Source organism: Scatophagus argus, chromosome 10, assembly GCF_020382885.2.
Source record: "Scatophagus argus isolate fScaArg1 chromosome 10, fScaArg1.pri, whole genome shotgun sequence".
Classification (NCBI taxonomy): Eukaryota; Metazoa; Chordata; class Actinopteri; family Scatophagidae; genus Scatophagus; species Scatophagus argus.
The window spans coordinates 5,181,521-5,429,651 of NC_058502.1; the positions used below are offsets into that span (position 1 = coordinate 5,181,521).

Here is a 248,131-nt window from a genome sequence, read left to right on the forward strand (position 1 = left end):
GTCCATCCACACTGAACTTGAGCCCAGAGCCCTAATCAATCAGGACAACTGAAAACAGGTGTGCAGGGCTCTTTGTGATCATTTCACTGTTTCCCAACATACTAAAGAAACGGGAGAGTTTGTAAGCAAATTCAAAATACACTGTGGCTCTGACAGGGAACAAAACACTCCCCTGTATTTGACAAATACGAAAAATGAAAAAAAAAATGAACTGTGAATATGAAAATGTATTAAACACAATTTTAATCTCACTAAATAACAAAACTTTCCTCAGTTGACTTCAAAAATTGAGATATTCAGAAGCATGGCTCTAGTTCAGTGTCGGTCTGTCATTCAGTCTGTCCACCAATAAAATATGCAGGCTGAAATACTTGAAAAACTACCAGATGATGTATTACGCAATCATATGAATTTTAATAACTCTATCAATGGGATAATGACTATGGTGATCCAGTGACAGAATGCTAGGTGTTTGCGATTTGGAGTCAGATATCTCAAAAACAAGCCCACCTCATGAACTGCCATGAAATTTAGTTCAGACATTCAGTTCCGCCTCAGGATGAACTGTAAAATCTTTGGTTTATGTCCATGTACCTGCAAAATTAATGACATTCCCATCAGCCTCAACTCTTCGGTGCTCATTAGCAAAGCATTAGCATGACTTTTAAGTCCAGGATCCCAACTGTCCGACGTAAGTCCTGCAACTTTACATTTCTGTGTAAAACATTATCCCGTATGGCCTGTGACAGCCCACTCAGTTCAGAAGCCAAACTGCATTTACAACATCTTGTCAAACTTCTTCTTCTTTGACTTGAGTAGCACTGAACTCCAGCAGCACCACTGTGTGCACCTCAAAAAAGTATATATATTTTCCCACTCTTCACTCCTCCGCTTGCTGCTGTACAAAGCTGAGAAAAGTGAGTCACTGTTTTACATAAAACCCTGTATGAAGCTGTCATTATGGAGCAATTATTTTGGAGAAAAGTTACTGTAGGAAAGACATTGATTCTTTGAGCAGTGACTCCCACCTCCTGCTGTCACGCAGCTGGGCATCTGTTCTTTCTTTCTCCAGGGGGTTTTTGATTGCAGCTCTCCACTGCATTGGGAAAAAGGGCTGTGATATTGAGGAAATTGTCATGAATAAGGTGAAATTGAGGGGCACACGGGTGGATAATCACCAGTCACTCAGGCAATCCCGTCCAAAGGGTTGAGGTGCTGATTGGCGGCCTGCTGCTGAGAGACAGCTGTGTGTTTGTGTGTATGTGGACACACACCAAATACAGTACATGCACAAATAAACATACATGCCAATGACAGGGCAAAATGTCAGGTGTATTAAGTGTTGCCATTCCCCATTTCTCTTTTCAAAGCACAACTTAAACCAGCGATTCTGGGTTCACTTTGCAGGGATTAATTTGTGTTATTTTAATGAAATTACTCTTTTATATAACAGTCTGCATCACTAAAGTAGGCTGCTGAAATGATAGGGACTATAACTCAATGTCTGCATTGTTATCTAACCCTAATCTAATCCGTCTGGCAGAGGAGCCCTGTGTAAAAGCTGAATCTAATCTAAAATGCAACATGCAAGCACTTACTTAAAATGCATGAATACACAGACACCTACATCCACACAAGATGTGCAGTGCTGACATCTTTATCTGCAGTGACAAGTTTTTATGTGTGGGTTCAGTATTTTCCCAAATGTAATTCATACTGTGTGGATGATAGACACATACGCTTCTTCTATCATATTACCATATGTAAATATTATTTAATTCCCCCACCCTCCCCCCCTCACTTTTCCCTCTTATACCTTCTTCCTGCCTCTCCTCCATCTTTTCCCTCATCTACTTCATCTTTCTCCTACGTCTTCTCACCACATTATAATCATCTTGTTTCCTCTCCTCTTGGTGTGATAATTAATATCTGAAGAAAAGGGAAAAACCAAGTCTCAGTGGGCTTTTTATAAATGGAGTCAATCAACAGACAGCCTCCTAGAAAAATCTCCTTAATTTGTTTTTCCTCTGATTTTTCTCCTCTCGGATCTGAGAGCTCACCAGAAAGGCACAAACATATCATTCATGTTGAAATTATTCACAGACCGTTTCTCACACAAATGACGCATCATGCTTATACCAACACAGTTTAAAGAGCAGCAAAGACATTTCAGTTTTGAGAAATTTGCATAGTCATATCTTACCAACGGTATCAACATAAATTGTAGAAACAGAAAATGTTGACGTGTCCAGGTGAGACACTGCAGCAGTGTTTTAGTGAGGAGCAGGAGGTGATGTTCTGTGTCATTTAACAGGAAATAAGAATGAGTAGGAGAAAACTGGTGATCAATGATATTATGATGATATTATATTCACGAAATGCAACTGACGTCACAAATGTTATTTAGTATACTACTACTGCTACTACTAACAATAATAAAAATAATAAGAATAATGATAGTGATAATAAGAATAACAATAAGAATAACTTTTTTGAAGAAAAAAATTCAAACCCCAGGTCCTGAGCGTATCCCTATTTTTGAACCGGCATAAGCCAGACGCCTTGTTGTCGGAGGACCCCTTACAGTTCCAATATGGCGGCAACCATACGGATGTGTTATGCCCTCCGCATCACAATTGGAGGTGAATTATTTTACTTTCTTACCCGCCGCAGTTCAGTTAAAACAGTTCAGTGTACATATCGGTGTATGTTTACTGTATTAATGTTTCAAAGTGTGACTGGTTATGGTTACTTCCGCTTACTGACTCAGGACAAACCTGTCCTTTCTGGAAGGCTGTCAGGAACTTACAGAAAATAACTAACGTTGGTTTCATTGCAGTCAGAGTGTACATTATATTGTATATTTTTAGCATGCAGTTAAAATTAACGCTTAGGTCCCTTAATTTTCCAGGCGTACAATGAAGCTGATTAAACTCGCTGGCATCATGTCTGTTTCACATGCTGAGTGTTCCTCGTGTGTGAGTCGGTTTGCTCTCTCTAATTATTTCAATTGTTGAAGTATTGTGCTTAATCAAGCGCATAATAATCTCTGATGAACGCTTAAGTCTTTTTATGGTACATATAAATCATCCCCAAGTAGGTTTGAAATATTACCTGTCACGGAACTGAATTCAATTTTTTTTGTTTTGTTTTGTTTTTTCAGGGTAGACTTCCCCTGAGAAAACAACTCAAGGATTTTATGCAGTAGTTTAACCCACGCTTTAAATCGGCAAAATTGCAACATTCATATTTAGTTGGAACACCACTTTATTTAAGTGAAATTTAAAATATTATCAGGCTTTGCTGTCCTCAGTTTTTTTCCTCTGGATGTAGAAAATGTGTTTGAACCAATGGAAAAGCCTGGGAGGTGGCTGATGCTGCTTATCTTATTGTTATTTTTCAGTTTTTTTCAAGTACCAGTAAATTAACCTGTCTTGTGAATTGTGCTTGTGTGTGTTCATAATGTGAAACCTGCCTCTTGTTGGTCACATTATGAAGCTTTGATAGATCTCTCTCTTTCCTTTGGTGGATGTTTGGTCTAGACCTACTCTAAATGGAAAGTGTCATGAGACAACTGTTATTGTGATTTGGTGGTGCTATATAAATAAATTGAATTGAATTGAATTGTCTCTCTCCTTCAGGTGCAGTACCACTCCGTGCCACAGGTGGAGCAGTTCACATATCTCAGTTGGCAAATCGTGCCTCAGCTGCTTCTCTCCAAAGAAATCCTGCAACACTTCCACTGTTTCCTACAACAGCATGGCAGCAAACCAGACACAGCAGCTTCTTCAATAAGTGTAAGTGTTTGACAAAGATTATTCTCAACAGCTACACAATTTGTTACAGCCCAACGTGACCCTCTATCCTTTAACCGTTTTATTTTAGAAAACCACCTGTAAGTTTTGTTAAAATGGTAATTGGTCATTTCTCCTTTAAGGTGCTGTTGCTTCAAAGTTGTTTTGAATACACTACGTTTTCTGTCAATGATAAGTACGCTGTGTTGCCAAAAGTATCTGTGACAACTTGTCCCTGTACTGTTGCGTATTTTCAGTCTAGATAATAGGTAATTTCACAGTGTCCACGTTCTTTTGTCCATGCAGTGTATGTTGTCACATCTTGCCATCAGCAGATGCAGGTGCACATCAGCAGAGCTTGTTCGGACAACATGCCAGTTTGATGACAGTCATTAAAATGGACGTTTATATAGAGAAAGCTGTCACACTCAGCGGCTCTCTAACTCCTCTTTTTTGATTTTTATTCATTTACAGTCACTGCCTGACCATTTGTCAGGCAATTTTGTGTCTGTCAGCATATCTGCATTGTGATCACAGTAATACACACACTGTCAGACACTTAAACCAGCGATGTTCCATTGACGCTGTACTGTAACAGTCATTTACAAGGTAGAGGCTGCAGCCAATCTCATGGCATTAGTTTTATTTTAATGATGTACAATTTGCAGGGTTGCAGTTAACGATTAATTTCACAGCTCGTCAGTAAATCGTTTGCTCTTTTAACATCAGAAAACAGTGAAAGATTACAATATCATAGAGAATAAGGTAACGGGATCTTGTTTTATCTGTCGAACAATCTGCAACCCCAAAACTTAAAAATATTAGACCATGAAAGACAGTGAATTCTCACATGGAACTTTTGTGTATGTGTGTGTGTGTTTTCACAGTGACGGCCGATCAGTTGTGGAAAGGTGTGTTGGCAGAGACGGGCCCTGGAGTCAGGAAGGGCAGAGGAAAGAGAATGAAACGCAAACTTAGGAGGGATCTGAACCGAGGACAGAAGATCGGAGAAGGTGAGACATCATCTGTCACTGCCCCTCTGGGGAGAGAAATTACCCGTCATTCGCTCAACCCGTCGTCATGTTTTCACTTTTGTTTTTAGAGGATCTGTCAGTCTTCATTCAGTCTCAGTGTCTGTGGCACAGTCTCATCAGCTTGTATCTTCTCTCCCTTGTTTTCACTTTAACGAAATAACAATACATTATCGCCTGTAGACTCTTCAAATTCAATCTGTGGTAGATTATCCTTCCATCCATGTACTATCTCTGTTTATACATTGTTTGTTACTTTCTGAGATCTCCATACACAAAGAGACAAAGATTGGAAAAATTAGTCATGCTATATATTTTCTTCTCTTGCAAGTCCTTTTCTCTTGTCTTCCCCATTTCCTTGATTGTTTGCTTTTTTTCTCTCTCTGTTGTGTGTTATTAACCCACAGGTCGCGGTGGTTTTCTGTGGCCTGGTCTTAACTCTCCTTTGAGGAAAGATGGAGCTCTGCTGAACATTGGTCAAAGAAGTGAGACTGAGCAGCAGGAGGTGCAGGCTGAACTAGGTACAGAGGCACACACTTCATGCAGTCATAGAAAATGAACATAAGTGATAAATAACATACCAGTGCACTTACTGTTACCCTGTTTTTGCAAATCTCTATCAATGTAGGAACACAGCCAGTCATTTTGTTTTTGCTGCTATCATAAGTGGAATTTGGAGAACAAAGCTGCTCAGTTGCCTTTTAAAACAGGAAGAGACCTTTTGTTTTTTGAGTGTGTCTAGTACTTGTAGATGACTAAAAGACAGATTGGTCAGTGGAAACATTTTTTGCTCTCTGAGCAGTTATTGTACTGAAAAAGAGTCTTTTCAAGAGCCATCAGGAAGCAGTGGGAGAGAGAGATCGTGTTGAGGGCAGTTCCTTTCTCAAAAAGCAATTGCAAAACTGATTTATTTTATTTTTTTTAAATCCAGCATTTTTTATTTTCATGTATACTGGCCTTAAGCCTTCTTCCTTCCTGCCATTACTGGCACATTGCTGCACATCTTGGCCGGTAATGAGCACCGACAAAACTGTGTCTCACTCATGGAAAAACGACTCCAGAGCACGAGGAGAAGTCAAAAACTCCACTGGGAACGTTTAATTTTCAGAAAGAGAAGCCCCATCAGCAGAAGCTGGCAGCTGGCCTCTACTCATTTGTTAACAGTAATGACACAGTTAATTCGACAGTGGCAAATAGCACTTCTTGTTAACCTGAATCAAGCTGTGCTCTTTGAAGGTCGCTGTGGTCTCCGTATGTTCTCCAGGCTGCAGCGCTGAGTTTGTTGGTTGTGTCTTTCTGCAGTGCGTCAGAGGGACGAGTGGGAGAGGAGGAGGAAGATAAAGACGAAGAGGGAAAGAGGATGGACGGGGAGCTCGTGGGGAGGTGTGAGACTCGGCCCCCCTGACCCTGGACCCAACGGAGGTGAACACTCGCACAGTGTAAAAACGTGATCTGTGTGTGTGTGGCTGTATTGATGGAAAACAAAGATATGGATGAAGGAATAAAAGATTAAATCAGGGAATGGGCTGCTCTGAGTGTGTTTGTGGGAGAGAAAGAGAGGCCAGTATGGTGGCCCATGAGGACTGATGAAGATGAGAATGTGACCAATGCGTCAAGTGGGACAGTTTCCTAATTTAGAAAAACATCTCACTTTCTCTCTTTTCTTGATGCATGGCTTTCTTTTTCTTTTCTCTCTCTGTTTCCATCTTGTTCGGCAGTCCCCTGTGTCAAATCTGCCCTCGTCTGTTTTCTCTCTCTGGTCGTTCTTTTCTTTTCCATTCCTTTTTCCATTCTCTCCTACCATCTGTCAACCTCTTTTTCCTCACCTCCACGCCTACTCCATCTCTTTCCATCTCATCTATTTCTCTTACCTCCCAAACGTTCTTGTCTTTTTGTTAGTCTGTACTTAGGAACCTTAATCACTTTACTTTTCCTCTGCCGTATTGTTCAATGCGCCTCTTTGTCTTGTCTTCACTGTAGAACAATAAGTGAGTCTGAAGATATAGTTTTGTGTACTAAGATGGTGTGTGTTGTCAGGAACCAGTCACAGTGACATTCATGGCAATTTTTATTTTCCTTTGTTATCCTGCATTCATCACCTTGCAACCGAGTTAAACTAAGTATTCAGATTAACTTCAGACTGAAGACAGAGACAACAAATCTTTTATTTTGAAGGCCAGAGGTCTGCCCTGACTTTATTATATTTCCCCTGAACAGTTTGTCAGTATATCTGCTTTGTGTTTGTGCTTTGATCTTTGTTTTTAGTTGACTCTCAGATGTATAACAAATTGCACTTTGGGGACAATACAGACATACAGCAATTTAATTCTTTTAGGCTTCAGTGAAGACATACAAATGATCGCCATCTCCTCAGTCTCCTGCAGCAGCAGGCTTTATATCAGAACTTTAGTTTGAAGGTTGAATGTAAGGTTTTCATTACAATCCTTGAGGAGTACAGGTGGGATAAAATCCACCTGACTGGCTGACAGAGCTGCTTTCCTCCTGCTCCCAGCCTTGTTACATGTTAGTGTTGCTTTGGTCTTTGCTGTTGTCTTTGCTGAGTTAAAGACTGACAGTGGACGAGACTCTGTTGTCTCAGAGCACTTTTTTTGTTTGTTTCTTTCGCGTCCTCCTTTCTTATGTTGTGTTCATATTCCCTTTCGTGTCACCAATCTAACAAGCTCCCACCCTGGAAACGCGATCGCGCTTTCTCTCTCCTTCATGTTCAGACACTTTGTTTTACACACAGTCTGTCGCTGTCACACACATACACACTGGGCCCGGTGAATGTGATGTTTAGAGAGCTGTAACTAGGTTGCTTCTCTCTGATCAGGTTTAGTTTCTTGCAGATGGTGAGCTAATGTCCCAGCTGAGAGGTGGTTGTGTGTGTGTGTGTGTGTGTGTTTTGTTTCTCTTCTGAGCCTTTGAGTCAGCGCTCCTTTGTTTGCTGTTAATTGGTTAGAAGTGAACAGGCTGCTGTTGGGAGAGTAACATCCTTCAGAGGTCACTGACAATGAAAAGTGTCAACTCGTTACACGGCTGCAAGGCCTTCTGGGTATTTGTTACGCTAGCAGGAGCCTGGTTTAATCTGTTTACAGTGTCCGGGTGTGTGTGCGCGCATGCCTGTGTTTGTGCGTGAAATCTTTTTTTTTTTTTTTTTTTTAATCTTTCCTTCTTTCCCCGTCTTTCCACAGAAACCTATGAGGACTTTGATTCTCGTGTCATTGAGGTGAGTGTGTCTCTCTCTCTCTGCTGGCTAAATGAACCACACACTGGCACAAACACAGCATCAGGGCCTCGACGGCGGACGGCTAACCATGCTAACAAGAACAATGACTGTTTTAAATATGGAAAAATGGATATGAACAATCAAGACGACATTCAGTGTTGGATTTATGGGTTTATTTTAGAAAAAGACGCTGCGTTCAGGGCTGGATTACAGAAATTCTAAAGCTGAAGCTTGCTTATTAGCGAAAGGCGTTTCATTTGGACCTTGTAGAAACTGACCCACCGTGTTTATTTTAACTTTGATTTCTTGTTATGTGTTCATTCATTCTGTTATACGTTTCCTAATCACTCAAGTTTATTACTTTTCACTGAATGACCTTGAAGACAACACGTAGAACTGGAAGCTACATTGAAAGCAGCTTAAAAATATTAAGAAAAGTTTATTTTTAATTCTGAAATCAAATTCGTTTAGATAAAATTGATTAGTTTTCTTTTGAAAGGCAAAATGAGAATTTTTTTTTTTTCGGGAGGGGGTCATCATCTAATGAAGTCTGTGCAGCCTGGTAGCCAGCACTGTGCAGACCGTTGCCGGGTCGCAGCTGGCCATTCAGAATAACCACTCTGACTAAATCTGACTGTGGAGAATAATGATGCAGAAAGCCTCAAAGGGGGAAACAGTTTTCAGGAAACTCCAAGTGGTGGAAAATGCAGTGTGGCGTGTACACATGGATGGTGTTGGAGGCAAATTTGCTGAGCAAGGGTGGCTAGCGTTTGAGCATTACATTTTGTGTCATTTTACGGCTGCACTGTGGGGAGATAAGATACTTATTAAAATGTTAAGTTGACCTGCATTTTTAGTGCTTCCTGAGGCCAGAGAGAGTAAGTCCCATTGGCATCTGTGTTTGATACATAGCGAGTAAAAATCTTTCATCAGCCATGAAGCAGTGGTGGCAAAAATGAAGTGCCTTCATTTTGGCTAAAATTTAGCTGTGAAATCACATAAATCACATTATTATGTTTACTAAAATATAGACGTTCAACTTATAATGATGTTGCTACAAACTAAAACTCTGTGGCCGAGCAGTTGAACCAGCAACCATCCAGCAAGTTGAGCCCACAGCCACAACACGCTAAAAAAGATTTCTTACAAATCTGCTTTGTGTGTGTGTGTGTGTGTGTTTGAGATAAGATAAGCTGTATGGACAGACTCAGTTCATTTAGATTCTCTTTCTGTCGTACTGCGTTTTACCTTAATGCAATTAGCACTAATGGACCCTACTAAACTAATGGGGGCATTGCAACAAGGTCACACACACACACACACACACACACACACACACACATACACATACACATACACATATACTTACATATACATACACACACGTGCACACACAGGAGTTCAATGCAGGAAGACCCAAATACCCCCTCCTCCCCTCCTCTCCGGAATGTATTCATACACACACATCATCAGATTGTGTGTGTCACATTAATAGTCTTCCCCAGCCCTTCTGCCTGCATAATTAAGAGTGGTGTCACAGACATTAGGCTTCCCCCTGGAAACTGACGGACGCTTTTATGGTGCCATCTCCCTCTATAAATACATTCTGTGTGTTTGTGTGTGTGTGTGTGCCACTATAAATTCAAGCCTAATGAAATGAAAAAGGCTTACTGGAATAAAAGGCTTGTCTCCCAAGGACGATGACGCTGGCATGCCATTAGTGAGCACATCCACCACAGGGAGGGAGGAAGGGAGGGTGACAGACAGACCAGGAAGAGAAAGTGAGAGGAGGAGGGTGAGAAAAAGTTGTTAGAGTGAGTTATGAAGTCAGGAGCTGAAAAAAAAAAATTGGATAAAGGTGAAGAGTTTGAGGAAAAACTGATGCAGTTTGTTACGTCTCATCACCAATAATGACCTTTTAACTGCTTTAATGATATTTATTAAATCATCAAAATATAAGCATATTCAAAATATAAACTATACTAATGAACCCACAGAGAAGCAGCTCCCCTCAGCTCTATAGAGTTTTTTAGCCTCTTGGAGGAAACGGTTTTGGTTGTACAGCCTGATATTTGACAGCTGTGGTTCGGTGTCTCCTCTCTTATCAGAAGTGTTTACAGCAGCAGGCAGCTGTTGTGATAAAGCTCTAACAAACCCAAATGTACAAAGTGTACTTATCCCGATCAGCAGCACACAGCAGGAAAGAAAAAGCTTTTGAACAGAGTGGAGCATTTAGCAACTAAAGAGTTTGATATTTCCCTCAGGAGTTGGTGGAGACCAAAATGGAAAAACAAGCCTTTCCTACAATGTTAGACTTCATAAGGTAAAAATATGCTTTTGTCCCGTTGTGCTGCCCCCAAACAGTAGAAACGATTTGTGCAGATTTAAGGCGAGCTGTGCGAGGACACAAAAGAGTAGAATGCAACCTAAAAAATGTACATCAGGTCGAAATAGGCACATTCTCAGTAATAGCTGCATTTAACTGTACCTTTTAAAGAGATGAAAGAGAGAGCGAGGGATGAACCGAGAGCAGAAGTAACGGAGAAGAAAGAGAATGAGACGGGGAGAATAGTGATGTTCATGGCCTCTCTCCAGGTACAGCAGCCACTTGGACAGGACTCAGTGGTTTCATTAACGGAGATGGGGCGTTGTCAGTGTCAGTTTGCGTGGGTTTTAGCTTCTCTTTTTCTTTTTTTCTTTTTTTTTCCCTCTCGCTGAAGACAACAACCTTGAAAGTTTTGTTGAAGGTAAACAGACAGCAGGCTGGATGAGAGCAGCTTTGCGAGAACTTTCAATTGGATTAAATTTTGTGATTCAACAACAAAGTGCAGCTCACAGAAGCGCATGCAAAAGTTAATTTCTAAAGTGAAGCTTACATTAAAAAACTAAATGACACGCAGATGATACGCACTTTAGTTTACAGTTGAGATGTTTCTAATTAAAGGAGTTGGTTTTAAATGGCTGACAAACGCAGCAGTTTCAAATGAATGTGAGAAATCTAATCTGATTTTGTGTGTGATTAAGACACTTGTAATTCATTTAACTTTTTCCATGTAGATCGTATACCATATGGGAAAAGTTAAATCATAAAGCCCAGCTGAATTTTCTCTTATTTACACACACACACACTTAGCATGATTGGTTTGTGCTTTCCTGAGCCAACTTGATGATTGTTTTTCTGCTCAGTGGTCATAATGGTGCATTGGTACAGAAATGTGTTCTCACTCTCACTCTGATTTAAATACAGTGACAGCAGGTCAGTGAGCAAACTCTGTCTGTAAGGTCCAAAATCCGGATTCTGACTGTTTGACAGCGAACTCAATCTTATAATGAATTTTTAGCCAAAGTCTTGAAATGAGCTAATAAAACGTGATCCAACTCCCATTGCAGGTTTGCAGAAGTTCAATTCTCACTGTTTGCTAACAAATTATTTTCTTCTGCAAATGGGTCTATAGAGTGAACAGCAGTTGCATTTCCATTCCTCGGTTTCTCTGTGCATTTCATTTATTTTGTGGATAAGTTAGTGTGTCAATGAAAGGGTCTGTCTGGGTCTGTAGAAACCTGAGACAAGATTAAATTGATGTAATTTATGTCATCAGATATTAATAGATAATAATTCTACAACAAGGATTTGTCCTCTGTTTGTCCACCATATGGAAAAATGTTTTCCATGAGTAAATATACACTATTAAGCATTAAGAATACTGTAAGGAGACAAGATGTCAATTTAGCATCCAAGTTACAGTCAGAGAAGAGTGTAGCGTCGGCGGAGGTTTGTGTTCTCACAGCGCCTTCTGCTTCCATGTGGTGAAAACTCCTCCCCTGCAATGCAGCGTGGAGACAGATACAGAAAGGGAGACATGCAGCGACAGATTGAGAAACTAAGAGATGAAAAACAGAAGTGAGAGTGAGCTAGAAGCATCCTCCCACCGCCGTGCTGTCGCTCATCCGGCGGAGGAGCAACTCGGCTCGTGTGCTCCGCCTTGCACACCCTGCCAAAAAGTGCTGCATCTTCACCAAAACTGAATGAACATGAAGCAGAAAAGCCAAACGTCACTGGACGGTTTTACACACACGTAGATATTGGCTGGAAGCCGCGCCACGTCGCATTAAAACATGAGAATTATGTTGAGTTTTGATTTACAAAAACAGTGTTTGATATCCCATCTGGTCCAGATCTTTGCAGAGTTTCTTCGTCTCCAACTGCACGAGTGCAAATGTTCACATGTTTTGTTTTTAAAGCTACAAAAGCAGTAATTACTGTATGACTGTATGCAAGGTGAGAAAGGTGAGAAAATGTGTCAAGTATGTGGAAGCTTTTGTGTGTGTGTGTGTGTGTGTGTGTGTGTGTCCCGCAGGCTCATATTTTCAACATTTTGGTGTTTGCTGATGCCCTGACCCCAATCCTTGTGCTGCGGCCCTGCAGTCAAATTATAAATCGTTTACTGAAATGTGTGTTACATAACCAGCAGAGCTGAAGGCAGAACTTGACTTTGAAGTTGCCTCAGCCGAGACTCCACACTCTTCTGTCACTTACGCTCTCTGACGGGCACGAAAGCATCGAGGTGAAGGGTTTTTTTAAGTGCCAGAAAAGGAGGCCGCTGGTGGTCCACACAAAAGCTGCCCAAAGCAAAGCGTGACGCACAGGAAACGCACACACAGCTCACCTGGATTTCAAGGATGTTGGAGGCTCTTGCAGCTCCAGTGTGTTTTATTTACTTACTGACTCACACACTGCTCAGCTTGTTGTCAGTCAGTTCCAGCACTTTGGTTCAGTAAACCGAGAATTCACAAACCATTACAGCCTCAGCTGCTTCATGTCTGCTGGATGTGTGAAGAAACAGTCATTGGTATTGATGTTAGCCATAACATAATAATAATGTGTACATTTTTGGCTTATTCTGCCCCCAAGTGGCCAAAAAGTCGCAACTGTAAATATAAAATGATACAGTAGTTACAATAGTCTTGAATGCTTAAAATAATGATAAAATTAGTTTTACATTATGTATGGCATAAAAATATCTTCTAATCAGTGCTCTAATTATCATAATTAACTCGGCTTAATTAGCTCATTGGTAGAACTGGACGGTTTTATTTATCATAGTGATGTTCAGCAGAACTGCTCGCTCTCGCCGCGTGCGTGTGTGTGTGTGCGTGCACGTGCGCACGCACTTTACTGTTTTTTTTGAGGATCAGCCGTTTGTCCATATGTTATCAACACACTGCATACACACATTTTATTCACACGCTATGTGTTTTTAGAATTTTTTTTCCTGTCTTTGATTATCCCTCCGTTTCTGTTTTCTCTTTGTGTATTCTGCTGCACACCTTCATCATCCTCTTCATCATTTTCTGATCAAAACAATTTAAAGTCTGAAGAGGCAATGAATCCTTTTTTCTTTTCCTTTTCTCTCATTTCTCTTTCCCTCTACCCTTCTTCTCTTGTGCTTTTCCCTCTCCTCCTCCATCTCCACTCCAGTTGTCCACCTTTCTTCTGCCTTCTTTCCTCTCTGCGTCTGTGTTCTCAGCTGCTCTTACATTTGACCTTTTCCCAGTCTGTCTGTCTGTCTGTCTCTCCTCTCCACTCTCACTCTCCTCCTCTTTCCTCCTGTTTTTTCATCTCTTACCTTCTCTCCACTCTGGTCCTCCTTTTCTTTCTCCTGGTTTTGGTGCATCAACGCTGCCCCCTGCTGTCTCTAAAGTCATATTGCAGAGAGTTAGTCAGCTTATATGGTTCCACGAAGAACGATGGCGCAGTGACTAAAGTTTAGTAGAATAAATGACTGTTATGCTCTCTACATTTTGAGCCAACAAATAAGCATTTTTCTGTGTTTACTTCTGTTTTTAGCGAGTTTTTCCTTTGTCAGGTGAAACATTCAAATTGCATCAAATGACAGATGGTCCCTCTGATTGGCTGATAAATTGGTCTGATGAGTTGACCCCTCTGTACAATTGCAAAGGCTCTTAAAGACTATATATTAGTTATAATACCTGACTGTGATTACATTCAGAGCATATGAATTAAAACAGACCCACAGCAGCATATCTCACTCACACGATGGCCTAGCTGAGCCTCCTAACAGTCCTGTTGGGTGATTAGCATCGTTTGGTGTTTGTTTTGCAGGTGAAGAGTGTGTCCCACATGACAGCCAAGGAAGGCAGGTCGAGGACCATCAGCTGCCTTGTCGCCGTGGGAAACGGCAAAGGAACCGCAGGTTCGGCAAAAGTTAAAACAGCTTTAAATTTATACACATTATTCGTATATAAAAATGACTTTTGACAGTTTGGGAATTTTTGCAAAAGCTGAAAAATACCTTCCCAGCTTCTGTAGAGTTTCAGAAATTGCATAAGATGGTTTTGACAGTTTTCAGTGTCTTTAAAAATGAGTCGAAAAAGTGCTGTGGGAAGCTCTTAACAGACTTCTGAGACTCACCTGCCTTCAACCTTTTATTACAGATGCTGCTTTACTTCAGATGCCACCAGTGTTCATGTAGTTTTAAAATCAGAAATATTAATTGAAAATATTTTTAACAATCAAACCTTGGCAGCATCGCCAATAAATAACAGCCTGAAGTTTTCCTAAGCTGTTTTTTTAACTGACACACGGAGCTCAGTGTTCTGCACTGTACACTGTGAGATGTTTCAAAACTGACTCCCCTTCCCTCCACCAGGCTTTGCACTGGGAAAAGCAGCTGACAGAAACATAGCTCTGAGGAAGGTAAGACCTTTCAATCCAAGTAAAATCATCATTAAGTCATTCTGTGTTGATATGTGGAATCTACACCGAAAATATTCACCTGTCTGTGATTTACTTTTCTGTGATTACTTACATAGATCTTCATCGCACAATTAATAAAACTCACTTGATGTAATTGACAGCCAGAGCAAACTTCCCAAACTGAAATGCTTATTGTAATAACAAAATGCCAGCGTTCTGTATGTGTGATTGTGTGTGTTTACATAACTGTGATCTGCAGGCCAAGAACAGAGCCATCCAGTACTTGTTCTACGTAGAACGATACAACGACCACACCAGTAAGTGAGAGAGTGTTGCATCACCTCATCTCCTCATTTCACTCCTACAAAGCAGGAAGGGACACGAGTGTTTTCTGTTAACAATATCCCCAATGTCTCTGGACATGGAATCATGGGACTAATGTTGATAATGTAACAGTCCTATAAGTTTATTTAATAGCAACCAAATTTAATCGCTTCATCTTTGTTTCTGATAAATCACATTTTGTCAGACAGGAAGACATTATGATCCATTTTCTACTCTGTAATCTACCCGTCACAGTTTTGGGCTCAGTGATTGGATGATTTTTGATTGGAACTCATAGTCGACTTCTCTTCTTTCATTTTTATGTACACTCTTTCACCTTTGTTGCAAATTCTCAGATATTTCCTTTTTTTACCTGAAAGAGCTTCTCCCACTTCGCAGCTCTATTACATCCACTCCTCTGGTTTCCCTCTCCTCTTCCTCTCCTTCATCTCTTCAGCTCCTCGTGGCCGTCCTCCACCAATCCCTCAGTCTGCTGTCCTCTCGTATCACCTGCTTGTTCTTTTGCAGGAATCATAATTTTGAGAATGGATTTGTGAAGGAAGATATCAGGGTTAAAATGCACCCTTCCTACTTTCTTATTGTAAAATGCCATTTGGCTGCCTCTGCTGCTGCTGGAGAGCAAAGCCAGGAAGATTAATATGTGTGAGTCATCAGCCGCCAGAGGAGAAAGTTAGCTTCCTGCTTTGGCCCGAGACCAGATGAAAAATGTTTCTCTGTGTGTGTGAGAGGGAGAGAGTTTGAACTCAAAGCTATGGTTTATTTATTTGGTATAAAAATAAATAAATAAATAGTCAAATCCTTCCACTTGCCATCTCTTACCATGCGACCATCTGCAACCTGTCTGGACCGTCATGTGATTGGTTGTTTGTCTGCCTCCAGATCATTTTTGTCATCATGACTCCTCTGTGAACGTTGCTGCTCGCTCACTCACCGACGGCTGCGAACTTGTACGATTTTGAACCCATCTGTTTGTTTGACACTCAATCAGATATCTTGAGTTAAGTTGAAATCCAGAGGCCAGTTTGCCTGCAGGACCGTCATCAGTCAGGCTTTGGTGGCTGCCGAATTCTGGGATTTCCTCCAGGAAGATGCTCATCAGTTTTTCTGTATCATTAGTGAGGCTGCGGGTTTGTAAGATTATTCACAACTGGCAGATGTTTTAACTCCACTGGCCTTCACCAGTATTCCTTCTCTCCCGGGACCAGGATTACTTAGTGAATATTCATGTGGCTCCGGTGTTCATTAGAAATAAATGAACAATACAAAGCCAGAATGAATCTGAATAAATCTGAATGTTCCATTGAGCTCAGTTGGTTCTGTTTCCACCGTTGCTGGAAGTGTTAGAGTTGATTGTGATTTTCTGTGTCAGGGAGGATCTGCTTTGACTTTTTCGCTGTTTGGATCTGTGAGTCACACAAAAGACTCTTCCAAATGAACCTGGACCTCCTGCAGCCACAGCAAATGTTCAGTTCCCTGTGTGTGTGTGTGTGTGTGTGTGTGTGTGTGTGTGTGTGTGTGTTGGACATTTAGTTTTACATTTCAGATAACTCTTCGCAACACGATCTGTTCTTTGAGCACCAAATGTTCTTTTACTGCTTCAGATCCATAACTCTTTTGCTGTGTTGTTGGTGCAGCATCCAAGTACAGAACCCAATTCATTAAGTATATTAAATTCTAACTGGATGTCTCGAGGACGCAGGGACTGCAGCCAGAGGTGTTGTGATACAAGAACGACATTTTAGCCTCAAGCTCTGGACTTGTACAGTTTCCTCAGGCGTCAGTCAGCGGCACACAGCTCCCACTCAGGGACTGAGTGTCTGCATAACTTATTAGCCACAGCTGCTGCGGTGAGCAGGAGACGCTGGCATGTGAAGGGACATCTGGTGGGCAGGCAGAGGGAGGACAGGGGAAAACATGCAAAACAAAACATAAGCACCTTCGCTCGGAAATGGCACAAAATGTGACGATAATGATACTTGTTGGAATAATTTTGTCTGATTAGTTTGCACCAGTCCGGCTGTTCTGTTTGTTCTCTCTTGGTTTACATCCTGTGAGTGTAATTTGGTCCTTTCTTTTTTTCCCGTCCAACAGTTTTTCATGACATTGAGTCCAAGTTCAAGAGAACAACGCTCCACATGAAGAAACAAACCGAAGGTGTGTCTCAGTTTTTTGTAAGCTTTAGTCGGTTAAAAGTTAAGCTTAGTGTTGAGGGAAAACGATTTTTTTCCACATAATTTCCAGAAGCTTCCTGGAAAGAAATTTGGTACAAATTCCGTAGAAAAAGAGGAAGACACAAGGAAAAAACCCTCAGTTAAATACTCTTTCATGATTTTTGTCTCAGTGTATTCTTATTCATTTATATTATGTCTAATATTGAGTTGCATGGTTTCACATTTTGCATGTTGACCTGCAGAGCCTCAACTACCGTAATAAAATCTTCAGGTTACATGTGCTGTTGATAATAATTAATTGGAAAGGAGCTCTCCTTAGGAAACTTTGAAAATTATTTCAAAATTACAGTCAGCTGCAGCTGTTGATAATCTCTGCTTTTGTGTGCAAAGTTTCTAGATAATTTACTAAATCATACTATCTGTGAATAAAAGACTCAGTATCGTCCATCCGCAGTGCTCCATCATGGTGCTTGTATTTGTACTTGATTGTCTCTGTCTGTCTGCAGGTTATGGTCTGCGCTGCCATCGCGCTGTCATCACTCTGTGCAGGCTCATCGGCATAAAGGACATGTACTGCAAAGTGGAAGGATCCATCAATATGCTCAACATCACCAGGGCCTTCTTCAAAGGATTAGCCAATCAGGTGAGGTCATTTCAGCACAGTGGGAGGCGAGAGAACCTGCTTCTGGAAATACACTTCTCTCTCTCTCTCTTTCGCTCTCTCTTCAACACTTTGGAAAAACTCAAAAGTGTTAGAAGAATCCAAAAGTTGTCCTGCTGAGTCTGGAGCCTCAGTAACATCTCTCTTCCTCCTCACCAATTTTCTTCTCCCACCCTGCAGGAAACTCACCAGATGCTGGCCGACAAAAAGCAGCTCCACGTTGTCGAGTTTCGGTCGCAGCAAGGTCCTCTGCCTACAGTGGTGGCGAGTCCTAAAGATGGGGCGCGAACTGACCCGGAGCCCGAAGACGAGATCCCCAACACCCGTCTAAACTGGCGTGAAGTACGTTCTGCCCAGGGACTGAAACGCTCAGCCTGGGCAGACGTCAAACGCACCGTCTGGTAGTGTGGGAACTGTTAGATGACTGGACTGAAAGAGGCCGGGAGTGCTCAGACTTCTGGCTTTGATAAGAGAAGCTGATAATATATGCGAACAATATCATTTGTTTCTCAAACAGAATATTACTTTTTGTTAATAAGGTCCACATCAGTGCATTGTGATTGTTTTTTTTCTTTTTCAGCTGAGGACATTTGAAAAGAAACCTCCAGATATACCCACTAAAGGACGCAAAATTGAAATGTTTAAGTCATAACTTTAGAAAAACAAAAACTATTGTTTGTCCATCCACATGGAAAAGTTTCAAAACTCACAGTATGTAGTCGTGAAATAAAGTACAGATCTGTAAAAACATTCCGTCACTGAACGTGTGTTGCATCTAGAAACTAATAAACTTTATTTCAGTTACACCAAAGTGATCTTCCCCGATCAGATGTCCTTCACGCTGTCCACAGTTTGTCCTCATTTTAGCCCATTAACTAGTTAACAAAATAAATGAATATAAACACGCTTTACATGCAAAGACTTTTGTGTTACCACTTGATTTCTTGGTTTTCACAATTTCTTACTAATCTGTTAACTATGTGTCTGCAGATGGGCTGAAAAGATCAAAATACCCCATATGGACTGTGCTGGGACACCTGACCGTTACACCAACAGGGACTTTAATGACATTGTATTCTAAATACACAGACAGCTTTGCAGTTATAACAGCTGAAAACTGTTCTGTGAAGGCTTTCCACAACGTGTTTCTGTGGGAATTTGTGCCCATTCATGCAGTAGAGCATTTGTGAGGTCACACACTGATGTTGGACCTAAAGGCCTGGCTCACAATCTCCATTCCAGTTCATCCCAAAGGTGTTGGATGGGGTTGAGGTCAGGGCTCTGTGTGGGTCAGTCAAGTTCTTCCACACCAAACTCATCCAACCATGTCTTTATGGAGCTTTGCTTTGTGCACTGGGGCACAGTCATGCTGGAATAGAAAAGGGCCTTCAACAAACTGTTGCCACAAAGTTGGAAGCATAGCATTGTCCAACATGTGTTGGTATGCTCAAGCTTTAAGATTTCCCTTCACTGGAAATAGGGGGCTGAGCCCAACTACTAACATCTCCAATCACACCTGAATTCAGTAATGAAGAGGTGTTCCCAATGCTTCTGTCTGTGAACACGCATGTCTTGCCGTGGTTGTTCGCATGCCACAGTGGTAGCGCTTTGCTTTACCTGCAGAGGTGATATTAATAATGTCCAAGAAGGTACACAAATGCTCCAGGTGAGGCTCGAACTCACAACCTCGGCATTGCTCCACGGTGTACTGCCGTATAAGTACCGCGCGCTAACCGATTGCGCCACTGGAGCTCGTTTAAAGCGTACCTACGTCACTCTTATGAGTACCTGTCGTGGGTGAGTTGACGATTTTGTTATGTTTTCTGTGTATGAGGGGGGAAAAAACAAGCGGGAGGACAAGTGAAGGTAAGAATGTTTCCTACATTATGTTTTCATTAGCAGCTGCAGTCACTTAGTGTTTCCCTTTTCACAAAATAAGTCTCAACCTTCTGCTGTAAACTGTCTCCAACTGCTCTTCCATCACTGATGCCTTACTTAGTCTTCTTGTTTCCCAAAATGTAGCTCTGCTTCTGAACACAGCTTTTGTAATAGTTCCAGGTCTCTGATCCTACTTGTTTACCTGTTACATGTGTGACTAACAGAGACAGTGTATGTAGCAGGTGTTCTTGCAGCAGTACCTCAAGCAATTTTTACAAGTGAACAAAAACTCCATATTTGAATGGCTAGGAAATCTACAAATAAATCAGAGTGAATTTGATCAAGCAAATGAAACAAGGACTCGGTCACGTTTACGTCTAAATCTTGTTTTATTTTTGAGAATACAAAAATGGCAAAACTATACAAATGTAAGCCAGAGGTCTTTTGACTAAAAAATACACTTCATCACCTTTTATGTTCTTAAGAGTTAAGTCTTTTACCGCTTGCAAAAGACGTCTGTCAGTCAGACTGTTGGCAGAACAAAGCTGTTTCCCCTTGTTTCCAGTCTTTGTGCTGAAATAAACTAAACGGGTGGTAGTTTCATATGTAAGGGACAGACATGAGAGAGGTGACAATCTTCTCATCTACTGCATGTAAGAAAATAAACTACAGTAAACTTAGCCCTAAACTCAGAATGTTGAACTAATCCTTTTAATTCATAACGGTGCAAACAACTTATTTTATTTCATGTTCTCCATCCACATGAACCTCCATTCCTCTTTCTGCTTTAATATCATTGTTTCTCTATCAGTGCTTTTCCCTTTGTCTTGTTAAAGATGAATTATACTGATATTATGTGATATTATGTATTTTTAATGGCATCTTGGCCTAAAAGTATGAAACTTTTTCTTATATAATACATGACCAGTGACTAAAAATGATGTGATTAAAAAAAAAACCAAAATGGCAGTTTTCATAAGAACATGATAATTCTAGTGTACGACTCTCTTTTATTTGTCATGCTTTAATTTTATGCTGCCTCTTCATAAATCCTCACCCACCCAACCTTCATTTGACATTGTTAAAAGTCTCAGAAATATGGCTTAAAAACTTGATTGTGAATCTAACCAGACTGATGTCTCTTGTGAATGATTCCTCTGTACAGAAACACACACGCACGGCGGCCATCTGAAAGTTGTAGTACAGGATGCACAGTACTTCACATGGCGTCGCTCTTCAGAAGTTTTTCCACCGGATGGACGAGAGGATGGTGTGGATGAAGTAGAGGAGTGTGGCCAGGTAGGCAAACACCTGAGAAACACACACACACACCTCCCAGGAGTTATTTTTACGATATATTTGATGATTCATTCTTATTTTTGCCTAATCCAGTTTTAATTGAATTTCACACAAAGCCTAATTGCTTTTTTTTTTGCTAATAAACACCACTCAGATGTCTGTATGGGAGGGGATATGAAGCAAGTGGCCAGTTAGCTTAGCTTAGCATGAAGGCTAAAGCCAAAGCTGTTGGTAGGTTTGTTTTCTGATTTTGCTAGCTAGCTAGCTTAAATCTTTTCATGTTGTTTAAACAAACAAAATGACATGTTGAGTGATGAGCTCAAGAGGTGCTGGCTGAGTGGATTTTGTTACCTTTCAACAAAAGCCATGCTAACTGTTTACCTCTGTTTGCAGGGTTTGAGCTAAGTTAAACCAAAGAGCTGCTAGAAATGCATTAGCTTCATATTCAGGCCTCCACACAGCCATCAGTGTGGTATCGATCTTCTCAGCTCACATATTTACCAAAATGTTGAACTCTTAACCCGCAGCAGCTGCTGAGGGCTGCTGGGTAAACTTGTTTTTGCCACATCAGCAGTTGTTCAAAGGAAAAAAAGGCTCTAGAATTGTAAAGCGCATCATCCTGTGGGTCCTATTGTTTGTTATGTTGGTGCTTTTTCAGTAAATACTGTACAACCAGCAGTTTATTCTCACCACAGCAGCGATGTCAATCTGGTAGATTTTGAACGCGGTCGTATCTGTTTTCTTCAAGAAGGTGATGTAAGCCAAATCCACCCCTGCACTGAGGTAGAAGAAGGCAGCCAGGCCGTGGTAAGCAAAGTCCTGGATACAAAGATAGAATAAATAACATTAGAACATGGCCGCAGCTCTCTTCTTCTCAGTTTTATCTCATGTTTCATTCATTCCTTCAATTCGTTCTCTCATTCTGAGCTGTTTCTCTCTTTCTTCTCGAGTCTTACAGCAGCAGCCCAGCCAGAGCTGTTCTTATGGCCTCCCGCAGCAAAGATGATCATCCAGAGAAAGGTCATGACGAAGCAGAAGATCGAGACAAACATCACCCAGCCCAGAGGGTTCGGCGGGTTCACGTGAGTCGACGCCACTAGGATCCACACCAAACCACCAAACACCTGCAAGGAATGGGTGAACATTATACTGACAATAATGGGACATTCAAGTGTTTTAGCACTGTAATACTGAAGTGCATGAATGTCTGAGCCAAAATTTAATGTAATCCATCCGATAGTTGGCGAGACATTTTATTCAACATCACAAATATCACCATTATTATGGTGCTTGATGAAAAGTCAGGGAAACCAAAATCAATAGGATTCATCCGCTTTGAACCATGAACCACACTGCAAGACAAAATCTCACACTCACAAAGATATTTTTCTCTGTCGACTCCCACCCGTCTGGCACAACAAATATACTAACAACAACCACAGTTTGGAAGTATTGGCTCACACATATCTGACTCGTCAGAAATTATTTACTAGTTAATGCTTTTTTCTTTGTAACCTCCATTTGAGTCTGTTTCCTCCCATATTTCTCCATCTTTACAGTAATCTCTCCTTTTTGTTGTGTTTGTTATTTGTTATGGAGTAACTCCCTGAAGATATGAAATCATACCACCAGCAGAAATGTGTTTGTATACTCTTGATTTCTGCTCTTTAGGTGGGCTGCCCCCCCCAAATGACCTATGACTTACATGCATATTTTCTCTCAGTCTAATTGGGCTTAGCTTTGATCCGCTTTATGATTTGTCTGTTACCACCACAGCGCTATGACAGTGTAGAAGTAGGTGGAGGAAATAATGAAAGTTTCCTGTCATGATAACAGGTGGAAAGACTGATCTAAGTGTCGTCTCTTTTCGCTGTTTAGGCATCTTTAACTGCCATTATTTTGACTTGGACAGTGTCTGGAAGGTCAGCTGTGTTATTGATTAAACATCACCTGGATTCACAGACATTTATACAGCTACACATGGACCAAATGCTTTTGGGGGCAAGAAAATCCCCGTATGTCTTAACATTCAGTTTTTTGGTGTAGTTCTGTTTAATTCAAGAGCTCAAATTTATCAACAACGGCAAACTAGAGTTACAAAGAAAAGGCAGTGGTGCATTAAAGAAAAAATCTAAATTAGATGAAAACCACAAAATAAAATACAAGTTACATAAAAACGTTGTCAAAATAACAAATCAGCAGAATCAGCGGCGACATCTCTCTTAGTGTTGACTAAACAAACGGTTCTCTTCACTTTCTATAGGTCTCTGAGCACAGGGTGGGTGATGTTTAATTTGCCAGGTTACTTTAGATAGAGTGTTAACCACATCCATTGTGTCATACCCAACCCAGCTGACGCTATGAGCGTCTAAAAGTGAACACACACAATAATTTGCAACCTATGAAAAGGCTTTGTGTCAATTCAACCGCACAGAATCAACTGCTGTGAACATAATTATTACTGATCCTTACTGGACCCCACTCAGTTTGCCTGATGCTTATTAAAAAGATTTACTGTATGCATTTTGTCTCTAGAAAAACATGGTTAAACTCTTTTCTTTTTTCCAAGTGCAATACACAGCAATATTAAGGACCCACAAGTGTAATATTAAAATGACCAGAATACACAGTAAACACCGACTCACTGATAACTGGTCCTCTTTTCAATGCACAGTTTTAAATGATTGGAAATTCAAGACACTGACTAATGTTCTGGTACACTGAGGTGCTGAGGGGAGTTCCAGAAAGCATGTCTTTTTGATCCACCTCACTACATCAGTTCTGTTAGCTGTGGAAAAACTCTTCATTTAATTGTGATGGGCTGGCATGATAAAGAAAGAGGCATTTGAACATTGAATATTTATTTTAAATAAAGAAGGGCGTGACATTTCAGTCTTGCAGCCTTAATATGTTGTACATCACTAAATAGATCACAAGCAGCAGCGTACACAGCGCAGCACCCATGTCTAGACATGTCAGCCTGTCTAGTCAAAAAAATAATGCTTATTGGAATCTAAAACTGTTATAGATATATAAGCTGGTATTTCCCTTTCATCCTCATGTAAGATAAGAGTACAGGAAGATACTGCAAACCCGACATATTCGACATCAAATCAATAAAGTCTCTGCGTTACGAGGTATTCACTGTCTTAATTTTCTTAAAACAAAATTCTGTCATTAAATTTAAGTTTTAAATCTGGGAAATTTTCACAGAACACAATTGTGAGCCAATGCTTCCAATACTTCTGTCAACTCCAGACGGGTGGGAGTTGACAGAGAAAAATATTTTCAAAGAACTAACTTTAATTATTTTATTTATTTATTTATTTAGTTATTTATTTATTTATTTATTTATTCATTGCATCCCTGTAGTATTTAGATTGCATGCAGACTTGTCACTTGTTTTTACACAACTCAAATTTGAAACATTTGCTACGGTGCTACAGATGAAGCAGAGCATTAGTGCATCCAACTGTTCTCTTGACAAACAACAGCTAAAATAAACCACCTAAAATACATTTGCTTCTCAGACATATAAACTGAAACACCTTCCTCTGGGCAGTTATTGTCCAGTCCATTTTTCCAGCAGTTATACGAGCTGTTTCTGTCTTTTGTCGTCATTCGGGGACAGGAAGAATTGGCCGCATTCTTCCTTAGATTAGTAGCACAGGTACAATATGGGTGAAATGTGAGATGTGAAGGGACACAGATGCTCCTCCCTAAAGGGGAATATATTTCATCCTCTTCCCGTTTCACAAAAATGCACATTTTTGTTCCAAAAAATTTTCAAACTCAAGCTTCAGACGTATGATGTGTTTATAATGTAAAAAGTGTTAATGTTTTGTCTACTAGCTGCCCTTTATCTCTTAAAATGACTACAATTAATGTTATCTTCCGTATGTATTGTTTTCTAAGAGAGTGGCTCACACTGTTAACATTTGTTATTTAAATGAATTTAAAATCAAGTCAGATTAATCAAAATCAGGAAAACCAACTGCTCCCTTTCAAAGATTGACCCAAAATGGAAAGAATCTCTTCATGACTGACTTCAAGGTCAGCTCTGCTCTGTCCTCTGTTACTGTCCACTCACCAGTTCAGGCAGGTAAAATATATCCGGGGCCGTGGTGCATATCCCCAGTCCGCTGGGCAGGCTCCCCATAGCCTGAGCAGTAGTTGCAGCCATCTCTGCCTGTTCCTTCACCCTTTACCAAGTCCACAGCGAGCGACCTGCCCTCTCCTCTGAAATAACAGGGCGGCAGCAGGTGTTTCTGACTCTTAAAGGCAAGCCAAGTTCGCGGACAAACCCGTTCTGCTATTGTGGGTGAGAGATCCCGTCCCACAACAGCTCCTTGCACCACCCTTTGTCTTACAACACCCAAGGCTGTGCCTGGCGTTTAATGTGTGCTAGTGACCTGTGAAGGGATTTTGAAACAACCACAGGAGGAATTTCATGCCCTGTGGCTGTGGTTAAACCCATGCAGGTGAAATGTCTGCATTGTTGCTGCTGAGTAAAGAAAGAGCTCACAGAGTTTTAGATTGTTCCGACTTTATGATCCTTAGCTGAGTGCCTGCGGTGTGTGTTCCTACTGAAAACAGGAGTTTAATTTTGAAATATAGCTGACTGTGATTAACTTTATTGACACAAACAACATTTCTGCCACTTCAACCTCACAGACAGTATTGCAGATCCACACAGCTTGACTTTGAAGCTGCACTAATTAGTATTTTCATGTTAACGACAGATCAAATGACGGGGGTCACTAATGGTCTCAAACTCTCCCCCATCAGCTTTTGGAGTGTTTTAACATTTTTCAGCTGGTTGTTTTATGTTTTACAGCACAACTACACCACTCTCATCAACACATTTTCAACCACAAAATGTCTAAAGAAACTTTGATGGACCCACCAAGCAGGATACATGCAAAGTTACTGACCAGCTGGTCAACATAGTGGAGAAGAAAGAGCCAGATAAGTCTCTTTGGTAGGGAGCAAACCGGAACTAAAAAACAAGGAGGAGCAGGATGGATAGATTTCAAATTAATGCTAATGTTTTGTAAATGAGCAACTGTAAACAAGTAACTGTTTGCTAATGTGTTAAAACATATCAAAATCATTAAGTGATGATAGATCAATGTTGCACTTACAGTTCGCTCTGCTGCAGGTGGACAAAAAAATAATAAAGATCAATAGATGCTGCTTTAAATTCCAGTTGGAGATGATTTTCCAAACATGACTAATCAGGCTAATTTTCACATTTTGTATTGTGATGCACTGACATCACGCAAGTTAAAATTATAGAATTATAAGAAAAAGGAAAAAAAGAAATGAAAAAGATGTTTTCAAACACAACAAACATGCACACTAACATTTGGATTCAGGGATATTTAAAGTACTTTTATTGGGTAATTGTGAAGCCACAATATCACTTTAATTTGTCTCATAAATGCTTCATTCTTGATTGGAAACCTGATAAATTAAGGCAGACTGTCCCGGTGACTCTACTTACCTGTTGCATGTTCCAGTCAGGTGTTTTCTAAACATTCCCCGTCTTTTGGTGAATCAAATATACTGTCTTTGTACTTTTTAAGCGAATATCAAAAAGTGTTAACAATTTATTAATGTGTAAGTATGTGTAGGAGAACATGGCTATAATATATATTTTAAAAGTCAGACTTGTATGTAAGGTTTTTTTTGTCCTTGGAGATGATTTGCACTGTAATATAAATACAATATGATATAAAATCCCATCACATTTTGTGTAAAATAAAAAGCAAAGTCTGAGCAAACAGAAAACCCACAACATTTGAATGTCCAGTTTATTTATTTCATATCACAGATTCCAAAAACACCTGTAAAGTGAAATTATCTAAATATTTACATCTCATTCTCTTTTTAAAGTTTATCATAAAAATGCAAAAAGTAACTCATGTCCTACCATACATCAAGAAGCTGAGCCTGTCACAAAACAGTAAAACCACTGTGTTAAAACTGAATAAAAAGACTGTTGTTGTGTGAAGAGGAACAGTTATATTTACACATTTATCTGTTGTTCCTAGTGAACATAGTAAATGTCTCTTTTTCCCCCCTCTAGTCCAGATTTTTTATTTATTTTTTTGTTGTTGTTGTTGTTGTTGTTGTACAAGCCTTCCTGAGATTAATTAACAATTAAATATTCTATGCTGCTCCGAGCTCCACTGCTGAACATGCTGTTTACTTTTTAGTAAAATCTTTACTAAATGTTTAGTTCTGGCTGGAACAAAACTACTGGCGCATTACTGATGCTTAATTAAGATTGTGAAACATCCTTTGAGAAATACACTGAGTTTTGGGGGGGATCACTGATCATTTTACCTGCACAGTAAAGTCTTTAAACGGTCTCGAGTGTGCTCTCTAGTTTAACAGCAAAGAGGTAATTTTATCATTTTATTTTGCTCCCCGTCAGATGCTAAAGTTGGGAACAAGCTGAAACTGGCTTTTAGATGCTGTCAAGTTGCACTGCCCTTTAATGTGCAGTTAGACAGCTGGTTCAACCAAATTTCTAAAAAACATCCATCCATCCATCCATTTTCTATACCGCTTATCCATCAGGGTCGCAGGCGAGCTGGAGCCTATCCCAGCTGACTATGGGCGAGAGGCGGGGTTCACCCTGGACTGGTCGCCAGTCAGTCGCAGTTATTTCTTACTTTTCCACTGTGGTTTAGAGAGATAGCTGCCCCCCCAGACAAATACTACAGAAGTGAATTCAATTTTTTGGTGCTCTTTGATTGATACTACTTTCTATGTCATAATTTGTCCCAGTGAAAACAACTTCAGCATCTTCTATTGGTAAGCGAGAAAATGAGTGCTCCTAATATTTAATTAGATCCATGGTTTAATTAGTTATCTACACCCATCTATTTCTGACAAACACATTTTAACCTCATTCATGTTCTTTGCATCTATTCTGTCCAAACTGTTGCCTTTCTGATTAAGAAGGAGTAAACTGGGGGGTAAAAATGTACAGGCCTTCCTGTTTTCCACTCATTCGTGTTGTTGAAGTTTGGCACTTTGGTTAAAAGAAAGTTACTCTTCCTGACGTGAAAATAAAAAGAACAAAAAGAAAAACAAAAGGTCGTCCTGCATTCAGTTCAGTGACAGGTCATCTGGTTTTTTTGGTTTCCTCTCTTTTTGGTGTTCTTGTTCTTGGTTTGTGGTTTGATTTGATGTTTTATTAGGACCTCTTCCATCGGATGGCAGAGAAAATGGTGTGCAGGAAGTAGAGAAGAGTGGCCACATAGGACATCACCTGAAAACACACACACACACACACACAGACGGATGAATCATTGTCACCTTGAGGCCCAAAGACGAATGTGTCACAAAAGTGATTTAAGACAAATAGCGATTGAGTTTGATTTGAATATCCACCTAAAACTAGAGGTGCAGGATGAGATTTTGAATGTATCACTTGCCTTCAGCCATCTTAGTCATTACAAATTGATGCTGTTCACACCCTTTATTTTACATTATAACTGAGATCTTACATTTTTCAAAGTTGCCAACTATGTCAGACTGAAAGGTTTAGAAGTATGTATAATATTTGGTACTATGATATACACGATACTGAGAACTACTTAATTAACTTCTGAACTCACCTTGTACAGAAAATATTACTTTAAATGGCTTCAGTTTAAGTTTAAATTAACATTCTGTTTACATGTTATTTAATTGTCTTGAACCACACTGTATCTGAATGTTATAAGTGCAAAAGTATTGGCATCATAATATACTTAAAGTACCAAAAGTAAAAGTTCTCATCATGCAGAATGTCATATTTCAAAATAATGTATACGACATTATTTCATTAGAATTATTGATGCCTTCATGTGTTAATAACTTAACTTAATGCTGATAAAGGTGGCTTAAATACTTCATCTTCATGTGTAGCTTGTGAATTTCCCCTCAGGGATCAGTAAAATTTTATATTGATCGACAATAGTACATCATAATTTATTTGTTGATTTGTATAATCAAAATAAACCTGCAGCGTAACTGTGAAGTTGTCCTGTAAAAAGTACAATATTTGCCTCTGGATTGTAGTGGAGTGAAAGAACAAATTAGCAGAAAATGGAAATTCTCAAGTAAAGTACAAGCACTTCTAAATTGTACTGAAGTACAGTACTCGGGTAATTTCACTTAGTTGCTTTCTGCCACTCGTAGTACTCGTAGTATGTAGATGTAGTGATCTGTATGTGTGTGTGTGTGTGTGTGTGTGTGTGTGTGTGTGTGTGTTTGACGTACCACTGCAGCGATGTCCAGTCGGTAAATTTTGAGACTTTCATCGCTGAGAAGTGTGGTAAGGAAGTTATTGGTCACAAGCGTCACACCCCACCCTTTCAGAATGGTGATGTACGCCAGATCCACCGATGCACTGAGGTAGAAAACCACTGACACAAAATGATAAGCCACGTCCTGCAGGGGGATGGAGGAAGGAAAGAGGAAAAGGAATGAGAGGAAGGTGGAGGACAAGTTGAGAGGTCAGAGAAATAGAGTGAGGAAGAAAGATAGTGATTATAAAAAAGGAAGGAAAGAAAGCGGTGACAGCGATAGAGGAAGGAGGAAATTGGTAAAAGACACGTAAGAGACAAGCAAGAGATGGATGAAAACAGAAGGTAGCAGAGGAAGAAAGGGTTAGGTAAGAAAAACAGGGAACGGACAGGAAGGTGGAGGTCAAAAGTAGAAAAAGATTTAATTAAAAACAAAATGGAGGCAGAAAATACAAGCATGTGGAAGAGGTGAAAGAAGAGAAAAGGGGAGAGCAGGAGGGATAAAATATGAAACAGGAAGTGGGGAACAGACAGAAAACAGAACTGTCAATCAACTGTTTGCTAAGCCCCGCCCACCTTACTGTTACAACACCTGTCGAGCTTTCCATTTTAGCTCTGTGCTGTTTAAAATTATAACACTGGCAGATTTACCAGGCGAAATTCTTAACCCACACACTCTCATACCTGTGCATTAAACACGAGACTACAGTCAGCTGACAGTTAACTTGGTTTAGCACAAGGACTAAGAACAGCAAGAATCCAGCCGCTATAACATCTGCCTTCCTGCACCTTTAAAGCATCACATTTATTGCTCTTGCACAGTCTGTTCCCAGTCTTTGTGCTAAGCTAAACTATGGACAGATATGAGGGTGTGATCATCCCACCTAAGTCTCCTCTCTTGGGGTTGGGATATATCTATACAAGATTAACCATTTATCATTATTATTGTTTGGAAGCGATTGGCGCGTCTCACCAAGGTTGGCCAGATGCTGCTCTGATTGGCTCCACAGAGGAAGATGAAGAACCAGAGTGTCGTCAGTACGAAGCAGAAGACGGACACGAACATCACCCAGCCCAGAGGGTTGTCCGGATAGACACGAGTCGACGCCACCAGGATCCACACCAAACCTCCAAAGACCTGTGGGGTCACGTGGGGGAGGGACAGGAGGGGGAGAGAGAGAGAGAGAGAGAGAGAGAGAGGTGAGATAAAGCAAATAAGTTGTTGGCGTTTGTCGTGTAGTCGTATGGACTCAGTTCCTGCGGTGGCCTACTCTGATGAGTCTCCCCAGCATTTTCTAAATATTTAGACAAAAAAGATCTGATTAAAGCTATATTTGTTACTCTCAGTGTACAACAAGCCAATGACAAAACTATGACAGCAGTGGAAAGTTGTGATTTTACAGCATGAGAGTGAACCAGAACAGGGAAACTTTGGCCAGACAGAAGAACAGCATTCATTATAAAGCTCTGTAAAGCTGAGGGGAGCTGCACATATCACAAGACCCCCCCCCCCGCCATGTTCTTTTTGTTTTCACATTGTCATTTGATATATTGTTACTACAAAAATATTGACTTAAGTCACTCAAGTCATAGATACTGCTGTTTCCACAATGCAACTTGACTTTCCATGATAAATATGCAGCCTCCGAGCCCCCTTAGAAAACTCCTTCGTGCTTTGTGTGTAAAATTGGCGGAGTGCCCCTTAAAAGGCTGAAACCTGCGAACACACACGCACACACAATACTGACTCTCTTAGGTGTATTTTCATAGTGTTTCTCTCTCCTCCTTTGGCAAACACTCTGCTTGAAAGAGTCGTTGGCATTCAGAAAGAACATCCAGCATTTCCTTGATAAGACGCACTTTGAAATACTTGACTGTAGATAACCGTGGATCCTGCGAGGAGGAAAACTGTCTTTGCGCAACAAGACATCACCTCTGTGTTGTAGCCTTTTCTCATGTCGTGTCACAGTACAGAAAGCACAGGTATAAAGACCTAATGAGGGCTGAATTCCATTTAGCTGCCGCAGTCTCCTCGTTCAGCTTACTGTGACACTTGAACAGAACAGAGCCATTGTAATTTTTGTTAGTTCCATCTGTGCTTTTCATACTATAATGAGTGGAAACGTTTGCTGCAAAAAAAGGCACACTGTGACCTGGCTTTGGTTTTCTTCTGTTGGGCAGTTAAGAGCTACACACGGGCCACAACAGCTCAATCAATCAGCATTAAGCCCTCACGTTTCAGGTGTGCACGAGCAGAGCTGGAGCAAACACCTGCAGGGGGCCCATTTGGATTCAAACAAGAAGCTGCTCTTTCTTGAGAGGAAAGTTGACACAGATGCAGCAACAAAGAATAACAAAATGATTCTCAGAAGAGGGATCAACACGTGAGGAAATTAAATTCTTGAGATACATGGAAACTCTGAATGATCTTGCTACTTTTACTCTTTGAAAATCTAAAGTTAACAGGGGGTTGCATTTTCCAACAGATGATTTAATGTTGTATGTGTCAGTAAAAATCATTCAGCCTACTTTGCTGAGGTAAAACTATGATTAGTTTGAGAAACTGACCATCTGTACAACTTTAAAAGTCACTCAGTCACTTTAACTCTCTCTCAACGATATCCAACAATCACTTTTGAAATTCTTTTTTTGTAAATTGTCACAGAGTTGCTGTTAAACAAGGTTTCTATCAGCTGTGTAAACACAGTGAGTTCAATGCCAGGACGGTCTATTCATTAAGCTCAGCCATCAACATTTGGTACATGTTAAGAATGTGCCACACCCTTAATTACACAGTACTCCTGCAGGTACTTCAAATATTTCCCTACGGAGATTAATAAGTTTAACCCCATGTGATTTTAACCTCAAACGTTCCCTCTAAGTAGCTTTGAAATTAGAAAGAAATTTGTTCCTCGCTGTGTGATAATACCACGTCATCGCTTGTTTCAGCACTTCACTGAAGATGAATGATACTGACACTCACACACATCATGATCTCCATGCATCATTTAGACTAAATTTAAACATGGTATGTGTTTTATTTTGGAACCTTTGCAGCTGAGATCAGACTTTTAAATGAAGAATGCGGGTTTAAACAAAGTTTGTCCACAGTCGTCTTACATGTGAATTTTTATTTATATTTTATTCTAATTATTTTATGTCAAAAATAATACAGTTGCAGTTGGGTGAGACTTGGAAATATGTTTTAGCATAACAAAGGTATGACTGTCGAGCTATTTTTGCCAATGCTTGGATATTAAGCTTTTCATAATGTTACGGGAAAATGACTGCTGAAAGCCACATTAGTCAAATATTTAAAGTGTTCAAGTGTAACATGTTAAGAAAGTGAGATGCAGCGGTGAGAAAAACCCTAAAGCAACAGCCCGTTACTGTGAAAAGACTGCATTGCCTCGTGCAAACATTACATTGAGCTTATATAGAGATATCAGCAAATATTGCATAAACCTTTACTGTTACATATCAGACTTATCTATCTCCATACCAGAGGAACATTAACCATTCAGTCTTGGGTCAAAGGGAAGTGACCCGCAGTCCATTAAATTTCCTCTGAAAACCTGTCATTGTATCAAATACTTCCTGCCATGTGCTTCTGACATACTAGCAGAGACAGACAACTTTATTCTGTTTGGATTCTGAGTTCCAGTTGTAATCCAGCAGAAATCTTCTGAAACCACTGTTCAAAGTCCATAAGTTCAAAGCAATCCTTGTATCACCAATATACAGCTACAGTGTTTTGTCCAAACTGTGTTGCCGTACCTCAGCAGAAGCCATTGCTACTATCAATGTCAATCACTGTATTGTCTCTGCGTTGTATTAAAAACTGTAATAAGAGTGTCACATGACCACTGACTGAGCCCTGCTGCTCTACTAAAAATTCATCCCAAGTATTGGTGAATTTTTGAATATTTTAGAATGGCTAAAATGAGTTTTCATTTTTTTATTGATTGCATCAGTTGAACACAACCTACAGTAACATATATGACCTTAGCTTAATTTTAAATGTTTGTTTGAAATGATTGCCAATGTCTATATACACACTGTCTCATTGTTTTCAGTCCAGTTCATTTCATTCATTTGTGTAACATTTTTTTCTGTGTGCAGGGTCACATCAGTAGTAAGTATTGTCTCTAAGTATCGTTTCAGTTGTCTTTGTGTCATCAGAAACCACAAAAAAAAAACATCAAACATTTGAAAACAGTTTTCCATTTTTGGTCTCATCTTAACTGTTGAAGTAGTTTTAACAAAAACGGCAGAGGGTTGGAATATTTCTCTCAATCTCTTCTTGCTGGTTTCACTTTCTGACTTTCTTTAGTTTGAATTTCCTCCATCATTCAGGTTCATTCTGGGAAAACAACCCGATTCATAGTGGTTTACATACATTACCAGTACATTTCCGTACCTAACAGCAGGTATTTTGTTTGAAGGCATAGTGGCCAGCAGCCGGAAAAAAAACACAGAGGCCAGCAAGTAAACCATGTGAGTTGATGGTTGGTTTAGAATTACAGTTCTACCTTCAACTAAGCAGTTTTTCCACCTGTGTCACACAGATTTAATCTTCAGTTCCCTGTACAGGTACAGTCTACAGTTGTTTGTGAATTTAAAAAGGAGCTGCATGTGTTACATTCATTCTATTAAATGTCCAAAGCTCCACAGTGAGGACAAACACACCTCAGGACAAATGTAAGAGATAAGCACGACATGGGAAGTTTCAGTAGTTTCCTCCCTAAAGAAGAAAGTCTGTACCTTCAATTCTCACACCAGAAAATCTGATGAACCAACGTGAAGTCTGGAATATCAGATTCAGGTCAGCCTTCATTTCTCTTTACTGTCCAAATGAAGGCTTGCAATGCTCTCCCCAACAAGTTCAGATTTACGGTGACAAACCGAACTTCTGCTAAGACTGTGAAAATGGTGAAAAGGTCAGTCTTCAACCTTTTCACCATCTCACGGTCTTAGCAGAAGGTCGGTTTGTGCAAATTTATTAACACTTTACAACTGAAACAGAAACTAAAGAATAGTTACCCCTGTGGAAGGCCTTCAGATAGCTACCTGAGGTACACATCTCTTCTAGTGTTGCTCTTTCTCTAACAAACCTTTGTGTGGGTAGAGAAAACATTTAAAATAGTCAGATTTCTTTTTTGGAAAACTTTTTAAATGCTCATTTCTAGTTACTCTTTAGTGTGTATTTGCTGGAATAATTCTGTGCCTTCAATATGACACATGATTACAGTTTTATCGTCCTTTTAACTTGAAGAGAAAAAACCTGTACTGTCTAAATATTGCGTGGATCATGTGATGTTTTGCTTTTTGTTGCTAAAACATGTTGAAGGTGCTGTTTTTTTTCTTGATGTCATGGCAACCTCTGAGACAATTTGCCCTATGGGACAACTGTCAGCAACTGCTAAGCTGAGCGGCAGAACTTAAGACTAACTTTGCCAATAATGATTAGCTGAAAAGCAAATATGAGCTGTTTTAATTGGCTGCGCTTAACCTCCTCATTAACCACTTTCATTGTCTTATCCTTGTTTCCTTGTTGGAGCAAACCAAACATTTGATCTACTGTGCTCTTCATTGTTTTTTTGCTCGTCATCCTGTGTGGGCTCCACTGATCAACTACTGATCCCTGCTGACCAACATAACAATAAAAGAAAGATTCCTATCTGAAACGGAGACTCGCCTCAGTGGATCACTGATCAGGAAGCAGATAGAGAGCTAAACAAGAAAGATTAGAATCTAAATTATGCTGACCCAAGTGAATTAAGGATGAGAATGTGCAAGAAGGAAGAAGATCATAGTCTGTGAAAGAGTAAAAAGCACAGCGTTTCAAACAGGAAAATAGAAGGAGAAAGAGGAACCCCCAGAAATAGAAAAACAAAAAAGATGAGAAACTCACAAACTCAGGGATGAAGAACACATCAGGAATGGAGGTGAAGATCCTGCCGCCTGTGGGCAGAATGTCACCTGAGGTGGTGGAAGCCATAGTCCAAAACACTGCGTTTGAGGGTGTGATTTCCACTAGAATGAGATATGTTTCCTTTTTTAATCTGCTTTTTAAAGCCTGTCTTGTGCTCCTCTTGTCTCTCTCTCTCTCTCTCTCTCTCTCTCTCTCTCTCCTCCTCTCCTCCTGCACCTCCCTCTCTAAGTCTTCTCCACCTACCCACCTATTCTCCTGGTCGAAACTACCAGTTTGACAGGTGCTTTTTGAATTTGTTTGTGTAGCCGGAGGATGCCTCTGGTTGTGTGTGTGTTTGTGTGTGTGTGTGTGTGTGCGCGCCCTCATAAGTTCATAGTGTTTGCGTGTGTCTCCTAACATAGTAATGGCGCGTTTACATACACACAAAAAAGTGATTGTGAGGCAACTAATGCAGCATTCATGTGGGATATAAAAGGAGCTGCGGGTAACCGTCATACGCTGGTTAACAAATAAAAGCACAGGTCCTGTAACTTAATCTCTACTCAAATAAAAGTATTTTCTATGTTCACATGTTAGAATTCTATTTAACTTTTATTCTAGTTTCACAATAGTTTCAATCTTCTTCTTTAACAGCAACCTCATTCATTGCCACTGAGCTCCAAATAATCCCGGCGAAAGCTCAGCTGTTTTCTCTCCACACAAGGGTTTTGGAGTCGTGCAAAAGCAGCAATGGCGTTTTGGAGCTCAGAAAATGAATACGTAACTTTGCTGGTTTCATAAAGGTGTCAAACTGGCTTTTTGCCTTTCAGATGTGAATGGTTCTTATGGCTTTATTCAGGCATGACAGGTCCAGCAAATGGATTGTGTGCATGAGAGGGATTTGTGAATTAAAAAGTAATGATGTGAAGCCATGATAAGATACATTCATCATGTACTAGATGGAGATTGTGCTGAAACATACACTGAGATGTCAAGCTTGGACTATCAGTTAATTCCTCTTTGCTCATCTGCTTTATGTAAAGTGTAATTCATTTATTCTTCCATGCTGGCATGAATGAACGCTGCACAAGGCTTCCCTCACAACATAAGCTCATTCGCAGTCTTTAACAGTTTCATAACACAGTGGTCTAACTTTTTTTTTTTTTTTTTAATTCTTCTGCTGTGTTGAAAATGTTGGAAAGGGGAGGCCCAAACTAGTAAGAATGCTTTCAGGACATTTTTACATAAAATGACAAACAACATGTAAAACTGCCATCACATTTCCATAAGCAGGCACATGACTGAATGAAGGCTTTTACTCCTGTACTGTAGTTTATGTAATACATCCATGATCTACAGGAAGTTATTATCAAGCAGCCCAGATCTATTTTATTTATTCCCGTCTTGTTTCTGTTTATTTAACCCTTGCGTGAACTTGAAAAAAAACCTTTTCTTCAGCATAGTTTAGATTCATTTTCTGTATTTTATGGTATTTAACACACCAAGCTGTATAACAGACCTTTTAACTCCTTATCAGCTAAATAGGAGCCCGAGTTTATGTTCATTTTTGACGCAAGTGTTTACAAGGGAGCCCACTCAGCTGCATTCCTGCCATGCTAACTTCAAGGCTAAAATAAATGGATGGACAGAGGGAGGATCAGTTAACGTAGAGTCCACATGTGGAGAAACAGTGAGCGATCAACAACAGCCAGAGGAGGATGGGGGGGAATAGCAAACATGGACAGGCATGCAGATGAAGTGGTTTGAGGTGAAAAGCAAAAAAGCAAGCAAACAGAGAGAAAGAGAGACTGGGAGTGGCTGGGATTTAAGTTATCACCTGCTATACTAGTTTTCCACCTGACACCAGTTAACAAATAATATTCACATAAGCACATAAACCTTCTACAAATGTTTATACTTTAAAGGCATTAAACTAACAGGAGTTGGTGAGCTTCAATGGTGCTAATTGTATAGTGCTGGCTGTGCTAAACTAAGCTAAGCAGTTGGCTTCATATTAACTAAATGAGGGAATAAAAGCAAATACGTGTGGGTAAATTGATTCCTTTAAGATGAAACTAATATTACATTTTGTTTATTGAATATCTGAGAGGATGTCAAATGTCAATCAGTTGTGAGTCAGACTGTGCTTTTGTCTCAGAGTTTGTCACCCAATCTAACTGTCAAACACAGCGTGATGGTTTCCAGGCTCAGGGATTAAAACTCGGCACAATATACAAAACCTATTTTGTAGGACGACTCCAAGTCTCAATTCAACACCAACCAGTCTGTTGTGTTGTCACAAAATAACAACATGCATGACAACATTTGAATTTTCATCTCTGATGCTAAAGGCTCATCAAAAAGCGTTTCTGCTTGGCAATACACAGAGATCACCTGTCACTGTGTAGGCGGTGCTGTGAAATCTTTTTCTGTTTAAGAGATTTGAGCTTCTGTGGTGCTTATTTATCATGCTAATTACATAACTCGTGCCAGTAGTCTACCAGGGCTGCCATAAACTGAGTGATTCCAACTGGAAATAAAGGTTGTCATGCTCTATACTGAAGCACTGAAGCTTAGCAACAAGAAGAGTTGTGGACATTCTTGCATGAGTGAGAAGTTAAAAGTTCGGGGTTGTTCAACCACACATGGACCATCGTGTTTCATTTAACATTACGTCAGTTTTGTACAATGTGCCCACACAACAATGTCCTTTCAACTTCAAATGTGTGAGTCACAAATTAGAGATGTAGCTTCAGGCTCAAATTTCCCATTATTGTAAAGGTAAAGAATGTCCCATTCATTTCAATATCGGTTCATTTACCAGCTAACTGCACAATGAAAGATGTTTCATAAGAAAACAGCCTTCAAATAAGGGCAGATTCCTAATGAAATGTATCTTGTGATATGTGCTAATGATGTATGGAGCTAACTAGCCGTTTAAAAGGCACCACGTAATTGAAAAATTGTGCAGTGAGTCATTCTGTAAGAGTCGCTTTCATGTTGTCCACATTGGGGTTTGTCTCTTTCACAGAGAGAAACCTGCTTTGTTCTGGAGACGCTGATACACCCTGAGTCAACTTGTTGATTTGTTAGCCCACTGCTATGGTCAGTGAAGTGTGTTTGGAGACCCTCCTCTGCTTCTAGAAAGGTTAGTGACACCGAGAAGTCCAAATGGAAAAGATTTGGAGTTTAAAGGCACAAGAACAGGACAGTGACGTCTTTCTTATTTTTGACTACCAATAACCAGTTAGTTCAAGGTTGAAATTAATTTATTCTAGTTTATTTCAAATGATAATCCAGGAGTCACCATCACGTTCACCATAAACCCCTTGATTTTTCGATAAAGTGTTCATGTGTCTGAGCTGAGTTCTGAAGAAAATAAATACCAAGTAAGTGTCAGCATGCAACCAAATGTGAAGAGATTCAGCGCAGCCAAGCCAAAAATTGCTGGATCGCTCCCTCCGGGTTGGGGGTGCAATGCTGCCCCAAGTGAAGGAGTTTAAGCATCTTGAGGTCTTGTTCAGTATTGATGGGTTTGAGATGGACAGATGATTTGGTGCAGTATCAGCAGCATCAGCATTAGTGCCACGGCAGCAATTGTAGGGAAGATGGAGCTGAGCTACCAGTCAGTCTCATCTCAGATCACATCTGGCTCTGGAACATCTTTGGATCCTCCAGGAGGAGCTGGAAACCACTGCAACAGCGTCGACATCTGGACTACCCTGCTTAGTCTCCTGGCTCTATAGTGTTATAAGAATCACAAAGAAAAAATATGCAGATATGTACTCTGTACATACTCTATATGTGTGATGTTGCTCTAGCTGGTCGTCATAGTAGCAAACCAGCAGACTGATTTAACAACGTGAAGTCAGCAGCTCTTAGTTCAGTTGATGTTTTACAGTTCATGTCATGCCTTCATTTCAGACGAATTCCCCAGCTCACTCCCTGCTCAATTTTCAGGTCACATTCAGTTTACTTTTTTTAAAAGCTTGAAACTTAATCCATGGGATGCTTCGTGGTTTAGTTTATGTTCTCATATAATGAAATGTGAAACTCGTTTAGGCTTGTCTTAACCATCACACACACAGAAAGTTGCACTCAGCAGGCAGTCAACAAATTGTGTTTGGCCAGTGTTAAGAGAGACACACCTTGGACTAGCTCCTTCGTTAAGGATCTGGTTACAGGCTATAACCCTTCACGCATGCACACACACACACACACACACACACACACACACACAAACAATTCCATGGGAACCCCTGCCAGCTCTGTCACAATACAATGGCTATTTGTCAGGTGTAGTTACACACTAACACAGACGCACAATGATAAAGAATGCATTGTGTTTTATATCCTCGCTGATAAAATCACACATTTTTTTTTAATCCATGAAGATATTGTTAAAAAATTAAAATATCTCAGGAATTGATTCCAACACACTGTGACCCAGAGGTGAGCAGGGCGGCCTGATGTTCAGGCAAACTGCACTTCAACTTGAACCAGGGGTCAGACCCTTTTGTCTGTCTGCTCCGCTGCTGCAGGGGATCTGCTCTGTAGCTGAACGTGACCTCTGACCTCCCAGGGAGGTTGGCAAACACAGATGCTTGGCCAATATTAAGCATCCTACATGTCTGAATCAGTCCTCCCTGTTGTTAGCTTGTAATCTTGGAAAGTAGTCTTGTAGTCTTGAGCTACGACGAGTACGGACTGTGCGTTCTGAACAGATAAAGACTCGTACTAAAAATATTATATTATCAGTGATTTAATGGATATATGAAGTAAGATGTTTTTGCTTGTAGTGATGCACCCACAGTGAATTACCTCCAACCCTACAGTTTTACCCTCACCGCCTTCTACAGCCACAAAAATGGAGTAATACAGCATCAAAGATGGAGGTTGGTGTTCTGGAGATTTTTGTCTATAACTGAGGCGAACACGAGTACCGTACTTCATCACAGGAGGAGAAATTCAGTTTATATTTACCTCCTTTTTATTTATTTTTTCTTCCCTAAAGTATCTTGTCAAGGGTGGTTGTTTACTTATTCAAAGAAGAAAGAAAGAAGGAGGAAACCATCCTGGATCATCTTTCCTGCTCCAGCCTGTAACTATTCCCTGGAAACTCCCACTTTTCTTGCTCAACTGGTCCTGATCTGCTCTTGCTGCCCTCCTCCTCTCCTTCCTCCCCAGACACAATGGTCCTCCTGGGGCATAAAGAGAAGTGGGTGAGGAGGTCTCAACGTTTCCAGGTGACAATAGCAGTCATGTTTACAATGAGGCTTTCTGTCTGTGGCTGAGTATCATTCCACTACCCACACCAGTGTTCAGCGCTCAGTCATTTGCAGATGGTTTGCCTTTCAGTTAGCCTTTAAGTTATTGATTGCAACTGGCTTTATGAACTGATGTAACTTATTTAGGACTAACAAGTGCTGGTTGCAAATTCCTTTAGATGGAATTAGATGGATGGATGGATGGATGGATGGATGGATGGTAACTTTGCAAATGAGAGCAAAGGACCAGTGAATCACTGGGCAGTGTGTGTGTGTGTGTGTGTGTGTGTGTGTGTGTGTGTGTGTTTTAATGTTCTCTGCTTGTATTTTTATTGCACACTGTGGGATGTTGGGTTTTTTTTGTTTGTTTTGTTTTTCTTTTTTTACTGCTTATGTGTTCCCACAGTGCAAATAAGTCCTGATTTATTATTGGCATACTTAGTCATTTTAAGTCAAGTACATTAAAGATATTCAATTATTCATTTAGAAAAATACCCAACATCTACTGTTGTTACAGTTTCTTAAACTGAAATCGCCTTTCCTTTGCTTTTTACATGGTTTTAAACAGAGCAGCTTTGGCTTTTTGACTACCGATAAGACAAAATAATCAGTTTTAAAATACTTAAAACTTATTTCTCTGATAACCTGTAACTTATGTTTTAGAGATGTAATGATAAATCAACTAACAAGGCTTGATGATTAATGTGTTAGCTGCAAAAGTAAGTTTAGTAAACTTCAGTAAATTTAAAGGAAGAGTAATTGTCCTCGGTATGAGACCCCGCCAGCATGAGCTGGTCACAGGTCAGACACTCTGTAGTCAATCGATCAATCAGCCGACGCTCTGTACTTGATCTTAGAAGCCAGCATCAGTAGCTGCATCAGTTTTTCTTACGTTTAGTGTCAGGCGCTTTAATTTGCTTCCTTCACAACTTGATGATTTGTGTTGTATTTAATTCCATCCACAAAGTCATTTAAGATCATATTAAAATGTTCGTTAGGGAATCAAGACTTAGCTAAAAGAACCGCAGTGAAATTACTCTTGGCAGTTTCATGAGCAATGCACAGCAGGAGGACAAAGCTTCAGTCGACAGGCAACAAACAAAATCTGTTCAGTGGCTCTGCATCAGCGTCGTGTTTCCATGTGATTAAAGCAACAACAGGAAAGTGATTCACTACATTCAACTTCTCTGAGAGTTTTTCTCTCCATCTGTTTACTGCATGTAGATTTTCCATGATTGTTCCCTGTTTTCTTTTATTCCTCCAACACTAAACCACCCTGCGGTCACCACGGGCAACACACCATGGCAACAGTGCTGGAATGTGGACATACAGGATATTCATTATTCACCGGCTAACACGGCACCAAAGACTGTACACACTTGGGCAAACAACTTAAAATCTGAACATGAGTCCATGAGGTCTATTATTAGTCAGTCCCCTGTTGAGCCACAGGCTATTTCATGGGGAGAATTTGTTAAATTAATTTTAGGGTTTAAAATTTAACTGAAAATGAACACATTTTAAGGGGGGGAAGCTTTGGGTGAGTGTGAGGGGCTGTTGGAGAATCAAAGCAACTCCTGCACAGTTAAAGCTATCTATTGGCATTTTGGGGGATAAACTTTCTTTCCAAGAGTTGGAAGAGAAGATTGAGATGCTTTGTTGGGAATATGAAGCTATGAAGCAGCTAGTTAGCTTAGCTTAACAAACAGACTGCAAACTGCCAGCCAGCACCTCTACTCACTAATTAAAATATTATAACTCTTTTGTTTAAGCAGTATGAATATGATTGAAGTATTAGTCGAATTATTCCTGAACATGACCAAAGATTTGTGAGGGATTAAATGACCTGCATGCCTTTCAAAAGAGTTTGCCTGTTTGATTGTAATTCCCATGAATGTAATATTAAGTTACGATGTGCATGACAAATGCTGTATCATTATGATTCATCCTAATAAGTGCTACTTAAAACGTGAAACCACAGCTGACAGATAACCTGAGCCTGCCTGCGTCCAGACTGATCCAGCCTCTCACTGCTCTTGTTCTTTTATACCAGGCTATAAAAAGACGGCAGCAGCCTAATTATTAACTGTTATGCCCTGTAACTCTACACTACACACCACCAGGACACACACATGGCTAATGTTGAACTAATGGGTGGAGATGAATGGAGTGGCTCAGTGGCCAGTCAGATGACGCGGTTGGTACATGAATGCAAGTCATGATTATAACAGAATGTTTATTAACAAAGAAAAACAGAACATTTTGCAATAAATAACAGGAGCAAAACATGCTAACAATGTCACTACTGGTTCTATTCAGATAAAAAAATATGTTCTGTTATCAGTACAAAGTGTTCATCCATTATTACTGTAACCCGTTTTAGTGTTCACTTTAAGAGGAGCAGGGCAAATGTTTGCTCAGCCTTTTATTTCACAGATATTAACTGCCATTAGTCCGAACCACTGTCTCATGTAATCACAATGCACACAACCCTGTCTTTGTGTGCTCCGATTTTGTATCGTGTTAGCGTTGCGTTGCATTTCTCAGAAATGAGACCTCTTTATTTCCTGTCACAATGCAGAGCAGTCTGTCAGTGTTACAGTTTCCCACATTTTACCAGGAGAAGTCTACATTTATGTTTATTGTCAACAAATCCCAAGACCAAAACCAACAATGAGTTAGTCCCACTAACAAGTGTTGTTCACGCCTGTTTGAATCATGTTCAAATTCCACGGCCAATTTCCCGGGTGTCAGAAGAAAGTCAAGCATTTCTTCAGGGTATTTTTTAAGATTTAGTTCAGTGTGGAATAAAAGCCAGAAACAGGCTGGGAAGATGGAAAGTATTGAGAAATGGAATGAAATTTATTGACAGTAACAAAAATCTAAAATATCACCAAGCTTATCCTTTACGTTTACACATTTAAAAACTGTTCCAAGATAAATCTATGGCATGTTTACAGAAAAGATAATCCCCTTCAATCCCTTGTTCCTTCCCTCTGAGTGATGTGTTGTTAGCGCGACACACAGAGGAGGTCAAAGGTCAACTCCGAGATATCAAAGGCGAGATGCTGATGCATGGCGTCGACAAAGACCTCTGGGCCTCCGGGTTGGCCCGTGGTGTGCTGTGTGTGTTTCAGAGCGTCCAGGGCGGCGTAGATGACTCTGGCTCGCTGCTCTTCTGAGGGCGGGTCAGCCCAGCGATGACTGGGCAGCGAGGGCGTGCGGAGGAGAAAATAGACGGACGACATGTAGACTTTAATGAACTCCTGTTTTAAGTAGGAAAAGTCTCTCTGCAAACACACAGGGGAGGAAAGAACAGTTTATATACACACCTGACAGTAAGAACAGGATGCTTCCTGTTCAGGGACGTGTACACACATTTTAACTTCATGCTAGACAAAAAGCCAGGTTGCTTGTACCGTTAGCATCCTCTACAGGTCTGTACTGGTATTACACACTCAAACTGACCTTCTGCGCTCTGCTCATGTTGACCTCTGCATCCAGCCAGGCACACTGAAACAAAACACCAGTTACACTCATCTAAATTCTGCACAACAACTGAGTCTTAGATGTACAAGAATTTCATCAGGACAAAAAAACTTTCAGCAGGTTGAATTAAAACCAATACTGGTGAAAACGCACTGAATATTATGAGCTGACACAGTCATAAATTATAGAATTATAAAAGCTTCCATTATCTTGCTATTCATCCCATTTAAAAGGCAACTGGGGGTAAGTTTGATATTGATGCTCTCGCTACTGACCCTGAGCGCATCCAGCAAGTCTGGTTGGTCCAAGAGCACAGGGAAGGTAGAAAGTATAGGACTACATATCAAATCTGAAACAGAGAGACATCTTGTTTTAGGTTATTTAAAAGAGACACTTGGATTGGAGGCAGCGACGGCGTGCGTTACCTGCATTCTGCATGGTAGGTCTGTCCATCAGCAGTGCGTCAGCCAGCAGCTGCCTGTGTAGAGCCAGCAGGTGGACGCAGCTCAGACAGTGCAGCAGAGTGTCTGGAAGGAGGCTGAGGAGGGAAACAGACTGGTCACTAACGTGTACACTATAGCATACAAACATGCATGTACCTGAGCTGAACCATGAATGTCTCGAAACACATCGAGTGGTAAGTTATTGTGAATTCGCACAAGCTCTTCAAGCTCTGTGGCAGTTTTTTCCTCGCCGATGCTCCCACCTGAGCTGCGTTCTGGAACGGCTGTTGGCTGATTTCAACTTGATGATCAGTTTGGGCTGCCGCCTGGCATGAAGCATCTGCTGGAAAACACCTGCCGGGGCTGAAAGCACGAGAGAGGCTCTAATTGCTCTTGTTTTATTGAATCCGATTTTAAAATTTAAAAACAACCTGAAAAGGTTTTCATGTATTGAGCAACTTTCAAGTGTGAAGATTATCGCAGTCCAACAAATCCTGAAAAACTAGTTTTTAATTCTTTTTCCATGTCATTTGTCATTTCAAATTAGCCTGTGAAGAAACTTTAAGACTGGACTTGAAGACTGTTAAGCTCTGCTGTGTCTTCTTACATCCTCTAGTGATTGACGCCTCGACAGCAACATCCTTCTCATAGGGAGTTCCACCATTCACCAGCAGCTCGTAGGTCCTACACACACGTCAGATTAGTGTAGATTAGCTTACTCCATCCCTCTGTTAAATACATCAGTGTAACAGTGTGTGCACCATATGAATCCACTTATTTCCATGTGTGTGTGTTATGGTGTGCGTACTTGTTGGGGAGTGGATTGCCAGCCTCATCGGTCAGTTTGAGGAAAGCCCAGCCGCAGCTCAGGTCTCCTCTCTCACCTGTAGACTGAACATAAACAAACACAGAAGATCTGAAACAGCTGCTCCCCGCCTTGGTTCTTGTATGTCCTGTGTGATTCAGTGTGTCTTTTCTACAACGACTTCATCTCATCTTCATCACTATCACGTGTGTTTGTCCTTACATTTCGTATAAAGGTGACTCCCAGTTCAAACAGGATCCCGAGGTCAGGTGACGCAGAGTTGCAGCGTAGGAAACAGTCTCCATCTAGCAGGGTGGGGAGGATACCCGACATCTGAAGAAAACACACACACACACACACAACAACAACTTACAAGATTAAGTTCAATGCTGAGGTTCTGTTTTGAATGTTCCAGTTGCCAGTACTGTCAAATCTTAACATCGTATCTCAAAGTTCACATCGCCTGACCAAACATCAGCAAGCATACCCTTGGAGAGAAGCTCCAGGTTTTGGGGCTCTTGGAGTTATAGGTTGCCCTCACTGTGTGGATGTTACTCAGCACCTGAAACACAAGTACAGCTCGTTTAGAAAAAAAAAAAGTGGAGTGACATACATTTATGCTGTGGCATAAATGAATAGAAAACGTCTGAGATATAGCATGTGACTGCTGAAAGAGCTGCCCATCCGAAAGGGAAATGTTCCCTAACAATGGGGAAAAACTATGCATACGAGAGAAACACTCTCACCTGTGTTCCATCAAAGGCACAGAGGCGAATGTGCCTGCTGAGGACCTGAACTCCGACGCCAGGAGTAGGTATCATCCTGCAGCTCCACAAAGTGAAACAAACACAAGTCCTGACCTGCCGAGCTCGAACCTACGAGGCAGAATGTGCTCATTGGTGACTGGACGCTCTGCAGTGTGTCAAAACTGAAAAACACATCATCATGCCATCGTGATCACCACACAGAGCGGCTGTCTCACCCTGCCAGTGTCTGCGTCCAGGAACAGGTCACTAAAGGAGAGCTGTGATTGGCTGAGCTCAGGCTGAATATGGTGACTCCCTCTGTAAGTTACACCTAGAAAGACACAAACAGTTACTGCATTGCCTGGATTTATAAGTTTAAGATGTACTAACAGAGACTGTGGTATAAATACTGAAGGAATCACCCAAATGGTTTCTGTTTCTGCTGCTCCCCACAGGACTGCTGCTCTTTGACTGATGTTTCATACAAATATACAGTAATATTAAATGCAACACGTGGTGGAGAAAATACCAGAAAAACCTGATAGAATTCAGTCCACAAAGAATTCAATCGACAAAAGCCCTGTTTATTACAAAAGCTGGGATTTTTTGAGTGTGTGTTTGTGCGTGTATGTAATGACCTTCCTCCACCAGCAGTTTACTGAGAGTTGATGGTCTGAATCCTGAAGGTATAGCCCCCATGGCAGAGAGCACATCTGTTGCATCAATCTGTCCCAAACACACGGTGGAAACCCATAAATACAACATATGTACAATTCACACCTGTGGATTAATATCTGTTCATAGTAAAATCATGAGTGGCAGCAGTTTGAGAGTTCCGAGATGTTTACCTCAGTCAAGGCCTTTCTGACAGTGCTCCAGTTGGAATTAGAGGTCCTGCGGATGAAGAAAAGAGGAAATTAATTTGAACTGACTGATAATTAACGTGCGTCAGTCATGCAGATGAAGAGCTGTCTGTCAGTCCACTGACGATGGACCTTTTGACCAAAGCACTCAAACTAGAAGAAGTACAATAAGCAGGTTATGTTGTGGAACCTCTGTTTCTCCCCGCCATCAGTCACTTCTTCACCATCATGCTCTTCCTCCTCGTCTGACTCCTCCTCCTCATTTTCATCATCATCGTCGTCATTTTCATCATCATCATCATCTTCATCACCGGAGCCAATCTGACAGTGAGCAGTTTTACACTGTAGTAAGTTGTTTTTTCATGTCGTCAATCATGTTTTATAATGTAGATGTTTAGTAGGTTTGTGTACCTTCAGGTAGGTTTTTGGAACCACTCCTCTGTTGCCTTTACTGTCCTGAGCCAACCACCATCCATCTGCAGTCATCCTGATAATCCTCAATACATCCCCCCTCTGAAGACAGCACGGAAACAAACAAGTCATGTAGCCTCAAATTATCCATGCATCACTAACAATCACATTTTCCTTAATTAAAATACTATTATACTAATACTGAGTGGGTAATTCACAAGCTTGTTGGCAATATTCGATTTCATACTGTTTCCCTGTGAGCCTGTAACTTTCTTTGTACCTGCAAAGTGCTGTGGACATTTGATTTGGAGGGCAATAGCACCCCCCTCTGGTATCAGATAAAATAAAATGCAGCTTTTGAAATGCAAGAAAAAAGGAAAAACTAAAGGAGTCTTCAGTCCGTTTTTCTATTTAAGTCAAGTTACTTGGCAACACACTTATTCTTTTTCTCCCTGATTATTTCCCTCAGTTTTCAGTAGAGAAGCTTTGAAAATGTGTGGTAGATAACATGAAAAGAGCCCATCTGGGTAGTAGCAGGAAAACAAGGGGAAAGGTCACTCTCAGCTCTGAAAGGTTTAAATTTCCTCCTCATTTAAAGCTCAAAAAACTAGACCTTTTGTCATTCATATTTCACTCTAACTACTGTGAAAAATGAAGAAAGTGACAGTCTGTCTGCATTTAACACCCGTCTCTGAAACAGGAAGCACTTCACCTTCACAGACAGATCTCCCTCCTGCTCTCCTTTGAAATCACTGAGGACTGTGTAGATGCGAGGGCTTGACTGAGAGGGCAGTTTCAAAGCCCGCTTCTCATCTTCATCATCATCAGCATCGTCACTACTGTCTTCATCGTCATCTTCTTCATCATCATCCTCACTCTCTTCCTTTGAAACATTGCTGTGAATCAAAACATGGTGATGTGAAAACCTAATTTAAAATTTTGGGTTAAATGTCAATCTAATGTATAGGTTCAAATGCACTGGATGTGATGACTAAACGTACATTCAGTTGTCTTTAGGGAAACTGAGCCAGTGCAGCCAGAAATGTTATACATGTACAACAAAGACAGAGTGTGTACACAATGAAACAACCATAAATGACCCTTTTCGTGTCTTTGTATCTCTGTGTCTTCAGAGTGAACACACAGGTCACTGACCCTGCAGCAGTACTGGGTCCTGGTGGTGAAAGCTCCAAAGAGAGTGAGTTTAGACACTCTAAGATGTTCTGCAGTCGTCTCTCCTCCTCCTGCTTCCTCTCATCATAGTTCCCCACTGGAGCCAACTCATCAGCCTCAAAAATGAAGCAACAAATTATGATCTCATTTAACTAGTTTAAGAGTTTACAGAACAATCAGAAGGCAGTAAATTCAGCCCCATGTACTGGATATTATTGAGCAATCCAGTATTGATCTATTAGCAATATCTGACTGTCTGTGAACAGGTTACTTTATCTGTGAGTCAATCAATAATGTGCAACACTGCATCAATTAACGGCTCACTTAGCTGCCAGTGATAAAATAATCATTCACAAGTTTAGGGAATGTACAGCACCAACCTTGGTTAGTTTCTTCAGTGTCTTTAGTGACTTTTCTGCCGACGTCTGCAGTGCTTGACATCTGTTTGGAATTGGACATTTAGCTTAAAATCAAAGCTCAAAGAATCTCTTGAAGAAGACAACTAAAATCAACTAGATTAAAAAAAGGGATAGGAATAAAAGCAGGGTAAAGCCATAACCCTTTCAATACTTCAACCGCTAATATGGATAAGGTTCCTAATCTTAACTGGAGTTACAGTAAGAATAGTTTAGGTGTGGCTCCGTCAGAGCTGTTTCACCTCTGAAATGCCTCTTCAGTGGGTCCATCCTGTCTCTGCACATCCTTCACCAGACTGTCAACCTGGATTAGTGAGATAAGTTGACATTGAATACACCGGTGTTGACACCCACCTGCAAGCAAATCTGATTTGCACCTGTACATTTTACAGTGTACACACTTGATGTTTAGTGATATGCTTCTGTTGAACACGCAGCTCAGACTTGTTCTATATTCTGGATGGCAACTAAACTACAACTCTGAATGTGTTGTGTGAAAAAATGTTCAAGCTCGCCGACGCTGCAGGACAACATTCACTGAAATCACACATTAAAATCTGGCCTTTGAATGCGTCTCTCCTTCTTCTTGACTGGGCCTTTCATTAAACAAGTCACAAGACCTTTCACTCGGTGTATTCGGGGAAAGTCTGCATTCACGTAATTGGCTGTTAAACAAAATGCGCTTATTTTTAGGCAATTCTCAACTTTTACTTTTGTTTGCGTTACTTGAGTGAAATACACGTATAAGAGGCTAACCCATCTGTAATTAGCTTTTATATTAAAACTGGACATTGACTCTACATACCAAGTAACTATAGCTCAAGACTTGGATGACTTTACTTGAGAAGTTGTTGGTTAGTGGCACCAGTACAACACCGCTATTCAGTATGTTACTGCATGTCTGACCTCAAAGAGTTTGCTAAACCGCGGTGGAGTTCAAACATCACCGTGAGAAATACAGAAGCACATGTCAATCTGAGACAAACCCGCTTTCCGATTTCATCCACTTCCTTCTGGACAAGTTGTAGAGGCCCCTTTCTTTTTGGTGGCATTTATACGCTGTTTTCTGGAGCATAATCCATGTGTTAGCAGATCTCCTAGCCACTTAGCTGACGCTACACGTCCGCTGGTCACTAGGCAACCGACTCCCTCCTCAGATGTCGACTTGACTGGATTTAATTAATTATCCATAAGAATCTTTTTACTATATATTTGTTATTTGAAAAAAATATATATATATACAAAATATGTGTTAAGTATATGGTTTTATACGTTTATAATTTTGATTATTTTTACATTAATCCATGGACACCCCGCATTCTTTCCAGATTTGTTGGCGGTTGGTAATAAGTTACCGCCACCTACTGGACTGGAGGATTGAGGTGTAAAAGTTGAAGGCTTGGACAAATCTAGTAAAGTGTTTCAACTAAAACTATATTATTTTCTCCTGTCCGCTGGCAGTTTAGCAGCTCTACAGCTCGACATCTGGTCACTGAGCTCTACAAGGTATTGTATAATATTATACACAATCAATTATACTACCAGATGTCCAGGGTTGTGTAAGTGCCGTCGCGATGACCTACAGAGGGCGTACTGTTTGTTGTGAAACATGCTACCTTCACGGTCACCTCGTTAATTTCATATTTTTATTTTATTAAATCGAAATTCTAATTTTATAAGAAGATTTTCACAACTAGTATAGACCAAAGCGATAAACACTGCTCAGATGTCTTCTAAAAGTCACTTGTCCACAAAGTCTATCTCTATATGTCACCAAGCAAGAATGAATTTACGACGATTCGCGTGTGCTTTAAGGCAGCAAACGTCACCTTTCACTCTTCACCTCCAGTGTTATGCCATATGTTAACTGTCATGGCTGCTTCCATCGCATTGATTCAGGGGGCCAGCAGAGGACTGGGACTTGAATTCTGCAAACACATTTTGAAAAACAAAACCCCCGCAGCCGTTATAGCGACATGCCGAAACCCGGACGGAGCGGCCGAGCTGCGAGACCTGGCCGGCCAAAACCCGGGCAGACTGACGGTGCTCAGACTGGACGTGAACCAAGAGGAGGACATTCGTGCAGCTGCGGATCGAGTCAAGGAGAGCTTCGGTCGGCTGGATCTGATCGTCAACTCCTCAGCGATGCTTCACCCCTCCGGAAAAGGAGAGACTAGCCTGAGAGATGTTTCTGCTCAGGTAAAGCATTAGGCCAATATCAGCTACTCTCTCAATAATAAACTGCTGCCATCTAAAGTTTATTACTTTATTTCCGCCTATTATTCCATTTTTGTTCACACTCATGCACCCATTCATTTGTCTCCTGGAACTCCATCAGACACCCTTGTTTGACTTGCTTTGCTTTTCAGGGCATCATCTCCACCTTGATGACCAACACAGTAGGTCCTCTGGTGATGGCCAAGTACTTTGCTCCCCTGCTTCAGAAGGGCGGAGGAGGTTTCGGTCAGCAGCCTGCAGAGAAAGCCAAGCAGCACAGCGGCATCATCGTCAACATCACAGCCAAAGTGGGATCTATTGGAGACAATGGTAGGTGTTGTGTTTTTTGAGAACTGTGCACATGTCATGTGGACTACACCACCGGGGGGGCAAAGCAAGTTGAGGGAATTCATAATGTATGCTAATGCAGATGATTTGTGTGTGTTCCTCCATGCTTTCCTCCCTCCCCTACGCCCCCAACCTCTAAGGTCTTGGTGGTTGGTACAGCTACAGAATGTCAAAAGCAGCTCTCAACATGGCTACAAGGAACCTGTCTATAGAGCTGGGTCGCAGTCGACCGAAGGTAGGCTTGAGTGTCAACATAAAATGCCATAAATATAAATCTTCCACATGCTTACAAAGCCATGGCCGCAGTCTCTACAGAAATTTGATGGACTTGTTGCCGATTTTCCCAGGTGGTGTGTGTGTCCTTACATCCAGGAACAGTCAACACAGACCTCTCTCGACCATATCACAGAAATGTGCCGAAAGACAAGCTGTTCGATACCGAACGCTCTGTGAACTATCTGATGAGCATCGTAGACACACTGAGTATGGAAAAGACTGGCAAGGCGTACAGCTGGGACGGGACTGAACTCCCTTGGTAGAATCGACTAAGAGAGCCATGATTTTGCTGTATGCTGAAATGTCATCAGATAGGAAATGCAGGATGTTCCCGTTGGAGTCACAGGAAAAACTAACCCACTACCTCACAACCAGCCAAAGTGCTTAAATCACACTTACCACTTGATCAGTAATCTAACGGTCAATTGGAGCATACCAAGGGCTCATTTTGGTGGTAGAAATAACGCATTACCATAATGTAGTTACCATACTAATGGGGAGGGTGTTTTGCTATGTCAGTCAACCAAATGGTTTATGAAGAAATAGTTTGACATTTTGGGAAAAAAATTAAATGATTATGCTATGAATGCTACACTCATATTTGTACATTCAATATGAAGCTATAAACAGGAAACAGTAAGCTTCATTTAGGAATAAAGACTGGAAACAGGGGAAAATGCTGGCCTGGTACTAAAATCAAAGGCAAATAAATCTGCCTGCTAGCACCACTTAAGCTCACAAATAAAGCTCATTAACTTAATGTGTACAAAAATCCAAATGTAAAAATGTCAAGTTATAGGGTTTTATGTGCAGGAAGCTGATTCCCCTCATTTCATTTCTCTCAACAAGAAAACAAATAAAAGAATATATCCCAAAATATTGAACTATTCCTTTAAGTGTGATGCCTGAAAACAGAAACTCCTTGATGTTTTTAATAAACTATTGTTGAATGAAAACCAGTTTTTGTCATGACATTCGGCAGATGTATTACATATCACCATATTAAAACATTATGATGTGACTTCACTGAAAGATTATAGACAATCATTAAATCATTTCCCAAGACTAAAACTGACCATATGGGCAACGTATATTCCTGTTTATGCACTTAAAGCATAGTGGACTATGACTAATTGTCTGTTGGGGAATGACTGAGCTCAATCCTGTTAAGGGATTTTTATACAGCATTGACCTAATTCTTACAAAATCTGGGCTACCAGGTTTATTTATTAGACTGTTCTTGCAGCCATAAGATGCAAAAAATTTAAATGATGTTCCTAATTTCATAAATTTGTCCGACTTTAACTCTACTTCAAGAAACCAGAAAATCCTCACATTTTCCTTCAATCGTTCAGTGACCAGAAGTGGCTCTTTGTGCAATACAGTTATTTACTTTTTTAACCAGAAGATGGCAGCATTGTAAGAGTGCAGAATCCTCCAAAGTGTCCACAGTCGCTGTGTTTATGGCTTTAGTGACAACATGGTGTCTGGTTATCTGTTGAGGTATAAGGGTCTTCATTACAGTATGTTTCCAGTAATTAATGGTGTTCAATCCACCAATGATCGTAATACCTTAAAATAGAATAATATTTCCTTACTGGTGGAGATAACATCTATGGTGAGGATGTTCCATAAATAGTTATGGTGAATTAAACACTGTGGTACTTCCTGTAGTGGTATTTCTCAGGGTGTTACTTCACTGTCATATCAAGTACAATTATGTCTGTGGTACTCAGTTATGACCGTTTAACAATCATATGATTATGTTTGATTTTTAAAGGGACACATTACATAACTGCATTACAGTTTGCACATTGACAAGAGTCTTTAAAAGTCCTTCCTTATCTCATTTTTATGAATCAGTTGATAGTAATATGAGTTTAGCTTTTATGCATATAAAGCATCTGGGGCATTAGATACCTATACAGCATTTCAAAACTGTGACTTATATCAGCATTTAATTGCCAAGAAAGACAAAAAGAAATGTCTTGAAGTCTTTTTGGTTCTAGCGATTGCTTTCCTTTATCAATCTCACATTGTTGCTTGGCCTTTGTACCATGACTGAACTGTGCTCACTATCTAATGTTCTGTTTGCTATCAGGTTTTCCTTGAATATCTTGGATCTCTTTTAAAATAAATCTTAATCTTAATGTTACCACACTTGCACAAATAAAGGATTGTTTCTTTACTTTCACCTCATTTCATTTTAATTTCTTTTCACGTTTTTTTGTGGTAAAGACCTCTAAAGGGAGACCTGGTCCCTCTTATACACAAACCAGTTAAAACAATTTAAAATGCTCTGCAGGATAACAAAACCCTTATCACGCAACTCTTACATAGCAGGCTGTGTTTTCGCACGCAACTACTGTGTTAACTACAGTTCATTTGTTTAACTGGCATATTGACTGGCAGCAGCATCACGAGTGGACAGGACTGCGGGGCGTTTGACAGCGACTTTTATAAATAAAGCGCCCACAGCTGTGCGGACTGGTAGGCCTTGTGAGTGTGCGTCTGTTCAGACTTTGTTTAATATTCCACTGAGGAGCAGCCGGCGGTTCATTGTTGTGAGCCACAAAGGGACGCGTCCTTTCTTCAATCTCTCACGTTTAAGTGTTACATTACAGTGTAATTTTACTGCAGAGAGGAGAGAAAACCGGTCGGAGGAGGTGAACGGGTTCGGGCCTCGCCTGGAAGAGCTGGTGTGACGTAGCCGCCCACCAACACACACACACACACACACACACACACACACACCGGCCACCGCTGCTGCTGCGCCTGCCAGAATCTCAATGGGGGGAAATGACCGCGAGTGACCTTAAAGGAAACACTGTGTTTTACAGACTGCTCGTATTTTCATTTTATACGACATTAAAGATTTTTTAACATCAACACTGAGCTTGACATTTTTGGGTAAAATACCTTTAATTACAGAAAAGGATAAAGTCTAACGTTAGCTTTTCGGGCGACTGTCTCACTAGCTAACATTAGCTAGCTGAGCTAAAGTAAGTTAGCCGGGCTTTCTCATTTTTTCTCTCTCCCGTAGATGCTAAGCTAAGCTAGGCTAGGCTAAGCTAGCTGCTGCCATGGATAAAGCCAAGTCGATGATGGACAAGAAGGGAGCGTCGGGACCCTTTCATGTCAACGGGCAGAGCCAGAGGGGATTTCACGGACACGTCCCTGTGGCCGCTAACGGCAGCTGTTGCAGCACCAATGCATTCGGGTCGAGCGCCGGACCAAACAGTAGCACGTTTGAAAACATGCATCATCTGCACCGCGGGGACGATGCAGAGTGCAACGGCTCCCCGGCCAAGAGGTGCAGGCTACGGAGGAGGACGGAGTCGGTGCGGCGGAGCAGACCCCGTAAGTGTCACCCAATTTGGAGGAAACCAAGTTTGATGGGTACTGTCGTTTAACTGTGCATGTGGTTTAAAATAATTTTATTTCGATCGTGGAACTGGTGGGATATTTGTTGTTATTTGAGTGCTACACTCTGTTGTGCTGTGCTGATCAGCCGGGGTTTTGCACAACCACGCCGCGTTGCAGTGAGACAGCAACAACCCCCTGACAACCCGCGTGTATTTCCCTTTCACAGCTTTTTTTTTTTTATTAATTCATCGCCATTTGAGTGTCGTGGTTCATGTGTGTTTCAGATCACAATCTTGTCCCTTCGGTCTCCTGTTGTTGATTAGATTAGGTGGTTGGTGTGTCGAGCAGATCTGTGCGAACTACAAGCCTGCCGTCGTCACGGAGACCCTTCTTGTTTGTATGAACCCTCAGGTTGCATCTGGTGCGCTGTGATTGGTTGGTTGCCGGTGGTGAAAAAGCTCCTGATAAGTGGGCTTGGCTTGCCTCGACCAATCAACGCCCGACTCTTGTCTTCAGGAGGCAGGTTGAATGGGCCGGGACCCTGTCCCCTTATTTACGGAGTATTTCGGATGATGTGAGTAAAGATCATCCAGGAAAACTTGCAGTTTTTAGTGCAGGATGTAGAAGAGTTTCTCTTTCTTCGCCGAAGTGTCTTCAGATATCCAAGACGTACTGCGACCTTCTTAGCTTTCCTCACACGCGCTTCTTGTTGTTTTTTTTATATGCACCTTTGAGCTGATACCCTCGCAATGAAGCTTATCAGTGAAAAGAAACCTGGTAAGTGTGAGTCGGTTTGTGCCTCGTTGTACTGACATGGCCTAAGTATTAACAGAAGAAGAAGTAGACAGAAGTAATTTGAGTGTCCTCACTGTCTCGCTTTATAACTCGGTGTCAGGCTATGACAACACATCATTAAAGGCTCTTATTTTCCAAAGTTTATTACCTTTATGGATTAATGTTTCAGTCAGTTGATCTAGTGAGAATGGTGCACATTTGAAGCATTATTTTAAAAAATAGTGCTAAAAATGTTGTTTAAAGTGAAGCTTTTGCAGGCAGCTCTTTGGCTGTCCATGGCAGTGAATTTCACACCTCATGGCTCCTTTTCAGGGCTGTTTTAGTCAAAGCCGCAGGATTTGTTGTGGCTGAGTGTGGCTAAAGCGTGGTGAAAATTTGTTATCATTCTTGTACATGTTTGCAGAAAGACCAGCTGCAAGTTTCAAGACCTCCAAACTTAGTCATCTAGGTAGCCTTCCTTACATCTATCAGTGCTTGCCATAGCGATAGACAGAGCGAGAGGGGAGGGACATCACCAGAGACAGAAGAGAGAGAGACAGGTAGAGAAAGGGCGGGGACTTCACCTTTGGTTTCTACATTAAGAACATTTACTTTCCTGTGACGTGTGAAAAGGTTACATATTGCAGCATTAATTGCCAGTAGTTCATTCATACATGTTACTGACCTGCCATATGATCTTGTACTCAGTATAATTTCTGCTCCTGTTGCCTTAAATAATCAATCTATACAACTCCGTTTGTATCACTAGGGCTGAGTGTCAATTAAAAAATTGCAATGTATTCATGCACGCTGAACTGCCATCTTTGTGAAATCCTCTGCATATCACATACGTTGTAGGGATTTAGCTGCTGCACTCAAGGGACAATCACACATTGCATTAAAACAAAGAATGCCTGCAATGACAGGCTGTGAACTAAACCATACAAATAGTTAATTTTTAGTTGTTGTTTTTTTTAGATTTGGGTACAAAAAGAATTGAATGCAGATATCATTTCAGAGAAGTTTCGATACAGCTGGTCACTGGGTTGTTTCAGCTGATACCTTAAAGGTGTTGAGTACCGATACTCAACCCTAAGTATCACAGAACAACATTAAAATTTGTTGTTTTTTGCTTTCAGTGATTTGTTCTTTGAAAAAAAAGTCCCACACAAGAAGATAAAAAAACAGAATCATCTTTTGGTAATATGTGAAAAAACATCTTTTGATAGTAAAGATATTGACACTTGATTATAGACATACCCTTATAGATGTACACTATGTACTCCAGTTTCTGTGAGATTCATTTCATTTCATTTGTAAGTTGCACTGAAGTGATGAAAAGCCAAATAAAGTCAGAAAAACAGGACACTCCACCTGTGTGAGTTTTGATGGCCAAATTGATGGAGAAGTGTCACGCTGCTACAAACGGCAGATAATAATGCAGATAATAATGTAATACTTAGTACCCTGTGAAAGCCTACACTAGAACTGGACCACATTACATAATTAAGAGGACATCTCATCGGTAAACTTTGTAAAAGTCTGATCCTTTGCTTTATGGGTGAATTATCCTTGGATGGAGGTCAGCCATCCTGATAAACTCGGATAACCCTCTAAGCTTTTCCCAACCGAGGGCCGACCCTGGAATGTATTCCCTGCGGTGTTGTGATTTTTCACTTTTGTCCTCTTTTTTTTTTCTACTCTGCAGTGGTGTAGGATTGGGGTTACTTTTTGGTAACACTGCCTGCAGTACCCCTTTTTTACACCACAGGAAACTTGGCAGAAAGTTACATTTCCATTGACTGTCTCCTGGATCAGAACCGGCTTTATTTTAACCCACAGGCTTCAGCTGTGTCAGAAGATTCTTTTATACTTTACAATTTTTAAAACTTTTTAAAACCTTTTTTAAACTTGTACAACTAAACTCTCCGTCTAAAAGCCCCTCATGGGATTTTGCCACCTGTAAATACAAATGTTTTAACCAGACAGTAAATGCTTTTCCTTCATCTTTCATGAGAAACCTCAAACTATGTGACTTAAAAATTGAATGAGGTGATTGGAGAAATTATTAGTTTCAGCACAGAGGAGAAAACCATGAAAATAGGAAGAATGAAGACAGGAAGTGTGCCACAGAGGTCATGTACAAGTTAAGTTCTCGGCTTAAAAGCACACCTATAAATAGCAGCAGAAAATTAAAATTGCACACTTAAGAAAAAAATATATAAAACAAATATAAAGTACAAAATACACGTGAGGTAAATAAAGTGCACTTAGTGTCAGTCTATGGTATAATGCATAAACATTCCCTTTTACTCCACCAGCTGCATATACCGTGTGCCTGGTTTTTGTGTCTGAACAGGTGTCACAGCCCGCTGCTTGTGTGTCCATGTGTCAGCGAGACACGTGGCTTTGAAGGAGGACGTGTGTTGCTTCATCACATCTGCTGTGTGGGGTCACCTTAAAATAAAGACAGAAATCCTGGTATTATTTAGACAAAACAAATTTGATGAATATGCGAGCAAAAACACCACAGGAAGACGTACTGTTCAGATTGGATCATAGTGCCACTGCACTGTTTTGCATGCGGTATTAGCAGCAGTATTACCAGTGCTACAAGACCAGTTTGCCAGTTTTTCGAGGAACCCGAATGTGCAGAATAGTCAAATTGATACACAGCCTGCAGTGTTTGGGCTTGTTTGGGCTGAGTTGGGCTTAAACAACTCAGTGTTTTGACTGAACTTCACATTTTATTACAGATAAGTGGGTGTTGTGACATGAAGTAAAACAGGATTTACCTGGAATCTCTGGAGCTTCTTCCAGACATTTCTTGTGTTGAGACTAGGCGTTGGCTGCCGATACAAAGTGGTTTTTGTGGGGTGGGGCTCAAAGGGTGAGTTTGATTGGTGGTGCTCCTAGAAAATGAAAATAATGGTCTAGTGTCTAGCTTAGCTGGTGGAAACCCTGGATGTTGTGTTGAGTTTGTCTGTGTGTAAATGTAGTTCATTCAGAAGAGACCAGTGACTGACGTAAAGATAATTGTTTATTACCGCAGACGACGTGAAAATTAAGTCTCGTCAGAAATTCTCTGACACTTAGATTGTACAGGTAGATTTTGTGATGGCACCTGCCCAAAGCAGCAGGCTCTGCTGCTGAGATGAAGATGGTGAATCTGAGTGGTGATGGGGAGGTGGAGGGGTGCACATAACAGCAGCATGAATGTACTGAGGAGAAAAGTACAATACTTAAAAAGACAGCAGCAAAATGATGGGCTAATAGCTTGTTGTGCTGTAGGATAGATGTGACCAGCTGATGAGACCCCAAACAATGTCAGCAGGAAGTTATGAGTGAACATGACAAGACAAGAAGGGTGACTGACAGAATAGTATGAGACTCAAACTACCGCCCTAGCATGCTAATGAATAGTCTTCTGTGCTGAACTTTGCTAGAGCTTCATTTAAAGAATAACTCTCATAAAAAGATAGAGGTTTGTGAAAAACGTCTGCCACAGGTCAATGTTCTACCACACTCTGCTCCAGATGAACTGCGAACAGGGTGTGCTGTCAAGTATGGGTTCAGTAAGCGTATACACGATTGCTGTAGCAGTGGAGGTAGTGACAGATAATAATACCATGAGTACTAGTTGTATTCACACTCGTAACATTTGTAAATTAAAAGGGGTGCATGGAGAAGTTGACGGACAGTAACACAATTAAACACCAAATCAGTGATAGGAATAACAGAGGACAACGCTTCCTGTGATTTTCTTCTTAGTACTGAGCGTATATTATTGTATTCACTGTATACACACAGCTGCTTGCTTGTGTGTTTTCTTGTCTTATCACACAAGCATGCTGCGCTAGTGTTGTTCTTGTCCTGTGCTCTCTGGCAATGTAGTAACGGCGAAACCTGAGATTAAAGGTTAAGCAATAGGAAATTTAATAGAAACGGTCGCTGCCGATAATCCCCAAGGCCGTGTTAGAAATCTGAACAATAAGTATGGTGGAGGAAAAAAGTACATTAATGAGGCCCTCTGGACTTTGTAATTCAAGTCAGACTGCACACACACATGCACATATATATTGTACTTACCATGTGTGGAGAGCAAGGTAGAGGTGTGTTAGGCCAAAGACCTTTCACCCACATTGACACAAATCATTCCTCACCCCCTCGACCCTCCTCCTTGTCACACTGACCTTTGGCTGGACACCGTGTGTGTGCATGATCTGTGTGTGCCTTTCTGCAATTAAACCCTGGATAAATGGACACTTGTGAGGACTGTAGGACACACACAGGACAAAAAAGAAAACCTTTGATTTTTGTAAAAATCTTCACTTAATTTGTGAGGTTGAAACCTTTTTTCTGCATTGCCCAGTGGTGCTTTAATGGTCTTTAGGCAGCAGCATTTTATGATTGCGAAGTATTTAAATGCCTTGGATGAAGGAAGCATTGACAGGCATTGTTGAAGGAGCACTTCGTTGTGGTTTCCTGGTTTTCGTAGAAGATATATGTTTAAATTTAGCCACAGGCTATTCCTGTGATGTCTTTTCAGTCAGTGCGACCATATTTCTTGACATGACTGACAGCCAGGGTCAGCTGGCATCAATTTTACTGTCAGTATTTATTGTTCTTTCCTCTGAACAAGGTAATAATCATGGAAGGAAAGCAGTCAACAAATGTCAAGTAGGCTAATGACGAAGGCTGACAAGTTACTCCATAGATTCAGAAGATGCCTGTGGCTCAAATGCAAAGCTCAGACATGAGAGAGATTGTTCTTCAACAACACTCAGCTACACAGATTACGCTAAGAAGGCTGCTGTCATTCTTTATAATTCTGTGAAACTTGTTTTCAGAGTTTTACCATTAAGAAAAAACTCATGCTTTAGCCATGATACAGCATATTCCTCAAAGAAAAATACATAATAATTTGAATTTTTGTGCACAGTTTTTCCTTATTTTTAAAAGAATGTGCAGAGAGGAACATCATTCATTCAACTTCATCGTTCATGAAGTGGAAACACAGCACCACAAATGTTGACCTGTCCTGACTCAGGAAGGTTTTAAGCATATTTTTACAGTGGACACTGTTTTTATTTATTTATTTATTTTGGGTCACATCATAAAGAGCCAAAGTAACAGTAAGGTCTGAGTGACAGGAAGAGTTTTTGTCTTCAGGTTCAGTTGAATTTGTATCTGTTGTTGTTCAATGTCCTCACTCTGCATGCTTCATTTACTTCAAACATTTAACACTGTCATGATGTAGCGTGATAAAGTATATTCACACCCACCTTCACACCCCACTGAACAGATTTCTTCCTTATTACCATTACTTTCAGTCTTTAGTGTTTTAGTGTCACATGGCCTATCATCAGTACGGTTTGAGCAATTTCTACTATGACAACAGGAAGGGAAACAGAAAACATGCAGTTTCTTGGCACATACACGTATAAAAAGTTCAGTTTGAGGTCACAGTATTAGCTTTTGTTTTAACAAAATACCGCCTGCCAGCAACTCAAAATATCAGAAATTTAGTTAATTTACGTGGATTGTGTCATGTGCTGTTTGTGACTTTGTTTTTGGCTCAGGCTGTGGAGAAAAGTGTGATTGTCACTTGAGACAGCTACTGTCATGTACCTTCACTGGCCTCTAACGGTATTTCTTTTGCGTGCACTGATACCTTTCCTTGTGTCACAGAAGATGATCATATTTCTGTTTACAGTATTTCACAGCTCTGCCCGAGCTTTAATGTATGCTGTACAAACATAGAGTTTTTCTGGTTTCATGGCTTTCCCTCATTTACGGACATTTTAAAAAGACTGTCAAGCTCTTAGCATGTACAGTTGAGATTAATGAAGTATTTCAGCTGAAATTATTCATAGTATAAAACATGCAGCAAGATTGCGTTGTCATTAAAAGCGACTATTTCCAAAGGTACATTAGCAACAAAAACAATTCAGAGCAGTTTATTTGACCTATTTTGACCTAAGTAAGTTTTTCACAGGGTGCAAAATCTGTACTTCTCAGTTAATGTTTGCAGATATCAGAATAGGTCAGTAGGTAAGAGGGGACAGTGGCAAAAAGTCAACCAAACAATAAAGGAGGTGATAGGTGACTCCTTCTGAAAGTAACCTAACACCAACCACCATATGGGCTGTATCATCAGCAGGTAAGACTAGCAGCAGCAGGGGTGGTGCTAGTGGTCAGATGGTGGGTTTCAGTTACTGAATACTAGAGGTTTCAACAAACAAGTACACAAAGTGTGATGAACACCTGAACTCAGAATACACAGTTTTCGACAACAAATCAGGTGCTTGCAGGGACAAAGTTTTAGGAAATATCATCTTCTCAGGTGTTCTGGAAATTACAGTGTGATCAAAAGAACGGCGAAACCGGTGTCATGGGATTTCTAACTTCAGGACGAGTAGTTTAATAGACAAGATGCTGTCGCGCATTGACTCTTCTTAATCACCACAAGCAGTATTAAATCCCACATTGTTCACAATATATAAAGATTGAGGGTTCAAGTTCAGTCAACCACCTGAAGGTTGTAACTTGCTGCTCATACATGCCACAGCAAAATTGACAGATTTGTAATGCTGCCATATCCTGTTTGGAGAGCAGAGGTGGTTAACTGCACATATTGCTGATATTGCATTCAACCTCACGACATGTTTGAACATTTTCATGTTCAATCTATAATGGAATGGCTTCATTTTGATTAACAGGAAGAAAGAAATGCATCTCAGTGTCTTATTGTCTCATTTAATCAAACTTAGCTGTCTAAGTGAGTTTGACTTCTGACTCTAACTGGCGTCTGACCAGACAACCAGTGAACCAAAGTCCAGTCCAAAGGTCCTGAATTTCGAAGTGTTTCGTCCGTAATAATTACAGACAAACGTATAAAAGGAGACACGGTTTCCAGTCTCTTGGTGGCTCAGTCGGCTGGATTGTAACCATGCACTAAATATTTGGATTCAACATGTTCTTTTGTTGGACTTTGCTGCTTCCCACAACAACAACATGTGTTTTAGTGAACATGTGCTGTCTTGAAAGGTTTCACAGGGTTTTCATTGTTCCAGACAATCGACCGACTGTCAGTTTGTGTCATTCTTTTCTCACCTCTGTGTTGTGCAACAAGCATAAAACACCTAACTTGAAAGACTGGAGGAAAACTTGCTGCTCTCTCTGATTTGACACGCAGTAAACTCTTTCACTGTGACCTTCATAAATAAAGAGCACTTCTTCTTCAAACATTTGTTTCACTTAATGTTCAACCTGATCCTTGGTTTTTGTTGAACTGCCAGTGCAAAGAGAAGGGGATCAATGCAGGTAGCTTCTAAAAATAGCAACATGTGCACAGGCAGAATAGAAGACATCCCTCTGCCAAGATAAAATACATTTGACATTGTTTGGGTTAGAAAAATGAGGATAAAAGTGATTTGATTTGAACAACAGTTCGATTCCATTCATTTTAAAGTAAACTAAACTAACGATTAATTTCTGTAGCGATTATTGTGCCTCATATTCTTGGTTGAGAATTGATAAAAAACCAAGATGACTTTGATGACGTCTGACTTCTTGATCACTTCTTCAAATGACTTTGTTTGTTTTGTCCAACTGTCCAAAACTGAAAGATATTGCATAAATAATGTGATCACATATTACTTAAACACCACAGTGATTTAATTACCTGCCAGTTGATTAATCAGCTAATTGTTTCATTCTTAATTATCACACGCTTAAGCCTCCTGAATTAAATTGGAAAACTAAATGAGACTGATGTACCTCTTTGTCAAATATAGTAATGCGGTGCCTTTAAACTGTCTTGCAGTATCAATTCTCCTCCATCCATGCCAGTAAATCTTACTTGAATTGACTTAAATTGATTAAGAGAGAAGAAGCAAGCAAAAGAGTGGAAGGGGAGCTGCAGGCAAGTGCAGGAGAAAGTGATGCAGGAGGTGGAGATGAAGAGATAAGGAGAAAGAAAGATGTGTGTGTGTTGATGTGAGAGAAAGAGAGAGAACGTGAAAGAGGCTGATGGATGGAGAGAAACAGCTAAGTGAAAGCGAGAAGGAGAAGAAGGTGTGAGAGTTGGAGCGAAGAAGAGATGATGGGGAAGGGTGGGTTTCTCCAGACCAACTTTTCTGTTAATTCTGCTTTCATACAGCCGAAGCACGTAGGACTTCAGGTTGGGCCACTTCATAGGTTGACAGGTTATTTTCCTGGTGATCACAGTTTTCTCATTCTCCTCTGCAGCCTTCCCCTGGTTTGGTATGGACATTGGTGGCACCTTGGTCAAGTTGGTGTACTTTGAGCCAGTCGACATAACTGCAGAGGAAGAACAGGAGGAAGTGGAAAACCTGAAGTCCATCCGCCGCTACCTCACCTCAAACGTGGCCTATGGTATGTCTACCCACACACACACACGTGTCGTCACACCCACATGCTTGCATGTTTATGCATGTGTTTATCTAAGGCAGGGACAGTCAGGTTAAGCACACTTCACAAGAAGATTAGGATACCAGGATGTGTTTTATATTGTGTGCCGCCAATGTATTGCGTTAGATTATCAAAGTGTTTTTAGGGATTTGTTCTTGACTTGAGTTGTTATGGAGAGCACATCACCCACCTCACCACAACACCAAGAAACAACATTTTGGTTTTTTTTTTTAGTCCTCAGAAAAACTTTAGCGTGTTTGCAAGTCCTAAACAGAGTACACGGGGCCAGAATCGTCTGTTGTAAAAAGCCTTCCGTCCTCATTCAGGTAAAACGGGCGTCCGTGACGTCCACCTGGAGCTGAGGAACCTGACCATGTGTGGCAGGACAGGGAACCTGCACTTCATCCGCTTCCCCACACAGGCCATGCCCCGTTTCATCCAGATGGGTCACGACAAGAACTTCTCCAGCCTGCACACGACACTCTGCGCCACCGGCGGCGGCGCATACAAGTTCGAGAATGACTTCAGAACGGTGAGTGTATTAGCTGCCGAAAATGCCTGATCACCGTTAAAATGTCAGATTTACAGTCGTTCTTATGGCAAACATTTGGGCACCGATACGTGATTAGTTAATCTATTTGTATTTATTTGACTATTTGGATTTTTAAAGCAAACTTGTCAAACATTTGGCTGTTCCAGCTTCTTGGACTGTTGGTCCGACAAAATGAGACATTTGATGACTTCGCAAGAGTTGAGCTGAGATATTTTTCACAGCTTTCTATATATCATCAATCATTCATGAAAATTATCTTTAGGTGCTGCTCCAGTTAAAGATCAAACTGTGCCATGTAAACAGCTCTGTGGCATTTGTACAGAATGCTCACTAGTTATTATCTGATTTGAGCAGAGAATTTCTGTTGGTTTTCATGTCTTGGCAGTTGGTTGAGGCTACCTCCTGGTGATTCTTGAACATGACTTGAAGTTGGCGCATTTGATATCTCGGTGCCTGTTTACCTGAGTTCATTGACCCTCTCTGCAGTGCAGTAGGATCAGTGAACTATCCCTAGGCAATGCAGCATGAACCGGGTTGAACCAAGACCTCATGCACATCTGAGTTCTTAAGTGCTTTGAAATCTTTGTAGCTTCACAAATGTGAAAATCAGTGATCCAAAGAGTATGATCATCTTTTAATTTTAATGATCTTGATCAGTTAACATCCCTTTGATGTTGTTTCAAGGATTAAAGGAGGTTTATTTGTCATTATAGCTGTGTATGTGCAGTACATAGGGTGATGAAACAGCGTTCCTCCAGGATGCTACATGGTGCTACACAAAACACTGCACATAAGTAAAATAAAATTAAAAAACAAAAAGTATAAAACTAAAGAATAAAACTAGAAATATAGAATAAAAAATATAAGAAATTAAAAAAATACATGCACAGGTTTCCACAGTATATACACAGTTATGCACGAGACAGATAAGACATTGGGGTAGTGCAGGTAGTGCAGAGGTGTGCCAATTTTGGGTGTGCATGTGTGTTTGTGTGGAGTGTATGTATATGTTTGTGTATGTGTGTGACTGTGTCCTGTCTCTGGGAGTCTGATGGCTTGGGAAGAAAAACCTACTCTCGAGTCTGGTGTCTGGTGGTGGACCAAATGCTCCGGTACCTCCTACCAGACAGCAAGAGTTTGAAGAAGCTTGGTGCCCTTGACAATCTCCACGGCGGATCCGTCAATGGTCAGCGGAGCGTGGTCACCCTGATCCTCCCTGAAGTCAGCAGCCATCTCTTTTATCAGCTGAAATGGTGTGATCTCAGTATTTTCACCCTCTTCTGTTTGTGTTGCAGATGGCCGACCTGGAGCTGCTGAAGCTTGACGAGCTGGACTGCCTGATCCGCGGCCTGCTGTATGTCGACCGGGTGGGCTTCAACGGACACCCAGAGTGCTACTATTTCCAGAACCCGTCAGACACCCAGAGCTGCGTGAAGAAGCCCTGCACCCTGGACAACCCCTTCCCCATGCTGCTGGTCAACATCGGCTCCGGGGTCTCCATCCTGGCCGTGTACTCAGAGAACAACTACAAACGGGTGACTGGGACCAGGTGAGGAGGATCACAAAGCATTTCCATATTCTTATCCTAAACTCTCTAAAACCTCATGAAATACACACAAGGAGTGGAGTTGTTTGTTGCAGTCATGTTGGAGTTTACGAGATCAGTGACTTTTGCAGTGCTACACATGGCAGAGCAAGCAAAATTCATTCAGATGAAGGCATCATGAAGTTGCACAACTGATGTGACTTCAGCTTCAAGTTTTCTCAATCACTGATAAGGCAGCTGATCTACACAAGCCGAACAAAAACATATGTCAGGGTTGACTCCCTTTTAACAGCTCATTTCCTCGTGGAACACCAATACCAATACACTGATCACAAAGGCTTATATTTTGTAATTTATCTTAATTTGATAACCTGATAAATTAAGTCAGATTACTGGAAACATTAGAGTGAAATTACTATTATGGAGAAACATTAATGTTGGAAAACAGGGCGGAGTGAAAAGGGAGAGAAGCTGGTTTTTCAGATATATTGTGCCCAATGTTATCAACAGAAAGACTAAACTCATTTGTTACACTAAATCAGTGACTTGTGAACTTGAACTTGTTTTGCATGGATGAATATGTGCAAAAGGTGAAGGCTGAATACTTTTTATAGTTTCAGTAGATCCACCTGATAGGCCAGAATCAGTTGTTTTAATTCCAGCCATGCTTTATCTATGAGCACCTTGTTTTATTACAGTGCTTGTGTAACAGTCAGGTTAGATTGTGATTGGACAGTGAACTTGTGAAAACAATAAGAAAATTAAAGCAGCTTCTTTCCTTTACATTTACATGCTATATATAATAACTAAACAAGCCTCCTCATGAAAAACTCCCAACTGAAATAGTCAAGCTAACCAGTCAGAGAGCGTGTGTGTGTGTGTGTGTGTGTGTGTGTGTTACTAGACTCACTTAACTACAGTTAATGTGCCTTTCATTCATTCAGTGGTATCCTCTTAGTTAAGTTATATAATCATTTACTTCCAAACTCTTTGTATTTATCACAGGCTAAACTTATGTTATATAAATACTGGGCGAAGTAAGATAACCTTTACAATTTAGAAACAACCGTCCTCTACTTTTGTGTAAGATTCCATCTGTTTTTTTGTATATTTTACAGTCGAAGCCATCGCAGGAAACGTTGATGTGCTGAGCACGTGAAGGAGGAATAAAAACTTGTTCAGAGGTGCTGTCTGCATGTACCTCATATTCTGATGTATCTCTGGCTTTTTCCTCTTCCAGTTTGGGAGGTGGTACATTCCTGGGCCTTTGCTGTCTGCTGACGGGCTGCGAGACGTTTGAGGAGGCGTTGGAAATGGCCAGCAAAGGTGACTCTACCAATGTGGACAAACTGGTGAAAGATATCTATGGAGGAGACTACGAACGCTTTGGCCTACAGGGCTCCGCTGTGGCGTCCAGGTGAGCGTGATGATGACATTGTTGCCCGAAGGTCCACAATGTTGCCATATTTCACTTCAGCTACATCATACATCATACAAAACATGTTTTCTACATTTATTCCTAGTGTGCACGTTGCTGTATTGGTTCTGAATCTCTAAAGCCAATAATTTTGAGAACTCTGCTGACCCGTTTTAGTTTGAAAACGCTAGAGTTCGCTTCCTGATAGGGTCTTCGCAGTCACGGCATGTCCTGTCTTGTGAGTCTTTTCCAGGAAAAAAAACAAACAACACGAGCCTTGCATACCAATAGTAAATACAACATTGATGATAAAGTATAGGCGTCCTTCACCTTCTTTTCCTTGCTGGCTGTTTTGTACTATTTATTTATTTATTTCAATTTTTTGCATTTTATTTCCTTTCTTGGCACCAAATTGCTCACAGAATGTAATGCAGAGAACATTAATTATCCAGAATGACTTAACAGGGTTTAATTTGCGTGTGGACGCAGAGCCATGCCATGCTCTGTATGAATTTATGGCTTTACAAACACACACACAGTCTGCAACAGAAATAAAAAAATGACACCAGCAAATGGTGTGTGAAATTACAGCTGACTGGTAAAATTGTAGGCATAAGGTTCACACAGTCGCGCACACAGTCACACATACGGTCACACACACTGTCACACACACTGTGTACAGTAAACCTGCAGCTCTTTGTTCAAAGGTTGATCCATACAGCTCAGTGAAAAACAGTTTTTTATCACAGATTCTAATCACTGTTTCTTGTTATGGTGTTCCACTCTGTCATTTATTGAAAACACACTCTTACACGCACACACAAAGACAAACATCTCTTGTTTACTGTTTACTGAAGGTTATTGTGACATTAACAGAGGCGCATGCTGCTGCGTCTGCTTGGTCTTCCCCTTTTTTGCTCAATTTGTCAAGAGTTCATCAAACTTGAATATTACTTACAATGAAAGTAAGTCCGTGTGTTTAGGTTCACGTGTACAGTGACATTATTTACATGACGTGTGTCATGTGATCTGTTTTGACAGTTTTGGTCACATGATGAGCAAAGAGAAGCGCGACAGCATCAGTAAGGAGGACCTGGCCAGAGCCACACTGGTCACCATCACTAATAACATAGGATCCATAGCACGGATGTGTGCTGTCAACGAGGTATACACACACACATTCCTACTGGCTATCACCAGACATACTATGTACAACAGGTACCGTATTTTTCGGACTATAAGTCGCTCCGGAGTATAAGTCGCACCAGCCAAAAAATGCATAATGAAGAAGAAAAAAACATATATAAGTCGCACTGGACTATAAGTCGCATTTTTGTGGGGAAATTTATTTTATAAAATCAGAGACCAAGAACAGATATTTCATCTTGAACGGTAAATTATAGTAATAACAATAGGTTAGAGAACAACGGGCTGAATGGGTGTCTGGTATGTTAATGTAACACAATAACAGATATTCAGATAACTATAACATAAACAACATAAGTTTACCAAACCCTGTTCCTCTAGCTGTGGCCACCTAGCTTTTAGCCCGCGATTAGCTTTTTTGGTTTTCTTCATTGCAGTTAGAGTATCCTCCGCTTTTCGCCAGTCCCTCACAAGTTTCTCGCTAACTACAAACTTTCTTTCAGCTGCTCCATTACCGTTTTCGGCTGCATATTTCGCAACTTGCAGCTTGTAATCTGCAGCGTATGATTTTCTTTTTGGGGCATTTGTGTTCAGTCTTTCTCAGTTGTCTTTATAAGTTGTTTAAATTAAAATTTTTCGGTGGTACAGGAGCGTAGCAGATACTGGCACACCAGCCTAGAGCGCCCCCTCGCGACTCTCAGCATGAACATGTGAAATTACCGTATATATTTTATTATATAAGTTGCACCTGAGTATAAGTCGCAGGACCAGCCAAACCATGAAAAAAAGTGCGACTTATAGTCCGAAAAATACGGTATTTGCTTTATGTAATGCTTATCCACAAACGCATGAGAGATTATGGTATAGCTTCACCACTAGCTTGACCTATTGGCACATGTTGGTGTTGAAATACATACAAAGACACACACGTACACACTGAGCGGGATTCAGAGGTTTTCTCGCCACTCAGCATGACTAACAACACAGAGTGAACCAAATTTGCACACTCACAGTTTCTGTCTGTGCTTTACTTTATGTACAGAGTAATCTCAGGACAGGCAAAACGACTACAGTGATAACAACTGTACGGCGTAGTTTTAAGAAACAAACATATTAAGTTTCGTGTTTAAAATATACAATCCCCAAATTTCCTCCCAGCTCACTGTTGTTTTGAAATTCAACAGTGAATGTCCACGAGTTTCAAATAATCGACTGTGAACTTCTGGACAGTTTTGGGATTGTGGGTGCTAATTGGCTCCACAGTAAAATCAACAAGCCGAAAGTAGTTTAATCTTGCAAAATAATAGTTTAATGGCAGTGAAACTAGAGAATTAACAGTTGAATTGAGACAAAAATGGAGCTAAAGCTGGTTTTAAAAGTTTTTCAGTGGCAGCAGCTTAAAAAGTCAGACTTACTGTTTCGTAGAGTGAAACATCAGCCTGGAGTTTTCCTGTGTACTGTGAGCTTCTTTACAGTGTTGCCTTGTGGCATGGCAATCAAGCAGCATTGTACAGGGCTATCACTGCACACAGAGCCGCGGCGAAGACGTGCACACGTGTTCACCGACTGGGGGGTTGAGGGCTGATACTGACATTTTGGGAAGGATTTAACTAATAGGTCCAGTATGGATTTTCAGCAATCTTTAATGCAAGAAAGTGTTTCCCTTATGTGGCTTTAGGGATTAAAATGTAGACACCAAAATTTTCTTCTGAAAGACTTAAAGACCATGTAGTCTGCCTGTTGCTGAATTTAGCAGTTTTAGGATTATTTAAGGCTTCATCACAGTCTATTCAGCATTTTGGCTGGTAGCTGATTTGTTAGCACTACTGAGCTTATCCCTCAAGTAGTCATTATGTCTTTCCTTTGCAGAGCAAAAGATGAATGAAAAGAACTTCTTGTGTCTCTTATTGTTTTATAAAATGTGCTTGAATGCAGCGTATTTGATTAAGTTGATATACAACTCTCCAGCACCACCGTGTGGCTTGGAAGAGATATTGCGTTTCTTTCTTTTAGCAACTTATTGTTTCACATAAATAGATGAATTTAACTATCAGGCACATGTTGATTATGTGTGTATACAAATGTTATTACTTTTATTCGTGCTTCAGGACAGATTTAAACATTCCCAACATTTTTTATAAATAATAATTTCAGTGTTTATCAGGAACATTTATCAGAAACAGGAACAAGAAACAAGAATTTTGTTGGGTCACAAACACAATTTTTACACAGCAGATACAGGAAGTGCCAACATCTGAAGCAAAACGAGATCAGTGTGCTGATTGTGGTGCGACATCTCCTGTTGAATGTAGGCCTGCTTATTGCCGCTGTTTTATAAAATATGAAAGTGTTCCTGGTTGCTGTGATGTTATTAAGCACCACGTTGGTACTGAGTTCTCCACACACGAATCACCTGCTGTTGTGAGAACTTAATCATTCGTGAAAAAACATGAAACTCAAACACGGACTGCAGCACCACAAACCTCTTTCACCGCTTACGCAAGAGCCACCTTTTTTTCTGTTTACTTTCTTTTATATATGAGATTTTGGTCATATTGCACAACTCAAATGTCTGTCTTACACGCTATACTGCCACAAAGTGAACCAGGACTGCTGTTCATGTTTGGCCCTGGACCGCCAGAGCACCCCAGCCTTTCATATTTCAGTTTGTGCTGATGATGTTTCAGTTATTGTCACGCACATAATGGGGTTTCTTATGTGTCTTGTCATATCAGAAAATCGAGCGTGTGGTGTTTGTCGGGAACTTCCTTCGCATCAACACAGTGTCCACAAAGCTGCTAGCCTATGCCATGGACTTCTGGTCTAAAGGACAACTAAGAGCCCTCTTCCTGGAACATGAGGTAAGCACTCATAGGATGAATTTAACCAGGCTGAGTCTTCTAGTCAGACGCTTAGGAAGTCAGGAGGAAAACCCAAACTACATACGACATATGAAAGTAAAAAGTGTGTGTGTTTGCTTGCACCAGGGTTATTTTGGAGCTGTTGGAGCACTGATGGAGCTGCTGAAGCCAACAGAGGACCCGTGAAGTAAAGAGTGTGAATGACATCTTCAACACTGGACAAGACGATGTCATACACCCCCGTACGCTGTGATGTCACCTCCACTCGATGCTGTGACGTCATCGACTTATTTTGACGCTGCTGAAAGGTCTCGTTCACAGAGGCCGCTGAAGGAACACTAATAGACACAGAAACTGAGAAAAGCCATTTTAATAATTTAACTCTTGTAAATAATAATAACCTCTAACACTCACTTCCTGAATTTCCCAAACAGAGTCCCCCTATCAAAGAGGTTTTAATATTGTAATCTTTAATTTATGGTTTCCTGTAATCATCTCTGTTGTTTCCTGTAATTAGTCCTCTGTCAGTAAGCACAGAGACGAGAGTATTTTTCGTGTTTTTTGTTACTACGTGAGATAGTGTGAATAGCTACTGTAGCATTACATCCTGGAGGCTGCGGTGCCCCAGATGACTATTTGTGCAACAGTTCTTCAAAACAGGATTCTTTGCACAGAAATTACTCTTGAATGAGTAATTTTTACCACGAGGGACAAAAGGAAATTCCTTCTCTGCAACCGCAAGAAACATCATTTGACCGCTAATGCCTGCTGCCTTCATCCGTCAGCTGTAGTCGAACGTTTGGGTAATGTTAACTTAAGAATGCAGTTAGTGGTCAGCCGGCTCCTCAGTGCAGCTGGGCAGTGGTTGTGGCGGTAACTAAGGTTCAGGTGGTATTCTGCTGCCTGTCTGTTGCACAAAAAGTTGCCCACCGTGCTCCTTCTGAGGAGTGCACTCAAGCCAAATCCTGTTGAGATTCGTACGACACCTGCCTGCTTCAACTCATATGGGAAACAGAAAAACATCATTTCTGTCGCTCCACTGCATATTGCCTTTGCATTTCGTCTCCCCTCAGTCTGCCTTCTTGTTAACAATATTAACAACCCCATATTACGACATATATAGTGTTCAGTGAGTTTAGTGTTAGATGATGGGACCAAGACGTTGTCTTCCAACGATTAACGCGACAGCTGTGGCTGCACTGTTGATCTCTGGTGACTGGCATGACTACAACTTCAGTTCATGTCTGTTGGGAATGGTTTGTTCTTTTCCTCTCGTCCTTCTCCTGTCTGTCGGTGTCTAATTCGAAGACACTTCAGCAGGGTGAAGTCCTGTTTCTCACCCTCTGACTCCTCTTCGAGCCAGATGCCTTGTTTGGATGTTAAAATTGGGATTTACTGAGGCGTTCGGGCTGAGATTACGTCAGCTACATTTGAATCTCGACATAAAAGAGATGGACCAAGATGCTTTTAGTCAAGAGTTGTCCATTATGTAAAATACATAAATGCAAATTTTCTGGCATCAGAATGAGTTCAACCACTCTAAATTAGATTGTTCTTTAACTGTCTAATGGTGCGGTTATTGTGTGCGGTTAGTATTTGTTGATTTGTTCTCTAAGTACAACCTTTGTACTCACAAACAACAAGAAAATATGTCATCCTACACTTTCAAAAAGCTATCTTACAGTAGTTGGCTATCATTATGCCGCTATAATACTGATGATGACTGTTCATCTTTCTTAGACCATCTCAGATATGCTGTGCTGACTTAGGTCACACACGCACAGTTTGCTTGCCTCAGTCTTTCTTCTAGGATGGAAAACCCTCATACTTGCCTTGATTGCCTGCAGTAGTGCTCTGTCCTTCTGCCACTTTTTAAAGGGATCCTAACTGATCTGCAATAATTTGGGGAAGGTGGAATCGTAAATTAGACGTACCCGTCATCCTATAGGCGAGGTTTGCTTGTATTCATTATGCGAGAGAGGCTTCGTCATCAGTGGTTGGATTATCATAGCCGAGAAACATGGACGACTAAGTTGTAGGTTTCTGTGATGTGGTGACGCCTCCCTCCCTCCAGCCTGGACCTTAACAGCCTTTCTTGTCAAAGCAGCTCAACTACAAAGCTGCAGTCTCCACTCTCCACTGCTTTTATATGTGTTGTACCTCTGTATTACATGCCAATGCTCTCCATCGGAGAAACTGTTCTGTCCCCTTTTTGAAGCCACTCTTCATGTAATTCACCTCAAGCTCTCAGTTTTTATACTCTTGACAATTTGTTGTGATACCTCCAGACCATCCCCGCCAACACTTTCAGGTCCATTAGTTTTCTGTGTTTCTTAGCCTGATGTGCAAGTATTAGTTCATCTCTGGGGATGTTATTGACAGGACTCTGCAGTTTTTTTAATTTATCGTACAGTATAACAAAGGTGAACTCCTTATCAGCTAGTTGAATGTTATGTAAGTATTGTGAACATATTACTGACAAAATCAGTTAATTCGAGTTGGTTATCTCCACTTCACCATCTAATGTACCCATGAGCTATACTTTGACCCTGACAAATAACATGTTTACTGCTATGCAGTTCTTTTTTTTTAGTTAATATGTAAAAAGCCACATAGGACAGTTGTATTATAGACCACATAGTTCTCAGAAAGGTTTTAGTTCAGGCTGATATTTTGTCTACAGGGACTCATAATAGACTAACATCTAAGAGGTTTTGCTGTGAAATTGAATATGCACCACGTGTTTTTAAAGTACAGATTGAATGCAGTCAAAATAGATGAGGATCTGGTGACAGAATAAACACATTTTAGAGAGTAAATGCTCTGTAGTTCATCATAGTAAAATTGGATAAAAATAGTGTTTTTCTTCTGTGGATATATTGAGTGTAGCAGGATTCATTAACCACGGATTGGCTTCAGTAATCTAAATGTCAGCACTTATGCAAATGTTAAAAGTAAGACTGTGATGAAATACTATTTGACTAGTAGTGTTTTGGAGTTTTGCAACCGTTTCCTCTGAAAACACAAAGTGATCTTTGTGTTTGATCCTGCATGTTTTCAGCTGTGACGACACTGCAAATGTTCTTTTCTGGTGCTTTTTTTTCTTTTGTCTGTTCTTTGCCTTGTTTGGATGACACCAGTGGCCTCGACCTGTCAGGTGTTGGTTACCTTGTGCCACCCCTTCTTTCTTATCAGTTGCCTTCACTGTCTGTCAGCCTGGTACCACCATGTCTGTGCCCTTCAGTTTCCCACGTGGTTTAATTTCAATGTAATTTCTGTTTTTTTGTTTGTTTGTTTTTTTTGTTTGCTGTTGTACTTTAAAAAGTTCAGTGCAGTTAAACTTCTTGATATTCACAGCTGACCTACTAGTCCCAAAGTGTGACGTAAGAAAACAACAACAACATTAATTTCCACTTGATTATTTCAAAAGTCACAGCATATTTAGGTATCACAGATTATTAACAATGTGAACTAGAATTTTTTTAAAAACTCTAGTTCCTTAGCATTTCTTTTCATTAGGGTTTTGGGCAGCAGTTTGGTTTGGGAACACTTAGAAATGGTACGTCCTTTTACGTTGTGGCCAGTTATAGTAATGTAAGTTAACGTGTTTTTCAAACGTGATATGAAAATACTATTATACTGAATTTCTCTTCATGGTTTAACTGTTTTGAGTTGGCACAAAAGAACCAGCGTGATTGTCCTTAGAGATGTAACTACCCGCCTTTTCAAACATGTTTATGATTCGCAGCACTTATAAAAGTGTCTCACTGCGAGTTTTACCTTTTTCAACACGTATCATCAGTGTGGAAGCTTTTTATGTCAAAACAGGTGAACACCCAAGTAGAAGGAGAATTTACTGTACATTTTTAACTTTTTGCAGTCTGCTGTGGTGTACAGATGACCTGTTGCTGATTTTAAACTGTACCTGTATGTTTTCAATGTTGATATAACTGTTATAATTTCCACACTCAACTAATCTGAAACTGTTCTAATCCAGAGTTACTGGCCGCCATGTGTTTTTCATGAGGTCAAGTATTTTTGGACCTCACTGTTGTAGTCCAGTTTAAGTGTTTCGGACTCCAAAAACCGAATCAGTAACGCTGGAATTTCAAGTTCACAGAAAGTGTTTGTTTCATGCATCAACACGAATGAGACCCATCACTCAAGGCAGTGTCACATCTTACCGTGCTGACATTTTCGTGAAGTTTGGTCCCTTTTAAAAGTGTTTCACACATTGTGTATGACTACATCGACACAGTATGAAGCAAGAATTCAGTCATTTAAGTAAACTGGATATCAAGTAGTGATTCTCTGCTCTCATGAGTCAGTGTGTGGGTGTTTGTCTGCTTTGATCACAGTCTGAGTTGTGATTTTAAAGTTTGAACCTTTCTAATGCTGCGTTTTGAGTTTATTTCCCACTGGGACCACCTGTGCTCAAATCAGTATATTCTTTCTCTGTATTGTAAGCGTCTTTGGCTTAAATCACCCACCGAATTGCAAATGGTATGTCATCCAAAAGTGAAAACTAACCAACAGGCTATGCAGTAACTCATCCATGGATCTTTTTGTCCCTTTCTCTTATCTCTTCTCTAAAGCTACCAGAGTTGATTTGGCTTGTTTGTAAATGTTTTTAAGTAAAATATGCAATGCTGTTAGTTTTTCCCTGTTAAAAATCCTGTTTGAATACTGACAGAGAGAGTTTTCTCCTCTTGAAGTTTGTCCTGCTGACTCCGTTGTTAACACTATTTAAGGTGGATTCTTGCAACAGGATGCTTTAGGCCTAGTTAAGCACCCGACTGAGCGTACCAAGCTTGCTTTTTCAGTGTGATATTTGTGACCTTATCATGTTAAATATGTCATAAAGTCATTGACACATACAGTAACAAGCTTTAGCATCCCTGAAGTTCTTTTTGAGTGGTTCTCCCATGGCAGGCCCTTATCATATCCAAACTGTGGATGAGATGAGGGCCTTGTTGGCCTTGTTGAATGAATGGTGAGAAGTAATTCAAATAGGCTGAAGATCTGTGACAATGTTCATTTTTATCTTTAACTGTGTTAGTGTAGGGTAGATAGCAAACTGTCAACTCCTTGCTGCTGTCGAACCTCAAGTCGGGTCCTCGTCAAAGTGAGATAATGTTGCTTGTGACCTTGTGACCTTTTGCTTGTGTTTTTCGCCCCACGTTGCTAAGCTTTTTAGGATTTCCTCACAGGTTCTTAATCTGGTCAAACATCTTGTTGCGTGAACTCATTCAACCTTTAAACTGTCTTCTGGAATGCTTGACCGGCAGGACAGACCTTTTCACCCCTGTGGATTTGATTGTACAAAGATTTTGTAAATAATATTAATATGATATATTCTACACCAGCAATCTGTCTGTTGATGAAGTTGTTTCAACTGTTCAGGGTCGGGTTTCCCAAATACAACTTGGCACTTCATTTACAATCCTAACGCAGACAGAAGACACACCGAGGCAAACCACTTTCCTCTGCAGCTCCATCACATTTACCAACAACTTTACCAGAGCTGTGATAAGTAGTATTCAATAAAACCTTCAGCAGTCTGTCCTAATCTCTTTGTGGTGTCCAATTGGTGAGATTTTCTTCATTTCGATTTTTTTTTCACTTATTGTCACTTTAATATCATTAAATTTATTTGTGGGACAGTTTTACTTAGATTGAAAAAAAAAAATTAAAACTGAGTCATACTTACCCTAAATGGTGATGAGAATCAAAGGAGGAAAGTATGTTGTTTAACATCCAGGTGTTGTTCTGTGTTGGCTTTCAGTGCCAGTTGTTCACACTGATTCCTCTATGATCTGGATTTAGTTGTGAAATTTTTGGGAAGCCCAGTGCTGGTTGTTGCATCAGTTCTGCTGCTGCTTTTAACTGGGTTGAAAACCGAAAGGATTAAAAAGGAAAATAAATGACAATTTAAAACAAATGGCTTCCTCCGTTGTGCAATGCGTGTGTACTGAAGTGAAGAGATTTCTTTTTTCTATAAAGGAATTAAACTAAAACTGGATATATGTATCCTGGATGTTTCTTTACTTGCCTATACTTCAAGAAGAAGAAGAAGAAGAATCAACTTTTATTGGCAGTACATATATATATTTTTACATACACACATACTGAATTTTACTACTGCATTTATCCCATCCTTAGTTGAACACACACATGCAACACCTGGCAAATTACATGCAGTGAAACACACACAGGAGCAGTGGGCAGCATCAAGCGCCCGGGGAGCATATTGGGGGGTTAAGTGCCTTGCTCAAGGGCACAACAGCCGGCTAATCAAGGAAGGGGGGGGGGGGCATTTTATCACATTAATCACTCCACCACACCCAAAAATTTTTCTTGCCCGTCCGGTGGGGGAATCGAACCATTGACCCTCCGATCACAAGCCGCTTCTCCAACCTCTAGGCCACGGCTGCCCCCCCAAATAAACAGACTGACATAAATAATGACAGAAAAGAAGACAGCAAACAAGACAGTCTGATAAAGAAAGAAGATAGACAAAGACAGAAATAGCAGAATCAATTGTGTTTTCATTAAAGGATTTAACATCATTAGATTAAGTTTATACATTTGCATTTCTTGAATTTCCCTTGGGATCAATAAAGTATCTATCTATCTATTTGTGGAAGCTTATGTAGCCTGTAACCAGCATTGGTGGCAAATGTTTTCAAATCTTTTACCCAAAAATGAGTAGCACTGTGACTCTGCAACTCTATTGTAAACTCTAGTGTTAAAGATCAGAGTCTCCCAGAGCTGTATGCTCAGCCCCTTCCTGTTCGCACTGTACACCACTGCAATTCCCCTACGTGGAGTATTGAAAGTACGTCAATAGCTTTAGCTAGCTACAGCTGATGTTTATTTGTTAGCATTAGCATAAGGCAACAACAATGCATTATCTACTGCTAAGAGCTTACACAAGGATTTTCTAGTAGTATAGTTAATTAACATTATCTGGTCAGGTGTGGTAAAGTAAAATACAGTTTAAATGTACTTTAATAAACAGATAGCAGGTAAAGGAAAAAAATTAAAGGCTTTTCTCTGTTTTACTAGAGTTTAAATTAAAAAAAATATGAAACTTTTACATTTGTTTTTACACTTCGGTATATCTTTTTAACTTTTACTGCCTTTTGTCAGTTTTGGGGCTTGATACCATTGTTGGTGGAACGTTACTGTATACCATAAGCTTATAAAAATAAAAGTAATATCTCAAAAACAAATTCTACAGGAACACTGAAGTGTTTTAAGAATAGTAGTGGATGAGTGGCATGATCTTTACCACAGGAGAAGAAACAGTTTTAAAAATCTGAATAGGACTGTGCCAGGCCGTGCAGTCTGTTAAGACCTATGAAACTGCCAGATGATTATAAGATATAGGAACAGATTATCATAAAGCAAAATAAAGGGACTAAGTTACTACAAAGACTCACCAATATTTCGGGACTTTTCCTGCTCCTCCTCCTCCATCCCCCCTCCCTTCCCCCCCTCTTATCTTCAGTTTGCGGGCTGAGTCGTGTTGCAGAGCACCCTCAGGGTGTTTGCAGGAGAGTCAGCAGCTGGAAAACTAGTGGCCTTTTTTGATCGCATGTGTGTGTTTCTGTTGAGGAGTTGAGCCATGAGGTGGTGACACACAGGACCAGAAATCAGGAAGCTGCTGTAAGTCATTTCACACTTTATCTTCTTTTCTTTTTCTTTTGTTTTTTATCCTGTTTGCCTTGCACCAATTTTTCAATTTTTATTTGTATTTATTTTTATTGTGTGTCTTTCACTCCAGTCTCAGTCTCAGCCTCTCTAGTTGTCTGCCTTCATCTCTTTATCAACATTTTTTTTTTGTAATAAATGACACTTTACCTTATGAATAACAGTATACTCAATATCCATGCATTTCTTCTTTAAACATTAAGAAGGAAGCATACTGCAGCAAAACACAGATGCTTAAATATGTGGTGGGTTACAAAATGCTATAAATAAATGAAGGAAATGTGCATTCGTTGCAAATTTTGGAGCCAAAATAACTTTATTGTTCAACTTCAAATACAGAATGCAAATTTTTCAAACAATTTCCTGTTTGACTCGCAGCTTTCACAGAATCTGATTGAACTCTGCTGTTGTTTTCATGGCTCAGTGCCAGTTTGCTTACTTTACAAGTTCTCTGTTGGTGACGCACACATGCTGCCAAACAAATGTATACTTTACAACCTGTTAGTTTGTCAAGATAACGTGGGGCTTTTTGTGTGTGTGAGAGAAAGCAAAACAGTTTGCCAGAAACCTTTGGATGGGTTCATGAGTTTCAGCAGCACAGATATGATTGTTCTTCTTTCTTTTTGTGTTTTAAAGGTTGTCAGTTTTCCTTTTATTGTTTTATTTTCTACCTTGGTGTCCTTGATGTCCTGTAAATTACAGTTTCTTCTCACATACAACAAGTTTGTCCACATTACTCAAGTTCTTGCCTGAACGGGATTCTGTAATGTCCCAAACCAGATCAAGTACCTGAAATGCAAAAACAACACAGCTGGTGTGCAGGCCTGAGCTTTTCAAATGGAAACACACACTGCTTCACTACTAGTGGTTTACACCAAACAATGAGTGTAGAGCTTAGCCTCAAGGTGTGATTATCAAATGCAAACAGCCAGGATGTAGCAAGTAACATTTCAGCCCAAAACTCCACCACAGACACAGTGCTCAGAGCTGGAGACTTCTCATCTTCTTTTTAGTCTTTTGTAATCAGATGTTACGTTGTTTTAAGAATATGTGCCGCTTCTGCACTTGAAAGCCAGGCTGAAGGTTTGTAAGTGAATTCCACATAATAAGCAAACAGCTTTTCCTTTTTTCCCTTTATAAAAAAAATATTATTATTGTTGTTATTTTGCCCTTTATTTTGGCAGGTTCAACACTTTAGTTTGATAGTAGTAAGATTATCACACGGCTGTGTCAGAAACAAAGGCTACTTGAATTCACTTTATGCTCACTTTATGTTTGCTTGAAAATTTAAACACTGGCTAACTTGTATATATTCTAGCTTATCCAACAAAGGTGGTCATTACTGTCTCCAAAATGTTTCCAAACCCTAATATGCTAAATGTTTTGGACATTGTTGCTTTTGTTAGCATGTAATGGTAGGCGTCTTTAACAGGTCAGGTGCTGGATGTGCTGACTTAAAACATATGTGGATTTGGTGTTCAGATGGAACTTTGTTACTTAATAAGATTTGATATCTCAACAGCCCTTAAGTGTGCAGATGTTACACTTATTGTCTCTTGTTGTCCTTCAAAAAGATAACCGTGATAAAAGACACTTTTGCTGTTTAGCAAGAAGAGAATTAGCTTCTTGAGATGTAAATAAGTGGGTGAGGTCTAAAGGTGTCAAACAAGTTGTCTGTCATTACTATTGATTGTTTATTGGCTTTGCTGGCTATTATTTAATGTCAGTATGTTTTCTTTCTGTGCTCTAGTGTTATGCAGTAGATGGGCCGGTGTTTTTGCCTGATATTATTCAGCAGCTTATGTCTGACCAGTGCTGCTCTCCACTGTTTCAGGCACAGACAAGAGTGAGGAAAAACAGAAGCAGAGATGTGAGGGCGCATACTATCGCTTGCAGTAAATGACCTGGTTTTATCTTGCAGCAGCTGCAGACAAAATGAGTCTGAAAATGCAAGTCCCCTCTTTACTTTGTATTTGTTTACAGGCCAGGCTTGACCTTTCCAACATAGTGGACATATTGACATATCACAGGAGCTAGCCGAATCTGCCAATGCAGCATCCATGTATATACAATATTTTCACTTTCATCAGCAATGGCCATTATTTGACAGCAAAGACAGCAACTTCCATGATCACAAAATCATACTGCGTACAGCAAAATATTGAAGAGATGAATGGACAGGAACTGTGCTTTATGACATTCATGGTTTAACTTCTGACTGCTGTGTTTTCTGACTCAGTGACTGTGACAGTGAAGAGGAGGAGGAAGAGGGAGCAAATAGAAACCAAAGCAGGTCCTTCAAACACCCTGACGATCTGTGACAAGTCTGACAGAACAAGCCCACCCGATGAAAACGTGCTGTACATCCACAAGCAAAAGAAGAATACTGAGGAGAAGAGTTTTGACTTCCATTGTCCTTTGTAGAGGGGATACTGATGTCAGGCTGCCTTGTGATTGGGTGGAGCGATGACAATCAACAAGCAGGAGAAGCTCAGGGGAGGCAGAAGGGCGTCATCGGGGGTCATGGCCCCACCGGAAGGAGGCTGGGGTTGGATGATTGTCGCTGCCTGTTTCCTCGCTACCATCTGCATCCGGGCAGTGACCAGGTGAGTGTGAGTGTGTGTGTGTGTGTGTGTGTGTGTGAGGTGAGGACCAGCCAAAATGTCCTCACTTTTAAGGTGTAAAAACTGTTGTTATCCTCACGAGTACAAAGAAGAAAAAGATTTGAGCTCTTATTAACCATGAGAACATTGCAAACACCTTTAGTTGTTCTCACAAAGCTTCATGTTCATCGCTTTGATCACTAACTCTATGTTATTACCTGGCAAGACTCCATTTCCACTCAGCTCACATTGTTTAAGTCACTAACCTGATTCGGCGGCAACATTTTCTTTCCTCCACTAAGATGAAATCCTGCTGAGAAGTTTCTGAGATGTCAGCACATTGCCTCCACAGCTCAAGTGTTAGCTGACATTTGATTTCCACTGATGTTTAGTGTACGAAAACACGTAGCAGAATTCAGAAAGATTAAATTCAGATACACCATCAAAGTAACATTTTTTGCATCAGATGTAATGTGATACAATCATGGTACCTTTACTATGGGGAGGAGGAGGGAGCGAAAAGAAACACCTGGCAGTGTTTGTTGCTGGTTTTGCTGCTGAGAGATTATGTCCTTTTCTCCACTCCACTACATTTCAAACTTAGAGAAAAGAATATGAAATAAAACTGCAGGTCTTGGGCTTTAAAGGAAAAAAAAGGCTGAATATTTCAGCAACTTTAATGACCACACTTCAGGGGTCAACAGAGTACATCTGTGGACAGCAAAATATCTGTGGGGAAATACCAAAACTGTATTTAATTGATTTCTTACAAAACAAGTGGGTGCTATCATGAGTAATATTTGATGTGTGTGTTCACTGTATGTTGGCCTTGTCAAGGATTTTTCTGAACTTCCAAATTCCAGTTAGATACAATACTGTTTTTGACCATCCAGTGAATGCCTCACAATCTATCGCTTGTAGTAATCTCTGCTTCTTAATATTTAACGAAATCCTTATTAATAAATGAATAAAATCTTGTAATAACTTGCAGAAAGCATCACACTCAGTTTCTATGACTTAATCCTATTGCTTGTTTTGTTGCTCCCACTTACATTTATATTGCTTTAGAGAAAAAATGAGTATTTCTGTAATTCTGATGATGAAGTGATAATAAGTTAAAAAAAATATATCTGCAGGCAGTCTTACAAGTGAATCTGAGTTGTACAAATTGGATCAGTGTCTTTTTCTTCCACCGGCTTCAAATGTCATAAGATGCCATGAGAGATGGCACGAGGCCTGTGAGTGCTGCCTGAGGTTACATAAGAGACAATGAGAACCATAAAACTGGTTTCATGGAGTACACAGCCCTGAGACTTGCAGTTATGAATGACAGCCATAAATTGATAAACACGCTGAACTGTACTTTATCAGTTGCGAGATGATGCTGGTACCTAGAAAGACCTTGATCCCTCTTCACGTTGAGATCAGATGGGCTCACTGGATTGAGTGCTCTGCAAGACTTAAGTAGATAAAGTTATTTATTGTTGGTCATCTAATAATTATAGCATCAGGCTGCCTTAACATTATTATCATTTTGTGACTGACTGCTTAATTGATAACCTTTCACTGGCACTTTGTCATGTCAGCTCTCACTTTCTGTATGTTTTAACGACTTCCTGGGTTTTAACGTGGCTATAAAGGAGGTCGTGTTAGTGTCACCAGTTTATCACATCATTTAAAGTAGCTTTACCTTGAAGTTTCTCCTAACGTTTTGTCTCAGCTGTTTCTGCTAACTACTCTAACTCTTCCTGTGTTTGTTTCAAACAAACCAGATAATGAATCATGTTTTGTGAGGCAGATTACTTTTCTCCTGAGTAATAGCTTCCAGACAGTGACAGAGAAAAAGATTATATGTGTAAGTCTTGAGCCACATCAGTGAGCCAAAGACAAAAGTAATTAAAAATATTTTGCAGACTGACAAATGTGTAAAAATGTACTAACCATCCAACCGTGTCCTGTGTCTCTGTATCCAGATGTGTTTCCATGTTTTTTGTGGAGTTCCAGCTGCACTTTGAGAAGGATTACTCAACCACCGCCTGGATCCACAGTCTGATTGACTCCACCACCATGTTGTGTGGTAAGACCATCAGTACCAGCATCTGACGGCAGATCAGTGCTGCACTTAAACCAGTTTAACTAACAAAAAGGAAAACTTACGTTTGTAGGGATGTTTATGGCAGGTATAGAAGGTGTTTTGAAAATTTCATACAAGTGGGAGATTTTGTGGGTATGTTGTTAAGTTTCTCATGAACTGCAGCCCTGTCTTTCACTGTTTGTATTTTGATCCAAATCCATGATTACTGTCATGCTTTTCTTTTTGCGAGAAATGTATTTTAAACATTAGCACCAATTAAAACGTTTCAAGCCAAAAGAAATCCAAAATGAGTATTACAAAAACAAAACTTTTTTAAATTATTTTTCATAGATTTGGCAAAATTAAATTCAGAATGATGTATTTATAACAACAACAACAATAATAATAATAATAATAATAAATTTTACCCTATATTTGGATTGCTGTGGTTAAATGTTCTGCATAGGTATCTGCTACATCAGTCAGTGAAATAAGAATAACCCACACAAACTGTGCTTCCAGCTCCTCTGGGTGGCTTCCTCGGGAACCATTTCTCCTGCAGAGCCACGGTGATCCTGGGAGGTCTGCTGTCCTCTGCTGGTCTGGTCCTTAGCTCCTTCGCTTCCAGTCTGGAACATCTATACATCTGCCTTGGTCTCCTTGCAGGTACAACAGCACTTCACCTCCCATTATACAGGTGTTGTAATCAGAATATTTCACATCTAGAGCATGTAATTCTTGTAATTTGCTGTATACAAAACTGTCTTGATAAGTGAATTTAACTTCATAACTGACTCAAGTTCCTTATTTGTCAAATTATATGTTGTATAGCAGGTCAGTGGTGTCAGATCAGTTCAGATTTCACAACACTTGGCAGGTTTTGCCAAACTCCAAACTCCTTTATCCATCCTCTACAGGTCTTGGCTTTGCTCTCAGCTACACACCAGCCATTGCGATGGTTGGGAGGTACTTCAGTGAGAGGAAAGCTCTGGCCTATGGAATCGCCCTGTCTGGTAGTGACATCTTTACTCACCTGTTGCTTTGTTTTTTTCTTGTCTTTCATACCTTACTTTCCCATCCTCTCTTCTACTCCTTTGTTCTTCCTTTTCCCCTTTTTCTTCTTACCCTGTCATTTTAAAGTTCCTCTACCTGTGCTTCTCCTCTATTCTACTTGCCTTATTTCATCCCATCAAATCCAATTTCACCTCATCTTCAGGTAGTGGAATTGGGACCTTCATTCTGGCTCCTGCAGTCCAATTGCTTATTGAACATTACTCATGGAGAGGAGCTCTGGTCATCCTGGGAGGATTTGTTTCCAACCTGTGTGTTTGTGGTGCCCTGATGAGGCCACTGGAACCAAGTGGACGTGAAGAGTAAGTACTCAGCTGTGCTGCTACCTTAATTCTAAATTCTACTCATACTAGAAGATGATTTCATTGAGCAGTCGGAAACCCAAAGATAATTAATTGCAATTAAAAATAGGGAAGGGCAGCACATTGTTAGAATGCGTCTTAAAATATCTGTTGATAGACATAGTCAGTTAATAATTTACAGGTATATTCAAGATTTTGAGGAATATTGTTGTTCAGTTTCTTCATCTCAGCTGTATCTGTGCTTAGCGCTTAGCTTAGCATAAACACAGAGCTCAAAACTACATCCTTCAACACCTCTAAATCCCAGTAATTATGGTCAGGAAGCAAATAAGCATTATTTCCCATTTTTTAAGAACTGAAATATATCTAATGCAATAAATTTCCTCTTTATTCTGATCTACTCCATCTATAGGATATGGAAGAACAACGTGGCAAACCTGGAGAAAGATTGCACTACACCAGTGCTGGATGCCGACACTGAACACAAATCTGCTGATTGCAGCCAAGTGGAGCCAAAGCAGCTGGAAATAAACCACTTAGAAGATACTCAAGGGATCCTCATAGTCAGCGGAAGACTCAAAAACTTTGGAATTAAAAATGACAAACTAAATCAAGGGAATATAGCCTTGCTATCAAGCCCTAGCTTGCCTGACCCAAGTTTAAAGTATCGAAAGATAGCTGAATGTATTTTATTTAGCAACAAGCTAACAGAAACAATGCTAGGGGAGACTGAACTCTCAGGTCCTAAACCAACAAACAGTAGCGAAACTGAGTACCTGAAATTAGTGGAAAGCCTGAAGTTGAACAACAAAGCAGCTGCCATGGATACAAAGATAGAAGACTCAGGACCGGGCAAAGCCAAACCAACAGATGTCTGTCTCTTAGCTAAAACTGTTAGCCCTCTTTCAGGGCCTTTAGTGAACACAAAAGCCTCATCCAGAGGCTGTTTTTCTCTCAGGTCCAGGGAGGAGTTTGGGTTTCTCATCTTACCCGACTTCCTCTTTCTGTCTGTGTCTCTCCTGTTTCTGGCCTATGGTTGCAGTGCTCCCATAGTTTACCTGGTTCCTTATGCCCTCAGTGCAGGGGTGGGGCACCAGCAGGCTGCCTTCCTCATGTCCATATTTGGTGTTAGTGGCATTGTGGGTAACATCACCTTTGGATGGATCATGGACAGGAAGTAAGAGTGTGTTTTAAATGTGCTTTTTGTGTGTGAATGTGTGGATTTAATACTACAATCCTGACGGATTTCTTTCCCTGTAGGTGTCTGAAGAGGTATCGCATGTTGAGCTACATGGTGGCGATATGCATGGAGGGCCTCTGCTGTATGTTCATGCCCTTCCTTCACTCCTTCTCCCTCCTGGTCGCATTTTCCGTACTCTACGGGTACTTTGACGGAGCATATGTTGCGCTCATCCCAGTTGTGACCTCTGATGTTGTGGGCTCCACCTACCTGACCTCCGCTCTGGGTGTGGTCTACTTCCTGCATGCCATTCCCTACCTGGTCAGCCCACCAATTGGAGGTAAGCATTCATAAATCGATGTTATCCCCACTACAGTGTTCAGCGATGAGATTGCTATGGCTATCGTTGTCAGATTAATTTTGAGATACTGACAGAAACAAGTGAGACCAGGGTTGAGGTGATTCTTGGTTTTAATCTCATTTCAGAAGTGACATTAACTCTAATTTCTCAAAATCTTGACTGAATGTACACTGAAAAGAATAAAAATGTTGTTAGTGATAGTTGATAGTGATTACCTTGGTTTACCCTTTATATCATATGCTGTTTCCAGAGAGAGAATAATACTGTCTACATTTCTCCCATCTCTCTGTTTCCAGGTTGGTTAGTAGACAGGACGGGAAACTACGAGGCAACCTTCTTCCTCAGTGGGGCGTCCTTCATGTTCAGCTTTGTGGTCCTGGCTGCTGCCATGTTAGTCAGACAGTACCGGAGACTCAACTCTAACTCAGCTGCTCATTTAAGTCCCACTCACAGTACTGCTGCTGCTGCTGCAGCTCAGCAGGACATCATATGAAAATGCTGCTCATTCACCACTTCACCCATTGCTGGTATGTGGGTTTACAATTATAGTAAAGGTGCTATTTTGATGTGAATCATATGCTGCTGATGTGTTACGGATTCAAGACCTCAAGCCCAGACTCTACAAGAGCCGAACCCAGCATTACCAAAGCTTTATTGAGCTTTCCAGTAATACTGAGATGTACAAATGTTCACTTTAGCATTCATTTCGGTACCACAGACTACACTACCTGTCAATGTAACAACAGGAGTCTGTTTGTTTTGTTTGTTTGTTTGTTTGTTTTGCTTGTACCACTGGAGCTGGTCTCTAAATATCTGGAAAAAGTGACATTCATACAGTGGGTAATGAGACAAGTGATTATCTGAAGGACAATGAAATGATTTTTTTTTTTAAAGTGCACATAACTTTATGAGTTGCTTTTTTACTTTTCAGAATTTAAAACTGATAATCCCACACATTATTTTGACTTCAGTTATGTGATTTAATTTTTATAATTTTGATGTTTAGTATGTTTAATTCATGATTCAACTTGCCTGGACTTCACAATTTGCCTCACAACATTATTTATAAACCATTTTGTGCATTAACACTTACCGTATCTTTCCAGTTAGCGAGAGATGGCTGCAGTTACGCGTCCGGACTGATGCTCATATAGAACCATTTCTGTTTAACTTGTAAGAAGCAGTCAGTGCTTCCTGTTACAGCCCCTGCAAGTTGATGTAAATTTATGTTATAGGCCACAGGATTACAGGGAAAGAATAGTGCCACGAAACTTATGCCAAATAATGAGTCTTTGATTTGACAAGTATGTGGTGTGCATTAACCTCTCTTACTGTGAGAATCACATTAAAATGTCACCATGAAAGCCTGTGGTGGTTGTGTTTGGTGTGTGCACATAAAATCATGACATAAGAACATAAATGTGATGAAAGTGAAAGTGATATTGATTATTTAGCGTTGGTGTTATTGATTTTAAAGTGCGTGCCTTTATTTTGAATTTTATGAGTTTTAGTCTCGAGTACAGTAGTGGATGAGCCATTTAGCCAATAGCAAGGCGGCGTTTGTGTGACGTCGCCGGACACGGACAAACAGTGTGTGGGAATTTTAAATTTAATGCTGTGGGTTCACCCTCGACAAATATTTTACCTCAGACAGTGGACACCTTCAGGATCACCAAACGTCCTGTGAAGATGCCGCCCGCCACTGGAGAAAAGGTAAAAAGATAAATAAAGTTCGGATTTTTCCGGTACGTTTTGAACGGGGATCGCTAACGTCATATGGCCGGAATTTAACGTACAAACGCTGAGGTCATAAATAGGCCATCGGTTTCTCTTGAAGAACGTTAACTGACGAAAAACCAAAACCCAGAAGGTCATTTCCGATGGTCTAAACAAAGGCGACTTGCTGGACAGGAGTTAAAACTTGACTCGAATGTAAGCTTTGCTAACACCTGAGAGGCTGAGGGAACCCCAACCGTAACGACACCCAGTTGTTACCATGAGCCCTCATCACTGTTTAAAGTAACCCCCAGACACCTCTTATGAACAGCTGAGGACCAGCCAAACTGTCCTCTACAGACATGTGCAAATGTAAAACATCAGAAAGGTTAAGTACATCTGCTTCAGTCTTGTACTTCAAGATTCAAGAGTCTTTATTGTCATTATGCAAGCATAACGAAATTTTGTGCAGATTCTCAGCTTCAAAACACACTTATAAATAGAAAAAATAAAAAATTGCACACATTAGAAAAAGATATAAAAATATAAAATACAAAGTACAAAATGCAGAATACAGAGTGAGGTAGATAAAACAAAGTGCACTAGTGCCAGACTATGTGTATGAGTGTTTCACTGTAGGGGGGTTATTGCTTTAACAGCTCTGGGGAAGAAGCTGTCCCTGAGTCTGTTGGTGCTGGTTTTAATGTTCCTGTACCGCTTTCCTGATGGAAGCGGTACAAACAGTTTGTTGCCTTGACTGCAGTTGTGAGCACTTCCATGTTATGCTAGCTCTTTTGGACTTCTGTTCCCTGCTGTTACATATTTAGATAGATGTTTCTGTAAAATTCAGCAGGTGCTTATCGTGTTGCTCAGAAAGGACAAACATCAACCTTCAAATGTCCATCTCTGTCCCTCTGTTTGTTACTAACAATCCCACTGCTGATGTTCTGCAGATAGACAGCAGCAGGGCTGTCACACATCACCATCATCATCATCATCATCATCCTCGTTCAGCTCATCATTCGTCCCTCCATCACAGTGGAGGGATGAAGTCTGTTGCTGTTTAGAGCTAATGTTGCACACTCAGACTTCTGTGCCAGAGAAAGAAATGAATTACCTGCACCTCCACATTTGGCTGTTTGTAAAAATTGAATTTCCCCAAGTTAATAAGTAACACAGTTCTTCTTCTTTTTTCTTTTTGTTCTTCTTTTCGTGTTACAGATCTGGCTGCAGACGCTGTGTGCTGTCCTCTCCCACACCAAAAACACATGTGTCCCTTCCACGCCGTGCTCGTAGTCCTGGCAGCTTCCACACCAGGTTTCACTGCTCAAGCTACAGCCACCCATCAAGGTACAACGGGGTGATGTGGGCGTTTTTAACCACTAGGGGGCAGAAGGCTCATGGGTGCAGCTTCAGGGAGTTGAGTCCATCAGCTACTGTGTTAGTCTGTTGAGTATTTCATACATTTATTCAAAACAAATGGCCTACCACCAGACGGCTACTCTGTGAGGAAGTGAAAATTCTGCTTAATGGAACAAAAACAACAAAACTCGGTTTAGATAAAGTGACACCTAAACTGTGTGTGTTTTGTGTTGCTTGTCTGTCCTGAAGCGTGTGCGTGCCATACATTCAGAGGAGTTTGTTTGTACAACCGTGTGTGTGCTGTTTGTGTGTGTGTGTGTGTGTGTGTGTGTGTTCATCAAAGAGAACATCCCTTTCTGAGTGTATCTGCCCCCACATGGGCAGCCCTGCTTTGTTCCGCTGCTGCAGCCACTGTTGCTGCTTATTTTGTCTCTGCAAGCTCAAACGTGACAACCATTTGCCTCTTCCCGTCACTCCACCCATCAGTATACGTCTGCATGGGTTTGGATTGATTTTAGGAGTGTGCTAATACCTGCTGTTTTGTATATCTGTATCTGTGTATTGACAGCTGCTGATTTGTTTTATTTGTATGAAGTCTCGTCTCAGAAATTACTTTAAAGAATACCAACGTGGCTGTCATTCTGAAACAGTCAATTTCAGTTCCTCAAAATGTGTTTTCTCAATAAAGGGCTTGTTCAGGAAAATAACAATATGAAAAGTTCATATTACATCTGTTTATCTATAGCTTTAGATCAAAATGAAACTAGAAGGTCATCAGTTAACACCCCAGTGTCGGTTTTAAAAAAAAAAAAAAAAGTTGAAGCTGTAATTTTGTATTTTAGTTTTGGTTGTGTGTTCATGTCACAACACAAGATATAACTTCATCCACACGCATGGAATGATTGAGGTTCAGGGCAAATTTAGACAGCGGCCTGCTTATTCAAGACAGCAAAATCTTAAAATCAATCAGAAAACTCAAAGATAACTGCTGAAGGGCAGAAAGCTGGTAATGTAGTTTACTACTGGAATTACGCCCTCTAATTCCTGCATTAGGTGAAGAGATGAAAGCGTCGGTGGCCTTCTGAGGTCTGCCGAGGAAAGGAATAACCTGATCTCGGTCAGATGTCAGCAGCAACACAAACCACAAATCATAACCGTGTTTGTTCAGTTCTGGTGGGACACCTTAGTTGGTGGGTTTTGAGCCATCTTTACCTCTAAGCAAATGACTTCCAATATGGCTGTCAGCAGGTGCTTTACATCACCTGAAAGCCTCCGCAAGCGGCTTGTGTGATCAAACACTGTGTGTGTGTGTGTGTGTGTTTTTCAGAAGTTTCCACTGTGTAGGTGGATGCGTGGGAGGTAGACAGAGGAGGGGTTTCCTCTGAGGTTGGCATCCCCGAACACAGAAGAAACACAGAAAAAAAGGACTTCCCCTGTTTCAGTAATGACGTGCGCACACACACACACACATACACACACACACACATATATGAAAATCTCTGTTTTTCCATCTGAGTGATCTTAAGGTTTGAATTAATTTAATTGATGTGAAACACCAAAGCGCACAGACATGCTCAGTAGAATTTGTCAACACGTGTGTGTAGTCGTGCTGGTCGTAGAAGCCTCTAACCTGAATCTGTTCTATTTGATCAGACTCCACACAGCTGTTAATGAAAACATGATCTGTTCTTCCTCATCATCCTCTTCTTTAATTGGAGCTTCTCGATCTCAATACCACATGGAGCATACATATAATAATGACCATGTGGTGCATGTAATCTCTGCCTGCATAGCAAGCAGGCACACGTCAGCAGCCTGTGAACCCACTGTAGGTTAAAGACTGCTAATCCACATGGGGGAGGCAAAGCCAACGTGATGCTTGAGCAGGGCTTTTATATCTGGCCACCATGTGGAAGCCTGTGCTGTTATAGGTGCTTCAATAGTGCAAAAAAAAAATTTAATTATTTTTCTTCTCTCCAACCTTCAATTTTCATTTGTTCACACAGGAAGTGAGGAAAGGACTGCACATTTTCCTATGCGAGATCAGTATCAGTTTGCCCTTTGCATTGTCACACGTGATGCTTGTGCAGTGTATTGTACATTGTCCCATTAATGTTTATATGACTGGTCGAGCCTGGCAGTAACATCATTCTGGAGAGAAGCACAGATTTCCAAAAGTGTTTCAGGAAGAAAATGATCAAAGTGTAAACATATTCAAATAGTTTTTGTTGAACACAGACAGCATTGAACTGTAGAACTACTGATGTCAGCCAGGAAATGTGGTCTCTCTCTCTCTCTCTCTCTCTGTCACACACACACACACACAAAACACCTGTGTTGTTGGTTTACACTAGATTCACTGGCTGATAAACTTTTGTCATGCTGCAGCCAGGTGCATAATGTCACTGTGTGTGTGTGTGTGTGTGTGTCTTTGTGTGTGTGCTACCACATCACTCATACACACTTCTCTGTGGGAAGACAAACACTGTACAAAATTCAACATACTCCTGAGGAAGCACAGATGAAAAGGACACAAAAGGACACATGTAGACACACACACACACACAGATACTGTATGTTTCCCCGTGAAATCTTCATCCTGCCTGTCTGATAGACTTTGTTCATTACGTGTTTTGTTTTCTTTATCTGACTTGAATCTTTTTGTTGTTTATTTTTCCCTGTATTCACACTGATTTTTATTTCTATAAGAGAGGAGAAGGTTCAAGCTTTTAGAAATGTTAACTTATTTTGTGCTATGGATATCCAGGTCAGTTCACACACATGTGAATGTGAATGAGAATATTTCTCCTGATACTGTCAGCCTGACGATAAGCACCGGGTGGATGTCAGGGCAGTCCAGTAACTTCACGTGGGTGTTGCACTTTAACTTCGCAGCAAATCATTTGATGCAAATGTTCAAGGGAACACGTATCTGTAAAATAAACAACATGGAAGATCCATCATGATAAAAAGATAGTTAGTAGGCCTATTCTACATGGACCGACTGTTTTATTTTTCAAGAGGTGAGAGTTACTATGTGCAAGGGCCACCATGATATGTAAAGGCAGTCAATGCCAAAGACAGCTGATATTAATGTCACCAGTAGGTGGGGCTAGGCAAAGTAGAAGCTCAGTTTGTCCTGAGAGCGACCCCTGGCATTGGACCAAAAAGACAATTTATAATTCACCCATTTCACAAAATCAGATTATTCCCCTTCGTCCACATCGCTACTCCGTGGTCCCACCGTGAAACCGCCCGGCTCCCAGGCTGGCCAATCCTTGGAGCTGACAGCAGCACGCCGGTCAGACGGCAGGAAGTAACTCCAGAGCTGTCAGAGAATCACTAAGCTTGTTTGTTAGACATAAGGGCCATCACATGGTTTTATTTTTGTTGGCCAACTGTTGTATTGATTCTCAAAGTAGCGTTTTGGTTTACTTTCTGAAATCCCAAAGTCGAGACAAGGATGTCCGTCATGTCCGTTTCGTCGTGAGCACTGCCTGCCTCTGAGGGAGCTTTGATCTGGTTAGCCAGTATCTAGTTGTAATTATGGATTTCCCATGGTTGTTCTGTGAATACTCACAAGGGCCAATAAAACTAACATAAACTGTCTAAGAAAGTGAAAATATTAAACAATAATGTGAAGTAGACCAAAATATATAGGTATATAATATTATCTAATATTAGGTAAAATAAATAAATACACAAAAGGAGAAAAGTCATAACTTTGTGAGAAAAAAAACATTATATTCCCTGAGATTGAAGTGCTACTGTTTGGTGTGTATGAGTGAAAATAGTTTCCAGTACACAACAGCACTGGACAGTCATACTGTAGCAATGTCTGTGTTTACATACTTGAAGTTCTTCCTCCTGGGTTTGATGTGATGAATATAAACAGTCTCACCACTACTGGATTACTGAAACCTGTAAACTCTGACTGCAGTTCAAGGATACTTGATAGCCACTGTTGGTGACAGTCATGTGTAGACTTGGTGATGCTTTTATATTTTCTTTCATACTTGCTTTAACAGTAGAGCGAAGGAATGATCCAGTATGACACTTTGGCATGAGTCTCCTTGTTTTGTTTATTTTTTTGTCCCTTGTATAGCTTATGTGTAATTTGTTCCACAGTATAGCACGACTGTGGAGTGGCCAGAGTCGAGTTGGCTTCTCAATGGCAGTGATCTAAAAGTTGTCCCTTGTTTCTCTTCTCTTTGTGATTCCAGTTTCCAGTTCAGAATGCTGGGGAACACCTTTAATAAATGACATTGATTCTTTTATTCCTTTCTCTGTTCAGTCGTTAGTCCCGTCTGAAAGATCAGGACAACTGTGACGATTACAGAGCAGCAGGTTCAACCGAAACCGATAACTCGTGCAGCTACAGGTCTTTGCCATCCAGTAAAAACACACTGACGCACAGTTAAAACACTATCACGCAACTTGACAGGCTCCACAGTTCAAACAAATATATGCTTAGCTGATAATTTCATGCCTTTGTTTCATGCAAGATTTTGAATCCCACTGACAATTGCGGGTTTGCAGGACAAACTGCATCCTTACTGTTATATACTTTATTTTCATCTTTTTCACTCGTCTGATCACCTTACAGAAATGAATGCAGTGCCGCACAGTCTCCATCAGACCCCGAGGCCAAGTGCAGGGTCGTGAGACCAAATCTCATAACCCGTGATTTACATCAGGTCACCGTTCAAGTAGCTTATTTTGTCTTCAAACAATCACTTGGTCAGGATCTGATGTTTTCGAAGCCATACTTTGTCAGATATCCCAGATTTATCAGGTGTCTTCTCTTTACACTGGACTGTAGGTGTCAAGCTTTTGTCTCAGGACAGAAGGTGAACTCATAACTCATCTTGATTGAGTATTCTGGTCCCTCTGAATGTTTTTCTCAAACACCTGACTCCCGCTGTATGCTTCTGTGTACTTTGATATACATACAGTGAATTTGTGTGGCAGACTTAAACGAGCCTTAAAAGTTTCTTAGCCGCATTCTCCATCTCATCCATATCCTAGAATAACCCTAATCTTTAAATGGTTGTTGCCATATGTTGAAGTTGGACTGATAAAAGATAAATAAGCTATCCTGGACTGAACTGCCTGTCCTTCGTTGAAATCAGTCTCGTCCTCACTTCAGGGAGAGTCTCCATACTCCTGAATTGCACTTCTTTACGGTTATCTCATTTATATGATGTGATTCCAAGCTTTTCCAAGACATTTTATCAAAAATCGATTTAATCAGATTTGTGAGGCTCGCTCTTTTGCAGTTGCAGGCTTCAGTTTCAGTGGCAAATTATTCAAATTATGGTATATTTTTGAATCTGCAATCAAGTGTTAGAAGTTAACATTTGTTTACTTTTTGTCACTAAACATAGTATTAAGTTGTTTCCCTGAACATCTGGAATATACGGCACACGTCGTACTGCTGCCAGGATACTCGGGGACTGTCGTGTCTCGTTTCTTTGGGCTGAGGATTAGCTATGATAAGATATGGTTCAGTCTGACTCTTGTTGTCTTTTCTAACCGAAAAACCTCCGTTCAACAGGCTGCCGGTGCTGCTGGTCTCTACTGCTGGGCTCCATGCCTTCAAAGAGGGAGCAGTGGAGGCCTATAATTCTAATCTTTGAGTGAACTCTCTGTCCTCAGCTGTAGCAGAACAGCCTTCGCGTTCAGTCACAAGACTCCTTCACTTCGCTGCACTTGATGTTTGACAGGGATCACTTGCAGATTTTTCTCAGAAGCGGGGGATTCAGTGGGTTTGTGTGGTGGTGGATTGAGATATAATGTTATAATTAGGTTAAAGCCATAATATGCAGTAACTTCATGTAAAAAAAACGCTGTGTATTGACACATCTCTGTCCTCTGTCTGTATTCTCTTATTTTTTCATTATTTTGCTGCATCTGAAACATTTCTGGGCGTCAGTGGTTCTCATTCCCAGAACACTAAGTACTGATGTTTTGGGTTTTTGGTGATATGCCAGAATGGTGTGTTGACAAACCGCAATCAACAAATGCTGCATATTGTGCCTTTAACTAAGTTACTCACTCCATTCCATAAAAACAGTCATATGAGGCACATAAACACATTCTCAGGCCAAGTGAGGGCACCATGTGGATGCACGTTTAGGTTGGAAAGCACCGGATCTCAGTGGGTAGGCTGAAAATAATTCCCATCAAAACAAGGTCAAGGACAAGGAGGTGTGGTGTTTTATCATCTATGAGCTCCTGAATAATCAGAGTTTGACTCTTGGTTAAATAAGGTTGTGGTCCCACACAGGAGGGAATAAAGCCATTAGCACAGATAAATTCTGCCAGATGGTTTGGCACAGTATTCAGCTTAGTGGTTTCCAGAATACTAATCTTCATTAATAGCTAACAAAGAGTCTTGATTGACACAATACAGCATGTACTTAAGTAAATTACACCTACTTTCCTTTGAGGGATGCTGCAGAGTTTATTTGTTGTGCTTTGCTGTAACTTGAAATAATGATGCAACACAAGACCACAATATGTTGTCGCACGAGAAGGGACACCCTGCACAGTATGTGTCACACCCAGCGTCTCAGATACCACATACCTGACTTTAAACCTAGAGAAATAATATGTCTGCATTCTCGTTGAGTTGCACCAACTGAAAGACGCCCCGTTATTAGTATCCACCCACACAAATCTATCAGTGAAGACAGTTGTCTTGTTGACCAGACAGCGCTACAAATGGCCTTCTGTACCCTTTCCGGAGCCAGACCTCTGGAGCTTCAGTTCAATACATGCACGCACACACACGCACACAAAGGATTGTCTGGTGATGCGTGACTGATGCGGCATTAATCTGTAAAAATTGGAGTGTTCTCCAAACAGATCATGTAACCATTTATTTATTAGAAGTGTGTCCATGTGTTTGTAGGTTTCACCAAAAATTCAGCTTCAGGACTTCCTGTTCTTTATGAGGCGCAGAGGTACAGTGTGTGAATAATTGTACCTGTGTGTGTATGTCTGTGTGGGTCGTGTTTGCCTGCATGTAAGTTATGAGTTATGCAATATTATCTCAATTATAAAGGTGTACTTGAAAACAGGGTAACTGTAACCATGGTTTTGTAAACGTGTGCATTGCAATTTGAATCTGTAAGTATATTTTAGTAAGAATAGTTTTGTTGACTTCTGCATTTTGTTTTCTACCAAACTCAAACTCTGTTACAAACTCTGCTTTGCAAGTCATTGCATTCAAACGCAGACTTTCAAGACCCCAATCTGAGCTACAGAAACACTTATGCACACCTGTGTGCATGTTCACAGGCTTTTAATACATGATAATGTTCTGTATACAGGGTGTCACAATAGAAACAAGCTTGTCAAGGGGACAGTGTGAGGGATCTCCACCCTCTGACCAGTCAGTGTCTTCACTATCTGTGCACCAGACAGTCCAGGCCAGACATGTCAGCGCTGCTCTTGATAAAACTTGCTCCTTATACATAAGTGGCCCAGTGAGCTGTGAAATATGGACTCGTCTCCAGTAAACCAACAAAAGACACAAACTTGTGTCTGATGCAACATTAACTTTTTTGGAAAGGTAAAGAAAAATAACAGACCTAAAATCAGGTAGAAACGTTAGCCTGCCAGCTAACTTGACTCCTTAAACCACACTCACATAACAGAAATTCATTACATCGGCCAGATATTAATGGGTTACATTTTTCCATGCATTATGTGACAACTTTTCTACATCCAACTGCGGTGGTATCTCACATAAACCTTGTGTTCATGCTGCAGCTCTCCCTCCTCCCCACCTTCGCTCTGTGTGTTTAAGGCTTGTTAAGGAGTTCTCGGTCCGCTTTTGCTTTTATTATTATTATTGTTATTGAATAATTTTAGCATAAGTCTGCAACTGACAATGTAAATACAACATTGTTCTGTTGGAGATGCAATTAGTTACAGTGCGTTCAGAAAGTGTTCTGAATTATTCACCTTTTCTATATTTTTTTAAGCCGCAGTCTCAAGTTGAACAACTTTTTTTTCTTGCATGTTCTTAAAGCCAGTCAAGGTAAAGAAAACCACACACTGTTTCACACCTTTAAGACCAATACTTTCCAATCTTTTTTTCTCCACCCTCCCACACACACACACACACACACACACACACACACACACACATTTTTTCAAAGATATGCTTCAGAGTAAGAGAGGAAGAGAAAATTGCAATGAAAATTTAGAGAAGAGTTGATATAAAGAAATAAAGAAAGCACACAGAAAGAGGAGAAAAGATGAGCTTGGTTGGGGTCAGGTTCGTGCTTTGAAGCAGCCACAGCGTGAAGGGGTTTGTATTTAAATATTATAACCCCACGGTGTTCAAGAATCAACTCACATGAAAAACAGCTAAAGTTAAAAAAGAAACACAGAATGAAAAGTAAAAGGTGTGCTTCTTTGTTGTGGCACATTTCTTTGCCTAGCCTTTTCACACCTATTGTTTTATGTTAACCACAAAGGATTTTATCATAACTATAAATAAGTGACAAACTGTGCTTTACAGGATGATGGACTTTTGTCTGAATGTTTCCCTTGCATCTTGATATAAATTCTCCATATATGTTCCCTGTCCATATTCATGCCGTTAGTACCCTTGGACTCTTCTTTTGTCGCGTTGTTTTCATTGTTGAAAAATGTTGGGAAATTGTGCTCGCAGTCACTGTGCTGCCTGCGAAAATTTCGCCTAGCAAAAATGGTGCACGTTTAATGAGAAAAAATACATTGTCTTTTTTTCCTCTAAAAACATACTCCTGCTGCACACCTTTTCAATGCAGCTCCGTATTCAGATTTCAGTGTTGTAATGATACGCACTTTAACGCTGCTGTCTTCTACTGTAGCCTTAAATTTATAGCTGAAAGGACCAAAGTCCTGCCTCAGTGATTGGTGAGTTTAGCTGATTAGTTGAACAAATGTTCGTGCTTGTAGGCTTTGACCTCTTGCGTAGATCCTGCTGTTGGTTTAGCCCCCCCTGAGAGTTTCTGCCGAGTTACCTGGGAGCAGGTTGCTTTAGCTGTTGAACGGTGCCAACTGCACAGGCGTGTGGGTGTTATGTTTGTTTGACAACGTACATACAATATGCATGCATGTGTGTTACTGTGTGCTTTGTTGTGTTTATATGAGAGCATGGCTTTTTAGAATATTGTGCTTTCTGCTTGTGTGTGAAACCAGTTTTCCACTTGTCCTCTGTCTCACAGGCTCATAGAGGAAACCCTGAGTTCTCATTTTGAGTCAGCCCACTCTGTGGAAACTTCACACACAAACGCACGCACACACACACACACACACATATGAACAGACATGGTGCAATGACAGAACATAGGGTTTAACATGTGTGCATATACCAGCTTTGTTACAGATTTAACAAAATACAGATCTTAATTACAAAGAAAGATGAGACCCACAATAAAAAAAAAACACGTGTCCATGTTAAGTGGCTCACAGACGTCCTATATCACATAAATAAAACACAATTTCCTCCACTAAATGACTGAAAGCAAAGTAGTTTTAATCAATGCTCAGATATTTTTGAAAGGTGTGATTACAGCATGAGGTTTTTAATTTTTAATCTGGTCTAAACCTGACATTAAAACTTTATTTTGTTGGGTTTATGTCTGTGGTTCCTTTGTGCCTGTCTGCCTTTTTGCAAGTAAAATGAGGCCTGCAGACAGACGTCACATGCCTCACAACAGTTTTGGTAACCTGTAATAAAAACAAATCTGTGTAGCTTTTCGTCAGCCTGAGGGACAGTTGGTCTATTCTTTGCAATGAGCTAATTCTGCTCACCAGTTTGACTGTCACTGTCCACTGGTGTCCGGCTGCTTGATGAGATTCTACACTGATTCTCTACATTGTGCTAAAACTTTAACCATAAAGATTTCTGAAGAGTCACAACACTGTTTCAAAGTGGAGGACGGAAAAGCCATCGATTCCAGAAACTGTACATATGGGAATTACTGTAGTAGTTTTAAAGTTTTAAAAATTGTTCTAACTCTAAAAATAACAACAGCAACAGTGCCTTCCACAATCCATAGAGCTTATAATATTGTTTTTTTTCTAACTGTTGCCGTTTGTTTTATGTAAGCCAATTTATGGCATTGCACAAACGGCTTGTGACCGGAGGGTTGTCAGATCGATTCCCCATCAACGTTCTCCCTCTCCATTAGTAACAGCTGATGTGCCCTTGAGCAAAGCACCTAACCCACCCCCAGCACCCCCTGTGTGATGGGTTAAATTCCAGTGTGTGCAAAAAATATACTGACAGTAAAGTTTGAAGTTTAATACAGCAGAGCCGTTGATACTGTTAGTGACATCTGGGTGTAATTTGGGTGTGGGATCCAATCACAACATGGTGTTGGCATCATTGGAAATACTTCATTATGGAATCAATCAGATCAATCAGAGAGATGTGCAGTCATGATAAAATAGATGCCGTTATACCCAGAAATGTGTGGGTGCTGTGAGTATGGGTGTAACTGTGATGTAGTTAGGGACTTAATGATTGTGCTTCAGAAAAGTCATTGTCAGTTTCATAAAGTTTTCATAATGAAAGTACCCACAGTACTTGCACAAAGGAAAAGCTTTACCAGCCAAATTCAGCACTTGGGACAAACAGATGGACTTAAAATGCGTATAAGTAGATAAACTCATTGAATCCTCTCCAGTTATTGAGTCAGGTGTGATAATGTCGACACAAAGGTGTGCCTGCACCTCTCAGTGTGTTTTTCCACTCTTTGCTTTGACCTCATGTGGCAGTTGAGAGCAGCACACATAAGACCATCTATTAGAACAACCATGTCTATTTTTTCCATTTCCTCTGTTCACACTGAGCCCTTGAAGCAACTCACTAACCACATGCTTTTCTTTTCCAACAACCAAATTGACTCTCAACTCACACAACACAGCTCGACGTGTTTCTTTCTCACACCACTGACAGTGAAGATTTGCATCTGAACTGTCCACTGAACAATTAAAAAATAATTTTTATGCAGCATCTTTTAATGGAGATTTTAAAAAACTGTCTTAAACATAATCATCCTTTTGAGATTAAGAGCTTTTTCACAAGAAACTTTAAAACACAAAAACATATAGATGCACTAGGCAGATAGAGGTCTGGAAACGTCAACAGAGAGAAATCAACATCTCAGAATACACATTGACATTCACATGCCACAACAGTAAGGTTCATGATGCTGGAAACTAGAGTAATTTATAATAATTAAAATAATTTCCAGTCAGTGAAGTAATTATAATGTATGATATTAAGATCTGCTCAAATCCCCACCCCCGGTTAATTGATAGGAAAATATAAATAAAAAACATGGAATGATTTTGGTCCCCACCTCCAAAATTTGGATCCGTGATACATTATACAGACAAAAAGACACACCTCTTTATGGGGCTGTTTTTCAGGGTTTGGGCTCGACCCCTGACTTCCAGTGAAGGGGAATCTTAAAGCTTCAGCATACCAAGACATTTTGGTCAATGCTATGCTTCCAACTTTGTGGCAACAGTTTGTTGAAGGCCCTTTTCTATTCCAGCATGACTGTGCCCCAGTGCACAAAGCAAAGCTCCATAAAGACATGGTTGGATGAGTTTGGTGTGGAAGAACTTGACTGGCCCACACAGAGTCCTGACCTCAACCCCATCCAACACCTTTGGGATGAACTGGAACTGGAGATTGTGAGCCAGGTCCAGCAACGTCCTTGAAATATATTCTTTAACATCAATAAGGTTATTACTCCATAAATTAGGGTGTCAGTGCCATTGCAGTTGCGGCTGGATGCCAGTAGGGGTCAGTTAAGCTAAGAATCTACTTAATGTCTTTTAAAAGTGAAAATGCTGCTTTTTTTGCCTGTGATTGCTTGAGGCTGCCATTGCCTTCGATCTCATCGGCTGCAACATAAGTTCACAGTCATATAATCAATTAGATGAATCGGAAAACTTAATCTGTTAATTTGCAGCCTTTGTGATTAGGCTGCCTGGTTGTTTCAGTGTTGTCAGGATGTGCTAAGCATCTTGGCTAGCTGTCTGTTTGGCTCAGTCAAAGCAAAATTTAGTTGTTTAACAATAGGTGCACAGCCAAAATAGGTTTATAAGGGCCCTGGCACAGCGAGTACACTGTTGACCATCAGGCTGTGTGTAGCCAGCCGTTGACTGTTATCGTAATGATGGGCCACCCCTTATCAGCGTCTGTTTCACCAATTCAGGATGTTGAGTAAGTGCCAGATGCAGTCATTGAGAGCGAGTTGTCTGACTGTGAATCAGCAACTTCACCCAGTTGGCTCTCTGTTGTTCTTTTTCCAAAAGCAAAAGACAACCCTTTTTCAAAAGCAAAATATTGCAGCAGCTTTTCAAACGCTTTCCATTTTTAGGCCTATTCATAAAGGTCTGTTCTGTTCAGGACCTGATGGATAAACAGTCTGTTGAATGGACTCCAGCCCAAACATGAGACAGTATTTAATTAGCACGCTGCATGACACGAGGCATTTGTGTATGTGTACGCACAGCGGTGTGTCTGTCACTACTGTTTGATCACAGCAACGTGAGAACAACTGTACTACCAGACTGCTTGACCTGATCAACAAGCAGAGTATACACAGACAAACACACCCACACACACACACGCAGCAATGTTTTTCAGGCAGTTTGACAGTAGAGTACCACATGGAAATGAATAAATGGATAGTTCCTGGCGGAGTTGTAAGATAAAGATCAAGAGACGAGACAGACGGAGTGATAGGAAAAAAAACGAGACAAAAGAAAAGACAGACAGACAGACAGGCAAACAGGGAGATTAGGTTGGCTTTTAGATTTAGATTTGTTACAATGGACATTTTGCCATGCATTCAAATAAGCCCTGTCTATGTCTGCGCAGCGGCCGCATTGCAAATCAGTAAACAAAGCGATGTAGTGTGTCAGAACTTTTTCAGGCTATTCAAACTCCCAGTGGATTAAAGACCATCATCGTTTTGCAACGGATTGCAACTGTCACAATCTAAGCAAAGCAGAAGATCTTCATCTTCTGCTTTACGTCTGTTGTTGTTGTGACAACTCATTCACAAGTGACAAATCTAAATATGAAAGGCCCTGGGTCTGTTATTCTCTTGTTGTACTGTACAGTAATACAATCTCATGTTATACATCACAAACAAAGACAGCAAATAGGCCTGAGCAGACCACAGCACTTGTATTTTTATGTTTTAGCCCACTTCTGAAGCTTATTTTTGTAGGACTTTACTAATTTTCTCCAAGATAAACATTAACATTTAAAGGATATCCTTCAGTACTCTGTTTATTTAATTTTTTTTATTGTAAACCAATTCCATGAAAAGGCCAAAACCAACACTCAGTTGATCAGTTGATTGAAAATAGTCCAATTTCCAAATCAGTTCATTTGGAGTCAATCTCACATGCACACACACCATCCCAGTGCCATAAAAAATAGTGTATTAATCCTTGGCTGAAAATAGTCCCCATGAAATGCACAATTTTCACTCCTGTTTGAGTGATTTTCTGAAAACAATGATACTCTGCAGGAAATTTTCTGAGGCTTTTTAAAAAAAGTGTTCCATTTGTGACCCATTTTTGCATTCAAGCCTGCATGTGATGTCTTGGCTACAGTCAGTTGCAGCCTTTATGAAAGTCTGCACAAACCAAATAATTGAGGCTTGAGTGTTCATAATCACACACTGATCATTAAAACCATGAAAAATGGAAGCAGTGGGACTACATGTCTAACGTCCGTGCAAAAGGATCCAATTCAGAAAGAAAAATCTGAGTCATGTGAAGAGAAAAATGATCAGCCGCAGCGTGTGCGTGCGTGCGTGTATGCGTGCGTGCGTGTGTGTGTGTGTGCGTGTTTCTGTGTGACACATAGCTGTGACCTCTCACAGCATGGTGTTAGGTCTTCAGAGTCACAGTGCTATTGTGTCCTGACCTCTCATATTACTGCCCGTCAATATTATTCTGGACACACACACACACACAGGTGGTCAGTATTGTCTTGTTGGGGGAGGGGTGTGTGTGTGTGTGTGGGGGGGGTGTCATGGTTCACTGCATGGGAACTGATTGGCTTTCCATTAGTACTCAATGACCAGTAGTCATTAGCTGTTAAACACACACACACACTTTTTTGGACACGAATTCAACAGGAAATTAAATGTCCAGTAAATTAGAAAACATTATCAATATAATTTAATTTTGTTCGTGGATTATGTCTTTTTATTAGGGCTGCAAGTAACGATTTTATTCTTTAATCTACTAATTGTTTTCTCATTTCAGTAACAAGTAATCATGTAAGTCTGTCTTATTCTTCTTTATCAGATCGTGCTGTGCCTCCATTTTAAATTGTTCAACATGAGGTTAGGAGCCTCCTGCCTAAGCAAAATATTAGAAAGGCTGCAGGCCCTGAAAAATCTCAGCTGGACGTCTGGACAAAATGATACACACAGCATCAAAAACAATCACAGGCCAGGAGCTTCCATGCCTTGCTGATTTTTGCACCATTAGACTGAAGAAAAACGGTCACAGTATTCAGTACTTGTCCCACCGTGCTAACCATCATTTTAAACTCCTCTGTGCTTTCAAATGATTGAGAAGTATCAGAACCAGGACCGCTTGGTTCTGCAACAGCACTGACCCAGAGGCTGTTCAGACATTTAAGGTTAAGGGCACAATGAGCTGCTGCTAAGTCCTGTCTGTATACTGTGGTCTACACCACAGCTGGTTGTAGTACTGATAATTTCCTGGTGTTGTTTTTATTTATCATTATTACCTGAAGTATTTTTATGTCACTCTCTGAGCCTGGGGAACTTTGAGGAGGTGAAACCACAGGTTCTCTTTTAATACTTTTTACATTAATATTTGTAGCTTAGATCATGTTTTATTATGAGTCCGTTTAACTTTTACGTTTCTTTTAAAAATGAATTGAATGAAATTGTGTGTTCAGTAGTCTCACGCACACATTTTTAACGCATCAGTGACTTTCACAACTGTGTCATTGTGCTGTAATGAAGCCTCTCCTGAAGCGACGCAAGCATGTCGACAATTTACATCTAGATTTTATTCACAGCTACAACAGTGGAATAATCCTCAGGTTGTTTGTTACTAACATTACCAGAAACTGACTATAGCTGTCCAACATCCCATGATTCCCAATAAGGAACTAATGTTAGTGGGCTGTCACCATGTCTACAGAAAATGATAGATTTTATGGATAAACTAGCAAATACTCATCTATCCTCATCCCAATGTAATCATCAGTTGACTTACTGTATGGCTATCAGTTTGTTAGTTCACACCCACAAAATTCTGGTGATGTCACTACAATCTAATTAACAGCTCTTTATGCTCTATTGCATTTAATGGCCTTTACTCCAGTGACTAATCTGTTATAACCCTGAAATTCCCTCAGGGCTGCTGAATGATGCCATAAAACCCGAAACTTTGGTTTCGATGTTCCTGCAGTGTCAGGCTCCAACGATGATTTGCCTGTTTAAGCAAATTTGCAGAGGAGAGCACAGGCAACCACAAATGTCATAATAAAGCGGGAAATATTTAAATGCACTTGTATTAAATCACCCATGTAGAAACCTCCTCTCGTTCTTATCTTGTCCTCTCTGTAAACTCAGCAGAAGTGGAAGTTGATGGGTGAGATAACGTGACAAAGGCCACGAAGTCAGGATGCATGTGTGTCAGTCGCCTCGATGTGCAAGAGCATACATGTTACATGTCAACATGGCTCGTCAAAAGGCCACAAGACAGCAGACTACAGCCATGTTAGTGGTTTGTGCTTTGGGCTGAAGGCTGACATCTCACAGCTCACAGTGACAACACTAACATGCTGATGACTGTCAAGCATAATGTTTACCACAGTCACCATCTCAGTGTAGCTTCTATAGCATGCTAACGTTTGGTACAAGCGAGGCTGATGGGAATGTCGGTTCTGGAGGTATTTGATCAGGAGCTAAAGAATTAGACCAATTTGAAACTTTAACCTCACAGAATCAAAGTGATTTCAAATCATTCTGCGGGGGCGGGCATGAATGTCTGAATCAGATTTCATGACAATCTGCCCATTAGTGTTCAAGCATCTGAGTTTAAAACCACAAATATCAGCTTCACAGCAAGATGTCGTGTCAGTGTCCACAGTTTAAGAATTTCCAGTTCAAAGAAATCCAACAGATATCCGAGAAATATCCATCCATGTTCTGACAGGTCAGCGTGGCCATCTGCTTAACAACATCTGCATCATCTTCAGTATCACCGCCATCATCGTCACAGCCATTAGAGCCCCAACCTGCCTGATGTACAGTGAAGTGAAAGATCAAAACAGAAAGCAGACATATACAGTCATTCACAAACATTTTCCCACACTCTGAGGAATTGATCAGTATTGATCACATGTAAATGGTATTGATTGTCTCACCCTTTGGTCTGTCTGTATCGATTTGTGTGTGTGTGTGCAAGACACTCTCTCTCTCTCTCTCTCTCTCGCTCGCTCGCCCTGCAGCTGACGGAGTTGTGTAGATGGGCTCTTCCTGCTGCTCCCAGGTGACCATCTCTACCCAGCTCTCCGCCTGACCACCGCACCCACTCGGCCTGGCCTCTGCCTCAGCATCACAGAGCCCAGAATGCAGTTATGGCATCCTGTAAGTGGATTATTGCTATGTTACAGGTAGAACTGTAGAGGTGATTTCTTTTCATGTTGAAGGATATTAATTTACACTAAGTTTTGAGGCCATACCAGCTACTTAAAGGCCTCATCGCCAGCAGTGATGCTAGACGTGACGTGAGAACCAAGCCCACGGCCGTTTAGTGCTCTTCATCAGCTGTGCACCAACTTGTGAGCAGTCGGTGTTCGTTTTGTTTGGGAGCCGTTTGTGTATTTGTTCGTTCACCCAGGCTGAATGCAAAATGTCTGAATGGAGTTTTGCGAGTGTGCGATTCATCCAGTGCCTCAGTGATTTTGTTGTGTTCAAGTTAAAATTACCCAGTCTGAAGTGTCCTTGTGTACGATTTTTAACATACACTCGCCAGCCAATCAGAAATGTAAATAATATTGCATGATGACACGGGTGTACAGTGCCAAAACAAACAGAGCGAGACATTGTACAGTGCATAGTGGAAAAGTGTTGTGCACTGAATTTTTTTTTCCTCCATTTTTCTGAAACACATGTGCACCAGCAAAGCACTGAGGATGATTCATAACTGTGATACTACCTCACACTGGTTCTACTTTCATACCAGCAGTCATAGTACAACTGTAGGTGTCAGTTTCGTCCGGATTGTGAATGTCTCAATATCAAATGCACATACCGCTTTCTTAGATTGTGTGTATTAAAGGAGGCGCTGGTTAAAAAGGGAATTTGTAATATCATGTAATATTTCATTTCAAGAGGGAGTTAGAATTAGTTTGGTTAGAGCCCTGACCTCAACCCCATCCAACACCTTTGGGATGAACTGGACTGTTCCAGATTGTGAGCCAGGCCTTTTGGTGCAACATCAGTGTGTGACCTCACAAATCCTCTACTGCATGAATGGGCACAAATTCCCACAGAAACACTCCAACATGTTGTGGAAAGCCTTCACAGAAGAGTGGAAGCTGTTAGAGCAGCAAAGCTGTCGGTTTATTTAAAATGCGATGCTCATTAAGATCCCTGTTGATCAAATGGTCAAGTGACCCAATACATTTGTCCATATAGTGTACGTTGACTGCAGCGGCACATGGCAACAATACACACAAGAAGCAAAGAAAGGCCAACAATCAGCAGTGACAAGGAATAAGAGCACAGGTCCGTGGATGAACTTAATCCTGATAGCAAAGAGCTAACAAGATCAAGATGTGGTCGGCAGTAAAGGCTCGCGTGAGAGGCAGGGGGAGACAGAGAAAAGAGAAACGAGCTGAGAGAGAAACCCCACCCACAAGTAGGTGGATCGTGGTTTCAGAAGAGCAGCACTCATATCAGGCTGAACATAGAAAGTACACTCTGTATTCTGTGGCTAAAAGAGAGAGAGAAAGACAGAGCGAGACAGAAAGGGCAGACAAAAGCGGTGGCTGGAGTTTGTTTATCTCCTCTCGCGCATGTTCCACTCGGACGAGGCGGATTTTACTCCAGCGGTCCTCCCGGGGAAATTTCAGCAAAACCTCTGGGATTTATTTGACTTTATACTTTTTTTTATTTCAGAAGTGAATGTTTTCCTCACTTTGGACCCGTGGATCATATTTTGACTTGCATTGATATTTTTTAGACATATTTGTATTGCAGCTAACTTGTCGTCGTGCCTTCTTGGAAGCCAGGGGTGATGTCCCGCCACTGACATGAATCCTCCGTCCAGGTGAGCCGAGGGAGCAGAGGTGTCTGCGCGCGCGTGCGCGCGCGCGTGTGGTGTTTTCATTCTGCGTGTGTGTGGTGTTTTATACAAAGGCCACTTTTCCTCTGTGCCAACCGGCGTGTCAGCTGTCACGCTGCAGTTATACCTCCTTACTGTGAAATAGCAGCATTTCATTTTTGAAATACAGGAAATGCATAATGTTCTCTCTTATTGTGAAATGTCACAGTATTGTTGCTGAAGAGCGTGCCATGCGTAAAAAGTGATTTAAAACGAATTTAACTGACTTAACGACGCTTTATTTTCATATAATAACCCTGCAGTCAAAGTTGAATGCGACCCTTTCAGTTCATGGAGGTTTCTTACATTTTATCTCGGGGGCTGCTGGATTGTGTTTGTGTGGTCTGCAGCGATCCTCAGCGACTCTGCCGGCATTTGGCGACGGGGCACACCGGCTTCGGTTCCTTTTTATTAACTCCATAACCAATTTGAAGAGTGCAGACGGCGTTTTGTCCGGGATTATGGTTGTACTGGGTCTGCATTTTCTTTGCTGAATACAGTATGTGCAGCACTGAAGCGGACATTTTGCACTATTTCTAAATGCTGTGAAAACCAACAAGGCGACTTGTTTTTCCTTTTATAGAGGAGCTGATTTTTAGTTGATGGTGAGAGACTGTCTGATGTTGTTGTGATCGAGGTCACAGAGTTTCGCTCCGTGTCAGGTAATGAACTCGCGTGATATTTTTGCGACCCAGTCAGGTTTGTTCACCTTCAGCTTTTCTGGTGTTTGCACTCGTGATAATATACAATTAGTGCGCTGTAAAGGATCACTTTTGCCGATTCGGGACACTGAATGACCTGTGGGAGGCGCACATGCACCACTCGGTTTAGGTTAGGCTTAGAAAGCTACAAATACAGAAAGGATAATCCAAGAGGCACACACCGTCCATGTGACATCTTCTCAAATGTTTGAATATCATTGTCTATAGTAAAAAATAGTAAAGTGAAACCTTATCGTATAATCTGAAATGTCAGTTTTTCTGGTGAGACTCGACCTTTGTGTCGTCGCCCACAGAGACACAGAAACTGCTGCCTACCTCTTCATGTTCATGACGGTGCAGACGTGCTGCTGGAAGGGTTTCGTAAAACATTACCGTGACACCTGATCAAACGTCTTGTCTCCTGTTTTCCGGTATCGGCGTTGCTGGTTTCCTTTTCTTCCGTCAGTCTGCTATTCCCTCTCGACGAGATGGCCGTCGGTACTTTTTGGTGCCATTTGTCTACATGCCGCATGACACGTTTAATATCTCTCCTCGCCGCGCTCAGATCTGCACTGAAGCCCACAGGGAAAGTTTGCATTTTCATGTGGCTGGAGTACAGACGTCGCGTCCAGCTAAAGCGCGCCTGTTGTGGTTGTTTTCTCCGTGCGTAAAAATGCGCAAAACGCATCAGGATGACGATTTACATCAAAGGTGCGTAAAAGTGTGTTTGTCGTTGCATGGAGACTTGGTGCTAAGAGCCACTTGGTTATAATTTTAGGACATTCTGGCACAGAACTTGGTCGTTACGGTTGGGAATTCGTGCGCTTAGGAAGCTGTAGTTTAGAGTCTGGACAAACAGGAAGCGCTGCCAAAAAAAAAAAAAAACATTTTGACGAGTCCCTTTTTCTCTCTCTTTTTTTTTTGAACGTACAATTCAGAGTCTTGGTTTTGGTGTTTAAAATAAAAATAGATTTTTTGTTTGTTCTCAATCTAAGTCTGTTCGTTTTAAATTACAAAAGTAACATCTGCATAATTTTACTTTGACTCAGCAAATTCATCGTCAGCTGTCAATAAGCAGCAATGTCCACTATTGGTTTAGCTTACTTTTCTGAAAATCATGTCTCCACGCTGACTGTGGTCCGCTGAGGCGGATTTCTTACACTTTTGAAATGTGACGCAGTTGAACTTACTCCGGTCGCTCATGCCTGATTATTTTCCCCCCACACAAGACAAACAAGGACCTGCTGCACTCAGCAACTTCTGTTTAACAATGGACACTAACCGGACGCCACGTCTGTGCAGGAAACCTGGTCTACCGCCTGAACAGGAACATATTCAGGGCACCTAAACGGGTCGAACACTCACCATACAACTCACACTTCTGTGGGTGTCAACTGACTTGAGCTAAAATATTTTAACTTTTATTAAAAGGCAAACCTATTGGTCCGTTTATCGTTGCCAAGTCTCCCTTTATTGAAAAAAGTACCGGCTTGTCGGCGCGACGGTCACCGCGATTCCCTGTTAATATCCAAAAGATCCAAATTTACCGAAATCCCGCAGTTTAAAAGAAAAATCTGATTTTACGACGTCCAGTTCTGGCGCAGCAGCGCGCTGCCAGTCGCAGCTCCACATGCAGCAGAGACGTGTAGACTGTTTGTGCAGAGTGATGAAAGCCCAGGCTGACGGTGCCGCTCTGTTCATCCAACAGACCACCAAACCGGTGCGATGCCTCGACCGCAGTAGCAGCAGCGCAGGAGAGCGGAGGAGATCCACCACCCGGCGTTGCCGCTGGAGCGCAAATCTCCCTTTCAGACAACAGCGGCGAGCGGAGCGTTGGCCAACCCAGCTCCACCGGAGCAGGAGAGCCGGACTCGCCGTCCTGGTGCAGAACCAAACCCATCTCCCGTTTCGACAGCCTAGGCGCGTTTCAGATGAGGTCAATATTCCATCTCCCACGCCGCGCCTCCAGCGGATATTTCTCTTATGACAGTGACTCGTTGCCGAGTTCCCCGGTCTCTCCGAGGCCACCGACGGCTGACAGAGCCACGCAGACTCCGAGCCCGACCGGCCAGGTGATAGAACACGCCCTACAGCGCATGGCTGAGGCGCACGGCGGAGGACCGGGGAGGCACCAGCAGCACGGTGAGCACAGGCATTTTGTATGAATAACCGGTCATTAACAGCCAATAGTGAATGCATGTAGGTGGAAGCCGAGTGTATCACTGCAAACTCCTCTGACATGTGCTGCAGTAACACATTTAGCAGCGGATGAACTGACATGCAGGGCATAAGAAAGCAATCATACTGAGACTTGCCATCACTACAGTGTCCACATTTTTGTTTACTCATATGGACGCGTCTTCGTCTTCCTGCTGCTGCTGTAAGTAATAAAATAAGACATTCAGTCAAAGACCGGTTATATCGTCTATAATCAGCTCTAAAAATAAACTAATAATGCTGTTAATAGTGCACGAATTATTTTTTCTGGTACTAATTTTTGCATCCAGGATGAGTTTTAAGTGGGCAGTTTAAGGTACGGGTGCCTGAGTGTTGAAAGGCACGAATGCATACCCTGATACAATATTAAAATAATACAGCACCTCCGGTGTGTTTCCGAACTGAATCATCTGACAATACAAGCCGCTCTGGCTGTTTGCACTGTGAAATTTAGCTGCTGCTGCTGCTGCTGTTGTGTGGGTGTAAAATATGAAAGCAGATATGAGCGCACAGCACAAGCTCTCTGAAGCTTCCTTTATCAAAGATTTGGAGGTTTGGGCATGCGGTCGAGTTGAATGTTAACAAATTACCAGAAAAAGTTGAAACAAAACATGCTCAGGATGGATTTGTACTCCACTTGTCACTACATGTTACTCATGAGAGAAGAGTCCTCCCACTTCCCACCAAGTTATCCTGTTGCAACTCAAATGAGTAAATCAGCCTTGGTTCTCACATTCTGATTTACTGAGCGATACGCTGCATGGTTCCGCTCCATTGGTCCTCAGAGGGAAACCCGACTAATTCAGGGTGAAACATGCAGATCCAGAGCACACTAGCATGACTCCTCAGCGATGCCAAACTCGTTGCTGCTGATTCGCGTGTTTTCATTCCATCGTAGTATTACTCTTATTCCAGTTGCGTAACATCCGCTGAGTGCGTAAAACCCTTCCAAACCCCACAGGACACATTTCCACTCATTTGCACAAAACGGATGTCCAACATATTTATATTTGAGATGAATAAAAAAATGTGGACAACATTTTTTATTTATTTACCGTAACAGTAACCATCCCTAATTACAAACTAACAAGCACGCTAATGGCACTTTGCGATACTTTGAAGACAATTGGATTTCTTGTTTTGTGTTGTTTTTTCCCCCTGTGTTTGGCATCACTGACTTTGTGAATGGATTTGGCTCAGGCATCTCGGTAGGCTTTGTTAGACCTGCAGATGTTGGATTGTTGCCTTGGATCCAATGTTGCCACTGAGTCCCGCTGAGTCAGATTTACAGGAAGGAAGAAGGGTCTTGACTTCTGGCTAAACCAACCACACCCAGTGTGTGTGTGTGTGTGTGTGTGTGTGTCATTGCAGTAGAGGAATTGATGCAGAAACCATTCAGTGAAACAGGAGAGAAAAAAAACCTAATTGCTGCCACACTGAATGGCTAACAGATATGTCATCAAAAACATGAATGAGTCTGTCCTGACAAACTAAGCAGCATTAAGTGGAATAAGTCAAACATATGAATGCTTGCTGCTGAAAGCTCTGAGCTGAAGTTTTTAAAACGTACTTTGGTGGTTTTGAAACCACTGAAGATAATGTGTAAGGTTTGCAGTGAATATCACCACTTTCATAGTGCGTTGCACACAACATTATTGGAGTCACGGAGATTTTTAAAAACTGATGCTGCAGGCGTCCCGGTGGCCTGACTCACTTGACTTACTCAAGCTATCTAAATAAAACAGAAATGCAGAAAAAATGAACTGGTGCAGCAAAATTACACATTTATTCCATACATTTTTTTCCTGGTCAAAACCTGGTACCTGTATTACCCACAATGCAAGCTGACGGTCCCATCAGGATTTGGGTGTGTATGCTAGTAGCGGCTAATGTGTAGCCTTAGGGAGCTAGGCTCAAGCAGAGTAAAGAATGGACTGCAGTAGCCCACTAAACTAGCTTATCGCTAAGCCCACACCCAGCTTTTGTAGTTTTCATCCCTGACAAACCCTGACTCAAGTGGCATCACTGGAGGCAGTGTATTTATCACACTTCCCTCCAGAGCGCCAGAAGACTTCAAAGCTCTTTTTTCTCATGAGACCTGCAAACACACTTTCCTGTGTAAAGTTCCCTACTTCCCCTTTAGGAAACTGACATTGAAGCAAAGAAAGAGCTGGAAGTATCGGATGAAGAGTAAACACTGAAACTAGTTTTCAATTGAATCGTAAGCGATAAAAGCAGTTCATGCCAGTTTGACACGTGGTAGGTGAAAACAAGTCAGTTAAAGCGTAAGCAGCGGAAGTCCACTCAAGCTTACCGGCTTTCTGAGCTTATAAGTTTTCATGACATAAACTGGTCCAAAAGGTCGTGAATGTAATTTCATGCTCAGGTTAAACGCTGTTTTGTGACTGCATCCTCATCTCAAACTGAAAAGTGCAGTGGTCATCATTTCACATAACTCCAGTTTTCTTTGTCCTGAATGAAATGTACAGTCATGTCATGTGGACGTGAGTCTCTGTCGATGGAATGTTTGTTGGACGGTATTCATTTCTCACAGCTTTGATCCTGTTTTTATCGCTGCTGTTTATTTAGATACAGAAACGGAACATGACACGCATGCTATCAGCTATGACGCTGTAGGCTAAAGTTGTCTGCCCTGTTGCTTGGTAACAAACAAAACTGTGGCACTGAGGACGAGATTTGGTGCAAAAAATAAAAAAAATAGATAATAAAAACAGAGTAAAATCCCCTCACGGTGGATGACGACCTCAGCAAATAACCCCCGGCTTATACGACATCAACATTTATCTGGATTGGTTTGTTTTGGGTTTTTTTCTACACAAAGATAATGCTGTGTGGAAGTATGAAAGTCATCTCCGGGGGTCCTGAAATAAAACTTGATGTATCGTACCCTCTGGATGTACGACTTTTGTATAATAGCAATGATTAGCTTCACTGATTGCCTTTTGTCTCTTTTATGCTCTTTCACTGCAGCCAGACAGACAAGATACCAATCGAATCAGAGCAGCACGCGTGTGTGTCATTCATTAAGTTAACCAGGCTTTAGTGTGTGTGTGTGTGTGTGTGTCGGTCAAAATAGGCCTGCAGGCCTTTTGTAAGCTGCAGACAGAAACCCTTTGCTTTTCATTCAGTCTGCTATACGTCCATCAGATAGGACAGATAGGAGATAAACCCACACTCGCACAAAAATATCTTACATTGTTCTCAATGCAAAAGCATCTCAGTTATCGAGACGGCCGGCCTGACGTGCTGTGTGTTAGAGAGTGAGATAGAGCACAGGAGCTTGAGGAGGATCAGTTTATCATCTTTGTTGTTGTCGCTCCCTGACAGTGTAATTACAGCTGTCCTACCACAACACGTCCAGCAGCAGGACGATCACACCTACAGTCACAAGTCCTCAGGATCAGCCAGAGTGGACTTGGATGTAATTTTTGTCTTGATTTATTTTCAGTTTTAGATTTATTTAAGTTGAGTTATAAAACATCCTCAGGGCTGGCTGTACAAAGACAGATTTTGCATTAGGCTTGGGTCTAACAAAGTTCAGACAGAAATCAGAGTAACAGCTCAAAGCTGAGTAACAATTGACCATCTTAAGTAGATTTTAAGCCCTTTTATTCTGGGCTTTTCTGCTTAGCATTAGCAAACCATAAATCAAGAACTATCAGAAACTGCTATTTCTGTGAACATATAGGAATATGAACACGTTCTTTTAGTTATTGTGTTCATTTTCCAAAAAAGAATCTCTTGTTGTAAACATAATCCTAGAAAAGAAACTCTGAGAATATTTATCTTCAAAGCAGTCTGGCTCTCTAGCCGTGTAATAAATGCTAAGCTTTATTTTACAAATTTCAACATCCAAAAATAACAAATTTGACTTAATTTAGAAAGGCCACCCTGACAGCATGATGGGTGTTTCAGTACTAATTTACATTTCAAACTACAGCTGGACCAGCACTCTGGCTGAAATTAGCTTATTGCAAAGGTTGTCAGTGTATACTTTGACCATTAAGTTTCAGTGCAGAAATACCAAACTAGGTTTGAGGTCATTTAGAAAATCTAGAGGATCTATATGAAGATTGTGAGTTTGCTTTATGTGTTTATAGGGATGTCAGTATGGAAAAAAAATCCAGTTTTGACTGGTTTATGTGGGGTCAAAATGATGCAATGGACCAGTTCAGCGTCGCACAGCTGACTCATCTGAACGCTCATACCAGTTGCGGGGTAAATCACTTCAGATCTTGTTATTAGGGAAATGATGACCTGCATCCATATCCGTGAGACATTTTCACTCATCTATGTTCCATTATTTGGTGTGTCCAGTACTGCCTTTGTGTGCTAATATAATTACAATGTCTGTGAGCAAGAAGAATTTCCCCTTGTGGATAAATAAAGGAATTCTGATTCTGATATACAAACAGTAACTGGACAATTAACTTTTGATCTCTGGGAAATTCAGCACATCATAAACACTCGTGGATGTTGTTGGTGTCGTCAGCTGTGTTGGTCTCTTCAGTATTGGAGGATGTGAGAAATATTAAGTCTAGGTTTCATAAGAGCGTTCATGAGTCATAAGTGGAGATCAGTAAGAGGTCAGAGCCTTTCATAGTCATATTGTAGTTAAGGCTGAAAATATAGCAGAAAAACCACTAAAACACATACGCACACGCACAAATGTGTTGGCTCACCCGGTCAGCTGGTGTATGTGTCTACGTCTTTATTGTCATGTCAGCCACACACACACGCACGCACATATCTGTGTCTGTGTCATATGGAAGTTCTTCAGATTTGCTTGTGTCTTTTCATCCGGCTAACCAACAGTTTGTCACAGTAAACATAAAACTATCAGGACGGCCTTGTGTCTTTTGTTAATCCCGCCTGCATGCTCTGGTTTACATCTCCTCTGTGGTTTTTAGCAAAGCAGTGGGAGCATAAAGCTTTTATAACGTCAAACTCAGCTGGGTCAAAACTAAAAAACAACTCTCTGATGGTGCGAATCAGGCCCTCTGAATCACACGCTGCTTGTCTGGTTGTTATTTTGTTTAGTTTGGTCTGTTTCTTGTTTCATTTCCTCTAAGTAATGCTGCCGGTCGGATGTTGCTGGTGATGCGATCATGAATTTTTGTTTCTGTCATGCTATGTTTGAGTGTTAGCAGGAAACCTGGACATGGGCGTCAAGGTCATCAGGTTTAAAACAAAGGATGAGTCAGTAAAGCTCACAGGAAATTACCTGGACTGTAGGTGACTTTGGTGTAGTGGCCAAAGTCTGAACTGCAGGGCTGGTGGTGCCTATAATTTGATGTGTGTGGACAAATTGTTGCCACCTTATAATATTGTATGCTCTTCTGTAAGTACATCCACAGTCTGGTCCATCTCTGGATTCTGTTGAGGTTACCAATCATATCATCATGTTGCCATGCCTGAGCAACCTGCTAGCCATAAAGCTGCCCGACTCCTGTTCGGCTGCATTCTGGGCTTCAAGCAAAACATTATTACCTCAACATCTGAAACCATACCTTTAAATCACTGCAGTTCTTAATGTTTTGTCTTCTCCATGCCTCTCAGGACACTCTCCGGGCCACTCTAGCACACAGCCAGAGATTGCAACAGGCAGCATGCAAGCAGAAGCAATCGGACAAGAACTCCGGCGAATTGGAGATGACTTCAACAGGCTGCTCCTCCTAAGGGTCAGTGATCACAGATGCTGTGTGTGTGCGTGTGTGTGTGCACGTGTGTGTGTGTGGTTGAAGGGATCCATCCATTTATGAAGAGGAAGCCACCAGCAACCACATTTGTGGAGCAAAGTGCTGAACACTGAACAGCTGCAGCAGAGCAGCTGAACAGCTGGAGAGAAAAAGACTGTGATTAACTAACAGATGTTTTATCAAATCCAACATACTTTTATGGTCCATTTCTTTTTTTGCTATTGCTGGTGCAAATGATCTTACTTCTTATTTAGGTTCATCATCTACTTTGTTAAGTCAAATCCGGTGTAGATACGACTGCATGAATGTGGAACAACACTATTTGTTCATTGATTTCTGTCCCCTTCCACCATTGTTCATCATTATGATGTTTGCTACAATAGATTCATCAGCGTTCATCAAATAACAGTAGTCTGCAGTGCATAAATAAAAACAAAACATCCAAATCAAGTCAAACAGCGGCTGTTTAACCATGTGAATGTGTGGCAGAATGCTTGAAAATCAGCAATATGCTCAGCAGGGCATGAATTAAAGGAAGCAGAGAGGGACTCGGGAAAAACATGCCCCTAAATGTCGCTGTGGGTGATCTGAGGGAGCCTGTGACCAGCTGGTTCTTTCCACTGCGCTCGGGGTGAGAAAAGCGAAATGACACTTGATCAGAAAATAACCAAGCAGACAGCCTGCAGCTGCAGAAAAAGTAGATGCCACAGTAACCACCCCAGTTAGAAAACCTCAAAACAAAAAACAAGAAAACAGCCATATGATCCAAAAAAGATGGACTTGTTGAGGGCTGAGGGGGGACAAGCAGCTCCATTTTTGGCTGCAAAGCCTTCAGCCAGTTTCCAGCAGTGAGAAAGAAACAAAAACAAATCTTAATGGTCAAACTGAGGGTGTTTAATTGTGGTGAGACCCAGAGCAACTCATTGACTGCTCACATTATAAAAGCAGAGCCCATTTGCTGAGCCTCAGTAGACGCAGTGTAGCCGATTATTTCTTGGCAGGCTGACTGAGGTACAGAGGGATGCAGAGGTATTTGTGAGTGTTCTTTCTCCTCCGCAGATGAGAGCAGGAAGTTATTTAGCTTGCAAATGTGAGATGTAATTGTGCACAGATAGTATTGCTGTTATGTGGTGTCATTCCCAGAGTCTCTACTTCCAACAATTAAAGATGGAGACACAGTAAAGTGTCTCACAAATGTTTTCAGGAGGGAAATTCATTCGGCACATTTGTAAGAGAAACACTGAACGTAAACATGACTTTTACTCGTTTACAGGAAAACCCCACAGGGCACCTTTAAAAACACAATAGGTAACGTTTCTGCATTAAAATGTTTAAAAACGGCGCAGCCTTTAGCTAAACAATTTGTTAAGCTCTGTACTTAGTTTATTCCAAATGTTTCCAGCAACGTTCAAATCCAGACTAATCTACTATTTTATTCAGAGTAGTGAGTTCATTTGGTGGTCTGTTGCTGTAAATTGTGAGCTGCAAACGTGACATGAGAAAAAACTCTGAGACATCACCTCATCAGGGAACATTTCTGCCTGAGTCACAGTTTCTACGGCAGTGTTGTTTTTTTAAACACTGAAGACAGCTCCCCATGATCACACGTTACGTCGCTACGTCATCAAATTACTTGACGAAGAGGATGCTACTACTACTATTTTTTTTTGCAATGCACAATTTTTAAAATCGAAACACCAACTAAGAGCATGATATCATATCATATATTATGATATCACCTTCAGCCTTGTTTGTCAGTATGCTTTTACATACACAGAAATTCTTCTCTGCATTTAACTCATCACTGGTTAAACACACATGCAGTGAAACACACAGGAGCAGTGGGCTGCCATGTCCAGCGCCTGGGGAGCAGTTGGGGGGGTTAGGTGCCTTGCTCAAGGTGCCACCCAAGCCTTTTCCTGCCCTTCCTGGGGGGTCGAACTGGCAAACCTCTGGTCACAAATCACTTCTCCAGCCTCTAGGCCATGGCTGCATGAAATTGCATGTGAAATGACGTTTGCAGCAGTGTGACTGGCACCTTATTGAAGCGATAATCACATTGTTGCAGGGAATATAATTCCCCTGAATGGTTCAGTCAGACAGACAGCATGTGTTATAAAGTTGCAATCACAGTTCATTTCCTTTTGGCAACATTTCTGCATGTTGCATCACCACAGTTTTATTTAGTCCTTTATCATAGAGCTGAGTGGATCTTTGGCAAGCCGGAGAGAGAAGAACAGAGCTGGTTTTGAATTCACTTTAATCTCATCAGAGAAAGTGACTAAAAAGTGAAAGTCAAGCAAAAGGCATGACGATACTGTTCATCCCGGAGAAGCGCTTAAAATGCTTCCTTGGTGTCAAAAGCTTAACGGCTATAATGGTGCAACACTCCAGCTGAACAGTCTGATTAGTCTGAAATGTTCACCCACTCTGTTCAACCTACTGGATGCTCATGAACATGAGGCAGCGAGACAGTTACCCCTTTCTACCCTCTTGTTTCTTAATTTCCCTCTAAACCCCTTAAGGGATGGTATTTGATTGGACCTGCGGTTCCAGCAGTCATCACATTGCTCTCGAACCCATTATTAATAACCTGGGTTACTCATCTGTCTTTCAGGTTTTGGTTTGGATCAATCACTACATTCATCTGCCTTCTGAGTGATCACACAAACTGTCAACATGCTCCTTGAACATTTCACAGGAGTTAGGCACGGAAGTCTGGGAAAATCAGGGGTTTAGTGTCAAACAGCAGAGCAGGACTGAAATCAGGAAGCTCTGAATTCATTCCATATATATATAAAAAAAAAAAAATCCCACAAGCTGGGATGAGGTGAATGCCAGGAGTCAAGCTGATTTGGGCGTCAGAGCTGTGAGTCAAGCTACAGAGGAAAAGAGAGGGAGGTTGGAGAAATATGAAGCAAAGTAATGACTCAACACTTAGTCACACTACCAGAAGGATGGGAAGAGGAGAAGGGAGGTGTACATGTTTATGTGCACCTCCAAAAGCCTCTGTGCACTCAGGTACAACATCATCCAGAAAGAGTGCAAATGTGTGTTTGTTCATGCTGTAGAACACTGAGGAGGCGGAGGAAAGAGGAACGTGGAGGTTTGTTCCCTGTTCTCTTGCCAGGTGTTGCTGTTACTGTGGACGAGTGTACATGCGTGGTTACACATGATTTCATAACCACAAAAGCATGAGATGTTTTTCAGGTTTTGTTTTTAGATATCAATCGAGTACTTAACCCTAAGTATAAGACGAAAGGTGTTTTCGTTTGTTGCTGAAACAAATATTGTCCAGAACATTCAGTTCACTTGACAGATGATTGGACAATTAGTAACCAAACAGTCTCAAATCATAAATAACCATGACAGCACAAAATGAAGATAAGGCTGAAGAAATAAGGCAAGAACAGAAACCGGTGAGCTTCCTGATGGTCCTTGTTTTTGCGGCGTGTCCCACTCTATTGGCATTAGTCGTCCCTTGCTGGTGGCTTTGCGGCCAACTGAACACGGTGAATCAGATGCAACTTAGAGAAGTCACTCTGATTGGCTGTTCAGCTAACTGAATCAGTGAGGGAAGCAAGCAAACAACTGAAGTCAATGGGGCACACACAAAAGGCTCTTCTTATACTTCATTGATCTTTTCGACACACCAATTCAACAACATCTGGAATGAAGCAAACCGAAGGCCACGTCAAACCGTCTAAGTAGTGAGCATGACGTGAAAATGGAAGGCAAGCTCTGCTTTATCTTTAACCGTGGTTTGTATATCCACAGTCTCAGGTCTTTCGGTTTCCCTTTGTGGATGGTGAATACAGGCTGCCACCATCAGCTGGCATAGAGAATTATTTCCTGTTACACAGGACATATGTGCTAGTTGGCAGTCATATTAACGGTGTATTCAAGTGCAACTTTATGGTCCAGACAGAGGCAACACGAGTTGGTGCAACAGTTGGCCTTCGTTGCCACTAGATCTTTGATGTTTGGTTTTGTGTGTCTGGGGCTTAAGACCACCGCTCCGAGGCCTGACTTCAGGCGCGAGTCATTGTGTTTCTATCCCAGGCAACACCCTGAGCTTCTCTCACCAGCCACTGAAGTTTGCGTGACTCATTGAGTCTGGTCTCTCATCTGAGACCAGTTTGCCTTGAAGAAGGACCCAATCAGAAACCTGGATCAGACCCAGACACACTGGAGGGATCACATCTCCTAATTCCAATTCGAGACCTGGACGATCTAAGAGGAAGTGGTGAAGTTTCCAGACAAAAAGAAATTTTAAGTACAGTTCTCAACAATGCCACGAATTTCACTCTGCCGTCAAACAGGCAAAGCAGGATTGGTGAATCATCATTAATCATATCTGGACTGGCTCATATCCAGCTGGGCTAGACTGACTGAATTTCAGGTGATTCAGGCATCTGGTTCGACTGCTCCCTGAACACCAATGTGTACAAGCAAGATCAGTGGTTCCCAATGTTTTTGACTAGTGACTCCTTAAAATGAAGTAATCTTGCACTTGTAACCCTGTGCTTACATACATCTACCAGTTGTGACCAGTTCAACCAAAGATTCATTTTGTTGTCTGTTTTTGTTTGTTTGTTGTTTGTTGTCTGTTTTTTTGTTTTTTTCAGGTACATTTTAGAGGTAAATTTCACAGCTAAGATTCCATCAGATTTGGGGAAAAAATGTGGTGTTACATTACCCTAAGTTTGGTACAAACGGTCATGGTCCCAGGAGGATGAATCCTGCTGACTTTGGTGATCTCCTGACTTTTCCTTTAGCACCAACATGACGTTGACTTTTTTGGTTTTTGGTGAAATGTCTCAACAGTGAAATTTGGTGCAAATAGTCACGTTCCCCTGAGGATAACTTTGGTCACCTCTTCACTGTCAGTCTAGTGCCACCTTCTGGTCAAAAACTAACTATTGAATGCTTTGGTTTACAAGCAAAACTAATGACATTTGGGGGTCTCACTCTGGCTTGGAGGGGAGAATCTTATGGAAACTTCTCCAGAAAAACAAATGTAAGCGGGTTCTCAATATCGTCATGAACATCCTTTCTTTCTTCACATAAGCCCAGAAGCAGATTTAAAACCAAATTAATAATTACACCTTTTAAATGGCTAAAGAAAAAAGAGAGAAAGAGAAAACCTGAAAGTGTTGATATTGTAGCTTAAGGATTGTTTTAGATTATCTGTGAATTGATCAGCAAGCTTGGGGGCATACTTTAGCAAACTCTGACAAGTTCTCACTTTATCACCAACATTATAATCACATTACTGTTGAATACTGAGCTGCCAGCAGGCTGCCACTGTCGACAAAAGAGCTTTATTCAGCTTCACTGCCTGAAGGCTTCAGGCGAGAGCTCGAGCTGCGTCACTTCAGGCTGTACAGGCTTTCAAATGACTCACATCATCTGAGAACGCACTCACACACAAACACACAGGTGCGTTTTCTCTCCGCTCACTCTTTATTGCCTGAGAAATTTACCAAGTGCTTTTTTAAAACATACTTTTACATACAAACCATATTAAGGTCACTGATTGTTTGCCAGGACAACACAGACGGTGGTGTGTAATCTCCAATATAATGACGAGTAATTATTTGTTTTTCAGTAGTCTTCCTCTCTCTCTCTCTCTCTCTCTCTCTCTCTGTCGCTCTCCTTTGTCCTCATTTAATTCAACCTCTCTCACCCCCAACCCCCCACACACACTCGTCCAGTTAAACATTTACACAATGTGTGCGTGATTATGTGTGCCAGTTAAACATTTACACAATGTGTGCATTTGTTTTCAAACATCTGTAAACGTGCTCAGTATGGTGTGTGTGTATGTGCGCGTGCGTGCGTGCGTGCGTGTGTGTGCGTGTGTGTGTCAGTCTAGTGTCCGTGACAGTGTAGATTCATTATGGCTCAGCCCTGTGGTTAAAAAACTCTCAGGGAGCAAAGCACAAGGTCTAATTATCCTGCCAAAACACACACACACATTTGAACACACTCCAGCAAACTCCAACACACACTCTGTCATCTTTCAGTAAGAGGTAAAACCCTTTGTCCTGAAGACAGAAATAACTCAGAGGAACACTGTGGGCCACTCAGATGTCACTGACTGGCTGCTCGTGTTTTTGTTTATGTGTGCGTGAAAGACAAAGAGCGGGAAAAACTGTATTCTTAACCCTTGTTTATCCATAAGTTAAGAGTGCATCAGTGGACTTTAAATGAGGAGTCATAATGCTATCAAACTCTAAAACATTGGTGATGTGGACAAGAGGAAGAAAAACGCAGTAAACATTTCCGGTTTCTGGTCCGGGCTAAATGAAGACAGTTGAAGTTAGCTGTAATGACGTAAATGCCTCAGACAGAAAAGCTCTTGAACTATACTTTTAGCCTCTGCGTCGTCTGATTGTCGGACTACAACAGGCTCTGGTGTGTTATTTATCTCCCCAGCTGGGGTGGTAGGACTCCCCTTGCTTGGCTGACATTTCAGTGTGAAAACTGAAGGTGTGGTGAATTTGGACATTAAGCAGAGAGAAGTGACAGCCTTTGACAGGGATGGACAAAAAGGACAAAAGAGAAAAGTAATAAAAGATGTGACTTAATGAAGTTCATCAGTTACATTCAGAACTGCGGCATCACTAATGCAGCTTTTGTCTGCGGGTGCTGATGTGCTGTGTGGGTTTGCATGTAGGGGGTAATGTGCAGACAGATGTTTACATGTAAGTGAGACTGCATATTTGTGTGTTTAAACTTGTTATGCACGCTCTAACAAGCAGAAAAAAAAACATTTTAAGAGGTAAAACCTTCAAATTATAGTGTTTGGGGGAGGTTTGCATAATGGCACTTAGAAGCAGAGAGAAGTAAGAGTGAGAAGGAAAGAGAAATATAACAGTTTACAGTGTGTGTGTGTGTGTGTGTGTGTGTGTGTGTGTGTGTGTGTGTGCCTGCCTGTAAGTGTAGCCTTGTTTAGAGAGCTATTTTTGAGAGGCAGCATAGTAAGTTGTGGTGACCGAACAGAATCACATGAGCTTTTTGGAATGGGCTGACTCAATGTTTCCACTGTGAAGAGAAAGAGACAAGAAGATGAAGAGCAAGATGAGATATTTGAAATCCTTCGTTTTTCCCCTAATCTACAGGCAGAATCGATAGTTTCCAAACCCAAAGGGAAAAATATGGTAAATATATGAGATGGAGGAGATTTACTTTTCTGTCCTGAATGCTGAGCAAACTGCGTTGTGCCCATTTCGTGATCACATTTAGCCTTCATTACTGCCATCAGTTTTGCACAACCTTCCTTATGTAGACTTAGACTTAGACTTCCTGCCTTTCACATAACAAATGTTTCCCATTCATTTCAATACAAAATGAACTTGCAGATACTTTAAACCTGAGACGGGTAATTCATCACCGTGAACACCTGAGCTCCTTGTGGGTAATGCTGCTGAAGTCGCAGATTGATCTGAAAAGTCTGGATGGTGCGTTGGATGGATGGAGCTCGCCAAATTTCATGATTTACCACCATAGCACATGAATGAAAGTCTCAGATGTTGGAGCTTCCTGCCAACATTTGAACTCATCACCCAGGCAGACATTTAAAATCTGCACTTTGAGCTGAATTAGAATACAACACTACCATAACTGAAGGTGACATGATGTCCATTGTGATGGATTCCTGCTGTTTAAGTCTCAACTGAACTGAATGGAAACCAATGGCTGCCTGAAATGCACACAATGTGGATAAACGTGCAATCGACACATGCTTTAAGAGCTGCGGTGAGTTGTACGATCTTATTTGACTGGCTGGCTGAATGACAGCGTGGCTGATTCATCTGTGCACCGATTTACCCTCTGACTGCTGGATTTTCTGGTTGATTATCTAGCTATTTGAATGACTGACTGCCAACTTGTTTGTTCTCTTGTGTCATGTGGACGTTCAGCTTTTTTTTTTTTTTGGCATGTTTATCAGTTTTGTATCACATCTCTTTAGCACCGCTGTTATGCACAACTTCAGGTGCTGTACAAGCTGGCGCTTCTTTGTGTGTGTTTGAGTGACAGCTGAACTACTTGTTAGGAGCCCACAGAGTTGTAGTGACAGCAGGAAAACGATTTGTGGCAGCAGGTTGTCTATTCTCAGTTGATGGGATGGGTTATTTGAGGTAAGACTTTAAATGAGGTAACTATTAGAGGATTACCCACATGTGTGTGCCTGTTTCCTTTTTCGTAATCCCGAGCCATAAGTTTGAATATCAACAGTATTGGTTGGTGGAACTGGTTTTGGCTTCATGTCACTCCCAGCCTGCACTTTTCCAGCTTAGGAGCACATCTGCTTCTGATTGCAGTGGAAATCAAACCTCTCATCCTGACTGTGAAGACCAAACCAGCCCTATTGTCTGCATGGGCTTTTTAAGCTTGGGTAATTATTTGTATTCACGGTACACTTGATTCACTGCGACCTTTTTGACATCGCTGTTTGTGTTTGGATTAAGTAAACGAGATGCAACATGTTATTTTGTGAGTTTTGGAGGCGCTGGTGGTTGTACTTTTTGTCTTTGGGGGGAACCAGGGTAGTTATTTTCATACTAAACGTGTAAGACGTGATCGGAGTACTCATCTAACAATCAACAAGAAAACAAATAGGCGTGTTTGCCAAAATGTAAAACTTTTCCTTTGAATCTGTAAAGCAGCTGAAGAAACTCTGAGAACCTCTGTTATCAGACACCTATCTGATAGTGATTAGAAGAAATAAATCCAGGTGTAAATGCACTGAAGAGGAACGATGATCTGATTGCCCACGAGGAGGTTTGAGACTCATTGTTTACAGATGTTGGTCAGTTGTAAATGTGTCAGTTGTGTTTGACCACCATCAAGTCTCATCTCCTCCCAGGTACACTCCATCCTCCTGTTATCTCATCACTGACAGGTTCTCCTGCACTGTCATTCACTGTAGATGTAAAATACACTATATAGACAAAAGTATTGAGACACCTGGCCATTACACCAACAGGGACTTTAATGACATTGCAGTCTAAATACACAGACAGCCTTGCAGCTATAACAGCTTCCACTCTTCTCTGAAGGCTTTCCACAACATGTTGGAGTGTTTCTGTGGGAATTTGTGCCCATTCATGCAGCAGAGCATTTGTGAGGTCACACACTGATGTTGGACCACAAGGCCTGGCTCATGGGCTTCTTCTGGTTTCAGTTCATCCCAAAGGTGTTGGATGGGGTTGAGGTCAGGACGCTGTGAGGGCCAGTCAAGTTCTTCCACACCAAACTCATTCAATCATGTCTTTATGGCAGTGTTTCCCAACCTTTTTTGAGCCGTGGCACACTGTTGACACAAAGTTGGCAGCATAGCATTGTCCAAAATGTCAACCCCCGAAAAACAGCCTCATAAAGAGGTACTCTATAGTGTATAATAAGTGCCTATGATGATAGGCGCTTATGTCCAGAACATCTGATCAATCTGAAGTAAAAACCGATATGTATAAATCTCTCCCTGACGATCCTCTTTCCTCATTACTCAGTCAGGTATCCAAACCTCAGTAGATCAACAAATCAAGATGTGTTATAGTGAAACAAGCTCTCCGTAAGTTTACTTTTTGTCTTGAGACTCATAAATCTGCCAGCATGATCTCTTCCCTCACACAGCAAACTGCAGCCCATCTCAGCAGTTGAATCAACAGTTCGCGAGGTGAGGAAAGAGAACAGAAACTCTGCCAATTCAAACACCGCAAAGCTGGAGTCTGTCTTCCAAAGCTGCTATAAGGAGAGACAAGTGTCTAATGTGCAAAATGATAAGCACTGCTGCAAGCAAATTACCATTAATAACAACTCGTGCAAAGTTTTCACAACATAGTAGTACAATTACACATCTAAAGGCCAGAAGGGCTGTAACCAAAGTTGTTCTTCAGTTAAAAATTCTACCTGAAACAAAAGTGAAGCTCTAAACTGTGATCTCAAACAAACTTCTGAACCGCAAATGAAAAGGGAGTTTGAATTAATGGATGTTCACTTCAACTTTCACACCCACTCGAGCCTTGATTTATGATAATAGCTTCAGTTTAAGTGGTGGCCATGAAACGGGAGCTTCTCCAAAGAAATCAATGTTTGGAGAGAATTGGCTCTTGACTTCACTGCCAAACTCAACACTTCCTTGATGACAGTCAGGGATATGAAGGCTCAAGTTTGAGCTGCAGTGAAATCTGTCTGACAGCTCTGAGTTTCTGCTTCTCTCTTGGCTTCATCCCGCACTGGCATGTCCTCAAATGTTGATTTCAAGTTAGGAAACACATACGATGGTAATTGCTGGGTTAAAAAAAAATCCAGAAAAATCACATATTACGCCAAAACTAGACTTGCTCTAATTGGAAAGTGTCATGAGACAACTTTTTGATCTGAACAAATTCAAGTGTTTGCCTAATGATGGTGCTACTTTTACTTAGTTGAGCTGGAGCAAAAATGAATTGTGCTTCTGCCTCTAGATGATGCATCACATGTAGAAGACACACTGAGTTTTGTGGTCTGTTTTTAAACTATGTTTGATGCCTCCTGGAATCTTGATGAATATTTCATACTTGTCAGACTGGTTCTGTAGAGGAATGTCATGTCTTGTTCAGGTCAGTATTCTGGCAGCTCTTCGGTCACCTTTGAGTCAGAAGCTGAATTAGAAGCAGAGTGATTTCATTACAGGGTTAACTAGTCTTCCCCTCACCTGTTTCCTCCTCTGGCATTATGGGTTTCTGTGGTTTTTGGCTCACTTTTCGAATCAAACCACACGGCTTTGATATTCCCCTCTTGCTCTCGACCATAAAGATCCTGTTTTTCAGAGAACGATCTCACCCCCGGGCAAAATGTTTTTTCTGTGCCGGTCGATGTCTGGATGGGCTGGTATAGTCCATCCGGCTGGGCTGTTTTTAAAGGGCCTTGTGCCAACACGAGACATTTATCTTCCAGCGGAAAACCTGATTCCTACTCTTGTAAATTCCTTAGTTATTCTTGTAAATGCTCCAGTTACAGTCTGAGGTTTCCTCTTTAAACCTTTATTTATTAGAGCAACAGTAACGAACTCTGCTTTACATTCATGCATCTTCAAAGTTCTACACTTCAGAGCTGCATTGTGCATCATTTTGTTCTACTTTCAGCCACTAGTGGCTTTTTTTCTTGCCCCATAAATTGATTCATGTAATAAGGTGAATCCTATGATTTACTCCCAATACTAAGTTGAAGCAACGTGTTCATTGCAGCAATCACCACCAACTTTTCCGCCCGTCCTCAGCAACAGCAGCCTTGTTGTTTCTGGAGATTGTTTTCTTTTGGGCCAAACTTCCTGACGCAAGTCAACGCAGGGGAAATTGTCCTTTCTCTGCTGCTCTTCTGTCCATCCAGCAGATCTCTTATTGTTGAGAGGCTGCTGCTGGAGCACTGGGCCGAGGCCAAGGTGCAGAGCTTTCAGCTTCAGGGATGGAGAGCAAATAAAACAAACAAAAAAGAAAACACCTGCTTTAGTCACCAGTGTGCCAAGTGTGTCAGAATGACTGCAGAGGTATTTAAAATAGTAAAAGACAGGAAAATACTCAACGCCACAGTGGGTGATCTTACTCATTAACTAAATTCTCCACATGAAGAGGATGTAATGTTTACAAGAAATACGTAGTTATGTTTCAAAGCAATGTCAGAATCTGACATTGCTTCAATTTTAGATGTCTCAAACAAGACATTACACAACCTGTTGTGAGACTTTCTGCAAACTCGGGTCTCATTGGCTGTTGGTTGGAGTCTTGATTAGTAAAGGGAAACGCCACAATTTTTTACATATGAAGGTCAGTTTAATCATCATGGAAACAGCTGCATACTGTCTTTTATGCCTTTAGAGGGTGATTTCCAAAATTTGAAGTTACTCTGATGAGATCTTCATGGTTATCATAGGCTTGAGTCTCCACACGTTTGACAGCTGCATTATGGGAAATGCCAGATCTAATGTTTGGAAGTATTGTAAGAGTATGAGTCAGGGTATCTCAGCCTCTGTCGCTTATTTTCCTTGTACATTATGTATAATATTAAATAACTGTTCTCTTTGTTAACTCATGGAATATTGTAGTCTTTAATGTACTGTATACTCAGTGAAAAAATGTACGCTTTCATGTGTGTGTCCTGGTGGTGGTTACAGTGACAACACCAAGATCGGAAGCCTTCAAACACATTCAGACATATAAACACATGTGCACATATGCATTCATACACACACCTGGAAACAGAGAGAGTAAAGAGACTTGTGGCAGGATGTAGAGAACAGCACTTACCTGCTTCCTGTGGATGTAAACATACAATATGTGTGTGTGTGTGTGTGTGTGTGTGTGTGTGTATGCACACGCGTGTCTTTGATTTTAAATCTTCAAGGGGCCGCAGGATGTTTAACTGAACATTTGATGTATATCACAACACACTCAGAATATCTGGTGAAATGAGAGCTCTATGCAAAAGCCAATGCAAATCATTTGGACGTAATAACCTCTGATGATTGAGGTTAGGCACTTTGAACAACTTACGGATAAGTACTTTTCCACCTATTAACCACATAAATCCTTAGGGAAGTGTACATTAATTATCCAAATTAGCATTTTGTTTGCCTAGCACATTGTTCATACAATGCAAACAAAGCAAACAAACATGGTTATTACTATAGCTGTAATACTAGGACTAACTTCACTGCAATACAAGAGCAATGCTGGATTTGTATGTCCTCTTACATGGATCATTAACAAGATTGTGACTGGTTGCTGGGACATGTAGCTTTACCTAATTTCCCTCAGGGGATTAATAAAGGTACCTGTCTATCTTATCTTTTCTTCTGTAGCTCTTAGGGTTTCAAAACAGGGTTTTAATACATGTCAGTTAGTCAGTTTTCTGCCAAGTCATGGAGATAACGTTACCTTATTTAGCTACTCAGCTAGATAAAATGGGCTAGCAACAGTTGCGATTTCAGTGGATTCAGCTGCAGGCAGAAACACAAAGCCTGCTTTTGTTGACCTCTGTCCTGTTTTGTCTATGTGTTATAGTTGAAGATTATTTAACCATCTTCTTCTATCCTTACACTTCTGTGTGATTATTTCTTTGTCAAACCTCCTTTTTCTGGTCATGTGTCCACCTGTTTTTTCTTGCAAAGGAAACAGATTTTTCATGCAGTTTGTTGCCACCATGCTGGTTACCTGTAACATATTTTTCTCTGAAATCTCTTCTTCTCTTTCCTTTCTCTTCCAGAGGGTGGAAGGCAGACCAGTTGTGATCCCTCCAAACCCACTGCCACACATCCACCAGGAGCCCGCCATGCTGCTCTGCGTGGGCCTCCTGCTTCTTCTGATTGGACGGGTAATCTACTTGCAAGGCAGTACGGGCAGCCAGGACCTCTCTCAGGTTTAGCCTTTTGGAAAACCCAGCAGACGTAGCATTTTTCTTTCATAATGTATCTGTGTTGGATCTATCACGTCTTGAATCTCTTTTTTGAGGAACTTTTTGCCGTATTTTCTCTCTTGTCCAGATTGAGAAAGGAGACTTTGGATTGTATTCATTTTGATGATTTGATAACACCTTCAAAGAACTCTAAAGAATTTTGGTTTTTCCGCTTCTGTTCTTCCTTCACGGTCTCTGAGCCCTTGCAATGCTACCAAAGAGCCGGGATTTTGCACTTCTTTCCAGCGCAGAGGCGGTCATATCATCTACATATGCGTCTGTGCAAATTCAGATGTGCCTTGTACAGTTTCCTGTTTACTATTTTTAGCTTTTTTTGGGGGGGTGATACTATTGTACAGAGATTATACGTTCCTTGGGTCAACAACTCTGCAGACCCAGGGTTGTTAAAGAAAATGGGTCCAGTCAACCTTTAGCTTATCCCTGTGAAGGTTTCGGGCAGGGAAAAATGAACTTGCACTCCTGTCAGGTCAGAATCCAGCATACAATAGACCTTGTGAACTGTGTGGGAACAAACTTGGGCCAAAGTTATAATTTTTATCCAACATTTTTATCACACAATTGTTCTAAACTCCCGTGCCATTACATTTTGTTACCATGAATTACATGCCCGCTTATGCCTACACTCTAAGTTAACAAGATGCAACCGTACACCAGCATTGCCATGGACAATGGATTGTGTCCTGATTATTTGAGTGCTGAAAGATACAGATGTTGACTTTAAGAGTGATCAAAGGCCATGTCATGGTGAACACACTGTAATTTGTCGACTTCTACATCTGAAGCCCCACAGGATTACGCAACTTTCCCGAGAAAATCGAATCTTGTCCATATACAGCTTAATACTGTATTTGTAGACATTGATGATAAAGTGTCCACTGTGTTTTCTGTGTCATATTTGGTCATGTTTCAGCTGCAGTAGCTCTCCTGCTACTGTTTGTCAGATATGTAATCTATAATCAGGTAATCTGTTATCAGGATTATTATCCCTTAGAGGTACTTTAAGTAGATGCACCAATTCTGCCGTTTAAAGAAAAATGCGAGTGTATTTCTTTGGATTTCCATTAGTTTTCTATATATCTACATTATAGAAATTTCTAGTCTTGGAAAATTGCAAAAATAATGTTTTATACATGTATTTCATGACTACTTAATGACTTATTAAACAATAACTGGTACACAATAGACATTATGACCTGTTAATGTGTGAATTGAACCTGTTCAGACATATTTTGTAATGTCCCATGAATAACCAGCCTTTGAGTAACTGATACCAGTCTTCCTCTGTATGGAAAAGCCTGCATGTTTCTGTAACTGCTAGAGCCAGGCTCAATGGTGAAAGGGTCTAACTGCGTAATATTAAAGATTTCAGAATCACTTTTATCACCAAATACCCTCTGTGAACACAGACTCCTAAAACATGACAGTAAAACAAAGCATTAAGGGCTTTCATTTTCCCTCTTTGCTCTCATTATCTTCGGCATTACAGCAAAACTAATTTTCCCGCTGATAATCAAAAGCAGAAGCAGGTTATTTATCAATACAGTAGTAAGATTTGGGTATTTGTTACTCAGTTGCCAAGATAGTGGAGTGAAATTCAAGATGATGAACAAAATCAATAATCATGTCAGTCTTTTAAACTGTTTCATTTCTAGTTGCATTTTTTACTCATCTGCTACATGTTGCATTTACGAACCCTATTTTGACATACATAATACTTACAGGATTTTTCTGCAATGACTTTTCTGTCTTCCACTGTTTTGTTTCAGCCTCTGGATTTGCCATTAGCAGCCAGACTGAATGTATTTGGCAGTTGTTGGTTTGTTGACAAGGTCATGTTATCCCTTTATTAGTGCAGTGATTTGGACCCAGCCAAGTTTCCTCACGCTTGCCAGGTCATTAAACACTGACTCGTAAATTCATTCTCCAACCAAACACTGAATCATGCAGAGTCAAAGAGGGTTTTATCATTGACTATTTAGATGTCAGTAGTATGTCAAACCGTGGTGATACAGACTTTAGTTTCATTACATTTGTTGTTATCTTTAAGGTCTCAAAACTTATCACTTTGCGCTGCTCTTCATCAGAGGTGTGGAAGTTAACCAGACCTTCATTTGCCAAACTGACCAGTTAATCCTCATCACTGAAATTTTCTTTTATGTAAAGCCAAAAGAAACCATTTGAAAACACTTCAGACGAAGCATAAATTTAACCTTTGTTTGGCTTTATCAAGTTTTTTTATAGTGTAGAACGGACTCATCACAGAAAAAAACACCCTGTGGTTCTCGCCAACTGGAAATATGGTTCTTTGTGCTTGGCCACAAGGGGCAGTAATGAGCTGACTACAGATTGGCACGCCTTGGCAAAGAATATGAAACTTTCAAAAACTCATGAGTTTATATTTTATTTTATTGGTGATATTTTCAAACAGTATTTTTCAGTATTTTTTCTAAATAAACATGAAGACGAACTGGTTGGATTGGTTAACCATCCCATGTCCTGTGAGGTGCTGCTTCCATGAGCTTTCTTTACAGAAGCATCTATGTAAACATCCAACACTGTGTTTTGAAAGTCCATGGATGTCGACCAAAGAGGTTTGCGTGAAACTATTGTTTTCTGGGTTGTTTTGGATGGTTCAAGTGAAATGTTGCCAAATTGCCGGCCATATTGTATGTTGTTTTGATCGGTACCAATCAATCACAAAAACACATCAGCTATGGTGTGGCTCATTAGTTGTTTCTGTTTGGCGAGACGAGCTAGTGTCAGAAAAGTGCTCTGAAACTGGCTAAAGCTTTACTTTTCTGTGGCAGTTCATCTGTTTCAAACGGAAGTCTCTATCAGAAGCACTGAAGATACGATGGATTTAATCTTCTAAAACAAAATCACCGCTCTCTGTGTAGATATCAAAACGATAACAGCAAATCACAGCAGCAACAGCAGCACAAGTTTGTTGTAACACAATAGATAACCAAATTCATCTCAGTATGTGTTTGAGCCAAGTGTGCATGTTTGCACAGTTGTGTCAACAACACTGCATAGCAAGCTAAATGTGTTTCTGGCTTTCATCATGTCCATAGATTTTAGCTACTCTGTCATCTGGTTAATCTCATGTTTTAATAATGTTAAAGTAGCTGTTCAGCCTCAAAGTTTAATTTTCAAACTTCCTCCAGTGGAATGATGGGTTGCTGTCTATTCAGTAACTACACCTTGTTGAAATTTGTTACATTATTTGACAGAACTCACGAAGTTACAAGTCGTAAACAATGGATTGGACATCCCTGTATTCAAAAGCACCAATAGGGAAAGCCAGGGGCGGGGCCCAAGGGGTCGCACAGGCCCCCAAACCAGGGACTCATCATGAAATGTTATTTTGTTTTGTTTTGTCAATCAACAACTACAAAAAGACAAACTACAAAGAAACTCAAAATTACCACAAAGGGACACAAATAGACCACAAAGGGACACAAATAGACCACAAAGAGATACACAACTACTGCAAAGAGACACAAAACCAGCTTCAAGCAACTCAAAACAACCTCAGATGACTCAAAACAACCACAGAGGGACACACCAACTACAGAGATGCAAAACCACTACAAAGAGATAGAAAAGCCTTAACACATATTTACTCATATTACATTTCCTTTCTTTAATACTGTTACCCCCAATTCAAAAGTTCTTTAAGCCTGCCCCCTGCCCTCTTTCTCTTCCCTTTTATATTCAAGCTAAAAACGAAAAGGTCTTGTGTCAGTTTGTCCACATCTTCCTTGTTTCTTGTCTTCCACCTTTCCTGCTGGAGAAATGTATAAAATAACATGAAACCTTTCAGAGCAGTGACACACAATATCCATTCGGAAAAGTGCACATCTCAGGCTTGTCAAATGTACTCGCTTTGCTCTTCTTCTGCTGTGGCATTAAGAGTGTTGTGACTGCACGTTGATTTCTGATATTATGCCATGTGAAACCTAAGACCTCATTTAGAAGTACTGTATTACAGCTGGAGTGTGAGAGGAGAGCATGGCAGGGAGGAAAGTGAAAGATGAATTACCGTCTTCTGAAACTGATATGGAAACCTGGTAATGTGTTGATTCACATCAGCCTATCATTTGTAGGTGTTGCAGTGCAGAAACAATTGTGTGACATTTAGGGTTTTGCTGACTCAAGTCAACCCTGCTGGAGCAGCTGGATTTGTTTGAGCTTTTAGGATTCGACGAACAGGAGAATCATTCACAGTCTATGATCTAGCAACAGGAAAATAAACATTTATACTAAAAACACATGAGGTGTAGGTGACAGAGAAACTGTGGTGTGTTGTGCTTTGCTCCAAATGCTGTACAGAAATGCATCTGCTGGAGTCTGTTCGTGCAGAAATATAATCTAACTAAAGTGAACGACTCCACATGACCCAGTACAACTGTAGCAACATGATGTCTTTTTGTTTGTTTGTACTGTTATTGTACACTGAAAATGTTGTAATTATGCTGTTGTAATTGCTTCAAACTGCCGTAAATAAAGCTTTTACATCTTTTTACACGGAACTTCATGAGTGCTTCATAAATTGCATGTCTGCTAACAGAAACATAATTGTTTAATTTCCCTGAGGGAGTCATCCCAAAGGCATCAATAAAGTGAAGTCACATCTACAATTTTGATATACTTCCATACTTTGTGCTACTTTGTCCTTCAACTCCACCTTTTCCAAACCAACTATGCTATCAGTTTATAAAATATCAGTTAAAATTCTTTAAGCTTGGCTTCAGCTGCAACAATGCTGTTTAAAAAATCATTCAAATACCTAAAACTCTAAGAAGGGCCACTCTGCTTAATGAGTTTTTTTTTTTTACTTTTTATACTTTTAGTAATTTTGTTCTGAAAATGCAAAACCATTCAGGTTATCCTTAAAACGTTAAAACCTCAGTCATGCTGACAAATTTTACAGCCACCTTTGCATTCCATTTAAATGTTACAGTTTGAGGAGTCAGTTCTTCATTTCACATGGAGACTTTACAGCTGCAGATGCTCCTGTTGGACAACATGCCAATTATACATACATATATACATCAGCCTTCGTCGTGGTTGGCATATACTTCATTAGTATGAAAAGAAACAGTCATGACTGAATTTATCGTGGATTAAAGAGCAAATTTCCATCATTTGGATTTTTTTCAGACTACAAAAAAAAAAAAGAAACGCATCTGCAGAGTTTTCACTCACAATGCATGAACTCTCACCAATACGCTGATGATGTTTCTTAATTTACTTAATTTAATGAGTGAACTCTTCAATGTACTCATTCAAGGGAAAACAATACAAGTCAGACAAACTCATGTTTTTGAGGTGTGAAAATAAAAATAATAGCTTATTATAAAAAAGCTTACTATTAAAAGCTTATATTTATGTTAGGTTGATGAGAAAAGATATGTTAATTACATTAAATCCATGCATGATATTTTACAGGGTTTTTCTGTATTTGCACAAAATTCTGTATGCACAGTCTGTACTTGTGTATTTATGTTGTTGTTACACTTCCTTGATTTTAATGAAAATTAACACAATAAGCAATGTAATATTAAACACAACAAAACATAAGAAATAGTCAGACAAAATAAAATACTGGTTTTGGTTTCTTTATGACATGTATGTATGGTCCACAGTCCCACGGTTCACTTCAGGCCATTGTACTCTGTTGGCAGTAAAGCTGATTTAGGTGAAATGAGGACAAGCTTTTTTTTTCTTTTTTTTTTCTTTTTAGGGTCTGTCTAAAGGAATCTCTCTCTCTGTCTCTCTCTCTGTCTCTCTCTCTCTCTCTCTCTCTCTCTCATTTTTTTCTTCCTCTCCCTTGTCCTCTATTGTGTGTGTGTGTGTGTGTGTGTGCATGTGTGCGTGCATGTGCTCATCTGCAGGACAAGGAAAGTACGGTGCCTTCCACAGCTTGGCACAAACACATGCTCAGATAATTATATGTCTTTGACACACACACACACACACACACACACACACACACACACACACACACAAACGACTCATTAACACACAGGCACAGTCCCACGCATAAATGTCTTCTGCCTGCACACACACACACGCACACACACACACACATTTTCACACACGTGTTTATGAGTCAAAGCAGCCGTCCAGCAGGGTGGATTCCTCCATCTGCAGAGAAAGAGAGAAGTAACCATTTTAACCCTTTGTGGTTTTAAGGTGAAAGGACACAAAAACTCCAAATTTACTTTCATGCAGCAGGTTTGCTTTTCAAGTCAAACCGAAATGAAATTGTTTCATTACTTTGTGCTTCGGCAGGTGAATCTGTTTTGTGAATTTGGTGTGCAGGCTTTAGAGAAGAAAAAACAGCTCTACCAAAAACAGAAACATTTTTATTTTTGTTTATTTTATAAATAGCATATAGCGTATACATTAAATACTTTGTTTTTAAATTTATTAAAACTTGATGGTCACACTGACCAACAAGCAGACTGCAACACGACACAAAGAGCTGACAGCTTTTGAACCACTAGACAAATTAGCTTTATAGCTAACATCTTCTTCAATGAAATCATCCTCTATTTCACAGTTATAAACATATTTAAATCTATAAATATAATTAATGGTTTATAATACACTTTATAACATAGCTAAGGACACAACCCTCAGTTTGAAAGCTAACATGAAACAGGTTGTTGTTTTTTTTTTTGCTGAATGGACTTCAGCCTTATTTATAAAATATATTTAAGATCAATTTTCATCTTAAGTAGAATTTAAACGGAATACCACATAGTATTTATAAAACCTGACTTTGATTTCAAAATGATCTGGTCTGTAAGCAAAGTCAGCCAAAAAAATCAGCCAAGGTTTTGTCTTTCCGCCCCACTTTGTTCAATTCCAACTTTGCATGTTTGGCTTTATTTGTTGACCCACTATTCAGTCTAAATAACACGTGTTGCCAGGCTTCACTCTGCTCTACCATAGCCATGATCTCATCCATGGCTACTCTTGACTAAACCCTCCTTATGCTGGCATTATCAAAGGGGAAATCACTACACAGGTACCCTCAATTTGTGAGCACCAATAGGATTGTAAGCAAGTAGTTCACGTATAAATCTAAGAATATTTTTGTTAATGAGGCCCCTGATCTTCAGTCCTCAGTTCTACTGCTAACACATCGCAACAGCTTCATGTCTGTGTTTACCGTGTAACTCTTGGTTTGTGGTAATTTCAAATCCCCACCCCCACTGTGCCCATCTGTTTCCAGCTCTGATCTGACAGCAGGAAGTCCTGCCTGTGCTGCATCACATATTAACACGGCTGATAGTAAAACTTAAGCACTTTGTGGTTTTCAATAGTTGCCTTCAACACCTGCCTTCTCCAAACTACCACAGCCTACTCTGTGAAACGCAGCAGGAACCGAGTGTGCTCATAATTTCCTTATACATGCAGCAGCTCAGTCTGTTACATGTTCGCTGTGACGGGGCCAAGAGGAGACATATTCAGGATGCTGTGGTCAGAGACCTCCAGTCTATTCTCTTCCTCTATTGACTTGACAGTGTGTGAGTACCGTGAGCCAAGGATAGTAAAGAAAGTATTTAGATTCTTTACTTTGTCTCAGGGGATGTTGTATAATATGCCACATCACAGCATTCGCCAACAGGTGGGATGAAATTTTTATTTATTTATTTATTATTTACAATAATGTCTATTTTATTATCTTACTCTGTTTTCACTTTTTTGCCAATCTTTTCTTCTTTTTCTTTAGTTGTAGCCTATAATGCCTGTAATGATAAAGATTAGGGATTAATAGACAACCATAACCATCATATAATCAAAAGTCTATCCATATCTATCTAGTCCGAATTGTTCTTTTTATTAAATTGGGTAAGTAACAGGAGAGTTAATCCAGTTCTGTTCTCCCTCATTTTCTCCTTTGGTGAAATATAAGTTAAAGTCTGTTACGTCCAAGTCCTTGCCAAACTAGTTGCAGATAAGCTTATCATCACAGACAAATCTCTTTGCATTCAGAGCGTTTAAATCTGTCTCTCTGGTAACTTCATATCCGTCTCTCTGACAATAATTCTCACATTTGCTGACGGTTTTGCTTATGGTTGCCTGTTGCATAGCATTTTTTTTTTATTTATATTTCATATTGATATACTGGAGTGACATTAGGTGTATATTTAATATGCTCCCATCCCAATATATTTTACAATTACTGTGTTGATACTAAGTCCAAATGCTGTGTTTTTTGTTTTGTTTTGTTTCTGATGTTTGTTGATGAAATGCACACTGGAATTCATAATCAACATACACCCCAAACTTTTTATGGACACAAGCTTGTACATTCGACCTTTAATCAAATCTCCACATATCCTCTAACATGTTCTTAATATTTTACAGTGATAATTTAACTGTGAGAGTTTTTAAAAAATCTAATATCTAAACCTCTCCCTTTTATTTATAAATACCATATTCATGCTTTATCAAAGGAATCATCAGATCAGAGGAATCACATCTGCATATCCTCACGCTTGGTCGGCTGCACACATACTCACACAGACATCACGCAATGTTGTCTACCAGATGATTGTCCAGTAAGACCTAATGAGCCGCTGATCACGATAACAGAGTCGCAGACACAGACACTTCCTTATACCTCGTAAGATATAGTCTGCCTAGCACAGCTATCCTGACAAAACAGATAGTATCTTCTACTGGTTATTTGATGTTTTTACATCACGAGGCAGCTGTAAACAAACCTTGTCGGCTCAGGGAGGATTAGGGAACTAACGCTGCTAAAGCTCCACGCGGCTGTAAGCATCACAAAGGTATCAGATCCCACCTGTTTTCTACCTGCTGACAGCAGACACAGCTCAGGTATAAAAGCAGCTGTTGTGAAAGGTTAATGGAAACTCAAAAGATGTGTTTGATTTTGGTTCACGGGCAATCATAAAACTCTTGTTTGCAAGGAAATCTGCGTTTTGGCGTGAATCTATCGACGGGTCAGTATTATGAGCTGATATTAGCTCATCACAGATTGACTGTAGTGATGGAATGTCACTAAGTACATTCAATCAGGAGACACAAGTACATGAAGTAAATTTAATTGTGTATCACAGCACATCATCTAGTCTTGTCAGACAGTCGCTTCTAGGCAGCAGCAAAATAAATTTTCACATGGAGTCTGGATGGTGGGCATAACAGCAACACTGAGGAGGAAAGAGTCTCATTTTTAGAAGGATGGTGTGCCAGTATGCTGTAGGTTAGACGTGACCAGCTGATGTCACAGACGATGGCAGCAGGAAATTATTAGGTGAGCTTGCATGACTGGAGTGAATGACAGGACGGTTTGAGATATAAAGAATATTTTTCTGGCTGTACTTTCCCCAAAGTGTCATTTACTCATGTGTTGTGGGTAAGTACAATTGTGAGTTATGTGTATGTGAGTGTTTCCTTGTTGAGCAGATGTAGTAACAATGGCAGAAAGTTCCATCTAAGAAGATTGTGACTTTGGAAAATACCCACCCGATTTGACTACAAGATGTAGATAGATAAATACAGAAGAACATAGGTCAACCAGTGTTATCATATAAAAGTGACATATGCAAAATATTTAGAGGACCATGCATGTGTTATAGGACACACTATGATTTTTTTTTCTTGTTTCAAGTTCAAAATATTTCTACTGTATTACTGGTAATTTCTTTTTACAGTTACTCTTATCAAGTGTCATCCACTGCTCACAGTTTACTGTCACCTCATAGCATCATGGCATCATATTAACCACCATATTTTACAATAATGTCAATGGATTTCCTCCTCCCAAAAAACAAAACGCCAACTTTATTCTTGTCTGTGACAGCACGTTTATTTGTGTTTATGTCCCACCTCAAACAAAAAACACACATGGAAATCGAAAAGAAAGTAAACAGGTGAGGAAAACGAGCCTAAGTACTATAAGACAATGCAGAACAGAAAATAACCAGAGAGATAAATTTAGCAAGATGACATTAAGGCAACCTGATGTCAGCTGAAAAGCCACGTTAAAATTAATGCAGCAGTGCAAAAACTATTAATAATATGAGTTTTGGGGGTAGTAATGAGTACTGAGGCACACAGTGAGTGTATAGCGCTGTAGTAGTTCTGCTTTCTAGCTGTTTTTTGTGGTAATGAGAGAGATGACACAACAAAGGTCACAAGACAGATTACACATCTTATGTCATTGTTCTATGTGAAAGGACACGCTGACACATGAAATAAACTGTCCACGTTCTGTCTCCTGCTTTGAGTCAAATATGTATGAATACATATATGTTTATGTATAAAATAAATGTTTGAGCATTTAGAAAACAGAAATCAGAGTTTCATATCCAGACAAACGTCCCCCATCTCGACTGTTAGCTCGTGGGTCACATAATAGCTAGCTGATCCATAAAAATGAATGAAAATAAGTAAGTAATAATAAAGCTTTAGCTTTCCAGTCAGTTGGTCTAAAAGAGAAAAACTTTTTATTCCGCGTGCTAATTCTGTCCAGCTGTGTTTAACAGTTCAGTCATTTCTGGTTGTATTCACTTCCCAAATAAAGTTTATTTTCTCTTCCTGGAAAACACTATATTTTGCTTAATATATTTTTCAATGACTCATTTAACTTTAGATTTATCTAATCAGGTGTGATTTGGTTTGCATAAAACCAAATCACAACCAGCAGTTAGCAGATGTGTGCTAATTTACTAATTGCTCCTTTCCATGGAGGCCGACAGTCGTCTCCAACCCCATAACTCACAATTGTAGTGGTTGAGTTGGTTAAGCCACGCCCACCTTAAAAAAAATTCATTTTGCTTTGCATATTGAAGTTAACCAAAGTTGAACTCAACACGAAGGATTTGCGGTCTGAACTTCCCCCCAGCAGCAGATCTGATGATTGCGACAATTCAATTTAAAGCAAACAATTTGTCTTTGAAATGCTGAATTTTGAACACTGACACATCATGACCCTTGAGTTACCTGTGCAGTATGCACAGTGGGGGATAAAGGGAGGCAGGAGAACACACTGGGGACTGCTGGTGGAGAGGAATGCTGGGGTTGGACATGACAGCAAAAAGCCAAGGAGATTAAAAGTACAAGAGGTGCTGTACAATCAGATGTACAGTATGTTCCAACTATGTACCATAATTATGGAAAAAGCACCTATAGCATAGAGCTTCGTCTTACTGTACGTATATCTGTATATCTGGCATCAGAAAGAAAGACAGAGTAAAATTTATTTTATTCACATCTCTTGCCTCCGATATGTGTCGCCTCTTTGATGAGTGCTCTCTCTTCAGATGGCTGTGGCTTTCTGAATCTGTGCATGTATGTGTGTGTGCCCATGCAGAGTATGAGGCTGTTTTGGTATCAAAGCATCTATATGTGAGCAGCACTGCAGCGTCAGGCACAGCGTTGCAGCTCTTTGGCTCAGTATTACATCAGCCTTAATGGAGCAACGCAGCTCTGTAGCAGTTCAGACCGATGTATACCCACCAGAGTCATCGAGGCAAATCAAGCCAGCAGCTCCAGAGTCAACCTAACAAATCCCAGCTAAACAGGGGACAAACCACAACTGAACCAGAGCGAAGGAAATAAAACCAACTTAAACAACCCACAGCAAAGGAAAGCAGTGAAATGTAAGAGAACAGACAGACACAACCAATTTAACTCAAACTAGTCCAAACTAATGTGATGTGCACTGGAGGCTACTCACAACAGTCTCGAGCAAATGCGGCCAGAACAAAACATGTCAGAGTAAGCCAAACCAAACCGCAAAGCACCAGCACACCCTCTGCCGGAGAAGCCAAACAGGAACCAGTTTAAAACAACCAAATCAAATACCCCCAACCCAGCCTGGACAAAATGACCACGGCAAAACAGGCTAACAGTAAGACATCTCTAGGCCAGTTAAAATGAATCACACAAACACAACCCGAATAAACCAGCCAGCAAACATACTAAACCATACAGTAGCTTGCAACAGCCGGATATCTAAACAACACAATTCAAATAATGTGATCAATGCACTGACTCTCCAGTCAGTCAACTGGAAGGAATTTGAAAAATGATCACAATTATTTAATGGCATTAGTTGTTGCTGCACATGAGGTGAAACAAAAGTCCGTTAGCATAGCTGAGCACTAACAGGTGTGTAAACAGGAGGGGCGGAGTAATGCAGAAAGTACCTTGTTAGTCAAAGTTAACTTCTGCTCTGGATGTGCTCGCATTCACAGGCTTGTTGCGTTGAAGTTTCATGCTGATACAAGCCGTAAAAGTGAGTCATGCCTCATTGTTCATCATGGGAAAAATGAAGGGGACTATCCACTTCTCCCAAGAAGCCGACAAACAACAATCAGTTAAACAATTGATCCTGTGTAACGTGGCCACTGTAGCTTTTAGTCAGTCCCAAATATGTAGTAAATCTAAACATAGCTACCTCTGTTTTTTACCTCTGTCTGATTATTTAGTTTAGTTAGTTGTAATTTAATTTAAACAAATAAGGGATGAAAGGTTGGATCTGATCTTTCTGTTTCATGTAAGTTTAGGGAATAACATTAAGTGGACAGTTACCTATTCAAACTGTACATCAATAGCACTATTAGACAAAATGTAAACAATGATTTCCATATTGCCCCAAAATGGTGCCTTTTGTGTTTGAATACTTGCAATTTACTGTAAAAGGCAAGAAACTGACCCGAGTTATTGGAAATGATAAATTGTCTTTGACTGAATGCACTTCCTGTACTGGCTCTGTAGTGCTCAACTTAACTTCCTGTTTACAACTCCAACATCCTACAAACCCCTGCAAGGTCTGCAGCCAGCTAAGTTTATGTAACTTACACAAAATTTATTTTCATGGCATTTCTTCTTTCCTGCAAAACATGTGAGATTAAAGTGTGGATGTTCGCGCTGGAGCTCACTTTAGCTGAAAAAGGCCAACAATGAGTGGACTATCAAGCCCGTAGTTTGATCTGTATGTGTAGTATTTCACTATAAACCTCTATCAACATAGCAACATGTCACGTGACCCCCTCCGTCAAAGTCTGATTTTTGTCATTTTAATTCCCTTGTATAGGATGAGATGTATAATCTGCAGGATAACGAAATCCCCTCCAAACCAACTGGACAAAGATGAAAGTGTATGCAAAACTTTCTGTGTTTTGTATGCGTGTAACAGGCCCTGATGCAAACATTTTTGACTCTTTGATAGGGCTTACACTGTTCAATCCCTTCCTGCCTTCAGTTTGCTGTGACAGGAGGAAGACCACGCTTGAATGATGAAATGGTTGCCCTTTAAGGAAACTGCACTGTAGGAATTTTTCACTTTACAAACGCAAGATCAAAATCACAGACAGGTGCTGCAATGGATTCAAATCACTCGAAGTCCCCCGGGTTATATTTGTCAGTGAGAACAGCTGCAGAAGAGCTGACATTACAAAGATAAGAGAGGCTATAGAGCTGCTTTGTGTTCAAGTCTTAATAGACCTGTTAATATGCTTTGTCTCTATAAATTACATCACCCATTGCTTTAGAAAACGTTCAGCTGGTAACTTTGTTTTGCAGCCTCGACTTTCATATTTTTGTTATTTTGGTATTTTGAAAGTTCTATTTTTACCAGCTCTGTTGGTTCACACAGTCACAAATACATCATGTAATCATCCCGTTCTTTCTACATGTATATTGCACCATGTTTTTTTTGCTCACTAAATGTGACACGAAAGTGTGACAAATGTCAACAGAGTCTGTGTCTGTGAGGGCAAAAGGGCACTAGTGCTTACATAAGGCTCAGGAAGTTAGTCAGTTCACATCCGACAAATACAGAGCTATTGCCTGTAAACTTTGTCATCTCATCTTCTCACCAACACTAAAGAAACAACACAGGCACTAGAATAAATGTATTTTAAAATGTTGATGTCACTGAACCATGTAGAAAATATTGGAAATCCAAATGAACAGTTCTGACTTTGCTCAGGGAAGCTTGGTGCTGCTGCTAACTCTGTGCCCTCTGGGTTAATGACAGGTTTGTCTCACAAAACATATAATCGCTGGCAGTTAGCAGAGCAAACACGTCATTCAGTGACTCACAGTGAGATTCAGTCCAGACAAAAGAGACTGTTTTTACCATTTGGTTTAAGAAAAGTTGAATGATTCTTATTGAAAACTTTTCAGGAGCTGTCACTTTAGTTTGCATGAGGATGAAGATGGTTTGCAGAGACACAAAGTTTGTTCTAAGCTGAACTTAATTGCTTAAATGGAAAGAAGGTCAAGACTAACTAATATCAGATCTGTGACTGTCCGAGCAGCAGGGCACCGAATGCAGTGCACGCTTTATCTAATGTGGTGACAGCTTTTTAAAAACCGTGGTATCGTAGTGGTGTCAGTGCTGCAGCTGCCAGTGAGGACTCAGCGGTCATCCTCTTTGAATTGCTCCTGGGACTTTGGGGGTTTTAGCCACCCAGAGGGATTTTATATTCTACAATTAAAACCTGGACGTGGTGGGTATGTTCAGGTGCAAATTCCAGCCTCAGTAGGTTTTATATTTGACAACTTTTAGGCCAATAAAAATGAGTGAATAAAGAAAGAATTTAGTGTTCCCTGATCCAGCCATTCCTGTCAGTGTGGAGAAAGATTTTAAACAGTGTTTTTCAAGTCAAATATCATACGTATAATTTGCCAGTTAAAGAATTAAATAAGATTTGGACGAGGCTGCATTGATCAGACTTGGACTCATGAATTCAGAAGTGGCTCAGGTAATCGTGAAGCTCTGGACAAATGCTGCTGCTGCTGCCACTGCTGTTACAGCTGCAAAAGAGTGCAGCTGTTTAATAAATTTAAAGGTGACGCTGAAGGAGTGTTTGAGTGTGTGTTTAATGGTGAAAAATCCGACTCCATGTTGATTATTGTGCCAACATGGAATGGCTTCTGTTAGCTCTCCAGCATGCACTTGTTAAATTAAATTCACTATTACACCCACTGAATTTAACTGAGCACTGTGAAGTAATGACGTAAATCACAAGACACATGTTCAGCCAGAAAGACGCTGCAAACTGTTGCAAAACTGCACACACCCTCTGCTGAGTGTAGCCACTGAGTATTCCAGTGATTTTTAAATAAAAGGATGCCAAACAACATTAAGCCGAGCTGTGAAGCATTTGCTAGTTCATCTGAAACTGATTTTGAAATGAAATAACCTTTTTTTTATCACATAAAGTGCAATTTTAACAATGCTTCCATGGTAATGTTAAATATTATTAGGGGGAAGTTTGAATCTTGCAACAAGAAGCTTTACTGGATGAATTAAAATGAAAGGCAACAGGACAGACTGACGTTTCATGTGACTTGCAGACTTCCTCCTCTCCTGCCGTGTGTCCCTGTAATATTTCATCAGCTGTTTGACTCACTGTAAAGCTGTAAAGCAAGCATACAGACAAATAGATATAATCTCTGTGAAGCTGGCGAAAGACCTTTTAAACCCCACTTAAGTTAAAAAATCAGGTGCTGTTGCAGAAACTCCACCGCAGGTTTCAGAATCACAAGGTTTCACGTTTTCAAAAACAAAGATATCAAAGCTGATTGTTTCACCTCAGGCAACTAAACAACTTCACCCTCCCGACATGGATTTTTCTCGCTGAACTCGGGGGAAAAACGATGTGAGACATACCTGACTAAAGTGAAAAGTTGAAAGGCTTGTGCAACATCCTTAATGAGATTTTTCATTTTGCTGCTTTTATTTATTTTAGATACAAGGCATTGCTTTGAGGGTCTGTGTTGCAGGGTGTTGCATTTCGTTGTCCTGTTGCCTTGTTTTTGTGTTTTTCCATCGCATCGGGTTGCTTTGTGTTGCGCTATATTCTCCTTTGATGATGTGATAAAAATGCCAAAATCTGAGTGGTAAATTCACTCATGGAAAATACTTAAAGGGATACTCCACGGACTGGAGGAGCTTTCCTGAAAGACTGGTCATGGAGTTTCATGGTCATCACCAGGCAGGGAGGTTCTGATGAAGCATGCTGTATTATTATTATTATTATTTAAGTTACTTTATTAATCCCAAGCAGGGAAATTACGTCTCTGCATTTAACCCATCACTGATTGAAACACACACACATGCAACATGCAGTGAAACACACAGGAGCAGTGGGCTGCATCAAGCGCCCGGGTTAAGTGTCTTGCTCAAGGGCACATCAGCCGGCTAATGGGGGGTGGGGACATTATCACTCCACCACACTCAAATTTTTCCTGCCCATCCGGTGGGGGAATCGAACCAGCAACCTTCCGATCACAAGCCACTTCTCCAACCACGGCTGCCCCATATATTCTCCCATTATGGGAAATACAGGTTTCAGTATCGTTCTGGGAGGTGTGGCCCATACACGAGATGAAAAATCTGAATATTTTAGGTTCCATTGTTTGAAAAAGAAGCTTTGTAACCTGGTTTTCACAGTGCACTCGACTGGATCGGTGAGTCAGCGTAGGATCGACTTTACAAGGATATGAAACAGGAAACACACTGACTCAGATCAAACAGGCTGCACTTTGCACTAATAAGATTCAAGTCACATATTTGTGAGAAGATGCTCAGAGACAATGAGAGTTTGTTCTGTGTATTTTCAAGTAGCCTCAATCAGACTTTAATTTCACAGTAAGAAAAAGTGTGTAAATGTGCCAGAAAGAAACTTTAATCAGCTTTATTTTCTGTTGACTGCCATTTCCAGCAGGCCCCACTCACTTCCTATGGCAGAGGAAATGGTGTGATGTCGTTATAGAGCCACACAGTCCACAGAGGGAGGAGGCCGTGGTGGTTGGATGGGTCAACAGAATGCCGCACTTTGACACTTGAGGAAACTGTCTTTCTTCCTGTTTTCATAGCAACAATATCGTCTGTGTTGCTTTCTTTTATATTTGAATCAAAGTGAAGAAAGATGAAGTGCAGTCAAATCTGTCAACTTGTCAACTGTGAGTGCTTACAATAGCTCATCATTACGCCTGTGAACCTTCCAATGAAGACAGACAGTAATCAAAAGTCCCAGCCAAAGTTACTTCAACAACTATCCCATCCACCAACCCGCTGAGCCGATCAGTGCTGAAGCAGTGACATTGTGTCATTCAGTGGCCGATCCAGTCATCACAAAGCACACACCCACAGCAGTAAGCAGTGAGCAGTCCTCAAGGGATTTTTATTTTTTTTAGTTGGATATTTTCCATGTCTGGCTACTCTCGCTTCAACTTTACCAACCTCAGTTTCAACCCAAACAACAGTGTCTTCTTAACCAAGTCATTTCAGTGCCCCAGAAAAACTTTAAAGATCCTCTCGAGACTTATATTAAGATGTAGCGAAAAATATTCTCAGCCTTAAAATAAAAATTAGTGTCTGATATAGTTTTTCTTTTTTCTTAAAAAAAGATGCCATTTTCTTGTTAGAAACGCTGACAACAGAACCTCCTTCTCCCTTCATATAAATATTATTGTAATATTGTTCATTTCATAAGTTTAACAAAATGCTTCCCACTTCTCTGAAATGTCTATTCTTAGTGATTGTGCAAGTGAAGGTTTCACATAGTAAGTTGCATATCAGACCATGAAGGGACTCCAAAGTAGTTGAGCTGTCACATTTTTTGCATTCAGATTCCAGGTCATCGTGGCACATTGACACCCCAGTAGTCTGAAAAATGTCCCATTGAACGAAGGCCCACAGTTCCGAAGGCCCGTTGATGGGAAAATAAATACTCTCCCTGGAGTACTTTGACTGTAATATCTGAGTGTATTTGGAAAAGAAGAAAGTTAAGTGACTTCATCAGGCGACCCTTAACGTCATCCTTCATGTCATCACGTGTCATTCTGAAAGGCAGTTAACAGCATCTGTTGTTGTTTGATTTGAATTTTTGTTATGTCACACCTGTAATTTGCAGGGCCACCTAAATTAGATTAGTTTGCTTCAAAAACATGCTGGAACTTTCTTGATAAAAAAGACTTTCAAAGAGAAAAAGGAACTAAACAGGAAAAGTGAGAAAAACCTGTCGCTAATGCTCACTGTGCCCTCTCAGCTACCTTGATTTCCCAGAAATGAAAACCAAGACAGTCCAAATGAGGAAGTGGTGTTTATCACGTTGCGAGCTGTTGTAAGTTCATACAGCAGAATTCAACCCATGACTCACGCTTTACCACACACTGAGGTAACTGCTACTACTAGTGTAAATTACACCGTGTAGCTCTACTGCAGAAGTTGGGGGTCAAAGTGCTTTATAACAGAAAGAGAAAAATCTGAATACCAAGAATGTCTCTTTTTCCCATCATACTCATCAGCTGTTTAACCATCATCGTACTTTCTGACTGGCCACCTTTACAGGGTGCAATTCACTATACTGCAGTTGCAAAGAAGAATGAATTACTGATCATCTAACCTTGAAAATATGTGTTCATTTTGAAATGGAACAAAGTCACTGTCTTTCTCTTGAAATCGCTGTGAAACGGCTTCATTGGAGGCAGCGTGCAGCACTTTATAAAGTTAAGTAATTTTTGCAATTGTTATCTTTCCTGCTTTGTTGGATTACTGGAATATAGTTTTAAATTTGGGCGAGTTTCCCCTGTTTGCCAGCAGGACACTGCTGATAGTATCTGCTACTGTAACTATATAAAACACAGACATCATAAACCTGCCCAGCTGAGACACACTCCTGCTCTATAAATGTCTTCTCAGAAAACAATTAAAGGTGCTGCATGTACTGTTTTATTAGTATTAGCTTGCAACTTTTTCATGAAATTACTTTCATTAGATCAATCCCAGTTTTTGGCTCTGTCTGGGACATTTTTCAGAAATAACCATTCAATTTCTTTGCATTCTTTAGTTATTTCTCTGTGTAATTTCATAATTGTGGTGGAGGCTGACATTTTGATTCAAATTCTATGAATCTACTATGAATCATGAGGGTTTCACAGGAAAGTGTTTACATGTATTTCTGTAACCAACCTCACAGTTTATTTCTCTTCTAATGCCACACAAAAGCCATTAAATCAAAGTTAATGTTTTCTGATGCTGCTTTTTCACATAAGAGTTGAAAACTCGCGAAACATTAAATGGCTTCTGTTGTTAAGTACTTAGTAGTTAGTCAAGTAGAAGCCACAAAACCAAGTGTATTTGTTGTGTGTTTTTCTTCATCAATAAACAGATGAAATGCAAAGATCCACTGGTATTCTTTGACAGCAGACCTGTTTTAAATATTGCAGGGAGTGACAGCACACGAAGGAGCAGATCACCTCCAACTCCTCAGGTACTCAAACCCTTAATGCTGTGGCCTCCTGTTGTCACTGCTTGCATTGTGTGCAGCATGGAATCAGACAACGATGGCTCATGTTTTGATTGGAAAAAGACTGATCACCAACTTCTTCATTAAAACAACATGAGATTGTTTGGCTGCACTGTAAAATAAACTCTCAAAAACATGACTGCATTACAAATTATAATTTTTTTCTTTTGTTTGGAGAGTTTGGCCTCTTGTGATATGTTTTGAAGATGTTCCCATTTAGAGTCTTGAGTTTTATACAAATAGCCACTTCATCTGATTTATCGCAGATGAATCACTGCTGATCATCAGCTGTGTTGGAGCATTTGGGAAAAGGAGTGGCACTGCTTCATCCGAGGCAGCGACATGGAGGAACTGCCCAGTGACGATAAACTCTGTGCCTCATACTTTGATTGTACAGTCAACAAGGACCACAGAAGTAAAACTCTTGTAATTTATACGGCGTTTTTCAACTTGCATAAGCTGCTGTAAGACAATCATCCTGGCCTTCCCTGCTATTTACACCTAAAACAGGCAAAAAACCCAAAAACTGTTCAAGCAAAAGGTGCCATTTGCATCACGTTGTGCTACAATAGCAGTGTCATTGTGAGCTGTTTGGATGTAGACACAGTCTTCTGACACCTAAAAGCCCCCTGGTGGGTCATGGAAAATACATGTCATCAAAACAAACTGAGGCTAACAATGTATGGTTGCATTAATGTGAGGAGAGTCTCTTTGTTTGTGTCTGTCTGCCAGTCTATGTCTTTAAATAAATCTAGGAATTCGTTGCACAGTTTAAAAAAACGTCAGTTTTCATCTCTCCAATTTCCTTCTCTTCAACTTCCTCCTCTACTAAAAAAATAATTTGTGTCATCTCTGAATGAGCATGGCATGGCATACTTGTGACTGAGCTGGTGTGCTTTTCCGACTCATTAAACACACGGTTCACAGTATGTCATGCAACAAGCTCCTCAGTAGCGGCAGATCAGATTATTCCTATAAAATGAAGGAGCTTTAGACACACCTTGGCTTTATCTTGGTAAGTTTTATGCCGAGCAAATTTGTGATGTTCAGATGGAATCTCACAATTTGGTTTCGCTGATCACGGCAGAACAAGCCTGCAGGCACATGATCACACACACACACACACACACACACAAACACACACACACACACACACACACACACAGAGAGTTGAATAAAGTCAACTCTGTTGTAACTCCCAGCCCTCTAAAATCTTCAGGTACTTTCCTTGTGGAGTCCTCCCCATTTACCAGTAATCACGCCATACTGTTAGTCCCGCCTTCACTGTGTCTGTGAACCAATCAGGGAGAGAAAGAGTAAGAGAGAGAGAATTAAGAGTAAAGTTTATCTCCACTGGGAGTGCAAAGTGCTGTCCTTGGTTCTTGATGAAGTTCCTTCTCTGAGTTTCAGAAGTTCTTTGAGGGAGCTTCGTCTCAGAGGCTACCGTACAAAGTACAAAACAAAAAGCACCATCACATTTACAGTAAAGACAAAACTGAAAGAAAAGTTTTCTGTACTCAAGTAGTGGGGTATGTTTTATATTTTTACATTCAAGTAAAAGATTAAAATATTTCTTCTACCACTGCATAAATATGGACGTCTGTTTGAAGGCTACTGGTGAGGAACACTTTCAACTCAAACTCTGCTTTATGTTCCCACTATATTTAAGTTATTTCTTTTGGCAAATCAGCCTAGTAACAAACATGTACAATGTCATATTTATTCTTATTCTGCTTTTATTTCTAAATCCATATAGGCCTACATACCAACCCAAAATCTCAGTTCATGTTGGATATTAAATTATCCATATTTTTAAATCAATATTGTGTATTCTGCAGGCGCAAGTGGTCAAGTGCCCTTGTGATTGTCATTTCCATTTATACTGCACTTCCCTAATTGGATGTCTCATACGCACATGTGGTACTATGACACATTTTTCCGAAGAGTTTGTCTTCCTTCATGTAAATGTTTTTAGTTTCACTTTCTGTAGGCAGTGAACATCACTTTCTGTTAGCAGAGGACTGCTAAGAGCACACCCACAGAGCTCATGATTGCACACCCAGTATGCCGTGTCTTCAAAAAGTGGCTTTTAAATATATATATGTATATATATATATATATATATATATATATATATATATATATATATATATATATATATATATATATATATAATTAATAAATATAATAAATGAGGTGCAGAAATAATAGTCTTCAAATATCCCGTATGAATGAAAGAACTTAAAATGAATGAAAAATTTCACCTTGGGGATAAAAAAAGAAATTCTGATTCTGATTCTGATGAATTACCACTGAGATGACAACAGCATGTGTCAGTTCTGAGTAAGACTGTGGGAAAAGCAGAGAGGGGCGTGAGGGGTTGTGTTTTAGTGCTTTGAATCTAAGAGATTTATGATGGAACAATGGTTAGTCCAGATTCCTCAGACTGTAGCATGTGTGTCTGCTTCCGCTGGGTGGAAAGGCCCCACCTAACATCACAGTTTGGCAAACAAAATGAATATACAACATCTCACTCAGCAGGGGTGATGGCTGACAAGATCTATGACAGGATGCGAGTCAGATAATCGTAATGTATTGTGCATCTTTTTCATCTGAAAGCACCTGGCAGCTCAGCTACCTGTGATGTATAAACATGAGTTCCTTACCTCTGACTCTATCTGCACTGCAATTCCCAGAAATTCACACATTTTCTTTAATCCACAGTAATTTTGCGCACCTGTGTGTGTGTGAGAGAGAGAGTGAGAGAGAGATTTCTCTCAGTGAAATTTTATTCTCAGTAAGTAAGACAGACATGGTGGATATGAATGGACAAATAAAACAAAAGCAAAAGTTTGTTTGTTGAATTACGTCATTTGCTTTTTGAGTGAAGGAGTTAGTTGAGAAGGCTGATACCTCTCTCATATCTGTGCAGTTACAGCAAGAAGACTGCAAAATCCACCTACTAGTCAAGGCCAAGAAACAGTCAGGTCAAAGCACAAAAAGGTGTCCTTTATTTAAGTTACTTCATGTCATATCTTCTGCTTTAGAGAACTTACTAGGGCAGATGACGTGACCGAGGATTTAAATCTCTATACATTCGCCACCCATTTTCACAAAGTGCTCTTACATGTTGCATGCAAAAGCTGGGAACTGGCTTGAATTTGTACTTCTGTTGAGGTTTGAAAAAACTGGTTTGCAGTGGTTTAGACCAGTAGACCAGGTTAGCTTTACCAGGAAGTCTTAATGAAGATAATATGAAAGGACGAGCAATGTGGAGTTTGAATTATTGCTAATGTTGGCAAACTATAGCATAACTAGCTTCCATGTAACATGTAACAGCACATTTTAAATTTGAATTTGTCACATTCTGAATGTTATGAATAATGACTAACAGACTGTTACAAAAGGTTGCTCAGGCTTTAGTGGCGACAAGCAGGTATTCATTTACAAGATTTCATCACTGAATGTTTTGCAGGTATGTTCAGTATCAACATTTTGCATACCTGCTGTTAGAGATTAGTATTCAAATATAATTTCAGGTACACAGGGATGTAGAGCCATGCCGGTTGTCTGATGTCAGTCAGCCACTGGGTGGATAAAAAATGACTCAAACCTGTCTTGAAAAATTAATAAAATATACTGTAACATAGCTGCAATATTAGTTTATATGTTTGTGCATAAAAGAATTTGAAATTTAAAAATGGAGGAAAGTACTTCTTCAATCAGCCGCTTCAACAACTTTGCAACCCACAACCACTGACACATGAATGCATCCCAGGACTGACAGTAAGCAGGTGTTTTGCGTCCTAACTGAGCAAACTATGAAACATGTTCCTACACTCTACTTTCTCTTGGATATTTTTGGTCTGTGAACAGTAGGTTCTTGTATGAAGAGTTCACATTAAACATCGTCCCAGTGCTGCCAGTAACAGCTTGTGGGATTTTCCACTGAAACTGGAGCGAGCATAGTGATGCTATCACTTCCCTGCTGCATTGGGGAGAGACCGAGAGACCGCAGACACAGAAGAACAAAGTCTTGTTGTTCTGCCACAACACAGATCACTTCTCCTGCCCAATAAAAACTCTGTATCACGCAGACTAAGGTCAGACAGCGTCCTTGTTTGGCAGCAGATTTCGTTTGGTGTTGGAGTTTCTCTGGGATGCCCTCAGGCATTTTCCCATACTTACCTCTGTTCAACAGCCCTTCATTACAGAAGTCACACTCAGTGGAGACGTGTCGTTAAGGGAGACAATAAAAATAACCTGATACACTATCTGTTAGTGTGGACACTGTGTGATCACTGGCTCATTAAGATGTCTGGTTAGAAATTGCACAGCATCTCCAGAATTATTTGCACAATTCACTTTTACTTTGTAGTATGTTATAACTTTTTAACATTATCTGTATATTTGAATTTCAACAATATTTATAATAACTTAGAATGTGGGTGTAGGATGAGAATATTTTCACTGCAATCACCTGTTAAAGATAATGAATAGTATCAATCGTTTATGAGTATTTAACCTTTCATTTTTAAAAAAAAGAAAAACCACAAATATCCTTTTGTTCACAGTTGCGAAACATGATTAACTTGCTTTGTTTCAGTTCATTAGGTTTGTTGTGTGTCATGTCTAATACGGCTCTTAAGTCTGACTTTTTTAATTTAAAATGCATTGAGGAAAGTGCCAGTGCGCGTCTTCCATTTATTTTATAGCTTTCATTGTACTATTGCTATTTCTCTTACCACATCTATTGCATCATTCCCAGTCAAGTGTCAGAGGGACCTGTGCGTTGCAGAAAAATTGTAAAAGTTAGGCAAATGTCTGATTTGAGTGAAAATTGTGTAATTTATACTTTTACACACTGAGCTGCATTTAATCTGCAGCTTTTAAAAATGCTACAATGACTTGCTTTCTTGACTAGCATAAGTCTAATTTACTGTATAAGTCAAACATTGTTAGGTTTGAGAAACCCACCACGCTTTCATTTTTACCGCCATTCCAAACCAAACAGAGAGGAGAAAGGGGCTATGGCACTCATTAGCTGCCTATTTAGACGAGAGATCGGTGTGTATTCAAAACCACAAATTGTTCACTGGAAACTTTAGCGCAGGAAAACCTCTGCTGAGACAAAAATGATCCCATCTGGTGTGGAGGGAACGTGGGCAGCATAAAGAAAGTGAAAGCTTTTGTTCACCAGGTGCCTTCATTGTCAAGAGGGCGAAATGAGAGAGTCACCACTCAGATCCTCTCCATGGTCAAATCTATGTTTTTGGGGCAGCGGTAGCCTCGAGGTTGAAGAGGTGGGGTTGTGATTGGCAGGTTGTGGGTTCGCAGTAAATCCTGGTCTAAGTGGGTAAAACCTCAGCTCAGGAAAGTGAATAACTGTTGGTTTTCTGGGAGTAGAAGACCTGCTTAGCCTTTTATGCAATGCGCACTTCATAAAAGTTTTATACTTTGTGATTTTACGGCATGGAAGTTCATTTTTGAGCATGAGGTCAGTACACATGACAAAATAGTCTCAACTCAACATCCACTTATGATCTTTTTTTGAAGGTCTGGCCATGTGAATTAAGCCTTTTATACTTCCTCCCAAAGGCCTTACATTTTTCTCTCCTGTGACCTTTTTGATTTTGTCAAGTTGAGTATAAAGTCATCAAATTTGTGACTCAACCCCAGTCCAAGTCATATGACTCAAGTCCATACCTCTAACCAACCTTCATTTGTATGTTGCCCGAGAAAACCAAGACAGATACAAGACATTTGAAATTACAAGGAAATGGGACAAAAGTCAGACTATTTAAACCTGGAATGTATAGGCTTATTCCAAAAATTCTGTTGAAATTAACAGGGAAAAAAATTAGTAGCTTATTATCAACCGTGGCCTAGAGGTTGGAGAAGCGGCTTGTGATCGGAGGGTCACCGGTTCAATTTCCCCACTGGACGGGCAGGATAAATTTGGGTGTGGTGGAGTGATTAATGTGAAAAATTAGCCGTCTGATGTGCCCTTGAGCAAGGCACTTAACCCCCAATATGCTCCCCGGGTGCTTGATGCTGCCCACTGCTCCTGTGTGTGTTTCACTGCATGTAATTTGCCGTGTGTTGCATGTGTGTGTTCAACTAAGGATGAGTCAAATGCAGAAGATGAATTCAGTGTGTGTATGTAAAAACATATATACTGTCAATAAAAGTGATTCTTCTTCTTCTAAAAAAGAGGCAAATCTAAACTCTTATCTGTTTGTTGCTTTTTCACATCAGTATTTGTACCAACCTGCTTTATAAATTGCCAGTCCACTACTGAATATGAACTAATATTAGCTAAAGTTTGTTCTCCCTTCAAAATCTTTTTTTCCCTCCTAAGCTGATTCTCATTTGGAGTGTCATAGATTCCCTCTTCCCACTGGATACTGTTTCCACCAATGAGGAACTGTTGCCTGGTGACTCAGAACTCTTCCAACCAATTAGAATCCTACCCCTATTTAACCAGCGTGACTCATCTTCCTAACTCTGATCTAAGAGCTGATTGGGTGATGATTCAGTGTACCTGACACTGTGGGCTGTGATTGGCTGGGCTATTCTTAAAGAGATATATAAACACAGCAGAGATTTGGTGGATGTAGTTAGAGTGAGGGAGACACAGAGACAGAGAGGGAGAGGCTAGATAGGTTCATTGTATACACAAGTTGGTTATGGTGAAAAGATTGTAATTACATCTTAAAGGTCAGTCAGATAATGTTCCATGTGAAAATCATCTTTAAATATATGACAAATAATAACATAGGATATGGTACATTTTGTTTAGTTTCTTTTTATGTTGATAGGTGACGCTTCATTTTAAGTCCCCTAAAAATAAAACTTCAGTATTGTACTTGATGATTGCTCTAAGAGTGAGACTATTGCTACAGGTCAGATTTTTAAGTTAGGCCATTATATATCTTTAGTGTGAATACTGCAAGTTTTATAATGAAAAATACTTGATACCCACTTTCCCACATTTAATCTATAAACCAATCCAGACTATGAGGTCACCATTACTGTAGTGGGATCTCATTTGTGAACCAGTGCAATAACACTGTAATTACCTTAAAGGACTTTACTTTTTAATGGCTGTTGTACACCTTTTGCCTAAAATGTATCCAGGGGATGAATGAATGAAATTCAATCTAGTTTGAATAGACAGCTGGACATTTTTTCATCTCTAAGTGATCAAAACTCTACAGACTTTTCTGTCCTGTGCTGTTATCATCTCAGCTCTAACAATACCCTTCAGTTTTGAGGTAAAACTACCAGTTTCATATTACTTTATAAGATTATGACTTCCATATACTTTGATCAACCCAAACATCTGTACTTTTACCTTTGGCAAAAAAGCACTAATTTTGACTGTACTATGGTGCCATTGAAACGTTCATGATAATAGCAAGTGTGTGCACGGCGTCCACTTGCTTCTTGGAAAGCATGAGTTTACCCCAGACCTTCAGTTGGGCCATGTGTGAAATCTGTTCAGTCAAATGGGAAAGGATACCTTTGTATTGCCAATCAGATTTGCTAAGTTTTAGTCAGTTGGTGCCACATGATGCTAGACAAACTCTGATTTAAAATTATATGTATTGATGCTCTTTTTGAGCAGTACGGTCATCCGGCTCTTCTTTCATCTATTGACCATGTTTTGGATCAGGTATATAAAGACTGGGTTTGACTGTCCTCGGGTCCCTTTGTCTGTTTCATGGAAGACCCCCATCCTGTAGCTCAAACACTTTTGTTTTGTTGCCTTGTCATGCTGGTTGTTGTTGTTCTTGACAAGAACTTTTCGAAATATATTTTAGAAAGCCAGACATTTGTCTTTAAATTGAAGACGTTCCTGTTGAGAGGAAGCAAAGCTGGACAAACTGAAAATACAATGTTGTAATATTCTTTTGATAAGGACTATGGAAAGTAACAGACAATGTTCATATTTGGAGCAAGAAATTATCTGTTGCTTTCTCCTCGACAGGTCAGGGTCAGCCTATAATATCTACACCTACAACATATTTCACTCCAGTTCTTGTGAAGGCATTCGAAGTACCAACCACTTCAGCCTAACAGCATCACAAATCACAGCTGCAAACAGAATCCACACTTTTCTGGCAGGCTTTCTGTCAGAGGTATTACGTTGGATATTATTATGTTGTATGATATGGTGACCACCCACTTTGTAATGTGCAGCATCTTTCATAGCTAAAAATTCATATTCAACTGGAGGTTTAGCTTACATTGTCAGCAGCAGCATCTATTTTCACATCTTATTCTTCTGTCTCACCTTCCTGCTTTCAGTACTCTCATGTTTCTGCAGTTTTGTATTCGTATTTCATTCTTGTATTGTTCTGCAGCTGTCTATTCATATTTCTATCTTAGTTTTACCACATGGATCCTTATCTTGTATGAATACATATATATATATGCAGTATGGACATTTGGATTTGACATCAGTAGATTCTCCAAATACCCTAAACTCACTGCTGAATCCTAAAAATGAAGTATATTTATATATATTTATATATTTTCAAAACTTAAAGTACACAAAGTGAGAAGTCATCTGTTGCAATTTGACATTGAGACCAAATTATCTTCTTGTTCTCTTTCGAGAATGTTACATTTTCAGTCATTTATTAAATTATGATCATGATTTATGCAGTTTTTGGTATCTTGACATCATGACAAAATGTAATCAGTAAAAATAAGAAGAAGAAGAGTCAACTTTATTAGCAGTATATATATTTTTACATACACATACTGAATTCGTCTTCTGCATTTATCCCATCCTTAGTTGAACACACACATGCAACACCCGGCAAATTACATGCAGTGAAACACACACAGGAGCAGTGGGCAGCATCAAGCGCCCGAGGGGGGGTTAAGTGCCTTGCTCAATGGCACATCAGCCGACATTTTTTCGCATTAATCACTCCACCACACCCAAATTTTTCCTGCCCGTCCGGTGAGGGAATCGAACCGGTGACCCTCCGATCACTAGCCGCTTCTCCAACCTCTAGGCCACGGCTGGCCCCCGTCTATCTGTAAGCCTTACAGACATATGCCAGTAAGCTAACACAGAAAAAGGAATTTAATTAAGCTTACAACAAAAATGCTCAGAGTTCTTGTGTATGTGTGTAATATTGAATTCACAAGTTTTAACATCACTTCTTGGAGGACCAAGAAAACAATAAAAATGCACAGAGCAATATCACACATTCACATACAATAAATGCAATACTACTTGATGACACTGTAAAAGACTACATAGTAAGTCTGAGTATGACTGTGCAGGACTGTGCACATCTCAACATGTCTGCCTGATGTCGTGTTCATCTGAACAAGGAAGACAGCAGTTTCTAGACTCAACAGCAACCTCATCACTGTAAGTGGGTGAGTGTGTGTTTTGTGTGTGTGCACACCTCCCCTTCTCCACCACAACAACAAGCTTCTCCATTTTCACCAAAGCTTGCTGTTAACCTATCTTATTTTGTTGTAACAAATGACAGTTCAAGGAAAAAATATTTCCTCTGCATACTTTCTATAGAATATAACTATTTCAAACAACAGTACTGCCACAATTTGTGAGTGATGACAGATGATCTTTCAGACCCATTGGTGCACCAAAATGAGGAGACATTTTGAGACAATATCTAAGGAAATGACATTTTTATTTTTATGTTGTGAATTAACATTATTTGTATTCACATTTTGATGAGGCATTTCCCCAAGCAGCTGTCATTTTTATTAAGAATGTTATAGAAGCACTTCTGAATATTTAAGATGTAGTTTTGTGTAAACCACCAAAATACAGTAACAGAAATAGATTTGACATTTGCAGTTACCACACAGTATGTCCCACACCACTAATGCAAATCTTATCTACACAGCTAGTTTCAAAATAGCACATTGTAACATACTTGTGAGTGTGTATCTGGTTTCATACATGTCAGGGCAGGATTTGACTCACTTTCCATTGAAGTAGTAAAACAAATGGACTCTCTACACAGTTCTTATTTTACTTTATGGCCACAACAAATTGACAAGTGGTCACAACTGAAAAAGAAATTCTGCTGCATTATTCTCAAGAAAAAAAAACAGCATTAAAATGAGATTTATGATGTGAATTATGGAATTAGAAGCCTGTGTGGTGAAAAACAGCTTTCTTTTAATGCAGAGTGGCCATGTCATACCTCAATGCTTTAAGTCTTGCTTGTTGTGCCCTGCACGTTTCACCAAACCACTAGTGTCAACACTGAAAAGAAAGGGAACGTTTTTAGAGATAAGGTTTGGTTAGTCTACTCAGACTGATAACAAAAAACTTCAGCAAGATGCCAGGCCTAGAGGTTGGAGAAGCTGCTTGTGATTGGAGGGTCACTGGTTCAATTCTCTCATGACAAATTTGGGTGTGGTCAAGTCAAGTCAAGTCAAGTCAACTTTATTTGTATAGCCCATTTTTACAAGCAGTTTGTCTCAAAGGGCTTAACATAACATCAGCAACATCCTCTGGCCTTCGACCCTCACATCGACTAAGGAAAAACTCCCAGAAAAACCTTTAACAGGAAAAAATGGAAGAAACCTCAGGGTGAGCAACAGAGGAGGGATCCCTCACCCAGGACGGGTGGAGTGTTTAATGAGAAAATGCCCCCCCACCGTTGATGTAATGGTCAGGTGTCCCAATACTTTTGTCTGTACAGTGTATGTCCAGTGTCAACGTTCAATTCCAACGCAGACAGTGATGAGTTCTTCATGCTGACAGGCAGAAAAGAAAGTTGGAGGTCCAACCCTGTTTCTTAAAAATATATCATAACTACAGTTAGGACAAAAAAACTTATTACAGGTTTAATGTGCTAAATGCACCCATCCACTACCACAGCATCGAACCTCGTCTCTTAAAAATTACGTTTATACACTAAACTACTACACTACTTTTGTTTTGTCTTTTAACGTTATGTCTAGTCAGTGAAGTTCGATGTTGTGTTGCATTTGTTGGGCTTAGCAAACATAAATACTTTGGTTAGTGAAAGGCTGACAGTTAAAGACTGTTAATAAATTAAACACCTCATGCTTCAAGACACTGTTGAGGTGTCCAAGCCTAGACATTGACCTGAGTTAAAAAATCACTATTTTTCCCTGAACTGAACTATGTAATTTTATTCGCAAAGAAAAAAAAAAAGTAAAACTGTTGGCAACTGTTGTTTCAAAGGTTTGTCACTGAGCATTGACCTGCAGTTTGCAGAATCAGGCACAGAAAGTACATTATTTGTTGTTACATATTGTGGAAATATCAATGCTAAGCCTTGTGGCTACCAGGCCACAACATGGGAAGTACAACTGGGTGCCAACACCTAAGAATGAATGGGGGCCTTATCCACACCAGCTTGACTCACTTGATGGCAGGAAGTTAGGCCTAATGTCCTTTTGCGTTGCTAACTCGTCTCTGAAGTTTCACAGCTTTGTGTTTGTTTCAGTTCCTTCAGGTTAAAACAAACAGAAATTACGTCAAAATACTTCAGGAATGGGGGATTATCATTCCTAGTCCATCGTGCCTTCAACAAAAGAATTACTCACTGCTGTGAAGCAACTCTCCTGCATTTCCACTTCCCTCTTTCAGTCTGGAACACGCATGAGATTCAGCACAACTTATTTGGAAGATAAAATGAGAGCAAATATTTCTACCCAAACTGTACAAGACTGACTTCCTCATTCAAGCTTGAGCCTTCAGTATTTAATGTAGTTTTTTTAATGTAGCATACGCAGTTTTCATTTCCGGCGTGCACACGTAAACATGTTTTCAGTAAGCTGTTGGTTTGTCTGATCATCTGAACATTAGTTGTTCTTCTCTGTAGCAACATTGCTGTGATTCCTGATTTCAGTCTAGCAAAATCAAACATGAGATAATGTCCCTGAGCACACTGATGTCCAGAGTCCAAACATGCAATCTTAAAGCTACTTCAATAATAAAATACACCTGTTTCCAAACTTTACCTTCAACCTTTCACATCTTTTCAGTTTCAGTTTTTATTCACTGTGAATGTGTTATTCAACTATCATCACAACCCTCCCTCAGCTGACTCACGATAAATTACAACAACAAGAGAATCACCGTCATCCTTGGTCCTTATGAAACACAACCACAAACACAGTGTATCAGAGCTTTTATTACAGCGCACAAAGTGACTGGATACATGTATGAACACAGTCATATGTTACTGTGATTACTAATTCATTTTGTGGTTTGGCACGTTCATTCAGAGACAACTGTGTCAGACAACTGACCGTTTATAGAAAATGTTTGCACAGTCTGATTTGGAAGTAAGCAAATATGTGTACAGGACATTTCCCTTATCCATGTTTCCCTCACTTGCTTCTCAGTCACTAGCAAGGTGAGATGCAACGAGAGGGCTCAGGGAACCACTTTTATACAGAAATAAGACGTCCTTTTGTCTGAGTTGTCATCTCAACTGACGTCTATTTTACATGACAGCACAGCCGAATCAGCTGTCAGTGTGCTTTTTACAGCTCTGTATACCTATTGTGACAACTAGGGTTGCACACCAAAAAACTGCATTATTCTGAATTTATACAATGTACAGTGTGTGACACTGAATGTATGACACAGCAGTGCGTTCTTCTCATTTATCATCTTTTCTTTTCATGTAATATTTATATTATCTGCATTTATGATTGCAATTAATTATTTCAGGAGCATTATTATCTTTTTTAGATATGCTTTAGATATGCTTTGAAGTGCACAAAGCAAACTCCATAAAGACATGGTTGGATGAGTTTGGTGTGGAAGAACTTGACTGGCCCACACAGAGTCCTGACCTCAACCCCATCCAACACCTTTGGGATGAACTGGAACGGAGATTGTGAGCCAGGCCTTTTGGTCCAACATCACTGCTTGACCTCACAAATGCAGTACTGCATGAATGGGAGAAAACTCCACAGAAACACTCAAAGATCTTGTGGAAAGCCTTCACAGAACAGAAGCTGTTATAGCAGCAAAGCTGCCTGTGTGTTTAGAATGTGATGTCATTAAAGTCCCTGTTGGTGTTGTGGTCAGATGCTTTTGTCTATGCAGTGATACATTGACACACTCAGTACACACATGTATTTTTTACATTGTCCCTAAATGAGGCACTGATCAGCTTCCTGCTTCTTGTGTCCAGTCAATCTACAGTAAGTGACTGTAAGAAAGTAAATGGAAATGCAAACATGTTCCACTTTTACCTTGTTTCTCTTTTTCTTCACTTCCTCTTTACATGATCACTTTAGAGTGACATGTGTTGTTGGCAGCTTTGAACTTTGACCATACACAAAGTCTGTAATAGTAATGAGCTATGGGGCAATCTTGGAGAAATCCTGATTTGTTGCCTTCAGCTTGGACAAATAAACCTCCAATAATCTCCCCTTAATTTCAAAGGTCAGGTTCACTGACGCCATGACTGTCAGCATGCCATTTTGCACTTCACTTCAACAACATAAGCACAACACACCACTGCTTTACCTGCTTTTTACCGATTAATGAGGGAAAACAGTGGCACTCCCTCGCTGATTTACCACTGTTACATACTAGATTGATAATACAGATGATCAGTTCCTGTGGTCAGTAGGCAGTTCGTAGCTTTAGAAATTAGATGGAAATCACACATCTACTATCACTCAGCTTCTGTGGCTGGGCTGCCTTACTATCATAACCACACGTTAACCAAATTAGAGTTTGATTGGAAACTCATTTTCAGGTGGTATCAGTTTGATCGCTTAGTCCGCATCATAACCTAATTTTATGCCAACCCAAACAAACTAAATTGACCCAAACAGGCAAATGCACCAGAGTTTGTCTGAACCAAAGCAAACAGGTTAGGTGAACCTTAATGTTATCTTAACATGCAGATGGTTTGGATTTTATTTTCCCAGGTTAAGATATCCATCTGTGAGATTTCTGCCTCCATCCAAATCTTGATTGTGCTGCTCAAAACATTGGAAAATTACACTTCAAAATTATGTCAACAACAACATTTTTTAAGTAGAAAGTAGCTCCAGTGAAAACATTTGGGTGTACCTCCACTGTGGCACAAACCCCCGAGGAGCGTCAGATTGGACAATAACAACACATAAAATCATCATGGGTAGATAAAACTAAGAAAGACTGAGAAAATATGTTTTTTGTCATTTGTGTAAAGCCATCTTTTAAGCTCTGACTGCTTCCTTGCAAGGCGTCACTGAGGTCACTGGTTGTTGATTTTAGCTGAACAGTGAGTCCATGGTGTCAGAGTGAGGCTGAACTCAAGACTGTCTTATCTGGGCTGTAAACCAGCTGAGCAACTGGCTTTAACCACAGAGCATGTCTGTATGTGTGTGTGTGTGTGTGTATCTCAGCAGCATGTAGATTCAAATGTGATTGAGCATATATGTGTGTGTGTGTGTGTGTGTGGGTGTGTGTGTGTGTGTGTGTGTGTGGGGCAAGGTCGCTCCGAGACATGTCTGGGCGTATTCTCAGCCAGTGTTGCACAGAAACCTGAGGCACTGCAATAACTGAGCTGTAGTTTGCTTTGTCATGTAAAGCATAAACCATAAAAACAAACTTATCACAATTTAGTAAAAAGACAAGCCCTGCTGTCACTTAACCCCCCCCAAAAAAAAGATTTTTAAAGAAAAGAAAAATGAAAAAAAAAGCCCATTCAGCCTGTAATTCAAGACTCTATTTACTCTGCAGTGTTTCTTTTGTGATCCTGAGTGCATGTTTAATCACCAGCTGGCTGTCATCACAGCGTTAAAAATCAACTAACAGACTATTTGTCTTCTGTGTTTACGTAACAGTGTCTTTGTGATGAACCCTGTAGTCTGTTCCAGTAATTACAATCTAACACACAAGACAAGATTTTGTAGCTTGACACAGTTACTTAACAATTAGCCAGCCCATCCGCAGATACAAACAAAACTGATTTTAGATTTTAGTCAGCGATAAAGATGCAAATATAAGGAAACTGAAAATGTAATGGTAATTACTCAGTCACATGCATATTAAATACAGAATGGGGAAAGATATGTATGTCGAATGAGTATTATTAAAAATAAACAAGTTTGCTGATGGGGGGGTGTTAGCTACTGAAGAGGAAATGAGAACCATTTTTCCATTTTTATTTGTATCAGCAAAACAAAAACAGCATCAGTATCAGTGGTATCTGTAATTTCAGGATGAACTTGCCCCACCTCTACATTGTAAAAAAAAAAAAGAAAAGAAAAAATGTGGCAATAATGTTCAGAAGTTCCAGAAGATGACACAGCAAGTCCAACAAATCCACCCAGCAAAACACCAGGCAGGGGAGGGTGCAGGTGCATACCAGGTAACAGGTATCATGTTGAAAACCGGCTGTCGGAATATGACACAGCTTGCAAACGTAATTAGATAGAAATAAAGCAGTGATTTCTGGTTGGACTGTTTGATGTGATTACAGCTAACAGTGTAGCACAAGGTCACCATTGAGTCTGTTATTTTTTCAGTCTTTAAAAATGTAATGAATTGTGTGTTACAGGGAAAAGGTGAGAGACAGGGAGGAGTCTACAGTAGTGAGTCAGCACGGTGAAGAAAAACACTCTGGAGTACACGTGAGGAACATCTTGATGAATATGTTTATGTTCCCCTTATCGTCCAATCTCTGCAGCGAAAACAATCCAATGACTCATCACTATCAGGGAATTGTGTTACAGTAGCCTCACCTGGGTCATTCCGAGCTGCTGCCTGCATGCACCTGGACTCAGGTGAAAACACACAAATGAAAATCCAATTACTTTCCCTTATTCAAAGATAAATTTGCAGACAACCTGAGGCTGCACTGGGATAAAAACACTGAGATATCAGGCAGTATCTAAAAGCAGGTCATTTGGGCAGTTGGTATTAGGTCAGCATGGGATTCATATCAGCTGCAAAGCTAAAACCAAAATTCATTATCTCGCCTTTCCAAATGAAAATAATGTTGTGTCCAAAAATCTGTACTACATGTCCCACTGATTCTAAGTGGTGTTTCAGTTTACAGTGTGTTTACACTGGAAAAGTTGCAAAGTAAAGGTGTAGTCAAAGCAGACTGTACTAAATATATTATCGTATGCACTAAAGTATAGATTAAATAAGTATGCTTGTCTCCTTATCTGATTCTCCCACAGTGCATAGCACAAATGAAATGGAGAGGCTGCTCACAGCTGGAAAGGATCTGAATAAAGTCAAACGGCTGCAGAAAGACGAGGGAAAACAAAAATAAGCAATCAACATTAAGACATTTAGTTTTCTATTGATAGTGTTAGCATGTAGTATGTCACTGGGACACAACTAAAGGGTCTGCAGCCATGCTAGCAGCTCTGTGAGGCCTTGTTGGCACAGTGGTGCTTTGAGTTAAATGCTATCATTAGCATACTAACATGTTCTTCAAGTCAATGCCAATATAACCATGTGATGCAGGTATGTTTACCATTTTACTTCAGAATGTTAGCATGCTAACATTTGCAGCAGCAGTAGTATCAAACACTGAGTAGGCCTACTGTACAAGTGACTGTAACATCACCTGGTTGTATTGATGGTGACAAAAACTCAAAAATGTTACAGCATCACCCAAAGTCTCAATGATTTATACTCTTGGAACCACAAATATCTGTACAAAATGTCATGACAATCTATTGAATACTTTGAGGTATTTCAGTCAGGACCAAAGCAGTGGACCAACTGAACGAAAGGCCGACAAAGGATCTGAAAAGGATCTTAGCAGCTGGCATAGCTAAATATACATATATATATATATATATATATATATATATATATATATATATATATATATATATGAATAGGAGAACTGCACATGTAGCTTGTCATCAGCACAAAGCTCTGGGTGTGTTTTGTGTGTTTCTTGACCTACCTCGATCAAAATGTCAAACTCAACCTACTCTTTCCTAGTTTCTACCCCTGTCTGTCACATCTAGCCTCTCTTTAGGCCACCAGATGAAACCAAAGCCACAGACAAACACATTGTTCTAGTCTGCCCAGCAACCCAAACTGTTGACTCACTTTAATGGCATCTGTGGGTATGACTATGTCTAATATCAAACGGTAGGAAAAAAAAAAACAGCTTAGACAATTTTGTTTCTTTGACTCAGTCTAAATGCTTGTTTGTATAATAATAATCACCAAAGGAATTTCTACATTCAAGTTGGATTTGACTTGTTTGAGGTTATGTTTTTATATCATAAAAGAGCAGAGCAGAGCCACAAATCTTTTCCTTTGAGTTTATTAAATACATTGTTAATGACATTGTATCATCAGAATCCACAGAAGAATTTCATTCAAAAGTCGTAATCTTCAGAGTTATTTGTCTGTTTCGTGTGAGAGAAGTGTAGTAATTGCTGAAATTGATGAAGAATATGTTTTAAAAAAGTACCTCAGCTGACCTCTCACCAATGCAGAGCCGACTTTTCCCAACCCTTCTGTGTTTGTTTTGCATTTACTTTATCTAACCTTGTCATAAGGTCATGAACTTCCAGTGTGTGTGATTTTTATCTTTGTTGAGCACCATCCACATACGCCAGTGTCCCACTGGTGAAGTCAGAAAATTTATAATTACTAACTAACTTAATTTTATAAGTTTAGCATTGGAACTGATCGTGCTACCATCTAATAGTCCAAAGGGAAAATATACTTTTGAGTAGATTTAAAGTGCAGGTTACACACTTTACTCCACTGTATGTTCATAGAAAGCATGTCTCAAACTACTTGGACCCCATCTCAAAAACACCCTCAACATTTAATTTAAACATATATATCTATATCTATCACAAGGATGTATGCAATCCTTAAATCCATTGATGAGACCATAAGACGAACATTTACAGGAAGACATACAAATTAGCTAAAATGTCTGTAAAATACATTAAAGGCAAAAGAACTAAACAAAAAAACTACATTTTCACGAGCTTTTCAAAGTCAAAGAGTCTTGCTGTCGGCTGTAGCTTCGTCACTACAGCTCTATCAAATCTCTCATCTGACCCATAGTCAGTGTTGCCTCTGGCTGAGGGTTTGTTGCACCTCTGTGGGGCGACATGTCATCACTTACACCTCCGCATTACTACAGCAGTGTAAGAAGCTAAACAACTGTGGATGGGCCAAAACAAGATTTCCAGCTGGTGAGTTTTTAAGGGTTTTAAATGAGAAGTGAAAAACTAAAGAGAAGACAAGCCAAAAGGAAAATGTATGTTTACTTAACAGTGAAAAACAGAACTGAATGATTGACATTTGATGAAAGGCAGGAAACCTGATCCTAATGATACTATTACTGTTCCTTAGTTAAAAAATAAATAGCTATTTCCTAAAAATACACTGAAATGTGAATGAAGATACTGATGCATTAGAACAGACTGTAGCTAAGAGTCCTCGTGTTAGCAGTAGGACCTTCACTGCCGTTACATTTGTCTATATTCAGCAGAAGTGGTGGTAACAAAGTGCCACATTTTTGTGTGAATCAAATGGGTGATATGAGTTTTGTTCACACATCCTGACTAACGGAAGAAGTGACAGCAGATGAATCGAGCGAATTTGTGTCAACTACTTAGATGACCTAAATATTCAGTTTTAGTATGATTCTCACAAGTAAACCTAACCAAGAGGAAGAGCTACTTGGTTAGACTAAGCCAACCCTCTGGATGAGGCACCGGCTGATATGACTAGCTGTCCGTATTTGAGGCCCTGGAAATGAGACAGATGTCACATGTCCTCAATGTACTTCACAGAAACGTGAGGCGTAGTTTCACTGTTGTCAACAACACAACACAGCCTCTGCGCTTTGACATGTTTTAAATGTGTACTTGCCATCATCTGAGGATTCACTTCAGCTAAACAACACAACAGGCCAAGAATCCAAAATGAGAAGCACTGCTGAGCTTTATAGCGAGACAAATATACTGTCTCCTCCTCTTTCTCTCTCTCCCTGACTCCGTCTTGTTCTCTTTCACACAATCTCTTTCCTGTTTGGTCTTTGTTCCTCTCTTCCTAGTTCACACGCTCTCAAACACACACACGCACACACACAGCAGTCTGCCTTCTTTAAAGCATTTTTTTTTCTTTTCTTTCACTCTTGATCTCTTCTGTGCATTTCTTTTAGGCCATGAGATTTTGTGATAATGTCACAATGTCCAAAAAAAAATTCCAGTTTGATGCGGCTTTATATTTCTACTCCAGATGGACTGATTGTACCTTTTGCTGCATAACATTACCTGGTTGCTAATTAACTTTCATTGTAGATTGGAAATCATTGGCTAAGCTTATAAAATACACATTTTTTTTAAGATTAAACCAACAGTTTCCAACATTTTTGGGTTATGGCAAAAATCACAGAACGTGAATTTATTAAATATCTTCAGACCACGTAGATTTTGTAAGCCTTTGGAGAGCTACGGCTGCTAAGGTAAAATGCTCCTTATACATTGCATCTAATCATATAATGAGATTACTTTGTTGGTAATGCTTTTAAGGATTCTGAATGTACGGCCTGTAATATTTTTGTAGCATTTTTACAATACAGGCACTTTTATTTAATTAGAGTTTCTGAGTACTTCTTCCATCACTGGGATTGGCACACCATGTGCATGGATTTTCAACTTTGTCGAATGTAGCATGACGAGGGTGCTACTTCCTTTGCAGTTGTCAGTACCCAGTTTATTAGTCCTTTCTGTCGATATATTAACTTAACAGAATTCACTATCAATATTTGTTGTTTTTTTTCTACCATATGACTTAGGAGCTCTGTAAAAGTTCAACACATTTTAGTACAAATAATGGAAAATGTGAAATGAATTTGTGAGCAGTAAATCTGTTAATTAATGTTGATGATGTTAACAGACATGTCATGTCTGTTGTTTGCTTTATTGACTCTCCCATACAATTTGGTCCCTTTTCTCCGTCAGTGTTGTATGTCCTCCTGCCTTCCTGCCTTTCTGTCTCAGCCCATCTTCACAATAATGCGGGTTAAGTGTGCTTTCCAAGCACAACAGCTAAATGACTGGACTGCCGGACATGTTTTGTGTCATCTCTTAAATGGATCACCTGATCCTAAAACATTTAATTTAATTTAGAATTCTGACAAGTGCAGGTTTCAGTGCTTGAAAATGACATTTTTTGTGGATTGAAGAAAAAAGGAGAAAAGTTAAGAGTTGTTTACAAATCTGCATTACTGTGCATATGGTCTCAGTGACCAAATGAGGCCAAAATGTGGTGTTTGAAGCCTTTTTTTCTCACTCTGCTGAAAGCATTAGCTGTGCCTGCAGACAGAGCTTTGATACACAAATTTAATTCTTCTACACAAACAACTTTATCTTTCTGATGTGGTCATCACTTAGAGGCTGAAAACTTTTTTTTTTTGCTTGACAGAAATTTTAGTTCATCTCAGGACAAACAGAAAATCACTATTCCTACAAGGGTACAGTGTGTTTGGGAAAATCTTTCAGGGGTAATGCATGTTCTTACTCATAAACACATTTTTAAATTTAACTGTGAGGCTTTACAGCCTGAGGGTCATGAAACGCACTCAACCCACAAATGATGAGCAGTTAATAGTTTTAAAGCACGGCACTCGCACTCAGTCTGGAGGTTAATGATCAACAGTTTATTGATTAGTTATAAAACATCCACAGACTGTTGAATAAAATCAATTAAGTTGTTTTGTTTTCCGTACTTTTATTGTATGAAAGCTTTGGACTGCTGGTCAAACAAGTCGAGACACCTGGCTTTGTGACGGGAAACTTCAATATGTTCTGACAGCGAACTGACCAAATGATTTAATAATCAGAGGATTAATCTATAATAAAAATCATTGTTAGTTGCAGCCATAAATTATGTGGTAATTAAATAAGGAACCAATCACTGATTTGTTCTGTAACAGACACAAAAGGATTTTCAGTCTTACCACAGTCATGTACGTGCTGGGAGCATCACATGATGTTATAAAACTAAAAGGAGTTGGATTCAACTGAACTGCAGTTCTAAGTTGATTTATTTATTATTGGTTTAATTATGAAGTTACAGGCTGTATTATCAACAACAGAGAGAGGAAGAACACATCCATTCAGCCAGAAGATGTTTGTGCAGAAATGTTTATTTGTTTATTATTTATTTCAAGTTTAATGCTGAATTTGAAGGTCAGAAAATGTCAGAAAATGGTCAGAATTTTTTTTTCAGTTTTACTGATAACTGATTTTTTTTTGACAGAACAATAACAACAGCCTTTTAATTGAGCTTAAGCTTCAGGGGGTTCATTTAATGTTTTTTTTTCTCAGATAAAATGTAAAATAAATCCAATACTTTCTGTCTCTGTGCATTCATTTTTAAACTACCCAACAAACATGGCATCCTTTTTTTCAGAAGAAACTCAACTATAAGTCTGTCTAATTATTTTATCAATTAAAACAATTTAAACTGCCAGGAACCCAAGTGACACAAAGCAAAAAATGTGAGAAATTGAACTATAATAGTCTTTAAATAAATTTTAAAAAATTAAAAAATAACATTTACAAAAATTCTGTTACAAAACTGAGTTATGGCCATGAGAGAAAAATGTGAAACATCCGCAGTTCAACTGGTTTTCTAAGCTTTTCTCTAAGAGATATTTAAATAAAGTTGCAATACTGTAAATAAAATATGCTCAGGACTTCAGAGAGTAAGTTCTTTTACTTGTGTGTTCGCCACCAGCTGGGATTTCAACAGCATCAGCATGACTTCACTGGGTGTGGAGATTTTGCAGCACAACAGCCCACAAGCCGGAAAGATGGTTTGGAAAGCCAAAAAAACCTCAGCACCTGGACAATTAACAACACTTTCAACCTCCTGCAGGTGTTTTATGGTCATCTGGTGCAATGTGACAATAAAAATCTTACTTACTGCCTTTTTACCCTCTTGAATTTGTACTTCCTTTCAACATTTGGGCAGATTATTCCCTGAGGCGACTCCACACCACAATATATTGTGGCCAGAACCAGCAGCTGCAAACCACGACACACAGGCACCACCTCCTCTCTGTCGCTGCCTGTGGTCACCACTTGCCAGCCTCCCCATCTCATGATGATGATGTCATGACCCCAAACTGACTCAGCAACATCTCAACTGGAACAGAACAAGAGAAAAACATTGTTAAGATGCAGGAGGAAAGAGCACAGGAAACACAGGGAATGAGGCTGAATGTATGAAAATAACATTAAAACAGTAAAACATAAGGCGGCACATTGGATTAAGTGGTGCTCAGGTACTCGAGAGCATCATTAAGTGCATTATAGGCCTGCTGTGTGCAAATAAAATATAACAGGCTGGAACGGAAAACAATGCAACACAATAAACTATCAGCTTTTATTGGCCACGATTAATAAAGTTGTAGGGAGGGAAACATTTTCATTCCTACACATAAGCTAACAAAAAGCTAACAAGCTTTCTTGGACTGTCCAGTATTGTCCACAGGTATTAGAATCAGATATTATAGTGGCCTTTAATATAAAACAGTGTGTATTTTTAATGACAAGATGCTAAGCAATAACCAGTGATGTGTCTCTGATAGCTGCTGGCGTTTTTTTTTCTCTAAATGGCTGATGTTCTCAAGTGGTGTTTAAGGATAAATGAGCGGTTTAACATTCTGCTGTTTCTATCATACATGTTGTTCTGTCTTCTGTCTTTTTAGCCCACTCTGACAATTTAGTCTAGCATCAAAAAACAAAACAAGAAACAAGCTGTTGAGTCATTACTCTTCCGTAATTTTCTTAATTTGTGATTAGAGTGACAACAGAGTTCAGTTCAGATGAATTACAAGATCATATAGTGTATGAAACTTTAAAAAACTAGTGCACTGACTTTGACACCTGAAGATTCTTTCTTGATCTCCATGACTTACTAAACTGCTCACATAATATCTGGGTTTTTTTTTTACATGAAATCTGAATTGCATTAAATATTCAATAACAGTAGTGCTGCACATCAGGCATCCCCTGCAAAGTCCCCAAGATTTCAGGAAACTTTTAATTTAATCCAAAAACACACTTCCGCGCACATCCATAATTACAGCCTTTACAAGCAGAAATACAAAGTCTAGACAAAGAGCAACTTGGCAGATGTCAATCTGTGATTTTTCCCCAGTACAACACTTGCATTTAATAAACATCTGTGTACAATGTTCCTCAGTCCAGCTTCCTGCTTTAATTCCAGACTTGCTGTCCGGTTTCTGGATCAGACGGCTGAGATGACACAGACGACACACACACACACACACACAGTATAAGACAGCATTGACGAAAACAAAAGCAAATGTCACAGTTGGTTAAAAATACACACTAAGTCACAGTCCAGAGTTGATCTTCCTGGTCTTATGAACCAGAATTTTATTTCTTTTTCCTTCAGCATTTTGGTCACATACTTGGTGCAACAATAACAGAAATTACATTTATATTTAGTTAAAGAAGCAGCTAATCCATTCTTTTTGTTTGCCTAACTATAGTGTGGCATTAATTCACTGGTGAATGTGTGGATGTCTTGTGCTACACATGCCACACATTTCAAATGTGCTGTTTTATTCTATTTTTAAAGAGTCATTTTTAACATCTGGCCTGGAACATCTGATAAAAGATCAGCCTCCTGGGGGAACTCATTTACAGTTCATTTGTCTCTGTGAAATAAGCTTACGGTAAAATGACGTGCAGTTGCATATATTTACATGTATAGAAAGTGTCAGCAGTCTGGAGCCAGAGCTAAGAAAAAACCTGACTGTCGACCTGACTGTGTGTAAATGTGTTTTGGTAACAATTTCTCAACATGGGAACAAATTCATATGATTTGTTTTTTATTATATCAAAAGGGAAAACAGAAGTGAGGTTTTTATGCCATAAAAACAAGGAGCTGCATTTACCCTTTACTCTGCTGTGAGTAAAATCAAAGTAAAAACACCATTAAGCTGGGTTCAGCACGTTTAAGTTAGTAATGTATAAAAAGAACTGTTTGTTGGTATTAAAATCAACACATGCATGACCTTGTATGACCTTCAGAGGTACTGACGTGTGAGTGAGAGCATTTGAGATTTTGCCTCAGTCACGTGCAGAAATGCTGCATTTGTTCTCTGCAGAGGAAATGCACATCAGCACACAGCCTGCACCACACACACACACACACACACACACACACTGCTGTACTCACAGAACAACACAGCAGAGCCAACTTTACATTTTTATTATCATTATCATTCCTCCAGAGCACCTTCTGCTCAGCTCACGCGGTGCTCCTTCTGTTGCCTAATTAGCAACTGCAGGTTACTGTCAAGGATTCATCGTTCACGTGTGTTCACGTTGGACTTAAATGAATTTGTTAATTTAAGCATTTATTTATTTATTTATTGATACATAGAGCAAAGACAAACAAAACCAGGCTCAGTTTAAATGTCTGAAACTGTGGCTTAAATCAACATAATTTACAACATCAGATTCACTTTAAAGACTAATAATTAGGGTCACTTTGATTTGACCACAGTTTGTTTAGTGACGATGGACGCTGTCTTCCCAGTCTAAACCGATTAAAGCAAAGTACTTTACTTTGAAGCTTTGCCTCACTGGTAGAATAAAAGAGCCGCACACTTTTGGCTGTGCAACAGACAACATGATCTCCTCCCTGGAGCTTTGTGCATCAGTGGAAAACATGAGACAGAAAGCTGTTTGCAGACATTTACACGTTTAGACTTTTAGCAGATGATGTTCTGGAAATCTTACACTGACTGCAGCGTAAAGCAACGCGAGTGAGTTGTTTTGCCTGTGGACGACACAAGTTTTTTTTTTGCTTTTTTGCGTAAATCTGGTCACAGAATATCCCCCTCATCACGTGTGTTGTTTATTTTATTTATAAACAGTCTTTCTCAAACAAATAAAGACGCCATATACAAATAAGCACCGGTGAAACACGTGTTCCCCTGCAAAGCCTGCAGCTTTTCAAATGAATATGTCTAGTCGGGGTAACTGATCAGCACATGCTGGTAATTACGACTTGTGATTTCTGCCCTGTTAATGTTTTGTTTGTTTATTTGGGAGAAAACTGGTGATAAAATATAAGATAATTTAGAACAACAGCAATCCACTCATTTCAAAATCAAATGTCATTTCCTGAATCAAGTGATTTGCCTTCTTTAAATACTCCTTCATTTATTTTAAGAAAACAAGGAGTGAATAATAGAAAGAAATTATTAAAATAAGATGAAAATTACACACACACACACACATTTATTTTTTGTTGTAGAGGCAATTTAAATCCATAGATACAGATCCTATGGAAATGCATGTTTTCCATACACAACCATCTTTATTAAAACTGACCTCTTCAGTTTTCTATAGCTGACAGGCTCTTCGTCTGACGATGAATGTCTTCAGTCATCTTAAAGTCCCATAAGTGGACACTGTGATTAAAGACCTTGTAAGAAGTACAAAAAAGATAAATTACAGTCTTCCATTTATAACCCAGCCTCTTTCCTCACATGGCAGCCATTACACTGACTGCAGGACAGACAAATTTCTCAGCTTTGGTGACGCCGTTAATCATTCTGTTAAGAGCCGAGGAGATGAATTAGTTGGATGCCTTTTTTAAGTGGAGGACCACTTAGCTTCTTTCTCAGCGTGTAGCTGTGAAAAGATGTTTATTTTCTCTCAATATCAGAACAAACTGTCCACAATATCAGTGAATCAGAATCTCAGGACATGAAAACACAGCTTTCACAGTGGGGTACAGCTAGTGATTTTTCACAAGAGTTCAAACTGATTAGTGGAGAAAAGCTTGAACCTCGAAAAACTTCTCTTCAAATGTAATCAACCATATGAACATCTTTGTACAGGACAGGGATTAAACATGGCTGCCTATTCACTCCAGCGATCTTTTTCACTCAGGACAAAGACGTATAACTATGATGAATAATTCACTGAGGGGACAGGATTAACCAGTCTGATAGATGACTCAGTGCTTTGTCTTCCCTGCCGGATAAAGTAGATCTGCATTTAGCTCTCTCGGGGCCGCTTTAAATACTGTGAAGTATATTTATTAAAAAGAGAATGACAGAATGCTTTAAAAGCTTGTACCTACTTAGATATTGAACAGCAACAACAGCTCATCTCTGACTGTGCCTGCCTTCACGTGGAAGTGGATTTAATAAGAGAAAATAGTAAAATAAATAAATAAAAAATCAGCTGATTTAATGGAAAATCTGTCAGAGTAACATTCATCTTAATTAAAATAAGAAAACTTCTTATTTCTTCTGACTTCTGATGTATTACTTAAACATCACCTTTATTGTGTTGCATATTTCTACCAATTTATTGAAAATAGATACACGACAGCTCTTTTCTAATAAGCTAATGGATGTCACTAGTGTTAATTCTGTTTGGACTTAGCAAGTTATGGTGCCTTTGCAGCCATTTTTCCGCCAGTTTGTTGTCATTTCTGTAGAGTTTTCATGAACTGGAAGACGTTATTTAATTTACAATAATAATCTTTAATTAATCTTTAATAATAATCTTTAGGCCTGCTTTTGTGCGACAGAATCTGGCGCTCACTATATGCAGCCAGTAAGTGTGAATACAAATTGCTATTCGGTTGAAGGTCAGAGGTTACACCATGGGTTTATGGAACATCTATTCATTATTGGTGAGAGGAGATTAACCAGATTGATGTGTGAGGAGATGTTTTGTCTTCTCATCCTGTTTGATAAAGTGAAAACCTGCATCAGCTTTAAGCAGGCTTAAGAGTACTTAACACCAGATGTATGAATTGGCTGGAGATCAAAGGTGAAGACGGAGGCCTTGTGCAGCAGGTTATCCTCCTGACAATCCCTTTTTTCACTGTGTGAGTCATTCACCTGTACAGAATCACTGTTACAGTGGACGAGAACTGTATCCACAGACAAGAACACTTTAAATGAAGCCTGCAACACGCGGGGCTGTGATGACAGCAAGAAAACAAATCAACATTTAAAACCAACTTACTGATCCTTTGTGATCAAATGAAGGCAAAGCCGCAGCATAGAGAAACCACAAAAACGATTAAGGTGGTCTGTTCATCAAAGGTTTGAAAACAGCAACTCGGTTTGTATTGTGCCTGCACTGTTATTGTACTGTTTTTACCTGTATTGTTATTGTATTTTCATGTCCTCATACCTGCTTCACATACCAGTACATGAAAAATAAAGCAGTGCAGCAGAGAGGAAAAACTGAATGTCCTATGTCCTATAACTTATTAGGAAGAATGAGGCAAAACACGTATAGTACAGAATATCGCAGTCTATATTATTTTACTGAACAGCAGCTTCTGCTTGAATGTGAAAATTATTAATTAGTTTATTTCTGGTCTTTCTGATTTTGTATATCAAATATGGAAAGAGCTGTGTAAGAGGGCACTTAAAGGACTGGCACTATGACTTCCTGCACACAAACTCTATATGGACAAAAGTATTGGGACTCCTATCAATACACCAATGGGGACCTTAATGATTTGGCATTCTAAATACACAGACAGCTCTGCTGCTATAACAGCTTCCACACAAGGCTTTCCACAAGATTTTGGAGTGTTTCTGTGGGATTTTTTGCCCATTCATGCAGTAGAGCATTTGTGAGGTCACACACTGATGTTGGACCAACAGGCCTGGCTCACAATCTCTGCTCCAGTTCATCCCAAAAGTGTTGGATGGGGTTGAGGTCAGGACTCTGTGTGGGCCAGCACAAACCCTGAAAACCATCCCCATAAAGAGGTCTGTCTGGATACTTTTGTCTATGTAGAGTACTTACCAGCAGAGTAGGTCAGGTGCTAATAATTAATTCAGGGTCACACTGTCATCAGGAGCCATTGTTAATGTTATTATTGAGACCCGTGCTTGTCCTGCTCTAACAAGCCCAAATGTTTGTGAAAAGCACTGATTGTGCATACACACACGAGTGCTGAAAAAATGAGAAGCTATTGTTCAAGGTGGACAAAGTCAGAAGAACAAAACAATTTACTCTAGAGGCTCTTTCACATTTCACGGTAGAAGGTGCTCATTTAATGATGGGAGAAATGGATGTGGAAATGAAAATGTCTTTGTTTGGGACCAAAATGAGAAGCTAGGACATTAACCACAAATTGTGATCTGCTCATGCACACACACACACAGCTGTCAAAACAAGTCAATGAATACAAAGACTGTTAACCCTTTAAAGGGTACTCATGGAAATATGTGTAGATTCAAAATTTCAACCTCGGAGTGTTTTTTGGAGCAAATAACATGACCATTTTACTTTTGTAACATTTTGAAAAAAAAATAAAAAATTTCATGTAGACAATCAAGTTGAATGAAGTGACCATATATTGTTCCTTGCCCATTGGAGGTAAAAAATAAAGACATATAAAAACATAAACAACAATAACTATAATAACATATTTAACATTATACCTTTCCTTCATGGTACCAAGTAACAGTAACAATAGTATGAGGCCTTTATGCCTTGACTTTAAGTGCTCAACTATGGCCAATTGCCCCATAAAGGGTTAACAGGGAAAACTTTTACATCTGCGAGTGTGTGTGTGTGTGTGTGTGTGTGTGTGTGTGTGTGTGTGTGTGTGTTTGGCCAAGTGGCCGTGTCCAGACTGAGCACAGGGAAGATGACTGGAAACATGCTGCACTTTCAGTTTCCACTCAGTTAACACACTGATGCACACAGACTCTCACGCACACACACAGAAGAGAATCAGTTGATGTCAGACAGAAGCTTCACAGGTCTGCATTTGATTTTCATTTCTCAGTTTAAAAAATAAAAATAACAGCATTGATCAAACACAGGGAAATGTTTTCTGGAGTCTTTTCTATCTCGGTAAAGTTCCAACATACTGTATTGACTGAGAGAGGCAGTCGTCTCCGAGTTGGAAACTCATTTGGATTAACTTTAAACTGCCCTCCATGAACCCAGGTGATCATGTTAGAATTCATTCAGATTTTATCCCTGCATAAAGGAGAGCTATACTCTCACCAAACTGCAGCCCAGACAATGAGGTTGTGTATTTCTGGAAGAAAGAGATCCTGTCAAACATACAGTCCAAACCAACATTTACAGTCTTATGTCCATATGGTAAATGTAGCTCGAGTCAGCAGCTGGTTAGCTTAACTGAAAACTGGAAATAGGGGGAAACAGCCAACAAGCACCTCTACAGCTTATGAAGTTACATGTTGTCTCTTGTTATCCCTACTCATACAAACTCATACAAAACATTCTTATAAAAAAGAAAAAAAAATCCTTCCAGTTAAATGACAATTTATGTCATTTGTACCTCCCCTTTACGATGCCACAAAGCATTTTCTGATCTGACTCCTCTGTTTGTCTGCCTCCCAAGACCAGTGAAAATCAGTGTTGAAAAATAAATCCATTGTATGACGTGTGACGCTGTGGTAGAGGTTTGGTAACAAACACAACTTGGTAAGGGTTAGGAAAAGAGCACGATTTTGGTTAAAATAAGTACTTGGTTAAGGTTAGAAAACCATCATGTTTGGGTTACAACTGCAAATTTGTTAAGGTCAGGGGACCGTTGTTGTCACGTATACAGTAATGACCACTTGGATTGGGTTAGCGAGCGATTGTGGTCATGCTTTACTGGGAAACTGGGAAACAAACAGCTGGCAAACTCCCACTCTTTTGGTCCAATCCATCCACCATTTGAAAGATCCCTGTGACTCAAACCTGCAACCACATAAAATCACCCTCCACTGGTCGGGAGTACCTGAGCTGAAGAAACCTTAAATGAAGCAAATTATAAAGACTCAAAAATACATAAAGGTTAAGGACACAATACTGATTTGTATTTTCTTAAAACCCAGCACTTTGGAGTATAAAGATTTCATCTGAAAGCAATGACTGATTACATTCAGTGGTTTGGATTACATGCTTGCAATAACACCATGACTGCTGAGAGTCAGAGGGAGACAAACTTTAAATTAAAGCCAGTAATCCTCTCACATTTGACAAGTTGTTCTTGCAAATGTTCCAACAAACTGACAGAAAGACATGGCAGCGTTCACACTCTAATAACTGTGACGAAGTTGTAAACATGTTGCGACTGAGCTTCATTACATCACAGCCAAATCACAGGACTTCAGATAGTGGAGGTGAATGTGATAACACTGAAAACCAGCTGAGGCAACGACCACAAGGTGAGTCCTGCAACATTACTTCCTCTTTAATCTACAATCAATTGAAGCAGGGTTGTGTCAGGTGCTTATATCCACAGTCAGTGGATATAAGTTTTTCACCACCACCACCACCTTTCCTGCAAACGATTCACAATAAAAACCTTGTCAGTAAAACGAAGGAAATGCTTAAGGTCCTTTAATTTGAAGGAGATACAGCAAGTTATGACTTGTCTTAAAAGGGGATTACAGTAACTTTAACAGGGCAAACGTTACACAGCACAGTGTGCACCAAGTTGTTAATGACGAGAGTTGCGAATGTTGATTGGAATAACAACATCCACCATTGCTGCAATCATTTGGTTTGTTTGTGTAATTGTGTGACTTTGGTGCTTTAACACATTAGTTCAGCTCCAAAGCAAACCTTTTAAAAACAATGAACACGCAACCTTGATACAAGTAGTAGTTTTACTTGCTCAGTTCAGTATCACTCAATTCTCAGCTTTGTTTTTTTAATGCTTGGTCACCTGCTGTTCTTGGCTCTTGGTATCGCCTATTGACTCTGTTGCCGGGCAGCCTCTCTCTCTCTCCTCCATGTATAAAACACACAGTGAGACATACCCCCACGGTATTGCACGAGCTTCTGGTGTTGACGCATTGCATTTTCTTGCCCCGTCTGACGCCATGACACTTATATTATTGATCATTAAGACTTTGTGATGAATGGGTGGACTCCACTTTAGCTAATTAATCTGAGCCACTGCAGCTGCACTCTCTGTCAGTCAACCAGCATTAGAGAGTCGACAAAACAGCTAAAAGGGTACACAAGGGAGGACAGAGAAGAAGGAGCAAAGAAGCGGTGGAAGGACGTGGCTAAAGATTTGGGTTCGGTTTTAGCGAGAAGCTTAACATTTGGATGGTCTGTTTGCTTTTTGAAGATGGCAGCAGCCTCATTTAACTCATAACCAGGTATTAATTTAAACTTCTCCAAATGGATGGCAGTTAAAGTATGAATAAACATATTAAGGTCCATTTGCTTATGCTGTCTCATTGTAACTTTCTTGGCTGCAATTAAGGTGCTTTTATCTTCCACACACAGAAAACTACTGAATGATCATTAAACCAATTTACTGAATTTACTAAATTTGAGAATGTGAGACATTACCAGTGAATTAAATTAAACATAGTTAAACAAGTATACTGGATGGACATGAGGCATTACTGGTTCAGAGCCATCTGTCAGCTCTGTTTAATTCAGCAGTTCATCTCAGCGTCTTCGTTTGTGGAAGGCAATCCATGAAGCCCTGAAAAAATCGATTTCTCCTGCAAAAAAGTTAGCACTGTCACTGCTGATCCAAAGATGTATGGAATTAAGGCGTGTGTGTGTGTATGCACTAAGGTGTGCACAAAAATTCTGTAATGTGGGTCTAACATGGTTTTTAAAGAAAAAATAATACAATCTCCACATTAAAGTCTCACACATAAAAGCTGCTCCTTCCTCTCTCATTAAAAATCCCCACATCACTCTTGCACATGCTGGACACTGCACCAGGATTGGCTGCCAATTTGCCTATTTATGATGTCGCAAATGCTAATGCTTGTAGCTTCCGCCTCTTAAAATCAGACTTTCAGCAAGTACAGAGAAAATAAAAAACACTTTCAGCAGGTGAGTGTGAACACAGCCATCTGTGCATACATCACTGTGCACAATGAAGCCCAAACATTCCACTGCAGAAACCAAGAAAGAAAAGAAAACCATATTTTTCACAAGTACACAATCTGTTCGGTGGCCACAGACACACGGAGCCCGTGTCGCTCCGGTGCAACACTGTGGTTATTAACCAAGATGTTTTCTGAAGAAAAACATTCATATGTCACTGCTGAAAAATGGCCTTTTAATTAAGGTTTGTTGTCTTGCTCAAAGGCACGTAGACCAGAAAACACACACACACACACACAAGCACTGCATTTCCTTCAGTCGCAGAACCACCACCCTGTTGTAACCTGCACACAGAAACTGAGAGACTGTGTGGGAGGATTTTTTTGTACCCTAATTGTTTTTTTGTTTTTGCTTTTTTACAATACAGGCTATACAGACTTGGGACAAATTGAAGTTATCCTAACCTTCAACATTTACTGATTAAACAAAGATTAACCACAAAAAGAGAACTTGAGCAAAGCTGGAGAAATGACACCAGTGTGGTTTGGACACTTCTTACTGGGAGCAAAAACTGAGCAGGCGGCAGCACGAACACGGTAACATCAGGTAGGCTTGCAAACCACATTCACTGTAGGTTAGGGGCTCCCCATGTTTTGAATGTTTCTGAACCTTGAAAAAAAGTCTTCATTACTATCATTAATTCAGTACAACTCCACCTCACATTATAGCTCTCACAGCGGATACACACAACAGGAACAGTTTGAGATTTTGTCAGATAAACGTTTATCAAGGCGCTAATCGGGCTGCCACTTCGGGACTTTAAAAATTGGTAAACTCCTACCGGATGAGCATCGCTGAGGTGGTTTCCCCACCGGCTGTCAGGATGGGTGAATGTGGTGGAAACCAGCCTGATAGTCCTGTGGTGAAGCTGTTTCTCAATCCTGCGCCTCAGCCCTGTGAAAGAAAGAAAAGTCCCCATTTTAGCAAATCAGTTAGCATGTAATTGAATGGTAAAATGCCTTTGTTCATTTCTACAGAGAGTTGAACATTTCTTATGTTACCCCCAATTTTTATTGGGAGAAAAAAAAAAAAGGTCTGGCTGAATATGAGATCAACCATCTTGTGCAGAGGGATATTTTTGCTGGGAGGATTTGTGTTTGTGGTTTTGATTTGTTTTTTTCTGCTGCTGTCAGACAGTTAAATGCAGTCTCTTGCACTCAATGTAAATGTCAATTAAATCACGAAAAACATTACAGACATGCCCAAAAGGTCCTATCAAAGCCCTGCATTAACATTGTTCACTGTTACACCTCTGTGAAGAATCCTACAGGAATACGAACACCTTCAGTTATCCATATGTTAATGACTACACACCTGTTTGTCTTGTTTGGACATAAACAATCTGGCATTGGAAAAGTCCTGTAACTCCACTGTACTGCTACACACAGCCATTACACACCAGTATCCACCGTTAATCACACTGAGTAGATCAGTGTGATTTATTAACTGCTGCATGAGTTGGAACATTTGAAACTTTTAAAATATTATTTTGTGAATTGCTGTTGAGGCTGTATATGTGATCATTTTAAGGCCTAAAATGCTGCCCAAATTCTTTCTTTGATGTTACCATTTTCTTTGATGCAGTAAGATCACACTCCTTTTAGCTGACTCATGAACATCTCTGTATGATCACACACACACACGCACAGACACACACACACACACACACACACACACACTTTTTGAGAAATACAGCCCATTACAGAGGGGAAATTCAAGTCATGATCAAACGCATCAGTTATATATCAAAGAAACACTGTTCAACGGTGCTTACAGCCGAGTTAGTTTTTTCTCACAGAAATCTGAATTTCCCACATTTCCTCAATATCAAGATGCCCTCACTGCTTGAATCAATCATCTCCCATGTGTTAACCACTGAAAGACGTCTAATGACTGCATCTCGTTTCATTATTAAATGAAACAAACATGCCAAACACACCCTTTGAGTTTTCTGCATCACTATATCCAATGCTTTAATTCTTCAACAAAAGCCACACAATACTTACAAATTAGTTATTTTGAAAACAGAAAATTTTAACACATCAGGAAAATAAATACGTATGGATCAGCATCACTTTAGCATCAGCATCACTCACTCTACAAGGCCATGAAAACCTCGGTTTTAGAGTGGAGTTTGACAGAAAAGTAAACGTCTGAAAAGCCATCCCACACACACAGGAGACAGATGCAAAAAAGCCGTTGTGTGGGCTGTGTTTTGACTAAACCTGAAGCCTCCTCGTGCATATGTGTGTGTGCGTGCGAGACAGACAGACAATGATCTGATGTGGGTGGTCACTCATTTTTTTTAAAGGATATTTATATAAATTAATATCTGCATTTATTTTTATCCCTTTATGCCTTCTCCTCCTTTGTCTCCAGCATGTACGCTGAATTTTGTGCTGCTGCGGTGACAATTTTCCCTCGAGGATCCATGAAAAAAAAATATTGCAATTGCACTAAAGTTCCTTAAAGTCGCCTTAATCCTAGCGGCGCATTCTTATCACTATTTGTCACTGCAACATCACATGTTCTTTGCTTTCACAAATCATTATTATTTCTGTAGATAAACAGAACACACCTGAATGTTGTTTTCACCTCCCACTATCTCCCTTTCTGCCAGCTTGAATTTCAAGTTTTCTTCTTCTTTTCTTTCTTTATGGTCTGATCCTTCCCCTCATTTTCAGTTTCTTCTTCCCACACAGTTGCGAGCACACAGTCAGGTGATGAAACAACGAATCTGCCCCGGGGCTCCTCTGTGTGCTCACACGAACGGCACATGGCTTTTCAGTCACCTGAACCTGAACTGCTGTTAAACATGAACTTATCCTCAATTTACCTTCAACCCGAATGAGGATTCTTTTCCCTCATTGACCCCCATGACGGCAGAACAACAGCAAAAGATCTGAATCATGTAAAATACAAAAGGTGTGAGCTGTCCAGGAGCTTTCACAGCAATGCAGTGTTAGTCATGGAGGAAGAGGAAAAATAAGCAGATGATTGTTCATGTTACACTTATATACTGACAAATACTTCCAATACATACCAAGCCAGAAGGTTTAGAATCACAAACTATAAATATTTGGAAAGGTAAAATCTTGTTCTATTAAAGTGAAATTCTTATTCTTCCCATTAAGCAGCTGAATGTGTTCTTCACTGCTACAGTTTTCATTATGTACATTTTCCCACTTGACACTGTTGAAATGCTCCATCTATACAGCAGCTGCTGTTAGCACCAGCTGTGGGGAATGATACAGGCGACTTCTTCGAAGTTACAGGAGTTCATTTCTTTGCTGTTTACAGCTGGTATCTGAAGCAGTATTTCTTGTGAAATTGACCTCAAACTGCAGTCTGAAAGTAGACATAAAAAAGTTTCCTCTTATTGTCACTACTTTCCACTGCTGTTGTTCCTGTTGTTATTACGGCTGTTCATGAAAAACAACAACTACTACTACTACTACACTCGTTATGAGTACTACTGCTACTACTATGAGTACTGTTATTACCACTACCCCAACCAGTATTACTAATTCCATGACTATTTCTCCTTATAGGACAGTATAGACTTGGTCACAATGCAACTGAAAAGTGCAAATATGAGAGCTGCATTATGACATCTTGTTTTTATCGCTTCACTCCCAGCCTCAAAAATGACCACACTGCTGAGTCAACCTCTGCTAAAGTTCAAACCAATTGACACTTCATAAAGGAGGAATTTATCACAGACACACACTGAATTAGTTCCTGTAGTTGGATCTATCACACTTCATGACAGTAGTTTAGCTATATATTGCTTTTAATAAGAAATGTGCATTACTAGACAGCCATGGGTTGAAAGCAGCACATGATTTACACATTGTGCAGTTGCGTAGCCTCATCTCCTGTCATCTGCAGGAGGCAGCATGATACAGACATAAACTATATGATGCAAGAGCCAGCAGGTGATTAGTTCAACTTAGCATGAAGACTAGAAGCAAGGGGAAATTGCAAGCATGATTCTGTCCAAAGGTACATAATAACACAGCTTGATGTTTTTATACTTCGTTTCTTGTTCAGAATAAAACAAACAAGGTATCCAATCTCACCTTAACACAAAGAGGGATGAAAGTCAAAACTGTATCATTCACCACTTCTTAATTAAGAGATGAATAACTTGATGTTTATGCCAGTGCTGAGAGAGAAGAGTTAGTTAAGAAAAATAAATGACAGTTCTACAAGTTTTGGGGAAATTCAGGTGAAACTATCATCTTCATGCATAGTAAATTCCTGCATAAAATAGTATCAGCTGTGGCACTGAAAATAACACGTGTGTGTTGTTCCAAACAAGACACGTGCTGAGGAGAACGCATCCTTTTCGACAGGCAACTGAGGCTGTGAGCGAGCAGAGAGGCCTCCAGTAAAAATAGCATGCTGGCTGGTAAACAAAGCGGCTTCAAAAAGGAAGTGAGAGGTTCAATATCAGTGAGTTGCTGAGGCGGCGGAGCACAGGGAAAATCCAGTCAATGTGTTTCAATTCTCAGTACCTGGCTTTCTGTAGCAGTAGCCGAGGTCCTTATGCAGGTCACTCGCAACGTCTGCCACAGCACAGCAACAGCCAGCAGCGAGGAGCCGCTGTGACTAAGCCAGAGATGTGACTGATATTCCTGGGAACCTGCGGCATTTAATACCACTGCAGACAAAACCACAAACGAGTCGGAACGATTTTTCGTATTTATATGCTGCTGATGCCTGTGTGCGCTGCCTACATTATTATCATCAACGAGCTTTGTTTTCTTGCGTGCTCTCACACAAAAGAAGAGAGAAAATGAAATGAGCTCTCAGACCACAAGTTACGTTGTTTTCATAGCCCACACAAACTCCTCCAAGCTTACTGTAGGTTACATTTTGTGACACCGGTTTTCGTAAGTCCACATACTCTAACTTAAAGGTGTTACAGAGGCTTGCTGTAGCATTGCACCCACTTGTGAGAACTTACTTCTGAGTTATTGAAAAGTAACTTTAACTCCTACATGGGTCAAGCTACAAGAATACTACATTTCCCATGATGCAACTGAAGTTTTGATCAGACTTTTAGATTTCTATTTCTGTGAAATTAGGTTGCTTGACTGGGACACTGGGTGTGGATTTCTGTTCAATTTCAAAATGTGTAAAAAAAAAACTAAATTAAACAGGTTTAATTTAATTTGTAATGTAAATGTAAATTGGCTCTAGCTCGGCTAGCAGCAGCAGCAATGCCACCTTGTCCACTGTCTCATTAGAGGATTAAATGGTACGTTTCCATGTGAGCGGCTTGACTCTGTTTGACTGGCTATGCCGGTCCAGCGCAGCATGGATTTGAATGCCCATGACAACAGGGCTACTCATGTGGTGCAGCTCCTCATCTAAAGTCTTCTATTGAACGAGCCACAAACAAGGCTGTGCTAATTCAGTGTTAAAACATTCAATCTCCTATAAATTCCTGACAATGAATGTTCCTCCATTGTTTTGTTAATTAAAGAGTTTTATAGAGCAAAATCAGGAAGCGCTGATCTTTCACCAGCAGTAACTCAGCAGGACTCCTTACAGCTGAAAGCGAAGATGATGAAACTGTTAAATAAAGCAGATATCTGAAAGTACAAACAGGGACGTGGGAGAGAAACTCAAAACTTCAAACCACAAGGATTCAGTTAGAAGCAACAAAAGTATTGACAGGTGAGCACACAAAGTGCTTTAAAAACATTTTTCTCTCTGGTCTCCTGCACATCAGCACAGTCTCGAAAAACACGCTTGTTTGGGGGGAGAAACTGGCTGCGGCCGGCAAGACGTCAGCGCAGCCGCCTCAGAAGGTGGGCCGGGCCCTAACTGAACCCACTCATCACACAGTCTGTGTGATGTTATCGGGGACGGAAGTGCTATGAACAGATTTCTGGGAAGAAGAATGTATACAAACAATGGTGTCTGACACTGTGTGGCTCTCTTGAATTTGGAAAAAGCTGAAAACTGAAGAAAAAAAACGTATTTCCTGTGTTTCACAGTTCCACCAGGCAGCACCAGTCAGCATCGTTCCTTTGTACTACATGGGATGAAAGGAGCGACCATCGCTCCCTACGGCCAGTTTGCCCCCCTACACACACACATACACACACAAGTCAGTTGGGTCTGAAAAGTGCATTTTCATTCCCGTTTTAGTCCTGAATGCAAGACATAAGAAACAGGACTTTAGGAGTAAACTGAATACCTTTACTCAGAACTGTCAGTAATGAGGAGATTTGTACAGAATATTACAAATCAAATTATCACATTAGAGTCACTGTATGAATCTTTAATCTCTATATGACGCCAGTCGACATTAAGGTGCATGTGTGGTTGCTATGGTGACCAGATTACTCACGTCTGTCTCTGTTGTTTAAACTTGAACTTATCAACAAACTCTGTATAACTGTCCACTCTACATTATTTTCCAGTTTCTGATACTTGAAGGGGTTTAATAGATGTAGTTCTAAGTGTATAACACAACACAGAAAGATAAGTGAAATAAGCTTTTTCACTATGGATTAGAGTATTTATATTTCCACTTTTGCGGTCCACATATATGATGATAAAGTTGTCCAACAAGCAGTAGTTTATTCCCCAGGGCCTGAAAAATTACACAATTTAACAAAAATACTCTATTAGAACAAAACAACACAGTACAACCCATAAGCTGATGTATAAAGCAAAGCTTCACCCTTTGAAGAAGATATGAAATATGAAAGTTACATTTACACAACTAAAGGTTTTTAGACGGAGTGAGTTTTCTGGGATAAACAGATATTAATCAGGAGGAAAAGAAAAAGCTTCGGGATACAATAAAAGATGACAGACCATCTAGTGTGGTGTGGGGTATACAGTACAGTTCACCTAAACAAAAATGTAATGTTTTAGTGTTTGTTTGTTAACCCAAAGAGTTCTTTAATAACCACTGTGTTGTTCTGACAATGACATTAACTTCCTTCTTGTTTAGACCTCACTGTTATTAATATGTTTTCTTCTGGACTTAATTTCTCCTTTTGCCACACATTTTATGAGTGTGGAAATGACCTTGAAGCAACAAAACAAAACAATGCACGTATGTTATATTCATTAAGAAACTCTGATTACATATATCCAAATAATCTCTAATACCCCAAACAGAAATAATGTGTAATTTCCTGTAGCCATTTTTTTCTAAACATGTTGTAAATTTAATGCCTACAAGCAATTTTTTTTTTTTTTATAGAATCAGGAAAAGTGATGAAGGGTCCTAAAAAGGGTCCAGGATCTCCAGTACCCCAGACAGAATGAAAGCATGAACAAACACTAATAAAAACTAATTTTCAAAAAGCACAAATGATAATTTAGCCATTAAAAAAAGCTGGAAACACGGCTGCCTCTTAATTAGGAGCTACAAGGGCTTTTAACTTAGTGTCGACAGTCTTACAGTGTGAAACAGTGTCTCCACAGGCTGCAGTAATGTAAGTGATATAATGGAAGTGACTGTCTTTAAAAAAACACAGAATTTCGTCATGTGCCTCAAAGAATGATAAACAGCCTCTGATTTGAATGTGTAAATGTCAGCCGGGACAGACGGATGATGAGCGGCAAGAAGAGGGAACAAACTGTTTCACACATCCACATGCATGCAAATAAATACATACATAGTGCTGTGTACACACACACACACACACACACACACACACACACACACACACAGAGAGAGCTATATATTAGCACATAAAGGCACACAGCTGTACATGTGAAGTAGAAGCACACACAGATATATGGCAAATAAAAGGATAAACTGTATCAGCACAATCAGTGAGGTGTTGGTCCACCCAAACCTCCAGAATAGCTTCACACAGAAGCTACAAATCAATGAACCTCCCCCACAGGAGTGAGCGCTATTCTGCCAAACAATATGTTTTGGTGACGATGGAGTGGGGGAGCCTCAAAATCCTGCAAAGGTGTTACATTTTTTTGTCATCTGATGATTCACACAATTTTCATCCAACTGTTGAGCGACCCCATCACAATTTCACTGTATAGCTCTTTCTAAATTTACAGACCTATTTGTTACTGTTAATATAGATAATATGTAGTAGTTAATATGTACACATCATTTTGTTCAGTTAACAATAAATTTGTCACTGTTTTGAGGTAAAACTTGAACTACTTACCATATATATATCTATATTTATATATGTATCTATACATATATATATAAATACTAACCAACTGGTGCACATTTTTAAACCCAGTTTAAAAATGTGTGTGTTTCTCCTCCCACGTATGCAGGTTGTGTTCCATCAGCTTCACCCGTCTGGATCTGCAGTCAAACAAGAACACACACTGAGTGTATAGAATCATCTGCACAGCCAGAACTAAGCACAAACACATATATACACACACACGTAATAATAAATCAAAACTGCTTGTATACGGTTTACGTAGACTCCACACACACACACACACACACACATACACACAGACTACTAATACAACCACACAGGAAGTCAGAAATAAAGGTATACAATAACAAACATATAAACACACATATGTACTAGTATTTATTATTATTTATTATAGTAGTATTTATTATTATTATTGTTAATAGGAATAATGCACCACATGCACACATACCGTACACGCAGCTTACAGTACATATAAACACACACGGGCACAATGTGCATGTGTGCATGTGGTCTTAGACACACACACAAATATGTGCTCCAAAAGGGATAAATATACTGTACGAATAAATGTACACAAAATCTGTCAAAAACAAACGTACACATACACAGTAATGTGTGTAGTACACACACACACACACACACAATTTTGAAACAAGGAATGATGACAACAACAACAACAATAATCATAATAACAGCCCACACACCCTTCAGCAGTTTACATATGAACAGCGTGGATTTGGCATAAAGACAAATGCATATGTGTAAAAAGAGACAAACACCGTAAAAGTTGTGTACACACACACACATTATGGTCACACACATTGTAAGCATGCAAATATATACACACATATGTAGCCTGACAAGGACATAAACAAAACATAAGCACACACACACACACACACACACATCACAAACAGGTACCCCACACACAGGAGTAACTGTAACACTACATGTGCAATAAGCATATACGCATGTGACAAAATGTACAAATACTGTGGCAACACACACACAACTGCAGAAGCACACACACACACTCAAAAAGCAGCCTGAGAAAAACAACCACATGCACACAATAGAGACACACACACACACACACACACACACACAGAGTCAAAGCAGATATACAGTGGGGTGTCTATGCTGCACACACAGGCACACACTCAGACACAGAGATCACTGCACATTTACTGTTCATGCATGCACACAGATCAATACATAAATGTAGTCAAATAAACACACACACACACACACACACACACACAATGAACAAGTTCTTAGGGTGATTAGTCAAACACTGGCTGATGGCGACAAAATGATGCCACCCACGGACTCTGAGCATGCAACACTGGCTGAGTGAAACCATAAACATGTTTATATTTACTCATTGTCTCATTTTAGACCAGGTGGGCTCAAACACTGACATTTCATATCTAAAACTAACCAATGCAGACGAGAATCTTCAGAAGACCCCATGAAGAGAATCGCTGGGCTCAGAACTGGGAATAAAGATCACAGTCCAGTCAAATGCGACATACAGAGTGTGCTGTACATTTTTATAAGAACTTATCTAAGCAAACAAACAACCCAACACTGAATGAAACATGCAACAAATTAGCCCGATTATGAAAAAAAGAAAATAATTTTTTATAGTGAATTTTAACACAGTGAAATTGTAAACAGCACACCGACAGTCAAATCGGTAAAAATCCCACAACAAGCCATTCAGCGTCACAAATTTAAGCGTAACTACAGCAATGACACCACTGTGACATCAATTAAACTACAGTCGACATTGTAGGTAGACGACACGCTGTGAAATATCACCCTGTTTTCTCATTTTGAAACTGCTCCTCTAAGTCATGAACAAGAAATTATCAAACAGCCACGTATGAGGGGACTTGAAATAAAAAAAATGTAAAAATATGCAAATGCTCAAAAAAAAAAAGTGCATTTAACCGGCTGCATGATCCTGCAAAATTATCAGCTTTTGCTCCCAGCAGCAGGATTTTTTTTCTTACTGCAAACTGGCTGACAGCAGAAACACAGCACTCTGATCACACACAAATCTTTTTTCTTTTCTGCTTTTGTTTTAAACACGCATTTGTTGTTGCTGAAAAGGTTAAAAGATTTTTTTTTTTTTTTTTTTCCAGTCGAAACTGAGTGGGTTGCCAGATACCGAACATTTCAAGGCAAATTTCCCCTCTGTGCTCTGGTAATATTATCACTCCAAAGCATCATAGTTTCAGTATGACTTGGATGGATTTATTTATAAGAAGAAAACAAGCCTGACACCAATTAACACAAAATACAGCCATGAGCTTACATGTCAGTTTGAACAGCAGAATTTGAAACTGACACACATCTTGACAAACAAATTTGATACAAATAAATATCATGTTAGAGTTTCAGTATCTTCTTCACTTTCAATATGAGCAATTATTTTATCACTAAAATTCAACAGTGCGCCTGTGATCATATTGCAGATTTAAAATTGTTCAATTTCACTAAGTCAGTTAGTGAAATTGACAAACAAACATGAGTTAAGTCACATGCACAAAACAATAATTTAAACATCAGTATAAAATTACTATACTACTACTATAGAATAAATACTGTAAAATACTGTAGGAAAATGTTTCAGCACATCAAGCCTTTGCTAACAAGTAAAAAATAAAATATCATTCTAAGGCATCACACTGTCAGGAGTGGAGATTGTAACCAAAAAACGTTTGCAAACATTTAACACACTCCACCCACACTCCTCAACAGTTTATATGTCACCTTAAAGGCTCATTGATCAAAGTTATTCACATTCTGATTCAGAGTTTCACTATTACTACCACTTTTATTTATTAAAAAACACAAACCTGAGGCAAACAAACCACACTTTCGGTACAAGTCCATGTTCATATAATTACTAGGCACTATTCTTTATATCAACATCAACAGTTCAACTCTGTTGCTCACACACAGACACCATGAGGAGCATTCAGGGGCCTGTGACTAAACACCGACCAGCCTCCGACTACAATTTTCTAGAGTCCGACGAAGGCAGTAAACACAAAGTCAAATCAGAACTAAGGTGGACAATTTTTCCCCAGATGGCAGAGCCTGGGTTTGCCTCCGTGGGATGCAAAAAGCCGTCGCTGGAGACGGCCGACCCGTCGACCTATTTCAAGAAATGCACCTAAAAATCATGACATAATCCGGCATGACTGTGTTACCTAAAAATATAAAGGGGAGTCAGATCAGCTTTACTCTGGCGTCTGTTACTATCAAAATTAGTCAGAGAGCAAAGGAGAAGACGTCGAGGCTGAGCTTTGATGCGATCAGGCGCGGTGTGCTTTTCAAAAACTGAAAAGGAAGCTGAGAGGATGAGAGAACGGTGGGTAGAGGAGCCGAAACACTTTTCCCCTTTCTCTGCTGTTGATATTTTTAAGTTGAAAGAGTGGAGAAAATAAAAGAGAAAAGGCCGAAAACAAAAGTTGACAGAAGGAAGGAATCAACAACAAAAAAAGAAGTATTTGAAAATTGAAAATCTATTAATGTTTTGCATTTAAATAAATAAAAAACAAACTTAAAAACGGTCCTCTTTCTTATTTGATTTCAATTTGAGAATGAGTGTAAATTTACAGTTCTCCATTTATTTTTAACCAGTATTTTAGGTAGAAAGACAGACTGTTAATAATAAAAGAAGGAGAAAGGAAAGTAATTAAAAATAAGGGGGGGCAGCTGAATTATGAAACATGTAAAAATTATATAAAAAAAGGCATGTGGGAGTATTTTTACGTATACTTTAAAAAAAAAAGACTTGTCACAAACTGCATTATATTCACTAGTCATAGTTTAAATTTCACTGTGAAATGTTAGTTTCTAAAACGTGGGTTCAGTCTGAATCATGTCACCTTTAATGCCTCATCGATCAAAGTAGTTCTCCTTTTGATTCAGTTTCACAGCAAGCAGAGGGATAGAAAAGTCTGCTTTTCTCTCCTCGGTGTGCCTCTGAGTGTTTTGAAGCAGAAACAATGAGAGAAGAGTGAAAGAAAAAAAAAAGGAGTAAAGTAAGACAGAAAGTGCGTGTAGACCTGAGAGAGATGTGGGAGGCTGTACAGAAAGAGAGAGAGAGAGAACAAAAGTCCGTAGGAACACTGTGGTCTCCATTTTGAAGTGACATGTGAAAACGACAGCACCATCTGTTGAGCAAACAGCCAATTATAACCAGGCCTTCACACACCTCCACACTAACTGAATCAGTCTCGAGACAACTACCCTTTCATGAAATATACACAGCATTTGTTCTGCATGTTAGAGTTTCTGGTGCTTTCCTCAGGATTGCTTTCCAAGTCTATTCATCCAGTAAAGGTTTACACTTTGATTTGAGTGAGGTCTGAGCCACGACGGTATCAAGGACTAAATAGGGTGGTTTGAACTTCACTCATCGTGACTAATAACTGCTGCTGGTGTAAAATGAGACAACAGCAAAGTCGAGCTTGGAAAAGTGAATGAGTAATCCTACTCCTCGCCAGAATCCACCGCCATAATGCCCCTGAGCAAGGCACTTAACCCCAAATCGTCTGCTCCATGTGTTTTGACACTCGTGGTCTGTGGCTCCACCAGCAACTGACAAAGTGTGCAAATGACTGCCAGGTTTTCAGCAGCACCACAACGTAAGTAGAATTAATGCAAAAGTACCCCCTATTTGATGCCTAATGTGCATTTTTCAACCATTTGCCTAAATATAAACATAAAACTGATTCTGCTATGGTGCCCCAAAATTTTCCTACAGTGGAACAAAATGCGTCACATCCAAAGCACAGCAGCTTTGTCATTCCAGCGATCGCATGTCGTACGAGGGGCCACTTTCACAGAGGACAAGAAAACCAAATGCCCTTTAGCCTGAGAACTGAAAACTAGAATTCAGATGGTTCAGAAAGTGAGGTGCAGATATTTTTTTCATTGATCACTTTATTTTGATTGATCACGCTGTATTTGGTAAGATGTGCCCCTTCACGTCATTGCCCATTTGTTACCATTGGAATGTCACTTAAGATGGCTGCAGGGATCTTCTGAGCAAGAGGTCAACGAGGGCAAGTCTACAAGAGTATGTTGCTACAACTGAGTGAGTGGAGATGCTCAAAAGCATTTTACATTGCTTTCTGTCACTTTTCAGGGATGATGAACTTCCGTAACATCACAGCGGTGTTTATATCACGATTTTCTGCAAATGGCTGGCAAACCGAGCGCGTCATTACCCACTGAACTCATGAACAGTTTCACACAGCACTGGTTATTCCACAGTCTAACACTCCACAACAAAAGGCAACAATGGGAGACAACAGGCAGATCAAAACTCCGTTCAAATGTATGTATATAAGGGCTGTTTTCGTGTATTTCTATTGCCAAATTATCCAAGGAATCCAAGATACACTATTTAGACAAAAGTATCCAGACACACCTCTTTATGGGCCTGTTTTTCAGGGTTTGGGCTCGACCCCTGACTTCCAGTGAAGGGAAATCTTAAAGCTTCAGCACACCAAGACATTTTGGACAATGCTATGCTTCCAACTTTGTGCCAACAGTTTGTTGAAGGTCCTTTTCTATTCCAGCATGACTGTGCCCCAGTGCACAAAGCAAAGCTCCATAAAGACATGGTTGGATGAGTTTGGTGTGGAAGAACTTGACTGGCCCACACAGAGTCCTGACCTCAACCCCATTCAACACCTTTGGGATGAACTGGAACAGAGACTGTGAGCCAGGCCTTTTGGTCCAACACCAGTGCTTGACCTCGGCCATCATTAGGTGGGGGGTTGTGACGTTGTTTAAATACTGACAAAAGGCACACATTTTCAAACTCTTTTGAGTTCATAGTGCTGGACTTAGTCGTTCACATGAAATGCTACAGAAATAGTTGTGTGAAGGATGAAAAAAAAAAACAGGACTATAGAGAGAAGTTAAAACCCTGGTAAGTTTCCCACCCTCTTACAGCCGTCCAATCACTGCATTAATTAGATAAGTGTGACTTGGGGGGGGGGGGGGGGGTGTTTCCGTCCATCTGACAAGCACTTCTGATGAAATGAACTGGAAGTTTTGAGTGTCCTCTCTAGTTTCACTTTCACGTTATTTTACTCTACGCCAGTTTTAAATGTTTAATCAACATCAGGATGCTCAGAAGAAAGGACAATCACAGGTGCACATGCACAGATGTTCACTGAAGAAATCTGACCACAGGAGGAACAAAATTTTCTAAACATCATCAGGTGTTCGCTGTGTGATGGATGGCTTTTATCTTCTGTCTAATAAGTCTGATGAGAATATTCAGAAATATGACAACAAAAACAAGATGCCATTCTTCATTCACTCAACAAGAACAATCTAGAAAACCTAATGGTGAAGGAAAAGGGTGCAGGCGACTGAATAACAATCTAATTCCAACACCAAGATACTGTTAGGCTATGACAGTTATCTTTGTCGGCTGTTATTAACTAGAAAAACATGGTTAAGAGTTTGTTACGTCTGCTTGTATTCAGTCAGCGGTCTTGTCTTTAAATTAAAGGACAGAAAATTAATTTGAAGGGAAGAAGGCCAACTGTAAAATCAACACTTGGTCTTGAGATTCAAGGTTCAGTCACTGAAATCGCACAAGTCAACACACAAGCCTACAGTTGGTGTGAATATTAAAACTGTTTTCTTTGAGAGGAACCCCACTTTGTAATTTTGCTAGAGACCTAATTTTAAAGTTTGACAGGCTGAGCTCTAGAAAAGAGACAGTCCGTGACTCTAGCAATAGTCTAAACCACTCATTTACATGCTAAGTCTACTGTTGTGTTGGATTAAAATTCCATGGAATGAAATGATGCAAAAGAAAACAGAACCATCTGCTGTTTCCACGTGCAGCCAAGCTTACAGAACAGTGCAGCACTGACTCCCACTCTCTTCCTATATGCAAAGTGTGAAGGATCTAGAAACAATGCCAAATGTCAAATGTCCTTAGGTTACACTGAGTTGCAAAGCATTTTATCAAATCAGAGGTGGCACGACACTGATGTAAACATTTCTATGGTGATGTTTAGATACTCGCTGCTCTTGGTTTTGTAGGCAAAGTTTGTAGTGTTGTTTAACACGGGAAAATTCTGCAGTGACTCGAGACACAATGTAATCCTCAACATTTAACCAAAACTATAATCTTTCCTAAGCTATAGCCCAACCACAGGCTGGACCCTACGACTCCAATTTGGTACGTAAATGTTGAGCTTTACTCACTCAAAAAACACACAATTAACAGAGCCCAATCAGTGATTACATTTGTCACCACAACATATTTGGAAAAACAATTCAGTACTAGAAAAACTTCACATCTAGGAAGCAGGGTTGGTCTCTGCTGGACCAAAAAGGAATTGTCTGAAATGACCAGTGTGGGTGCAAAAGGAGAAGTGCCTCTGTGCACAATGTCACCTCTGTGAAAATTGTGAAAACTACTTCAGGATGTGACATTATTCTGTACTTTTATCACGTCAAAAAATTCTCCAAAAAACAGAACCATATTCTGACTTGCTTAACATATCTGTGGCTCTAAGCACATTAACTCCTGAAGATGTCAAGCTTCAAACCCTCATCACAGTTTCATTTTTTTTTTTAGCTTGACCACCTTGAAATGTTGTTTGGTCAGTCCACCTTTTGGTTCAAAAGCAAATGTCTCAGCTATTGGATGGATTTAACGTAAAATGTTGAACAAACAATTGTGATCTCTGGCACCACCAGCCGCTAAAAGTTGTTGTTTATCAAGTGAAGTTACTCAAGATGGACTGGCACAGTCTATCTATCACCATCATCAGGTCTAAATTTAATTTATGGCTAAAAAGCTGCAAAACTAATGACATTACCATCAGCTTCAGCTCAGACATTTTGACTTGTCACACCAGGAAAAAGAAGAGGCGTACTGAATAACAATAGAGACAAGTTATAACTGAGCCAGCATGCACGAGAGCAGAACTTCCTCAAAGTGGAAAGCAGTAATCATTTATGCACCCGCGAGTTCCCTGCTGTGACATGTCAAAATGTGTGCTGTAGGGCCAGTCCATTAGCTAATGTTAGCATACAAGCACCTGTTACGCGTCACCGTGTTGTCATCGTGAGCATGCTAGGATGCTAATGTTGACAGCACTGCTCAGAGTACGGCCTCACAGAGCTGCAAGCAAGGCTGCAGAGTCTTAGCCCTGTCTGGAGAGATAATTCCCTGTAATACAACTGCAGTTGTTAATCATTCGGGCATTCAAGAGAAAGTAGCGCGTCTGTCCGGAACCATTTTCTGCTTTGGTCTCTTCGTGTAAAAGTATAGAATATTGCCAGCCTTTTCTCATTCAATTCACCATTTGTTTTGCCCGGTGCAGCACACAGAGTACAGAAACTTCAAGCTTGGACAAGATACAGGGCTGTTATGTGTTACAAATGATGTTATTGGCTCTTGCAAGTTCAAAGCTGTGACCTTTAGTGTGGGTTTTTATCAAACAAAAGCTTGGACAAGATACAGGGCTGTTATGTGTTGCAAATGATGTTATTGGCTGTTGCAAGTTCAAAGATGTGACCTTTAGCGTGGGTTTTTAATCAAACAAAAGACCATTCTACCACATCTCCTTAATTGCTTTTTACTTGTGCACCCATACACAACAAACGCAAAGTTACCACAAAGCAAAAAAAGCCTAAATTATTTACACTTTGGCACATCTTCTTACAGTAAGAGGTTGATTTTATCTGATCAAGTGGGAGGTAAACGGACTGTTTGTCTCATATTGTGTCCTTAAAACTTAGCACTTTTTTCTTCCCTTGCCAACAAAGGTTTGTCTGTTTATCAGCCTCTTCATCGCAGCACAGTGTGTGTGTGTTGGTGGCATGCAGACGTCTAGCTGTCCTGATGTGAGAGACTGCAGGCCTCCTACGGTCTGGGAGACAAGATAACCACAAGTGGGAGAGGTCTCATGTATACACAAACACAAACACACAGACTCACTGCTGATAACACAGTGAATACTCATTTTAAATGAAATCCTACACAGTGATGTGATGACCACAATTGTTTCATTAATACCTTGTTTTCTTTAAAAAGTGATGAAATCTGGCAGCACTTGGGTTTGGGGGTATTTCAGCCTGTTTTTAACAGAAATCAGCTTTTCAAGAAAAGAAAAGTCATTGCACTGGAGTCAAAAAAATTGATTTGTAGACAATAACTTTGTTAGTTCCTTAGCATTGGAAGCTGATATGTAGTTGATATAATCTCACTGCACTGGGAGATCATGTCAGCTCATCTGTTGGAAGAAAATCTGATTTTAAGGACACAAAGAGAAACATATATATTGTGTGTCCACATTTTTTTATCATTATTATTATTATTACTTACATTGCAGATGAATGACTTCCATTCACTTTTGATGTACAAATTTAGAGCGTCAGGTGCCAAATTACACGCCTCAGTAAGATTTACTCCAGTTTTAATTTGCTATCTTTAATTTGATCTGCTGGTTTCCCCACAGATTGCAAGTAATTACAGTAATCACACGTACAGCAATGACAAAGACTGTTCTTTTCTGTGGCTATAATACAACAGCGATGAGGTAGGAGATGCAGCTGTGTGTCAGCACCCAAAATAATCTTGCATTTATTGTATATTCCCCATGTGGTAAACCTCAACGGCAACTCAATCTGACAACAAACAAAAATTGTCGACAAACTGATTTAGCAATCTATTCCCGAGGCATTTCTAAAGAAGACTGCATGCTTATCAACTTTCCCAGACTACAAAAAAAAAAAAAAAAAAAAAAGTTAAACTAGTGAAGTGATGTAGTGAAGACTTTAAATGAATTTATTGAAAAATTAATAAGTGTAGTTCTTGGCAAAATGGAAGTTCTGATACTATTGACATGTACGAAGGAGATCTACACAATCACAATCACGAGAATGGGACAGATGGACGAATGACCCAGAATGGAAGAAAGTGACTTGTGTCAGCATGTTTGAAACAGATCAGTCTCCTTTGTTTAAGGATCCGTGTGTGTGTGCGTGCTTCGTCTTTATCCTTTGGGTATTGACCTTGACATATAAACTTGTGTCTCCTGTCGCAGCATCGGTGACAGACATGGAAGCATAGTCGGGTAAAGCAACAGACCTTAAAGCGAGACAACACAACCGGACTCAAACGCGCTGATACCTGAAAGGTTTGCTGTGCGTCAGAGCTGACGCTTGTTTCGCCCCTCACGGTGATGGAAAACACATCACCAGGCAGCACGATAAACTCCAGAGTCAAAAATGTACCACACACTGCACTTATTCTGATGATTTTAACACTATGTGCCTTTGTTACAAAGGTTTTGTAAGGCACCTTTTGAGTGCAAATCGAGACACAAGCGACAAAGAAATGAAAAGTCTATAAAAATAGATCAAAGGACCAGTATTTTATAAATCTTACCACAATGGAAACATTCATAGTCGCATCAGTTGCTTAATTTCTTGATGTTTTAAAATAAGTATTATGTGTTTTCCCACGTGATAAACCAGGGTACTCCCAATGGTTTGGTAACTCTGAGCTTGACTAAATGTTATGAAATATTTGCAAGTCACTATTTAACTTAGTTCAACCTCGCAGCTGTCGCAATAAGAAGAGTGAATGACGGAAATGTCTTGACTTTCTGCCTTAGTTTTATTGTGATAACTGCAGGATTTCCACTATCACTTGAGCAAACGATTCACACCTGTGCGCTTGGGTTCGCCCAATCACAGCGTTTGATGGCGCTCAGTAAATCCTCCTTATCACAAAACACAGTTCAAAACATAGTTAATTTTTTTTTCTCTCTCTCTGTTTTCTCACCAGCAATTGCTAACAGGTAGCAACAGCTAACAGGTTTATTTTTTGTTTTTTTAAGATTAAGATTACAACAAAACCGCCGTGAGAATCTTACGTGTACTTGTGCATTGTGCAAACACAATCAGAGTGAATGTCCTGCACGAATGTGAAAGTGGATGACATTAAATGGTGATGAGAACTTTGGATCAGGCCCCCTGCGAGCTGATCCACATTCACTGCTTTTCTATGCCAGATAAAAGAAAGGCTTTCATTTTCACCTTCTCTGTCACTTCACTCCTCGACTTCACTTGTCTCAGCCGACTTTGCAAAGTGTTCTTCACTAAAGCTTCCAGATCAGGGAGCTGACAGATGTCTGTCATGTTAGACTCCTTAAACTTAAAGTATAATCATCCTGAACCAGCTTTGTCCACCTTAATGATCAATTCTGACCAAAATGCTGACCACCAAGCAGATCTGAGTTCAAGAGTGCATTCCTGAAAGAGTTTTATTAAGCCCTGAAGGCTGCAGACTTTTCTCAAGCCATCCTTAACTTGAAATGAAAACATGAACACCGAAACAGAGGTGGTCTTGTGGCAAGTTTTCAGACATTGACAATGAGCCAATTACCTGTTAATTTATAGACAGGTGAGCATACAAAGATGAAACACTGCTTTACTGTGGAGCACACGTCTCCCCTGCCAGGCTGCAGCCCTCAACTGCAGTCCAAAGCTTTTCAAACTCACTGGTGATCCATGAAAGCGAAAATAATAAAAATGATCTAAAGTCAAACTCTGCTCCAACTGTAGATGCCATCACTGCTTCAGTTCTCTTTTTGTTCTGTATTTGCCAGCTGGCAGCTTTCTCTGCAATTTACAGCAGTGCAACAATAAATCAAGATGGCGGGTCCAGCTGAAGTGAACCACATAGTTTTTTTTTGTGCTGCTACAGCTCAGACATCTGCTTTCTAAGTCTTATATCCTGTTCTGTCGTTTGAAAACAAATGAAAAATAAAGTTCTAATGCAAAATTGGAATTTAATCTGTATTTGCATGAAGCAGTAACGTCTTTAATCAACTGACTGTGACACCGACTGACAACAGCCTAAGACACGACACAAAAAGTGACCAAACAAACAACAGATCGGTTTGCAGTTTTGCTGTTGCACATCAAATCCACTCATTTGTCAGACCCTAAGCTAATCCCATAAATCCTTCAAGAAGGTTTTGAATGCTTTAGAGAGGTGCTGATTCAACCTCATGGTCACTCGTTGAACTGTGTTGCACTATAGTGACTGGTGTTCCTATTATTTTGTCCACCCTATTTCTATCACTGGGAGTGGGCCTAATTGCTCTTATTCTGTAACGGCAGTAACGGTTGTGAGTAGGATGTCAGCATTAACGGCCAAATAAAACAAAAAGAAACTGAAACACAGGGTAACAGCAATAAAATATGTGATAAAGCAATGTTTAATTCTGACCAAAACGCTGATCCTCCAGTGAAGTGACTTTCTGATGCTGATGTTTGAGTGTTAAAAAAAAGCCATAATTATCCATTAAATTTGGGTCTCTTTTTCCAAAGTGTGACCATGACATGTACTGAGTGAAAAGGTCTCTGGTGGAAAAAATATGATTATCGTGTTGTATACCATTACTAATACTATTACAGCATTGGTGTTGTTAACCAACACTGGCCAATTGATCAGTCCAGCAGATTCATCTATTTGGCTCTAGCCCAAAACACTTGTTTTGTTTCCACTGTGGTGCAAGACACTTGAAAATAAAAAGAGAGAGAGAATTCCTTCTGTTATTTTAGTTTGACTTTAAATAGTAAAAAACACTTTATAGATGTTTTTCTATGTCTTGTTGTAGAGCTGCACTCAGTCAGGTAAGACGTAAGAACTCAGCCAAAGAGGTTTTGACCAGAATTGATGAATATGAGAAAAAAAAAAACTAATGGGAAAGTCCAGTTCATGTCAGAGTTCTGCTTTAATAATGAAACAGATCAGATAAGAGGAGGCGGTAAACAAGTCGTCTGTGACCGCTCGGCACATGATCTCTCTCTATACCTCAAATTAGCAGATTGTTACCTCGCATGGCGCGGCGGTGACTGTCAGACAGGAACAGATAGGCCTGTAACAGGGGAATCCATCAGTCACCAAGTGCTTCTGATAAATAAACAGGTGATGAGTGGTGGGGATATTGTATGTGTTCCAGGAATATGAATGTACATCTCACCTCAAAACATACCATATTTAGTCACCTTCAAGGTGAAACAACAGATTCTTTTTTTCTTGTGAAGTTCTGAGAAACAAAACAAAACTGAGAAAAGGTTTGTGGGTTTCATGCTTTACTATTCAGGGAGATGTGTTTGACAGGAGGCAACGGTATTGTTGCATGTTGACATTTAACATTTGGTGTGTGCCATCTGTGGAGCCAAATAAAGCCCACACACTCCTCTTACCTGAACTCACAGGGCTCAAGGTGACTTTTCTCTCCTTTTATTTTCAGCGATGTAGTAGTCATGTGGAGCTTTCTCCCCTCTCGGCAACAATACTAATGCACAACTGATTGTAGAGCTGATACGATTTGAAACTGAGCAACTGATTTGGGCCGGCGACTGTTACTCCAAACTTAAAGACGACTCAGACCTTTTACATTATCCTCACTTTATCCAACTAATTAATTAAGACAGTCCTCATCTTAAGCTCACGGACATCATTGTTTCTCCACAGGACTGAGCAGCTGAGCTGTAATTCCACTGCTTATTGTGACATGTTTAAAAAATGTTTTCAACTAGCAAATCTATTGTAAACGCTTGCAAGTAGCTCACAAGCCAACAGACAGGATCGAGCAGATAACAGCATGCAGTAAAAGCTGGCTTGTTTACTTGCCAACCAGGCACAATGGAAAAAAAAACCCAATCTAAATAAATCTGCACATCATGCACATTATTCACTTTTAGCTAAAATATATCAAGAACAGAAGCCGCAGCGAATGGTTTCAGGTGTCCTTCTGTTGTCTTCAGCCATTATGTGTTCAGCTGAGAGCTCAAAGATGGCTTCAGTTGCCAGCACACAACAAAGTCAACAGAGCACACACCCTCTGTTGGCTTCAGCTCACTATTCACTCGCTTTCTCTCTCTGTTTTTCTGTGAAGTTTTTTTTTTTTTGCAAATATTTTTAGACTCTCACAGTAACAGGGTGATGTTGGTGCTATTTACAGCTGTGTGCAAAATTCAAATTGTTTTTTCACTTAATGTTAACGTTCAAAGGTCATGCTCATCTGCTCTAAATGCCATGCCGACAACACGTGGAACATCAGGAAATGCACCAAACTGCAGAGAGGAAAGTGACATTTCTGACAGAAGAAATGCACCAGGAGGTTAATATTTGATTCAAATGACTGGAGTGATTGGCCAAAAATGTCACCGTGCTGCTCCTGCAAACTGTGGGAGGCTGTAGGCGGCAGAAATACTCCTGCATGCACACACAGCCTGAAGTTAGCTGCTTCTCATTTCTGAAAGGGACCAACATAAAGCAATTATTTATGTAAATTTTTCTTCTACTTTTTCTTCTCTTTTTACATAGTTTATTTAAAGACTTAGCTCTTCAGTGATATTTTATGCACGTTTTATTTAAATGAGAATCGACAGTTAAACTCACTCAAATTACTCTCACACCTTGTCTACATTTTCCATTACTTGGAAACAAATTGCGTAGCTCTGTCCAGAACTTTTGTGAAGCAAATTACAAGCCCATAAATGAAGCGTCAAAGTTTTATTTTACAAATATGAAATTCCAAACACAATTTCAAAGCTTCCTCAATGCTGCCTGAAATGAAATTCTGGTGGAGAAAAACGGAATGTTGCATTCATTTTTTATTATGCCTTATGTGTCATGAAAATAGTTTAATTTCAACATGCTGAGTTTGAAGACACTGAAATCAGCCCGATAACACACACACACACAGACACACACACACACACACACACACAGGACATGACCTCAGTCCAGGAAACAAAACAGATCTGCAGCTGGGCGTCTGCTGGTCGGGATCCGAATGATGCTAGTTAGATGGTGAATGAGGTAAAGGCTGGTTGACCACACACAACGAACTTGTGCTCAGAATATTGTACTATCCGGAACTAGTGACCACCTAAACCAGCAATTGTGGTCAGGGCATGACTATCATACAGTGGGGTCAAGCTTCTCCAAGCCAGCGGCTGATGCCAGTTAGACGGCCAGCTGACCAGCCAGGTCTTTCATTCTCTCACCAGTTTTACCAGCAAGATGCCAAAATCTGACTGTCAGACATGAGTTCAAGCTAAAATTTTACAAGCAAACGTGCGTCAACGACAGCCCACGTGACCAGAAGTCTGTCGTGCACATGCGGCAGCAAACATGTATGAACACATCCGTGTATGCAGACACCCAGTGAAGTACAAACTGAACTGCGTGCGTCTTCTCTGGTGGACATTCAGCACTTTATGTAACTGAAGGACCAGCACCCACTGCGAGCAGAGCTACAAAAGTTTACTGCAGCAACCGGCAAAGGTGTCCAGCACACAAAACACTACGGACTTCACAGAGAAACAAGAAAGCACACACGACTACTGTATCAAAACTTAAAATAGTACATCCCATACAAACTTGGCAAATGAAACTACATCACATGTGTAAACGTGTACTGCAACCTGCATTCATCTGTCATGTCAACTTTGAGTACAAGTATTAATGGTAATAATAACTGCAGCAGTTGCTGTCATAGTGGTAATTGTGGTAATGTTTTAATGATTTAATAACAGCACTTGTAACAGTGGTAAGAGTCCATATTCTGTAGTAGTAGCAGAAATTGCAATGTAGCAGAAGTAGAAAAAAATGGGAGTAATGTCAATGCACTAGTAGTAATTCCTGTAGTACTGCTGTAATAACAGTAGTATCAGTCATAGTAGTGGATGTTGTAATAAAAGCAATGGGAGAAACTGTAATTTTAATCCTTATAGTAGTAGTAATTACAGTAGTAGCAGTATTCGCAATGCGGCAATAGCAGTGACGTAACTGTCATACATGTAGTAGCGATAATAGTAGTTATCTTCAATGAATTATTGATAATAAGAATTCTACACCAGTTTTAGTATTAGTAGTAATATTAGATACAGCAATACTAAGCATGAATTAAGTAGTATTCATGTAGTGTATTTAATTTATATTTCTGCCTTAAATAACTTTAATTTGCTTGTTGGAACGTGTTTCTCTTTCCTCTCCTCGTGCAAACCTTCACACTTCAAAGGACACCGGAGGGGAACAGTGATTTTGTCAGTAATGAAAAGTGCACAGTGCAAAAAAACAAAAAGTGCTGCGCACACAGCAGATTTCGACAATCCATGAAGGTGACCCTGGAGGATCGGTTTGTGCCAGACGGCCTTTAGAAAACACAAGTGGCATAATGTTGGCAAATGTTTGATGGGATGTGCATGTGGAAGTGTGTGCTATGTGGGCGTCCGGGTGTTTACCTGCATGAGACGGCAGACGGGTGTGTGTGTGTGTGTGTGTGTGTGTGTGTGTGTGGCGAGTGGATCAATGATGGTGGATTAATGATAACAATCTCTCATTTCCATAGCCGGCTGGTTACACGGCAGGATCCTCGCCTGATTTCCTCGTGAAGCTTCACAACAACAGCGAGTGTTTTTCAGTCCACGCTGAAACCTCCTGCTACAATACGACGCAGGCTTAAATTTAATTACAGCCGGTTTTAAATTAGACCGAGCCTGGGAAACACGTCCTCTGCAATTCAGCTATACTGAAGTGACCCAGTCATTTCAGGACGAGCGGCTCTCTGATGTAAACACTGGGACGGCGATGTGTGTTTTTAATGCTACAGTTTATTCAACATCATCTCACACGGAGGCCTTACGTAACCCGCCGTATGTCAATGTGTCAGCATGCGCGGCGGACACAGAGGAACTATTTTAGTGCCACACGCTGCAAACTCTGCATCTGCTTCTTCTCACACATATTTGAAGCTGTATGATGCTTACACTGAAATACCAAAATCCCAGGATCTCAGTTTTTCTCTGCCTCATAATTACCTCCACCAAAGAGGTCGCGTTTTTCAGTCCCGTTTGATGGTTCGTTTGTCAGCAGGATTGCACTCAAACGTCTGGCCCGATTTTGAGCAAACTTGGTGGAAGGTTGTAGCAGGAGCCTTGGACGAGGACAATAAAATTTGGAGTTATTTTTCACTTTCACAAAATGAGCAGGATTAGGTGGACCCTAGACAGTCAATAAGAACCAAAATAATAAGAAGAAAATACAGACAGACATGGGTGTGCTGCTGATAACGCCTCACACTCCTGCTGGGTCATAATACTACAACATAATTCTATTACTTTTGTAAATACACTCCCACACACAGGCTAGCTGTCGTGTTTACAGATTTGCATGTCATAGAAGAGCAGTCTGTTGGATTTGGTGGAGGTCTGCACTGTCCAAGCAAACTGCTAGTTCAGGTTAGCAGCATTACGCTGGTTGAGCACGTTTCTCAGTATCAGGTTGTGAAACTCTACCCACAGTTCTCTTTACCGACACGGAGCTCAGCTCAGCTCGGCTCAGCAGCTGATCTCACATCCACGATGCACTGATGCCACATTTTCAAACACATCACAGGTTCAACTGTGGTGCCACAACACTGACAGCACTCATCGCACAGCACCAGGTAGCATTACAGCACATTTCACTACTGTCTTTTAAGTATTTACAGAAGTATTTATTCATTTAGGTCATTTCTTTGTGCTCACTTTCAGTGTTCGTCACAGAAATCAGTCAAGTCAATATGCTTTTTGTTTTGCCATTTTCTAAAGTTATTCAATACAAATTTAAATTTAAATCCATATCTATAGATACAGATACACACACATACTTGCTCATACTTGTACAGGATAGCTACAGATACACAAATACAACAGTGCTGGGCAACCCTCGTCTATTGCAATCGACATCAGAAATGCCTCTCGTGACACACCTGACGAATGGTGGCTTTACATGCCCAATCCATGCCTGGGAATCTTCTGCAGATTTTCCCAAAATGTGTCCTGAACTTCCCACCTCCATGAGGAACAGAATTCTGGGGGAAAAGTGATGCGATCCTGGGATGAAACAAATACAAGAGGAACAGCATATCAAAATAACTACTATCAAACTATCAAAATAAAAGTACAGCAGCATGCAGGTGATTGCTCTGTCGATCTGAAATGAACAAGTGAGGCTAAAGCTGTTTTTAACATTTAAACTCTAATTTCAATGTGTTTAAAACTTTGTGTAAAATCTGCAGCCTCTGCTTGCACATGTAGTCTTTTTGGGTAAAACAAAAGCTACGAGTCCCACACTGTTCATTTACTGTGGACACAGATCCCTCCAAACAACCCGAAAGCTTCAGCTGAACCCCAAGAGCACAGATGAAATAAACTGAGCGGGTTTGTGTGTGCGTTTTGCATCATTAACATAAATCACAACCACAACAATATAACAGCCGCTGCTTTGATGCCCACGGTGCTTTTCGTAGGAGTGGGTGTCACTTTAACCCCCGGTGAGATGATTACGGTTTGAATGAAAGTATCGCATTTATTGTGCAGTTTCACTTGATGTTTATCTGAAATCAGATTAGTCTGAATTTCAATCTGGGAAGCAAGCGAAAACGGTGCAATCATTTCTCATAAGTCAACGAGGGAGCAGCACAAGACGTGTCTGTTTTTGTGAAGTCGTTCAGCAATTTACATCTCAAGTCTTTCACTGTTTGTGTTTGTTTGTTGTTGTTGTTTGTCTTTGCTTTGTCGAATTGGAATTTGCTGCCCAAGTCCATGTTGGTATTTTAACTTCACCAGGACTGTAAACTTTTCTTTATTTCAGGCTGATTTCCTGGCCTAAGGATGAAAAACAGCCCCTTAGATAATTCTGTTTACAATAATGTTAATTAATATGCACTGAGCCTGAGAAATAAACTGAATAAAAAAATAAATTAAATAAAAAATATATATATTTGAGCTTAACTGTGCAGGATGATGTGTTTAAAAATCATCAGCTGAAGGGAGGAAAATTTCTCTGTGCGCACTTCAAATGTAAATTTGAGACTTTATTTATTATTATTTTTGCATAACTCTGCATTATTTTATCACACCACAATGAGTTTCAAAATAAAACACGCAAAAACATACGACATAATTTACACTAAGCTTCGTTTCCTGTCACCAACATAATACACGCAGCTAAAAACCAACCTCTGCATCAACCACATCAGTTTGAATATGGACTGAGGCCTTTTTCATCCTAACACTTCACAATTTATCTGAGCACCACAACCATTTCAGAGTCCTCTGCTTCAGCACCCTGAATACACAATCCAGTGCTGAGTGCCCTGTGGCTCTGGTAGCTTTACACCCTGCGACAATCTTCCCTCCACAAAAGGTTTTAGTGCTCTTTTTTGTTGATCCAGTCTGAGACGAGTTGATTCGATCGAATGATCTCAGTCTCCAAAGCAGCATCGACAACAACGGAGCATTATGACCTTCTGGTAGGGAGGATTTGTTGCAGGATGTAAAGCCACCGTCGCCGCGGGACACGCAGCATGAGATACATTTACACTTCCAGATGTTCATATCGTGTCATCCGTTAAGGTCAAAGAGGGCAGGCTGAATTACAGAATCACCTCTCTGAGTAATGCAACATAATTCAGCTGCACCACAGATTTGATCACAATCCTCATGAAGGATTCGTTGGCGGACTGCTGCATTAGTTTGACGTGGGCATATCAGACAAACTGCTGGTTTTAGTCAGTCACTCAGCTGTGAAGAGTCAACATGCAGCAAAAACTCTTCCAATTTCTTAATCAGCACAGTTTTTCATTGCAATCAGGCACAACAACAAGATTAGAGAAGTTCAACGTGAGCAGCATTCTAGGATTCAAATGGCTTCGTCAAATATTAAAGGGCATTTTCCACTCTTTAAAGCATCACAAAGCTGCAGTTAAGAGGAAGGAAACATCTTTTGACATGTTTTGTAGAATCACCCGACGTCATACGTATCGAACAGCTCTCCTGAATGATAATATTTACTCGTTTCAGAGAGCACACAAAGAAAGCACGATTGCTGACGGCTGTTGTTTGAAAACGTATCAGCTGCTGCATGTTAGTGTGACGTTAAGAGGAAAAATAACAAAACAAAACATTAAATAACTACTGTGATTATTCTGACAGGTACTTCAGTGCTACTTTGGCATTTCATGATTAAAATGATTTTTGCTGGGCTCAAGCAGGTTCCCTCCCAACAGAACATGATCTGCTGGTTGGTGCTTTTGTGCATAATGTTTTGCAACAGGCTGAAACACAATGTGTGTGTGTGTGTGTGTGTGTGTATTTTTTAACTGTTTCTACTGCATCATGACTTAAAGTACTGATTTTCATTAAGGGGTTTTGTGGAGGTAAAACTACACAAACTCAATTTTATCATGACATTAATTTTTACACTGGAAATTTATAACATTCATCATCTTACAGCAGAAATATCTAAGAGTTTAAAGATCTTGGATGGAAAGTTTAAATTAATTTTCAGTTTGTTATTTCGGGTTTGGAGTTCACCGTTTACTTTCACGGTTAAAGCAGCTCCATCAGTCCAGCCTCCACGTGGGTGTTAAAACTGTGCGAACTGTGCAGCCTGCAGTGAGCTGCCATTCAACCAAATATCTATTTTATGCTGACTTAAAGTGAGAGACACCAATGGGGTGAATATTATCTTCCTCACAACCGCAGGTGACTCAGAAACACACAAACACACTCACATGAGAATAAAGATGTGAAACTTTATAGATTCAAAGTTCAAAGAAAATGAAATTCAAACTCTGAAGTCACATTTAGGTGCCTGTTTAAAATCTGTTTTGGGATTTTGCTGCTGTATTTTTCCAGCATCACCGAGAGGCGAGATTCAAGAAGAGGCTTTTAGTTTTTCTCTTCCTAATTAATTTGCAACACAAAGTTCAGGGTTACAGAAAAAAAAAAACGACCACTGTAAATTTATATGCTGTAATTTCTTTGTCACAATGTAAAATAAATGATCAATAATTTACTAAAATAAAAGTGCTGCTGGAACTTTAACAGTAAGTGACAGATTTAATCATTTAAAATGGAAAATAACACACAAGTTGAACATGATGCATCCTGAAACATTTGAAAGGACTTTAATTTCTTCACACATTATTATTATTATTATTTCTATTTTTTTTTCTTTAAAAAAAAAAAAACGAGTTCATCATTAATTCCTGCTTGTGAGACTCGACTTCTGCCTGTGTGAGTGTGTGAGAAGGAAAAACAACCCCAAAATGTCAAATGTCTGCTTGCTCATCACACAGGAAGCTTATCAGGCTGTGACATTTAGATTATCTGCTCTTGTTTTTCATGTTTACACAGTAATAAACATACCTGTCAACAATATCGGGAGGCGGATGGTTTGTCGTGCAAAGGAAGTGGTGGCATTTTGTTATTTGATATTTCCTTGTTTTTTTTTTGCCCCTTAATAAACACAGAGTTCTTATTCATGAAAATATCTTAATTGCTGTTTTATTTATTTTATCTGAATCGCGCGCAGCAGCAAACCACTGGACTTCTTCTGGTTTACACGAATAAAACGAACTTCTGTCCAGCTCATTTTTTCCCGGTTTAACAATAAACTGCTGTAAAAGATACATTGAATTATAAAGCGACGCGACTGTCGACTGTTAACAAAATTCATTAAAGGAATAACACCGCAAAAACAAATGCGCTGACGTGCAAAAACCCGCAGACAAATCCCGCATGGGAGCCCGCAGCGACGCAATCAGACTGGACAGAAGAAAAGGCCAAATCTCAAAAACAGGAGCCACATTTGGATTTCATCGCTTTTTCCCCCCCCACATTTCCTCTTCGTGCTTTTGTGCGTGGAAAACAAAAGAGAAAAGAAAAGTCGTCATTAAGACGTGAAGCCAAACGATAAAAATCTCGCCGCTCGTCACGCTGACCTGCTCGTTTCTCCCTGAGCTCCACTGATTTCCTGCAACTGCGAGCGATTTGCTCTTTCATTTGCAGCAGCAGTAAAAATTTTCGGACATGTTATATTCGTGCTGTTAAGTATGAGGAAATATTTTGTTTTCTTTTTATTGTCATAAAAGGACATTCGAGCCTTTATTCTCTTATGTCTTATCATTACATACACATTTATTGTCGTTTTTTATTATTGTTATTTGTTTATCTCTCTCTGCAGCTCACCAACACCAGAGTGAATATTACAGAGTAAAATCATGCGGAGAAAAAAAGGCTTTTAATTTAAAATGAGGTTAGTTAGGCCTCTGATGTTTGTTTTGAGGGGAAATCTGTAACATGTAGGTCAAATAAATAAGCTCAGTGTTAAAACCCTCTACACAGTTTTTCGGTTTGGTAAAAATAAATAAATAAATAAAATAAATCACATTTGACCTGAGGTTGTCTTTAAATCCCGGTTTGAAGAGTGACAAAGTGGCCGCATTTTCTGATGGATTTTCTGGGCTTCGCGACACGACAGGAGGAGGATTTCACAGCAAAACTCATCTTTTAAAATAGCAAATAATGCATAGGCTCAATGTGGCTTTTAGTTAATAGATTCAGGCTACTGAGAGAAGCAGAAGCTCGCAGGTGTGCGTCAAAAACCGAAACAGCAGAGTAATTCAGTTTGCTGGAATATCAATGGGAATATATGACCGTTCAGAGACAACCACATGAAGCGGTGTAAAGTAACTTTCAACTCCTTAGAAATCGTAACAGCGGCATTACTACAAACTAATGTAATATTATTGGCTTGTAATGTTGATTATTTGGATGAAATGTGTTATTTTCGCCCGACAACCGCCGTGTAAACCACTAAGGGCGAACAAACAGCCTGAGAAAGCTCCGGTAACACAAGACTGTGACTTAAATGATGTTAAGCAGCGGCTGGTTGCGGTTTGTGTTGGTGCTGGAGCGAAACCTGACAGAGAAGCGTCTTAAATACTGTTTTAAGTTGGCAGAGGAAGGATTTCAGAGGCAGGTTAAATTGAGGGATTATTGAGAGAAAACCCTGTTGGAGTGAACGGGCGCTTTTCAGCGGGAAGGAGTCTCCCTCTAGTGGAGAACCGACGAAACTACAGCCTGCACTCAACTACGTCCGCCTCGCTCTGTGCCTCCTCTGCTTCCTTCTCTGTGACACACTGACATTTACGTTTAGTGTCATGGCTTCATTTCACTCTCACCCACTCTGCCTGCCGTCAGTTCCTTACATCCAAACACTGAGATCTGCTCCCACCAGGGTAAACACTGCAGCCATGATGACTTACTGATAACTGTGATGAAGTGGAAACACAGACAAACACGGTGTTTCTTGGAAAGCAGATGTCACCTGTGTGATCAAAGCAGCGAAAACCTTTGGGGCTTCACAGTATTAACCCGTTACACTCAGAAGGCAACACAGTGACATGGACTCAACTAGAAGTACCTCACTTATACTGCAACTTATACTTTTTACTCCACAAATTCAGGTTTCATTCACATCCCGATACACATTTTCTCCACTGCTGGAGCCAATCCCTGCATGCAGCGGCTTTCTTGTATGAGCATCTTGTTAAAGACTTTAAAAGTGACTACACTGTTGGCTACACAGTGAGAGGAGAGGAGAGGACACGATGACATGAGGGACAGGGTTTGGGTAAATAAAACGAGTCTGACCTCCAGTCCGAGTTTCCTCCTGCAGTTTTGCATTTTACAGCACGCAGGTGTTTCTCAGTCCACAGAGGAATACTGCGATCATGATTTCTTCTGTCACAAAGTCTGTGTGAGCACCTCGTCGCAGTACATCGAGGCAAACAGCCACAAAATATTTTTTAAAGAAGCATCATTTTCTACTTTGTTTACTTCTCACAGCCGTTTCTCTTCGCCCGCATCAGTTACACCCCAATCAGAGTGAAGCACAGCATGAATCTATTAAAATACTTACAGAAGTGAAGAAAAGAAAGAAAGAAAGAAGGAATATTTTGTGTGGTCCCACCTGCTCAGGTACCTTGAAGGGCACTGCTGTGTGTTCAGTATATTTACTCATGTACTCTCCTTGAGCCCAAATTTGAGGTACCTGTACATTACTCCAGTATTTCCACTTTACGCTTCCACTCCACCATGTTTATGTTGTGAGAGGAAGATATGACACTGTTACAAAAAAAGGCAGAAAAACACAATAAGCTTGTTAAATAGATAAGTTATTAAAGACTGAACCAGAGGTTTTCAAAAGCACGTTTCTGCTTGTCACGTTTCAGTTGTCTATAAGTTGGTGCACCTCTCAGGCGTTAAGGAAGGAAAAAGAAGTCAAATTTTCCAACATTTTGCTAAAATACAAAGATGAGAGAAAAGTCCAACAAAAGTACAGTGTATGCAGTAGTAAATTATGGGCCCACCTGAAGCTGCTCTAACAACAAAATGCTTATTGTAAGCACTGATGCAGTAGTAAAAAGGCCTCACAGAATATTATATCAGTTCATGCTTCTCTGCAGAACAAGGACTTTTACTTCTGAGTACACTTTAGGCTGACTTTTTGAATGTGGAGCTTTTAACATAAGATGTGTGTATTTCTCATGTGCTGTGTTGGTGTGTATTGGATCCTCAAATGCTGGTTTCATGTAATCAGAAGGCAGAAAAGCACAGAAAATAGTATATTGGTTTTATTTATCCGGCTGTGAACTGCAAATCAATATGTTTTTGTCAATGCTGAGTCCTTCAGCGTCTGTTTTTCACAAACAAATGAGGCTGCGGAGGAGATGAATGACATCTGTTGATGATTCCCAGAATAAGAGTTACTGTACTTTCCCATAAGCTCTGCTGGTTTCTTTACACGTCTTCCCCTCTCATCACTGTTTGTTTTGAAGTTTGAGAAGAATGGAAAGAGTCGATAAGAGTCACCTCACGTTTAGACTCGGTAACCTGACTTGAAGCTGAAACTGTGTGGTTAGAATTGAGAGGACTTTGGAGGCTGTAAAGTTATTATTTCTGCAGATTGCTACCAAGACTCTGTGTGGAAAATTAGATTTTTTTTTCTGAAGGGATTTACAAGAAGCATCAAACTGAAAGTCCAATTTATTAGCTATAAATTATGCTAAAATAACATGTGTGACATGACACTGTGGATGTTTGCCCCGACACTACAAACAGGCGAGTTACACGCTAATTTAATGACAGTAACACACAGAAATAAAATGTTTAGTGCATGTTACAGGTACTATTTTGTCACACTGCCAACCTTTTGCATGATAAGGCACACACTTACAACACACTGATTTCCGGTTGCTGAAAACAAATGTTTTTAATTGCAGCGTTCTTCCAGCTATCTATGATTAGCATTTAGCATAGCAAGCATAGCATGCAATCAACAATTGTTTTCATTACTGATAAATCTGATGATTCTCTTCTTGGTTAATCTATTAATGGTTCAGTCTATGAAATCTGCCACAGCTGAAAAAGCTGAGTTGTTTTACTCTACCAACAGTCCAAAACCCAAAGTTATTCGCTTCACAATCACATATGACAAAGTAAAGCATCAAACTTTGCATTTGAGAGGGTTAAAAAAAATGTACCAAAAGAACTAATCAACTGTCAAGATATTAAGAGATGATCTGTTGATCAGCTAATCAGGCTTAGCTTTCTCAGGCTCCGTTTTTTTAAAAAGTCACGCATCTGTTCTCGTAGCTCTGCTGCGTGGGATCAATCAATCAATCAACTCATCTGAATCAGCGAAAAGATGAACCAACGAAAGCCTTCAGTGAGGGGAAAACAACCATGACTACCAGCGCTGATGAGAGGATCCGTGAAAATGCCGAGTGCTTCAGAGAGGCCACTAGAGGCTGACAGTCGCCTCACTGAGCCTCCTTCAGAGCCGCTGAACTATTGCACGTATCTCAAATGCTGCACAGCAAGACAAAGATTGGATTAGTTGAACTCTGTAACCTCGGTATTTCACAGCACAGAATCAGTAGAAGAGACATTAGTAGATTCAGTGGAGGACATTAGTCATTTTCCTACAGGAGTTGAAAGAGTTAGAAAGAAGTTTTAGCCGACAAATGAGAAAACCAACCGTAAGAATATGAGCTTCTGAAAACCTCTTTGTCATTTGTGACTTCTCTTACAACCCCTGAGTAATGAGCGTAGTGATGTTCTGTGGCCATCTTAGTCATTTACTGTATCTCGGACCGTAATTCGTGATGAGTAAAGGTGCAACAGAAGACACACACCCACACACACCCCCACAAAACTAGTGACCTACTACTGTTTTCACCTTGACAGGATATTCAGCTTTGACATTTATTGATCTCAAACCTGACATCTGACTCATGAGAACACACACTTTTAAACAGCGTGTTGTGAAAGCATTATCGTCATTTAGAGCCATAAATCACCAGCTCTCACCGGGGCCTGTAAGACACACAAAGACAACAGTGCACACACACACACACACACACATACAGAGAGAACAATTAACCATTCAGTCAAATCAATTCAAAGTTGTTTGACCTTTTCTAGCAGCTTTTAAATATTAATGCGAGTTCATTCTTTTGTGTTTTATGTGAACTGAGACTACAAAGAGAGCTCACATACAATTACGCAAAAGCACCTTCTATGCTAAAGCAATTTAAATTTCATTAAAAATCTGGAATAACGTTGCCACAACACAACAGTTTGACATGTTTTCAACAACTCGGCCTGCGTATCAGTTGATCGCACGCGTCGTATCTCGACCCCCATGAAGGAGAGACTCTACATGACTCATGATTTTCTACAGTGAGGAGGCATTTCAAGGACGATGTCATGGTTTCACGTTCAGACGAAAACCAGTTTGATTCAAACCAGTACCGAGCTTACACACACACACACACACACACACACACGCTGGCATACAACAGCAATTGTGGCCCCATTTTTGTTGTTTTCTCATTCGTTTTATTGTGGCTTGTTGTTGTGTGCTTTTGTCCTTACTGTAAAGTGCTCACAGGGTAAAAATACGCTTGGCTTGACTTGGCTCGTTTCAAGTGGAGTTGAGTCAAAATTGCTCTGTGATTTTGCATCCTTTGTACTGCAGCTTTGGGCCTTTTCAGAGGCAGAGAAGAGATTAAACATTTGGACATTTTCTTTCTTTCTTTTCTTTTGATGAGCCCTGATGGTAAATTTGAAACAGCGAGTGTTGGTCAATCAAGAAGAAATCAGCATGTATAATTTGTTCAAAGAAAAATCTACTCAGTTTTATTCCACAGTTCTACAAATGCAGCCGTTTAAAGATAACTCTTGACCTTGGAAACAAAACACTTAAAATTATCGAAAGAGACAACATAAGGTCCATTTAGCTGTTGTTAGACCATTAATGAATGTATTTACTGTATTTTACAACCCAGGAAAAGCTACTAAATTGACTTCAAGTGAGATAGTTTTGTCACCAATTGTTCACAAGATCAGGAGTGAATTTTCAGTATCACATTTTACATAAAAATGGCTGAAAAGTCCTAAAAGAGCAATAATAAAAAAACAAAAAAGAAAAAGAAAAAGAATAATTTTGAGAATCTGACTGCTGGTCTCCATCTGCTGAGGAAGGTTGTGTATTACAGCTGAAAGCTCCAAAACAGCTGCCATTGTGGTGGGTTGTTCTGTCAGTGTGTAAGTGTGTTTTTGATTGAAGGGTCAGTCAGTCAGTCATGTCAGGTTCAATACTGGCTTACTGTTCATTAACAGAACATTCCCTCCTGTCTAATATATTTTAACATAATTCCAATTAGCAGGTAATTATTTTTATGTGAAATACTTTGCATGTTCCATTTCAGCCAGAATATTACAATAATGATGCAAAATACAGCTGTCATTCTCAGGTTGAAAGCAGGGAGCTGATGATGACTTGTATACCTCGAGGGAGCTGTGGTGCAAAGTCATTTTCTAATGTCTCATTTCTGCTTTAATCCTCTGGATGACACATAGCAAGCTCTCACTTCTTCTGTTGCCGTTCTTATCTGCCAAATGCAAGGCTCCAAATATAAAAATATGTTCCTGTCAAACCCAGTTGAAAAAAAAACAAGTCTCTACATGTCCTAAATGTTGTAAAATTAGGCACAGCTAAGCGACACCTCTTTAAAACCATCATATTTCTGCTGAGCAGCACTGAAGAAGGGGATTTATTATCAAATCTAGCAGCTGGGCCTTTTAATTGATTCATATGATCAGACTGACAACATGAATCCACAAGAAGTTTTATTTACCATCTGTACAATGTAATCTGCAGCAAATATAATTTCATACTTGTAGAACAGCATAAATAAAATAAAAAGCATAAATTTAGCTTGATAAAACTGGTATGTCAAATCATTCTCACTTTGAAGATTTAACAGACAGCTTAATATAAGTCTTTGCCAGGGTCTGTATTTCTGCTATTTGTCGCACTCTTTTTTACAGTCGTATTCAAAGTCAGGGGACTCCCAGGAGTCTTCGTGGAGTTTATCAGCCATGTGGCCTACAGCCAAAAATAATTACAGTGTGATTACATGTAAAGTCTCCATGCAGCAGTTTCATCATAATTACTTTAATTACTAAAATAGCAATTTTGGGAAGATGGCAAACAATGAGCTGTGTGTGCAAGGCGGCAAAAGTGCTGAATTACTTTCTGTCAGTCAGCACATCGCAACTTGAAGCTGTCTGAGACTCGCCACTTTATCGCACATCTTTATCTACAAGCATTAAATGGTCAAAAACGGTTGAAATGGACAAATGAACATGTCAACACTGATCTGGTCTGCAATACATTTGCTTAAAAATGTATTTGAAGTTGTAGTAGTAGTAGGAGCTAACTGTAGAAGTGGCTAGTTTCATATTCAAGTTGACTTTGCTTGTTTACTAGCCTACTTTACAGCAAACTATTCATTCAGGTTAACTGAACATGAGAGTTAAACATCAGTCCCGCCACAAACGTATTTTCCAGGTGTTCCTTCGTTTCTTGCCTGGCTTTGTTATTTATTAATCCATTGTTTACACGCAGCTAACTCTCCAGTGAATGGAAAATGGCTGTCATGCACACATATTATCCATGTTAGGGTAAACAGGGGCATGAATGGCAGCTACATCAGATTTATTTAAACGTATGGGGGTAGGAGAATGTCTGGTGCTTCTCTACCCGGCAACAGAGCGCTGAGTCATCTCTGTCACAGCACTCCCACGCCTACCCACGCCGCACTGCTCTCGGTCTCTCTCAGTGGTGGAGTTGCATGGCCACGGACACGATACCAAAACTAACTGCATCACTTGATCCAGGCCCACAGATGACAAAAACACACATTTACCGTAAACGGGGGGAGCCTTGACGGAACAGGGCTGGCATAGGTGGGTGTGAGTGTGTATGTGTGTATGTTTGCGAACCTTCCCCTGAAAATATATGGAAACCGATACCACATTACAGATACATTAAAAAAAAAAAAAAAAAAAAAAAAAAAAACATACGAGTTTTCTCCTGGCTAACTTTCTAGGCTGCTGTTTGATGATACTGACATTTATGAAGGTCAAGGTCAAACTGTATCATGGCAGCCCAATGCAGGAAAACAACACATACAGCAAGTCAAACGTGATCTACAGGTGTAATTAGATTAAAATTTCAAGTTCAGTGTCTGTCAATGGACAGCTCTCAACACAACGGGTCCTAACAAACCAACAAACTTGCAGCAGGCCATAATCCCCACTAAGTCATGCATATTTTCATTTTTATGTTTCAGCTAACTCACTTTTTAGTCAGATAAATTTATTTCAAAAAGGTTTTATATTAAAGTGGGAATGGTTTTTGAGTCTAAACAGGAGGCACCAACAGGCTAAAATATGACCACAACCACTGGCCCTTCTGAGTCTCTTCACCTTTGTTTTCTTTTCAGACTGAGGATAGACATTTGACTGTTGCATCTGAGCTCAAGAAATAATGTTGTATCTGGGGTCAAGAATGAAACTGTTGTTACTTTTCCAGCTGTGCAGCTGGAAGCCCAAATCATACTTTCCACATCAGCACTTTCCGACAGACTTAAAACTCCGCATGTCCCAGAGATTTTGGCCACCAGCAGAAAGTGGGCTGCATGTCAACATCCACAGACGTGTCTGGATGTACAGGAGAAAACCCAGTGTACATACATTCATTAACTGCACTGACATTCATGTATGTTGCGGAGTAAATTCAAGGCCTTAACCGCTTTCTTTCTGTTCTGAGACTTTTGGTTCACACAACAACAAAAAGGTTATTTCTTGATTTTAATATTGTGAATCACTGATCAATTAGCGAAGATGCCCCCCACCCCACATACTATTGGACCGTCATGCAGACCTCTAATAACACAAAAAAGGAAACTGGGCATGCCAGGCTCTGCGCCAGTGAAAGGGACTGGACTAGTACATCATACATACGTACATACAAGCTTCTTTTGGCTTCCAATATAATGAGCCTGAAGCACAACGCGTGTTTTCCAGTGCAGTTGGTTAAGTTTGCAAACTGAAGCCGCGCCCTGAAGGTTTTGAACTTGACTAACTGAGAGACCGGGAGGGAGACTGTGCATCACGTACAGAAGCAGTGACTGACACTGCGTTAGAGCCTCCTCCTGACTCTGATTGGTTTTATTTATCTTATCTATTTATATTGTGTCAAGTCTTGAAAGTGCCACTAGGAGGAGGCAGAAGAGCCTGATTTATTTTCACAGATTATCTATCTCACGTACTTCCATCGAGATGAGAGAGTGACAACTTCACCAAATATGAGATTAAGGTATTTATTAAAAAAAAAACAAGTGAACCGTTAATCTTGTCATGTGGCAACTGCAAAATAAGATACTGCAGACGCAAAGCAGCTGGTAGCTAAATAATCGTTTCTCATTGTATGAAATTAATGCGTTTTTGTGTGCAGAAAAATGTAAAATGGGTTTTCATCTGGGGCAGTGCAAATTTAGGAGAAACCATGTGAGTTAAAAATATTGAAACTTCAGCTGGAGAAAAACTGGAGGAAACTAACCGGACGAATTGGAGTTCCATGTGACTTCTGGCAACCGTCAAATGCTGAGCTGAACACACATAATGGCAGTTGCTAACTAGCTTACAGCTAAAGTCTATACAGCGCATTGACTGGATGACATAAGAGCTAATCAAAAGTGAAGCCAAAACATCTTTATCGCCCCCTGGTGGCTGGCCCCGGTACAGGTCATAAACCCCTCCCACTCCATGTTAGCAGAGGGGACTTTAACCAAACTAAAAACTCAACGTAAAAGTCATCTGAAATTTTGCCAAGGATGGTTTCCATCATTCTGGGTGGTACATCGTGACTGACAGCTAAGCACCTCTCGCGACTGGTCCAGGCGGTGTATGGGTCGGAACTGAGGCTCCACTGCCTGAGCACCACTGCACATACTCTGGCTCCAAATGACATCATCAGTGCAAGATGGTAGCACTCATATCCAGAGTATTTTGGCTCCACTTTTGTACAATGGGAGGAAGTTGGAGGCGCGCCATCCATCTTTTTATATGCCAGCAGTACAGCCTGTTGTTTGAGGCTCTAAACACAGACTGCACAAACTGTCCAGTGGTCAAATTTATATGAATGAAGCAAGTGAAATATTTGCTTTGCATTCTTTGTGGGCTAATCTTGGCTGAGGAGCCAGTACGCTAAATTAGCAAAGCAGCTAATGTTGTAACTGTGAGCCAGCACTGAGGCTAGCCTCAATTAGATATGTTAGCTCAAACAGAGCCCTGAGGGACTGAAGATATGAGGCGATTTGGTCTTAGTGACAAGTAATTACAAGTCAGACGGTTAAAAAATAATTTTCCCCCATAGACAATGATCAAAATAAAAAGGCTGTAAAACGACTACTGAACACTGAACCTTGATTACAGCATGTTTTAAACGGGAGTCCTCATACGGATACTGACACAACATGCAGCTCACATATCTTGATCTGCATCATTACAGACTGTGAAAGTCTCACAAACGTCAGCAGAAGACTCATTGCTGTACACAGATTGATCAAAATGATTGAAGCACTCCTGAGTTGGAGCTCTCTGATCACTCGCTCCATCTGAAGACAGCTGCTGTAATATCACCAGGATATACAACGCCGCTACTTTCACTTCAGCCCTTCACAGGTGCGGTCAGTGCGTCACACCATCATTACATGACTAAGTTTGGAGAAGCGGGACATGCCAAATGCCAAAAATAGCCGATTTCTGCATGCAACCTGACCAGCTGCCTATAAACCTTACACATTTGTCCTCACAGTGCCATTCGCCCTGTCTGATCATCCACTGACAGATCTGACGTTACATTTTTTGCTTTAACCCGTTGCTGTGGGACAAGAAACCACTTTTGCATGCTGAGCCGTTTCATTGATCAAGGAAAATCACTCACTGTGAGGCTATCTAGAAAAAAAGAGGATTTAAAAACTGCTTTTGATGACTTAAGAGATGTGAAATGAACTCAAAATAACGTCAAGCAGCTATTCGGCGCCTTACAAAGTCCAATCTACCGAAGTCTGAAAAACACTGGTAATATTTTCCGTCTAGCTCTTGAATCCTTCCTGTTCTTTAGCCCTATGTTTTCTTCAGTCTTACAATGCAACAACCTAAATTCTGTATTTTTTATTTTGGCTTATTTTACTAAACCTCTCGAAGCAGAAATGCTAGAATGGCAGAACAAGCTGATCCTCAACCATCCTATCAATTAAAACCCAGACCTGCATTCCTTCTTAGCTTAAGATCAGCGAATGTTTAAAAAAAAAACAAAAAAAACACTGATGTCCATCTTGCTTTCACTCACCAGTTTGTCAGTCTTCATCCTCCTCTTCATCAGAAAGTCTTCACTGACAACTAAGAAGGGCAGAGAAAGACAGAGAAGAGAGGAAAAAAAGAAGAGAAGAGGAATGTTTTAATCACTCTGAAGAGAGCCAGTTATCGTCCCACACACATTGCTGAGTGTCCTACTCACATGCACATGCACACACACACACACACACACACACACACACACTCACAGGGAGATACCTCAAAAGGTCAAGATGAATCAGGAGAAGAGAGAGAGGCGAGAAGGAGGGTGTGAGTTGGGGGAGGGGGGGGTGACGGCAGGAGAGATTCAGAGTTTGAGGGAATGACAGAAAATAAAGAGCCAGAGCAGAAAAGAGGAATGAATAGAATGTAGAAAGAAAAGCAGATGACAGTGGGAGGAGAGCACAGAGAGAGAGAGAGAGAGAGAGAGAGAGAAAAAATGCAGTGCATGGTCGCTTGGCTGAGTCACTGGTAACCACCACTTCCTCCAGAGCTCTCTACTAATGAGTAGCCAACATTCTGAGGCAAGCACACACACACATACACATACACATACACACACACACACACACACACACATATCACATATCGCACATCACACATCACAAGAATCTCCCACTTAAACTGCTGTCTTTCTTTCTCTTTCAGCTTCAAATAGCTCACACTATTTTCCCTTGTGCAGATTTGGGATGATTTTGTGTGTGCGTATGTGTGTGTGTATGTGTGTGTGTGTGTAAGAGAATAAAAGAAAGCCTGAGAAGTCGACCCATGAACTGACCTCACTATGTATGTCATGAGAACAGCACAATCTGCTACTAAATTCAGACATAAACATGTTTTTCCTTCTTTTCCCAGAATTCCCAGAGACATGGCTTCTTAACTTTTGTCCCCCGGGGAAGAGTTACTGTTTCCTCTGCTTCACATCCATACTATGACACTGCTGAAGAAATCAGACAAAGTACTCTGCTTAAAGAAATGGTATGTTATTTTAGGGTAAAATAATAAATAAATAAATTGCTCTCTTTTCTAAATCAAGAGATTGATACCAATCTGACGTTTATGTATAAAACTCAGACACATTATTCATGACTTCATAAGCAATAAAACATTCCAGTTCAAACTACACACATGGGTTTTGGTGCTATCTGGTATAATCAGTAGTTTATGTGTCCTAAAAAATGAGCTAACATGACATAGCAGCATACTTGAACCACTTCCCTGACGACTGCTCTTATTTTAGTATTTACTGTCGTCAGTTGACACTTGTAGCCACACTACACTGGCTGCGGTTTAGAACAGCTTAGCACAAAACCTGAAAGAGGTGTACAGAGCTAGTCATAACTCTTTAAGCTAAGCCGAGACTAAACTTTTGCGCAAATATGAAGTGGATATCAATTTTTTCCATCGCACTCTCTATTCTCATAAGAGCATTGAAACAAACCAAGGCCTGGTTCTCGCACCTCTGGGTGCAGCAAGACACATCGGGGCTTTGAGGAAAAGTTCTGTGATTTAGGGTTTTGATTCTAGAATCACAAGTGGAAATAAATCACTGTGTATGTTTTCACGACATTAGAGCCACACGGTTCAAGCTGACCTCTGAATCATTGCACATTGATATGTCTTTGATTCTTAGTCTGAACGTGACTGGGCCCAACCACAGGGGGTCAGATATCGGCTCATCTGGGGCTGTAATTTCTTTTAATTCACTTGTGTGCTACTGGAAACGGTTTCATTTTATGTCGATTTCTTTGTCTAAGTTGTTGTAAATCAGAGCGCTTAAAACATCTGCCTCTTCAGGTTAACCAGCATTTTCTGTGACATTTAGGGATTTGTCATCTTGTCTAATGTTACACATACTGACGTAGCAGTAATGAGACAGATAAAGTGAAAACAACCCTACTGTATCATCCTGAGAATATGTCACCCTGTTGTTTGTCTTGTGTGATATTTAAGGCCCTTGTACAGTCAGATGTAACTTTAGAGCCACTCACTCTGATACAGTTTGCAATGTTTCAGCACAAAGTTCGTGTGCTGCAGAGAGGCAACCAACCTGAAATCAACAATAATACAAATACTGTGAGTCCTGCAATTTTCTTGTCTCTCTTCACACTATGAGTCAGCCTGCTTCTGGGGCTATTGTGATAAAAAAAAATTAATCCCCGGTCCAGTGAAGTCTCTTTTCCGGAGAAAATCATGGGAACTCAGAGCCAACTTCCAAATACACACATCCTCCTCTGCTGTTCCCACGCGTTTCACAACACACAAGCCTTCATATAGGGATAGACACACAGGCAAGTTCAGCCGTGGTCGACATGATGTCCAAGTCATACTGCAATGCAAGTCATACATGATGTGCAGTCATACTGGCAGTGACAGAAATGAGGAACATATGCAGATCAGTACACCGGATGCTACTGTACTTCAGCCTAGTTAATTACGTGTACTGTATATTGCTGATGAACAGGATATGACAGTTCTGCAGCACTGCAGATTGTGTGTGTGTGTGTGTGTGTAGCAGCTTGAAGCTACCCTGTGTGAACAGTGTGGTGCCCATGGAGGAGAAACCCAACAGCAGCACACTAAGACTGCAAGGCTGCAACAGTGCAGTTAATGCTAACATGCTTACATTCTCAAAATGAGAATGTTACCCAGCTGGTGTTTGACGTTTGCCATGTTAATCATGTTCGTTTTGTATGTTAGCATGTTATCTTTCGCTAACTAGCTAAAACACAAACTACAGCTGAGTGTCTGGTCCAATACAATAAGTATTTTAATGCACTGGATAAATTAAAAGTTAAATTAAAAGTCAAGATGCCAAAGTCAGGATGATTAATCCTCTAAGAACCACGAGCGTTTGTACAAAACGACATGACATTTTGTCAATAGTTGTTGACATGTTGATACTTCAATCTGGACCAAACCTGACTGATGGACAGGCTAATATTTAAACATTACACAACACTAGCATCACTAAATGCATTTAGATTTCATACATGGCATGTATAGAAGTTGGTGAATGACACTTGATATGAATAAGAAACAACACATTTTCAACAACACATGGGAAAGTCATCTTCTTCGTTTCCTTTCGGCTGTTCCCTTAAGGGGTCACCACAGTGAATCATCTGCTTCCATCTCGCCTCTTCTTTGGCCTTCCTCTAGACCTCCTACCTGGCAGCTCTAACATCAGCATCCTTCGACCAGTATATTCACTATCCCTCCTCTGAACATGTCCAAACCATCTCAACCTGGCCTCTCTAACTGTATCTCCAAAACATCTCACATGAGCTGCCCCTCTTATGTACTCATTCCTGATCCTATCCATCCTGATCGCACCCAAAGAAAACCTCAACATCTTCAGCTCTTCCTCATGTCTTTTCCACAAAGCCACTGTCTCTAAACCATGCAACGTCGCACTGGGCCACGGGGAAAGCCGTAGACCTGGTAAATTCCTAAACACAGTATCCAGAATAAACGTGATCTTTTGTGTACATGAAATAAATGAACACTAAGTTGACAATTAGATGTAATGAAAATGAACATTTCTTACATTGTTTTCTTGTTTACATCAATGGCTTGTACAGACACTGCATAAAGAGGGAAAGAGAAAGTAAGACTTTGAGTAACGCTGGCTCAGCAAAGCACTTACTGTGGGAGGATTGTGGGAGATTGAGTGCACAGATGAGTCAAGGAGAACCCATTACACGTAATGTCAGAATGAATGGCACAGGGGTCTATCTTTAGTATTCATCTAAAAACAAAAAAAAAAAAAAAAAAAAGAAACCTTCATCTATCACACAGTCTTCACTGTGGGTTATGTGTCCATCCTAAAAGTTTTCATGGCTAAGATAAGATGGTGTTTTGCTTTTATTTGACCTTCAGATTTTTATATAACTGAATAAAAATTAGCTTTACAGAAATGCATGCAGTATAGCTGTAGTCAGACATTTCCAGTCATAGCTAAACTAATTCTTCACTCACCACAGTAGCCTTGGTTACTTATAACTAAAACAGCTGCTAAACACATAAGCACGTCTTACATGAGCATTTTAACTATCCTGGGATGGTATTTAAAAAGAACAAGACTACATCTGTTCTTTATATAGAAACACTGAGTCTTTCAAGGGACTGAGCAGGGTTTTCCTCCTCAAAATGCCATGTAATTACTTTTCTTACAAAGTCATTGCTCATGGCTGGTTAGCAGTCTGTCGGCATGTGGGTGTGCAGAGACCCTGTTTTTCTGTATTACTGTTGTTGTTGTAACACTTCTGGATGTTGAGGACATTTTAAAAAACCAGCACAGCAGAATGTATCCTATGTGAGAACACAATTCTTTTCAAACAGCAACTTCCTGACTGGACCACCAGTCAGCCTTCATTTTCCTGAGGGATTTTGGGTCCACTGGCAGAAAAGAATTAACTTGCTGGTTTAAACTGTGCAACATTTACTTCATAATGAAGGTTAAAGCAATAAAACAAAACAAAACAAAAAAATAAAAAGTGTTGATTACCAGTTTAATGAATAAAATTAATGTTTATCATAAACAGCCCAACAGTCAACAAGTTAAACGCTCCTGGGTTCATCCCTATTTGTGCATACAGAATCTCTATATTCATCTTCTGTTTATATTGAGGTGCACATCTGGCACCGACAGTCACAGAGTGAACAAAAACCAGTAACAACAACGTCAGCGTCCTCAAGTTGGACATGTTCCCATACTGCTGTAGTCGGCCTGGGCGACAGCGAGCTGAAAGAAGTGAAAGCTAAAACAGTTGGATGTTGTTTCTCAGTGTGATTAGCGCAAACGGCTCTTTCACTTTTCTGCATTATTTAACCATTCATGCCATTTGATTAAATGGTACACAGACATTTAAAGTTTGACATCTCATTACATTCATTTATTACTTCCACTTCACCAAATTAAATTCTATTTATTTTTTCCCGTGTTCTTACTTTATCTTGTTTTATGCTTAGTTTTCATTGATTTTATCTTATTTCCACCATGTGAAACACAGTAACATGGCCTTTTAAAAAGTGCAATACCAAAGTTTATGACACTACCGTTATTACTCAGATCCAGAAAAAAAGATCAATTTCATTTTTCTATCTGTGCGCACTTTACTGACTTAGTTCCATATTTGGCCTGGCTGTTGCTACTCTTGTCAAGCCCTCTAATCTAATGTGATCTCTTAGACTCCAAACTCATTAGCTGCAGAGTACTGGTCTTACTACTGACAGGCTCGCCATGAATAGTTGCAGCTAAATTAAGGATTCACTCTGGATACCCAATTTGAACCATGGATCAATAAAGTATTTCTGATTCTGATTCTGATTCTGAATGAACAAGTGAACAGTCAACTCAACACATGTAAAATCTAAGATTGGATACAATTAAAAAATTCCTTCCTCACTTACAGACTGGAGCACCGCTCAGCAGCGGTGCGTTCAGGTGCTGTCGCTGAATTAGAGAAGCTCCAACGGTCTATTCTCCTACATTAGCACTGACTCATTCTGGCACTCCCATGCATCTGTGTTGAGTAAGCAGCAATTTCTTCCACATCTTCACTCTGCAGGGCGTCCTGTTGACTCAGCAGGTGAGGGGGTGGGAGGGGGGTCCAAGTGCTGACCTCAGTCTGGGGTTCTTGTCAGTGGGAAGAGTCAGAGTGGGCCATGTCACTTCCTTTAAAGTCTTTATTATCAGCTATTAGTCAGGTGAAAGATCACACTTGGAAAAACTCCACTGAATTAACAAATACAAAGATAAACTGTGACCCAACACAGTGTGTCCCAGAAGCAGAACCTTTTGTGGTCAGTAAGATGATACCTACAACACTCAATATACAAAAAACACAAAAACTGTTAACTTCCTGCTCAGAATGAGAAGATTAAAAACAAAATACCACCATTTGGGACAAACTAATCTAACTTAAGCTGCACTTTATCTGATTCGAATATGCTGAATTTGTATTACAGCAAGTATAAAAAAAAGACACTTTATTTCAGCAGAACATCAGTTCTGCTGAAATAATCATCAGTCTGTCTCTCCTTCAATCCTTTCCATTTCCTCAAAACAAAACTTCCGCCTCCATCCTCTCAAATATAAAGTCATTATGATTATTGGTTGCTGCTGTTGCTCTGCTGACATAAAGTGGAACAGATTTTGTCTGGTGTTGTTTTACCATGGAAACACTGATGGGCAGGAGGACGCAAAGATTTAACAACTGGTGGGAACGAAGCAGCACCTACACACCTATTTACTGTATCTCTCTTTTTCTGTTAATGTCAGAGTATATTTATTCATCATGCACATGTACAGGGGTGGACAAAAAAAAAAGACTCAAAAACAATTTTGAGCAGAAAACCACGTAAAAGTAGTTATTCATAAAGCCTGGCTTTGTCAGTCTACACTTGAGTGATCGTCCTGCTGGTCATGTCGGGGTATTGCAGTTTAGGGTGCATTTATGTCCAAGCCTGTGGACATAAATGCATGAGCTTTGCATGAGCTTTACAAACAAATTTGTGAGTGGAATTATGTCAATTAAAGACACGAGGCACCAGCAGAGCCACAATCCATAGTATTTTTGAGCAGAGAGCATAACTTAATTTTCTGAAGAAAGATCACTTCTCTTTTATTTTGTCAGTATCAGTCTCAGTTGTGCCTTTCTGCCCCACCTGCGACACACTTCCAAAGCTGTCCGCTTTAGTCCACTGAATAATGCATGTCGCCTGGCTTCAATGTCCTCTACAATCGCCACAATCTTGTCTTTCAAAAAGTCTGATTTTCCCTTTAAGCCTGTGGTTATTCCCGACTAATCCCTCCTCTGTGCTATAAGGGGAAATCAGAAGGCAGGTGCCATCAATTTAAACTGATCTATACAAATCACGTTAAACATGGGATTCTTTAAACCTGTGTAAGCAAGGTTTTTAAACGCTTAGCATCAATATGAATCAAATGTAAGCCCACTGTAGAAATGATCTTAAGACTAAATTCACATATAAATCTAAAAACACTTTTAGAAATCCATTAAGGAAAGATGGTTATAGAAAGTAAAAAAAAGATTTGCAGTCTTTCGTATGTCACCATGGCGACAATAGCTAATGCTGCAGTATTTGTAGCAGCTTTAGCAGAAATCTAAAGTCATTTTTGTGTGTTTTTATAAACCAAAATAAATGCAAATTCTGCAAAACATGAATATACAAAGTGGTACTTTCTATAATGTACTGAAGGAAAACTGCGGTATCAAAGAGTTACAGTGGTCACTCTGCATCACTGACATGATGATATTTATATTTACATAGCAACACAAACCAGCCACAGCCTCCAAAATGACCATCAAGACCATCCCAAACAAATCTCATCATCGCCTCAGGCATACAACCTTACATTGTAGTGTTTATTCTATTTTCTCTGTCCCTCAAATGTAATTCCCAGCCTCACGTCCCTCGTCTTCCCTCCCACATTCCTTCCGTCTCCCCTACAACGGTCGCTTTTCCCTCCTTCTGCATCCACTCTGTGAGAGTCCAGTCTGGGTGTATGTCATGAGTCAGAGGGAGTTGAGGATCTGACTCACCTCCTCTTGAGTCTAAACACTATTAGTTTCCAGGTGGTTCACTGAGACGCTATTGTGTTTCTGATTAGCCTACTGAGACAGGCTGGCGGAGGAAGGGTGGGGGGGACGGGGACTGAGGCGCATTTCCCTCTGAAAATAAGTGGGTTATGCTGAGTCAGTGTGGGAGCCTGCGTGGATCTGCCAATGTCTTCATAGGAGTTTGTGTATCATGGTGGGAGGTATTTCAGTGTATTCCCAGATTTGTGTGTGTGTGGTCCTGTGAGCTGAGTGTATGTGGCAGAAAGAGAGATAATGTGTATGTGTTTCCATTAAAATTAATGCCGGAGTGAGACCACCAAGACTGCTGCTGCAGGTGGGATGTCTTTATCTCCACTAAGGGTCCAGTAGTGACTCAGTCTCACAGAAAATCTCACTTTAATAAAAGCAGCACACTAATCTGATATACTGGACCAATGTCAACACCCACCCTCTGAAGTGAGAATCTACCAGATGCAACTGAAACACATTAATACTCATTTCTAAGTCACTAATGACACAAAATGTGTAAATTAGAGCTGCAACGACGTTGGAATTCATTTCTAATGAACTGACAGCGAGTGACAAATAAGGTTCAAGTATTTGGTAGAGTGCATTTTTAGTGGAATAATCCTTTACAGATTCTTTAATTAACATCCTTAGTAATGCCCTGAGGCGGTGCAGCTGCCCCTTTTGTCCCACCAGGACCAAAAAACTTCAACTGCAGCTCAATCAATATTCACTATAAAAGGGTGCGCGCACACACACACACATTAAATTTGCCTAAAGACTTTCCTCAGCTGTCTCTGCCTCCACTGAGCTCTGATGTAATGTGTGAAACAAAACCTGACTGCTTCTCACTGCTCTCCTCCATTGTTCTCTGTAAGTATGCCAATCAATACCGCCAGCTGACACCTGCCAACCAATCAATACCGCCCATTTCTCAGGGGGGGCGGGGTTTCAAACGTTCACCTTCTGGAAACGACAGGTTGAAAGAATCCACTGATTGTATGCTGGAGGGCACAAACAAAGTGAGCCTTAATTCCAGCACACAGACACTCACATGATGGGTAAAATGTGGGAAACACTGCCCTCTTCTGGCAGCAACCAGGGTCAACACTAAGGACAGCAGGACCATTTTCTTTTGAATAGTCATTGAGATGTAAAGTAAAGCAGAGCGTAATTTTCCAGTTTTTATTTCAGCATGTCAGGAATACAACTGGATATTAGGTGCCTGACAGAGCCTGTTCTGAGTAGATTTCTGTGTATTAAAGACAGTTTCTTAGTTAACTCTTTCTGCAATTTGGACCCACAAGATTTCAAAGTCCAGATTTTATTCTGTTCTATTCTATTCTACTCATTTACCCCTGCATTCAACCTTTTTTCAAGACATGACAGCTATGGGTAGAAGTCTTTTTTCCTCTTTAAATCATTATGAAATGTATCGAACATGGAGGTGAGAGAGAACAGCAATGGAGCCACAGTCCACAGTACACCCAGTCACTTCATACTGCATGCACACAAACACATGCATATTCTCACGTAGCTACAGTCTGTTTAATCCACTTATTTTCTCAGCTCTTAACATGAATTTACACGATGACCAGGGGCTGTAAATTAACTTCAGTTTAACTGCTTCTCCTGATGTCACAGTGTTTATTCATATGGTCTCTGTTAGACAAATGAATAGACGCTACAGAACTGCATGGTGCAGATGAGTATTACCCTGATGCGCATACTAAATGTAATGCCTCCATTTCTCCACTAAGTGGCGATATAAGCCTGTGTGCAGCACACGTGGTGACATTGGCTTCACCTCATTTACAAAATGCATTAAATAGTTGAAAAGTAAGAGGAGATTGGACCAAAAAAGAAGAAGAATACGATTTGATGTTTTTTGGGGGGGGGGGTTTTGCAAACTTTAAAACAGCCTGTGAATGTAGTTCCTGACTTGCAATCAGGAGTCTTTGTTGGTCACTTTTGTGACATAAAAAAAGACACCTGTGTGATGAAGAAAGAGAGCAACAAGATGTACTTAGTTGTTCTGCTCATTGTAATGTGCTGTCAGCTTTCATCTTTTCTTTTATTTTGTGTGCTAACAGGAAGCTGCTGTAGCATCAGCACAGCGAAATAAAAATCAGATATGCAAATGCACGTGAGGCAAAAGCCATTTTGCATGAAAAGATAAGCAATTGATGCATGAAAACTTTCTTTTTCTGAATAGAGTTTCAGGCTCCACCACCACCACTTCCTCTACTGTGAAGCCACTGGGTGCAGGTCTTGACTGGAAACCAGTAGCTCTGACTAAAAACCCCACACTAGTAGTGTACGGTGCACTTGTGGTAGCCGTTAGGTTACCGATATGCTGCACAGTGTGAGACAGTTAACCCCTCAGTGGCACCTACAGGAGAACAGTCACACACAACCTCCATCCACCCAGCTGCACCCTGTCACAGCACCTTACTGGAAACCAGTAGCTTTTACTGTAAATTAGCATGATCACTCGACAAGCCCTGCCCACAAAATCCTGTGCGCATTATGGGTGTGTCTGACCTCTTGTTGCTACAATTGACTGTCACTTTAGGAAGAGTTGTTACAAAGTTCACGCACTGATAACAAACACAGGACCGTTGCCTATTAAGGTATGAAAATGAACGCAGTTACAGTTGCTGAAATGACTTCAGTTTCTCTGACTGAACTGAAAATGGAAAGAGACCACTTCCTGATGGTCTCACTGTCCAACCGCTGTGCAAGGCTCGCTGCAGAGTCCAAACCTCCACAGACACAGGACAAGTCCACTACGAGAAAAACTGCAGCCTTTGCACAGTTTGATTACTAGTCCTCTCTGCATGGCCTGAAGAGTTAACAGTTTGTCTCCAGTGACTGCAAATCACGTACAGAATGATGAAGAGATGCATAAATAACAACAAATAACAAATATATTCCACAGGTACACTATATATATAGATAAAACAGACACTGAATATCAGTAATAACGTAAGATATAAATGATTTAAGAAAGACAACTACACACATATGCACTGCATTCTGCTTCCTTCTGCTCTTCCTGCTGGTCTCCACTGCAGCCTTTAAAGTTCTCTCTATATTAAAAAATGTGAGATGTTCTCATCTGAAAATCATCCTCTTACACCTTGGCTGACTGTTTGCTCCTTTTCATCTCCTGTGCCACCACTGACTGAGCATGAACAGCCAGGATTCCAGCACAGCTCATCAACTAATGCATGAATTCAAGGCAAACGAAAGCACACGAGCTGATTTCTTGTGCTAAAGGGTGCTCTGTACTGCCGAATCTGAAACCTTCTGAGATATCTTTCTAAGAAACAAACAGGAATGAGAACCCTCTTCCCACCCTTGCTGTTGCATTGTGTAGTAACACACAGCAGTGATAAGACCCGCCACCCGAGTCAACTACATGTTTCATCAGCTGATAAGACTTTGAAACACAAATGGTGAAATACTGAGTGTGATAAGATGAGGAATGCTGACAGGTTAGGCTGAACAGCTTGAACTGTACTTTCACTTTATGTACCGACAGAATAAGAGGATGAAAGGTCCCATCTGGCCACAGGAGCAAACAGGTATGCACCCACTCACTCATAAAGTGTGCACAAACACTCATGCACTTCACACACAAAAGCCTGAACACTCCCATACACAAATCATACAGAATACAGACACACATTCCTCAGTATTTCTTTACATATTTTTTTTTCATTTATTTCACATAATGAGATCATTGGTTCAGTGAGGGTTTGCATTAAACAAATTTTGTGGTTTTTATGTTTGAACCTCAGCAGAAGGATCTTGTTTCTCATCACCCCCTCAGCTGTTCAGAAAACAAACCCCACTGATAAACCTTGCAATACAACACCTGTCAGGCTACGAACCAGGGTGCTTAGTTCCTGAAAAGTTGAGATGTTGGAGATAAAGTTGTTTTTTTTTTTGTTTGATTTTTTTTGCCTGTCAGGGGTATTATGTCAAAGTCGAGGCTTGATGGTGACAGAAGAGGAAGTGTTACTGTCCCTGTACAGCGAGTGACGTATTAACATGCACTGTGGTGGTAGTGGTGTTGCATGTACTGTACACTTACTGTGACACTGCAGACACTTGAGGGTCAAAGGGATCTGAAAGCTTTTACAAGTAAAGCTGCCAATATTATACTGGAGCTGCCACACCCACAAACTTAAGTGAGACAGTAAATATGAAGCTAGAAGGAAGAGGAGGTTAGCTTAGTTTGCTGCAAGATTGGAAGACTGGAAGCAGGGTGAAACAATCAACCTGGCTTTCATCAAACTTCAGAAGCACACCACAGTAATTTAGATATTGCCTTTTTTTCTTATCACATATAAAGAAATATTCAAAAAATAATCTGCGATTTAGGGGGAGGTATGTGCTGTAACTATTTCCTGACTGACGACAGTCGTGCACAGTGACTTCCTGGAGCCTAAACTTTTAAAATGTTCTTGTATTTATACTTCGATTTACTTTAAACGACACTTCCTATTTCTTTTGCCTACAGTTATGATCAAACAGCACGCCACACAGACTGGTTTGTTTCAAAACATATTCTGGCCTTAAGAGCACAGGGCATATGCACCTGTGGTCTGTAAATCTCAAATGAAACGAAACTGACAACACCTGCCTTGCAATTTCCTCCTCCCTTCTTAAAAACAATCTCCTTACTTAAGAATTTGATATGAAATTTTTAAATAATGACTGAAGGTCTGCCAACACCATCAAAACTGTGTGTAAATCCGTCCTGTAAATGAGACCCCTGGAGTCCTGTTGATAAACTCTGGCCGCTGTCTCAACCCATGTCCCGTCTTTATGCTAAGCTAGGCTAACTGCCTCCTTACTCTAGCTCCAAACTTCATCCACAGACATGGCAGTGGTATCCATCTCTGAATATCTCAGAAAGAAAGCAAATAAATGTAATTCCAAAAATGTCAGCATGCTCTTTTAAGATCACGACGAGGACTTGGAGGTCTCCACTGAAGATACCATCGCTGGCCTATTGTTAAAGAGCGCCAAGAAAAAAAAAAACACTTTGTATCTGTGTCTTTGTCCACTGTGGTTTCATAAGACCAGAGGCTGTAATACAGGAGGAACAAGGTGCTCCTTTAATTGAAGCGAGAGCCTGAAAATGGAGGCGCAGCTGCACAAGTTTGTTTTTTCAGCACCTAGTTAATGAAAAATCAAATTATTCAGGTTAAGGGCTTCTCGTGGACAACAAGTTTTAATCCATGAGGCATCTAGCACATCCATGCTGACCAATGGGATGCCACGATTCATGCTGAATGAAGGAGCTGATAAGGCTTACAAATGTGACCTTGAGATGAGTTGAGCTAATTTCAGTATGCATGCTCGTGTGTGATGTAAAAGCAACCTACTCATTTGCTTTTGTCGCAGCACAAATAGACGCAGGGTTTACTTTCGTTTGAATGTGTTATCTGTGGTTTGCATATCTCTCCCTCTCTCTGCAACATAAAAAGCAGAAGTATTGTCTGAAGACGTCTGGTGACTCCGTCCTTTTGGGAGTAACGTGGCCCATTAAAGAGTTGTGGCTTGTATGCGCTGATGGTTTGAAGTTGGTGGTGCTGACTTAAAGCTACAATGGATCAAATGACATGATAACACATACATGAAAAGGCAAAAGGAACTGAGAGTTATCACCGGACTCTGTTCCCCTCAGCTTCACAGGTCAATTTTCGCGTCTTTTTTTCAACTTAACTGCCACAACTTCACTGTTTTGGTTCATTTTTACTGCTCTCATCAGTGTAGTCCCTGCACTTGTACTGACAAGCTTGCCGCACTAACTTAAAAGGTGATATTACGTCATTATGTTTCTACCTTGTTTCTGCTGCCCCCAAGTGGCCATAAAAATCAGGGAATTTAGGTTCAATTTTAATCTTTTTTTAACCAGTTTCATATCTTACAGAAAATGCAAAGTTACGTATTTATGAAATGCTTTAGCAGCCATTTGGCTTGAAGCTGCTGCAGGAAAACACTCAACTCCAGAAACAGGAACTTTGTGTGATGTTGGTTTAAATTATGGCAACGCTATCTCTGCCCTATTCTTACCTACTTTCTCTTTTCCTTTCCAACAGTGTGCTGGATCCTATGGTTTGGATTTCTCCACACCTCTCTGAACATGACAGGAGGGAGGTCTGACTATGCACCATCTGCGGTTATGTTTGTTTGGTCATGCTTTCAACAGGCTTTTACCTTCCTCTGCAGTGACTGATACTTCAGCACATGAACTGGTGAATCTCGCCTGACCGTGATGGACAAAGTCGAACTTGTAATGAACCCCATACCTTTTGTCTCTCCCCTGCCTGCTTCACCATAGCAACATCTCTCGTGTACGTTTTGCCCTAATTTGTCAATAGGGAGGCACAGCACACAGAGAAACCTATAACCAGCCAGTTCCTGCTTTGAATTTATTTCCATGCTCACCGACGCACAACACAACGGTTGAGCATCACAGATATACTGGAGAGGGCATTCGTTACTCCGATCGTGAATATGACAAAGATACAACTTCCCCATGGTAAATTAAGTCCTCGGGGGAGCTTACAGATTCGTACTGCACACACAGATACATCTATAGTGAGTGAAACTTACTTCAATTTACAAAACATACACAAGAAAAAAAAATAGTAAGAATGAAGAGGTTTAAAATTGGGAATAGCTATACTCAGTCTTTGGGCTAAGCTACGCTAACAACTCATGGACCTGTAAACACTCTTGTCATTGTAGCTACAAGATTAACAAATAACATTAATGTTTCAATTTACTATGCAAATTAGTCATGCTAGATTATGATTATTTTTAGTGCCACATAACCGACTTTCAAATGATCAGTAGTTTTGTCTATAAAAAGTCAAGTGGAACTTCATAGATCCACAGCAAGCTGCTATGTTCAAATGTCTTGTCCCATTAACAGTCCAACAATGTTAAGTTTAGCTGTGAAATTGGCACACCAAATTGGAATGCAGCCACCATTAATATTCACAGTCACATGTTTGAAAAGCAAATAAAGATGAGGTTTTTGAAGACACTTTTCTCTATGGTGTGTCATAAGGTTATGGACACGTCAATATAAAAACTATGTATGAGAGCAAAGAGTAACATAACACATGACACCGAGTCAGAATGAGAGGAAGACATGAATATCCTCATATGACTCTGGGCGACAGTATTTCCAAATGTACACCCACGCAGCTGATTAGCACACTGCTCATGTGAGGTGGACCTGACATACTGCACCAATAGCTCAAGTTTATTTACTTCAGTAGGCCTCGTTCCACCAAAGACATTTTGGCGCATCGCACCAGGAAAAGCACAGACACAAACACTAAAAATGGTAAAATTCCATTTAGCTGCTTTGGTTTCAGGGTGCTCTTCACTGCTGGCTCGCTGTCACACTGTGGTGGCTCACTGGGACCGCCATCGTAAATGTTATCAGTGACTCCTGTTCTGCTATGTATGGATGGATGTCTGAGAGCTTCCTCACACTGATTTCTGCTCAGATTTGGGGATTTTAACACTTATTTCATTGCAGCACAATGCTAAAACCGGTAGCAGATTCTCTTTGAAGCACAGGTTTATGATGCATGATTATAAACTACAGACCAAAATAACACTGATATGAGTCACAGATTAACTGAAGCCCTTTAACTTACTGTATAGCACGGCTGGTGAGCCATAACGTGACTTATCAGCCCGGCTGGGGCATGTGTTTGCAGTTTACAAGTGTTTTACATGTGATCTAACATCTTGTGTCAGTCTAAACGATATGATACTGACTGAATATCCTGCCAAGCATCATATTTTGTTGCTGGGGATGCAAAATGGTGTAAGTGACAAGAGGAAGCGTGTGTAGTCAAGGTCACTAGGAAACATAATGAGGAAATTAGTGAGCTGCTGCCTCTATGTAAGGCACACACACACACACACACACACACACACACACAGAATACAATACATGAACTCAAAGAACAAGCCCTTCTTAAAATAAAGGTTATATAAATAAAATATGCAAACACTCCCTCCTATTGTCTCTCTTTCTCATACACACACACTTTCAGTTTCCACCTGTCACACACACACACACACACTCCTGCTCTCATACACATACAGTCTCTCTTCCTCTCTCTGCCTCAAACACACTCACTCAATATTCAGCTCATATCCGGGTTGACAGCGCTCTACTTCTCAGTGTCCTGGCCACATGAATGGAGGAAACAGGGGGCAGGGAAACCCCATGTCATCATGAAACTCACACACTACACCAACATGCATTGTTCATCCTCACTGCACATCTTTACTTTTCAATCAGTCTAAATAGACATGAGGCGGTAACAAGACAATGAGCAAAAGGAAGTCTGAAAAAAAAAATAATAATATTAAGCTCAGTGATCTTATCCCAAGTTTCTTTGAAGCTTTAATCTCTGCATCAGATGAAACTGAACTAAGACATTTCTTCAAAGGTGAAAATTAGTCGTTGCAACGTGTGCATTTCCAGCATCTCTCCAGTGCAGTGCTGAGTTCAAATGCTGTTGGAAACATTACAGCACTGAGGGACTTGAATTTGAGCTGTGATCGTAGCCACTTTAACCATCTTCATTAGTGGGCAGAGTTCACTTAGATCACAAGGTTCACTAATAAAGACTGTGCAGTCAAAGGCTCTGGAAAAGTAAAAAGTCACCAGCTCCCTGATTTGAGACATTCAATAGCTATTCGTTTGTGTGGTATTCTCCATATTTGCTATATTTTTGCATTATTTGCACTAGTGCAGGCGGCTTCAACAACATCCTTGTCACATTAGGGTGGCTGTAGCTCTGCTCAGGCATTAATTGAGAGTTTAACGGAACAAAAGTCTTTTGTTGAGCCAGTTTTTGTGAGCACTGTGAAAACTACATACTATTCCAAAACTATTCACTATTCCAACATGGAGCTGAAACATCTACTATGACAACCAGACGGACTTCAGACTGCTCAGGAAGATCATGTGATGCAACCAAGTCGCCATAGCAGCTGCTAAATGGACCTTTCCAATTAAACCCTCAATTACGTGTCTGATTTTCTCTTCATTATTCACTTTGTACAGCACAAAGTTTGTTAAATTTATTCTTAATTTATTTTTTTGTCAAAATTGTCTATCAAAAGCACAGTTGTTGTGTTTTTTGAGTCATAGTTCAGAGGTGTGAGAACATTAAGGAAACCTTACCCGTTTCTGACAGCACCTGAACGCAGCATCTGCCAGTGACTCCCATGAATAGTAGCTCTTAAAAGTATTTAAGTGAAGTGACGCCCACTGCATTCTGGTAAGACTCTTTCCAGGAGATGACGCTCACCACCCAAACTTCACATGCCGATAAGAATCAGACTATAAAAAGATCAGCGAAGTTCACAAGATCCATTTTTCCGGACTGATAATAATAACTTGGTGCTGACGCTTGATTTGCCCGCATGGCAACAGCGCACTGATTTTTTTCCCCCCTTTTTTTTGAAAATGGTGAAACATCATCAAATAAAAGTGTTTCAGAAAAACTCATTCAATAACTTAAAAAATTCAAAAGGAAGAGGAAGACCGGATTACTATCTCTGACTGACACCGCATACTTCCTTTAATCTTTGCTCAAACCGCCCATTACGCATGACTGAGCCCTACACGGCCCTCAAACCTCTACCTGAACTTCTTACAACATTTAACAGTTCTGTAAAACCTAATTCTGTGCAAAAATGATTGAAATATCTGTGAGAAAACTGCACAAATGCAACCACAGAGAGTGCAGCGTTTTATTAAAGTTACCAAGTGCTTCCTCGTTTGTAGATTGAAAGTAGCGCAGCAGTTCAGTGGGAAAACTTAACTTTTACGCGTTTAACCCATAAAACAAAATATAGTGACAGACTTACCCCACATCACTGACGGTCAGGCGCACACTTTGCGCACGTCTTTACTTTTTGAACTCAGCCAACGTTTGCGGGGAGCGCATCTGCACCAGTGCTTGACCTGACACATTTTCTTTCACTTTAGTACGTTAGCACTGCGGACTAAAAGTCATCCTAAACAGACCACAAAACTTGTGCGCGTTTTCACTCACTCTCTGTTTCTCTCTCTCTCTTTCTCTCTCTCTCTGCTCACTAACTTTCTTAATTGCTGCACCAGACGTGCCCTTTGCAGCTCCACCATTCATACTGAGAGGGCAGCGAGACTTGCAGTGTAATACATTTTTGTATTTTCGGTCACACCCACCTCCTGTCAGTCCTTCCCTTTCTGCTGCACCAGAGGAAGCGTCCTCATGAATGGAGCTCTGTGTTTGACATCAGTGTTGAACAGACACAGAGACATGCTGTAAGGTACATAGACACCATTCTTCCTTTCAACAGTGGTTCAAGGTACAAACACTCCCATCACTGACCTTTATGCATGGAATGAACTCATAGCTTGAGCATCAGTGTTAAGGTTCACTGCTCCCTCTGCTAAATACGCCGGTTAGCCGGGATGACTGAATCCAGGAGCTGCAGTGTCTGAAGTTGGTTCTGTCTTTTGGAATGGGAATTCATCCAGCTTAATGTTTTCATGGTGGCCTGAGTGCCCCGAGTCCATCAAGCCAAGCAGCATAAATCAAACCAAGTTTTGTTGTTGTTTTTTTTAAGAAGTTAATATTGTCGTTTATTTGTAAGTATGAACAGGAGGACATTATGTGACACACTACTTTGAATGTGTCAACTTTTCAATTAGTAGTTTTCCTAAAATTTCCATCGTGGTACTTTATGCGTCCAATAAGAGGATGACGTAAAGGCCTGGGCCCTCATTTATAAAAATGTTCTTAGATTTAGACTTGAACTTTGTCTTAAGACTATTTCAGACAGTGTTCTTACATTTAACTCCTAAGATACCAAGCATTAAAAACTTTAATGCTTGGTATCTTAAGCAGGCTGCAAGAATCATTTTTAATTTACACTCCTGTGGTCTATAAATCTCAAAACAGCTTAAACCGACAACAACCCATCCCGTGATTTTCCCCTTATACAACATGTATTATTAGACTACTAACATGCTGTTTAACAGGTGTAATGTTTACTATATAAAGCATGTTAGCATGCTAATATTTGCTAACTGGCTTTGACCATAAAGTACAGCTGAGGCTGATGGGAATGTTGTTGGTTTATATCTGGACAAAGCAAATTTTTGATGATGATTCTGGAAGAAAATATTAGGGAATCATTTAAATTGTTTCAGTTCATCCTGAGGGGAACATGTCTGTGCATACCAAATTTCATGTCAATCCATCCTACAGACGTCGAGAAATTTCACAAAAAAACAAATACAAACCTCACGGTGGTGCTAGAAGAAAAGTCGGGGGCTCGGCAACCTCATTCAATCCATCATGCAGGCCATGAAGGTCCATACCAAACTGGGCGCCAATCCATCTGCTAGAAGTGCTCCATGGTCATCCTCTGGAGAACATGAATGTCTGCGCATGATTTCACAACAAATAATTATTGAGATATTTCAGCCTGAACCAAACTGATGGATTGAACAGTTGGCATAACTATTTCTACAGGCAGTTGGTTGGTGTTCTTGCTACAACTGGCCTTCAAGTCGGTGTTTCCACCTTCATGGGAGTCCCACAGAAGAAAATCAATTATTTGTAAGAAGCTTGTTACGTACCTGATAATGTGGCCAAAAAATCAATGGTGTCTGTTCTTGCAATGACCAATAAGCTTCAAAGATCAGCCAATTAATCCAAAAATCCTGGAAATTACAGTATTGCCATCCTAATCAACAAACACTGATTACAGATGTATTTACCTGAAAACATTAAAATAAAAAAAAACTACGATTAATGCCACACTGACCATATACAGAGGATGTCCATCATCCGCTACATGTTATACAGGACATTATGCAGATATATGAAAAGCTGGCATGCACAAAAAGATGGGGGGGAATTCAGCACATTTTCATGAACGCACACACAGAGGAATTAAAAGCAGAAGTTGTGGTAGAAGCTGGGGTGACTTCCCTGCAGCTTGTTTCGTTTAGCTTTTGATGCCTTGCTCAAAAGTTGACATGGGCTATTAGCGGAGGGGAAAGGTTGCCTTTTTCACTGCTCTTAACATTTGGAAGCGTCAAGCAAATAGTTCTCACTCAAGTCCCAACGGGATGGATGTGACGACTTCCTCGTGAGGATACACACTTGTGTATTTCAACCGAGATGAACCCTGCCCAGTTTCTGCTTAAATGCTGAGTGAGAAATTTCCTGTTTAGATTTACAGTGTGCAAAAAAGCGTTGCTTGAACAGTTGGTTTGGTGATGAAAAGTGGACGTTAGAGGAGAGGGAAGTGAAGATGTGTGGTCATTTCAGAATTATGCAAACCTCCCGGTAAAGACTTGACATGAACTTTGTCGGACTATGACGCAAAATTTCTACTGACACTTTTGAGGAATTTAAATGAAGTATATAAATGAAGTATAAAAATGAAGTATATTTTTCTGAGGCGCAGTGGCTGTCATTGTCACCTCACAGCAAGAAGGTTCCCAAACCCTCCTGACGGAGCCTTTGTGGGTGGAGTTCACAACTTCTCTGGCCCTCTCGCACGGTCCAGAGACACGCAGGTTTGGTTAACTGGTGACTCTTAATTGGCAGCAGGTGCGAAGGTGAACGTGAATGGCTGGAGGCTGAACAGATAACCAGGAAACATGCAACCAGTGACAAGGGGTCACAAACAGTCATTTCTTTATCTTTAGGGGATGTTTGACATATTGCAAAATATGTGAATGTACTTCGATGTCAATGGTGATAGGAGAATGTTTTTCACTCTCATACCTGCGCTTATATCAAATGACGAGAGTGAGCAAGAGTTTAGCTTAGCTTAGCATAAAGACTGGAAACAAACAAACAAAAAAAGGCAAGTATGAGTTCCAGCACTGGATCAAAAGCCACAATAATCAGTCAGTGACAGAGTGAGATGTCATTACACAAAACAAAAACAAAAATACTACAATGTACTTAATTATAGTTCATATTCAATGTACTTTTCAGTGCCATCAATGTTTACCAGGCCTTTAATTTGTACACAGCTTTCTGTTTTTGTTTTATTTTGACCTCCCTTTGATTTTCTTCCACATTGTGGGCTTGTTTAAGACTCTACTATCACTCACTCACACACAACTTCAACCATTTAACTGAAAGGGTAGAACTGCATGGAACTTGAAAGAAGTTGAAGACATCTGCAAATGCTGAGACTCTGTTGTCTCGGCTTCTACCATGAAAAGATTTCAAAGATTACAAAGAAGTAGGAAATCAAAAAAAGGCCTTTTTTTTTTAAACACTCTTCTTTACTATTTCGGTATGTTGCAGTTTTTCCTCCTTGGTGGTCCACAGTCAGGCTGTGTGGATTTAATTTTTTTTTGAGTGCTAAAGCAAAATCCACTTAAATACTTTATGCTCTGTTTGCAAAATTACAATGTGAGAAAAGTCACAGGGTTGGAGGGTGTGTTCACTGCGACACACTTAGACTGGCTTATTGTGGAAACAAACACAACAGGATTTTTTCCTGGCTGCGGTGCACTTTTTCCCACAGGCAGACAGTCCTCACAAACACTGGACTCACTCAAGGTTTCCCAACACATGCCTCAGTGTAGTCTGGGACATAACACAACCTCCACAGTATTACACAATCTCACATTCTGTAAGACATTCACATCAAATCTAGAATGATTTCCAATGAATCCAATAACAGTATGACTGATTGACAGTGACAGAACCCCTGGAGTTGGAAGGGGAATACGGAGCTTTTCCTCTTTAAGCAACAGTGCGGGTTCCACTTGGTATGCTCTGTTGTTTTTGTTGAACTCTGCTGCAACATTTTCACCAAGACCTGATAAATGTTGCTACTGCAACCAGACAGGCAAAGATAACATGTGGTGTGCATGAAGTTACTTGCTTATTAAGCTTGGAGACACAGATTAAAAAAAAAAAAGAAAAAAAAAAGAAGAAACTGGACAGAGCAACATTTAATAAGAGAGTATCTGAATTTGACAGGAAATACATAACTGCGTTTGAAAGTATCCTGCTGTGAGTCCCAAAACAAGAAGAAGAATCAGCTTTAAACAACATAAACTCAAGCAGAGGTTAAACAATTATTCATTAGATTCTTTTATCAAAGTTACTTTGCGTCATCCACTTTATCATGGATGCAGCAGGTGCCAAAAGCATCTCAGCATATGTTATACTAATGAGCATAGCAGAAGGCGGCGGTGAGGGTGAAGGACATGAAGTAAGACAGCGACTCAGACATGCTCAGAGGGTGACATGTCCATTGAGTGTGCAGGCCATGCAAGAACTGGGATGTTTTCAGCTGCCAGGAACTGTGTACAGATCCTTGCATCATGGGGCCGTGTTTTAACATGACATGATGGTGGCACATGAGCGGCACGAAAATCAGATCTCGTCACGGTATCTCTGCATTCACACTGCCATCAATAAAATGGTTGTCTGCAGCTTATGCCTGCCTATACCATAACCCCACCACCACCACGAGGCACTCTGTTCACAGCGTTGGCTTGAGCAAACTGCTCATCCACGCGACGCCACACGCTCTGTCTGCTGTCTGCCCAGTACGGCGCAAACCAGGATTCATCTGTGACGGGAACACGAAGTGCCAGACACCATCGAAGGTGAGCATTTGCCCCACTCAAGTCGGCTACAACAACAAACTGCAATCAGGTCAAATATCTCGTGAGGATGACGAGCACGCAGACGAGCTTCCCTGAGACGGTTTCTGACAGTTTGTACAGAAATTCTTTGGTTGTGCAAACCAACTGTTGCATCAGCTGTCAGGTTAAGAAGCAGGATGTGCAGGCTGTGGGCTGGCATGTGAGGCTAGCTGGATGCACTACCAAATTCTCTGAAATGGTACTGAATTCACTGAAATGAACATTCATTTCACAGGCAGCAGCTGTGGTGGACATTCCATTCCGGCCTGCATGCCAACTGCACACTCCCTCGAAACTAGTGACATCTGTGGCATTGTGCTGTGCGACAAAACAGCACATTTCAGAGAGGCCTCTTATCGTGACCAGGCCAAGCTGCACCTGTGCGGTAATCATGCTGTTTATTACACATGTCGTCAGGTGAATGGGTTGTGTATGTAAAGGAGGCGTGCTCACAGACACGGAACAAATCTGTGTTCAAAATTTGAGGGAAATTAGACTTCTGTGTGCAAAGAAAAAGCCCCTTTTGAGTTGAGTGTCAAATTGATATTTCTGAGCGCTGATGACTTCTAACACATTTGACAGGGCCTCATCCCACCCCCCCTTCTTTGTGAGGCGTAAAGCCGAACACGGCTGCAATGTTGGTATCAAACACGTTTTCTATTTGAGTCTTTCTGAGTATTATGTGCTGGTATTCTTAATTTAGCAAGCAACCGCAATGAAATGATGACAAGATAAAGAGAGCTTCAGTTTACTTTCACTCTTTTATCGTTTGTCCCTCTTTGATTGCTTTGATTAACCTCCATCCCTAATTTCATTTGGGTATCAAAACTGCAGAGTGATAAGGGAGATAAGAACTAGACATATTTCAAGCATGTGTACCCACAAAGAACCTGCACTGTTACTAAACTGCTTCAAACCAAGTGTCTCCTCAACAGCGTGAGACTTTACTTCAAGGTTATAAAATCTGTGATCCCTCTTTCTTCCATTACTTGCATTTGCCCATTCACTTTGGACACGTTGTGGCCCTGCGGCATCTCAAAAGCAGGGATACAAGTGGTTTATAGGAGTTCAGGAAAGTCCAGAACCATTAAAACCACCAGACTTTGATCATCTTAAAAGACCGGGACGAGTTCCTGTTAATCCTGGACTCTCTGTTTACTGGTTAACATCATGTGACATTTCTCTGGAATGTTTGTTAAAGCATGTTGACTGACACACCATGTGTTTCCAGGAAACAACACACACACACACTATCAGCCAGCAAGAGGGTCTGGTTATCTGACATATTACACTGTGTGATACTGGACACCCAGTCAAACATGATGACTACGTGGGTGGCATGTTGGCATAGTGAGGAGGGAGGTTACTAAAGGTCACAGGGACCCTAATGATGAGTTAGATAATGCATTACATACAGTGTGCAAGTAGACATTACCTGTTTAGCATTTAATGTTTGTAGGTATATTTACTAAAGTTATTATCTACTGGGCCTTTTTTTTAGTGCATTAAAGCTGTATTTAATCTTTTTTATTGTCACTTATTGTTAAGGCAAACACAAGAAACACGTCAAGTATTCACCCACAGTGCTGATAAAAGGAAGTATGCTATGAAGAAATAACCACAAAATGATGATCAAAGTCTGCTGAATTTAAATGTCTCTCAAAATAAAAGACACTTGCGGGTCCAAAAGTTTCATTTAAACTATACAAAGTATGTGAGTCATGCCTGGTTGTTATCTTTTAACATTTTCAAGGTTAAAATCCTGAGATAATCTTTTAGAGGTTTGTTTAATTCTTTTTTATCCCCAACAGGAAGTACAATGGTGTTTTAATGTGGGTGGACCAGCAAATTCAGAGCTTAACAGATGTGTCAAATCCTGCATCTTGTCCGCCCAGACCAGGGGAATTAGTCTCAGCATGAGGAAGGGTAGATTTACAACACATAGAAAGGATACTGCTGATCCATTTGCACTGCTAACGACTGAAGAGCCATTGGCAAATACTTACTGCAGTTGCATTAACTGATCTCGAGGCAGTTGAAACGTTTAGTCAGCTCGTGTACCTGACTGAAGCCTTTTACATTCATCTAACTTCACCGTACAGAATAAATAAAAGAAACACAAAGACATTTTAACATCTATAGAGTGTGACCTGAGCGTGAGGAGCAGCTCTGTGTGCTGCAGCTCTGCAATGAGGGTGTGGACCACTTGTTTGTTCGCATGTTTTCCATTTGCTTTGGAATGTTCTCAGAGTTGTTGGTTAGAAATCATCTGAGACTCGGAGCTGAACACACAGCGCACAACCTCCCACACACTAAGTAGGGTTTTCATACTCTGCTGAATCAAAATCCAGGACTTTGTGAACAACTTTAAAGGCAAAGGCAGATGTTCTCAAAGTCCGACACCGTGGGGGGACCCTTCGCACACCCCTCAGTCAAAATCACAACAACTGGGGGTTTTATTGGAGCTGCTAGTCACACTTGGTGCCGCAGGTCAACCGCTGACCACGTTGATCAGCAAGCAAGCTGAACTCCAAAAACTAGTCGACTTCCTGTTGCTTTAAGATTACTGTCATGCACCTGTAGGTCTTACCTTACACAACATCTTTGCCTCACAGTTTGTCATAAAGTCTAGAAGAAAGAAAATTTTGTATGACAGACCGGCATCGGGCCAAGAAACGTTCACATTTTGGCGAAGATCTGGGATTTCCACCATCAGATACGGGATCAGACTGGTATGCAGCTGGAAAGTCCTGCGGTCCTGGGTTTCAGTTTTCTTGGTTAAACGCAATATTGATATCTATGGCACCACACAACTGAGGGAGTGTATTCTTAAAAAACACCCCGACACTG

At 40.3% G+C, this 248,131-nt stretch overlaps 8 protein-coding genes, 5 long non-coding RNA genes and 1 other non-coding gene across 24 annotated transcripts; 7 read left to right on the plus strand and 7 right to left on the minus strand.

Moving 5' to 3' along the window:
* Nucleotides 1-2,488: 2,488 nt before the first annotated feature.
* On the plus strand, nucleotides 2,489-18,760 carry mrps5 (mitochondrial ribosomal protein S5). The gene is made up of 12 exons (XM_046402475.1): nucleotides 2,489-2,642; nucleotides 3,642-3,797; nucleotides 4,682-4,807; nucleotides 5,233-5,346; nucleotides 6,128-6,247; nucleotides 8,020-8,054; nucleotides 14,179-14,269; nucleotides 14,726-14,772; nucleotides 15,032-15,089; nucleotides 17,209-17,271; nucleotides 17,795-17,931; nucleotides 18,130-18,760. Exons 1-12 carry the CDS (start codon nucleotides 2,594-2,596, stop codon nucleotides 18,352-18,354), a joined length of 1,221 nt encoding a protein of 406 aa, XP_046258431.1. The 5' UTR covers nucleotides 2,489-2,593; the 3' UTR covers nucleotides 18,355-18,760.
* Nucleotides 18,761-19,344: 584 nt separating this feature from the next.
* Nucleotides 19,345-22,215, plus strand: LOC124066240. The gene is made up of 4 exons (XR_006844564.1): nucleotides 19,345-19,815; nucleotides 20,993-21,126; nucleotides 21,875-21,933; nucleotides 22,077-22,215. It is a non-coding gene; the product is annotated as an uncharacterized LOC124066240 (long non-coding RNA).
* Nucleotides 19,608-19,701, minus strand: trnai-uau. Its single transcript has 2 exons — nucleotides 19,664-19,701; nucleotides 19,608-19,643 (listed from the first exon to the last, which is right to left on the minus strand). It is a non-coding gene; the product is annotated as a tRNA-Ile (tRNA).
* LOC124066238 (myelin and lymphocyte protein-like) lies at nucleotides 20,198-25,502 on the minus strand. Its single transcript, XM_046402494.1, has 4 exons — nucleotides 25,217-25,502; nucleotides 22,083-22,250; nucleotides 21,817-21,945; nucleotides 20,198-21,138 (listed from the first exon to the last, which is right to left on the minus strand). The coding sequence occupies exons 1-4, from the start codon at nucleotides 25,307-25,309 to the stop codon at nucleotides 21,064-21,066; spliced, it is 465 nt and encodes a 154-aa protein (XP_046258450.1). The 5' UTR covers nucleotides 25,310-25,502; the 3' UTR covers nucleotides 20,198-21,063.
* A 1,422-nt stretch (nucleotides 25,503-26,924) lies between these two features.
* LOC124066237 (myelin and lymphocyte protein-like) lies at nucleotides 26,925-35,560 on the minus strand. 2 transcript variants are annotated; one of them, XM_046402492.1, is made up of 4 exons: nucleotides 35,347-35,560; nucleotides 30,406-30,570; nucleotides 29,407-29,577; nucleotides 26,925-28,411 (listed from the first exon to the last, which is right to left on the minus strand). In XM_046402492.1, the coding sequence occupies exons 1-4, from the start codon at nucleotides 35,431-35,433 to the stop codon at nucleotides 28,337-28,339; spliced, it is 498 nt and encodes a 165-aa protein (XP_046258448.1). In that variant the 5' UTR covers nucleotides 35,434-35,560; the 3' UTR covers nucleotides 26,925-28,336. The 2 variants fall into 2 exon arrangements, with proteins under 2 accessions (XP_046258448.1, XP_046258449.1); XM_046402493.1 differs by lacking the exon at nucleotides 35,347-35,560 and adding an exon at nucleotides 31,181-31,306.
* Nucleotides 35,561-42,835: 7,275 nt separating this feature from the next.
* Nucleotides 42,836-50,256, minus strand: nphp1 (nephronophthisis 1). The gene is made up of 20 exons (XM_046402468.1): nucleotides 49,946-50,256; nucleotides 49,202-49,263; nucleotides 48,924-48,984; nucleotides 48,526-48,659; nucleotides 48,083-48,266; nucleotides 47,371-47,472; nucleotides 47,150-47,280; nucleotides 46,945-46,990; nucleotides 46,735-46,822; nucleotides 46,333-46,427; nucleotides 46,097-46,225; nucleotides 45,838-45,912; nucleotides 45,573-45,683; nucleotides 45,354-45,436; nucleotides 45,153-45,229; nucleotides 44,809-44,908; nucleotides 44,528-44,640; nucleotides 44,378-44,451; nucleotides 44,082-44,126; nucleotides 42,836-43,903 (listed from the first exon to the last, which is right to left on the minus strand). Exons 1-20 carry the CDS (start codon nucleotides 50,009-50,011, stop codon nucleotides 43,625-43,627), a joined length of 2,055 nt encoding a protein of 684 aa, XP_046258424.1. The 5' UTR covers nucleotides 50,012-50,256; the 3' UTR covers nucleotides 42,836-43,624.
* A 510-nt stretch (nucleotides 50,257-50,766) lies between these two features.
* zgc:65997 (uncharacterized protein LOC794398 homolog) lies at nucleotides 50,767-52,756 on the plus strand. Its single transcript, XM_046402469.1, has 4 exons — nucleotides 50,767-51,158; nucleotides 51,329-51,506; nucleotides 51,665-51,759; nucleotides 51,872-52,756. The coding sequence occupies exons 1-4, from the start codon at nucleotides 50,820-50,822 to the stop codon at nucleotides 52,061-52,063; spliced, it is 804 nt and encodes a 267-aa protein (XP_046258425.1). The 5' UTR covers nucleotides 50,767-50,819; the 3' UTR covers nucleotides 52,064-52,756.
* A 1,525-nt stretch (nucleotides 52,757-54,281) lies between these two features.
* Nucleotides 54,282-77,921, plus strand: pank1a (pantothenate kinase 1a). Of its 4 annotated transcripts, none has more exons than XM_046401570.1 (9): nucleotides 54,282-54,499; nucleotides 54,844-55,160; nucleotides 64,194-64,340; nucleotides 64,703-64,908; nucleotides 66,225-66,478; nucleotides 67,716-67,892; nucleotides 68,934-69,057; nucleotides 71,774-71,899; nucleotides 72,026-77,921. In XM_046401570.1, the coding sequence occupies exons 2-9, from the start codon at nucleotides 54,884-54,886 to the stop codon at nucleotides 72,083-72,085; spliced, it is 1,371 nt and encodes a 456-aa protein (XP_046257526.1). In that variant the 5' UTR covers nucleotides 54,282-54,499; nucleotides 54,844-54,883; the 3' UTR covers nucleotides 72,086-77,921. The 4 variants fall into 4 exon arrangements, with proteins under 4 accessions (XP_046257526.1, XP_046257524.1, XP_046257525.1 ...); XM_046401568.1 differs by lacking the exon at nucleotides 54,282-54,499 and adding an exon at nucleotides 54,530-54,710; XM_046401571.1 differs by lacking the exon at nucleotides 54,282-54,499 and adding an exon at nucleotides 55,578-55,943 and having other exon boundaries at nucleotides 55,040-55,160.
* LOC124065795 lies at nucleotides 58,191-60,117 on the minus strand. Its single transcript, XR_006844494.1, has 3 exons — nucleotides 60,030-60,117; nucleotides 58,736-58,852; nucleotides 58,191-58,397 (listed from the first exon to the last, which is right to left on the minus strand). It is a non-coding gene; the product is annotated as an uncharacterized LOC124065795 (long non-coding RNA).
* A 1,521-nt stretch (nucleotides 77,922-79,442) lies between the features above and the next one.
* Nucleotides 79,443-88,568, plus strand: LOC124066418 (monocarboxylate transporter 12-B-like). Its single transcript, XM_046402766.1, has 9 exons — nucleotides 79,443-79,570; nucleotides 81,855-82,221; nucleotides 84,192-84,295; nucleotides 84,815-84,958; nucleotides 85,210-85,305; nucleotides 85,509-85,665; nucleotides 86,078-86,842; nucleotides 86,926-87,185; nucleotides 87,503-88,568. The coding sequence occupies exons 2-9, from the start codon at nucleotides 82,082-82,084 to the stop codon at nucleotides 87,697-87,699; spliced, it is 1,863 nt and encodes a 620-aa protein (XP_046258722.1). The 5' UTR covers nucleotides 79,443-79,570; nucleotides 81,855-82,081; the 3' UTR covers nucleotides 87,700-88,568.
* A 206-nt stretch (nucleotides 88,569-88,774) lies between these two features.
* LOC124066335 lies at nucleotides 88,775-91,919 on the plus strand. The gene is made up of 3 exons (XR_006844573.1): nucleotides 88,775-88,919; nucleotides 90,144-90,272; nucleotides 91,612-91,919. It is a non-coding gene; the product is annotated as an uncharacterized LOC124066335 (long non-coding RNA).
* Nucleotides 91,920-104,146: 12,227 nt separating this feature from the next.
* LOC124065828 lies at nucleotides 104,147-109,938 on the minus strand. The gene is made up of 3 exons (XR_006844499.1): nucleotides 109,802-109,938; nucleotides 106,744-106,964; nucleotides 104,147-106,618 (listed from the first exon to the last, which is right to left on the minus strand). It is a non-coding gene; the product is annotated as an uncharacterized LOC124065828 (long non-coding RNA).
* On the plus strand, nucleotides 108,174-135,334 carry bcl2l11 (BCL2 like 11). 2 transcript variants are annotated; one of them, XM_046401632.1, is made up of 4 exons: nucleotides 108,174-108,653; nucleotides 111,117-111,550; nucleotides 117,206-117,327; nucleotides 130,597-135,334. In XM_046401632.1, the coding sequence occupies exons 1-4, from the start codon at nucleotides 108,637-108,639 to the stop codon at nucleotides 130,753-130,755; spliced, it is 732 nt and encodes a 243-aa protein (XP_046257588.1). In that variant the 5' UTR covers nucleotides 108,174-108,636; the 3' UTR covers nucleotides 130,756-135,334. The 2 variants fall into 2 exon arrangements, with proteins under 2 accessions (XP_046257588.1, XP_046257587.1); XM_046401631.1 differs by lacking the exon at nucleotides 108,174-108,653 and adding an exon at nucleotides 108,677-110,119.
* Nucleotides 135,335-170,510: 35,176 nt separating this feature from the next.
* Nucleotides 170,511-240,781, minus strand: LOC124066403. 6 transcript variants are annotated; one of them, XR_006844597.1, is made up of 7 exons: nucleotides 240,469-240,781; nucleotides 222,936-222,985; nucleotides 208,084-208,207; nucleotides 190,275-190,368; nucleotides 182,830-182,942; nucleotides 172,057-172,278; nucleotides 170,511-171,974 (listed from the first exon to the last, which is right to left on the minus strand). It is a non-coding gene; the product is annotated as an uncharacterized LOC124066403 (long non-coding RNA). The 6 variants fall into 6 exon arrangements; XR_006844599.1 differs by lacking the exon at nucleotides 208,084-208,207 and adding an exon at nucleotides 191,676-191,730 and having other exon boundaries at nucleotides 240,469-240,779; XR_006844601.1 differs by lacking the exons at nucleotides 208,084-208,207; nucleotides 240,469-240,781 and adding exons at nucleotides 191,676-191,730; nucleotides 239,780-240,462.
* Between the last annotated feature and the right edge of the window lie 7,350 nt (nucleotides 240,782-248,131).

What these genes read in the sequence shown, in the direction of transcription:
- LOC124066418 (XM_046402766.1), top strand. Translation starts at nt 82,082, where the DNA reads ATGACAATCAACAAGCAGGAGAAGCTCAGGGGAGGCAGAAGGGCGTCA. An exon ending in TGCATCCGGGCAGTGACCAG is followed by an intron (nt 82,222 to 84,191) that starts GTGAGTGTGAGT and finishes CTCTGTATCCAG; the next exon opens with ATGTGTTTCCATGTTTTTTG. An exon ending in GGTCAGCCCACCAATTGGAG is followed by an intron (nt 87,186 to 87,502) that starts GTAAGCATTCAT and finishes CTCTGTTTCCAG; the next exon opens with GTTGGTTAGTAGACAGGACG.
- bcl2l11 (XM_046401631.1), top strand. Translation starts at nt 109,932, where the DNA reads ATGCCGCATGACACGTTTAATATCTCTCCTCGCCGCGCTCAGATCTGC. An exon ending in GGGGAGGCACCAGCAGCACG is followed by an intron (nt 111,551 to 117,205) that starts GTGAGCACAGGC and finishes CATGCCTCTCAG; the next exon opens with GACACTCTCCGGGCCACTCT. An exon ending in ACAGGCTGCTCCTCCTAAGG is followed by an intron (nt 117,328 to 130,596) that starts GTCAGTGATCAC and finishes TTTCTCTTCCAG; the next exon opens with AGGGTGGAAGGCAGACCAGT.
- nphp1 (XM_046402468.1), bottom strand. Translation starts at nt 50,011, where the DNA reads ATGCCACCAAAAAGAAAGGGGCCTCTACAACTTGTCCAGAAGGAAGTG. An exon ending in TGGATGAAATCGGAAAGCGG is followed by an intron (nt 49,264 to 49,945) that starts GTTTGTCTCAGA and finishes TCACTAATCCAG; the next exon opens with GTTGACAGTCTGGTGAAGGA. An exon ending in TCAGAAAGGCCTTGACTGAG is followed by an intron (nt 46,823 to 46,944) that starts GTAAACATCTCG and finishes TGTTTGGGACAG; the next exon opens with ATTGATGCAACAGATGTGCT.
- pank1a (XM_046401570.1), top strand. Translation starts at nt 54,884, where the DNA reads ATGGATAAAGCCAAGTCGATGATGGACAAGAAGGGAGCGTCGGGACCC. An exon ending in GGCTCCGCTGTGGCGTCCAG is followed by an intron (nt 67,893 to 68,933) that starts GTGAGCGTGATG and finishes CTGTTTTGACAG; the next exon opens with TTTTGGTCACATGATGAGCA. An exon ending in GGATGTGTGCTGTCAACGAG is followed by an intron (nt 69,058 to 71,773) that starts GTATACACACAC and finishes TTGTCATATCAG; the next exon opens with AAAATCGAGCGTGTGGTGTT.
- zgc:65997 (XM_046402469.1), top strand. Translation starts at nt 50,820, where the DNA reads ATGTTAACTGTCATGGCTGCTTCCATCGCATTGATTCAGGGGGCCAGC. An exon ending in TGAGAGATGTTTCTGCTCAG is followed by an intron (nt 51,159 to 51,328) that starts GTAAAGCATTAG and finishes TTTGCTTTTCAG; the next exon opens with GGCATCATCTCCACCTTGAT. An exon ending in GGGATCTATTGGAGACAATG is followed by an intron (nt 51,507 to 51,664) that starts GTAGGTGTTGTG and finishes CCAACCTCTAAG; the next exon opens with GTCTTGGTGGTTGGTACAGC.
- mrps5 (XM_046402475.1), top strand. Translation starts at nt 2,594, where the DNA reads ATGGCGGCAACCATACGGATGTGTTATGCCCTCCGCATCACAATTGGA. An exon ending in CCTCCGCATCACAATTGGAG is followed by an intron (nt 2,643 to 3,641) that starts GTGAATTATTTT and finishes TCTCTCCTTCAG; the next exon opens with GTGCAGTACCACTCCGTGCC. An exon ending in ACGATACAACGACCACACCA is followed by an intron (nt 15,090 to 17,208) that starts GTAAGTGAGAGA and finishes CCCGTCCAACAG; the next exon opens with TTTTTCATGACATTGAGTCC.
- LOC124066238 (XM_046402494.1), bottom strand. Translation starts at nt 25,309, where the DNA reads ATGGCTGCAACTACTGCTCAGGCTATGGGGAGCCTGCCCAGCGGACTG. An exon ending in TATTTTACCTGCCTGAACTG is followed by an intron (nt 22,251 to 25,216) that starts GTGAGTGGACAG and finishes CATTCCTTGCAG; the next exon opens with GTGTTTGGTGGTTTGGTGTG. An exon ending in AGATTGACATCGCTGCTGTG is followed by an intron (nt 21,139 to 21,816) that starts GTGAGAATAAAC and finishes TGTGTTTCTCAG; the next exon opens with GTGTTTGCCTACCTGGCCAC.
- LOC124066237 (XM_046402492.1), bottom strand. Translation starts at nt 35,433, where the DNA reads ATGGCTTCCACCACCTCAGGTGACATTCTGCCCACAGGCGGCAGGATC. An exon ending in TGTTCTTCATCCCTGAGTTT is followed by an intron (nt 30,571 to 35,346) that starts GTGAGTTTCTCA and finishes GTGACCCCACAG; the next exon opens with GTCTTTGGAGGTTTGGTGTG. An exon ending in GACTGGACATCGCTGCAGTG is followed by an intron (nt 28,412 to 29,406) that starts GTACGTCAAACA and finishes GTGTGTTTTCAG; the next exon opens with GTGATGTCCTATGTGGCCAC.